At 37.3% G+C, this 264072-nt stretch overlaps 1 protein-coding gene across 24 annotated transcripts; it reads left to right on the plus strand.

Annotated features, from left to right (window-relative positions):
* The first annotated feature begins 1819 nt into the window (after positions 1-1819).
* MLIP (muscular LMNA interacting protein) lies at positions 1820-242668 on the plus strand. Of its 24 annotated transcripts, XM_057303877.1 has the most exons (15): positions 1820-1926; positions 107753-107834; positions 114535-114690; positions 117995-118387; positions 133356-134927; positions 146336-146407; positions 160496-160561; positions 160645-160728; positions 160845-160904; positions 171439-171483; positions 181246-181290; positions 192256-192384; positions 207945-208148; positions 232839-232892; positions 242334-242668. In XM_057303877.1, the coding sequence occupies exons 1-15, from the start codon at positions 1835-1837 to the stop codon at positions 242337-242339; spliced, it is 3060 nt and encodes a 1019-aa protein (XP_057159860.1). In that variant the 5' UTR covers positions 1820-1834; the 3' UTR covers positions 242340-242668. The 24 variants fall into 24 exon arrangements, with proteins under 24 accessions (XP_057159860.1, XP_057159861.1, XP_048075678.2 ...); XM_048219725.2 differs by lacking the exon at positions 107753-107834 and having other exon boundaries at positions 1839-1926; XM_044387148.3 differs by lacking the exon at positions 107753-107834 and having other exon boundaries at positions 1880-2093.
* Positions 242669-264072: the final 21404 nt, after the last annotated feature.

The raw sequence follows: 264072 nt of genomic DNA on the forward strand, positions 1-264072 counted from the left end.
GGCCTACCCTAATGACCTCATTTTACCTTAATTACCTCTTGACATAGCCTATTACCAAATATAGTCATATTCTGAAATGCTGTGTATTAGGAGTTCAGCAGGATTTCGCAGGGTGGGGGACATAATTCGGCTTGTAAGAACAGTGAAAATAGTAGTATCTACTGTTGAGAGTTGTTTTGAGAATTAATTGAGATAATATATGTAAAGCCTTAACGGAGTTCCTGGCACACGGTGAGTGCTGTTGAAGTGTGCTAAGTAAGAGTATTGTTATCCTATTAGAGCCAGTCATGCCTATGTGGTGAGTGTGTGAGGCAAAAAATGTGAAGAGTGTATCTTTTAATTTTATTATTTTTAGTTATTATTTAAAAAAATCTGCCTGCACCTAGAATAATCTTCACCATTATAGCTTCTCAGTACACGTTTGCTAAAGTTAAACTTTTCATCCCTGGTGGGAGGGACATCACTGGTGCACCCCTCTCATTATCACTTTTCTTCCCCAACCAGCTCTGCACCCCACCACTCCTCTGCTTCTAACTGGATCCTAAATTTCACCTCTCGGCATTAAACCACCAATAACTGAGTTTCCTTTTGCAGCCATAGCGTGTTGTTGTTGTTGTTGTTTTTTCCCCAGCGAGATTTTGAAGTTACGTTTACATAAAATTTCAACTCTTGCCTTGCTTTTGACACATAGCAATCTTGTATGCTAGGATACCTATAAGACATCAATTGTCAAACCTGTTAGGGCAACAAGGGTATATGATTCCTTTTCTGGAATGCAGAGTTGAGCCAAAGGGGGCAGTCCCTTTCGCCTATGAGTCTGATACAGTGTTTCTGAATTTATCAGTTTACTTCTTATGAAGTGTTTCACTTATGGAATCCTCAGCCCTTCCGTCATGGTGTGGAATGAGCTCTCTAGCAACTCTGCCTGGCGACAGAAAACCAGCTATCACCACTCTAAAGGATGGAGCCCCACAATACATTTCCTGAAACATTTTCTTAAAAAGTGAAGGAAAAACTGATAAGAAACTTGCATTAAGGTCAGAAACAGGTGTTAAAATGTTTCAAACAGGCTGAGAGATTAGACCACCATAGAGATCAGTCTTGGCTTACTCTGAAAGTCATTTTTACTTTTTATTTCCATCCACATATCTGGTTGGCTACAAAAAATAGGGAGAGTTCATTACCATCAAATTACACAATTAATTTTCCTTAAGACATGTAACATTTTCAAATAATTCTGAAAACCTTTGTTCAGTTGGAAAAAATGATTTTCATCTCCAATGTCCTAACTTTGTTCCCAGCAGAAAAACCAGGGTCATGAAGAACAAAACCAGTTTTTTTATGAAGGGAAGCACCACTTTTATTTTAGGGGGTTTCTAAACATTTTTTGCCAACTTTTCATGGAATGAAATTGGCAGTACCCCTTGAATATATGTGTTGTGTGTTAACAGTTTTCACTAGTTATGCTTTTGCTCTTTTCCTGTAAGTGGCTTTTTAAATTTTTGAGCTACAAAATAATGGACCCAAACTGGAATTTGGGAGAACGAGGCTGGCTGATTTGTAATGGCCATATGACCATTACATTTGTCCTTTGTAAACTGCTTTATTAGGTCTGTATTCTAGAGTATATTTTATTCTGCTCCAACGGCTTTGAATGAATTCTTTGATGGTGGCTTTTTGTCACATGCATCCTTCATGGTTCAGGGAACCTAACCTGTTGGAATATTCTCCTGTTGAAGACTTTGCTTTTCTATCTAGTGACATTTATCATTATCTAAGGCCAGCTGCCTGACTTCTCTTCAGTGCTCTGTTTATGGGGTTTGAACATCTATAAATGGAAACACTAGCTAACCAGAAATTATCGCCAGGGCTTTCTGATAGTGTCCTGAGCGCTCACAACTTGGAATGTCCTGCAATATCTAACATGTAAGCACGTCAAGTCATTTTCTAGACAGAATCTGAATCTTTTTCTGTTTCTCTCTCTCTCTCCCTCTCTCCGTCTCTGTCTCTCTCTCTCATTCAGTTTCAACATGGAATTTGAAAAGCATGAAAAAGGAAGCTTATTAAATAAGAAATTAGAGGAGAAACTGATGGTAAGATGTGTGCGACTTAGCATACACAGATTTATAATGTAACTGACGTAGTAACAAAGCAGCTGTCACAGATGGAAAAAGTTGTACTAACTAGCTTGTATTTCCATGTGTTTTTTTTTTTTTTTTTTCTGGTCAGCAGCTTGAAAATTAATGAGTTCCATGAACTTTGCTGAACACAGTGTAATAAAATTATTAATAAAATTTCAGTACTAGAATGTGGGCAAATTTGATTTTAGTTAAATGATGTGGTTTACCTCCATTTCTAAAACTAGAATCTATTTATTTTGAGCCCTGGTTGTATTGCGTCAATACTGGAAGATTATTTCATTTATTGAGCTGAAGCTTAGCAAGTTTCCCTCAGAGATACTAGGAATATGCGTCAAGAAAAATATATAAGTATTATAGACTATTTTAATATTTTATCAAGTAAGTTAATGAACTAGTGTACAGATAAAGCTTACTCATCAGAAAGGTTTTATTATTTTGCTATGAAAGTTAAAAAAGTAAGTTTACCTTGATGCTGAGAAATTACATGTCAATGTATGAGGTTGCTTATATTTGCTCAAACATAAAATATGATATAGACTGGAGTAGTAGAATGTGCTGTTCTTGGTTCCATGTCCTGATGGGCATAGGAAGCTAATTATGTTTGGAAATGTACTGTGGATACAGAGTTAACGATAGAACAGGGCATGGCTAATTTTAACAACAGTACAAATAGTAAAAAGCAAGACTACATTAACTTTAAGACTGTGACTTCTTAAAATTGTGAGAATGCATTGTTCTGGATATTTGAAATAGAGATTTATGTACTCTTAATGATATTAAAACTTGAAAGATGAAAAAAACCCCAGAGGGTTGAAAATTCCTGAAGCGTGTTAGAATTTCAAAGTCTTGAAGAAATACATTGAATAAAATATAACTTTTTCTTAAAGGATTCAAGTTATCCTTTTGAATATTAGCTGTGGATCTCTGTTCCAGGTGGTTGTCTAAACAGTATTGACCACAGACTATTTGGATTTTTTACTATTTTGAAAAGCTTTGCATTATTATAGAATTAACTAGGGGTTTTGAGTCAAAAAGTTCCGGGTGACAGTTCTCACTCCACAACTTCAAAATGTAGGGCTATGGGATTTTGTTTAAGCTTTCTGAGTCACAGTTAACTCACTCGTAAGATGGGGAGTAGTAATACTAATTTGAAGGATGTCACGAAGATTAAAAACTATAATGTTTGAGGATTCCTTGGGATGAACCTATTATTTTCAAACTGTTTTCGGCCTGAGACTTAGAAAATACATATCCAGAGTTTATTAATATAGGAAGAGAAATCTGAAGTGCATTTCAAAGTAAAAGGAAAACTCGGATATGCCCACCTTAAAGGCTCAGTGGTTATAAAACCTTTATGGAACCAGATAAAGAATAAATAAATACATGAATAAAGAGTTGTTATGACTTAGTGTGAAATTTGACCCAGAGCTTTCTGGCACTCTCTTACGGGGAGTTTTGCAAATAGATACAGTGAACATGGGGCAAGTAAACAGAAGTGAAAATGGTCTCTTATTATGTGGGGTGATGTGATATAGACACATTGCACTCTCTGGGGGGTCAGACATTCTGCATTCTGGACTCTGCCTTGCACACAGGTATGAATCTAGAAGTGAGCGAAAACCTCTCCTTAGAGAAAGTAGCTGTCACAAAATTCATGAGCATTACTCTGGAAGAGAGATCTAGGGCTAGCCTCTGATTAAGTTCCAGAAGAGTGGAGGGAAATGTGGGACAGTTCAGAAGGCCTGGGAACATCTAATCTACACTGAGAAGAGATGGTTCTCGGGGCGTGGGTGGGTGGGGGGGAGGGAACACATTAGAGTCCAGTAGTTTGGGCAGTTGCCTCTACAGGCCAACAGAGCTACGTATGTAACCCAGATAAAGGAATTTTGGTGACACTGTTCAAGAAAAGGTTAACTTATATTCAGTATCTCTAAGAGAGCTGAATATATCTCTGAAATTATTTTGGTTAACTTGGGATTTTTAGATAAACATCTAAAAACTTCAACTTGTGGAGCATTGTGTTCCTTGCTAATATCAATGTAATACAGTAGGACTGGCTAGGTTGCTGTATACAGTTTAAAATATATTTTTGTAGAGTTCACTAGGTTCTGAAAATTATTAAATTTATTATAAATAGTCAAGTTTGTAAAAATACGGTTTTTAAAAGGAGAAAATATTTTTCTATTAAAATATTTAAATATGTATATATTATAATAGTGCTGAGTTATAATATGTATCTTCTTTAAAATTAGAGGTGTACTCATAAAGATTTTTATTATGAACAATGTTATGGAATATATCACACAATTAAGAGATTTACATGATTGGTTTTATTTGAAAAAAAATCCAAGGTGAGGTCTACAGCAAATAAGAAAATCAACAGCCTACAGATTTTTAGAATTCATCAGCTTATTCTATCCAAAGAAATAAAATAGGAGTATTTTTGTTTCCTTCAAGATTTTATTTAAATTCAAGTCAGTTCGCATATGGTGTAGTGTAAGTTCCAGGGGTCGAATTTAGTGATTTGTCAGTTGCATACAACACTTAGTGCTCATCCCAAGTGCCCTCCTTAATGCCCATCATCAATTACCCTATCCCCCTACCCCCTCCCTTCCAGCAACCCTGTTTGCTCCCCATAGTTAAAGAGTTTCTTATAGTTTGCCTCCCTCTCTGTTTCACCTTATTTTATTTTTTCCCCTTCCCCTATGTTCATCTCCTTTGTTTCTTAAATTCCACATATGAGTGAAATCATATGGTATTTGTGTTTCTCTGACTGACTTATTTTGCTTGGCATAATACCCTCTAATTCCATCCATGTCGTTGCAAATGGCAAGATTTCATTCTTTTTGATGGCTGAGTAGTATTCCATCACACACACACAGACACACACACAATCTTCCTTATCCATTCATCAGTTGATGGACATTTGGGTTCTTTCTGTGTTTTGGCTATTGTGGACATTGCTGCTATAAACACTGGTGTGCATATGCTCCTTCAAATCTCTATTTTTGTATCCTTAGGATAAATACCTAGTAGTATAATTGCTGTATTGTAGGTTAGTCCTATTTTTAACTTTTTGAGGAACCCCCATATTGTTTCCCAGAGTGGATGCACCAGTTTGCATTCCCACTAACAGTGTAATAGATTCTCCTTTCTCCCCATCCTTGACAACATCTGCTGTTTCCTGAGTTGTTAATTTTAGCCATTATGACTGGTGTGAGGTGGTATCTCAATGTGGTTTGGATTTGTATTTCCCTGATGCCAAGGGATGTTGAGCTTTTTTTCATCTGTCTGTTAGCCATTTGTATGGCTTCTTTGGAGAAATGTTCATGTTCTGCCCATTTCTTGACTGGATTATTTATTTTTTGGGTGTTAAGTTTGATAAGTTCTTTATAGATTTTGGATATTAGCCCTTTATCTGGTATGTCACTTATAAATAACTTCTCCCATTCCATAGGCTGCCTTTCAGTTTTGTTGACTGTTTCTTTTGCTTTGCAGAAGCTTTTTATCTTGATGAATCCCAATAGTTCATTTTGCCTTTGTTTCCCTTGCCTTTGGAGACGCGTCCAGCAAGAAGTTTCTGTGTCCGAGATCACAGAGGTTGCTGCCTGTGTTCTCTAGGATTTTGATGGTTTCCTGTCTCATATTTTGGCCTTTCATCCATTTTGAATTTATTTTTGTGTATGGTGTAAGAAAGTGGTCCAGTTTCATTCTTCTGCACATGGATGTCCAGTTTTCCCAACACCATTTGTTGAAGAGACTGTCTTCTTTCCATTGGATATTCTTTCCCGCTTTGTCGAAGATTAGTTGACCATAGAGTTGAGGGTCCATTTCTGGGTTCTCTATTCTGTTCCACTGATCTATGTCTCTGTTTTTGTGCCAGTACCATACCATCTTGATGATTACAGCTTTGTAATAGAGCTGGAAGTCCAGAATTGTGATGCCTCCAGCTGCTTTTCTTTTTCAGGGTCACTTTGGCTATTCAGTGTCTTTTCTGTTTCCATACAAATTTTAGAGTTGTTTGTTTTAACTCTGAAAATGCTGGTGTTATTTTGATAGGGATTGCATTGAATGTGTAGATTGCTTTGGGAAGTATAGACATTTTAACAAAGTTTGTCTTCCAGTCCATGAGCATGGAATGTTTTTCCTTTTCTTTGTGTCTTCCTCAATTTCTTTCACAAGTGTTCTATAGTTTCCAGAGTACAGATCCTTTACCTCTTTGATTAGGTTTATTCCTAGGTATCTTATGGTTTTTGGTACAATTGTAAATGTGATTGATTCCTTGATTTATTTTTCTGGTGCTTCATTATTGGTATATAGAAATGCAACAGACTTCTGTGCATTGATTTTATATCCAACAACTGCTGAATTCCTGTATCAGTTCTAGCAACGTTTTGTTGGAGTCTTTCAAGTTTTCTACTTAGAGTATCATGTCATCCGCAAAGAGTGAAAGTTTGCCTTCTTTGCCAATTTAGATGCCTTAATAGGATTCTTTACTACATATGCTGTATGGATTTCACCTTATAGGGGTAAGAGAATTGCTATATTTAGCTATTGACTCTTTTTTTTTTTTTTTTGCCTTGGATTTGTTGCTCTTTGGAGATTAGAAGTAAAGATTCATAGGAGCTTGACAATTAAAGGTGCATCAGTAGATAATCAGATAAGAAATATGATACTCGAATCCTTCTGTATGTCCTAAACTTATCAATCCCATCTAAATTTTTCACAAATCAATTGATATTATCCCAATTTTTTAAACATGAAAAAGAAAACTCAATTAGCATGGACTTAAAAGACATTTCCATCTCTTGAAAAACCAACGTATTAAGCTGTGCTGGATATTTTAGTCCTCCCTGATTCTGCAAAATCAGGGTACACTAAAGGTGATTTTTATGGGGATGCAGGGAGGGAGGGAGGTATTTTGTAACAATACAGTTCTGTTTGGTTGGTTCCACAATAATTGGTGTTGGAGCTGAATGGATCTTTTGTTTTTCCTGATGAGGTTTGAGTAACCATTGTATCATGTGTTCCCCAAAGTACATTCCTTAGAATTCTGATTTTCCAAACTGCTCTGCGAAAAGAGGTTCTGATCTATGCTCAAATGCTCAAAATATTTGTGAAACACTGTGTATAGAATGAACTACACAGCCTTATTTCTTTTTGGAGACTCATATTGTATTTTAACACAGTGAAGGCCTTGAGACATTCTGGAGGTTAATCTTGTATTTCTTTTTTTTTTTTTTTTAAGATTTTATTTATTTATTTATTTGATAGAGATAGAGACAGACAGCGAGAGAGGGAACACAAGCTGGGGGAGTGGGAGAGGAAGAAGCAGGCTCATAGCGGAGGAGCCTGATGTGGGGCTCGATCCCATAACGCCGGGATCACGCCCTGAGCCGAAGGCAGACGCTTAACCGCTGTGCCACCCAGGCGCCCCCTTAATCTTGTATTTCTTAAACTCCGTACCAATGTAATGTATTTTAATGTATATTTGCAATGACAGTCAATATTCTCTCTAGTGTTCTCTGGAACACATATTAGGAAGTGGCGTGTCAGTATATTAATTTTCTGATTTTATTTATGAGTTTCATTGTCAGAATAATGATGCATAGAATAATAATTTAAGCTGGATATCATTTATATCTATAAGGTGAAGTTATTTCTGTAATAGTGTTGAAAGTAAGTATATTTCTACTTAGTATGTTTTAATAAATAAGTAAAATTAAGGCAGTATATCCTGACTATTTTCCAAAATATTTTTCTCTTAGGTTATTAAATGCATCAGCAAAGAATTGCACTTACATTTATCTTCAACTACAATTTCTTAATGAAAAGGAACAATTCATGTATTAACGTAGTAAAAATGGTCATGCACCTCAGGATATTCTGAAATAATAATGTTTTCTTTCTTTAAGAGATGATAAGAACAAACACATTTTATGCATAAACCTAATAATTTGTATTACATTAGTATAATATGTCTCAAGAGACCATTCTATCTTCCCAAGTAATAAATGCTCATTAAATATCACAAAAGTAATGATAATGAGAAGGGTAAGTCATCCGATTCACTTTATATTGAAGCTTGGTAGAAGAAAATTAACACAGGAGTCAATTTCTGAATGTCATAAATATTGCTTTTTTGAGTAAAAGAAATTTTTGAGATTGAGAAATTATGTAATCTGACAGATTTTGAACAGGATGTATCTCATAGAAGGAGATGGAAACTTCAATTTTAGATAACTAAAATTTTATGTTTTATGTTTAAAGTTTTTCAACTTGTTTTGACTTTGGGGGTGGGAGTTTTATCCAAAGATTTGCAAATTTACCTATAATCACAAAAAACACATTATTCTCAGTTTCAGAAAGGAGATCATGCCACTTCTTTTTGATACAATGAAAGAGAAAAGAAATTGAAGAAAAACTGTGGTTAAAATGTAGAAACACAGAAAACTCAGTGTTTTTAAAATTTGTGATAATTCAATGAAGCACACTTTTAAAATAAGGTTCAATTAGTTATTCATAGCTTCATTAATACAAATAAAATTAGTTATTTTCTAAGAAATTTGTTAGCAAACAAAAAACATGGGACTGGCACTTGGTTATAGTTCCCAATGTTATTATCTGATGACAAGTCTGAATTTTGTTGGGGAGCACCTTTGCAGATGCTATCTAGTGTTTGTTAGGGAGAAAAAGCACAAAGAGCCTTTCAAATCAATGAACATTTTTGAATGCCTGTTTTGAACAAGACAGGGTCCTATGGACTGTAGTGGAAGCACACATGAGAGAGAAATTCTTGACCACCAAGGAGATTATTATATTTTATTATTTTTTAGTAGGTTATGAAATAATAATGGTAAATTTTAGTAGCTTTTAAGTGTAGAAAACATAAACATCCCCAATTCTTTTTTCTCACATAGACTTCAGACAGCAAGTCTGGCGTTATTCCTCAGAATGTCTTAACAGTGGAACAATTGTAAATATTTTATATTGTAACATTTTTTATTCTTTCATAATATTGACTGTTGGAGGTCACTGAAAGGACATGACCACTGGTTGACCCACAATGAGCTGGGACTCCAGCAGTTGGAGGTTCCTCCCCCTCCTGCCACCCCCTTCCTTGGGATATACATTCTGCCTAACATTCCCGTGGGAGCTGTTCTCAAGGAAGTAGCCTTGAGGGAGTAAGGCGTTGTTGATACCATCTGGATGGTAGAGTGTCTGAACCCAGTTAAGTTCTCTATACAGTATTTTAAGATTCTGCCAGTTGGGTGTGGAGATCTACTCATCTTGTGATGCCTAAGACAAGCTCATCAGTAAGTTCCTGGCTTAGTAAACCTGCCACTACCAATCTGGAGTGGTCTGTCTATTTGGTCTCTCCTAGTCCTCCATGTGTGGGGACCAATTTCAAATTTCACCTGGGAAGCTCCCAAGGTTTTGAATCAACAACTACATAATCTATTTTTCCAATTGTGTCTAACTAGAGTCATTGGTAACAGGTACTCAGTAGATGCTGACATGCTTGAAAAAAAAAAGTTTAGACTGCTGATGTTTCTGATGTGTTGTCTGGAGATGATTTTCAGTATGGCTTGAATGTTGGTTCTGATCCATACATAATTCCTGACAAGACAACATCATATAATAAAGTAAGTGGTAAATTTAGGTTCATAAATCTCTGGTGGTCAGATGCTAGATCTATGTGTCTTTATCATAACTGATTGCCCTGGATTCTTTGATTCTAATTTTGGTAATGACCAAAAGGAAGGAAAAATGAAAACAAACAAATGAACAGATGCCTTTTCTTCGGCATTTGATTATTTATTTTAGAAAACTCCTTCCCTTTCTCTGCCATTTGTAAGACTGGATCAATGACTCTTGCTATGTTCTAGATTTTACTAATAAAATTGCCTTGGGTGTCCATTTTGATGGTAGAGGATGTGAGTTAATTTGTCCCCAAACCTTAATTCCTCTATGATGCTGGCTCATGTTTGTGTTTATGTGTGACACCATCATGGAGGATGGAAGGCATTTGGGCATTCTTAAGAAGGCTGCTGGTCTTCTCAACATGTCTGTGGTGCCTACAGTGCATTCTGTGTCTATTTGGCAGCTCTCCCAGAATGGCCCATTCATTACCAGTAAATTTCGAATTTATTAATCCCTTTTCTCCAGGGAGGGCTAGAGTTCTGTAATAAGTTGACATCGAAAACACTCTGGAAATAATTATTAAAAAAAAAAAAAAACGCAGGTGGGCAATAATAAGCCAAATTTTATGGTAACTGCCTCCATAAATATCCTTCACCTGGAAAGCAAATGCAGGAAATTCAGAATTAAGTTTCTGTGTATTTCTGAACTCAGTGTCACTTCTGAATTTTTAGTAAGGTTAATTTATTCCCATTTCTTAGGGAGATAAGAATTCTCTGAGAAGTCAGTAAAGGGGTTGTAGGATTGATCAGTCAGCACCAGGTATTGTAGAGTTCACTGGTTAAGATAATGTTCTCCAAAGAACTGACACATCCCTCCAGCATTAATAAAAAGACTCTGGTTTTACTGCAGGTGAAGTATAGTTGCAAAGACTAACCATGAAATGTAATCACTTGGTAGATCAAAGTGAAAAGCTAAATAATTGCTCCTAAGTTTCTTTTACATAAGAAATAATTCCACCCTAACTTCTCTCTCTCTTCCTTTTCATAGAGCCAGTAACACAATTCTTAAATACTTGAAGAATCTGTAGCATGAAATAAATTTAAAAAAATAAAAAAGAGGGAGGAGACAAGATGCCATAGACCATTAGGAGTGATAGGAAATTACTAAGCAATGGGAATTGAATAGGCATATTTGCAGAATAATAGGCATAATTGCAGAATGAGGTAAGACCACAAAAATGGTGAGTTAGGGTAGGTGAGTACATGCAAGTGTTCTGAGTACCATCTTAACATCTATGAAAACTGAAACTCCCTGTGCCTTTGTGTGGGTGTATGTGTACTTCTGATTCCAAAGAAAAGGTCTTCCATCTCTTTCTAAGTGCCATCGAGTATGGTAAAAAGCATGTTGTATCTGAATCTAAGAGACCATTACTGGTGTAAATTGTGTTTATGTGACCTTAGACAAATCACATAACCTTTGGTCTCCTTCCTTACAGACTGAGAGGTTGGGTTGGATTTGCAAGGATTGTTGTGCTCTCTAGCATTTTATAAGTCTCTAAAAATTGTCCTTGCGCTGTGTGGTTATTAAATCCTTTCTATACCAAACAATGCCTACTTATACAAACATTAGAAACCTTGAAATAGATTATATTTTTATGTCATCACTGACCAAGTATAAAGTCAAAGTCCGTGTTACTAGATTATTAGATTTTTTTTGTAGTACAAAATTTCACAGTTCAGTACTCATAAATTGAATTGCACATATTTTTTATGTTTTCACTGAGAAGCAACAAAGATTTGTGAATGGGATCATGGGAGAACATTATGGAATAGATAAAGTAGCATATAAGTGCCTTAATATTCATTGCAAAATGTTGTCAAAATAAAAGTATTCTGTTTTCTCATAATACATAAAACAAAATTGATGCTGTGTTTTCATCAGGAATAAAAATTTAGAGTACATAAGGTCTGCGTTTTAAATATTATTTCTAAGATGGTTTCTTAAGCTCTTACTCATTCCCCTTTGCAGTTCTTACCACTCCTGGCAAAGTGCCTGACATAGATATCTTGGTCCCTGTGCAATTCTAATTTTAGTCCCTTTGCACTGCTGAAGGTGGAGGAAAAAGTGGACTGCACCCGAATGGCAAAATCCCAGCCACCATTTCCATTTTTCTTTTTCCTTTAAGAGAAATGAGGGCTGTGTCTGTTAGCACCCAGGGACGGGAGGAGAGAGTAAAGTGAAACTGATAAGGATCCAGATTTCTACTTTATGGTTCAAATGAAGTTCTTGAAGCCATCCAGTCCTTTGAAAACCACTGCTAATTAAAGCAGTGTCTGCTGATAATGTAAGTCTGAGATGCACTGTTTGAATGGATCTTTTGATACAGCTCTGTGTGTTGGTGAATAACAGAAGGGAGATGGATCGCAGGCTTTAAGCGAACGGTGCTTTCACACTGACATTTATAACACACTGTACGTGCGGTGAAATATTTTCTGGGTTCTCATTGTGGGAAGTACAATTACTTACATATCTAGTCGTTCTGCCCCAACTCTGGCTCCCTCAGGGAATGACAAATAGACTGTTGTATTAGTGATGTAATTACATTATAGAGTCATGGGCTTTATTTTGCTACATGATCTTCATAAAAAGAAGGAGATGATTTTTTAAAATGGTGAGAGGATGTCTGTGGTTTAATTGCCGGTTTTCTCCTTTATTTATAACCTAAAAATTTCTCAAGGGTACGTTCATCAATTTTCTTCTCAGTTAATGGGCGTTTCCTCGCATAAGTAGCTTCTGGGGAAGACGTCACCCCCAGTTTGTTCTTCAAAATAGGCCTCCTGCCCTTGTGGGTGTCAGAATGTAGCAATTCAGAGACCACCTCATGCTTTTAAATACTAACTTGGTGACATTCATCTCAGGAGCAGATGAGAGAGCCTGTATGATTGCTTTCCTAAACCTGTAATAATTTCTCTGGGATATCATGTCGTAGTGGGAGACCAAAGGAGGAAAATGTCAGCATGAATTAATAAGCTTATCACAGAAAGTGGGGAATTCTTTTAGAATGTGTGAAGGAAGCAGGGAAATAAAATATTTTTGTTCCTATTTTTTTTCCAGTTGAGCTCATGTTACAATCTGGAGATTCCTATATGTTTTGTTGTTTTATCTGCTTCTGCTCATCCGTCTGTCCGTCCGTCCGTCCGTCCGTCCATCCATCCATCCATCCATCCATCCATCTATCCATCCATCTAACCTGGGAGTCCTCTTCTTACAGCTTGCTGACCTTCTGGGCTGCCTGGACCCCTTTGCCTGGGGCATGGAAGGAGATGAGGGAGCTGGTCTTAGAGATTGGCAATGAATTCTCTTCTTTGCAGCCCTATTACAGTCATAACCCCTGTGGAATTTGCCTGCCTTGAGTCTAGTGCACCCTCCAGGGTTTGTAAAGATATTTATTAGCATTCCTTCCTGACTGCAGCTCTGCTTCATAGCAGAGCCATACACCTTCATCTCCTTTGCATCTTCCAGAAATTTACAGTGTACTTTTTCATGCTGACTGTTCTCCCCTTCAAAATCTGTTATTGTTGTGGGTTTATTCTTTTACATTCCTTTATTCTCATTTTAGTAGGGTCAAGAAAAGGATGTGAGAGAGCCTCATGTATTCTCTCAGCCATCTTGATTTATTCTTAAATCTCATCCTCCATGCTTTGTGCTTTCAGTAGGTGGTGAGTGTCTTGGAACATCTTTATTCTTTCTTCTTCATTGAGAGATAAATGGATTTATGTGGAACTGTTGCATAGGCTATGTTAAATGGCATGCCAAATAATATTCTGAGTGTATAACTAAAAAAATATTTTATGCCATTTCTAAAAGCTTGAATGCTGAAAATTAAGAAATTTCTAGTTTTTACCCTTCTTCTTTGTGCCATAGTGATTTTGGTGGTTAGATGTAATGACTCTAGGGTAAGGGTTCAAGTCTGGGCTCTTGTGTGCTCAACCTATATGAGCTATGGTTTCCTCATTTGTAAAATGGGATATGACTTACCTCCTGGGGCTTTAATAGGGATGGGAAGTGAGGATATATTTGAAAAGTGCTATGCATAATAAGCACCAGGAAACTGTAGTCATCAGAGATATGAGGATCACAGTGGTGTACAAGTGACTTCTTGTGTCTGGGGAACCCTGAGGCTGTGATTGTAGTTCGTTCTCTTCAGCCAGACCATGTGTGATTTCACACTGATTGTTAGGCCAGGGGCGATGCTTATTTTCCCACTAGGAAGGGTGCCATCATTCAACCTTTAAGTTTTCTTTTTTTTTAAGATTTTATTTATTTGAGAAAGAGAGAGAGAGAGTGAGCATGCGCGAGCAGAGTGGAGAGGGACAGAGGGAGGGGGAGAAGCAGGCTCTCCGCTGAGCAAGGAGCCCCATGCAGGACTCGATCCCAGGACCCTGAGATTTTGACCTGAGCTGAAGGCAGACACTTAACCGCTGGGGAAGAATATAGGTAAGTAGAAATAGAGTTAAGAAAGACATCATTGTGCTGGTGTGTGTGTGTGTGTGTGTGTGTGTAAAATGTTCAAAAGAAGAATATAAATGTGGTTGACAACACAGTCTGATTCAAAAAAGTTTTAAATCCAGAAACTATTTTGTTCAGGATATCATAATTTATGTCTCTTAACTTCATCTGGCATTTTTAACTCCCTGTACCTAAGATACTGTCCCAGGAAAGCAACACTTCCAATAGTTCATTGATCTCTTTACTTAAGAATTTTTCTATAAAACATACGGTTTCATACATTACAAGTAGCACTGGAAATTGGTACCACTTTTTTGGAGCATAATACTGACGTGTTAAATACTTACATAAGCACTGGCCAGACAATTGTACTCTAGGAATCTGTTTGAAGTGAAGAAATATACAAATATTTAATTATGATGATATTTATTACAACAGTATTTACAGAAGTAAAAATAATGGACACAGCCGGGGAATTAAATACTAATCTCTTATAAAATACAAGGAAATGTAAGGATAGTAGGATAGTGGAAGATACATCACTTTTTTTTCCGACAAAGATACAGATATTATGAACAATTCTTCCATGGACCCTCCAGGCTGGCAGACGACTAACGTGCAATCAGTGGATACGTTTGTGCAGCACGTCTCTTTGAGCTAAACCATAGAATCTTAATCATCTAAATAAAGGCAACAGTGCCAGGGATTGAATTGTATTTTCCAGTTTTACTGAAATTTCGAATAGCTCAGTGATTTTTTTTTCCATAATAAACTCATATATTTATGACTCCGCTGACTTCATGAGATCGTATCAGGGAAGAATTCAAGGTAAGCCTTTTTCATGTGAGAGCAGATTTACAGAAACCTTGAGTGCTTTCATCCTTTTGCTTTAACAGCATTACCACCAAGAGACAGCAAACTCCTCTTGGCCAGGAGCTTTATTTTCCTGGCACCTAGGGCTGCGACTGAGACACGGGAAGTGGTACTCCTAGATGAACCACATCGGCATGACTTGTAGATGTCTCTGTGTGTGCATGTATCATGCACTGTATCTGATTTGATAAGTGACAGGGAAGCCAAACCGATCAATCAAGTCAATCACTTCTGGTGGACTTTTAACTCAACCTCATCAGTTCTGCTTGTGAGTAGGAAGGGGGAGCATTGTCTTCCATTAAATCTCTATGCAATGTGGAGAACACTAAATACCAGCATGTTTGGTGCTGCCAGTTGGGCAGAGGCATCGGCACCCTCCACTCAGAGCCCTGGACCTTGGTGTGGCCACAGGCAGGCAGCCATGACATTGGTGGCAGAATTGCAGATTTGGGCGTTGGCAATAGCACTGCCACAGTGTGATGGCCAGAGTGTGATAGGAGGAAAATGGCAAGTTCCACATGTTAGCCAAAGCACTAGTTCATGGAGCAATTACAGAGGTTGTGGAAATTTCTCAGTGGATAGAAGTACAGCCATAGAAATACTATTCTTTTAAAAGATTTTGTTTATTTGAGAGAGAGGGAGAGACGGAGAGAGAGCATGAGCAGTGGGGAGGGACAGAGGGAGAGGGAGAAGGCGAGGGAGAGGGAGAAGGCGACTCCCCACTGAGCAAGGAGCCCCATGAAGGACTCTATCCCAAGGACCCTGGGATCATGACCTGGGCCGAAGGCAGACGCTTAACTGACTGAGCCACCCAGGCGCCCCAAGATACAATTTTTAATACTGTTTTTAATGATTAACTTGACCTCATTTTTGCTCCAAAAACAGGTTATATTTATAATTCCCTTGTGAAAATTCAGTACTACCAAAAAAATGGTGTTTAGTACTAGGTATTTTCAGATACCTGGAAATTCTTTACCACTGGCAGTTATGATTAACAAGGTACTTAGGAAATTAATAAAATCTGCGTTACCCTTTGGGGATTTTCATGTTTATTTTTAATGAGTTTATGTATTGCTTAGACTCTTTTTCTTATCCTACCAAATTCCAGGGCTGAGAGGTAGATTCTCCTCAATCATGATATTCAGCAATAGCAGCTGTAGAGAGGGAGTACTTCTAGATATTTGGAATTTTCGTGCAGTTTTTAAAAAAGATTTTATTTATTTATCTGACAGAGAGAGAGACAGCCAGTGAGAGAGGGAATACAAGCAAGGGGAGTGGGAGAGGAAGAAGCAGGCTCCCAGCGGAGGAGGCTGATGCGGGGCTCGATTCCAGAATGCCGGGATCACGCCCTGAGCCAAAGGCAGACGCTTAACGACTGTGCCACCCAGGCGCCCCTGGAATTTTTGTGCATTTGGTTTTGGTTTGTTTTTATAATACTTGAGATGTAAAGGGGATTATTTTTTGGTTCCCCATGTATTTAAATTCCCCAGGTACAATTTTAGGTTGATACTTAACAAAAAATGTAGGAAGGAATGAGACTATTGTCATTCTAAAGGCACTAAGCATGCTGACATTTTTCTGATTACTCCTTTTTTGTTGATGTTTTAGCATTAATAATGAGACAGCTATTGGTGTTTTAATCCAGTAGTCTAAATATTTTAAGACATTATTCTTGCAAAGCATTTAATTGAATTTTTAATGTAACACCAAGCTTGAAAACCAAATATCTTTTGACCGATAGTTTAAGAGAAACTGAATAATTCTGCCTACGTGATGATTTTGATAATAGCTGGAGCACGTTTCACATTCCAAGAAGTAGACAAAGCACTTATCTTGCTATCATCACCACAACTCTTGGTATTATTTCCATTTTTATAGTTGAAATAACTGAATCTTAAGTCAGTGGCTTAGGACACATAGCAAGCCAGTGGAAGACTTTGAGCTCAGGACAAGCTGGGTCCAGAAGCTGCTCTTCTAACCACCCTGTACCCTTCTCATTGAACAGATCCAGAACCTCAGCTCCAGCCCTATGGTGATCTCCTGTTTTCCTCAGAGCACACATATACTTGGAGTTTATTCCAACTCACAACAATAAAATAACCCAAACTGATATTTACCTCAAGGAGACTTCATTATTCTTTGTTGAAAGATTAGGCTAATGTTTGGCCATTGTGGAAAGGAGTAAAATGTTACTACTATGGACTGTGCATGAGTAATAGTACTTCAGCACTCTCCTCCCGAATTCACTTAACACCTATTAAAACAATTGCCCTTTAAATAGGGAAATACATTTTGATAACATTGAATTTTCACTAGAAATATAGTTAGAGAGGTGATAACTTTTACATAATATCAGGAGTAGTCTTTCAACATCTCGGTTACTATTTCGGGGTTTAACTTCTCAGTCAACTATATTGTTGGGCCTGAGATGCTCAAGATTCTGATTCCAATTGCAATGAACCTGGAATGGTTTCCCCACACGACCAAGCAATTCTCAGACACCAGATGGTTGTCCTACAATCCAACTAAATTCTTTGTTTTAAAAAAAATTTTTTCCTTCAAATTCTTATTTAAATTCTAGTTAGTAAACCTACAGTACAATATTGGTTTCAGGAGTAGAATTCAGTGGTTCATCACTTACCTACAACACCCATGTTCATCAAAATAAGTGCCCTGCATAATGCCCGTCATGCATCTAGCCCATCTCCCACCCACCCACCCATCTCCATCAGTTCTGTTTGTTTTCTATCATTAAGAGTCTCCTATGGTTTCCCCCCAACTCTCTTTTTTTCCTCCCCCCATATGTTCATCTGTCTTGTTTCTTAAATTCCTCATGTGAGTGAAATCGTATGTTATTAGCCTTTCTCTGACTGACTTATTTTGCTTAGTATAATACACTGTAACTCCACCCACGTCGTCACAAATGGCAAGATTTCATACTTTTTGATGGCTGAGTAGTATTCCATTGTGTATATATATCACATCTTCTTTATCAATTCATCTGTCAATGGACACTTGGGCTCTTTCCATTGTTTGGTTATTGCTGATGATATTGCTATAAACATGGGGGTGCATGTACCCCTTCCAATCTGTATTTTTGTTTCCTTTGTGTAAACACCTACTAGTGCAAATACTGGATCATAGGATAGTTCTATTTTTAACTTTTTGAGGAACCTCCATACTGTTTTCCAGAGTGGCTGCACCAGTTTGCACTCCCACCAACAGTGTAAGAGGGTTCTCCTTTCTCTGCATCTTTGCAACACCTATTGTTTCTTGTGTTGCTAATTTTAGCCATTCTGACAGGTGTGAGGTGGTATCTCATCACAGTTTTGTATTCTCTGATGATGAGTGATGTTGAGTATCTTTTTATGTGTCTGTTGGCCATCTGGATATCTTCTTTGGCAAAATGTCTATTCATGTCTTCTGCCCATTTCTTAGCTGGATTATTTGTTTTTTGGGTGTTGAGTTTGGCAAGTTCTTTATGGATTTTGGATACTAACTCTTTATCAGAGATGTCATTTATAAATATCTTCTCCCATTCCACAGGTTGCCTTTTGATTTTGTTGATTGTTTCCTTCACTGTGCAGAAGGTTTTTATCCTGATGAAGTTCCAATTATTCATTTTTGCTTTTGTTTCCCTTGCCTTCAGTGATGTGTCTAGTAAGAAGTTACTGTGGCTGAAGTCAAAGAAGATGCTGCCTGTGTTCTCCTCTAGGATTTTGATGGTTTCCTGTCTAACTTTTAGGCCTTTCATCCATTTTGAATTTATTTTTGTGTATGGTGTAAGAAAGTGGTCCAGTTTCATTCTTCTGCACATGGATGTCCAGTTTTCCCAACACCATTTGTTGAAGAGACTGTCTTCTTTCCATTGGATATTCTTTCCTGCATTGTCGAAGATTAGTTGACCATAGAGTTGAGGGTCCATTTCTGGGTTCTCTATTCTGTTCCACTGATCTATGTGTCTGTTTTTGTGCCAGTACCATACTGTCTTGATGACTACAGCTTTGTAATAGAGCTTGAAGTCTGGAATTGTGATGCCTCTAGCTTTGCTTTGCTCTTTCAGGGTCAGTTTGACTATTTGGGGTCTTTTCTGGGTCCATATGAATTTTAGGATTGTTTGTTCTAGCTGCGTGAAAAGTACTGGTGTTATTTTGATAGGGATTGCATTGAATGTATAGATTGCTTTGGGCAGTATAGACATTTTAAGAAGGTTTGTTCTTCCAGTCCATGAGCATGGAATGTCTTTCTTTTTCTTTGTGTGATCTTCAATTTCTTTCATAAGTGTTCTATAGTTTTCAGAGTACAGATCTTTTATCTCCTTGGTTAGATTTATTCCTAGGTATTTTTTGTTTTTTGATGCAATTGTAAATGGGATCGATACCTTGATTTCTTTTTCTGCTGTTTCATTATTTGTGTATAGAAATGCAATGTATTTCTGTACATTGATCTTATATCCTGCAACTTTGCTGAATTCATGTATTGGTTTTAGCAATTTTTCAGTGGCATCTTTCAGGTTTTCTACATGGACTGTCACGTTGTCTGCAAATAGTAAAAGTTTGACTTCTTCCTTGCTGATTTGGATGCCTTTCAATGAAACTAAGAGTTTGTTCTTTAAAAGAATTAATAAAATAGATAAACCCCTAGCCAGAGTTATCAAAAAGAAAAGAGAAAGGACCCAAATAAATAAAATCATGAATGAAAGAGGAGAGATCACAGCCAACACCACAGAAATGCAAATCATTATAAGAGATGAAAAATTATATGCCAACAACCTGGGCAATCTGGAAGAAATGGACAAATTCCTTGAAACATACAAACTACCAAAGCTGAAACAGGAAGAAATAGAAAATTTGAACAGGCCCATAACCAGCAAAGAACTTGAATCCGTAATCAAAAATCTCCCAACAAATAAAAAGTCCAGGGCCAGATGGCTTCCCAGGGGAACTGACCAGGGATTTAAAGAAGAGTTAATACCTTTTCTTCTCAGATTGTTCCAAAAAAATAGAAATGGAAGGAAAACCTCCAAACTTCTACAAGGCCAGCATTACCTTGATTCCAAAACCAGACAAAGACCCCACTAAAAAGGACAATTACAGGCCAATATCCCTGAGGAACACAGATGGATGTAAAAATTCTCAACAAGATACTAGCAAGATGAATCAAACAGTGCATTAAAAGAATTAGTCACCATGATGAAGTGGGATTTATTCCTGGGCTTCAGGGGTGGTTCAATAGTCACAAATCAATGAACATGATACGCACATTAATAAAAGGATAAGAACCATATGATCCTCTCAATAGATGTAGAAAAAGCATTTGACAAGATGCAGCATTCATTCTTGATAAAAGCCTTCAACAAAGTAGGTGCAGAAGGAACATATCTTAACATCATAAAGGCCATATATGAAAGATCCATAGCTAATATCCTCAATGGGGAAAAACTGAGAGCTTTTCCTTTACCATCAGGAACAAGACAGGAATGTCCACTCTCACCATTGCTATTTAATTTAATACTGGAGATCTTAGCCTCAGCAATAAGAGAACAAAAAGTATAGAGAGCAAAATGGAGTGTCTCATGTCAAGCAGGAGCTTCTGTCAAGCAGTGATACAAGTAGTTAAAAGTATGCACCCAGGAGCTATCTCTGGGACCAGCATCAGCTGACAAGCCCAGAATTGGTAGCAAGCAGAAGTAGAGAAGGGCTGCAGGGGCCCAGACTGATTAAATCCCTTTGAAGGGGAAGATTTTGGCAGCAAATTGTCAAACTCTTCAGACATAACCCCGCTATGTCTGACCATTTTAAAAAGGCAGCTGCCACTAAAGGCTCTGCCCAATTGATCCCTGAACAGAACAGAGATCCTTCACTTAAACATAATAAGCAGCGAGTGCCGAGAGCTGACCCAGACCAGACTGTGGCCTTATCTCAACTGTGTACCCACAGACTGACTTGGAGTTTTGTTTGTTCACTTCCTACACCCTTCTGTTATCTTATTTGTTGTGTGGTTTGTTTTCTCTCCTGCCCTGTGTGTTGTGTAAGAAGCCAAGTTTAATCACATGGTGAAATGTCATTAAGTTTGGAATCCTGAACCTGCTTTATAATTGTGATTAACTTTGCTTCATGATTGAATACAGTGACCCTGGTGGACACAACTTGTGTGTGTGCCTTCATAGCATGCTTATGGCAAAAAGAAATCCAACTAAATTCTGACACTATCTACAGAGAAAGGATCAGATTTCTAAGGCTAAGTGCTCAATCTTACAAGAATGCTCTCCACTTCAGATGTTAATTGCAAACGTAAGTTGTTATCTTTTTGACCAACAGGCTAAAAATTACAGGTTCCCACAACCCCCTCCTTGGGTTCAATTAATTTGCTAGAGTGGCTCAGAGAACCCAAGAAACCCATTTACTAACTAAATGAAACTAACATACATTTTATATGTTACATGTATTATATACTGTATTCTTATAATAAAGTAAGCTAGGGAAAAGAAAATGTTAAGTAAATCATAAGAAAAATACATTTATAGTATTTGTAAAATACTGTAAAAAATCCACAGATAAGTGGATGTGAACAGTTCAAACCCCTGTTGTTCAAGGGTTAACTGTAATTATGTTATTTCACTACTGTTAAATAAATGGAATTTTGCAGTACGTAACCTCTTGAGGTTGTTTTGCTTTTCTTTCTTTTTTTTTTTCTTCCAGTCAGCATAACTTCCTTGAGGTTCTTTCAAGTTGCATATCCACAATTTGTTCTTTTGTTGCTTAGTAGTATTTCATGGTATGAATATACCACATTTTCTTGAACCATTCACCTAGTGAGGGACATTTGGGTGGTTTCCAGCTTTTAGCTATTATAGATAAAGTTGCTGTGAACATTTGTGTACATTTCTGTGTGAAAATAGGTTTTAATTTCTCTGGGGTAAGTCTCTAAGAATGCAATTGCTGGGTCATATGGTTAGTCCATTTTTTTTTGTTTTAAAAGGAACTGCCAAACTGTTTTCCAAAGTAGCTATAATATTTTACCTTCTCCTCAGTAATGTATGATAGTTCCATTTTCACCAAACCTTTTTCAGTATTTGGTGTTATCATTATTTTTTATTTTAGTTATTCTAATGGCTGTATAGTGGTACCTCACTGGGTTTTTAATTTGCATTTCCTTGATAGCTAATAGTGTTCAATGTCTTTTCATGTGCTTATTTAACATATGTTTACCTTTTTTGGTGAAGTGTCTGTTCAGATTTTCTACCAATGTTTTAATTAGGTTGTTTGTGTTCTTATTGCTGATTTTTGGGAGTTTCTTTCTTTTTTTTAATAGATTGTAGATATATGTCCTTTTTTGGCTATGTGGCTTACAGATATTTTGTGCCAGTTTGTAGCTTTTCTCCTTCTCCTCCTTCTCCTTCTTTCTCTTTCTTCCTCTTCTCTTTCCTTTTCCTAACATTATAAATCTTGTCATGAGGTTATTAGGGGACATTAAATGTTGTTTTTGTCTTTGGTCTCTCATTGTCATTCTTGGAGTTGAGCAGCATGCATGGTACTGTGGAATATAATGGGGATAGTTGGCCTTCAGTTTAAGCATGGCTGAGACAAGATGCTTACCTCCCTGGGTCTCAATATCCTCTTTTATCCCCTGTAAAAAAGAAAATATTAAACCAGATAATCTGAGGTTTCTTCCAGTTTTAATTTATGTAATCCTATAATCTCCTAGGAGGGTGGAACATAGATTCTTGACAGGAGGCATCATGCCTAGATTTTATGCTTCACCGACAGAAAGGGGCAAATCTGGAATACTTCTGGAATTTTTACCATGCAGAATTACCATTGTATAAATATATTTTATTATTGGAGTTGTACTTTTAAAAGCATTGATCTGTGTATAGTAAGACAACCATGTTATGGGGACCCCCAAATTGAAGTTTATTAAAATGGACAATATAGATAAGTATTGAGCAAAGATAAACAATTTTTAAAAAGGAACAGTTTGTTAATTTTAAATATGCCAGTATCTCTTTCAAAATATTTGAGTTGGTTTAGCCCAGCATACTTAGACACAAAGGAATTGTATAGTTGTGGAAAACAATAGCTTGAAAATCATGCTGTGCCCAATTCCTGGCTCCCACCACTCACCAGCTATGTAATCTTGGCAAGTTGACTCACTTCTCTAAATATCAGAATTTTTTACTGTAAAACGAAGATAACAACAGTGCCCATATCAAAGAGTTACTGTGAGAAATAACACATGTAATAATTTTGACAATTTATTTCCTTATAATTCCTGCCAGTCACCAAAGTTTTAAGGGGAAAATTGTTAGCCTAATTCACTTGGATTTGTAGAGCTATTACAAATAAACCCAAATATACCGACTTAACACAGTAAAAATTATTTTCTTATCCAACAGCTCTGAGAGGTTCTAGGCCAGCCCTGGATGGAGGCATGAGGGAAGAGGGGCCTCAGAAGGTTCTGCTCAGTTGCTGTAGAGTACAAATCTGTACTTTGTCACTGGGGTGTGAGGAGTTCAACAGAGTAGAAGACTGGTTGCCAAGGGGTTGTGGGGGGAGGACAGGGGAAATAGGGAGAAGTAGGTAAAGGGTGCAAACTTTTAGTTACAGGATGAATAAGTTCTGGGGACCTAATGTATAAAATGGGGGCTATAGTTAACACTATATTGTATTATTGAAATCTGCCAAAAGAATAAACTTAAATGTTCTCCCACACAAAAAAGATGAATATGAGAGGTGATAGATGTGTTAATTAACATGATGGGGGGAATCCTTTCAGAATGTGTATGTATATCAGATCATAAACTTGATGTGTAGACTTTGAACATCATACAAGTTTACTGGTCAAGTATGCCACAAAATAGGAAAAAATGTTTCTTTAATAATACCCTTTGAGAGCCATGGGGGCATAGTTAAGTGCTTGTAATGTTTATTGATCTTGTCTTTCCTTGGTTGACACATGAGACTATGAGTAATGAAAGGATTTGGGCAGTCAAAGGGGCTCTCTCCTATGTTGCATTATTTTTTCCCACATTATGTTCTGTTTTTGTTTTTATTGGATTGGTAATTCAGTGTGTACTCTACAAAGGGTTGGTGATAATATTCACAATGTTTCTACAATCCTCAGAGCCAGGGGCACGTCATACAGCTGTAGTTCCAGCAGCTCAATCCCACACATGTGGTGTCTGGAATCTTGCCAGGCTTCCATGTCTTTCCTGGATTAACCCTGTAACCCAAAATGATTAAGTGGGTTCATACAGAGGATTTCTTCTCAAAGGACATTTGTAAGCCGTTAAAACTGAGTAGTTGCTTTTACGTGTGTGTGTGTGTGTGTGTGTGTGTGTGTGTGTGAAAGAGAGAGAGAAAGATTGAGAGAGAGGGAGAGGGAGAGAGAGTGGTGGGGGGCAGATTACTGGTGCTTCCAAACAATAATATTGTTCTCCATTACGATCTTGGGTAAAGATGATGTTGTAAAGTGAAAATGCTTAATGTGTTAGCCCTTGGGAGACTTTGCAGAAGTTTATCAGATTTGTTGAGAAAGCAAAGGTCGGCAGCCTGGGGATACATTTTGAAAGGGGAAAGATCATTCTGAAAAAGAGATTGATGGATATCATAGGGGAGAACTGTGGGCAATGGTCAAAACAAAGCTGCCAGTGTGGAGTGCTCAAAATGTCATGTTAAATTCAGAGATGGAATCATGATTCTAAAGCCTTCCAGCTGTGGAGCGGTCTTTGGCCACTTCTCATCAGTGAATCTTTGTTCTTAATAAGTGTTGTTACTAATATCTGATAATATTTTTATGATTTAGTGTGATGTTAAATAATGACACCGCCTTGATCCATGCATCTGGTGTTCAGAAAATGCTTGTTCACACCTCCCCTCACTCCCCTAATCCCTCAGAATCCTGCCAAGGGTCAGCTGTAGTCCTAGTGTGTGGCCTGAGTACCCATAAAATGAGGCAGAGTAAAAGAACGTACTAGACTATTGCATATGCCCTCTGATGACTCATCAGTACACACTTGTTCTCTGATAGGGCTCAGGTCTGAGTCAAGGTGATTGGCTTCAGTGTGAGGTTTTCTCTTACATGTGGTCAGAAGAATTGAGGCTCCTGAAGAAGAGCAGATCCTTCGAGTCAGGGAGTGCACACCTCTGCAGCACCTCATTCATTCACGGCGCTCTAGAAGACAGATCGCCAGAGATGGCTCGTGCATTACTGCTTCTCTGTGACGAGGTTTTACTTTACTAGAGTAAATGAGAAGAATAGGAACAATGTAATCTCCATAAGATAATTTGCTTATTAAGCATATTTAATGGATTATCCTTTTCTTGGAGACTGCATTCTTCCTCACTGTTTTGCTTTTAAAGTTTTTATATTTTTTTAAAGAGTTTATTTGTCAGAGAGAGGGGGAGAGAGCGCATGAGCAGGGGAGCAGCAGGCAGAGGGAGAAGCAGGGTCCCTGCTGAGCAAGGAGCTGGATGTGGGACTCAATCCCAGGATCCTGGGATCATGACCTGAGCCGAAGACAGATGCTTAATCCACTGAGGAACCCACACATCCTGAATGATGATGAATCCTTAAAAACAATTACTAATCCATAAATTCCAAAAGTCTGGAAAGCTGCTTTTTCTGACATTTTGGTCTCTACTTTCAGATGTCTTTAGAAAGGTCTACTGGATTCCTTTTTTTTTTTTTTTTTTTTGGTCATTACCAAACTATAATTTCTTTCTTTCTTTTTTTTTTAAATTTTTTAAGATTTATTTATTTGAGAGAGAGCACACAGCAGGGAGGGGCAGAGGGAGAGGGAGTCTGAAGCAGACTCCGTGCTGAGCATAGAGCCTGACGCGGGGCTCAGTCTCATGACCTCAAGATCACGACCTGAGCCAAAACCAAAAGTCGGATGCTTACCCGACTGCGCCACCCAGGCATGCCTCAAACTGTAACTTAGGCTGTAGTGTATCCCATTTTCCTTTGCTTCTTCTGGAGTCCTAATTTTCCCATCTAGTGAACAAATTGATCTTTGTTATATACAAACACTAAAGTTAAATTTTTTTCCTGTTTTATAATTCTTGTCACATGTGTAAGTAGGCACATTTACTTTTCACGTTAGGAAATTAGACTTAAAACTAACAAAGGTTTGAGGACATATTATGCAGATAGGCAGAGTCCTTGGGATTTGTATGTTCATTGTTTCATTTTTACCACATCATAACCTTACTTCATGTTCCCTTAGAATCTGAAATTTCTTTTTCTCTTACAGAACTGGGTGTGTTATAAGTGGTAACTGAGAAATTGTAATGTATTAGGTGTTCAGAATGTTCTTTTGGAGGAATTCTTATTAATGAAGCTTCTGGTTAGAGGTAACTTGTGTGTTTTATCAGAACTCAACTCAGAGAGAAACTCTAAAAACTCAGTCCTGTAAGTTAATAAAAGTAGAGTTACTTTTGGAAAATTGACCTCTGGTTGGGACAGAAGATGCATAATAATCACAAAAACTATAAAACCAATTTGAAAAGCTTTTTAAGATTGGTATGCTTTGCATCTTTAAACAATAAAAATTTCACTAATAAAAGATGTGAGCAAAATTGTATGAGATCTTCCGAAATTTGTTGTTTCTAGTAATTTTAGATCATGTTACATAAAAAAGTTTAAGTGGTTTATGTTTGACTTTCATCTTTGTTTCCTGGGTAATTTGTTAGAGAAAGTGGTACTGTGTGATGACATTTTATGAACTTTAAATCATTCTCTTCTGAAAATCATGCTGGGAGCTGCCATTTAAAAACAAACAAACACAAATAAAATAGCTCAAGAGGAATAAATATGTTGGATTTAAAATGAGTGAATGTTATTGAATTGTGTTAATGGCCCAGACTGATCTTAAACCCAGAGCTCACCTGTCTTTCCAAATGAAAAGTCCTCTGGCATGGTATGAGCGGAGGCAATGGTGTCTCTCAGGTCTAAAGATGGAATGTAATGAATTCATATCAGTAACAAAAACACAAATTAGAAAATTTTCTTTGGCTTGGTGCTGAACTGTGAATTTGGTTTCATGTGAGGGAATGGATGCTAGCTCCATACGTGAAACCGAGTGATGTTGGTTTACTTAGTGACCTAAACAAGCAAGATATGGTCATGAAGAGCACTAATATTTTAGTTCTGCCCTTCAATCTCCCAGTCGCTTTTGACTTATTTTATAGTCGCCATGCTGCACATTACATCCTGAGATCCTATTAATCTTATTACTGGAAGTTTGTACCTTTTGACCACTGAAGGTATTTCCTCTAGCCCACACCCTATAAAATGAACTATAAAATGCAGTTGAAAAGAACAGAGGTAACGTAATATGTACAGCGTGTGTTCTGTGCGATAGTGAGTTATATGTTGAACTGGTCAGCCATGCGAAAATGTTAACTGCCGTTAGACCAAAACCGAACAATAACTATAGACTTCTTCACTTTAAGATAGCTAAAACATAAAAAATAAGAAAGTACTTGCTCAGCAGATAGTGACTCTGATAATGCCAACACAATACGTTTGATTTGAAAGAGGATTTGACAGCGCAGACACTGGTTAGAAAGTTACATTTTGTATATATATATATACACACACACACACACAAAATGTGTATATATTACCTATATGTATAATATATGTGTATATAATATATATGTATATATATTATATAGTATAGAATATAGTATGTTAAAAGATAACCTGAGGCATATTAAAAATGTTAAGAGTTTGAGCAGAAATTGATTCAAATTGGGTAGTGCCAAAGTGGAAGTGGTTAGTGGTGCCCCACCCACAGGAGCTAGGGAAAGACTTTTATAGGATGTGGCAGAAGCAAAGCAAGGGCATGATTTGTCTGGTTGAAGCTTAAACAGGTGCATTATATGGGAAACTCTAGTTGGCTCTATGTCATTGGTGGTTCTTAGCTTTTGATTTCTTACCCTTGAGGCATTACAGACTTAGGTTTTGGTTGGCTTACATAGGCTACTAAGGCACCAAAGCATCCTCAGTCTAATGGGCTTCTTGTTAATTAATTGAACAAGCAGAATCATAGACATTGAGATATTGATTCTCATTATCACTTTTGAACACTTATTATGTACAAGCCTACTTCCTTTCACTCATTAATAATTCATTCATCTGCTTAAAAAGATCTTTTGAGCATCTACTGTGTATCATGTGAGGCTTTAGGTCTTGAGAGTATAGAGTGGATGTGACCAATGAGGTCGCAGCCTTCATGGGACTGGCATTACTGAGGAAGGTGATGAGAGGTCGGGCTGTCATCCGTTAAATAAATAAATAAATAAATACATACATACATACATACACAAGGTAATTTCAATTAATAATAGGAAAAGAAAATAAAACAGGATGAAGAAATAGAGATTGTTAGAGGTGAGAGAACAGATGGTGGCTACTCAAAATTCTTCAGGAAAGCCTCTCTTGGTTCTGACACTTGATGGAGAGAAACAAGGGAGCGCATTCTCCACTGAAAAATAGGTGCAAAGGGTTTTCAGTATTTTATTTATATATATTTCTCATTTTGCAAATGAGGAAACAAATTGTGCAAGGTCGACTTGTCCCAGGAGCACAGTGAGGAACAGGTGCAGTCTTGTCTTGAAGGCATATTTGACTCAGAGCCTATGATTTTTGCTAATATGTTATACTGCTTAGTGGAGAGGGGCCACTGATTAGAGCCCTCCTTGATCTACACAAGGAAACTAACCAACCAACCAACAAACCAACCTTACTTCTGGTGACCAGAGGCCTGACCTGAGTTTCTACAGTGGAAAGCCATAGCTCCTCACCCAAATTCCAGACCTGAATTGTTCACACCCAGAGCCCCCAGAAGGAAGAAGAGGTAGCTTTCAAAATCTTCCCTTGTTCTTCTTTCATATATCCACGTCTTATCAATCAAGAGCAATTTTAAATCAATGAGTAAAATAAAATTAAAAAAACCCACACACACTAAAGAAATAAACAAAGGGCATGAGCCAGAAGAAATAGAAAATGCCAATCAGGATGCAAAAAGATGTTTATTCTCATTAATTATCAAAGAAGTACAAATTAAAACAAGGCACCATTTTAACCATTTTTATTAACAAACGTGAAAGAAACCAATAATATCCAGAGTTGGTGAAGTATCTATCACAATTTGAATGTAAGTACTTTATAGTCTAGTTAGGCCACTTTCAACAAAATCTTACAGGCCCCTTGCTCATATGTTCTAAGGTTTAGTGAATTAAGTGGTGCCTTGTGCTCCCAAAAGATAGGGCCAGCTAGAACCTGTGAATTGACATTATTTGAAACAAAGGTCTTTGTGGGTGTAATTAAGTTAGGGAATTTAAGATGAGATCATCCTCGATTAGGGTCTGAATCCAAAGACAAGTGTCCTAAGAAAAGTGAAGAAGACAGACATGGGAGAAAGCCATCTGAAGATGGAGGCAGACATTGGGGTTCTGTTGCCACAACCCGAGCACCAGCTGGAGTCCCCAGGAGCTGGAAGAGGCAAAGCTTGCCTCCTAGAGCCTTCAGAAACAGGGTGGCCCTGCCAACACTTCAGTTTGGACTTCCGGTCTTTAGAGGAATATATACACCTGCAAGTTTGCGCTAATTTGTAACAGCAACCCTAGGAAACTAATACAGCAAGTATATAAACCTTTCCTGTAACAATATTTTGTAATGGCAGAAACTGGAAATAATCTAAATGCTGATTATTGTGTGACAGGTTAACTATAGGTCAGAAGAAAAATGAGATCTAGTTACATTGACAGTTCATCAATAGCATATTGTTAAGTAAAGAAAAAGAGATATGAAAATAATAGATCTTACATATATTCCGTTTTTGTTAAAAAATAAAACCAAAGCATTATGTTTGTATATACATTTGACATAAAGTGGCCCTGAATGTGAGATTATTCCCCATTTTTCTGATAGGAACACCATAAAATTTTGGGGGGTTAACTCAAATATGTAAATCTTTCAGATTTGATGAAACAATCAAAAGTCTATGCATACATTATTAATTTAGCTAAACATGCATATTTGACAGCATATACATAAGATAATATTAACCTAGACAGATTTGTTTTTTCTACTCTTGCAGTTTTTTGCAATTTTTATTTTGTTTTTAAAATTTTAATTATTTTTTATTGAAATATAATTAACATACAATGTTATATTAGTTTCAAGTGTGTATTACTTTTGACACGTTCAGAATTACATGAGATCATTTCAGGTTTCTTCCCCCTAAAAACTGCTGCTCTAAATAAACTTAGTGAGTTAGTTATAGTGGCTGAAAGGCACCCAAAATTATGGAATCTTCTCAAGCTGTTTTTTATGGGTGATAAACATCTGAAAGAGTATGGTTGCAGGCATTGGAGAAAAATACAATCATTTCATGCCTGTAAAATAAAATCATTTTTGTTGAGTTCAGTTTGGTCAATAAACTGTATCATTCTTTGTATATACATTGAAAAATGTTTGGAAGGATATAAACCAAGCTATGTCCAAGTTAAGTGGTTATCATGGGGAGTGGGATTAGCAGGGATAGGTTGTATCTGTGTGTGTGTGTGTGTGTGGCTTTCACCATTTGGTTATATACTTCTGTACTGTTGGACTGTGTTACATGGCAAATATTACTTCTATAGTAATAATGTTATAAAAAATTTTAAAAATTTACCAATCTTCCAAGATCCAGGCTACCTTTTAACTATGTCCTCATTCTTATCCATAAATGATTTCTCCCCACTCAAATCTCCCCGTGGATTTTTCAGTCTTTTATGCTATTCCTTTCTAATGTATGCATTTATTCTTTGCTAAATAACCTTAATTTGTTCCTGAGAATTCTGCAGAGTGAAAAGTTATTGAATAAATATGTTTGGTAATTATTTTTCTTATTCTTAATTGTTTTTTATTTTATTTTATTTAGAGAGAGAGAGAGCACATGAATGGGGTGGGGAGGGATGGAGGGAGAGAGAGAGAAAATCATAAGCAAGGTCCATGCTAGGTGTGGAGCCTGATGTGGGGCTTGATCTTACAACGCTGAGATCATGACCTGAGCTGAAATCAAGAGTTGTATGCTTAACCAACTGAGCCACCCAGGTGCCCCACTCTTATTTTAGATTAGCGTGCAGTATAATTGACTTTTTTGTATACAGTTCTATAAATTTTAACACATCTATAGATTTGTATACACTGCCATTGGGATACAGAACAGCTTAATCACTTTCAAAAACTCCCTGTGGGGATACAGTATGCGGTTGCAGAATTGCCCCTTTGTAGTTACATCTTCTTTTTCCTCTTAATCCCTTGCAGCAGAATAGACCACTGGATCTATTCTCTGAAACTATGGTTATGTCTTTTTGAGAATGGCATATCAATAGAATGGTATAGCATGTATCCTTTTGAGACTGGCTTCTTTCACTCAGCATAAAACATTGAAGATCTATCCAAGTGGTTACATGCCTCAATAGATCAATACTTTGTTGCTTTACTCTTACATAAGATTGCACTGTGCAGATGTTTAAGGTCTTTTTTTTTAAAGATTTTATTTATTTATTAGAGAGAGAGCGAGCACACAAGCAGAGGGGAGGGGCAGAGGGAGAGGAGGAAGCAGACTCCCTGTTGAGCAGGGAGCCTGATACAGGGCTTGACGCAGGGCTCGATCCTGGGACCCCTGGATTGTGACCTGAGCGGAAGGCAGACACTTAATCAACCGAGCCACCCAGGCATCCCTAGATGTTTCAGTTCGTTTATTCACCTACTGAAAGGCATTTGGGTTGTTTCTAGTTTGGGGCTATTATGAATAGAGCTGTTACAAACAATAGTGTACAGATTTTTTGCGTGAATGTAAGCCCCTCTTTCTCTAGGGTCAATAACTAGAAGAGAACTTTCTGAATCAGAGAAGTGTATGTTTACCTTTATAAGAAGTTACCAAACTGTTTTCTCATAGCGGAAAAACCATTTGGTTTCCCACCAGCAATATGTGAGAATTCTGGAGGCTCTTTATCCTTACCTGCCCTTGATATTTTCAGAACTTTTTTGTTATAGCAGTTCTGGTAGGTGTGTGATTGTATCTCATCATGGTTCTAACTTGCATTCCTAATAGCTAATGATGTTGACTGTCTTTTCATGTGCAGATTTGACATTTGTGTATCATTGGTTAAGTGTCTATTCAGGTAGTTTTGCCATTGCCAAAGAATCTGGCCATTGATTAGACTAGTGTTTTTCGAAGGTCCACTATAAGTGTTTTGAGTGGCTAATTCCTGGTTTTATAGGCTCTCCTATCCATTGCAGCTCATTTAGATTCCCCGGATTTGGGGTACAAAATGCTCAAAGCACTATTGTGATGACCAAAAAGTGCTCTCACACATTTCCAAAATCCTACTAGGAACATGATAACATCTGGTGAAAACCGCTAGCTTAGAAACTAGGATTTTTTTTTTTCTCTGTTCCTGGAATCAGGGCAGTTTTCTCCAATTCACATGGGATTTTGGGGGGAAGAGTTAATGCTATCAGGGTTCTTCAAGGGAAGAATGGAATGAATGCTCATCAGACAACCAGCAGTGTCCACTGGGATTTCATTCAGCTTCTATCTCAGTGTTTTCTGGGTCTGTGGTTTTTACTCACAGCCTTTCTGTGAATAAACAACTGACAACAACCACCCTACTTGGTCAAAACATTGTCTAGACCAAGTTCCTCCCCTTCCCCAAGGCATTGTGTGTGTGTGTGTGTGTGTGTGGTGTGTGTGATTTTCTAGCTAGGAGAGGTATGAGAAGGTGGAGCAGTCGCTGTCCTCTTTCTCCTCCTCCACTGCCTTCTTCTGTTTCTTTTTCTTTGTCCTCATCTTTGTCTTTCTTTCTTTTAATAAATATATTTCCTTATTTATGGCTGCATTTTCAGCTTATTTCCTTAGCAACCAATTTTAGGGTCCCAAACATTATTATTATTATTTTTTTTAAGTCATGACTCTTGCAACAACAGTAGGCAGAAAATTGTTCAGTATAATAACAGGTTATCATCAGAAAGCTGTAGTCTAGTTGGGGATAAAATGTGAAATTACATAGGAACATTTACAAAATGTCTGCGCACTAGTATTCTGTGATAAAAGCTAAACCTGTTGAGGAAACAAAGAATAGCGGAGTTGTAGACAAATGGCAAGGGCAGCAGACCTTTAGTCACGGGCACTGTCCTGACCAGGGCCAGCTAACCCAAACTCTCTCCCTTCATTTCCTCATTTCTAAGTTAGGAATGAAGTTCCTCCACCATAAACCTGACATGAGAACTGCTAAGACACCATGGTAATATCTACATATAATATACAGAGAGGTATGAATATAGGTCATATCTATGAAAAGGTATATATGTATATAGTTATGTGTATGTATATATATAAACCTCTGTATAAATTGGTAATATATGTCACAATGTCTTGAAAACTGGAAAGGTAGGAATCTATCCATTACCAGCATTATGATTATCATCATAATTTTATTAGTGTTCTCCAGGGAAACAGAGCCCGTAGGATATCTACTGATCTATTGATCTATCAATCTTCCAGCTACTTACTATCTCTCTAGTCTGTTTAATCTATCTACCTATCTGCCTGTCTTCATAAGCAGAAATGGATTAGGGGGATTGGCTCACATGATTATGGAGGCTGAGATCTGTCACAATATGCTGTCTGCAGGCTGGAGAACCAAAAAGGCCTGTGGTAGAATTCAGTCCAAGTCCAAAGGCCAAAGAATGAGGAGCTCTGATGTCTGAGGGCAGAAGAAGATGGGCATCCTAGCCCAAGAAGAGAGAGAAGTCTCCCTTCCTCCACCTTTTCATGCTATTCAGCAAAGGATTGAATGATGCCTACCCCCATTGGTGGAGATGGATCTTCTTTCCTTAGTCTACTAATCTGAATGCTAATTTCCTGCAGACACCGCCTCACAGACAACACCAAGAAGTAATGTTTTGCCTGCTACCTGGACATTCCTTAGTCCAGTTAAGCTGACGTATAAATTAATCACCACGATCATCCTCATCCTCATCAACAGTAATGAATTTTTACCTAGTCTGGGACATAGAGAAGAGATAATGAATGGGAAAGGAGAAATGAAATATAACAGAGGGTAAGGTATCATCTGGAAAGATTTAGAGCTGGTTGTGTATGTTTGGTATAAACCATAGGCAAAAGTCTCAAGATACCGGGAGATTTTCTACCTGTGTTCTTGAGATTTCTGCCAGCATAAACCTTACCACACCCTTTTCCCAGCAATACTCCTAAACCTTTAGACTACCAGGGCTGCTTCTTTTGAGGTAGTTTCAATCAGAGGAGTGGGAACATGTACCCCCAAATACTTTGTATAGCCCAATGCTGTCTCCTCCAGGCTGGACCTTTTTGGAAAATATCTTAATTATATCTTTAAAAAGGAACGCACATTTTTCATTATACTACATGACACATTTGTATTAGTTTTAAAGTAAAAGTCATATCTTAATAAGAAGAGTTTTTACCTGTCTCCCTTTGGTTAAACTGTAATGAATCAAAAAGATCAATTTTGAAAAATTGAGTTGAATTGAAGAAGCTCAGCACAGTATGCCAAGCCCAGTGTCTATAGAATTTTTCTCCTGGTGTTTGGGTTTATTCCAGATATTTTTATTTTTGCTCACCTTCAACCCTTTCTAAGGGAAGCTGCTCTATTCACAGCCCTATGACTCTAATGTTTTGTGCCAAATATACTCTAAATCCACTTCCGTGTAAAGCAAACTGAGCGGGGGCAGGGGGTACCCAGGCAATCCAGCCAGCACAGAGGAGGGTAACTGGCACAGAGATGGGCTGGACTCACTCAGTATTAGGGAATAGGATGCCAGTTGGTGATAAGCGACCATGAAGAAAGAAGTGAGGGAATTGTATGGGAGAGCAAACCTTGAATAAGCAGTGGAAATCCAGTCTTAACTAACTTAAGGGAAACTCAAATGACCAAGATGCAAGACAGCGTCATAGAAAACTTAGTATGGAAACGGTGTGTAGAATGGAAGAGAATCTAGAGAAACTGGAAGCAGGGAGCAAGCTAGATTAGCCCAAAATTGTAAGGTCAAGGTAGACTGGGATGGGGGTATTGGCTGTGGAAACAAGGAGATTCAGATCTCTGAGAAGTTATGTGTTTTGCTACTCTCTCGAAGAGTGACCAACAAGATGATGACTTTAGTGTTTCTTTCTTCCTTTCCGAGTAGAATACAAGCCAAATTTCTTGGACTTTTCAAAAAGAACACTTACATTATCATCGTGTCGCTAGTACAAACCCAGCAATTCACAGCAAACACAGTAAACAGTTTGGTCTTTTTAAGTATTTAGTCCTTAAATTTGACAAACGTGCCTATTACCTTGATGGTTCCAGGTTCAAGAATTAAAAGCCGCAATCAATTTTAAAAGCTGCCACAATTCTTTAGGAGTGAGTGAAGGCAGAATGCCAAGCAGCCAGCCTTCACCGCCTTGCCTTGATTGTCTGTAAACACGATGTGTGTTACTTGTGTGATGTGGAGCTCTCTCTCTTTCCAGTTAAGTGTGATTGCTCTGGCCCAAATGGGACACTGTGTGTCGTAGGATCTCTCAATATTGTTCAAAGCATACTCTTCAGGTTTTTTGTTTTTTTGAAACATGGCAACATTTAGGAAGTATTTCAAGCAAGTGGCCCCTTGCTGGTTATTGATCAGATATGTAGGTCCAATGCGCGGCTGCTTTCGCCAACTTATTTTTGGGTGTTTGAGAGCATTCTTTTCTATTAGTAGTAGCCTTTTTCCCTCCCAATATAACATTATTTCAAAAGAAGACCTTAAGATTCATTCTAAAACCATTACTTAATTTGTACTTCCTTTAAGGGCTGTGGAGCTCGTGAAATTAATGCCACATGTATTCGAAAGAAATCATAAGAGCAGTGGGAAAGACTCAGGAACCAAATATTTCTATTTGAAAAATTCCTTTAAAACTTTTTATCTAGCGCTGCTTAGGTGCGTTGGTTTTCTTCCGATCTGCGATGGGCAAGAGTAGGAGAAAATTGCGTGTTGAGGTGGTATAACAGGAAGTAGTTCTTGGGATTATACACAAAATTTGACATGTAGGAAATTCTAGATTTTTCTTTAAAAATGTTGTATTTATTTTAAACAGTTATTTTAAACTCGATTTCAAATTGTTGAATTATATTCCCTCATTAGAAATTCATGAGGCATGGTAGCACAGTATCCATGACCAAATTTTGAGAGCTTTAAATTTCTCAAGTAATGTGTTAGTGGCAAAAAATATAAATTTGATTTTCCTGTGAATCATCATGACCTATTTTATTATGCAGGTAGAGTTGCCATGGATGTGGAGAGAATAACAGCCTATTTGGCAGAGACCTCTAATTTTGCATTTTTTTTTTAAGGTCAGCTGTAATGGGTGGCAGGTTCTCTCTAGGCAAGATTAGTAATTGGGGAAGCTGGCATTTTTATCCTTTCTTTGAGCAGCATACTCATTGGTGGCTATATTTCCCTTATTTCCAGTGTCTTCAGAAACTCATATCCTCTTTTTCCCGAGCCCATCAAAATTTGTTTTTCACGAATGTTGGATAACCTACTTTATATTAACTTTAAACGTGGACCAATAGAAATATTTTTTTTATAATAATTTGTTATTATATTATGTTAGTCACCATACAGTACATCCCTAGTTTTTGATGTAAAGTTCCATGATTTATTACTTGCGTATAACACCCAGTGCACCATGCAATAATAGAAATCTATTCTTAAGGCATAAGCATTACTCTTTGAGAGAGGGGATTAGTATTTCTAAGACAAAAATTCCTTTTTTCCTTTCCTATAATTTAATAATTTTCATTGTAGAGCATATAGAAAATATGGTCAAACAAAAATTTCCATGACCTCATCTCTTAGACTACCTCTGCTAACCTTGATCTATATTCATCTAAAAAAAAAGTGGAATCATCTTGTGTGCAATTTTTAAATTGCAGTTTTCTCTTAAATTGTAATATTTTCTATATTTTTAAACATGTTGATAAGCTAAATTTAATATTTTCATGGTTTTGTGTTACATGACTGTATCCTAAATTACTTAATCTATTATTTGACATTAAGATTGTAGCCATTATTTCACCATGATAAGTTGTCAAAATTAACATTCTTTTGCCTATTTTTAAAATGATCATATGAGGGAACACCTTGGATATGATACTTCATTGACAGTGAACCAGGGACAGAGACATTTCTTGACCCATGAAATCATATCTGCTTGTTGCTGAGGATAACTTTTGTCTGTTCTTGCAAATTAACTAAAATTGAGCTAACTTGGCACTTACTGAGGGAGAAGAGTAATAGCAAATAGTTGAACGTTTGGAAGTGCTTTATGTTAGGTTGAAAAAAAAGATCAATTATCTGACCCATATTCAACCCAAATAACTATGGTGTTTAGAAATAAGGCAATAAAAATGAATTTATAGAATATGGAATTAGATGTAGAGTCTTTCCCATGAAAGTTACTCATGGCTGAAATCTCCATGTTTCTAGAATAGTTTCTTTGAAGTTGTAGTTCATGGTTGGTATCAAAGTTACACAGAAGTTGGATCAGAAATTCTGCTTGAGACAGATGCTAGGGAACTGAACACAGAAGTGGTCTGTGGATGGAAAGGGGTTGGGTGTTACAGAGGCAAAACCTGTGGGATTTGACACATCATTGGACACTGGGAGAAGGGGAGATAGAGGATGGATGCTATGAGCCTAGAGGCAAGAGGATGGTTCTCTCATTCATTGAGGAAGAGCAAGTTGGGTGGATATGAGATGAGTTCTCTCATAGGCATTTAGTCTGAGCTTCTGCGAAATTAGCCATGTGAAGATATCCCAGCGGGGGTTGGAAATGTAAAATAGGAGCTAGAACAATAAGCAACTATGAAAAATAATCTTAACCAATAGAGGGAATGAATATTTCTATAGAGAACAAATGCCTACATTTGCAGGGTGAAGTAAAAAATATGATGGCAGATAGCAGGGAGGAAATAAGAGAGGAGCCCAAGAAGGAAGAGCCCTGGAGACAGGTGAGGGTTAAAACCTACTGGTGCATTGATTGGTGTCACTGCTGAACTCCCAACAGAGCATTCCAAGGGAATGTGGGTATAGAAACAGAGAGTAATGGAAAAATAATACCAACAACGAGAGGAAAATGTAGCATGTGTCAAGAGTTTACTGTGTGACAGCCACCGTGCTAAACATGTCAATAGCTTTAGATCATCAACCCTCTTAGCGATAGTCTGGAAGTTGAGATTTTCATTGTTCTCCCTTTATAGAGGGAAAACAGTCTATAGAGATAAAAAATTTTTCCCAACGTCACACCTTGCGCCACACATAGCACACAAAATCAGGACTGTGCTCCTAACTTCTCTAGTGACTATATTAGTAAGCTCTACAGCCTGCAAGGATTATACAATAAATGGTGAGAAAGTGGGGGCAGATGATCGGACTCCTTTTGCAGAAGTTTAGCTCATTAGTGAAGAAAACCATGAGAATCCTGTAGGAAGAAAGAAGGTTGTAGTGTAAACGAGAGGTACTTCCTGAGTTAGGAACTGAAACGAATCGTTCCCAGTGAGGGCCCAAGACGTGCTGATATCTGTCGGTGGGTGGTTGAAGTGTAGTGGGAATTAAAGTGATCTTGACTGAAAAGGTCAGGTTCTACCTTGAGGTTAGAGTTCTGAAAAGGTGATATGATCTGTGTCCCCTTTAGGACATAGAAGAGACTGGATTAAAGATTTTAAAATCACAAGGACGGTGGGTGATGGTCCTGTAGCCAGAAGATGGTTCTGTTTGTCATGGGCTGGGAAGAAGTGGTGCTTGTGGTGAATGTGGATTTTGAGAAAACAGAGGTTTTTAAGAGATGGCGGAGAACGATGATTGCAAATCAGGAATGATTGCCTCCAGTTTCCAGTAGGTGTGTGCACACGAAAAAGGGTGATGGCAAAGTGTAAGAGCCACTGTGTTCCATCTGTCTATTAGAGAGATATTTAAGGAGAAAGGGGCATGAGGGAAAAAGGGACAGGTTTTAGTTATTGCAGAGGAGGTAAGAGGATTGATCAAGTCATAAGATAAATATACATGTCCCCTCGGGAGAAGAAGGTTTCCACAGGGCACAGATGAAGGTGCCAGGCTGAGCCTCCAGCGACACTGGTAGGCGTCAAGAGTAGACTGGTAATACAGTAGATCCCCCTCATCCATGGTTTCGCTTTCCACAGTTTCAGTGACTAGCGTTCAACTGCAGTCTAGAAGCAGATGATCTGCCTTGTGGTGTACTGTCAGAAAGTCAATAGTAGCTTAATGCTGCATCCTAACGCCTCGTCATTCACTTCATCTCCTCACATAGGCTTTTTATCATCTCACATCAGAACAAGAAAAAGGGTGAGTACGGCACGATAAGATATTTTGAGAGGGAGAGAGAGAGAGAGAGAGACCCCATTCACATGACTTTTATTACAGTATTTGTTATAATTGGTCTATTGTATTATCAGTACCTGTTATTAATCTCTTACTGTGACTAATTTATAAATCATACTTTATTATAGGTACGCACGTATAGGAGGACAACAACAGTATGTATAGGGTTAGGTACTATCTGTGGTTTTAGGCATCCACTGGCGGTCTTGAAATGTGTCATCTGTGGCGTAGGAGGAACTGCTGTACCTGTTAGTTACGGAAAGAAAGCAGAATGGGGGAGGAGTCCTGAATTTCCTGAGTTTTAGATGAAATCTTTCCCTCTGAAATCTCTAAGTAGAGTTGAATTTTTGGTGTTGGCCACCTGCTCTTCAACAGCCAAGACTCAGCATTTAGAGCGGCTCCTAGAGAAAGTCGGGGACAGTGAGGAAAGCTGGAGTCTCATGCTTGAAAAGGAAATGCTGATGCTGCCCTGGGTTGTCTGGATAATTTTAGACTTTGCTTGAAGTTCTGTGGAATCAAACTACAAAATTTGTTTAAAAAGAATTATACATTAATGGCTTAAATATGAATAGATGTAGTCCTTACATTGAATCAGGATTCTCAACCTTGACTAAAAGTTGTAAATCTCTGGGGCTTTCAGAAAAAAAACCTGGCACCACCAAATGGAAACATCAATGGAAAGCTAATCTCTGTGGATGGGGCTCTGGCATCGGTATTTTAATAACCCTCTTCAGGTGGTTCTAACGTACTGCGCCTTATAGAAAGAGCAGAAAACCAGGAGCATAACTGAACACAGCTTTTGTAAATGTGAACCCATGTGTGTGCTCCCAGTTCTGCTGGGAAGAGGTCTAGTGTAGTAAGTGCTGGTATTATCTGTTGACTGGTATCATTGGTTCATGATTAAATTGCAGAAATGTTGACACACGTTTCTCCTTGGTTAGTGCTGATGGTATTTGTTTTTACAATCAGGGTTACCCTACCCTTCATTTCCCACAAAGATAAATGTTGATGAAGGGAAGCAAATTGGGCTACACCCTATTTACTTGTGGGGAAAGGGTAAAGCATGATTAACACAGAGGCTTAGCGTGGAGAGGCGCTTCCTTACCCTGTAAGACAGGTTCCATGGTGCTCAGCTACATACCACCACCCACCCCTAGTGCTACCTCCTGGCTGTCTTTAAGGCATTATTCAAAATTGTATAAAGTCAGCTCTCATGTCAGTTACATCTTGAATACAACTAACAACCTGATGTCAATTACTTGTGGCTTTAATGAAGCAATCATTCGTTTTGAAGGGTCCTTGTGAGGTAATGTCCAAAAGAAAGTAAAAAGCTTATTCTTTTCTCCAGTTATTTAAAATATATATTATATGAAATTTTATTGTGCTGAAGTTTAACATTGCATGTATTCTCACTGAAATGTTGATAGCAGAAGAATGGTCTCAGAATGAAATGAATTTACATTTGACCACTGGTTTCAGGAAGGTTTGAGTGAATTGTCTAGTAGTTAGGCTTTTTTTTTGCAATGGGAGCTTTTGTTTCAGAACAAGAGGGCATTTATTCATTCATATACTCATTTTTGTTCTGAGTAAACATCTGAATCCTGGTGTCTCCTTTAAACTTACTTTCTCCAGGTAAAGAATTAAGAATTTACCCTTGTACATATATTAAGTACATAGATGTATTTTTACTTTACAAAAGTAATACACGTTCTCTGTAGTAAAGGTTTAAAGCACAAATAAGCAGAAGAAAGAAAATAAAAACACTTGTAATTTTTTTTTTTTACCTCACTATCTGGCAATAACTTGCTAATATCTTGAGTGTAATCTTGCTTTATATACACATACACACACGACATACACACACACACACATATTAATTCCATATTCAGTGTTTGATAACTTGTTTTTTTTCCCCCACTTAATGTATCTGAACAGTCTTGTTGCATTAAGTATTCTTCTATCATGTGAGCTTGTTGGGATAGTATTCCATGATTTGGATGTTATAATTTATTTGACAGTCTGCTGCTTGTTAGATTGTTTATAATTTTGTGGTTTTTTAAAAATTTTGCTTATTAAACAGTTCTCATTTATTTGACTATCTTTATTGTCCAATTCAAAGTTTTTGATGCCAGAACACAAAATGGTGGAGGAGGCATTTGTCTTTTGCCCCTAATGGTTACAGTAGGCAATGGAATACATTTCTTCTGTTCTGACAGCTTGCCCAAGCATCATGGTATTCGTCCCCTACACTCTGAGATTTTGAGAATTCTGAAAGCATATTGAAGACAGTGAGATCTCCTGGTATTCTTTACCTCACACTATTTTTATACACTTACCTTTCACATGAATGCTTATGGATCCGTGACTGCTGTGTTTACAACCATACCCTGAACTTTTTGTGTTTCTGTACGCATGCTGTTGACTACACCTGGAAGCTTTTGTTCCACCATATTTCCAACTCAGGCTTTTGAAATTCAACCTGTCAGTAAAGCGAGCTCAAAGGTCACTTTTTCAGGAAGGTCTCCCCAAGTCCTACGGGAGGAATTTCTTCCTCTCCTTTGTGCTCCTGGCTCCGCTCCCATTCCCCCATACCCAACCCAGGTTCCTTATTGGACCAAGCACAGTCCAGCATTAATACGTAATATTAACATTTGAAGTTAAAACTGGTTAACATTTGAAGTTATTTAATAGTTAATATGTAGTATTAACATTTGAAGAGATATATCTGACAGTGGGTATGTTTTAGTCATCTTTGTTTTGCTCACGATACATTGTATGGTGCTTTTCCGGTGCTTGGGATCAATGTATGTTCTTTGTATTAAGTTGTTTAATAATTTAATTGCAAATAAGTCACTTCAAATATTATTTTTTTTCTTCTTCATTGCGACACAAAAGAAGGGAATGTGTAGTAATAACAGAAATGGAAAGATCCAACTCGTCTGAAAAAAATACAAAACCCAAAACATCAAAGCACTCAACTCACCTTGAAAGTAGGCTGTTCATTTTTATTTCTCTTTACCTGTTCCTGAGACCTTCTAATGCCCCTCTTAGGCCTTAATTATTCCTGATAGTGTCACCTATATTGTAGATAATTTGGGGGGAATATAACATGTAGGAGAGAGAAAATCTGAATTCTGATCTCAGATACACAAATGAAGATTAGTTTAATTGTGGGTGACACTTTAACTGCCCTAGATCTCAGTTTCTATAGAAAGTGAGGGAACAAGAATTGATCTTTATGGTCTGAGCTAACTATAAAAGTCTATAATTTTTTATTGTGATTGTTGATATCTATATTTCTCTATGTATCTGTATGTAGCTAAAATTTAATGAGCACTTAATATGTACTAGGCATTATGCCAAGCATTTTACATTTTTTTTTTATTCTTGATAACAGAAACCCAGCTGAGCTCGATTTTAATAAAAAGGAATTCATTGGTTGGTATAACCAGGAAGACCACATATATATAGGCTTCAGGCACAGCTAAGTTTTAGAGTTCAAATGACGTGTTCAGTGTTCTGACTTTCTCCATCTCATTGCTGTTCTGCCTTTTTTTCTCTCTTCATCTCCTGGTTTCTCTGGGTTGACTTCAGTCTTAGATAGGCTCATGGGATATGGTGGGAAAGATGGATGGTGACAGTCTTAAGCTAGAAAATTATGAGTGAGGATTCTAAATTACCAACTTTAGATCATAGGCATAACCCTGTGCCCAATCACTGGATCCTGGGAAAGAAATATAGGATCATCCTAGGCTGCGATGCATGTCAGACTGGGGGGTCATAGGACAGCTGTGATAAATAGCCATACCAGAACCAGTGAGGTGGAATAAGGGGTGAAGGAACACTAGAGTCAGGAGAGTATATTAATCTCCTATCAAAATCATGACATTCCTAGAGCAGAAGAAAACTTAAAGTGAATCTATCTAGTGTTTAACCATCCACTGAGAACATCTATATCCTTTTTGCAAATCTGGCAAAAAAAAAATTAGGTTACGTTTAATAGCATTGATTTTAGAGAATTAACTAGTATTTTTGCTTTTAAAAGCCACAGATATTTATTTTACACAAAATAACTGAAGCAGTAAGTAATTAACACTGTCAGGAATGTTTATATAATGTGTTAAAAAACCCTTGAGTTTTAATCACTAGTCTTACCACACATTCAAGAATGCTCTTCTCTTGCTGCTTCTTTACAAAGAAATTAAAAGAAAAAAAATATTCGTCTTGAAAAGGAGAGAATGATGGTTCAAGATAGAAATAAGAAAAAACACTGTGACAAATTTTAAGTATATAATTCTAGAATAAGAGAATAGAGTCAGAGCTGAATTTTTATTGGGTTCCAAAATGATTTTGACATGAATTTCACAGAAAAAGGGATAGAGTTGTAAATGAGGGCTCATTGACATGCCAGCTTATTTTGACCCAAGAGGTATTATAAGAGGAAGGTCCATGGATTGGGGGCTTGTAGGCTTGGGTAGAAAGTAAATGAATGCTGTATACAATGAGTGGTCACTCCAGAACGTCATTGACTCCGGCTATAGGATGGGTACTCTGGTAAGTGCTTTGTACACAGCAATTTCTTGCAAACGTGAGCACTTTGGCCCATTTTCCAATGAAAGCACCTATAACTCACAGCAATAATAATGTGTCACTGAGCTAGAAAGTGCCAGTACTAGAACTTGAACCTGGGTCTGCCTGGACCTGAGCCCATATCCTTAAGCAACACCTATTATCTAGTGGGTTGAACGATGCAGAATTTCTTTTTTTTTTTTTTTTTTTTTGGGTGGTTCAAAATAGTTATGTATTGATTATTACATAAGACAAAAGAACGTGCATCGCACTGGAACTTCTGAATGTTAAAGAGATGATCTTTATATTTTCTCCCTTTAAAACCTCATGTAAGAATGGTAAACATTCATGATGGCTCTTCTTTCACAGTTCAGAGAAAAAAAAATCTTTCTTTTCTCCTAATTCTCTCAGTGAAATGCAATATAAAGTTTGAATTAATAGTCTTACTTATCATAAGCAGGGAATTGTGCAAAAATCTCATTATATAGTTCAAGTGACATGATATTAATTTCTTGATTTACTATAGCAGGTGGTTGTGAAATTAAAATGGAAGAAAGTAATGCCAAATTGTAGAATACTATCATGATTACTCGTTTTGTGACTGTGGGCAAGTAACTGAACTTAATTCAGTCTCAGTAATTTAATTGACTTTATAGAATAATTGTGAAAATTAAATTAGAAAATTGAAGTAAAGGGCTTAGCATAGTAGCTGCAAAATTTTTCCTATTATTATTGTTTTCATTTTATTTCCTGATTTTTAAGTGCGTATTTGGGAATTGTATCCATTTGAGATATTCAGAGACTGTTTGCTAATCCAAGGGAACTAGTGGCTAATATAATAAACAAGGTAGGAATGAGGAAATGCAGACTACATAAGCACTCCCAGGCTGTTGAAGCTTGGCTCTGCTACCTAACTAAGCCTGTGGTGCTGTTTATGACCAAAGCGTATTTCAAAGTTTAATTTTTTTTTTAATGGAAAGCATCCAACTTTGTTACCTGCGCTGCAGGCGAGAAATTTAGCCACGTGTCATTCACTGATGCGTGAGGGCTGCCTATCTGCAAGTTTGCTCTTTCTCACAAAAAGACCAAAGACGTGCAAGTTCACAGCAGGCATAGCAACTTGAAAAGTTGAAAGGCTCTCTCTCCTTGCCTGGCTGAAAGGCTCCTTCTTTATCAGCGCTTTCACAAGAATTTACATCCACAGTGAGTCACGCTGTTAGTTCAGCGCTTCCCGGCAAGGAGAAGAGTCAAGTTCTGCGAGCTATTCTTAGCTGCTCCCCACCCTGTAATGGAAGATACTGGATGAACTTGCAAATGACACATTGTACTGAAGACAAACAGGGTGGATTGTGTCAGGTTGAGTTACCAAGTCCCTCTTTTCCTTGGTGTTATTGAGGAAGGCGGGGGGGGGAGCAAAAAAAGAAAAAAAAGGAAAAAAGGAAAAAAAAGTCTTCTTGTGATTCTAGTACCATAGCAGACACAGCTACATGTAATGGAATGTGCACTCAAAGCAAAAACACTCTTCTTTGCAATCCTCTGGATTTCCATGCTGTTCCCCACCTATAATCAGCACTAAATTAAAGATATCAAAACAGTTATAATCCATATTTCTTTGCAAGATCTCATTGTGGTCAGGAATAATTTAGATAGAAATAGTGGCTGTGCTTTTGAATAAGTAGAAGATTGCATCATCACATACATCAACAAGATAACATTTCTCCTGGCAGCTTCACCATTAAAGCCAACGTGCCCGTATAAACTGCCTTTTCTCTAATGAGATATCTGTTCCTTACCCATTTTCCCAAGAAGCTAGACCTTTCCTAAAGCAGGAGGAATGCACATATACTTGTAACAGTGCTTATCAAATTATACCGTCATTATCTTTCTAGATGTGTTTCTTGGGCACACTTTTTTCATCTATGTGACCCTAGCACGTATGGCAGACATATAGCAGGTACTATGTATAAGTATGAATATTCAAATAAATTCAAAAAACACTATGAATATTCAAATAGATTGAAAATAGGATCATATTATATATGTTCTTTTATAATCTGACTTTCAAAAATCTAATAACATCATGGGAATTTTACATGCTGTTAATTGTAGAGATACATATTTTTAGTATATTTCACTTCATAGAAGAATCATAATTTATTTACCCAGTCCTTTCTTATTAGAGAGGGAGTTTATAATTCTTAGGAAAGAGGTACATTGCAGTCTTTCTATACTCTTTAATTCAGTCAGCAAACATTTACTGATTGCCTTCTCTGTGTCAGGCACTGTTTAAACTCTGGGAATATCATAGCAAACGAACATCCTAGTGAGAACAGAGAGATAATAAAGAACATAAATAAGAAAAAGATATAATATGGAATCAAACGAATCACTTATGATCTGTTAGTTTTCTTACTAAGACACATGACTAAATATAGTTATTAAACATACATAAATGTTCAAACATGATTAGTTCTATGGAGAAAATTAAACAAGGAGTGTTGGCAAGAAATTTAAAACAGAGTGTTCAGGGTCTGACTGAGAAGGTGACACTTGAAGGATAGGAACACCTCCTAAACTCCTTAAGGGCAGGGGTCATGTGTCTTTGCTAATCCTTATATGGAGATTCCTGCCCTCATGAAGCTTCGAATCTAAGGTCTCATATTATCTGGCTTACTTCCAAGTTGTGAGACTTAGAACGATTTTTGTATAGTGTGCGTGTGTATTAACATAAATATATAAATATTTAAAAAATGTTCTACAATAACCATATGCCACTTTTATAATAAGAAAAATGACATCTTAAAAAAATGGCTTACTTAAATTATTTTGTTAGCATATCATACACTGTGGACACATGCCAGGACTGTAAGCCGCCTACTCTCCAAGCCTTATTCATTTGGACTGCTGTTGAGCTAAGACTCATCCATCATGCACAGAGGCAGTCCTCTCTTTAAGTGCAGGACTTTGCATTTGCATCTTTAAGTGTTGGCCCTCGGTTGACCAAGTTTGGGAAATCATACGATTTCATTAAGGAACTGAAATAGGACTCACTGTACAGCAGCTTGAACGTGAAAGGTCAAGCAGACCTTTGGGAGTAATTCATAGAGGCTTTTGCTCGTCTCATCTATTGTCTCTCCCCACTTTGGGAAGATGTTGCTCTCTCCCATTGTTGGGGGTCATTCTGCTCCCTGCATCTTTGACAGACTGCTCTAGGAATTGATGCACTAGGGAATACTTGCAGAAGTAAACAGTGGGAGACCCAGGAGGGAGAGACCTCTTCTGCTTCTGCGAGAATGCTTTTATGTTTCTGTGTAGTGTGTTTTTAGTTCACTCTGTACTGAAAAAGCCCAAATCTTCTACATGTAAAAAAAAAAAAGCTAAAACCTATCTCTGGAAGCTTCCCAGCAAGAATGCCTTTATGTCTACAGCTATTGTCTACTTTGATATATAATTCCTAGTTCTTTTTAGTACAACATTTCTCTTAACAGAGTGGAGAAGAAAGTCTAAAAAGTCCTTTTAGGGAAGGAAGAAAGGAAAGAATTTGCTTAGCTGTTCATAGTATGTATTAGTTTTTTTCACTCCTGGCATTTGCATAGAAGCTGATATATTCCAAAGCAATTTTCCATCTCTCCTGTGATTTTCACAATGGTCTAAGGTAGGAATGTTATTTTGTATATGCTTTATAAATGAGAAAACCGAGACACAGAAAAGATAAGAAAATTGCCCATGGGCATAAGGTTAACATTTATTGAGTACTTTCCTGGGTCAGCTAGAGTTCTGAGTACTTTAAGTGTATTCACTTCTTTACTCCTCACAGTAACCCAGATGATTTGGTATTGTTTCTTTCTTTCTTTTTTTTTTATTTTGGTATTATTTTTATGCTCATTTTACAGATCAGGAAATGAGGCATTGAGAAATTAAATGAGTTGGTCCAGGACCTACACAGCTAGTTAGTGGCAGAGATGACATTGACCCTGCAGAACCCTGGTTATAACCCAGGAGACTGAAAACTACTCAGTATGGCTGCTCCGTGGGGGTCCATGGGACCCAGCATGAGTCCTGGATGGTCTCTAAGTTCTGGAGTTGTTACCCTGGTATCAGTACGCAGAAGGAAGCCAACTTAATTTTGGTATTTTCATAACTATTCCAGTGAACTGACCACAAAATGTATTCCTAGCAATTCTATTACATTCTGTTATCCATAAAGGATAATGAATTAATAAAATACCTATAAATTTGCATTTGTGGGGATAGTAGGTGTTTTTGGTAGCAGGACCTGTATTCTTCCAAAATGTTGAGGGTGCAGATTTCCTCAAAATTTCTTCCTTCCTGCAGGAATTGCTTTATGACAGCCATGACAAATAGTAACCTATTTCTGCTTGATCAGTCATGGCAAGTCGCTTGTACTTTTGAGGCAGTTTGTTCTATTTGGGGACAACTAATTGTTGGAAATTTCATATATATCTATGTCTATCTCCTCTCTCTCTCTCTATATATATGTGTGTGTGTGTGTGTGTGTTCATATATATATGTTGATATATATATAGAATCAAAATTTATGTCTTGAATGTAGTAAAATGTTTTTGCTGTAAGGACTCCAAGATACAGTATATAATCTCTGCAATTAAATAGAGCCTCAGGAGGTCTTTACAAAAGAGGCTTTAGGAGGTCTTTACAAACTGAGACAGGGAGGTAAAAATAGAGACTAAATGATCAACAAATATATTAATAGTCATTAACTGGAGAGAAAAATCTGACCTGTAATAATACACTGTGCTAACTTCCATAGTTACTTTCATTTTATCTCTGAAACTTTCCCTGGAAAGCTAGGTTATAGGAGTGAGACTAATATAAGCTATAATTTTGGCCTACAGGCTTGAAACCAAAAGAAATTTGCACTGTGTGTAAAAGTGTGTGTGTGTGTGTGTGTGTGTGTATGTGTATGTGTGTGTGTTAAGGGGAATGGAAAGAGAAAGATATCGGAACATTAATTGGGCAAATTAATTGAAAGGATATACTTATAAGTAGGTCGTTCCTTTCAAATGTCAACATGTCAAGTATTAAAATTCAGTTTGATAAGTCATTATCAAGCATCTTCCAAGTGTCGGACTTTGTGTTGGGAATACAGTGGTAGAAACATAGATCCATTCTCTGCCTTTAGGGCATCGTTTGCTTGCGCGTGTTCCTGCCAAGGGCATTGGCAGGACTGAAGGGCAGACAACACTCCACGTGATAAGCCTGTGCCTTGGCATGGGGCTGCATCTGCTCAGGGAAAAGGGGACCCTTTCTTTAACCAGACGTGCTGTACGGGCTTATAGCCATCTGCCTGCCTTTGTAGGGCTTACATTCTAACAAGAAAGGCAGTCTTTAAACAAATAACTTTGTGCTTAGTTAGAAAAGAGAAGCAGAAGACACAAAGCTATTTAACTTAGGTCAAAAGGCCAGGAAAAGCCTCCTTCAGAAAGTGACATTTAAGATGAACACTAAAGAATATGACTGGGAACTGGAGCCGCATTGGTGTAGGTGAAAGGAACCAGCTCCCTCCTCCATACCTCAGACGAAAAGTTGTTGGTGACATGGCCCCTCAAACAAATATCATATATTGGCTTAAAGACAATTATAATTCGCAGTGAGTTGGGGTAAGAACCCAATATTGAGGGGAGGACAAAGAGAGATAGTAGCACAAAAAGGAGGGGATGGAGAGAAAATTAATGGACATTGACTTCCTGATTTCTTTCACTGCAGTAAATTGGAGCTTTAAGCTCTATAATTGAACCTGGCTGCTTCCGACAACAACAACAACAAACAGGGAAAGTCCTACCAGTCCATAATAATAATAATAATAATGATATTTATAATTTAGAAACTGATATATTGGTTGGGTATACTTTTTTAAGTCAGGGCAGAAAGTCAGGGAGAGAGAGAATATGTTGACTACTTCAAAGATCTGAAGCAGGATATTCAGACATCTTTCCTAGGGACCTAACTTGCTTTCTCACCTTCCTTGCCTTTATTTCTTTCAACCCGAATGTGCTGCTTCTACTTTTTTGGGTAGAGTGAAAGATTCTGCTTAGGCCCCAGATCAATTCAGACTTTTAATCGAAACCTTTCACTGGGGAGTCTGGTATTTGGACAGTTGTTAATAAAATGTTACTTTGATTTATCTTTGTGTATGAGGCTTTCTTGGAATTCCTCGGTGTTGAGGTGAGTGGCAAAACTCAGGCATTTCTATGTGTCTTGCCTTAATACTCTTAAAATACTGCTACTAATTCCTGGTAATACCCCTCCCTGCTTTATTCTCAAAACTGAAAGGAGACTAATATACGAGGAGGAAAAAAACTTGAGTAAATAGGAAATGGATTAAAATTTGATGGCAATTATTAAAATTTTGGAATGTGACTGTCAGAAGAGAAATCATAATCTGCAAATTTTATATTTTCTGGAAATGATAGAGATACAAAGGTGCAAAATTATACAATTAGTGAGTAAATGACCCTGGATCCACCAGTGAATATTGTTTTAAATATCCTACTGCATAAACAACTATGGTCATATTTATTTTTAGTATTTTTGGCATGTTTAAAGGCTAGCATTTATTTATAGTGATTGGCTATTTGGTTAATGGTTGTTTAGAGAGTGGTAGCATGTGTCCAACTTTGTTATCTGTTAGTTTGCTTTATGAATGGAGTGATCATTACATTAAACTGGTCAAATTTAGTTTCTTTTTCCCAATATGTGTTTCCTTTCTTAGTTCTCAAAATATTTGGAAACTTGAGATCTATTTCATTCATAATGGTATGTATTGATTTCCCCAAAAGTTCTGTCAAAAAAGTAGACTTTTGTTGAAAGGTTTTCAGATAGTGTTTTTTAATGCTCTTTTCTAATACTATTACACTCACTTTATAAAAGTAGGGAATTAGAGTAGTGGAAAAATTAAATGACATATTAAATTACTGTGTGTCTGGAGAAATGTTGTATAGTTTCAAGTATTCTCCCAGAAATGCCTAGATACCTCCAGAGGCACTGAAAGCTATAGTTGTCTACTCCACTTTTTAAAGATGACAATATTATGCCTTAAATATATGGCATTATTGCCAAAATTATAAAGTACTTCATGCATAACTGACATTTTCCTGAATCACTGTTATTTTAGCAACTCTCACTTCTTAACAAGTTCAACTGAGATATAAGAAATCTTAGGAGAGAATCTATTTACCTGATTGTAATTTGACCTTTTACTGTTAAAACCAATATTCATAAATGTCTCCAAAAGGTCAGGTCAGAGAAAACACCAAGTAAATCTTAGCTGAATGAGAATGTTCATTGGCTACATGATTAATGATTATGTGTGGAGGTCAAAGTTGTCAGATGTGACTCCCACTTTGAATTCGGACCTGAGCCCTGCTACCTCATTTACTCTGCCTCCAGCCATTCAGCTAATATGTATTTTAATACCATGTAAGATATCTTTAGATGAAAATGTAATCTATGGGATAGAGGTGGGAGCCATGTTTACTATCAAGGGCAATACATTAGTCAAGGGCTATATGAGTAACAATTGTTCCAATTTATTATTTTTGGAACTAGCTAGCTGCCAAAGAGAATAGAGAACAAAAATTATTTAGCAAGGGCAATAAATTAACTGGAAGGGAGTTAGAAAAGAAGAGAGGAAAAAAAGAAAAAGGAAGATGATCAATCATAGTATGAGGATATAAAACAGACACAGAGAGAAAAAAAATATATATGTGTTTGATGGAGAAAGAAGACATAAGCCAGTACATATTTGGCAATGATCTGGGCAGACAGCAGATGGGCAAAAAGGAGACAGATCTAGGACTATTCACCAGAGACTGAGGTTTAGACTTTTATCTATTCTTTGGGTAAAGAATTTTAAGTCTGTGTTGTGTTTCACAATTGTACCCATAGTGGTGTCACAATGGTGACAGTGGTGGGGAGTTTACGAAAGAACTGGGTGGGGTTGAGATCTCTGGGAGAAGCATCTGGGCCACAAGAAGCAGTCACCTTCAGTTTGTTAATTTCACTCATCTAAGCAGTTTTCCCAACTTGGTTTTGTTTTGCAAATATCTTACCACATTAGTAGAAAAATGGCTGACTCAGGAAGAGGATGGAGGTGAGAACATGGAATGGAGATGGTTTCAGTTAACTGGATGACCTGTCTTGAGGACAAGGACCAGATAAGCAGTGGATAAAACTTTATCAGGAGGGCTGAGTTCTAGACTGTACCTGCCAGCTGTGTGGTCCTGGGTTGATTACTTAGAATATGAGTTTATTCCCCTATCCATAAATGCGAGTAAAACCTTGCTTTACTGGATTGCCTTGAAAATCAAATGTAGCAGTGTATTTTTTTCCTAAGTGTAAGGTAGACAACATAAGAAAGTAACCACTGTCACTATTATTCCACGGGGCCGAGGGCTTTACATTGGGCACCAGGTTCCAACTTGAATTTAAATTGAATTTAAATGCCATTGAATAACTGAGACCTTTATGTATTAATTATTGTGTTAGTATCAGGGCACAGAAATAGATAAGACATTGTCCCTGCTCTCAGAGGGCTTACGCTGCGGAATTAGTGTAAAAAACAAATGCAAGTTCTATTATGATATTAATGTGGATGTAAAAGACGAAAGAGAAGTGATCAGAGTGTTACAGGGTTAAACATGAAAATCTTAGGAGAGGTGGAAGATCAAGCAAAAGTCAGTTTAGAAGCTCTAGGTAGGTTATAGCACAAGGATTGCCTAAGGATTTGTGACAATCCCATTACTTCTTCAAGTTGGTTCTATCTATTTTTTAAACTACTGCCTTTTAAAATTCTTTCCTTTGAAATATCCTTATTTTTGCTCTACACATTTTAAACATTTCATTTTAGGAGATTTCTGAAATCTTTTCCAGCTGACCTGATTTTACATTAGACACCTTTGTGATCAAAACGGTAATAGCATATGGAGACATAAATTCCAATCCTTCCCTATTCGAGTAACCGGGGCAAATGAACCAAAGCTGAGAACAAATTACTTTCAATATTAGAAACGTGTGGACTTTTTTGTAATGTTCCTTACTTCCAACCGAAGCACTATCCTAATGTATTAATTCTCCCCCAACAAATTGTTTTTCCTGTTCTTTTTTCTATTAACAATACTCTAATTATTCCAATCACAATTTTCACTTCCTTTTTCCCAATTCTTACTGTCTTCTGTTGTCAAGTTCTGACAAAGCTTTGTTTAAAATGTTGCTTGAATTCAACCCTTCTATTCTCCACAGCTCCTACTTTGGGGATATTTTAAGGGACTTTTACAAATCTCTCTCTCCATTTCATCATGCGTATCATAGCCAGGTCAATAAATCAGGTTATTTCCTTCTTTAAAACTTTATAGTTCTCCTCCATGGTTAAGTCAAAACACCTCTAGACTTTAAGATTATCTATGGTCTAGGCTAGTCACCACTTGCTTACCTTTCTGAAGCCTCTACTGCAATCTGCTTTACACACTTTCCCTGAAAGGCAGACAGAAGCCTCTTTCTGTTCTGTTCCCAGAAGTGTCCTAGGATGTGGAGGAGAGACAGAGAGGTGAGGACAGAAGAATCAAGTGGTGCTTACCATCCCTCAGCAGAATTCTGCTCCAAGCCACTGTTATTCCTGGCTTAACTTTAATATCTATTTCTCAGTTTTTTTTACAGTGGAAAAAATCATAAAGGAAATTATCCATGGTTATTAGAAAATAATTGAAAGTAGAGGAAAAGTCATGTTTAAAGTAGCCTTTTCATATATTTTTGAACTGGGATCAGATCTTGTGTCAGCCGCGTAGCGGGTGCTCAGTAAATATTCGTGGAATAAATAAATGAATGTACAGGCCAGAATTAAAATGGGCGAAATTGTGAACCTTTTTCCTTCTTCTCCTGATCACTCAGTTCCTCTGCCTTTCCCCCATCACCTTGTTTCTCTTTGAACTGGAGAGTTCCTAATGCTCTCTGCATCAGTGTATATGCACTTTAAAAAATTAATTGGAGAAAAAAATTACATTTGAAGCATACTTATTTGGTTATATTTATGGGAAATATTTTGCATATGATAAGGATATTATGACTGGCGTATTTAACAACGATGTGCTGTCTCTGTACCTATGGTTAATCTTCTTGCTTATCATTTAGGTGTAAGTGTACTGCAAATAGGTATTAAGGAATTTAAACCATTTGGATTCATGTCAGATATCATTATAGTAAAAAAAAAACTAATGTAGATTCACCCTAAAAATAAAAACTTTTTAAAAATAGACATGATCAGATGGGCGGGGGAGGCAGAGCTAGGACAGTGATGGGTGTGTGTATGTGTGTGTATGTGAGCTTTCTTAGTACACAGAATGAAAATCTTTGTCCAGATTTTATTTTTCAAGGCAGATATTTGTACTTAGAGAATCCACTTTTAGAATTCCACACTGAACTTAATTAGTACAAAGAATTAGAAAAGACATTCATAGGTTTAAATTAAATAATTTGTTTTATCAGAACTTCTAATTAGTGTTTCACTGGAAACAAGTAAAGCCTACTTTAGAAATTGTTCCTTGTTTGGACATCGCTTACTGGAAGTTACAGTATTAGTAAGTTCTGATTTTCCAATTACTAAAAACTGTTGGTTGTAGATTGGAAATAACTCAGATGTATGGGGATAATTTTGACTTCAAGGACTTGAAAATTATAAAAATGAGAGCCTGAGAAATGATGGTGGACCTGCCTAATTTTTACTCATCTGTGTTTGTATATTAGCTCCAATCAATTTCTAGGGCTGAAGTTAGCAAGGTATACATTTATATGGAGCCCAGGGCATGTGATTATATTTATTTAATTCTTTGGAAAGGAGCATTCAAGGCTTGAAGATTTTCATAGTGTCAGGCCACTGGCTGCTGATGAATAAAATGTATAGCAGCCTGCAGTTTTGTCCCCCTTCCACATGTTCCCTGTGTCATCTATGCGTGATAGGATATGGGTAGTTAGTTTATCTGGATGGTAAGGAAGAGTGTGTGCTACAAGAATGTCGAGACTCAAAGTTTCTTTAAAAGCCTCTCCAACTTTGGTAACTGCAAGGTGTACATTTGTTTCCTGTGTTGACTCAAGGTCAGCTTGTAGCCAATACTCATTGTGTGTGTGCTGTTGTTATTAGGACTAAATTATAAGAAATTATTTCTTCTTACATCAAAGCTGCCTCTAGTTAAAAAGAATCAAGGATAGAGTTCTCCTACTCTTTTAAAGAGGATCTAGATGCATATTAAAGATAACTACTGAATATACAAAGGGAATTGCACCAACAGTGGATGCTAAATGATTATTTCTTCCCAGAGAAAAGCAGTCACAAAAATCCTGAACTATAGCATAAAGGCCTTAGGGAAACTATAAGGAAGAATGTACTAGTGAGACTTAGAGTATTCTAAGTGAGGTTATAAATGTGGGATGCTCAGGCAGGTCAACCTTAGACAGCATTTGAAACATTTGGGTTGGATCTGAGTGTCCCCCATTCTCTTGGAATTCCAGTGTTCTTCTGAAGGGTCACCCAAACCCCTTCTGGAACACCCAGCCCAGACCATCTCTGATTTACCTGGTCAATATAATTTTTTCACTCCTCCTTGTCCTCATGTCAAACTTTTGGATGATTTAATATTTGTACCTATTTAAATCATCTTTTCAATAGTAACAAAATTGATTTATGACTCTGATAAATGTAATCATTTTTTGATGATCTCTTCTAGTTTCCATGTATACAAAATCATGTATATTTATAATCAAAAGGTATGTGTAATTTTGTATTTTATTTTATCCATTCAATGTCATTTTCCACATCCTTTCTACATTTAACTGTAGGATCAGTCATCAAATTTCTATATACATCTCGAACAATTTTCCTATTATTTATTATTTATGTTGTATTTATAAATGTCTTTGCTTATTTTTTTTTCATTTTCAAATTATTTTCTTAGAACAAATTCCAAAAATTGGATTCCGAGGTGAAAGAAACATTTTTATGCATCAGGTCAAAGGGATAAACACGGTTACATATCACTGTGCATGGACACACACATAGCCAGGCATCCCTCTGAAAGTAATAAGCAAATTTCTATTTATTAGCATTGAATGTGTGTAACATATTTGTCTCATAAACCCCCATTATCCTAATATCTGTGGTTTTAGAAAGTAAATAATTTGACTAACTCAAATTAATGTATGAATGAGTAATGGCCTTTTCTTTTCTCATTTTAGAAAAAAAATTCTAAGCAGTATGTATATGCACATATGCATCACCCTCTGAATATTTGGAAGCAAGAGAACTTTTGTTGGTATTTAAATCACACCACATAAGAGTGCCAAATTTGCTTGCTTAGGGAGGCCAGTTTTTTTTTTTTTTTTTAAGATTTTATTTATTTCACAGACAGAGACACAGCAAGAGAGGGAACACAAGCAGGGGGAGTGGGAGAGGGAGAGGCAGGGGGAGCCCGACGAAGGGCTTACGACTGAGCCACCTAGGCGCCCCTAGGGAGGCCAGTTTTAAGCAGAGTTTAGGTAGATGCTTACCAACGGAAGGCAATAGATGTTTCCTCCAGTATTATATTGTCATTTAATGAGAAAGACTGTTTTGCAGGTGATTTGTTACTTGCAAACACTTCCAGAGACTCTTCGAAGTCCACAGCACTGAGTCAGGTGTTGTGACAGCGACAAAGATGTAAAAGTCACATTGGCCGCCCTTGACGACTCTCTAGTCAAATAAAGGGTATATATAACTCATGACCACAAATCAGTATAGTACTAATTATAAAATGACATCTCATCCAAAAATTAATGTGGGAATTAAGTGGAGAAAGAGATTACTTCGATGAAGTGATAATTTATCTTTAACTTGAATATTCAATGTGGGTGATACCCAGAGAAACAAAATTCCATTTTCATTTCCATTTTAAGGCCAATGAGATATATTTTCAACACTAATTATGTAAGGTTTTCTGCCTTTGTTAGTGGCACTCACACATGAAAATATTTGGGAAACCTTATGAAATTCCAACATTCTTGTGGAAAGCGTAATACACTATAATTTACCAAACACGTTTATTTATTAAGGCATAATCTCTCTTGGGAAGAGGAAGGCTGAGATTAATGGGAGAGCCACTCACGAATTTTAAAATTCATTTGATCTTTAACATGACACTAAGATTAATTCAATATATGGTATGTATTTGTAGATGAAGTAATCAAATACACTGAAATTGGTAAAAAAGAAATTAATGTGGACATCCTGTTTGATAGTTGTCATTACATTAAATGCAGAGCAAATCCATTTGGTTTCAGGAATAAAACAAAGGGGAAAATGTGAAATTGACACTTTAATTCTTTCTCCTGGGACCATTCCTAATTAACCCTCAGTGGCTACTGCAGAATCCGTCCAGGAGCAGATTCTTTAGAAATAGACATAAATGTTTTCCTTATTTAAAATCACTGGCTCATTCCAGTTCATTCCCTAGAATTTGATCACTTTCTCCAAGTGCCAGCCTAATTTTTAGGTTCTACACGGGTAATCAGCATTTTGGTGTTTTCTTAGGCTGAAGGGCTAATTGCCTTAAGTGAATTCTGTATTTTAATTCTCAAGTCACAGAGTTAGAAGCTGTCTGCACATATCATCTACCTTAACATTGTAGGAAGAGACTGAGGGATTCCAGGATGCCACCAGACCTTGAGTATCTTCACTGTAGTAAGCAGGACTGGTGTAAGTGCTGGGAAAAAAAAAAACAAACTTCATACAGTTTGGATCAAAACAGTATTTGTTGACTCACACATCCAAGACAATGTTGAAAACCTAGATCTCCGCTGAGATTGGGACGTATCGGCACCCAGGGCCATTTGAAGCTGGAATTTATGGCAGCTGGGTTATTCCCTGGGCACCCATCTCTAGTTCTTTCTTCCTGTCAGCCTCTTTCTTTCCCACCACAGACTGGGGTTACCCCGTGGCTACAAATAGGTCACGAGTGGCTCCTGAATTTTATGTCCGAACACTCTGCCATCCAAGGTGGGACTGGGTTTCAACAACCCATCCCCCAATTTAAAAAATCTAGTAGAAAGTTCTTGTTGTGATCGAGCCTAGGTTATATGTTAATTCTGAACAAGCTCCAATGAAATAATTAATGGAGCCCCATCTATGGGACGCAATGTCAAACATTTTAAATGAATTTTTATAGTTACTCATAACAACTCTATGAGTCAGGAATTATTATAATTTTTATTTGATACATGATATAATTGAAGTTGAAAGAGTTAAATGACTTGCCTAAATCTCACAGCCAGGATTTGGGTGCAGGATTTGCTTCTGGGTCTTTTTCCAGAACCCAAACCGCCCTCCCTTGTCTGTCTCTGTGATTAACCTCCTCTGGGTCAGGTGTGCTCCTCTTAGTCCATTGTCAGGTGGAGGGATGATGAAAGAACATGTCAACTCCCAGAGTAGTCAAGGTGGAAGGGGGTTGGTGATAGAGAAACCATGTGGAGAAGAGGACAATATTACAGATGTCCTCTGCATTCCTACTATTCCCTGTAGAGATTTAGGTGGTGTTTGTTATCCTGGCTAGTGTTGATTGTCCTGATTAATACAGGAACATACTTGATGAGCCACTTTATGTTTAACAGTGTTCCAGGTATCCTAAGAATCCTCACTGTGTCTCCAGGTCTGCAGCCCAGAGGTCGCAATTTCACCAATGGTTTATTTTTTCTACCATTTTATTTATTTTCTTATTAGAACTAGGAGATAATATTTGTTTCTTCTTGAGATAATTTCAGGATTATTCAATGAATGTTATCCTTTCCTTCCCAGTTAAGTGAATCAATATTTCTCATTGCGATGCTTACCAATAAATAGCCCAAATGTATTTATATATACATTTCTAGGTAGAGACCTTTAGAATTGCTTGGTGATTAGTATAATGCTTCTTATTTCAAAATTAATTAAAATATTAAAAAAATTTAGAAAGTATGTCTTTAAAAAAGACTCAAATCAGCTCTATCTATCTATCTATCTATCCATCTATCATGTATCTATTTATTTGTTTCAGATAGAGAGTGTGCATGTCGACAAGCCAGAGGGGAGGGGCAGAGGGAGCTAGAATCTTAAACAGGCTCCATGCCCAGCATGGAGCCTCAGGTGGGGTTTGATCTCATGACTCTGAGATCATGACCTGAGCTGAAATGAAGAGTGGGATGCTTAACTGACTGCGCTACCCAGGCGTCCCTCAAATCAGTTGTATTTATATTTCAAGTATAATAGACGGCACTTCAAAGGGAGCTTAAACTATATCTTATTGCTCTTTGGTACCACAGTGTTTCATCAATATTATTCTTTGGGGAACTATTGTGAAGAAAACACTGGCAAAATGTGGAGTAGTTGAGTTCAAAGTTTTGGCTTACTCAACAATCTATTTTGCTATTTTTTAAATCTTTGTGGCACTGTAATGTGTCCACCACTATACAGTTCCTCATTTTTTTCCACTTTTTTTTCCCCCTGGTCTATACCTTTTGGAGGTAAACCACACCACAAATGATTATTTTCACTCTTTAATGTTAAGCATTTAGACATGGACCTTCCCAAAACTTTTGTACAACTGCTTTACTGTTCTGCTGAGAGCTATCCAACTCACCCCAAGTCAATTGCCCCGCCTTATTCATTGTTTTTGTTGTTTCTTCTTATTTATTTATTTATCGACTGGTTGATTTTTTAATTCCAGTGTAGTTAACATACAGTGTTATATTAGTTTCAGGTGTACAGTATAGTGATTCAGTAATTCCATACACTACTCAGTTCTCATCATGATAAGTGTACTCCTATTTCACCTACCTTCCCCCCCACCTCCCTTCTGGTAACCACCAATTTGTTCTTTGTATTTAAGGGTCTGTTTTTTTGTTGGTCTCTTTTTTTCTCTGTTCATTTGTTTTGTTTTCTAAATTCCACATATGAGTGAAATCATTGGTATTTGTCTTTCTCTGACTGACTTATTTTACTTAGCATTATACCCTCTAGATCCATCCATGTTGTTGTAAATGGCAAGATTTCATTCTTTTTTATGGCTGAGTAATGTTCTACTGTATATATGTACTGCATCTTCTTTAACCATTCATCCATTGATGGACATTGGGGGCTTCCATAATTTGGCTGTTGTAAATAATGCTGCAATAAGCATAGGGGTGCGTATATCTTTTTGAATTCGTATTTTCATATTCTTTGGGTAAATATCCAATAGTGAAATTACTGAAACATATGGTAATTCTATTTTTAGTATTTTGAGAACCTCCATGATGTTTTCCACAGTGAGTGTACCAGTTTGCCTTCCTACCAACAGTGCACAAGCATTCCTTTTTCTCCACATCCTCACCAACACTTGCTGATTCTTGTGCTTTTGATTTAAGCTATTCTGACAGGTGTGAGGTGATATCTCATTGTGGTTTTGATTTGCATTTCCCTGGTGGTGAATGATGTTGAGCATCTTTTTGTGTGTCTGTTGGCCATCTGTATGTCTTCTTTGGAGAAATGTCTGTTTTTTCATTCGATTATTTGCTTATTGGTGTTGAGTTGTATAAGTTTTTTGTATAGTTTGGATCCCAACCCCTTATCAGATATACCTTTTACAAACATGTTCTCTTCTTCAGTAGGTTGTTGTTTCTTCTCTAATTTTCTCATTTACTTAGTATGGTGTCAAGACTCAGTTCGGTTTAGTGTCAGATTTCCATTACTTTCCCCACCTCCTCCATGGTTGATATGCTAGATGATGGTACATTGCTAATTACATTGCTTTAAGCAGAGATGCTCTGCTAACATTTTGGTCACAGAGACTTGGTAGGTGCATCCAGCTAATGATTTCGAAGCTGATAGGTTATGTAATATGCTTCTAGGACCATGTTGCTACTTTTGTTTCTGGAAAAGGTAGGTCAAGTTTATTGCACATAAAATCTGCCTTATAACCTTGAGGATCCTTTTTCACAGTCATGGTATTTTGTAAACTTTTGCTACTCTGCTCTAAAGGAAAATAAATATAATAAAAGAACTCAGTGTATAAGATAGGGATTCCTAATCATTTTTGAGCCATGAACACTTTTGTCAGTTTGAAGAAACTAGTGGTCCCCTTCTTAGCATATTGTGATAGAGTAATATGTGCTTCTTCATTCATTAAATAACAAGATTTGGAGATAGGTCTAATAACCATTATAATTTCAATGTAGTGATCAGTGATACTTTGCTATGTCTGTAATACTTGTGATATAAAGATACCTATAATTTTTATAGGTATTCAAGTCACAGGTAGTGCTAATTCTACAGTACTTGATTGATTGGATTCAAAATCGAAGGAAATGCATTTAGACCTTAATGGAAAAAAAATGTAATATTTTTCCCATAATGCATAGCTTGAATTCTATCCACGATCTCTTGAATGGAATTAAGATGAACACTTTGGATAGAATTAAGAGCCACTGCTATAAATTGTAGGTGGCTTAGTGTATTATTTCTCTCTTTGGTATTTGTATCTTAAAATTAGAACAGAAAGAGAGAAATCATTTATAAAAAATAATAAATTTATAATAATAGAATTTCAAGCACTGTATTGGCTCACGGGCAAGATTTTTTTTTTTTTCCCTCTAATAGCGGTGTTTGTTTTAACAAACATGAAAAACTTACACGTTCATGAATGCTGTTTCTATCAAAGTTGTCACCTCCGTGGGGTATAATCACATTTGCATAATATATATATATTTTTAAAGATTTTATTTATTTATTTGACAGAGATAGAGACAGCCAGTGAGAGAAGGAACACAAGCAGGGGGAGTGGGAGAGGAAGAAGCAGGCTCCCAGCGGAGGAGCCTGATGTGGGGCTCGATCCCATAACGCCGGGATCGCGCCCTGAGCCGAAGGCAGACGCTTAACTGCTGTGCCACCCAGGCGCCCCACATTTGCATAATATTTCTAACTTTAGGAACATCCTTGGGAAAAATTCTCCCTCCATTTTCTTTGTAGACAGAAGCCTAATCTTTTGATTCCATGACAAATTATTCTTTCAGTAGTGGATTTTATTTTTTGAAAGAGTCAAGTCATGATGAGGCAATCTGTTTAGGAGTGAAAAAAAAAAAGAGGGTGTAACTTTAAGGCCACGAAACCAGTTTCCTGTTTTATAAATTAATTTTTAAGTTAATTCTAAAATAGATTTCAAAAATATTTTAAAGACTGGCAGAAACATTAAATAAACATATGGACTCTCCAAGGTGACTTCTTTGTAGTTAACGTTCATTTGACCTCATGAGCCATATGTTATAATTTGGGAGCAGAGAGACCCTTCCACTGAATTTAAATCCCATGATTTAGGCAACTGTTTTTTCTGCTTAAGCATTAAACTACTTCTGGTTACCTAAATTCTGCCAAATTCCAAATGAAACGAGTCACTGTGTATGGTCGGGTCCATTAGTTAGTACTTATGTTTCAGAGTTTTCTAGGATTCTGCTGCTTGAAGTGTACTGTGATTTACATTGAGATGCCACTGTGATATTGTTTGAGATGTCTTAAGCAGAGCAAAAATAAAGTCTTGTCTAAATCGGTCATCAGAAGTAATAACCATGCTCTCCATCCCTCTGTGAATATTTCGTGTAAGTGTAACTGAGTGATGGATTTCATTTCTCTCTGCTTACAATGCCTGAGTAACAAACAACTCAGATACAAACAGATGCTTTCCGAACATTCTGTTTTCTTCTGCCTCAGGGGCTGCTGTTGATTTGTCAGCTTCTGGTTGACACCAGTAGCCTTGAAATCTCAGGAGATTTTTGGCATCCCTCCCTCAAGCTTGCTGCACATTATTGGTGGTCCAATGGCAGCGGTCATCACCTGCTCCCTTCTTCTGCCAGAGGAAACTCAGTCTCTGCAACCGCTCCCCTGCAACCTTGCCTAATTTCTGATCTGTCTTCCTCTTCCATTGCATTTGGCTCAGAAGTAGGGGGAGAAGGGCTGTGGGAGTGGACTTGGAGTGCCTTTAGCAGTAGCAAGGCACCCCTTCCTCATGTGTCAGCTTTCTGTTTTGCGTTGTTACTTCTGGAAGGACATTCTATTACAAATACCTATTAAATTGAATTTTCAGTATGATAGCTCTGATTTTAGAAGTTAAATTGGCTTTGTGGATTTGAGAATTTTAGTCCATTTTTATGGAAAAACAACAACAAAGTAGTTTGCAAGTAAACTTAGTTTCTATAAGTTGAGAATTGCTGTAGTTTACTTCTCTGGTTCGTTCTAAAATCACATATTCTAACCAATTCTTATAAACCAGATCACTAAGTTTGTGGGCCCTAGAATTGTGATTCTCAAATTTAAGAATTTCCTAAAAATTTGTTGAAACACTAATTGCTAGGCTATGCCCCTAGAGTTTCTGATACAGCAAGTCTGTGGTGGGGGCTGAATATTTGCATGATGCCTTGGTGCTGGGCCAGAGCAGACTTCGAGAACCACTGACCTAGAGGATAGACTACAGATCTAAAATTACCGTCAATCTTTGTTATTCATAATATAATTTGAGTCTCAAATTTTCACGAGAGTGTGAATTTTAAATTCTTCTAGCAGAGACGTAACTAAATGTAGATGCATCCAGGTTCATTTACAACTTATTAAATTACTTATTTTCAGGCTTGCTATCAGATATTAATTAACTCCAGTTTACAATGAAAAATTTTTACAAGCGGACAATAAGTGGACTAGTATTCATGAATTCACATTTTTAATCTGTGATAAACCAACCAAAGTTTACTTCCTCACAGACATTCCTTTTGCTTTTGAGCCACACTTTTTCAGCAGTTTTAAAAATCTAAATCTAAAAAATCTAAATTTCCACCAAGTTTGTTATCTTGTTGGTTTGAAGTTGATAAGTTTTTTTTTTTTTTTTTTGAAGTGCTATTGATAAATGGCTCCCAGGATGTGCCTGCTGTGATGGGTGGAAAACATAATTGATTTCATAGTTGTGCTGAGTGCTCAGCTCTGGAATCTGCTTACACTTTGCAGATGTGTGAATTGAATGGGAATGGGAGAATTCTGTTGCTAATCACCACAAGCCTCAGGCCTTGGTGTGGGAGGTGAATGGGCATGGGATTGCTTTCCTTTCTTGAGGAAAAATGAAATCAAAGCCATAACATGTTTTTTTTTCTGTTGACTCTCATGTTCTCACTTTAAAAAACACATTCCTTTTGATCACTGTGCAGCTATCTTAGTTCAGTTGTCTTCTGGAAAGATGAATACTTTTGATATTTTGGGGTGAGGAAGTTTGCACATAAGTGAAAGTAGGCTGGGTTAGGCCTAAATTCATGCCAATTAATGAGTGTGTCTCTTCGTTCCAGTGTTCATACTGGAAACTTCTGCACGCTATTAAGCATTCACAGGGCTGGGGAAGTAGAGTCGCCATCAACAAATAAGCCCAGCCTTGGGGACATCAGTCTTAAGCTCAAAGGCCAACTGTGTCATTTGTTAGTAATGCTACTTCGGGCAAGTATTCAGTTTCCTTGTCTGTCAAATACTATAGAGACTGCAGGACTGGGAGGAATTAGAAACTCTTGATGTAAAACACCTGGTGCACAGTAAAACAGCCAATAAATGGAACTTAGTATTAGAGACAAATTCTTAAATTTGCTCATCAATTTCAAATTTTCTGTCTTCTTCATTTGTGAAAGCACACCTGCTATATTGTGAAAAAAAAAAAAAATTCTAAGCCCCTGAATAATAATCAGAGAAATACCTGTGTGCCTCTTACTGAATTTTTTTTCAGGGTGATTTATGCTTATTTGTCCTTACTTTTTTGTCTGCTGTGTGCAGATGGATTTGTGATTGGCTTGTGGAATTTTAATAAGCACATCAGAAGTTTTACCAATTTGGTTGAATTCTTTAAAGCAACTTCTAATTACATGATAGTTATAAATAGAATTGCTATTAGGAGTCTGGTAAATGTTGAAAATCCCTACCATGTTGCTTAGCACATACCATTTACTCAATAAATATTAGTGGCTATTATTAGTAACTGTAATATTTAGAGGTTCCATCATATGTGTTTCTAGGCTGTGAATGTTTTAAAAAAGTGAGAGCTTATTTTTCCTGACCACTCCTTATATGGGTCCATAGTCAGTATGCAAGTTAAGATATCACTTCAGAGAGATCTCACAAAGAGTGGTTTCCTCTTTTATTTCTTATGGCTTCCCGGTCTCCCCTGTTATTGAGGCAGTTTTCCTAGTGACTCTGAGAACCCAACACCAAAACTGCTGCCTCATAGGTACTTCTCTAGAGTTTGTTAGGGAATACCCCCAGAGGTCAGTCCACAGAGCCCGCCCAAGACTTGTGTTGGTCCCTCAAGTTTCACTATACTTAAAAGAGGAAGTTCAAATATGTATATTTTATCATGCAGAACCATTTTTATTATTTTTTTATGACTCACTAAGGGTACAAAGGACAGGAAGAAATTGACTTGGACCCCAGTTAAGAATGCTGTTCATGGGGTGCCTGTTTGGTTCAGTCAGTTGAGCATCTGACTCTTGATCTCAGCTCAGGTCTCAATCTCAGGGTTGTGAGTTCAAGCCTCGCACTGGGCTCCATGCTGGGTGTGGAGCTTACTTGAAAAAAAAAATACATAGATAAAAGAATGTTGTTTAACAATAAGATTAATTATTGCACTGATTTTTAGCCTACTAAAGCCTTTTGCTCTGATGAGCATCAGAATGATACCTTTCTGACCTCTCAAAAGAAGCACTCACCTCCTAGCAACCACCCATCCTTTCCTCTCTCCATGAGCTTACTATGAATGGAGGTACCAAGAGGTGATTTAGGGTGGAGAAATCAAAGGTCCATCACTGTAATCTCCATTAGTCTTCCCAAAGCCACCCCCAAATAATCATAAATTTCACTGAAAACCAGGTACTGAATGTGCTGCTATCTGCAGTGTGTGGACAATGTGTGTTTCTACTCAGTTTAAGTCAGGTTGATGTCTCTGGGCTTTGCCTCAACAGAGCAGCATTTGGTACCTTCACTGCTCCTCCCTCCACAACTGCAGTGGAGAAATTCTGGATCTATAATTTGGAAAGGCTACCGGAGCAGGTTTTTGAAGGAAAGCGTGTCTAGGCCACTGCAAGTGGGATTTAATTAATAGAAATGTAATGTAACACACACGTTTTCTGAAATAAGACATACCTGTAGCCGATGTTTGCATCGGCTGGAAATGGAGAACAGCCCAATAGATGGTCTCTAGGTGGTCTTTTCCAAGCTTCAAAGAATACATTTTGTGTAGCATCCTGGAGGTATTGCTGAGATCGAAGCATGAATACCATTTCATCTAATATAGCCCTGCATGAAGAATGTGCATCTTCTATGTTCCCCAAATGAGGTCAAACTACTCATCATTGGGACTGGTGGGTATTGTTTCTAGGCTTGATTTAGCCTCTGATTTTCCCAGCTGAGGATGGGATTTGTCAGAGGCTAGAACTTTAACGGATTTTTAGTTTTAAAAAGATAAAAGGAGAAAGAAAAATCAAACGGAATCATTAACCTGAATTCTTGTAGCAACCGGATAACTATTGCCTAGCTCTTATATCTACCAGGAGCAAAAGCCTGAAGTTTATGATCTGCTGAGAATGCCTTATGCATTAACCTGAGCAAGGAGAGAGCCCCTTTCATTGGACTTCCTCTTCATGTTCCTTTGCCAGGCTCTTTTACACACGTCGTTTTTCAGACATTGTCTCTCTCTGCTATACCAAGTCTGAATTATCCAGGCTGTGATACTATCCCGAACATATCTGAATCAGCCCCAGGAGAATGATCAGTCCCCTTGACTGTTTGTAATTGTCTATTTAGACCAGAGGTTGGCAAATCTTTTGGGAAAAGAGCCAGGTAGTCAATAGTTTTAGGCTATTCATGTACATGAATAAGTGCGACTGTGTTCCAATAAAACTTCATTTTCCAAAACCGGTGGCAGGCCAGAATGGGTCTGTGGACCTTAGTTATTGACCCCTGATTTAGACCATTCCTGGTAAATCTATAAAAAGTGAACTATGTGAAGAGCTTCAATCTTCAAAATAATTATTAAGGGTAATCGTGCTTGAAAACCATAGCAAGCTCAAGGTTTTCTTTAAAAAATTATAAAGAGCAAGAGGCTTTTAAAACCACACCGTCTACAGCAGCCAGAGTCTTATGAATGTTAGGGAAAGGCAAATGCCATACATCAATTCACGCTGATGAAACAGCGAGCCGATGGCCGCCTAGACTTCGAACACCAGCGCATCTTGGCACAGCATTTATAAAGTTTGCAAGCAAGCAAATGCTTTAAGGAGCAGATGGATAAAGCTCAATCAAGAGCATTTGTCTTCGAAATACACGGCTCGGGACATATGTTTTCCTACCAGACATATAGTTGGATTATTTAAGCTATTATTGAGCGTTATGGAGCATTTTTTCCATTAATGAGAAAATAGCTTTCCACGTGGGTCTTAACGAACAGTTTTCTGTATCCGGAAAACGTTTGGCTGTGGTCTTAGGTTGCTCTCATTTTCCCTCAGCAGCTTAACGGAAAAATGCAATCATGACCTGAATAGGTTGTAGGCCCACATGACCTACTGTCATTTTGGCAGAAATGCTTCAACTGGCTCCATTTATGGCTGCTGACAGGCAGGGGGTTCTTTGTTGTATCAAAGCTGTGGCCTTGAGACACCTACGCCTTCTGACTTTCACAGATTCGGTGAACAGAGCTTGAAAATGGACTTGTAATCAAGTCATTTTCTCTATTTTCTCCCTAAAAATTTGTGCTCAAAAATACCACACAGGTGGTAAGTAGTGGAGGTAGTGCTCGAGCACTTGTTACAGCCTTGGCACAAGGCCTGGAAATAGTGTGGCCAGATTTAGCCAAGAGAAGTACAAGAGGCCCAGTTGGATTTGAATTTCAGATAAATGACAAATAATTTTGTTAGTATATATAAGCGTGGCAAATGAAATAGTTGGACCATACTTACACTAAAAATATTATTCATACTAAATGCTTGTTGGGACATAGTTATGCTAAGAACTTATTTGGTATTTATCTGAAATTCAAATTTAAGTAGGCGTGCTAACATACTCTAGCATGCTCTCGTAAATGGAGTTTTAGCTCATGCTATGTTTGATACTGGATACTGCTAAAATTTAAAAATGCAAATGTTTGTAGCAGACAATTCTCAATACTTTATTGTTGAATCTGTCTTAGTTGAATCGCTGCTCTTAAAACACCTTTTTAATGAAGGATGCTTTTATTGTGGGGGTATGTTTTCTTCAATTCATGATGGGCAGGAAAAGTTTAAAATGATTGGGTTTGCTCTCTATTTTAATGATAGATTTTCCTTTTGTTGTTTCCTTCTAAGCTTTATGGTATGTTTTTTTTTGGAAACTAGATATAAGAAAAAAAAAAAGAAAGAACAAACCAACAAAAAGAAGAAAGAAAATACACTCACCCACGCTGTTATTATTGAGAGAAAACCACTGTAAACCACTGCAAACATTTTGGGGCTTATCAGTATAGCCTCTTGCATATATATGCATATAATAAGTAGAACAGGTGAGATATCTTGGGTATTCAAAAGTACTTCAGCTCTGAAATACCGCCTTTACCTTTAATTTCCAAATAAGTAGACTCGATTCTCCTTCCGCCATATTGTGAGACGTCCGGAGCACCCAGGATCTTTGAGAAGATTCACTAAAGCATGTAACCTGTTTCATAGAACCTCTTGCTCCCCATTCCTCCTTTCATGGACCCTCAAGTTGCCATCCCTCTAGTTGTCACACATCCTCTCTTCACGTGTTTAATCTCATTAGAAATGGTCTCTGACTGAGTTCTCCCAAACAGTGCTAATGCACAGCTGTTGTATATAATTGACTTTTACAGAAGGTTAGAAAGTTTATGGAAGTGGGTTATATAGCACAGCACAGGATGGCAGGTAACTTAATACTGAGTACTAGACATACTGTTCTTAGAAGTTTCTCTGTCATCCCCCGCTGTGGGGGTTTTTCGTTTGGGCTCTGGCCACCTGCCTTATTATAATTCCCAACCCCTGTAATTCCAGCGCCCCTTCCCACAGCCTTCTTCTGCTTGGTCCTTCTCATTCTAGAGCCCTGACGTACCCTTCCCCAGGTTGTCTGTTTCCTTTACCTTCTTTAGATGGGAAGCCTGAAAATTCTCTTTACTTTATTATGCAGACCACCTAGTACATTCTTGGTTTAACCTTCTCCCTGCCCTGGCCTTTCTCAGGGCTCAGACTTTCTCAGGAAAAATTTTGTATTTTTTATATTTATATTTTAAATTTATATTTTCATGTGTTTATATTCTGACTTTACCATCAAGTCAGGTTAGTCCCTTTTATTAACCATTAAATATCTACTTATCTATCTCTATAGATAGATATATAAATTTTTGTCTGAGAAAAAATATATATATAAATATACACACACACACACATATATACACACACACAAATTCACACATATACACACCCACACGTATGTGTATGTGTGGGTGTGTATGTATGTCAGCTGTCCAAGGAACCAGAAAAAACTTTGGAAGTATACTTTTTCTCTAACTTGAGCCAGACCAATTATGCTTAAAGGCTTCCTTCACACCAGTCATCCCTGTGGGTGAAAGAACATTTATTCTTCTCCTTTTATGCTCTGCTTTCCCAGATCCTCCTCACCCCAATCTCACAGAATCTATTGCAAATGAGCTGTATTCCAACTGTAAGATTCATGATTTTATGATTCTGTTTGAAGTGCCCTCCAAGACTCAAGTGAAGGGCTGTTTTATCTTGTTTTATTTTTGGGATCAGCCTCCACATCACCCCAGTCCCCTCTGGCACTGACGTGTCACTCTGCGGTGGCCTCGTTTATTCATGAGTCTCTCTGGGAGCTTCCTGTAAGCAAGGATTATGTCTAATTCTCTTTCTCCATTTGCTCACCACATTGCCTAGAAGACAGTAGGTGCTCAATAAATATTTGTTGACTGCACTGATGAACCACTGCATGGAGGAGTCAATGGACAGATAAAATCTCTCTCTCTTTCTCTAAGCCTCTCTCCTTGACTACCCCCTGGTGTGATCAAGCATTGCTTAGTATCACAGGAAAGAGTTGGTCCTGAAAGTGAGTTGCTGTCCAGCAGTTTAATTTTGAAGAGAAGGATCCTGGGGGAGGTGCTGTCTTCATAATCCTAAAACACTCCCAGATCTTCACTGGTAACAGTGAAAAGGAGAACCTTCCATGCTTGTGAAAATTACATAGAATAATTGATATTAGCATCTGTGTTCATAATTTCAGTTGCAAACAAATGAGTACAAAGCAGTAGAAACTCTACATCACTGTTTGGGTCAAATTTTTTTTTTTAATTTTTTATTAGGTTTTCTTATCTTTTTTTAAAATTTTATTTGTCAGAGAGAGAGAGGGGGAAAGGAGCGTGCACAAGCGGAGGGAGCAGCAGGCAGAGGGAGAAGCAGGCTCTCCGCTGAGCAAGAAGCCGATGAGGAATTGGATCCCAGGACCCTGGGATCATGACCTGAGCCAAAGGCAGACACTTAACCAGCTGAGCCACCCAGGAGTCCCTGGGTCAAAATATTTTTATAAGAAATTTTAAGACACTCTACTTCTCCATGACAGCTTTTTTGATACCCATAATGATCCACAATAATTTTATTCATTTTGATTTCAGTGTTATTTATCTTGAAGCAGAACTGACTGCTCCTTCACCTGTGTTTTTGAGTTCATTATTAGAATGTAAATGTAGTTCAGACATGTGACAAAGAGAAATAATGAAATTTCAGGGTTAGTGGAAACTTCTTGTCTACCCCATTCTACCTTATTCTTCTCACTCTTGCCCAGAGTTTACTCTCCTGGATTTAGTGTTTATAATTCTCATAATCATGTTATACTAATACTCCATATAATCTATACAATTATATATAATTGGTTCTACATTAAGATATTACATGAAGTATATAATGGTAGTAATTTTTAAATAATTTGTTTATTTTCATATTATGTTTCTAAGCTATGGTTATGTTGGTAGGTATAATGCAGGTAACTTATTGCTTTGTACTATTTCACTGGAGAGATGTCTCATCTATTTATTCTTTAGTTGATGGGCATTTAGATTATTTTCTTCTTTGCCTCTCACATAAAGCATCAGGAAAATATTTACATACATGATTTCTTGGGCCAGGTGCAGGATTTTCTCTAGTGTATATACTAGGGACAGGATTGCTAGGTTATAGAGTATACTTACGTTCTCCTTTTCTGGGGTATTGCCAGATTGCTCTCCAAAGTGGATTTACCAATTTACTTTCCTTTTAGGTACATGTGACATTAACTGTTGCTCCACATCCGTGCCAGCAATTAGTATTGCCAACTTAGTGGGTAGGAAATGGTATTTCATTATGGTTTTAGTTTGCTTTTTTCCTGATTACTAGTAAGAATAAATGTCTTTTTATGTTTTGCTTTTGGCATTCATGTTTCTTGTTCTGTGAATTTCCTGCTCCTATAATTTGCTAATTATTCCATTTTTAAAAGCTAAATTGCAGAGCACTTAAACTGTATTTTTGACTTACAAAACCTTTTTTGATTTTATGTATTGCAAATATCTTCTTCCCGTCTATGGGTTGGCATAGCATTTTTTCCATCTGTGATTAACATAGCAGTTAACTCATTGTGTAATATTTTGTGTCTGTCCAGCTTTCTCTCCTAATGCTATGAATTCAAGTGAGAGCGGGAACAGGCTTTTTAATTTTTATTTCCTTAGTCCCCAGCATAGATAACACCCAGTAAAATTGCTTGAATTGACTTGAGAGTGCCACTTAACTTAATGTACATGCTATTGTAGATTTGAATTTTTTCCCTAAGCCTTTCAATCTGAAGGCATTTCTGTCAATCTTGGCTTGTAGTTCATACATAATACTTGTTCACATACGTATGCACATAAATGCACATGCACACATGCATACATTCATATCACTTGAAAGAGTGACATTTTGACATTTTTATAGATTAGACCCTTTCATTAACCTTAAAAATAGGGCTTCCCTCAATTTCCAAGCAAATAATCTCTTAGAACATTGCTAAGGTCGAGATAGGTAAATATATTCAGATGGGATTGAAATAACAGATGCATTGCTATTTCTAGTCCAGCGTTGTTGGGGAAGCAAGGAGTAAGGAGGGCATAATTGCACAATGCCTTGTCATCTTTGCAGCTCATCAATATCAGCAGCTGACAGAGTCAAGTGTTTGTCAATGAGTTCTATTGGCTGACACTGACCTTGCCGTTACAACCACCGCTTTCTTGACATCTGCTAGTTTGACACGTGGCACCAGACTCTGTGTGCAGCTGGTACCTTGGACTTGAATGTGCTGTGAGTTCTCTGGCATTGTTAGTGAAATTCCTTGTTTTTGTCACCATGTCATACCTTTGACATCAACAGTAGCTGTGTACTGTCTTTGTGTTTCTTGTTTTGTATCGCAGTAGCTATGTTTTCATTGATGTGACCGTTTTTAAGGGTAGCAGACAGCAGATGTTAAATTAGCTGTGGCCTGATGCATGCTCAAATTTGGATTTGCTCCAGGAAAAGTTGATTTTACTCCGACTTTATATAATAAAAAATAATTTATGTAAATTGTAAGTTGGAGTGAGCATTATGAATTTGAAGAATTGTTTTGCATTTAAGCTGTAGCTATTTCTTAAGACTAAACTTGAGATGATAAACTTTAAAAATTTGTAAGAACTTTAAGTAGGAAGAACTTGGGAATGTAAAAAGGTATGATTTGAATGATTTGATCTTGAAATACATTTGAAAATGCAATTCTAACTTCTTAACATGTTCTTAGTTATGCACTAGGATTATAAAATATAGAAGTCACAGTTCTCATTTTGCCCCCTTTTCCTTCCTTGAACTTTCTCTCTCTCACTCTTTCTCTGCCCCCCTTCCCTTCTCTCTTTCCTAACCTGGCATCCAAACATTCCTACACTCTTAAGGTGAATCTTTGCACTCCAATTATAAAGTTTCAGTATCGTTCCCCCCCCCCCCCCCCCGCCAATAGTGTCTTTTGAAAGTAAGAGTTATCCACAGCACTAGCTGGAAATAACATTGTTGTTTATGGTGCTGTACATAATTACGTTTACTGTTGGGTGTGTCAAGCCTATGATGATGGAACAGTAAATGGGTACTGAATGTTCCTGTAGCTTTTATTTGTGAGGCATTGCTCATGCAATCAGGGTCACATTACCTAGATGTAAGTGAAATAAGACAGGGAGAAGAGGATTTATCTAATCTACCATGAATGCATTCCTGAGTGACTTGATTGTTTTTCTGTACCTTCTAGCAGGTGGATATTTGTACATGTACGATAGCTGAGAATCTGTTTTATTTGGTTAAGAAGGAGAGAAAAGTACTTTTTGCCTTGCAAATTCAGGCCTTTTTTTTTCTTCTAGAATTTCTCAAATTGGGAAGATTAGTCCATTTTTATTGCTTTTTCAGTTTATTCCCCCAGGGTAGCACAGCTATAACTGTTCCCAATATATCCTGGTTATTGAAAAAGCCTTTTTATCTCAGAGCTAAGGGGGCAGTTGAATAGTGAATTTTTATTCCAGAAGTTCAGCCATTGTGAATTTTTGTAAAATTTTGTCTTTGCCTTACTTATTTTCTGTAAAAATGCTATATGTTAAGACTTGGAGCTTCTGTAAGACGATGCCAGAAGTTACTCTAGAAATGTGTTCAGACTCTGTAACAAACACTTACTTCTTGAAGATGCAATAGCCTGGATAGATCTGATTTTAAATCCACTGTACTTATCCTGTGATAACTGTCGACTAGGAATTGCATCCATGCAAGACTTTTCAGTGTTAGTAAATCCCGAGCTCCAAATGCGAGTTCCTTAAATGGATAGCTGGAGGACATGGCCAGGTTAACTGACGATTTCATCTCCATTCCCTCCCCTCTCCAGATTCCAGCCTCACAGGTTCTACTGGCTACCATCCCAAGTGGCATCTCTGAGAGGCATAACTCTGAGAAGCATTGTAGGGTAATGCTTAAGATCACAGTGCCAAAAAGGCCTGGATTTGAGTTCTAGATCTGTCATTTACTTGGTGTATGGCCTTGTGAGAGGTTATTTAACCATTTCTCAAAATTATGAAGACTTTATTTTTTGGGGGGGCAGTTTAAGGCTCACAGCAAAATTGGGGGAAGATACAGAGATTTCCCACAGCCCCGCTGCCCTCATACATCCATAGCCTCTTCCATTATGAACATCCTTCGCCAGAGTGGTACATTTGTTGTAATCGATAAATCTAATGGACACATTATGATCACCCAAAGTCCAGAGGATTACCTAAGGGTTCACCCTTGGTGTGGTACATTTTAGGGGTTTGGACAAATATATAATGAATCTATCAATCATTATTGTGTCATACAGAGTATTTTCACTGCCCTTAAAAGCCTCTTTGTTCCATCTGTTCATCTCCTCCTCTTCTATCAACCCCTGGCAACCACAGATCTTTCTACTATCTCCATAATTTTGCATTTTCCAGAATGTCGTATAGTTGGAATCATACAGTATATAGCCTTTTCAGATTGGCTTCTTTCGCTTGGTAAAATATATTCAAGTTTCCTCTATGTTTCTTCATGGCTTGATAGTTCAGTCCTTTTTAGCACTGAATGTATTCCATTTTCTGGGTGTACCATAGTTTATTCACCCACTGAAGGACATCTTTGTTGCTTCCAAGTTTTGGTGATAATGAATAAAGCTGCCATAAACATCTGTATGCAGTTTTTTGTATAGACTTTTTTACTGATATATAGTTGACCTACAATGTTAAATTGGTTTCAGGTGTACAACCTAATGATTCAACAACTTTATATGCTATGCTGTGCTCACCACAAGTGTGGCTACCATCTGTTACCATACAGTGCTATTATAATACCATTGACTATATTCCCTATGCTGTACCTTTTCTCTCTGTAACTTATTCATTCTTTAACTGGAAGCCTGTTTCTTCCACTCACCTTCACCTATTTTGCCCATCCCCCTAACCATCCTCCCCTCTGGCAACCATTAGTTTGTTCTCTGTGTTTATGCATCTGTTTTTGCTTTTTGTTTGTTCATTTGTTTTCTTTTATAGATTCCACATAGATGTGAAATCATTTAGTATTTGTCTTTGTCTGTCTGACTTATTTCACAAATGCAACTCGAAACCACAATGAGATATTACCTTACACCTGTCAGAATGGCTAGAATGGAAAAGACAAGAAATAACAATGTTGGTGAGGAGGTGGAGAAAAAGGAACCCTTGTGCACTGTTGGGACTGTAAACTGGTGCAGTCACTGTGGAAAACAGTATGGAGGTTCCTCAAAATATTAAAAATAGAAATACCATATGATCCAGTAATTCCACTGCTGGGTGTTTACCCAAAGAAAATGAAAACACTAATTCAAAAAAAATATATGCATGCCTATGTTTATTGCAGCATTATTTTCAATAGCCAAAATATGGGAGCAACCCATTTCCATCATTAGATGAATAGATAAAGAGGAGGAGGCATGGATATATATAATATATATATATATATTATATACACACACACAATGGAATATATATATTATGGAATATATATTCCAAACTGTGTGTATGTGTGTATATATATATATATATATATATATATGGCAAGATCTCATTCTTTCTTATGGCTGAGCAATATCCATTGCTCAGCCATAAGAAAGAATGAGATCTTGCCATCAATCATGTTTTTAATTCCTTTGGGTAAATACCCAGGACTGTGATTGCTAGATCATAGCGGAGTTATGTTTAATTTTGTAAGAAACCACCAGCCTGTCTTCTAAAGTGGCTGTACCATTTTGCACTCACACGAGTGATAAATGAGAGTACCTGTTGCTCTACATCCTTGCCAGCATTTGGTGTTGCCAGTGTTTTTTTGTATTTTGGCCATTGTTAAGTATGTAGGGATATCTCATTGTCTTTGCCTGATGACATATGATGTGGAGTATCTTTTCATATGCTTTTTTGCCATCTGTATCTTTTTTGCTGAGGTATCTGTTAAGATATTTGGCCCATTTTAAAAATCAGGTTGTTTGTTTTCTTATTGTTGAGTTTTAAGTGTTCTTTGTATGTTTCGAATAACAGTGTTTTATCAGTTGTGTCTTTTGCAAATATTTTCTTTCAGTCTGTGGCCTGTCATCTCATCTTCTTGACATTGTCTTTTGCAGGTCAGAAGTTTTATTTTTAATTGTCAGGCTTAGCAATTATTTCTTTCATGGATCATGTCTTTGGTGTTGTATATAAAAAGTCATCACCATACTTGAGGTCATATAGATTTTCTCCTATGTTATTATCTAGGAGTTTTACAGGTTCGAGTTCTACATTTAGGTCTATGATTCATTTTGAATTCATTTTTGTGAAGGGTTCAAGGTCTGTGTTGGATTTATTTTTTGTTCAATTGCATGTGAATGTCTAATTGTTCTCATACCATTTGTTGAGAAGACTATTTTTGCTCTATTGCCTTTGCTTCTTTGTTAAAGATCAGTTGGCTCTATTTATGTGGGTCTATTTCTGGGCTCTTCATTCTGTTATATTAAGCAATTTGTCTAGTCTTTCACTAAGACCATAGATTGGTTACTACAGCTTTATAGTCAGTCTTGAAGTCAGGTAGTGTCAGTCCTCTAACTTTCTTCTTCTTCTTCAATATTGTGTTGGCTATCTGGGTCTTTGCCTCTCCATATGAACTTTGGAATTTGTTGATGTCTACAAAATCAGTTTCTTGGATTTTAATTGATATTACATTGAATCTATAGATCAAGTTTGCAAGAACTGACCTCTTGACAATATTGAGTCTTTCTTCTATGAACATAGAATATTTCTCCCTTATTTAGTTCCTTGATTTTGTAGTTTTTCTCATATAGATCTTATGCATATTTTGTTAGATTTATACATATGTATCTCATTTGTGGGGGTGCTAATATAAATGGTATTGTGGTTTAATTTCAAACTCTACTTTTTCATTGCTAGTATATAAGAAAGCAATTGACTTTTGTATATTAATCTTGTATCCTGCCACCTTGCTATAATTGTTTATTGGTGCCAGGATTTTTTTTTTTTTTTTGGTTGATTTTTCTGATTTTCTATATAGACAATCATGGCACCTGTGAACAAAGATAATTTTATTTTTTCCTTCCCAATCTGTATACCTTTTATTTCCTTTTCTTCTCTAATTGCATTAACTAGAACTTCCAGTACAATGTTGAAAGGGCATGGTGAGAAAGGACATCCTTATCGCATACCTTGTACTTAGTGGGAAAACTGAGTTTAAATCACCATTAAGTATGATGTTAGCTGTTTGTTGTTTTTGTAGATATTCTTTATCAAGTTGAGGAAATTCTCCTATATTCCTAGCTTACCGAAAGTTTTTATCATGAATGGGGTTGGATTTTGTCAGATGCTTTTTTCTGCATCTATCGATCATATGATTTTTCTTTTTTAGCCTATTGATATGATGGATTACATTAAGTGATTTTTGGATGTTGAACTAGCCTTGCATACCTGGGATTAATCCCACTTGGTCATGGTATATAATTCTTTTTATACATTGTTAGATTTAATTTGCTAATATTTCATTGAGGATTCTTGCATCCATATTCAAGAGAGATATTGGTCTGTAGTTTGTTTTCTTTCTTTCTATAATATCCTTATCTAGTTTTGGTGTTAAAATAATGTTGGCCTCATAGACAGGAAGTACTCCCTCTGCTTCTGTCTTCTGAAGGAGACTGTAAAGAATTGATATAATTTCTTCTTCACATGTTTCATAGAATTCATTAGTGAACATACCTGGGCCTGGTGCTTTCTGTTTTGGAAGGTTATAAATGATTAAATTCCTTTAATGGATATAGGCTTATTCAGATTGTCTATTTCTTTTTACGTAAATTTTGGAAAATTGTCTTTCTAGGAATTAGTCCATTTAATCTAGACTATCAGATGTGTGAATATATAATTATTCACAATATTCTTTATTATTCTTTTAATGTCAATAGGATCTGTAGTGATGTCACCATATAGCTGTCTCCCAGATCAAGAAATAGAACCTCACCAATACCATGAAAGCCCCTCATCCTCCTTTCCTTTGAAGAGGTCATTGTGTATGGAGCTGCCTAACAGTAGTTGTTCTTACCCAAAATCTGTTTTCTTATTTAGGTTTAAAACTTTGGAGTAACCATTGACTCCTCTCTCTCTCTCATACTCCACATTCAGTTTATTAGCCTCATCATGGCTCTAGTCTCAGAATATATCCAGTCTGCCCAATTCTCACTTCCTCCCTATCTACTATTTTGGTCTCAAATTCATGCTTTCTTGCCTGGTTTAGTGGAAAATCAGTGCCTACACCCCTTGCTTCCCTCCTTGCCCCCCAATAGAGTATTTTTTTTAAGTATAAACTTTTATTGTCTTGCAAAGCTTCAGATTTCTCCACCCTTTTCCTTTCCCAGAATATCGTGTCATAACAAATCAGTTAAAATAAGCCAATGTGATTAGTATCTGTTGCCAAATAACTGTCTGTGCATTCAAGAGAAGAAAGTAGTGATAAATCAGGTGTATTTTTGTTTCAGACTAACAATTCATCAAAGCACATTGTGAAGTGATATTTGTGATTTGTAAGAACTAATGTAAGTGTATTTTGCACTAAAATTTATATATATATTCTTTTCATATTTTTATCTTTTTTTAAAACAAATCAAAACTGAAGAAAATTTCCAAGAAAAGTACAATGAACACCAAATACTCTTCACCTAGAGTCACCAATTATTTAACATTTTGCCACATTTGCTTTATATCTCTATTTCTCTCTCTTTCCCTACCTACCGTCATCTTCTTGTTCTTTTTTTTTTGGAGAACCAATTGAGAATAAGCTGTAGACATCATGATATTTGCTCCCTGAATACTTCAGAATGGATCTTCTAAGTATAAGAATATTTTCTTATATAACCTCATTATAGTTATCAAATTTAGGAAATTTAGCATAAATACAATACTGTTTTCCAACATATATTCTATATTAACTTCCTCCATAGCTAGTACCTTAGCCCCAAACTCATCCTTTCTTGCTTGGATTAGTGCAAAAATAGTGCACTGTCCTTTATAACATTGTCCTTTATAGCATTGTTTCTTTTCAATCCAGAATGTAATCCAGGTTCCTGGGTTATATTTAGATGTCTTTTTTGTTTCCTTTATATAGAACGTTTTCTCAGTTTTTCTTTTTCTTTTCTGACATTGATATTTTGAAGAGTACAGAATATATATTTTTTGTGGTCCTTTGACAAATGTTTTTTGGATTATTTCCTCATGATTAGATGCAGGTTATTATTTTTGGCCAGAATGAAATATAAGTGATATATTCTTCTTGTCATAACACATGGGAAGGCACATGATTTTAGTTTGTTCATTTATTGTTGATGTTAACGTTGATCACTTGGTTAAGGTGGTGTCTACCATATTTATCTATTGGAAAGGTATTACATTCTTTTCTGCAATTAATAAGTGATCTATGAGGAAATACTTTGAAATTATATATATCCTGTTCCTAAACAAACTTTCACTTGATGGATTTGGCATTCATTGAGGAGTCTCTCCTGAATCATTCATTATAGTGAGGGTTCCAAAGTTGTGATTTTTCTAACTCCTAATATTGCTTCTATTTTTAGTTGGCACTCTGCTGTCAGGGAGTACAGAAGTACTCCCTACCCCTTCTAGTTATGCATGTATGTGTAATTTTTAGTATCATGTTGCATTTCTCTCGACTCAACTTTGGAATCAGTCATTTCCCCATCTTCGGTTAGTTTTAGGGGTAAAGAGCATACAGGAATCAAGATTTGGGTGCCTTATGTGTTTATTTCTTCTGGGGAATCATTGCTTCTAGGTGCTTTCAGCAGACAAAGCTATGAAAAACAAATGTTTTTATTGTTATCCCTAATATTCAACAGATCAGGGTTCTTCCTTACCATCCCTCTTCATATTTTTATCACCTTCCTCCCACAGTGAAGGATTTACAACTGCACACAACACTATGGATTAATTTTGTGAATATAACATTTAAAAAGTTTGCACTGTGTGAGTCCATTTATAGTTAAGAAAAAAACGCATGTGACATGAATCTATGCTGTTAGAAGTCGGAATAGCAATTAGCCTTGGCAGGGGGATGGTGACTGAAAGGGAGGATGAGGGTTCTGGGGTACTGGTGAGGTTCTGTTTCTTGAGCTGGGAGATGCTTATAAGGGCATATTCAATTTTATAAATTCTTTGAGTTGTACACTGATATTTCCTGCATTTTTTTGATATCTAAATTAAACCTCAAACATTACTTGGATTAATTTATTTTGCTTTCCTTTGTATGACTATGTTGACAGTTCTATATCTGATTAGGTTAAATTTGTTGTTGTTTATATTCACTTTTAGGATCCCTTCCCACTGTTGTTAATTTAATTTAATTTTTTCAAATACGTAAAACATTAGCATGATTTCAAAAGTCAAAACTATACAAAAATGTGTACTTGGAGAAGGACATTTCCTCCAGTATCCCTCCTGCTTTTCCTTCCTCTCCCTACTGTAAGTAATCAATTTATTGATTTGTGTTTCATCATTTCCTGTTTTCTGTTCCTAATATAGCAGCCAAATGATCCTTTCAACGCATAGTGAGAGCATGTTATGGCTTTGTTCCAGGTATTCCAATAGTTTCCCATATCAATCAGAATAAAAACTAAAGTCTTTATAGTGGGTGAAATGGCCCCACCAGTATGGCCCCTCTTCTCAAACATTCTTATTCCATCTTCCTGTGGCTCTTCCACCAGGATCACTCATCCTCAGCCACACCAAACTCTGTTCTTCAAACGGATATTCTCCCAACCTTGGGTCTTAGCTTTTGCTATCCTCTCTTCTTGGAGTATTTTCCCCTAGACACCAAGTCTCTTCTTAAAAGTCACCTAGATGGCTTTCCTGTCCAATTTATTTAAATCTGTTTTACTCCCACATCTTCTTTCTGGCACACTCCCTATGCATCTTCATGCTTATTTTTTTCTCAACACTATCACATTCTAATACGTAACTTATTTGTTTTATTTATTGTTTCAAGATAAGGAAGTGTTGGGATACCTGGGTGGTGCAGTTGGTTAAGCATCCAACTCTTGGTTTCAGCTCAGTTCATGATCTCAGGATCATGAAATTGAGCCCCACATTGGGCTCCATGCTCTCTGTGGAGTCTGCTTGAGATTCCCTCTCCCTCTGACCCTCCTGCTCGTGCTCTCTCTCTCTGTCTCTTTCAAATAAATAAATAAATAATAAAAAGGAAGTGTTATTTGAAGAAAAAAAAAGAAATGGAAAGGAAATCTGGAAGGGAAAATAAGGGCAAAAGGGAATAAATGCAATGAAGGGAACCCAGGAGTTTCAGATAAATATGGACACCCTTGGGGGCTCCTGGGTGTCTCAGGTGGTTAAGTGTCTGCCTTCAGCTCAGGTCATGATCTCAGGGTCCTGGGATCAAGCCTGGATTTGGGCTCTCCTCTCAGCAGAGTCTGCTTCTCCCTCTCCCTCTGTGATCTCTCTTGCTTTCACTCTCTCTAAAATAAATAAATAAAATCTTTAAAAAAAAATATGGACACTCTTGAAAGCTCTTGGTGGCTGCCCTTAAGTGTACCTGCTTCTTCAACATGGGGCAACTGCTCTCAGAAGTGTGTGACAGTGAGAAGGAAGACAATCCAAGCTTTCGACCCACATGGGGACATTTGTTGGAAGAACATTATTTTGCCTAAATAAAAGAGAGCAGATTTGGCCTGGGTGATGCTGTTATTTACTGAACTGATTAAGAAAATTTTAAAAAGCACAAGATATATTCAGATGCTTATGATGGAAATTCCTCTTTTGGACTCCTCTGCAACGTGAGATCCTTGCCCTTTGCCAGAAGGCCCATCTGCCAGACGGCAACCAGACTTTCTGTAAAGCCTAAAGCTGTACTTGGGGATTGTGTCTACAGGGAAAACACCTGGGTGGGCTGAACTTGCTCTCTATTGAACTCAACTTCTCGAGCTAAGTGGCTCTCTTTGGGAGTCGTCAGAAAGGACCAGGGTATTATTTCACTTTAGCTCTTGTTCCAAAGAGGAAATGTTCATATGTTCATGCTAATGTGTTTCCCAAACTTCACTCATTTAGTTTAAGCCAGGTGGTTTTAGATTCGAGGTAAAATAGTTTATCTTTTCTGAAGAAAACCTGAAGAAAAGAAAAACTTCTGTGAGGTCTTTGAGACAGGGAACTTGCTGAATATGTCAAAGGTCCGATGCTGGAGGTTCAGGGAAGAAAGAGGTAAGAAAATGGCCTAAGTGGGAGATCTGAGGGACAGGGCAAGGCACATATATATAGGACTGGCAAAGTATTGATTTGTTTTACCCTTCTTTGCTTTCCCTGGGGTTTTGTGGCAGATAAGACAATCTTGAAGCCAGAATTGAAAGAGGCCAAAGAGCGTGATGAGCCATAAAGACTGTGCCATTATTGAACCTTACACGTGGAGATAAATGCCACTCATCCATCCCCACTTCCTCGCTAGCCAATTTTTTTTAAATTACAAAGGCATCAGAGAATGTCTTCTGAAGCACATCTGTCTCTCTGATGTTAGGGCAAACTGGCTTCTCAATTTGGGTATTATTTACCAGTTCCTGTTAAGCTCAAAAAATGTTGTATCATAAAGGTCAGCTACCATGCTTGAATAGCCGAAATTATACCTATTGTAGTGGTTTCACAATGGGTGAGCACAGCTCAGTGGTGGTGTCTGGTTAACCATTAGGGCATCAGAAGAAATTATTAATCTGTAATAATTTTTATTTTCACCATTTCAGTATCCATTTAGGTGCATATTTTACAAGATACATTTGTGCAGAAATACTTGCACAAGGTAATTGACCAACCAACCAACCAACAAATAAATATGTATGTAGTGGAGGTATGTGTCCAAATTTATTATTATTATTATTATTATTATTATTATTATTATTTTAAAGATTCTATTCATTTATTTGACAGAGAGAGAGACAGCCAGCAAGGGAACACAGGCAGGGGGAGTGGGAGAGGAAGAAGCAGGCTCCCAGCGAAGGAGCCTGATGTGGGGCTCGATCCCAGGACTCTGGGATCACACCCTGAGCTGAAGGCAGATGCTTAATGACTGAGTCACCCAGGCGCCCCACCAAATTATTTCTTTCAATAGAAATCTTGGAGACCACTTTCCCAGTATGCCTTATGATAGTCTACCTCAATTTAAATAATCTTTATGTACTAACACCTGGAGACTGAGACTTTCCTCTCAGTAAGTGTTTAACACTTAAGTGCTTTTTGTATCCTTAACATGGTAGAGAATGCTGACTCACCAGGAGAGACTTCCTTCTTTTTTTTTTTAATGGGAATGCTCATTCTTAAGTAATGGGTGGTAACTCAGTATATTACCTTAAAATATTTTAATTAAGAGTACACCTTTCTCCCCACACTAGACATTTATTTTGAGGGCCATGGCAAAGAATTTGAACTGTTTCTAATGGAACTGAAAAAGAACACACACACACACACACACACACACACACACACACAGGAAATAAAATATTTAGACAAAGCTATGGTGGTTTTGAAGAAAACAATAGTGTTCCCATAACAAAAGTATATTTAAAAGTGTAACATGGGGGGCGCCTCGGTGGCACAGTGGTTAGGCGTCTGCCTTCAGCTCAGGGCGTGATCCTGGCGTTATGGGATCGAGCCCCACATCAGGCTCCTCCGCTATGAGCCTGCTTCTTCCTCTCCCACTCCCCCTGCTTGTGTTCCGTCTTTCACTGGCTGTCTCTATCTCTGTCAAATAAATAAATAGATAAATCTTAAAAAAAAATTGTAACATGGGCACCTTTCTTTTCAAAGACACCTGAGTTTCTCTAATGGTTTTAGTTGAATTAATAATAGATTGACTTAGGATTTAAGAAGCATGTATGAATTTGCAGAGATTCTCTACACCTTTAGCAATGCTGAGTTACAGATCTTCAGTTATTAAACAGAGAAGTCCTTTCACAATAACATTTCAACATGGCAAAAATACCTATTTTCAGGATATAAATACTATGGGGAATTACCTTAGCTGAGCTTGAATTTTATATTACCTGATTAATTTTATATCTCAAGTCCACAAGATAATTTTACTCTCAGGATACTTTTTCTCTTTTTTAAAATTTTATTTTATTTATTTATTTGAGAGAAAGAGAGAGAGAGAGAGAGATATCATCGGCAGGGGCGGGAGCAGAGGGTGAGCAGACTTCCCGCTGGGCAGGGAGCCTGACAATATGGGACTCCATCCTAGGACCCTGAGATCATGACCTGAGTTGAAGGCAGATGCTTAACCAACTGATCCACTCAGGCACCCTGTTACTTTTTCTCTTACTGGTGTCCAGAATGTGACTGAATATACATTTCAGTTCCAAGCAGTTACAGGTTAGCTCAAGCACGTGGGTTTCAGAACTTACTACCTCTGATGGATAGCGCGTGCAACATAGCTCTAATTTGGAGATTGTCCCTTCTACAGAATGTTCATCCCTGACCATCTGAATCTTTCAGGAACTAGAATCAGAGTCCCCTTAAAACAGCATCTCGAAAACAAAACAAAACAAAACAAAACATAATGTCTCACAACACCAAATACACTTGAAGAATTTGCTAAAAGCCTGCATGAAACCCAGATATTGAGTTTATTTTTTAAACTAAAATGTTTATTGAACAAACCTATTTTTAAAAATGTATTTAGTTTGTACTGCTGCCAAACTTAAACATTTTTTTAAAAAGTATAGGAACACAATAAAATGGGAACTTTGTTATAGAAAAAACCACAAAAAAACAAAAACAAAAAACCCCAAACCCAAAAAACCAAAACCCACCTATGGGCCTGTAACAGAGCCAGGCCATCAGTATATTCTCTGAATGTAACTGGACTTGACCCAGTGCATTTGTTTTAAGTCTCTGAATTGAACAGCAGTAGGGTCCTCGTGGTGCCCATACAACCACATTCAATTTTCTCATTAATCTTTACCGTTAATGCCTCTCCCCACTTTACATAACCATTTTAAATAACCTCTTAAAATAGGGATTTTAGAAGGATCATTTGTAGAGAGATGCAAGTGAGTTGAATAATCTATCAGTTGTTTTCTGATTCTTCTTTCTCTGTGCTCTTGCATACTGAACATGTGAAGAAACACGAAGGCAGGGCTCGCATTTCACCTTCCCATCATCAGAGGGAATCTGATCCTTGAGGGATCTCAGTTTTCTTCTCAACTCTTCCATCAGTAATAAGCCCTCCAGCACGTCTCTTCTGGCAGGAAGTGCTCAGACAGCTGTCTAAAGTGTACCAACCAGCTCAGAAAGACATGTTGAGATACGAAAGTTATGCACAGCAGTTACATTGAAGATGTCTATTCTCTGTTGGAATCAACTAGACTGAAAAAAAATTAGTCCCTTCCAGGAGGATACTCCTACCTCCATTCTCGGCACATTTGACAGCCTTAGTCTGTTTTTCCCTTTCATCTGTTTTTATATGCACTTTCTCTCCAGAGCAACTTTCTTTGACCATTAAAATACTAATACTTCTGACTCTGAGTCGGTCATTTTAGCCCTCTCTGTCTGAGCAACTGGCTGGAATGAGAATCAGTCTTCATAATGTAATAAGCACCAGTTGTATACAGGGCACTCTTATCTGTGTTAAGTGGTGTGTGTGTGTGTGTGTGTGTGAGAGAGAGAGAGAGTGGGGGGGTCACACACACAACACACGTGCAGGTGGCAGTACAGCAGACTTTAAAATTCTCAGGTAATCCCGAAGTGCCCAGTCATGGAGTCCTGAAGTGATCTGCAGCTTCGCGAAGCATGAGTTTGAATCCCGTCTGTTTGAGGTCAATGTAGGGGAGCCAGTCACTTGGATAAGGAGTAAGTCAATGATACAGACCAAAACACAGCATTATTTCAGGTTTTTTGTTTTTGTTTTGTTTTGTTTTTTTAATCTGGGAAATACTACAGAACAAATTTCTCAACTCAGCACTGTTGGCATTTTGGGTCAAATTGATCTTTATTGTGGGAGCTGCCCCATGCATTGTAGGATGTTTAGAAACATTCCTAGTCTCTCCACCTTTTTTGTGACAACTAAAAAATGTCTCCAGACATGCTCTGTTGGGGACAAAATAACCCTGAGTTAAGAACCCTTTCTGGGGGCGCCTGGGTGGCGCATTCGTTAAGCGTCTGCCATTGGCTCAGGGCGTGATCCCAGCGTTCTGGGATCGAGCCCCACATCAGGCTCCTCTGCTAAGAGCCTGCTTCTTCCTCTCCCACTCCCCCTGCTTGTGTTCCCTCTCTCACTGGCTGTCTCTTTCTGTCAAATTAATAAATAAAATCCTTAAAAAAAAAAAAAAAGAACCCTTTTTGGGTCGATGAGTGAAAGGTGAGCCACTGGAGTTTAAATCCTGAGAACACATTCCATTCATAAAATTACAAAATTGATTTATACTTTTTGTTTCTTAAAGACATTAGTATTATTAAATATAGAAAACTAAATACTATAAAATCCATATTCCTTTTAAGGAAGATGTCTGATAGCTGAGACTCTTGAAATCTTATTCAGTGAGGTTTGAACTAAATACTACCTTACTTTTTTAATTGAATATCACTGTTTCTAATATAAGCATTCTTCTTTGAAAGTGTTTGGGGAAAAATCATTTATCAACTGAGCAGGGGATAAAATGGAAAGTGGGGGAAGATTTTATTCAAGGAATCTGGCCAGGACACTGGGTGAGCCTTGTCTGTAAGATCAGAGTAAGGGTATGTTTCCAAGATCTTGGCAGAAAAATCAGTGACTTTCACATAAATGGTAATTTTTATTACTGTCAATGAAATTTAACCATCCTCCCATTGAGGCAGGAGGCAAGCGATGATTTGGTCCTTAGTGTCTGGGAGCAGCCCATCATGACCTTATTCTCTCCTCCTAAGGTCAATGCTTGCGATCCTTCTAGACCCAAGGCCTCCGGTTATAGATCTCTTTTAATTATTCTCACGTGTTATTTGAGAACTTGTAAACATTCAGCACACTTGAAAATTCTTATTTATTCTCTCACTTCTTCATACTTAACTAATTTCATGACTTCTACTTTTAAATCTTGTTTTCAGAGTCATTTCTCTATTCAGCAAAATCGGCACTCAACACAAATTATGTTTCTGAATACTAATCCACTAGAGATAGTTTTCAGAAGGGAAATTGCAGCTAAGTGAAGCACTGATAATTTGTCAACCGGGATACTTTTTACAACATGACTTGACTAAGATCCGGATTTAAATACCTGAGAGAGAAGATTAAAAATAGAATGGGTTTCAGTTTCAGAAAGTGAATTCTTGAAGTGTCTTTCCTGTCCTTTTCATTCAATTTATCACACACCCTGGCGCTACTATTTCTGCAAATGGAGGAGTGTTTCCTCTGGGGCTTCCAGATTGAAATGGAACCGAGAGGGCTGAATTCTTTTGGCTGAATTTTTTCTACAGGCTGGTGAGTTGCCATTTCAATGCTGATCATAATATATTGGCCTACCAGTAGCATATACTCTCCCCTGCAAATAGAAATAAGAACTGGAAAGTTTTACCCTTTTTATATATCTTGGTACATGTTTGATTCATTTCAAAATGGTCTCATCTTTAACAGGCTCTGGAACAGCTTTTTTGGCCTTGTTTTATTTATATGTAGGCAAATAATACCATGAAAATCAGGCAGGCTTTTCAGAACTTATTTCTTTATCGATCATATTTTCCCAATCAATATATATTTAATGCATCATTACTATTAATTGATAAACTAATAGTGTTATAATAATGATATAAATAACATTATAATGAGTTCATAATATTGTAGAACTGAAAACGTGATATAATGATAGAATGGTTATAAACAGTTTCTTAACAATTGCAAAACTTTCAGGTGCTGCGAGGGTTTGTAAGGATTACAGTTCTATTGACTTAACAGTGCTTTAGTGTATGGTTTGAGCAGTTTTATTAAAGAACAGGCTATGAAATTATTGAATCTTAAAGCCGTACAAAACTCAGATCATCTGGTCTAAGGGCTTTTGAATTTAGGAACCACAAAACCCCTGTGTGTGTGAGCATGTGTGCGTGTGTGTTCATATAAATCTCAAGCAGTCTCGAAATCGTGCTTAAGGGTTATAAATTCTATTAAATTGGATTCTGTTCCATTCTATTCTTCTTTTTTCTATTTCATTTAAAAAATGCCAAACAAAAAAGATTCAGAATCATAACCTGCAGTTTGAAAAACGCTGATCTAGTCCAGCAGCTGTGGTTTACAGATGAGGGGTCTGGGTTCCTCAAACATGAAGTGACTTGTCTAAGGTCACACAGCTCATTCACAACCCAAGTGAGTGTTCTTTTAAAAACACATAAGGAATTTCAGATTCAAATCATTCAGCATCTGACGCTTCCCCCATGACTTCTGGCTAATCCAGAAAGTACTTTCAAACTGCTGTGCTAGAAATCAGGAGGCGGGCATTACCCACAACGACTGTGCACACACTCACACGCTTCCTGATCTCTGTTACTGGCCCTGTGGCACCCCAGGCCCAAGAAACCAAGATTTACGTTGTTGGCTTTTAGTTCCCTTCATATCTTTAGTACAGTTGTGGGAGACATGAGAAATTCCTGCATTTGGCTCTCTACAGCTCAGAGACTTGAGGGACCTGTGTGGACTCTATGGCTGGAGAAAGTTCAAGAGCAGCTGCCAGGGTGAGCTGTCACAGGGCGCGACTTCGAGCGAGTCACTTAACTTTTTGTATCTTAGTTTTTCCCATCTGCATTACGGGAATAATAAGATCACATCATCCTTCCTCCTTGGCTTTTATTTTGAGGACCAAATGAGAGAAAAGAATGAAAGCCTTTTGAAAGATCAAAATGCTACATACCAGAAGAGTGTTTAATAAATTTTCCCCCTTCTCAAAAACCAGATATAATTTTTCCTTCATTTAAAAAAAATAGGAAGACATGGAAATGATTATTTGTGATTGTTCTTGTATTACATCTGAAGAAATAACATTAGTAAAATCAAAGGTTGGATTTGCTGGTTATATTTTTTTCATACGCATTAAAATAAATAGCACTATTAACATGTTTATATGTGTATCTCCTAAAGTCATTTTGAATCACAGCCAGGGGCACACGTATTGCACTCGGGGTCATGGTGGTGAAGAGCGGATGGGTAGACCTAGGATCTCACCCTGCCGTCCATCTACTCCCTGTGTGACCATGGACAAATGACTCAACCCCAGACAGGCTTGATTTCTCCTTGGAGAAATGAGGCCGCTCCTGGTGAGCTCATAGTGTTGTAAGGATATTTATGAGGTAATGCAGGGGTTGGTAGACTAGTGCTAATAGGCCACCCCTGGCCCACCATCTGATTTTGTAAATCAAGTTGAATGAGAACACCAGCAAGCCCATTGATTTGCATATTTTTTATGGCTGATTTTGCCCAATAATAGCAGAGGTGAGTAGTTCTAACAGAGATGGTTTGATCCCAAAAGCCTATAATATTTGCTATCTGGCCCTTTACAGAAAAAGTTTGCCAATTCCTGAGAGTTATCTGATAATGAATGTAAAGCACTTAGTGTTTCTACCACCTGGAAAATGTGCCAGGATGATTTTGCTATATCTCTGGCCTAAAACAATTCTTTTTCTTTTCCTCCGGTATCAAAATTAACTTTCAGGAAAGTACCTGAAACTTGCTATAGGTGAAAGAATGAGGCTCTCGATGTTTTGGGCTTAATCAACAGGTGTGGGGAGGTATTTGCAGGGTAAATCAGACTTGCTCTTAGTCCATTTCTGCAAAAGTGACCACTAATCTCTTCAGAGTTCATTTTTTCATTCCTGACAACTCCTTTGAAAATATTTATGTAGTGTTCATGAGGGATTTCTGGTTTTTCCTAAGAACACACTGTCAGCGTGTGGCAGACTTCTTCACCGGGGTGAGTCTTTGTGATGAGTCCTGGTCGTTTTCCTTTTCCTGTGGGTTTCTTGGAAAAATTTGTTTGCCTTGTCTGAACTCTTTTTTTTTTTTTAGATTTACAAAGGTACGAAAAAGGAGAAGAAATAATTTCATGTTTTTATTCATAACTCCTGGGCTCCAGTGAGGTTTCCTATAAAGTGGATAATTTTGCTGTATCTTTGGCCTAAAAATTGTAACCCATTCTTACCACCCATGGATCCCAGCTATGTCTCAAAGTAAATTAGACTTACTCAGAAACTCAGCATCTGTTTCTTCTCCCAGTTATAAATTCAGAAATAGGATCTGTTTCTCCCTTTAAAGCAGTTTCCCTAGCAACTAAACCACCCTTATATGATCAGAGCCCTTTGTCACTTTTGAAGTTTGACTTTGTGTCAAGGCCTTCTGGCTTGGGGGATGAAGAAAACAACATCCAAACACAAACATTTCAAAAACACTCACGTGGTGAGTTACAAATGGCAACTGCATTTAGGTGACTTTTCTGTAGATTGTGTGTCAGTCCCCATCACCACCACCCTCCCCACCCGCCCAGCGAAGATAGCGATCTCTTGAAGTAGCTATCTTTGTAACAGAGAAACAGATGGGAGTGATTCTTAAAGTGGCTAAATTACCATAAAGATATATTCTGGGAAGCAGCGGGTAGACAAAGATAGGGACAGATTTGCAGCAGGCGGCCCCACAACGTGAACTCACCTTGTGATTGTTCAATCACGCTTATCTGTAGACTAAAATAAAAGTAGCGGTCGCAACTCAGCTACATGGCTGGAACACAGACTTTTGTGCCCTCTGCTCATAAAGGGCCAGGGCAGAGTGTGAGGATGGTGGGTCTTGGCTAAGCCTTGACTGGCTTTTTATTTATTGCTTTTAATATTGATGCCTTTTAATATTAATATTTAATATTAATGCCTTCTCCCCCTGTCCTGTTTGCCACTGACCAGAGTCAGACCCTCATGCAATTCTGCGTTTCCTTCCCTTCCGCAATCCTCTTTGAGCTCCAGCATCTAATGCAACTAGAGTGCGCTGGGGGTGGACAGGGTTTGGGGCAGGAAAGAAGAGGGGAGTAAACAAAAAAGTTGCCTGCTTTCTTATGTCATTTTCTACGGACCCCTTTGCAAAGGGGAGAGAGAAACTTAGGAGACATCTGAGACTCTTCGAGACCCTCCCCCCACCCAGAGGGGCTCAGAGAGAAAGAGGATTGGGATGTATGAGAGGAGGGTGGGAATGACGGTGGAAGCTTCATCTCCTCCTAGTGAGTTTGCTTTCCTGATCTCAAGATGATTGGCGGCTGTTCTTCCTTGGAAGACTGTCCCTGCGATCACCGTGTGCCTCCCAGGAAGCACGTTCACGGGCAGCTCTCTCACTGGCCTGTGCTTCCAGTGGAGTGTGTCTGAGGACCTGGTGCATCTAGCGTGGAGGGAGGTGTTATAAGGAGTTCAGTGAAAAAGGCATGTTCTGCACAACAAGGGACTTAAACCTTTTGCCAAGTCAGTGTTGATTCCAGGAAGCAGGAGGGAAATGTTTTGAAATGATTTTTTTCTTACAAAGGAACTTTTAAACACCGTTCTTAGGGCCTGAGTGGATTCACTTTAGGAGCTTCACACAGATTATGTTGTTGAGGTTAGGCAAAGAATAGGCTTTCAAAAATATCCTATAAATATTTATCACACACCTATTGTAGGTTTAATATTAAAATTGCTGTTGTGGGAAGAGAATCCATAAAATCCAGACCCGGGGCGGTAGACACAGAGATGTGGTACCTAGCTTCCCCTTCGAGGCAGGTCTTGCTGCTGAGCTGTAGGAAGTGTGGCTGGCAGATGGCCTGCAGCTGTGACCTCCTCCTGAGTCGGCCTCGTCCTAGAGAGATGCTTCAGTGACATCATACCTTTCCAGGGGAGCATTCATGGGGTGGAGGCCTGGCCTCTTTGGCTGCAGAGGGGATGGTCTCGTGGTAATACTCATTACTCGCTCAAATACTCACTCCCCCAGCGAGTAGCCCAGGCTCTGTCGGGTTTGTATCACGGTTCAACTTCTTCCTCTGCTGTTCCTGCTTCTGTCCTGTTCTCACAGGTGTTCATCCCTCATAAATAACTGGCACACTGAACTTTGTCTTGGGATCTGTTTCTGGAAAACCCAGCCGGCAATACCTGGTTTTTAATGATCTTACAAATAATTCAAAACACAAGATTCTTTTATGGGCATAAATGATAATGTGGAACAGAATATAAATGCTACAACCTTCAGGTGAGAGGGAGAGGGTTGAGTACTTCAAACACTGGGTCAAGGTTCGTGGTAGGTTAGAACCTTTTTGGTTAGGCAAACCCAAGATACTTGGGGGTGAGAAGAGAGCCAGGCAAACAGATCAGTCTGAGCCAAAGCAGCTGGGGACACTGTGAGGGAACTGGCCTGGTTAGAATGAAGGATGCACATTAGGTAAGAGACATTGAAATGTTAATTCACTTAAGGTTAGATCTGGCTGTAGACAAGAAAGAAATTTCATGATAGATATTTACTCCTTTCTCACATTACCAAAAAAAAAAAAAAAAGGAAGGAAAAAAAAAAAGTTCAGAGATTATCAGTGCTGACCTCGATTTAGAATTCTGCTAATTCATGTATCATTCTATCATCTCCTGTGTAAAGCTTTTATAATAAAGGTCTAATATGGCTGCTAGAGATCCAGCCATCACAACCAAATTACAGACAGCAGGATGGAGGATGAAATCAAGAAGGACATGCCACACCTTTTTAAGGAGATTTACTTCTAATTGCATCTCATTGGCCACGGCTTAATCACATGGCCACACCTACCAGTAAGGGAGGCGGCAGAATGTAATCTTTAAACTAGGCAGCAAAGTACATGTCTAAAAAAAAATTTTTTTATTACAGTTGAAGGAGACATTGCCATATTTTATTTCAGATAATGGAAACGAGTGAGACAGAATAATAAGGCTAAATATGGTGTCTTGAAAGTCATGGTGGCAGTAAAACATTTCTAGAATTTATGGAGGAGTTATTTTATGTATGTGCATGGAGTATCAAAATACTTTGGACATATTCAATCGGACATTAATATTAATAATCATCTAAAATATATTGAGTGTTCTGTATGTGCCAGGAAGTATGTCAAATGCTTTACACCTGTTGTATTACTCAGTGGAGGCTAGGTTTTCTACCTGTTCTATTACAAATGAGGAAATGAAGATTTCGAGAAATTAAGAAGATGGATCAAGTTGTAAATAGCAGAGCCAGGCCTCAAACCCATGTTTGTCCAACTCCCTAATTCAACCACCTGCACTGCGGTGCTGTATTAGAGGCAGCAAGAGGGGAAGCTGCAGCTGTGGAGAGAGGGAGCAGTGGAGACATACTTGGAGAACCAGCTAGCCTTCTAGAGTGTTGAAATGACAGAGTACAGGACAACCAGCAGGGAGGAGGAAACTCAGGCCAAGGAGAAGAGGCATTAGGTACAGAGTTTTGGGGCTCTTTCTTCCGGAGGAGAAAGAGGATGAGAGGCAGAGGAGCAACTGGGGCAGAACCAGGGCAAGGAGCGCTTCAGAGAGGGTCAAGAGGAAAGCTCTCTGGATGATGGAAAGAGCCAACAATGTCTATAACACAGATGTTCAGAAAAAAGTCCGTGATTTGAGCAGCATGAGGTCATTCATGGATTATCTTTAAGAGTGTTGGAAGTGGGATGTGAGAAAGGATGGAGGAAGGTTGGAAATTATGAATGAACTACTTGAACATATATGGTCACCCTATTAGTAATGGCTGATAATAGCAGTTAATATTTATTAAATGCTTACTCTATGCTAGCTCTTGTTCCCAGGACTTATGTGTGCTAATTCACGTAAGCACGGCCCTGTGATGTGGCAACTCTCATTATTCCTATTTTACAGATGAGAAAATTGAGGCAGTGAGAAGTTAAGTAATATTTCTGGCTGCTGAGCTCATGGTTAGTACTCTCAAAAAGCCAAAGGTTTCTTTAAAAAGTAATGAATTGACACAAAGTCACAGGTATTTTTTTCTGAGATAAAAATCTCATGTATATTTTCAAAGGAAATGTTAAGTGTACTTAGTGATTATTCATTTTTCTTTTCTATAAAAAAAACTGTTTTGAAAAGGAAATAGTTTTATTTTTTCTTATGTCAGTTTTTAAAGGAAAATATTTTTTAAAAAATAATCTGAGTGAAATTTGAAATCCTAAGGGAAAGTATATTGTATTTTTACTAATAAGCTTATTGAGAGAATTGAAGTGATACATTATGGACCTTGGTAAATGTCTTTGAAAAGAAAGGGGGCATTCTATCTTTACAGGAAAATATTTAGTAACTGTGCACTGGAACAATGAATTTTTTTGTGTCTTAAATTCCTTTAGGCCTACAGACTGCTCAACTGAATGTCATTAGAACCTCTAGAACTTATTTTTGCATAGTTTGAAGCCTTCCCCATCTCCTACACAGTCACATGTTGATTTGAAAAAAACAAGTATATATACATAGCTGCACACAATACAGAATGGGCAGCATATTGGAATCTAAGACTTACAGATTGCCTGCCTGCTCAGCGTCCCTAACCCTATTCAGGTAACCAGACTTATTAATGTCAATACATGCTTTCAAAAGACTGAGAAGTGATTCTGAAAATATTTCTACCAGGAACACGATAGTTAGATTTGAATAAAATAGCACTGTGATATTAAAAAACAAAGACTCTTGGAAAAGGATTCTGTGTAGAATGTGTTGATAATTAGGAGAGGCAGATTTGAAGGGAATAGGTTTGCCTTTCCATGTAGTCTTTCCAGTTAACAAAATCATAAGTGAAAATAGTTTCAATACGTACAGAGATGTAAACTATAAAGGCAAAAACAATAAAATTGATCAGGAAAAATAAAAATACTGATTTTAAAGAAAAGTACTTTAGAATATATTTAGCAATAATATTTTTGTGAAATTTTAAAACCATGGTTATATAACTGGCATTTATTAGTTCAAATATATAATTAATGTAAGATTGCTAGTTACCTTGGGCAACTCAGTATTATGTCATACAACTACTGCAATAACTAATCATTAGTAAGACTTTGTTACATGGTAGATACCATGTTGGGAACATTCCATGTATAATTTTATTTAATTATCACAAAATCCCTGTGGGTGAGATAATCTAGTTTCTTTATGGAAATGAGGGAGCTATTTTTCACTGCAAATTTTTTAATAGTCTCTTTGTTTTAATCTGTTGGCAAATTTGATAAATAGGTTAAGTGCTTTTTTTTCAGGTAAGAAAGTTGCTATTTCAGTTTCCCTTTCGTGATGTATAAAATACCTTTAAATGATCTATTGTATTGACTTGAAATGTTTGCTTCTTATATCCTGCATATTACTTCATCACACACTGTGAGAAGTAAATAAAGAAAAATGTTTTCTTCATATTAGCTTCTCTACTGCTTCTTAATATCTCACCTGTGAAACCATAGTCATTTCTGACCTAGGAAGCCCTCTATCATCGAATGTAATGTAGTCAGAGAAGTGCCAGTGGAATGTTGAATTACAGTTGCATTACCGTAGGTGAGTTGTGAGGAGAAAAGCTTTGTGTTTTGTCTTCTATTTCTTTACACTTGACCCACAGCACCTTTATTTCTTACCTCTTATTTTCTCAAGGGTAGGCATATACTATTGATTCTTTCAACAATCACATATTTGTATCTACCAAATGTTAAGTGCCAGGGAGGCAATGGTGATCCAAGGCGTCATTAAGCCCCGTTTTCATGGAAGGCTGCACAGGAGCATGGATCCCAGCACATCTCTCATCTTGTGGGAATATATAGTTGTAGCCATCAACTGGTCTTCCCTTGGGTGAAAATTACTAAGTGTCAAACCAAAAATCAAAAGGAAAGACCATCTCAATATAACGTGATTCGTATACAACTCTTCACCCACTCAATTTATCTTGTACAATGCATATGCACCTTCATTGAACGTAACCCTTCAGGGGTGCCTGGGTGGCTGGGTCAGTTAAGCATTGGACTCTTAGTTTTGGCTCAGGTCATGACCTCAGGCTCATGAGATCAAGCCCTGCCTGGGGCTCCATGCTCAGTGGGGAGTCTGCTTGAGGATTCTTTCTCTCCTCCTTTCCTTCTGCCCCTCCCACCCTCAAATAAATAAATAAATCTTAAAAAAACAAAACAAAACAAAAAAAACCCCCCAAAACCAAGATAACCCTTCAGTCTAAGTAGTGATGGCTTGTAGAGGATATGGAGCAAATGTTGGCTCTATTAACTTGCTACTTGATTGTTGTATAACTTCTGGTGAAACTGGTTTTGAGCATTTGTGGACAAGCCACAGGGTTTATCAAATATCTTTAGGATGATAGTAGACAGGGGTCAAGATGGTTAAAATTCAGCTTTCTGTTTTGCTTTGGAGTTAAGGGGAGGAAGAGGAGGAAATTGTGTAAGTAAATGAGACAGTATTCTGATACTTGTATCACTCAGAAATTTTTTGTTAAACCTCATCCCTTTTATCTATCCTAAAAAGAAAGAGATAAATTATATATACTGTGTGCCTACTATGGGTCATTTAATTTTCACATTTACCCTATGAGATTTGGATTCTTTTATCATGTCTATTTTATAGATGAAATAAACTGAAGCTCATGGAGCTTAAGTAACTTACATAATATCCTCAGTTAATTATAGGTAGATTTATTATTCGAATCTGATTCTGACTCTACATTCTATTGTTTCCATTAGTAGAATTAATCAATTGATGGTGTAAAACATAAGTTAGAGCTCACACAGTGTTTAAGATGTTTTTGAGGATAAATATTGTCTACTAAATATATTGAAATATTTATCATAAACATATTTTAAGTCATATTTAAGTATTCAACACTATTTTTCTGTGTCTATATTGTACTACCCGTATTGAAATTTATGTAGCTTTAGCACTCATACCAGTGACAACATAATTGTATTTTCTGGTGATATCTCATTTCAATTTTAAGTTATGTTGCAAAATAAGTATGCATTGCTTTTATAGTTAGAACTGACATAGAGACAGTAAGAGAATAACAGCTCTAAAAGGCAGAAGAGTCAGAGTATGTGGCTATATTTTGAGAATAAATAGGGTGGCTTGGGAAAAAACGTTCATCGTTGCTCAGTTCTTCTGAATAGAAACAATATTAAAAACACAATCCTTGCTGGCTACTGCATTGTAATGTCTTGTCCTATCACCTTTCTTATCACTCTTCTATGAATGAGTATCTCTAAGGTAAGCCTGGCAGAAGCGGTCAGCAAATAAGAGTCAACATTACCCTGGGTTCTATGCAGACAGACCCAAGTTCAAATCCAATTGCATCATGTGCTAGTTGAGCAAGTAATTTAATTTCCCTCAGTCTTATTTTTCTTATCTAATGGACCTATTAGGTCCAAAATTCTCTTGCTGGCTTATTGTAGGAAATACAGGAAATAATGTATGTTAAGTATCAAGAGCAGCATCACATCAAACTTGTTCAGTGCTATTTACATGTATCGTATGTAGGATAAGATTTGTTCTCAGGATGAGTGGGTGAAGTATGTAAAGTAGCCAGGGTGAGAGTCTAGAGCTGCCAGGAGTGGGAGGGGAGATCTCAACCAGAGATGCTTTTCCCATTTTTCTTCATGCACCCTGGCCCCTGACATACCCTTTCATGCCGATTCCTTCCATAAGCTCCTAAAAGTCTCAGCTTTGACATCCAATGTGGGTTGCTATTTTTATATGTGCTCTATCTTCAAAGAAAGAATTATATAATGATTAAATGACTTTTATTTCTCTATGGGTCCTAACACTATGCTCCTTGAAGGCAGAAATCTCTCTTGACTTCTCTAAATCTTCCATACAACTATCGTGAATGCACACAATCATTCATTTATTGCATGGACATTTATTGATGCCCTATTTTGTGATAGGCACTATATTAGGCACTTTGGGTACAGTGGGGAACAAAATAGAAATTTCCCATTGTCCTCGTGCTTATGTTTCAACTGGGGAGTCAGATACTAAGGTATTCACTGTATAATCATGTAATTTTAATAGCAGCAGATGCTATGAAAAAGTACAAGGTGCTAAGAGAGTGGACAATAGGAGGTTGTATCTAACCCATGGAATCAGGGAAGGAGTTGGTAGGTAGCGATTTTATAAAGTATATTGTGTTTCAGAAATTGTATTACCCTCATGATGCACATTAAAATGATTTACCATAGAATCTGAGTTTCCTAGGACTCAGCAGGGTGCAGAGGACCCTCTTCCCAGAGGGAAGAAAGAGGTTGCTAGAGAGTGTTTCAAGCAGAGTCGGGAGTGCCAGTCATCCACCTTGCTCCATTTTTTAAAAGATAACACAATAAGCCCCTCATATCATCCCTAACCTCAACCAATACCCAATTTCCATTTATGAAAAGGGAGAAATAACTCTCTGAACATATGAATTGGCAAATTTCCTCTATTTTATATCGTGCCATTTTAACCTCACAACAGTATTGAGATATTGTATCTCAGTATTGCAAATAAGAGGGCTGATTATGTCTTGCCACAAATAGTCCCATTTATGCTTGTTGTCCTAGAGTAATTACTAATAATGCTCTCCCCCACCTCTACCTTTCAGACACCAGAGAGTCTCAGTCTGTGTGATAAGTTGTATGGTCATAAATAAATGAAGGTCAGGGAGATCAAGGATCTGCCTTGGGTCACACAGCTAATAAGTGGTGGGGGATACCACATTGTACGCTCTGACCTATAGCCCACGTTCTCATTACTATATTGCAAACACAAGTTTGCTAGTTACTTCTACTTTTATATTGTTCTCTGTTTTATTCTTCCAATCAAATTAGGTAGCCCATGACAAAACTAACAAAAACTGGCTTTCTGACATCTTTGTTCAGGTTTTCTGCTAAGGGTTGTATTTCTATAGATTATATAGGAAAAGAAATGATGAGTTAAGATAAAATATAAAATATGTGTAGTAAGTTGTAGTTATTTTCTTGATATGCCTGTCTTTATACTTATATTAAGTCTATTCTTCATGTTGCCTTAGTATGAAGAAGCTAATTTAAAATGCAGTTGCTGGGGCGCCTGGGTGGTCAGTAGGTTAAGCATCTGCCTTCAGCTCAGGTCATGCTCAGCAGGGAGCCTGCTTCTCCCCCTCCCTCTGCCTGCCACTCCTCCTGCTTGTGAGCACATGCTCTCTCTCTCTGTAAAATAAATAAATTAAAATAACATAAAAAAAATCTTTAAAATTCAATTGCTTTGGAAAGTCAAGATGTGACTCTAATGATGAAACATTGGTGGTTGATCTTTTCTTCAACAAGATCCTCTGTGGGCTGGGGCAGTCCATGACTTGCCCTCGTGGGCAGAGCCCAATGTAAAGAGTTTAGAGTTTTAAAAGTAATAAGTTTTTTATGTTTGAGCCATTTTGGACACAGTTTTCATCACTGTCTAAACTGAGTAATACAGATAAAATTTTTTCTGTAGCATATGATATGGCTTTTGAGGGCATTCTTCATACATAAATATATCTGAAATATAAAATAGAATGCTATTGCATTCTTTCTCTTTTATTTTAAATAAAAGTGCATATAAAATCATATTATACTGTCATATTGACAATAAATATTACTTTGTCATGTTTATGAAATTATAATGTAAACTTTAAAGATGCTAGTGTCACTCTATGCACTTAGAAATAAGGTTTTATGAATTATATTTTGGATCAGAATTTAAGTGTCTCTTACGACGTATATAGAAACCATTCTCTATGGAATCTCCAAGTATTTTTATTAAATAATATGTTTTATCCCCAAGTGTTTGCCTCATACTTTATTAGTACCTCTTTGGATATCTATTTATTTAATTCATATTCCCCTGCCACTGAATATCTTGTTAGTCAACTGTTTTCACAAGTGGGGGTATAGTTGGTAGACCTGGAATGTACAGCACCTCTTGTTTCTTTCTTTGTAACTCAGAGAACATCTGCTGATATCCATCTCTCTCATTGTGCTCTCCTCCCAGATCATGAATAGTACTTCATGTAGTAACTTTGTAGAAATTGTTTGCTTGACCAAACTACCTTCTTTTTATATATTTATTAAATATCACAGCAGAAAGAAGTCTTTATAGTTTGTCCAGTTCAGCAGTTCACATTGTGAGTGAGATATTGGTATAAATTACGCAAGCAGGGGGTTCTGTGGTCAAAGAAATGTGAGAAACTGTGGGCTAAACCAAGCTTCAAAGACCTCTTGGCTGTGAGACTCCTAACAGAAGATATGGGATATACCAATTCCTAAATTTATTTGACCAAAGAGTTTCTTTATCACAATTCATCTTGCAAGGCTAGTATTCTAAAGAAGGGACATTAGGCAACACTAATCCAGAATCTTATTTTATAAAGAAATTGTCCCTGAGAAGTTAAATGACTTACCCAAGACCTCACAGCTATTTGGTGGAAAATCTGGGATCAGAAGCTATTTTGTCTGCTTCTGACCAAGACAATTGGGAATTCCATTACTTTGAACATCCTGCCATCTCTTGCTACAGGTATTTGTATGGAAGAGTCATGGGGAGGGAGCTGACTGAAGTTATCTCCATCTTGCTTCTTCCTTTAGCCCCTACACCTTTGGTTTTTAGTAAGGACCTGTGTACCCCTGCAACAATTGTCACAGTTGGAACTGAGAAACTTGAGAAAATTAGGCTGATTTCTGTTTTCTTTTGGACAGTTAATTCCAAGTTTAACCAAAATTGTTTTCCTTTTCATCAGAAGAAAAGAAATATAAGAAATGTCCACAAATAAAGAGATCACTGTCAGTCAATAAGTTTATTGGACAAATATTTATTGAGTGCTTGTATGTGCCACATACTGTTCCAGCTGCTAGGGAAATAATAGTGATCAAAACAAAATCCTTGCTTCTCATGGAGTTTAAAAACCAATGACAAAATCAGATAATAAACAAACATTAGGGGCTTGTTGGTGCTCTGGAGAAAAATAACATGGGCTAAAGGGGACAGAGAATGCTAGCAAGAGGTTGGAATCGGGGTTGCAATTTTATGTAGAGTAGTAAGGAATGTTTTATAGTTGAAGTGACATTTGACAGAGACATGAGGAAGTGAAGGAACTCATGAGCTTGGGAAAAACATTCTAGGGAGTGAGCAAGCTCTAGGAATGCAGGAAAATCACTGTAGATAGAGCTGAGGGGAGCAAGGGGGAGAGTAGTAGGGGCCTGATCATGTTGGCTGTTGGCTCTCGTAAGGATGTTGGCTTATCCTCTGGGTGACAAAGGAAGCCATTGGGAGGTATGGCATAGAAAAGTGGCATTGCCTGACTTCTGATTTAAAGGCTCAATCTTGCTACTGTGTGGCAAATAACTGTAGGGAGAGGTGACGACAGACCAGGTTCCCAGAAAGTGGACTCTGAGGTGGAGTTAGCTTATAGGAAGTTTGCCCTCATGGAAGTGCTCTAAGGAACAGCACCTGTGGGAATGGGAAGGCAGCAACATAAGGCAGAGAGAGAATTGGGTTGCAATGCAGTCCCAACAAAAGCGTAACTGACCTCCTGAGGAGCTCTGAATTTGGGATCGCTCTTTAGAGTTGCCCTAAATTGGAAGGAGAGTGCCAGGCCTTTATATGAGTGTGTCAAGTAGCCATTGGACGCAGGCTACCCCTGAGAAGGGGGAGTGGCTTTGGGCAAGGAGCTTTATTCAGCTGAAAACAACTCCTGGAGAGGACAGACAGCTGAGCACTTTTACAGCACTTCCAGCAACTAGGGAATAGTCCTTTGGCCTGAAGGGAGGTATGGATTGTTTATCAGAGCATCCCCCATGGGAGGCAAAGAGGAAGCAGGGGGATTAGTTAGGAGGAAGTGATTTGGAATGGAGATGTTGGTAGGTTCTGCTACTAGGATGTTAGAAGATAAAAAGCTTCTGCACAGCCAAGGAAACAGTCAAAAAAACTAAGCGGGGGGGGCCCCCCATGGAATGGGAGAAGATATTTGCAAATGACACTACAGATAAAAGACTGGTATCCAAGATCTACAAAGAACTTCGCAAACTCAATACACGAGAAACAAATAATCAAATAAAAAAATGGGCAGAAGATATGAACAGACACTTTTCCAATGAAGACATACAAATGGCTAACAGACACATGAAAAAATTGTTCAAAATCTTTAGCCATCAGGGAAATTCAAATCAAAACCACATTGAGATACCACCTTATGCCAATTAGAATGGCAAAAATTGACAAGAAACAACAAATGTTAGAGAGGATGTGGAGAAAGGGGATCCCTCTTCCACTGTTGGTGGGAATGCAAGTTGGTACAGCCACTCTGGAAAACAGTGTGGAGGTCCCTTAAAAAGTTAAAAATTGAGCTACCCTATGATCCAGCAATTGCACTACTGGGTATTTACCCCAAAGATACAGATGTAGTGAAGAGAAGGGCCATATGCACCCCAGTGTTCATAGCAGCATTGCCCACAATAGCTAAATCATGGAAGGAGCTGAGATGTCCTTCAACAGATGACTGGATTAAGAAGATGTGGTCCATATATACAATGGAATATTACTCAGCCATCAGAAAGAACGATTACCCAACATTTGCAGCAACATGGACAGGACTGGAGGAGATTATGCTAAGTGAAATAAGTCAAGCAGAGAAATACAATTATCATATGGTTTCACTCATTTATGGAATATAAGAAATAGGAAGATTGGTAGAAGAATGAAGGGAGGGTAAACAGAGGGGGGAATGAACCAGAGACTATGGACTCTGGGAAACAAAGTGAGGGCTTCAGAGGGGAGGGGAGTGGGGGATTGGGACAGGCCGGTGATGGGATTAAGGAGGGCACATACTGCATGGAGCACTGGGTGTTATATGCAAATAATGAATCATGGAACATTATATCAAAAACTAAGGATGTACTGTATGGTGACTAACATAACATAATAAAAAATTATTATTATAAAAAAAAGAAGTAGAAGTAGTACGGCATAAATGTCTTATGGATTTATTTTGAAGGGAGATATACTGATAAATTGGTGAGGTGGTAGATAAACCAAGATTATTGGTATATTCATTAATACTGACATATCAATGGGGGTTATGGGAAACCAAGAAAAATTGATGAGAGCCCATCATTTTTAGCCTAAGCAATGAGAAATATTTGTACAACTATATGCTGAGGTGGAGAAAAATTGGGGGGTCTGGTGGGGAACAGTTTTAGGAGAAAGACAAATAATTCAGTTTCACATATCAATGAGATATCCAAGTGAAGTTGCTAATTGGATACATGAGTATATTATCCAGGCCGCCATTCAGGTTGGGGAAATAAATTTGGAATTCACTGGCTCATAAATGTGATTTAAAGCCATAGAATGGGATGAGATTATCCAAGGAGTGACTTCTGGACTACTTCAAAGCTTGAGGGTAGGATGGCACAAAGCAGACAGAGGAGTGTCTAGTGGAGAGGAACAGGACCAATAGGAAATGGTGCCAGAAGCCCAACGGAGAAAGTGAATTCGACAAGGGGAGAGTGACCGCCAAACACCCAGTACTTATTCCTGATGGATAGATGTTTCTTATCATTGTCTCTTTTCCCTTCAAATTGTACCATGTACAAGGCCTATTATTTTTTTTCTGAATATCTAATTATGTCACAGTCTCACTTAGGTGCTATGTTTTCCTCAACACTTTGAAGCTTCTAGTGTGTTTGAATTAAGGAGGGCTCCCAGTATCCAATTAGCTAGGAGTGTAAACCCCAAAGAGGAGAGAATCTATGAGTGCAGTAGTAACAGGAGTAGAAGCAATCCAGATGAGGCCAATACAGATGCCTGATAAAGATGGGGCCAAACTTAGGCTGTGATGGAATCTCACATATTTTCGATGAGAGGTCAGAATTCACTTTACATAAATAAAATACACTCAATTCTGAGTCTGTGAATTGAGATGGTCCTGATTAGGATCCCTGGAATCACCTATTGCCCTAGAGACAGCGATCCAAACTCTTGGTGATTCCCATTTTCAGAGGAAAAACACCAGCAAGAGATAAAAACAAAATGAGAAGTGTCCCAGTGTTGCTCACCAGAAACAGGAACTAAGAGTGCAGAAGCTAAGAGTGCAGTCTCCCTGGGAATGGCCAGAGAGCTCTTCCCCGTGGTGTCTGTATTCCGCACATCACCTTGCACTGTCCTCTGACTTCACTCACGAGCTGTGTAACTTGTGTCTTTTTCATGAAACTGCTGTGCATGTTGAGAATAGAGTCCAAATCTTCTTTGTCTTCATGTCTCTCAGAGCTTAGAATAGTGCCTGGTACTCAACAGATGTTTATGAAGATAAATAAATGGGATTTCTAGTACGTTCATTTATCAAGCACAGGGTATAGAAACAGACAAATGGATGTCTGAATAGCCTTGGCAGCTGGATCTGTTTAATCACATGTTTCTTGGCAAACTTTTGTGTGCTAATCTATTTTTTTTTTTCTGAAATTTGTCAAGAAGAGAGACTATTTGTTCTATATTGTTGATTTTAAAAGCAGTATCTGAAGAGCGTTTTGGCTAAAAGTTACTGAGGTGGTATCTGTTTAGTAAGAAGGTGAAAGACGTCCTACTTCAGCCATCAATAATGCCAAAATTTAAAGAGAATTTGGATTGTATTTGTCTGTTGCAAACTTTGACAAGTTTTATTTTCTCTTGGGAAAAGATTATTCAACAGAGCATTTTGTGTTGTTTAGTGGGAGAGAGATCATTAAAAAGTTTATATATATATATAAAAAGATGGAGAAATAAACATGTATGTTTATGTGATGGTTTAGCCTAATTGAATAAACGCTTACATCGAACTGTGAAAAAAAAAAAAAAGGTTTGTGTTTATAAATGCTTCAGGTCGTGGGCAGACCCTAGGTGACATTCTTACCGATAGGAAAAGTCGTCGTAACTAGAGGATAGGCACTCTCTTCCTCCCCACCCCTCCAACCTGTGTATGTAACTTACTTGCTCTTCCTCACCCAGGTCTGGAGCCTGTTTTTGAACTGGTGCCATCACTTTCTATTCAAACGAGGATGGTTTCTATAGAAATTGTCCTAAATACATGTGCTCTTTGAGGCTATATGTGGTTACTAACCAGATGGCTGAAGCATGCTGTTTTAATGCATGACCAGTATGTTTTTTTTTTTAACTAACAACTATTACTTCTGATCAATGTAACAAATAGTCTACTACACCATCAACTCTTAATAAAACCAGGGAAAGAAAATGATTAGAGAAAAGTTGCCAGTAAGACAGAGCCAAATAGCAAAATAATGGATTAATTTAATTTGTTCTCATGTTGTAAAATGACTCAAGAAAGAAATCAAATAGGGCAAACGATAGGGGCTGAAGTATTTCGTTTTCCAAAGCTGACTTGCCGATGTGCGTAAATAGTGCTGTAACTGGGGGAGGGAATGACAGAAAAGACCAGAGAGAGGACAGAATGAGGTGTGGGAGAAGAGCTTCCTAGTCTTTGAGTCTACTTGGAATGTACAGGTGGAACTGTTGACAAGGGACCGGACTGCTGCTTCCCCTTAGGGAGCCCCTCACTAGAACTGTGTGAGATGAGTGTGATCTCAGGGGATTACATGATTTTACCACAATCCTCGAAAGAACCCTGTGAGAAAAGTACTATTTGTAGCCACATTTCACAGGTGGAAGGACTGCCTTTGAGAGGTCCCCCTGGGTCCCAGAGCCAGTGAATGATCAACTCTAGGACTTCATCCTTTATGATTCTACTTGCTCCGTACTGCTGTTCTGATAGGTGCCTTTATCTCTGCTTGAAATAAGTGTTAGCCTACCCCACGTTCCTAAGCCCCTGTTCCCCTGTCCTTTGAAGTGCAGCCCCAATGCCACTTTCTCCTTGAATTACTCCACTGTAGCTGTGATTGCACCTCCCTCCAAAAATGCCCCTAGGTCTTTGCTACTCAAATTGTCTATGGACAAGCAACAGGGCATCAATGGAGAGCTTGCTGGAAATGTAGAATCTGAGGGCCCATCCCAGATATCCTCAAGCTCTCTAGGTGGTTTTTGCATAAAGTTTGAGAACTTCGGTGTGGGACTTTTTTCTTTTCTTTTTCTTTTCTTTTCTCCTGTTTTCTTTTTGGCTTTGCATTTCTGTTATTTGTATATCTGTTTTCTATTCTCAATTGGACTCTAAGCTCTTTGAGGGCAGGAGGGTGTTATATTTTCTTTTGAGTATACATAAATACACGTAGCCTAGAGGAAGGCATATAATTTGTCTAGTGATGTAACAGCACTTCTATTCAGAAATTTAGAGAATTTTCTAGGTCAAAAAGTGCTGTTATTTGGAAGAATTTTTGCCAGTGTACTAGTAGAATCACTTTTGGCAATTCTTTTACTCATAATGTTTCCACAAATTCCGGCTTTTGATAAGGTTGAAAATGTTAAGAGATATAATCCAGGCCCCCAAACTAAAATCTTCATTTCTTCCCATAGCCTTCAGTCTATAACCAGCCCTTGGGCCACAACATCTTTAATTGCCAAAGCGCAAATATAGATATTACAGATTTGGAGAAAAATCAATACTTAAAAAAAAATAGGAATACTGAAACCTGAAGACGCCAGTCACTTTCACGTGTGAAGTTTTGAGGTCTGTTTGTCTGCAGTCAGGACACTCACTGTCTTCCAGGAACCTCGGAAGGGAATTTTGTTTCAACAGATATTTGACTCCAAGCTTCATTCTAGAGCTAATGTGATTAATAGCAAAACTTCAGTCACTACAGATGCTCCTGCTGCTTGCATTTACATGCCAAAGACCGATAATGCTACTGATTTTTTGAAACGGATCGCTGTGTGTTTTCTAGTGCTTTATTTAGGCGCAGTGTTTGCACGTATTTGTACCTCTAAATGTTCTCAGTGAGTGTGACCAACTGGTTGCTGAGATTGGCAGATGCCCGGGCCTTTCAATCAGCTTCTCGTCCCTGCACAATCTGGCTTCTCTCTTGTCGTAGAATATGTAATTGGAATACATGCGTGACAAGAAAAGAGGGCAAATACATATAGGTGGCTTTTTTTTTTTCTTTTCTTTTTCTTTTCCTTTTTTTTTTTTTTTTTTTTTTTTTTTTTACTTCTCCTGGCTTCAATTCAGCAGTCAACATGACCTCTCATGAAGTTCCAAATCTAAAAATTATCTACACATAAATCTAGTCTTGGGAGCTGACAGAATTCTTCAGTTCAGGGAGGATGCCACTTTACCTCTTTTTAGAATTCTTTTTTTCTGTGTGAGTGTGTGTTGTTTTAGTGAGAGGCTCCCTTCCCACCTCAGTCATCGGTTTGCTCACTCCCTTATGTGATGAATCAATGCTTCCAGAACAGGGGCTTCGGAGTGACTGCGGGGAACAATTACTTCCAAATGAACTCCAGCGTCTTAGCAGGGAGCATTCAGACCACACCCCAGGTAAAGGGAAGTCTTTCCTTAATGCTTTCAAGAACTTTTAAAGGCTGTGCACTTCGGTGTTTGCTGCAAGAGGGCTTGAGCGAGAGCTGCCTGGATAGAGATAAATTTGGCTGTATATCCAAATGAAATGTTATCTACAGTTAGTGGAAGGGAGAGCAGATAAAAGCAAACTGCTTACTGGCCAACCCCAGAAAATGCTCGGGACTGCCCTTGGCACAGTGTTGAAGCTGACACCCTGCGATGCCTCCTCTTAACAGGAGGCTAGTGGCCATCTGTGAGTGTGGGTGTCACCATGGGAAGGAAGAGAACTTTTAGGGGAATAGACGACAGGAAGGCATTGCAGCCAGGAAACTGAGCAACAGAGCAGTGAACTTGCATGGCATGGGGAAACGTGATTTCTTCAGTTATTATTCGGCTGTTTGGTGGGAGGGGGAGAGTCTTAGAGAGTTCGGAGTGCCTGAAACCATAGTTAGGGCAAGATGTTAATCCTTTCAGGTCTAATTTCAATTATTAAAATAGTTTCCCAAGGATAAGAACTAAGATGTGTTTTTAAATGGCATTGACAACTGATAGTGTTAAACTGGCATTTAACAAGTGCAATAGTATTAACATGCATCTGTTTCTGCTTTGTGTGGAAAATGATTTTTCATCACCATAGCGATTCATTTCTGGGCTCCACTGGAGCTTGGCCACCGTATGCAGTAAAGAGAAAAAAAAATTTTTTTTCTTCTTTTCTGAACAGGGCATTCAGCACTCTACCAGCTAACACGTGGCTCTTGATCTAAATGTTGCATCGTGTAGCCAGTGTAATTTCACATCCTTTTCCAACCTAAATTCTGTACTAAAAAAAAGAAAATCTGTACCTCCTTGGTTAGATAAGAGGATGCTAGGTAAGAGCAATGAAAAGAGCCCCGTGCTAACACTGTACTTCCAGCTTAAAAGTGGATACCAAAGCATTGCCCTTTTTGTGGCTGTGCTTCTGAGGACGTGTGTGCAGACAGGAATTTACCCCTGATCTTTTTCTCCAGCGGTAACCTAGGAAGACGAATACGTCTTTAGTCCTATTAGGTTTTGCCTTTTATGTTATTCTTGAATGACATCATGTATTGGTTCAACTAAAAATTTTTTTAAAAAATTGTTCTCCTATACAGGGGAAGACATTTTATGTCGGATATGGATGTGTCTGCAGGAAATATCACAATAACGTAGAAAGAAATTATTTTACTTTTCTGTTGCTTCTGTTGTCAACATGCACTGAAGCATCAGTCTTCATTTATATTTTGTTTCCATTTTATTCACCAAAATTATAGCTATTCCCCTTTAAAAAGTATAGTTGATGGGGTGTCAGTAGTGGAGGTTTGTTTGTATTTCAGAGATTTAGGTGGCATTGCATTATAGAAATTGTGCAAGGCCATGGCAGAAGTACGTTTTCAGCATCGTGTGTGTTTTAGAAGGCAAAGCCACTTCCTGTTAATAATGGTTATATGTATGTCGTATCCCTGGGGCAATTATACTGAAGCCTTTCATGTACCAGTATTTAAATTTCGTTGATATAGAACCCAAGATAGACTTGCAGTCATCATGTGGGGAGATGGGGCAGGCCTACAAAACCTGGGGATAAGGTCACAAAGTCAACTCTTTTTTGACTCCTAAAGGACTGTCTTTATCTCTTGCCCACGTGAAATTCTGTGATGAATTATCTGAACTACCTCTAGTGATTTTGTTGCTAAAACCACTCTCCATCTATCATGATATTGATGAGATTAGTCATGTAAAAAAGCCTTCCTAGGAAATAATCTGTCCAGTAAGTGTGTTGTATTGTTATTGCTGATAAGACTAATGGGCTTTCCAAATCTCACAAGGGATCTAATGTTCCTTACCACAAAGGAGAGCATTGATTTATTATTTTCTGATGATTAGTTGCAACCTGGGAATTTTGACATCACTGCAATGAGGGAATACGGACAACTGTCTTTAAAGGCATAAGAGAATATTACGGGCACCTGGGTGATGCAGCCGGTTAAGCGTCCGACCCTTGGTTTCAGCTCAGGTCATGGTGTCAGGCTCCTGACATAGAGCCCTGTGTCTGGCTCTGCGCTCAGCGCAGGGTCTGTTTGTCGCTCTCCCTCTGCTCCTCCCCCTGCGCACTCTCTCACTCTCTCATAAATAAATAAAATCTTACCAAAAAAGAATATTAAAATATTAGAGTTGGCTCAGAAGGGTTTGCCTGTATATTTGATATTCCTTAAGGAATATGCATAGTTTCTAGAAGGCATAGCTGTTTTCATTTTTAGTTACCAGAAAATTCATTTTCTACATTTAGTTCATTAGACCTATAATTCGGGTGAAATCTCCTGTAAGGATATCCAGTCCTCTTTGTTTGATTACATGCTCACAAGGAAAATATCTGATTACTAATCTAGTGTCCCAGGCAGCCTGCTCCAGGCACCTCCTGACCCCAGGCTCACATTGTGCCTCCATGCTATCCTCTCTCTGTCCAGTCCAGTCTTGCTGTCACCCAGTGTGACTTTGGTTTTCACCAGGCTGACCTTGTCAACCTTCTTGTCTCACAGTTGCTTGAGCTTTACAAGCTCAGTGCCTTTTCTGTTTTTTCTTCTCAGATGCTCAGTCTCAAGGCCAAAGCCTAGACCACACAGAATTACCATACCTGTAAATCTTACACTCTTACATACCATGCTGTAACCCCAAGCCATTCTCCCAGACACCCACCATGCTCTTAGATCTGTTCTCTGAGCCTTAGAGACCACTGGTCCCTTGAATCTGAGGGTCCCTCTCCTGGACCTGTCCAAACTCCACTCCATTTTGGTCATTTGCTCTATTCTCACCAGGGCTCTCAATTTCTTCAATTTCCTTGTGCTAAAACTACCTCCGAACACCAGCTCTGTAAGTGCTACAATTGACTTTCTCTGTTCCTGTGAGTGGCCATTTGAATATCCCTGGAGGGAATAACAAACGGCCAAGCAAATTGGCTTCACTACAACAAATTCATGGGCCCTCAGCATAGCCTGTCAATCCATTTGTTTATGGTCAGGCAGCTTTCTTATTGATATCAATGACATTCCAGTCTTTTCTATTTTCCTTAAAATCCCGTGTCACCTTTGCTAGTTCTTTCTTAGCGACTAGATCACTGAGTGTTCCAAGTCTGGAGGGTTCAAACTTGGACCTCTTCTTTTCCTATTTGTGCTTTCTCCTTTGGTGATCTCATCTGGTCTTGTAGTTTTATAATACCATGTATAAGTTAACAACCCTAATAATTTTATCTTTAGCACAGACTTTCCTCTAAACTTGACTTCCATACCCACATTTCCACTTGGATGTATATTTGGCATATCAAATTGGATCTTTACTCTCAGACTAGCTTCACCTCTTGTTTTCCCCATTTTAGCAAATAAAATCTCATTTCTTGCAGTTATTCAGGTCAATAATTTTGTACTCGTCTTGATTCTTATTTATCTCTTACATCCCACATCTAATTTTTAAGCAAATTCTAAGTTTTCCTTTAAAATATAGCCAGAATCTTGGGCGTCTGAGTGGCTCAGTTGGTTAAGATCTGCCTTCAGCTCAGGTCATGATCCCAGGGCCCTGGGATTGAGTCCCGAAGCATCATCGGGCTCCCTGCTCAGCAGGGAGTCTGCTTCCCCCTCTGCCCCTCCGGCCCCTCCCCCCACTCGTGTTCTCTCTCTCACAAAAATAAATAAATAAAATCTTAAAAAAATAAATAAAATATAGCCAGAATCTTAGTAATTCTTATGGTTACCAAGCAACCCAAGTTCAACCTACTGTCTCTCTCCCATGGGTTATTACAATAGCCTTATAGCCAGTCTTCATAGCTTAAAACTATATAAGTACTAAATATCTTACATATTTTTGTTTTTGTTTACTACTTCCTCCTCTAGAATGTAAATGTCATTAATGTAAAGATTTTTGCTCACCATTACTTTGCCAACACTTAGAGTGGTATCTTAGCATTTAGTAGGTATTTAATGACACCTTGTTGAATAAACGAAAGTTAGTCGAAGGCAAAATATTCAAGTGAGAGTTGATTTTAGTAGGGACATAGTGGCAGGACTTAAGGCCATGTAAGAGAATAAAGATGCGGGTGGGTAAATAGATGTGGTGCTGAGGAGCTTGGAAATTCTTTTCTGATTGCTTCAGTTATCTCAATGAAATGAGAAACAAAGTCATCAGCTCAGAGTAAGACCATGGAAGAAGATGTTGGGGGTTTGAAGAAAGAGGAGAGGATGTGAGTTTTCTAGGCATGTGGGGGAGTGAATGGGCTATATAGTTATAGTATGTTTATAGAGCAGCATTGAAGGGCCTGCTTGGTCTCAGAGTCATAAATCTGAAGTGAAGTCAGTAAGAATAGTTGTTTGATTTCCTCCAATCACATACCTCTGTGGTGCAGGAGTAGGGAAGGTAGGAGGTTAGATTTAGTGAGGATGGCAATTTACCCAAATGGAGGGGATGATGTGAGAGAGGTTAAGGCACTTGAGGAGTATGCATGGGGGTAACTGTGGTGAATTTAGTCACTGAGGCTGGTTAAAAAAAAGAAATATGGGACAATATAATGTTGGAGAGATCAGTAGATTTTCATTCTGGTGAGGTCTGAGAAATGTTGGAGTTGTAGTATGAGAGGGAGGTATGGAGAATACCACCACAGAAGTGGTGGTCAGAGAATGGAAAATGTGACATTATAGAGGAGTTATGGGTATTGGTCGAGGCTGGGGATTTGAGAGGCAGGAAGGAGTAGAGGCCCGGGCAACACAAGATGAGGAAAATTACCTATAGGCTATGATGTTGGGTATTGCACAAAGCAGTGTTAAAGAGAGTGAAATTGAGCCAGGAACTAAATCTTCAAAGAAAGAAGGGCTCCATTTGGGTGTGGGCAGATGACAGTGAAGAGGAGAGATCATGAGTGGTATAGCCCAATGACAAGAGATTCAAATCTGGAAGTTTCTAGGTAAGAGGAAAGAGGGATGGTCTGGAAGCAGTACAGGGGAGTGAGGAGGACACTCTTGTACTTCCAGGCCCAGTGTAAGAGAAAACAGCTACCACTGAGGTAGCTTCTTAGAGACAGAGCTGTTCAGAGGAAGCCGTGGTTCAGTTAGAGCTAGGATAGTTAGAGAAGAGGATAAGGACATGGAGGATATTGTGATGGCTGACTGAATACCAGAAAGTGTATGGCGGAGATGCTTCGAGTTGGAGCAGAGTAGAGATGGGAAAAGAACGAGGGGTGTGTGTAGCCCACAGGGATGGCGGGATAACTCTGAGGTCTGGGTTTCTCACAGGAGGTGGCAGAAGGGCAGTGTTACTCTGACGAAGTGCAGCTGATTTTATCATCGATGTTGATTATGCCACCTTTTCACTCCCCGGTGCACCACATTCATGAGATTTTCTGCATCTTGGTTCATTTTCTCTGACTCAAAGGAGGCCATATTCCTTCTCCTGTTCCCTTAACTTATTTTGCCTGCTTCCTCCAGGACCTTGTTTTGCTTTCCTTCTCTCCTGATCCCTCCCCCCAGTCTACAGACATGTTCAAGTCTATCCAATTACATGCCAACACAGGCACCTCTTGACTCTCCTTCTCTCGCTAACTACTCCCAACATCCCTCCTTCTTCCTTATCCAAATTTCTTGAAAGAGAAAATTTATGGCACTGTCTTCTCTTTTTCCCTTTCACGTAGTCCTCAGCCTATTGCTTTTGGCTTTCTGCGCTTGTCACTAGCCATGTGTCTTTTAAAACCAGAATTATCTATCTAAAATTCTAATATGACTTTGCCATTTCCCAATCTATCGTGCTCTAATGGTTCTCTCTTGTCAATAGGACAGGATCTAAGCTTGAGCCACACCCCACTGCTGCTGCCCTTCCATGCTTTCACTCATCTGGTTTTCTCAGTCTGAGATATCTTTATCTTCTTCTTCACTGGGACCTACATTTCAGGTGTTGCCTTTTACAGAGTTTCCCAGGGTGGGGAGGCAGGTACATCTCGTCACTTTTCCTTTAGTATTCTGTCCACATTCTTTTTTCTTCTTGTGTGTGGTCTATTGACCATTTCCTATTCACTAGGGCACCCCTAGCTCCTGAGGGCCTGTCCCACAACAAATATTAAACACAATTATTCTTGAATGACTAAAGCATGAATGAAACAGAAAGTATATCCTTGAGGATAGGCATTGGTATTTTAATAGCCAAAAAGCATATTTCAATTTTAAATCCATTTTTTAGTATTCTCATTGGTGATACATGTTGGAAGTTTCTTGCATGTTTGGTGATTATGGTGATTATGTTGATTATGACTGAACTTGCTAACCCAGGGTTAAATGAATAAAAGTCTATTTTGAAACAGACTAGATGCTGTGTTTGTGATGACCCTGTGGAGGTAGAGGTCTCCTGTAGTGTTCCAAGAGATCAACTAGCCGATCCACTGTTTTGTTGCCATCCCCTACAAGAGGATCTTTCTGGGGTTGTATTGCTTTCTCTGATAAATGGAATAAATAAAAAAAGGGATCTGATCCACTATCACTATTTTTATAGCTGTTTTCTTTGGCAACCATACACACGATCACAGGATAATAGTCAACTTATCAAAATAAATGAGGTAAAATCATGCTATGTAGAAAATGAAGTCAAGATAAACCTTTGACAAGACTGAAAGTCTAATTTATTACATGTCTCATAGGTCTCTTCTGGTGAGTCTGAAGCCAAACCTCTGATCTTCACATTTGTCCCCACTGTCAGAAGACTACCAACCCACTCTAAGTTGGCTGACACCTCTAAATTCCTTGTTAAAATTCCTGAGGAACCAAGTGATAAGAATCCAGAAACTGTAAATAGGGTAGGATTATTTTTGTTCTTTCTTTATATTAAGCAATTTTATATTAAACATTAAATTGTCCATAAGAATGACTTGGAAATTTGTATGAATGTTTATTTCCTTTGCATAAAGTGAGATGACTCTGAAATCTAAAGTTAACTGAAAATGTAACTGTATAATGGAAACCCAAACATTATCATACCCTCCTTCTCTCTAATACACTATTCACAACTCTTCTCAGTTGACATCCTATCCTTTGCTACTCACGTGACACATTCTGCCTCCTGGCACTTCCTCTTCTCCCAAATATGTCTTAAAATAATAAAAACAAAATTTCTTGAAAAGTTGAATTTCTGTCAATTTCTTGGCAGAAAATACAAGATAAAACAGTGAGGCATTATTGTTTTACATTCAATAAATTGGCAAAATTTAAAAAGTGCAATATCCAGTGCTGGGGCGGTGGTGAAGATATTGACATGCTCACACTTTGCCGCTAGCTTTGTGAATTTGTGCAATTTTGGTGGAAAACCCTTATCCACAATCATAAAACTGTTCATAACCTTTCAATAATTTAACTCTTGGAAAGGTATTCCAAGGAAATAGTACAAAAGCAGAAAAATGTTATGTAGGAAAACAGGGAAAAATAAAAATAGCCTAATAGCTAACAATCAGAAAAAAGTTAAAAGTATGATAATACATCATTTTCACAAAGTTATAATTATAGTGATTATGTAATTCCATGAAAAATGTTAACTTTATAATAGTAAGAGACAAAATTGGTTATAAAATTATATTTATATGTTGATTATACTTATCTAAAATGAGACCAAGACTGGCAATGAAATTAAAACAAATTTTTAAAAACCTTGCAAATGACTTGTGTTAGAATAATGACATTTTGGGTACAAAAGCTTTCTCTTTAAAATGTATTTTAATATTGTGTTATTATGAATAAAATATGACTGGGGGATTTTTGTGGCATACCTGAATCACTAAAGGGGGTAAAATAATCTGGTCCACCTTGTCTGTATGAAAACATCTTTTTTTTTTTTAAGTCTGTTTTGTAGGTGTTTACTTTTTTATTTTTATTTTTTAATAATAATTTTTTATTTTGCTATGTTAGTCACCATACAGTACATCCTTAGTTTTTGATGTAGTGTTCCATGATTCATTATTGGCGTACAATACCCAGGGCACCATGCAATATGTGCCCTCCTTAATACCCATCACCGGCCTGTCCCAATCCCCCACCCCTCTCCCCTCTGAAACCCTCAGTTTGTTTCCCAGAGTCCACAGTCTCTCGTAGTTCATTGCCCTTTCTGTTTAACCCCCCCTTCATTCTTCCGTATGAAAATGTCTTATCCAGAAAGTTGTAATGTATCTGTGGTCTGAGATTTCCAATGCTACTACCTTATTTCAAAGACTATTGAGGTCAAATTATTTCAGGGAGATCTTAAATGCTACAGTAAGAATTTCTGGGAAGTTTCTCTTGAACAGTACTCAACTCTATATAGCATATTTATGGGATCCTTTGTATAGGCACTGTGAACACATGAGACTGTGGGTGTATGAATTCATGTTGGTTGCAAAGCTCCACAGCTTCCTAAGTTGTTGATATTTATTTGCTGATTGCAATGATCACGCACAACTACATATTTAAAATATTCAAAATTTTTCTTCCTATTTTTTTAAATAGTTCAATATAATAGAACAGGGTAAATAATCCCTTGATTATTTACATATTCAACCACTCACTGAATACACTGTGTGCATGGTGCTGTGTTCTAAATGGATAAAGCCAACTCATATAAGTCATTCTTGGGAAGGCATACAATAAAAAAAGTGAAAAGTATATAATAAAATCTCAGATGGTGATAAAGCTGTAAAAAATATATTAGAGTAAAGGAATAGAGAATGATGGGCTACTGGGGAAAGGAGTTATTTTATTACTTTCTTTTATTTTATTGTTCTGATGTAAATCAATGATTTGATAAGTAAATTGGAGAGAATAGACAAATCTGGGCAGAAATTTTTTTTAAGTCAAGCAGAGAAAAACAATTATATGGTTTCCCTCATATGTGGAATATAAGGAATAATACAGGGAAAGGGAGTTATTTTAGTTCATTAATAATTTTTCAAAAACTAGTTCAATTTTTGCCACCTTTTAATTATTGTTACTTTTTATAATAAGCAATCTGTCTTTGAATCCTGTTATTTTTAATTTAAACTTCTTTCCAATTTGGGTTTTTGTTACCATATAGTAGTGTAATTTAAAATGTGAAATGACCATTGTCCAAGAAATCCTAATTGGAGGCAATTTGTATTTTATCTCAACTAAATCATCATCAGCTGAAAAATGTGCAGTGGGTATGTGAAATCGCCTCCTTAGGTTAGTTATATATCATCAATGGTTTGACTTCTGTTTTCACACACACAATACGTATGCACATAATAGCGCACGTTAGATTTACCACTGTGGTTGGAATTTAGTTTATTTTCGTTTGCTTAGTGTCTTCTTTAATTTTTTATTCTGAAGTAATTTTAGGCCTAAAGAAGTGTTGCAAAGAAAAGGATAGTAACCACAGCATGGTTATCAAAACCAGAAAAATAAACATTGGGTCTTTTAAACACAATCTTAGTGTACAATGCTGCTATCATTTTAGAAAAAGATGTTTGATAGCTTGATAAAGCTATCTTACTCTGGTCTTGTAAACCCTTTATGTGCTCATAGGAAATTGGATGGGAAAAGATTTAGAATTACAAAATAAAATAGCAGTGAAAAATACTTTGTACTAAAAATATCTACTTGATTTTTGGTGTCTTATTCTTGAGTTCTTTTCAGTTAGTTTGGATGATTTTGTCTGAATAGCTATGTATTTTGTTGCAATTTTATTTTTTCTCTCAGACTTTTAGAGAGATTTTACTATTTTAGAAACTTTCAATGGGGTTTCCTTTCTCTCCTGGCTTATATAGGATATACAGGTTTTGCTTGACCAATAAAGAAACCCTTGACCAACTCCCATTTGTTTCATGAATATCTTCATGGGAAACATTGCTGTCTCTATCTCTTTTTAAGAAATTATGTCATGATTTATTTCAAAGCATTGAGCCCTAAATTGGGCTTGAACCAGGACAAACAAGTGGGCTGATAAAAGTAAGCCATTAACTTCAACCCAATCTCTCCTTAGCCAACCTGATTTTTAAATATATTTAAAAAATTCTTGGCCTTGGAGATTATAAAGAGGTTAACTTTTAAGTGTACAGTCAAAAAGGAAGCTATTGTCAAACCAATGTCAATGCTTTTATGTCTCTACATTAATTGCAGTCGGAGTCCAATGAGTACTTGACCTTGAATGCTGGGAGCCAACCGGAGAGAAACCAAGGGACATTGATTTATCCTTCAGACGGCAGTGAAAAGATTTCACAAGCAAGGGAAATTAAAGCAAAAGAACTTCAAGGAATGCAGCAAAGTGACCTCTTCAAAGCTGAATATGTCTTTATTGTGGACTCGGAAGGGGAAGATGAAGCTACAAGTGGAAAAGGTGAACAAAGCCCCCGTGAAGGGACGGGCACTACAGCTTCTCGGCCCAAATCTCTAGCAATTTCCTCCAGTCTGGTCTCTGACGTGGTGCGTCCCAAAACACGAGGGACAGACCTCCAGGCCCCATCATATCCTGAAATGTCTCATGGGATTGTCCCTCAGCAAAAGCACGGGCAGGTAGGTTTTTCTTCTTGTCATAAGAAAAAAAAAATGTTTACATACTCTTTATCCTAGGCTGTCTGCAAAGGCCTTCCTGTTTGAGGCATACAAAACTCTCAAAGAAAAAGATTAAAAAACCCAAATCCCAAGATCATAAATCATCACAGAGTAAATATAGATAATAAATTCACAAGACAAAAAAGATTATATAATTGTACTGTGAATTGGCTGAAGAGAAGATGTAAAATGTTCAGCTGAGGTGGATCTGGGAGAATGGTATCTCTTACTTTTGAACAATTCTTGGAAAAGGTTGATACTGCTTGGTTTGCTGGGTGCATCAAGCAGCATACTGCAGATATGAGAAAGATCCTTTGGGAAGACATTGGTTGGATGTTAGACACAGGCATGTTACTTTTAACTACTGAAAGAATAGTAAAAAGATATGCTAGGAAATAAGAGTGTGTAAGAAAAAAAAATTCTTGCCTGTGTGTCTTAAGAAGAATATCTGTTGTGGTCCTGGAAGCCAGTAGCCAGGTCTTGCCTCAGTGAAATGGGGAGAAGATACCTACCCCAAAACTTAGCAGCAAAATCGAATAATTCCTTTAAGTTGGAGAACCTATTTAAGACCAATTTCTGTGATGGCAGGAAAGAAAGGGAGTGGTTAGGGAACGATTTTGAAGGGAAAAATAGGAAGAATTTGCCTTTGGTTGGCTATTTGTTGTGATGAAATTATAAAATGACTTTGACAGGGCGTAGGTAGAATGTCAGGAATGAAGAGGCTGGCTTTGGGAGTGGACAGCGGATGCAGAGTTCTCCTTGAGAAAGCGTGTGTCAGTACCAAGATGTCCTGTTTAGGATCTGCTAGACCAGGCACTTGTAAGCATCTCAAAGTAGTTGGGAAAACATTTTTATTGGTGAGTTGGCCTTTTGGTGCTGCTAGGACCTATGCATAATTGTAGAGTAGGTGCCGCCTATTTTCATCTCTGCAGCCTTCACTGACTTCCTGATGCTGAATTTATATCACCTATAAGCATCCAGTGTCCTTAGGCTACTTTTTGGTAATAGAAGACTCTCCCTGGGGTACTCCTACCTCAGTCTACTGAACTAAAACATTTATTTCTTCTCAAAATTTATTCTCAGTTATTGGAAATGTTCTAATCATATAATTAAACATGTTCTCAGTAAGCAGTGATAGGCTTAAATATTTCTTTCTTGCCTCAGGAAAGATGTTGAAATAACCGAGTTGGAGACACGGGGGTTTCCAAAGTCAGGGTGGGGTAATTTGATGTGGCCCCTTTGAAGAGGAACATGTAGGTGTGATAATAACAAATGTAAATAAACAAAGCAAATATTCTGCAGCAATTTTTGGAATTTTACTTTACTTTTCCCCCCAATTGCTAGATTTCTTTCCCTGCATTGGTCATTTAATTTGTTTGTATGTGACCAAATATACAGAAGCAAACTAGAGCCTGAATACACACTTTGGAATCTTTTGTCCAAAAAAAGGTTATGGCAGTAGGTTACAGTTGATGTTATCAAAGCTCCAAATGAAAAGGCAAAGTTCAACCTAATTCATTAACAGCGGCTGAAAATGATGGTTGCCACAAATGGAGGAATACTGGATCTTGAAATGTTTGGGAGTAGCCATTGATCCTATTTCAATTTCCTATAATAATCCATTTGAGTAATGAATAGTAGGCCATCATCAAATAAAAATAAGATGAAAGAAGAATAAAGTAATTGTTAACCACAAATGTCAACCATAGAGTAATGACTAGAGAACCAAAGAAGGCACTCTGAGAATTTTAATGTAGTCAGTAGTAGAAGCAACAAGTCTAAAGAATATCCCTGATTGGATTACTTGATGCCAACAACATCTACTTTTCAACCAGAAATGTAGTCACTTAAGTGAATTTCTGGTCTACCTGGTAAAAACGAATTCGTCTATAGAACTGTCCATAAATTAGCACTTCTAGTCAGCAATAATTTATTAAGCTATTCTGAAAGATGGCTTCAGTTCCTGCCCTGGCGTTTAACCTTTCCATAAACTATCCTAGATGCCATTTTCTATCCACATCTTCTACCTCTCTTCTTCAGCTCTTCTGAACTACCACAAAAGTACATACTTCATACTTTTCCATCCCTGAGCCCTTGATTCCTCAAAGCTGCTTTCTTCCCCAGACCCATCTCCATTTTGGCCTAGGCTACTCGATACTCTAAGCTCAGTTCAAGTAGTGCCTCCTTCTAGAAACATTCCCTTTGAAGAGGAGTTAGGTCTTCTCCATCTGTACCATTTTCCATATAGTTTTTTAGCCTTTTTAGAAAATTTCCATTATAGCTCCTTTTCACCCTGTTGTAATAATGAATTATCTTTCTTCCTCACTAGACAGAGAGCAATTTAAGTCCAGGTCTGTCTCATTTATTTCTTTGTCTCCAGCACTTAGTGTGGTGTCTTGCATATAGGTGAGGTTCAATAAGGTGTATAAAAGGAATGAATATTTAAGAGTTAACACCTTTGAAGTCCTTGCACAGATATTGCCTCCTTTATGAAGTCAGCTTTGGTTCTCTGAGTCAAAATAAACTATCCCTCAATATGATCCTGATAGCTTTTTTCCTGTTCATCTTTTATAACAATTCTCCTATTTCAGCATGCATTGTAACTATTTGGTGCATGCCTCATCTCCCCTAGCAGATTGTAGTCTTTAGAGGTAAAGTCCATGGTAAATCCATTTCTATTAAACATTTTGTTCCCTACAGTAGTTACTATATTATCATGAACACGGTCAATACAAAATATTGGGTTGAATATCGTTATGCTCCAAATACGTTCAGTGAAGTAACATGTTTAAATAAAAGTGTGGTATGTTAAAAAAAATCACTAAACAATTAAAAAATTTAAAGTGCAGGTCAAAAGTAAAAATGCTATGTAAAATAAGCAGTTGAATCAAAATCCTCTCAATAAAAATTCAGAAAGAAAGTAGTGTTTTTGAGTGTTGGCATCTTGAATGTTGATGTAAAGGTCTAAGTACTGTCTTATCTAGGGATAATACTAGAGTTAAAGAGAGGTTAATATACACATACAAACACAGAGTGATTTGGCTGAACGACCTTTGAAAAAGCCTGTAGCTCAGGCAGTGGCAGTGGGAATAAAAAGCACTTGCATGGTAGATTTAACTGGATTTGTTCATCGACATAGATGGGAAAAGTCAAGGATGGATAAAATTTCTAACCAGGGAAATTGGATGAATGTTGATATCATTAATTGAGGGAAAAATAATAGGTTTCAGGAAGTGATAGGAAGAGATAGGACATCTGATGTGGAGCTTCAGATACCTTGATGGCACAGCATGATGTTCTCTAGGAAGGACCTGAGAGTATGAATCTGGAACACAGGAGAGGGATGGGAGACTGGAGATATTTGCTACGTAAGTTGATGAGAGTGATGATATTTACTCATGGAAAGAATGTAGAACATGTAGAACAAAAGGATGTAAGGTACAAGCCAGGAAATAGCAAAATGTAAAGGACCTGTGAAAGAATAGAAGCCAATGACAGAGACTCAGGGGTCCAAAGAAGTTGGAGAGAGGGGTTTCATACAGTGAAAGCTGGAGGGACATTCAACAAAAATAATAGTCTATAAACAAGGTCAAGTAAATAAAAATAATATAAAATCTTATAAATAAAAGGAAAAATAAAATACAAAACAAGGTCAAAAAAAGTAGAACCTTCAGAGCCCATTAAATTTTGGAATTAGAAGGTCATTTGATGACCTTAAGGGGAACAGTGTGAGTGGGGTGTTAGGGACAGAAATGAAGTTGAGAAATGGATTGTGGTAAGGAAAGGAGCCCATGCACTAGAGAGATGCTTTGGGAGAGCAGGAATGACACAGGTAACATGCTGGCCGTGCTCCTCTAGGGAGTTACTTGAAATTATAAAGCTTAGTTTCCTCATTTGTGAAATGGGGTAATGATATCAACCTTCCTTGTGAAGATTAAATGAGATAATATATGTAATGTGCCTAGAACAGTGCCTGGCTCATGGTAGGTTCTCAACAGATAATTTACCCTATTTAAGAAGTTAAGATGGGGCTCAATCCCAGGACCCCAGAATCATGACCTGAGCCAAAGGCAGATGCTTAACTGACTGAGCCACCCAGGCGCCCAAGGGAGAGGTTTTATATTGCTTCAAATGTAGCTTAGGTATAAGAACAGAGGAGAAGACATGGAATATGAGGTCAGAAAAACTGGCTGGGAGTAAATAGAGGATGTTCCTACATGAAAATCTGGGAAATTAGGACACTGGCATGCATATTTATTAAGTACCTAGATTTTATGGATCCATGGAAAAGAAATTACAACAAATTATTTGGATAGGGTGTTAGACATAGAAACCTTCCTTACACTTCCAGGCTTCGTTCTGCTTTGATGCTGGCAGGATCCCTGAAATCCCTCAGTGGTAGCATGTTGTTTCCTCTGGGTGAGCAATCAATTGTGCCATTAGCCCACGGGGCAGAGGAAGTACATTTATGGAAAATCAAGTTGTTTTGACAGTTCCAGCAGGAAGCTGATGGAACCTTTTAACAGGAGGGTCTCCTGACCTGTTAATGTCAGAACTCAAAATTTTTTTTTTCTTGTTGGTGAGATAAAGACTGAATGGTTATCAGAGTCACTGTCCCCCTTCCCCTCCTCATCTTCACTCACCAGAGTCTAGAGCAGAACAAGAGGGGACAGTTGCTGAGGAAGGTGATGAGGCTTTCTTCAAGGAGACACTTTGTCCCTGAACTCTGTCCTTTTGTTCCTATTCCACTAGACACTCTGTTTCTTCATTCCTGCATGTTATAATATGCCAGGTACTAGAGAGTAAGGGAATTAACTGTAAAAGACATAGTACCTGCCTTTAAGGAACTTGAAAAAGATCCACCTGAAAACAGTAACAATGAAAGGGAACATGTTGTAAGAACAAGGGGAAGTTCAGGAGGAGGACAGCTAGATCAGCCCAGACCATCAGGAAGGGTCACACTGTAGGTAGCTGAAATATGAACAATGAGTACAAGTCTTCTTGGCAGATAACTAGGGCCTGGGCATTTCAGACAATGTAAATGGCCAGGGAAGTGCCAACATGTAAGAAGAGGCTGGAAGAAGACAAGGAATGTAAAAAGGACTCACCAGAAGATAGGAAATAAAGTAGGAGACGGTGAGACACACAGGGGTGCATTTATCTTTTCCATTTAGTGTTTTCATATTCTCTGGGTAAATACCCAGTAGGGGAATTACTGGATCATATGGTAATTTAATTTTTAATTTTTTGAGGAACCTCCATACTGTTTTCCACAGTGGCTGTACCACTTTGCATTCCCACCAACAGTGCATGAGGGTTCCTTTTTCTCCACATCCTGGCCAACACTTGTTTCTTGTGATTTTGATTGTAGCCATTCTGACGGGTGTGAGGTAGTATCTCATTATGGTTTTGATTTGCATTACCCTGATGATGAGTGATGTTGGGCATCTTTTCATGTGACTGTTGTCCAACTGGATATCTTCATCAGAGAAATGTCTTTGTGTGTCTTCTGCCCATTTTTAATTGGATCTTTGTGTGTGTTGAGTTGTATAATTCTTTATATATTTTGGATCCTAATCCCCTACCAGATATATCATTTTCAAATATCTTCTCCTATTCCATTGGTTGTCTTTCAGTTTTGTTGATTATTTCTTTTGCTGTGCAGAAGCTTTTTATTTTGCTGTAGTCCCAACAGGTCATTTTTGCTTTTGTTTCCCTTGCCACAGGAGACATTTCTAGAAAAATGTTGTTACGGCCGATGTCAGAAAAATGACTGCCTGTGCTCTCTTCTAGGATTTTTATGGCTTCAGGTCTCATATTTAGGTAATTAATACACTTTGAGTTAATTTTTTGTAGGTATGAGAAACAGTTTCATTTTCTGTAGGTATGAGACAGTTTCATTCTTTTGCATGTAGCTGTCCTGTTTTACAAACACCATTTGTTGAAAAGGCTGTCTTTTTCCCATTGCATATTCTTGTGTCCTGTGTTGAAGATTAATTGATGATATAATTGTGGGTTTATTTCTGGGCTCTCTATCCTGTTCTATCAATCTATGTGTCTGTTTTTGTGCCAGTGCCACACTATTTTTTATTACTACAGCTTTGTAGTGTGTCTTGACATCTAAGATTGTGATACTTCCAGTTTTGTTTTCTTTTTCAATATTGCTTTGGCTGTTCCGTGTCTTTTGTGGTTCCACAAAATTTTAAGATTCTTTGCTCTAGTTCTGTGAAAAATGCTCTTGGTATTTTGATAGGGATTACATTAAATCTATAGATTGCTTTGGATAGTATGGACATTTTAACAATATTTGTTCTCCCAACAGGAGCATAGAATATCTTTCCATTTCTTTGGGTCATCTCAATTTCTTGCATCAGTGTTTTATAATTTTCAGAATACAGGATTTCCACCTCCTTGGTTAAGTTTATTCCTAGGTATTTTATTATTTTTGTTACAATTGTAAATGAAACTGTTTTCTTGATTTATCTTTCTGCTACTTCATCATTAGTGTTTAGAAATGCAACTTATTTCTGTATATTGATTTTGTATCCTGAAACCTTACTGAATTCATTTATCAGTTCTAGTAGATTTTTTGCTGAAGTTTTTAGGGTTTTCTAATTAAAGTATCATGTGATTTGCAAATAGTGAAAGTTTTACTTCTTCCTTACCAATTTGGATGCCTTTCTTTTTGTTGCCTGATTGCTAGGACTTCCAGTACTATGTTGAATAAAAGTGCTATCAGTGGACATCCTTGTCTTGTTTCTGACATTAGCGGAAAAGCTCTCAGGTTTTCACCATCAAGTATGATATTGGCTGTGGGTTTTTCATCTATGGTCTTTAGTATGTTGAGGTATGTTCCCTCTAAACCTACTTTGTTGAGGATTTTTATCACGAATGGATGGTATACTATGTCAAATGCTTTTTTTGCATCTATTGAAATGATCATATGGTTTTTTCCTTTCTCTTGTTGATGTGATATATCATGTTGATTGATTTGTGAATATTGAACAACTCTTGCATCCCAGGAATAAATTCCACTTGATTATGGTGAATGGTTTTTTAATGTATTGTTGGATTTGGTTTGCTAATATTTTGTTGAGGATTTTTACATCCATGTTCATCAGAGATATTGGCCTATAGTTCTCTTTTTTTGGTAGTGTCTTTATCTGATTTTGTTATCAGGATAATGCTGGTCTCATAGAATGAATTTGGAAGCTTTCCTTCCTCTTATATTTTTTTGACTAGTTTGAGAAAAATAGGGGTTTTTTGTTTGTTTGTTTTTTTAAGTAGGTTCCACGTCCAACATGGAGCTTGAACTGACAGCCCTGAGATCAAGAGTTGCATGATCTATTGACTGAGCCAGCCAGGTGCTCTGAGAAGAATAGGTATTAACTCTACTTTAAACGTTTAGTAAAATTCACCTGTGAGGCCATCTGATCCTGGACTTTTGGTTGTGGGAGATTTTAAGTTACTGATTCAATTTCATTGCCAGTAATTGTTCTCTTCAATTTTTCTATTTCTTCCTGATTTAGTTCTGGAATTTCATCCATTTCTAGGAATTTAATTCATTGCTTGTAGGTTGTCTAATTTGTTGGCAAATAATTTCTCATAATAGTTTCTTAAAATTGTTTGTATTTCTGTGGTGTTTGTTATTTCTTCTCTTTCGTTTGTGATTTTGTGTTCTCATTCATATGTGTCCAGCTAAAGTTTTATCAATTGTGTTGATCCTTTAAAAGTACGCCTAATTTCATTCTATTTCATTTATTAGTTTCTCTTTCATTTATTTCTGTTTTAATCTTTATTATCTCCTTCCTTCTACTGTTTTGGGGTTTTGCTTTTATTTTTCTAGCTCTTTTATGTGTAAGGTTAGGTTGTTTATTTGAGATTTTTCTTGCTTCTTGAGGTTGGCTTGCATTGCTATAAAGTTCCTTCTTAGAACAGCTTTTGCTGTAGCCCACAGATTTTGAACCATTGCATTTTCATTTTCATTTGTTTCCACATATTTTTTTATTTTCTCTTTGGCTTCTTGCTTGACCCATTCTTTGTTTAGTAACATGTTATTTAACCTCCATGTATTTGTTGTCTTTCCAGGCTTTTTCTTGTGGTTGATTTCTCATTTCACAGTGTTGTGGTCAGAAAAGATGCATGGTATGACTTAGATCTTTTTGAATTTGTGGGGACTGGTTTTGTGGCCTGTTAATGATCTACTCTGGAGCATGGTCCATGTAAACTCAAAAAGAATATGTATTCTTCTGTTTTAGGATGGAGTGTTCTGAATTTATCTGGTAGATCCATCTGGTCCAATGTATCATTTGAAGCCACTGTTTCTTTGTTGTTTTTCTGTGGGGATGAACTGTCCATTGATGTAAGTGGTATGTTAAAGTCCCCTAATATTATTGTATTACTATGGTTTACTTCCTTTATGTTTGCTATTAGCTGCTTTATATATTTGGGTGCTCCCATGTTGGGTGCATAAATATTTACAATTGTTTATCTTCTTGTTTGTTCCTTTTATGGCTCTATAGTGTCCCTCTTTGTCTTTTGTTACAGTCTTTGTTTTAATGTCTATTTTGTCTGATATAAGTATTGCTACTCCAGCTTTCTTCACTTCCATTTGCATGATAAATGCTTTTCCATCCCTTCAATTTCAATCCCCATATATCTTTAGGTATAGAATGAGTCTCTTGTAGGAAGCATATTGATGGGTTTTGCTTTTTTTTCCATGCCATCATCCTATGTCTTTTGATTGGAGTATTTAGTCCATCTACATTCAAAGTAATTATTGATAGGTATGTACTCATTGCCCTTTGTTACTTGTTTTTTGGTTGTTTTTGTAGTTCTTCTCTGTTCCTTTCTTCCCTTGTTCTCTTCTCTCATAGTTTGCTGGTTTTCTTTAGTGATATATGGGGATTCCCTTCTCTTTATGTTTTGCATATCTATTACCAGTTTTTGATTTGTGGTTACCATTAGGATTCTATATAACATCTTATACATATAGCAGTCTATATTAATTTGACAATGGCTTAAGTTTGCACCCATTCTAAAAACACTAAATTTTTACTCCTCTTCTCCCCCACAACACACACGTTTTAGGTATAGGGCATCATGCTTTACATCCTCTTATTCTGTGAATCCCTTGACTGATTTTTATAGTTACACTTCGTTTTACTGCTTTTGTGCTACTTTTCTTACTCCTGCTTATGATCTTTCTTTACACTCAGAGTCCCCTTTGTCATTTCTTCTAAGGCTGGTTTAGTTGTGATGAATTCCTTTAACTTTTGTTCATCTGGGAAACTCTTTATCTCTCCATCTATCCTGAATGATAGCCTTGCTGGATAGAGAATTCTTGGTTGTAGGTTTTTTTTTCTTTCAGCACTTGGAATATATCATGCCACTTTCTTCTGGCCTGTAAAGTTTCTGCTGAAAAATCAACTGATAGCTTTATCTGTTTTATTTTCTCTTGCTCTTTTTAAATTCTCTCTTTATCACCACTTTTTGCCATTTTAATTACTACATGTCTTGGTGTAGATATCCTTGGGTTGATTTTTTAGGAGGGCTCTCTGTGTCTCCTGAATCTGGATTTTTGTTTCCTTCCCCAGATTGAGGACGTTTTCAGCAATTATTTCTTCAAGCTAATTTTCTTCCCCCTTTTCCCTCTCTTCTCTGGGATCCCTATAATGTGAATGTCATTATGCTCAATGGTATTGCTGAGTTCCCTTAATCTATTTTCATTTATTATTATATTATTATTATTATTATTATTATTATTATTATTATTATTATATTTCTCTCTCATGGTCAGCTTGATTGATTTCCATTACTCTCTCCAGGTTGCTGATCTGTTTTTCTGCTTCTTCCTGTCTACTACTTATTCCTTCTAGTGTATTTTCAATTACAGTTATTGAGTTCTTTATTTCTGATTGGTTATTGTTAATGTTTTCTATCTTTTTGTTGAGGGTCTCCCGAGATCTTCCATTCTTTTCTCAAGTCCAGTGAATATTTTTAAGACCGCTGTTTTAAATTCTCAATCAGGCATGTTACTTATCTGTTTTGTTTAGCTCCCTTGCTGTGATTTTGTCTTGTTCTTTCATTTGAGACATATTCCTCTGTCTCCTCATTTTATCTAGCTCTCTATATCTGTTTCTATGGGTTAGGGAAGTCAGCTATTTCTCCTGCTCTTGAAAGTAGTGGCCTTAAAAAAAAAAGGAGGTCCTATAGTTCCCTACAGTGCAATGTCCCCTGTTCACCAGAAACTGGCTCTTTAGGGGTGTCTCTTATATGTGTGGCATGTGCTCTATTGTTGTGGCTGAGCTGTGTTTGCCTTCAGTCAAGTCATCTGCAACATCTCTCTTTGCCTGTTGTGGGCAGGGTTTGGTCCCTCTGTTGTTAGTGGGTCAGCCTGGGGCTGCCCTGGGATTGAGTTGAGTCAGACCAGACATTTGCAAGAGCTGTGGTGGCACTAAACTGCAGGGTACTATTCCTGTGTTGTCCCTTGTGATGCTTTTGTTGGAGGATGGAATCTGCAGTCAGAGGTGATATCTGCTCCCAGCTCACAGCCATAGTTGAACTGTTATGTGTGATTTTCTTTCCCTCTCCCTGGGGCAGGAGACATTTTGAGGTGGTGCCGGACCCTTAAAAGTCTGCTTGCACACTGCCACACTTGTGGCATGGCTTTGGATGAACTCCTGCCAAGGGCATGTTGGATAGGGTGGGTCTGCAGAAGAGCATGAGGGTGGGGCATGCTGTTAGCAAGCTAGGTGGGTAGCATTGGTGCTATGTTGGTTCCCACAGATGTCTGTGTATGTGGACTGGGGTGGAGGGGAGGGAAATGGTACCCACTAGCTCTTTTGTTCTTGGAGATATCACCTAAAGATTCCTGCCCCTCCAACGCACCCTCTGAAATGAATAAACAAATCTCTTTCCTGTATTCCCCAGGCATTTTTCAAACTGCTGGTTCTCTGCTGTATCTCAGCAGGACTATTTGTTGTGCTATCTCTTTAAGGGTGGGAACTCAGTTTCCTATTGCTCTCCAGCTCTCTCAGAGCTGTGCTTGCTGATTTTTAAAGTTCCAGGTGTTAAGCTCCACTGACTGTAAGAACTTCCGAAGTTAGGTTCCTCTGGTTTTCAAAGCTAGATGTAATGGGGATTTGTTTTCCCAGTTTAAGTCCCCAATGCCTTGGGTAACTGGTATGGGGTCTACTCCTCCCCCTTCTCAGTACCTGGCATGTTCCTCCCTCCTAAGGACAGCCCCCTGGGTCTGTTTGCTCCCATCTGTGTCTCCAACCTTCCTACCCTCTTTGGTGTGGCCTCTTCTCTACACTTAGCTGTGAAGAGTCTGTTCTGTGCATCTTCAGGTGTTTTTCTGGGTTATTTACACTGATGTTGGTGTTATCTAGATGTATCCATGGGATGAGGTGGGCCTAGGATCCTCTTACTCCACCATCTTCCTAGGAAGTCCTCTGTCATTATTATTATTATTATTATTATTATTATTATTATTATTATTGCAGCTTTAAGTGGACTGGGTCTCAGAGCATAATGGCAGTTAGTGAGATTGATTTAAGAATGAAGATTTGGCAAGTGGATTGGAAAAAGAACAAGATAGCTAGATTGTTCGCAATGCTGGCGAGAAGGTTGAGATTGAACAAAGTATTTCTAAAACCTAAAATACAAAATAAGGGATGAGGGAGTTGGGGCAGGACAGCAAGAGAGGGGCTCTGTCATGAAGGAAAGATCTTTAGTTCACATTATACATGGACAAAATATTGATGACATCTTAAGCATAGGTGTACTTTGATTAGATTTTAAAAAGTCACTCCATTGATAGGTAAATGGGGTACAACTAGAGCTAGGAATACCAGAAATATTATTTAAATTGTTCATCTTTGAAAGGCTGAGACTGTATCTGCCCAGTGACATTACAAGTGTTCATCAGTGACAAAACCCATAAGTAGGTTAAGTTTAGGAGGCCAAGCTGTCATAATGTAATGATTGCATATGAGGACAAAAAGGAATCTAGAGTTTCTGCCTTGTATGGCTGTACAGATTCAGGAGGAAGAGCTCAACTATATGGATCAATATAACTTGTGCTGTCTAAATCTTGGGAACTATTCAGATAGCAGAGCAATCACTTTGGCTTTTAGTAGATGCTTTGGAATCTAATACTAATTAGGAAAAATTGAATATGTATAGGAATAGTTAATTTCAGGTTGACTAAAATTATGTGACAGCTCCACAACAGAGATTGGTTATTAGAATAATTGATGGCTTCTATAATATAGGATCCAAGAGTGGATTAGGGTTAGGGTTAAGACTGTCCACTTGATGACAACAGAACACTGCAAGCATCCTCTCTTACTGATATTATTATGAATGTATTCTAGAGTTCAGGATAGTTTTTCTAGGAGAAGAGAGTTTTGAAAATAACTTTGGAGGAGGTGTATGGTAAGGGGACTCAAGGAATCAGAAGAAGGCTGGTGACTGGAGAACCTAATCAAGGGCAGCTCTAGAGAGGTGTTTAATGCAAAGGAATAAAAAAAGATCACATTAGAAATAAATGATGGAGAAAACAGAAAACAACCTCAAGGAGAAGGAATTAGAGCATTATTGGCAAACCTAGAGAACAGCACAAGAGGTTATTAATGGGAGAGGTTGAAGGGGTGGGAATTTGTAGATGTCAACAGAGAAATTTGTTATCACTGGTAAGGGATTTGTAGTGTAGAAGTGAATGAAGGATCTATTCTAAGATAACTGAGCATTTGACAGGTATCCATTCTCCATTTTCTGCACGAAGTTATTCATGTCTGTATCTTCCTTCCACTTTTTTTTTTAACCTATTAAGAGGAATTTAGGAAAATGAATCTTTTCCATTAAAAAAAGCATTCTTCACATCTGGAAATTTTTTCATTAGTATAAATTGGGATAACATCCAGATGTATTTGCAAATTAGAAACAAATATATTGCAAATACTTGTTAATATACTGAATAGGAAAATATAATAATATATGTAGGTTATTACAAACAAAATAAATATTCTTAGACTCTTTAGAGTCTTTCTCTTAGAAGTTCTTCAATAATTATTCAAAAGCACAATAAATATAATTACTTATATTAGGTAAAATATGACTCAGTATAGAATCATAGCCCTGTGATTTTAACATGATAATTTCATGGATAATCTGGATGAATTAATAAATTTGTTGTATAAATTGAAGTTATCTAGAAATATGACTTAAAAGATAATGGGATTTATGTGACCGTTATCATTAATTTACAAAATTCTTTACCAAAAGCTATAACATAATATGCAAAGACACCCTACACAGCCTTGAAATTGCTTCATTCCTTTTGTGAGAAGAGGCCAGTCTTGAAACAATCAGAGAAGACCTTTGATTTATGTCTAATCACATGAATCAGTTGTATGGCTAAGCAGAATTGTTTCTAAGTAAAGCTTCTGTGAGGGAATTGTTAAGCTTTCTTTCTCAATTTGATTGAATTCTGCTTGATTTTCAATTATCTCTGATTTTCAGATATTCTGGGTGATGGCAGTGTATTCAAATATTAATTGTGTGGCAAGAATTCTGTGTTGCAAATATACATATGAATTTACACATAAAAAGAAGGGACTATATGCCTACTTGAAACTTAGCAGTTTGGAATGAGTTGTTTGCACTTATCAGTTTTAAATGTTTTCAGAAATCAAAATTAGATGATGTGAAAATTTTTGCAATAGGTCTGATGGACACCTTGTTAACATGTTACAAAGAAAATCAAGAAATATCATTTACTGAATTTGTAAACCAAGCTTTTGCTAAGTTTAATTGTTATGGTCATACATTTTTCCTACTATGTAAGGCTATATATAAAAAAAATATATATATATATATATAGTAATATAATAACAATAAATATTAACATTTTTGATTAGCTGATATTCCCTAAATTCTCTTATCAGTTGATAGAATCAAATCAATAATTTTGCAGAGAGAGCTGTGTTTAAAGATTTGGCTTTTGAATCATTTATAATTTTAGTATTTGTCTTAAAGTACTGGATGATTTTTAAAATAGCACAAGAATACATATACCCAGATATATTTTCTTTCTTTCTTTCTTTTTTTCTTAGTTGTTGAGGGGTTGGTGAATTGCATTGTTTCAGGCAGATTACATTTGTAAAGTACTCTTTTCTCTTGATATGAAAGCATATCTACCTTTCCCAGCGTAATCCAAATCATTTATTAAATGTTCATTCTGGGAAATAATTAGTGTCATGTTTTTCATAAGTTAAAACTTGCTCTGTATTTCATACTTTGCTTTCACTCTCTTAATTTATCATTGTTGATGTCAATCAGGTTGATGTTGGGTGTGAATCTTTTGAATGCTGGTCATTTTTTGCAATTGCACAATGGTAGGAGTACTTTAAGTTTTGAGAATTTTAAACACTTGAAGTGTGCTAGATTTTTTAAGGATTATAGTCATTATATTATCATAGTCATATTATTATATTATACTATTATATTTTTACAATGGAAGAAAATCTATTTCATTTTCCAATGTGAATTTTGAAACTTATATTGATGGTGATTTAAATCTTTTCAAGTCACACAATTCCAAATTAAGATAACTGTTTTAGATTTTGTCAGTGAATTATTTTCCAAATGGAAACATGCATATACAATTCTATATTGATGTTCTTCAAGGGAATAAATGAGGCATAATATATAATACTTCACAGTTTGTTTATATTTTATTTCAAATTTAAAGCAGTGCCTCATTAGCACAACAGAATTTCTTCCATTTTTACAGAGGTTTGAGGTGCCTGTTTTGTGTAAACTAATAGAAGCACTGTTTGCAGAAATACACAAGCAACAAGAATATTGTGATTGTTTCACAAATAATGTCCTATTACAATCTGTCTATTTCTCTTTCCTCTAGTTAACTTCTTCTCCCACTACCTCTGAGCAGCTTGCCTGTAAACCACCTGCTTTCTCCTTTGTTTCTCCAACTAATCAGAAAACACCACCTGACCCAGTTAACCTCGACGGAGCCTCTGTGCTAGAGGAGTTCCACACTAGGAGGCTGGATGTCAGTGGGGCCTTGGTGGAAGAAACAACTACGTATTTTCAAACTTCTGCTCATTCTTCACCCTTTTTTGCATCGAAGGGCACCTCCTTGACGTCACAGTTTCCCCATGCCACTCAGTTATCAGGTTCTAATTTATCCAGTCCAAAAGCTGCAGATGAGAAACCTGGACTGGCCTCTGAAGTTCTGAAGAAGACAACAGCTTTCACCTCGCATGTCCTTAGCCCCAGAGAAAGCCCGAGAACCACTTCTCCTTCACCATCCTCCAGTGCTTCTCTGAAGTCGAATTCGGGCTCGTACATACCTGTCCGTATTGTCACACATTCGCTCTCTCCAAGTCCCAAACAGTTTACCTCCTCTTTCCATGGGTCTTCTTCCACTATCTGTAGCCAAGTGTCATCTAGTGGAAATCTCTCAAAGTCAGGAGTGAAATCCCCAGTGCCTTCCCGGCTTTCCCTTCTCACTGCCATGCTGAAGTCAAACCCTTCTCACCAAAGACCCTTTTCCCCTGCATCCTGTCCCACTTTCTCTCTCAACTCCTTGGCTTCTTCCACACTCACACTTGATCAAAAAGCAAAACAAACCCCACCCACACCTAAGAAATCTCTCTCTAGTTGCTCTCTGAGAGCAGGGTCTCCAGAGCAAAGGGAACACCAGGTTTCTGAACTTAGCCAGCAATCCTTTCACTTACCTTTTTTTGCCACATCTGCTCCCCTTTCTCAGGCATGCTCCCTCTCTCCCACAAAACATGCTGGTAGTGGCCTTGTTTCTTTGAATGTAGAGAAAACATCACCCACTTCTTTGAAGAGTAACCCAACACTGTCCCCACTACAGACTGATTCATTGAGTTCTGTAGGTCTTCCTCCTGTTCCGCCAAGTGTTCCTTCACTTTCTTTGAAGGGCAAACAGGATGTTGACCTCAGGGGTCCAGAAAAGCCCAGGAATATTCACATACATCCTACATCAGTCTCCTCTGCATTATCTTCTCTATCTCCTCCCGCTAATCAAAGAGCCATGCTGTCCTCTCCAGAGAAATATTTCCATCCTTCCCCAGCTCTTTCAAACCTGATAAACAGATCCAAGAGAACAGCCCCACAGCTAGCTGACCAGGGGCAGAATCCTTCAACTCCTCCTTTACCCCCTGTCTCCAGTGCTAGCTCTGCCTCTCTTTCCAAATTGGGGTCCTCTCCTCTCCCTCATGCTAATCTGCCCACCCAGACACTCCAGCTGCATCCCTCAACACTGTACCCAAGTTGTGGCAGTGGTACCTTACCTTCAAGACCTGGAAAATACGAAAGCTCAATATCCAACTACAGGTCATCTCTTTCAACCCCATCACCTCCCATCTCTCTAACAAGAACCAAGGAGCTGATTTCACCTTGTGCATTGTCCATCTCAACAGGCCTTGAAAATAAGAAACCCAAGGTATTTTTTTGCACGTTGCATGGTGCATGCTTATTCTGAAATATGGGAGAATCTTTTTTCCAGGGGAAAAGTAATTATGATATTCATTCTGCTCCTACACGGAGTTACAGAAAGTATAAGTGGGACTAGGATTTGGTATATTTGAATGTGGAGGTGAAATATAATCTAACTAAAAATGTGCATGTTTTGGTAAAACTCTTTGATCTTGCAAATCCTCCTGTTATGGTAACTTCTTATATCTATGACTCCAAGGGCATTTTTTTCAGGCATAATATGAGTTATATCATTGATCACAAAGATGGGATTTAAAGCAGATAGTTCAGATTTGAGAATACGATACATTTCTCATTATTTAATTACATGGACCGTATTGTCCAACAAAATATCATATATGGATAGAATAGTGACAGGAGCAGTGTAAAATAGAATATTATCCTAGGTCCAGGTCCACGTTATTGCCAAGGCAAGTTGAAAGCTTTCTATTTCCTTTGTTGGCATTCATTTATTATTATTGATTTTTCCCCTTTTACCAAGTTGATTTCTTTACTGCTCCTCATACCTCCTCAAATCCATGCCAATATGGATTTAGCTATATACGTATAGGGCAAAAGGGAATAGAAATTTCTTTTATATGTGAATACTATATTTGATTTATTTTGAACACTAAATACTTAGGAATTATGAAAAACAGAAAGGGTGGATAGGCTGGGTATGAGGAAATAGAATTGAGGAGGAGAAATACTAGCTTCTGAATGCTCTGAAGCAACCCATTGAACAAGAATGTAACATTGGCATTTATTTATTTATTTACTTATTATTTTTATTTATATCATTTTTATTATTGAAGTATAATCAACAATTTATATTAGCTTCAGCTGTACAACAAATTGATTCAACAATTTTATGCATTGCTCAGTGCTCACCATGATAAGTGTAGTACCATACAATACTACTAAAATATTATTTTCTATACTGTAGTTTCATTTCTGTGGCTTACGTATTTTGTAACTAGAAGTTTATAATTCACCTCCCCTCTGACAACCACCAGTTTCTTCTCTGTATTTAAGAATCTGGTTTTTTATTTGTCTTTTCTTTTGCTTTGTTTTGAGATTCCACATATAAGTGAAACAATATGGCACCATGCCATGTTGGTGGGATATAAATTGGTACAGCCACTGTGGAAAATAGTATGGAGGTTCCTCAAAAAATTAAAAATAGAAAACACCATATAATCCAATGATTCCACTGCTGGATATTTACCCAATGAAAACAAAAATGCTAATTCAGAAAGATAGAGGCACCCCTATGTTTAATGCAGCATTATTTATAGTAGCCAAGATATGGAAGCAACCTAAGTATCCATCAACAGATGATGTATAAAGAAGATGTAATACGCGTGCGCGCGCGCACACACACACACACACACACACACACAGAGGAATATTAAGTAGCCATAAAAAAGCTTGAAATCTTGCCATTTGCAACAATATGGATGGACCTATAGGGTATTATGCTAAGTGAAATAAATCAGATTGAAAACCATCAATACTATATGGTTTCATTCATGTGCAGAATCTAAAAAGCAAAAGAAGCAAAGAGAGAAACAAACAAAGAGCAGAATCGGACCTGCAAACACAGAAAACAAACTGATGGTTACCAGAGGGAAGGGGGGAGGAGAATGGGCAAAATGGGAGATACAGGCTTCCAGTTATGCAATGATTAAATCATGAGAATAAAAGGTACAGCATAGGGACTATAGTCAATGGTATTGTAATAGTGTCTTTTGGTGACAGATGGTAGCCCCACTTGTGGTAGACGTAGCATAACAGAGATGTTGAAGCACCATGTTGTACATGTGAAACTAATGTAACATTGTGTGTGAACTATATTCAAATGAACACACTTAAAAAAAAAAAAACGACCCTATACTCTGGAGACTGGCATTTATTTTAATATGAGAAGGGAAATATTTGAAGGTGTGATCCATAGAGTTCATTTTTACTGGTAGAAGGGCAACTCTGCTCTAGAGCATACCAGCTTCCCAACTATTCTCAAATAATTAGGATGTGGATCCTACAGAACCAGAATTTGGTTATTGTTGTATAAATAAAATAAAATTATGAAAGTGCCTGTATTAGGAAGGGACTGCGATTTTTAGTTCAGTACATTGAAATAACACAGTTTGAGAGCTTCCAAATTCCATGGAGATTGTGTTCAACTCTGTTACTGTTTGAATGATGAAGATGGGAAAGATAACCCACATGATCTTGTTAATGATGTTGTAATACAATTCAACTTAACAAGCATGCAGAGAACACCTGCCATATGCCCATTATACCAGCTTTTTTGGGGGATTTGTGATTGTGTATCTCTATGTTTTAAGGAAAGTAAGTGGTAATTTGTCTTTAAAAAAATAAATTTTTTTTCAGCAGAAGAAAATATACATAATGTGGAGGAGCTATATAGAGTTATTAAATCTACAATAAAACTAGAAAACAAGTATAAGACAATATTAACAGTATAATACAGATTATATATAATTGTTCACTGAATTCAATGTAATAGAAGTATTACTATGGGGTATGGCTAGTGAGGGAAGTTATAATAAATGTCAGGCCTGTAGGAAATGTTTAGGATTTAGCTTAATGAAGAGGGAAGGAGCTAGCATTTCAGAAACAGTAAATAGCCTGACCAAATATACAGAGGATGAACGCAGAGGAGTATATGTAGAGACATAAGAAAATTGGTCTTACCATCAAATAGTGATTATTGTAATAATAATTGTTTTAATAGATATCACATTCTTTTTGTGAGATGAGAACTATCCTAGACAAATATACAAAATAGTTAAAAATTAATCAAGGAGACTATATCAGTTACTTTTTATGACTGTATAAACTTGGTAATATTATTTTCTTCATATTATATACCAAAACACAAAAGCATAACTCATATTATCATTTTAGCCTGATTTAATAACTCTCATGAAGGAAATCATCATTATGGAATAGTCAGAATTATCAATTCCTATAATGTTTTTGGTCATTTAAAAATGTATTTTTTAGAGATTATTAAGTTCTTGTATTTTAAACTTTCAAAGCAAACAGGATGGAGAAAATCTAACATTTTCTATAATTCTAAATTTAAAAATCTTATTTATTTGAGGCAAAATGACCTGGAAATTATCTTTTCAATACATATGTGTGATTACGGAATTCATTTGTGGTATATTAAAAACAACCTGGTGATGTAAACATTACCGTCTCCTGAATTTATTAACAATTATATCTTAAACCATAGTGCCATATGCTTAAATTATTCATTACCTTTGTGAAAAGTGATTTTACTCCAGAGGCTTTTTCAAAGTTTTTCTGTTTGTGGTTCACTCTGCTTTCTTCACGTTTTGTCCTGTTCTTGGAGAGTTAGAAGAGGTTGAGTGCAGAGGTCTTTTGATCTAGTCAAGGTCTTTTTTGTCCTAAAATCAAGTTTGTTGAAGATCTGTTCTCCCCCAGCTCACTTACTGCTCCCAATATTGAAGAATTTTCAGCATTTGCTTTATTTTTTGTTTTATTTTTTTAATTTCCAAGTTAAAAATTTCAGCTTATAGAAGTACATGATAAATTTGATGAACATGAAAATCTGAAGAATAATTAATCTCATTTCACCTGCTTTTTGAACAAAAAAATATTTCTTATAATGGGCAAAATTTATGATAACTTCTGTAAAAATAGTTGCCCTCTGAGACATGCTGTTCTTAGTATATTTATTTCTTCCTTGCTTCTTGCTATTATCTCTCCAGGTAAATATCAGTCTACATTTTTTTTTTTTATTGCAAACTATTATTTGCAGGAGTTGTAACTTGAGCATAAAAATTCATTAAAATGGATGGTGGAATCCATAAATCTTATCCTGGTTTCCTTTGATGTTTGACTAGTTTTGTTTGAATTGCTAAGATTATTTCATAGATTGGTAAGAGGAAATAGACAAAAGCTTTGGGATATCAAAGAATTCATATGTGTCTATGGATTGTTTCTTGTCTTGCTATTTCCACTGTGGTGCTAATCCAAGCACAGGGCACCTTTGAAGTCAAAGAGCTTCAGATTTAGATCAGCCTCACTCAGTGCCAGATCCCAAAAGAAAAGAGGTCCCAGAATACAAATGGCCATCAAATTAAAACATGAATGCTTAAAGGGTATTGGTTCAAAATGTGGGCCCTACTACCCTTTGATATTGAAATAAAATGGAACAGCTAGCGTATACTGAGCTAAATTCAGATATGAAACATATTTGATTTTTTTCATAGAATCTTAAGGTTCTGAATCTGTTTGCACTAGTATGATATAATTGATACACTTTAATTTCAGATATAGTTTTAAAATATTATTTCACATCGTAATCATGGCCCTAGACAGGATGAGCATCTCCCCAAAGGTTGCTGAGTTTACTCTTCGATTAACATCTATATTGTTGAGGTGTTTCTGTCCCTTGGGAAAGCCTGGATATCATAAAACTAATTCCTGGGGTTGTATTTGGGTTCCCAAGATATTTGGTCTTCATTTATAAAATAGTTTAAATTTTTCTCCTAGTGAATTATCATGGTATTCCATGTGGGGATTTGAGGACATTACCTTAAAACCTCAAACATTTTGCCACTTACTGAAGATGGTTTGAAGCTTTTTTTCTAACTATGAGGGGGTGTCCTTGCCTGGCCTAAAAGCTATTTGGACACATAGCTTGGAAATCAATTGGGAGCATTTTAATATTTCATGAACTTTTATAGTTGGTGTTTTATTTATAAACTCTCATTCCTTGAAGGCATCAACGTGTTTCCAAATACATCACACCAAAAACTTGGTGACAACAGTTTCTATGTGATTTTCTCCATTTCTGCTGACCACTTGTAATTAGGTAAATGAGTAATAATGGAATGTACGTCCATGAGCTAAAATAGTTGATGTGGTTCAAGCAAATCATCCATTCATGCAATGGACATTCATTGGGTGCTTATTATGTGCAAGGCATATTTCAAAGTCATGAGGATGTTGCAACAAAATAAAATTGCAAAATGTTTGCTCACAAAAAGTTTATAATCTTGGTTGGAAGAGAAAAAATCAGCAATTACCACTACCACCTCCCCACTGCCATAAGTAAATTTCCTTGTGTGTTAGAAGGTCATACATGGTACGGAGACTAGTATAGCGGGGTAAGGGATAGTGTCACAAATTAATATTGGGTAGTCAGGATAGGTTTCTTTGGGAAGGTGACATTCAAAGAGGTGATGCACCTCAAGAGATTATAGTCAGGAAAAATATTGATGTCAGAGAATGCTTGGCAAAGATAGGGGACAGTGTGGCAAGAATGGAGTTAGTATGAGGAATTTGAGATTGTTAGAGAGTCATGTAACTGCAAGCTGGGGCCTGTGGGGTCCTGTAGGCAGGCCACTGCTTAGTCTTTGCTTTTTAATTTGAGTAAGAAGCCATTGGAGTGTTTTGAATAGATAATTGGCACAATCATGTCTATCTGGCTGCTGTGTTAAGAATAGACTGTGAGATGGTGAAAGAGGAAGTAAGGAGACCTTAGGAGTCTGTTGGAACGATCCAGGCCAGTGATGATGATGGCTCTGGTGAGGTTCGAGTAGTGAAGGTGAAGATCATATATCTGTACATATTTGGTAGGTAGGGTAACAAACATTCGCAATAACATGTGAAATGATAAAACAATTGAAACCAGGTATATGTATTTTCTTGTTTCCTTTTTTCTCTTTTAGTCCGATTGTTTTGTACTCCACCTCCTCTACAGAGTTTTTGGTGCCTTTGTGGAAATTCTAGATTTTCCTGCTGTCTGTTGCTTCCATCTATGTACTAACCAGTTCAGGTTCTCATTCCCTTTGTTTCTCTCCAGCTAGCCTTTCTGAATTGAGCTTAGCAGTGATTCACACTCAAGGGTCAGTGATTGACAAAACCTTCTTTTTTACTCCTTGAGGAGTATTTTCATTTTAATTCAAGGATGGGATTGTGCAGTTTAGCTCAAAAAAGGGATTTAAAAAATAAGGATTCAAGGTCATGAGTTCAAATCTTGGAAGTTCAAATCTTGGAAGGATTTTGGAAACTAATATTAGAAATATTAGAAATGCCTTTAGAGCATACTTGGAAGGGGGAAGAGGGTCTCTAATCAGTCAGGTGTGTCTAAGATGTGAACAGTATATGAGGAACTAAAATTTTGTTTCTTCATGTCCTCTAAATCTTACTGTAATTTTCAATAAAATACTTCAGTTTAAATCAACAAATATTTGCTGAATATCTCTTCTTTACCAGGTTGGTATTAGATATTGGAAATAATAGAAAATAGGTCTTCTCTAAAAGACCTATCAGGCTAATAGTAATGTCAAAATATTGTAATACAATAACGTATGTTTAGAGTACTAGAAACACACCAAAGATAAATCAGTCATGGAGAGGGGTCCTAGGAAGAGAGTTGTTCAGGGAAATTTCTCCCCTCACCTTCCCTACTGCTTCAGTTCTCGGGATCACTATAGAGATTGTGCTCTGCCAGTAATTCAGGTGTAAAGGGGTTATCTGGGCAATTTCCTTCTGTGAGTTGAATTAGGGCTTGGGTTGAGCTTTTGCTTCAGGGAGATTCTGACTCAGGCACTGCATGCATGGTCACTGCATGGTCACTGATGAGTAGGAAGTGTACATTTGGAGTGATGCTCTCATTTCTACTCATGGATGAATCAGGAAGGAGAAGTTGGCCGTAGTGGTAGGGAGGCTCTCTGCCAAGGTTCACTCCTGTTGTTCATGTAATCTGAGGTTCTGCCCTTCACCAATACTTAAAGTGTAACCATGAGTTCAAATTTCTGATTCTTGAGGCAACTAATATAGTTTTCACTGGGATTGCATGGGTCTTTATTACTGAAGCCTGTGGTAGAATTTTAGGCATCAGCAATAGCAGATAGGATAGTGGTGAGAAGTATTTTCTGAAGGAGAAAGATGTGTTGCTGGCCCCACCTTTATACCCAGGATTTATGTTGCAATTATCCAGGATAAATAGGATTTATAAATAGGATTAACTCTGATAAATGTATGTAGTAAAATAGCATTTCCTTTTCTAAACCTTAATTTTACCCTGCACCTGTCATGTAGTGAATATTTAAGAAATATTTATTGGGGGTGCCTGGGTGGCTCAGTTGGTTAAGCGCCCGACTCCTGATTTTGGCTCAGGTCATGATTTATGCTCATGAGATCAAGCTCCATACTGAGGGTGGAGCCTGCTTGAGTCTCTCTCTCTGCCTCTCCTCCTCCCCCCCCCCCCCCCCACCGCCACATGAGCTCTTTGTTTCTGTCTAAAAATACAGAAATAGAAAAAAAATATTTATTAAATGTTGACCAAAAGCACAGATTACAAATTGGAGAGATACAGTAGGTATCATTGAATTTTTTGCTGGGGTCAGGCTAGTCAGTTCTACCTTCTATGATCAGTTGATGGTGATTCCAGCCTTTAACACTACAACCTACTATTCAAGTTATACTTACCTTGACTAGAGTGATTTATAATTTTAAACCAAGGAAGGGAAACCAATAAGTTTAATTTAACACCTGAAAGACTTGAAATGGTAAAGAAGAAATACGTTCTAAATTAGAATATTGTTAAGAGAATCCTGAAGAAATAGAGTGAACCCAAAAAGTATCTCTAAGCAAATCCCTCAGCAAGAATGATTTTCACACTGAAAAGGAAAGACTACATATGTCTTAAACACTCATGAAACCCTATAGATGAAGAACTAGAAGGAAACATCTATATGCTCTAAATTCATATCTCCTGGCCTACATAAATTGTATCTCAAACAGATGAAATTTCTACTTCTATTGTAAATGATGGGAAATAAGAGATTTACTGGAAAAAGAAGTGAGCCATATGTTTTGTTTTTCACAAAAACGGAAGGTAAATTTTGAAAATGATTGCCTATATTCTTAGTTTGTGATTGTTTCCAAAAGCAGTTATAACTGAAAACCAGACATTTTCTTCAAGTAACAAATGTTTATTGAATTGCCTTGCAAGTTCTAGCTTTTGTGATTTTTTCATGATATCATGAATAAGGAAAGCCATGTGTGGTGTAATGACATCTTTCTGTGAACTCACATTTGTTCTGAGTGCCCAATCTAAAGCAACCTTGAGGTCACTTTCTATTCCAAGACCCTATTTGAATTTTCTGTGAATTATTTATCTCGCTATGACTTTTTTTGCTTTCTTATTTCTTTGCTTTTAGTTTGTCTCTGTTTATTAGGATGGGAGCTCTAGAGAGTAAAGTCTTTGGCTATTTTGTTCATTACTGAATCTCTAATACTTAGAGCAATGTAGGTCACAAAGTAGATACTCAATAATATTTTGTTGAATGAATTCATTAGTTGAACTGTCATATCCAGATAGATTTACAGGATAGATTGATGTCCACCAGGTTGGTAGGACCCAGGAGCCAAGAGCTCCTTATCCTTGGTATATGGACTTGAATGAAGATAAAAATGACTTACCTAACAAAATAGTTCATGAAATAATATAAAAATTCTTATCTTCGTAGTTTGCAATACTAAGCAGATGAAACTGGATAGAGATAATGCCTGAGTACTATTAGGGGTCTAGAGAAAAAAAACAAAACTACATGATAGAGTTTAATTTCAATGGATGTTAAAAAAAAATGAAAGCATTAGGGATTTTAGGTGGTAGCATACTTGGTGTGATCCAACAATACGAAATGACTCTAACTTCACCCTCCTGTATATTCTAAACTGACCACAAAAACCAAGGAGACAAGTCCAGTTATTATTATCTTCATTGTATTAATTGAGTTTATTGGCGATATCTTCAAGGTGACGATCATATTCTATTTTGTGTTAAAAATAAATCTAGTTTAACACACACCTTTTTTAAAAAAGATTTTATTTATTTATTTAGAGAGTGAGTGCATGAGTGTGGGGAAGGGCAGAGAGAGAAGGAGAGAGGGTATCCCAAGCAGGCTCCATGCCTAGTGTGGACCCTGACATACCCCAATTTCATGACCCCGGAATCTTGACCCAAGCCGAAATCAAGAGCCAGATGCTTAACTGACTGAGCCAAGAACCCCAACACACACCTTTTCAATATGTAAAGGAATATTGACAGAAGAAAGTGATGAAGATAGTGAAATTTTTCCATTGAGGATCAGTAAGGAGGGCTTGGTGGAAACAGCAGCACGACTACCTTGCCGAATCGAGCTCTTTACGTGTGTCACCATTCCAAGGTGGGGAGAAAGGACCAATGGAGTAAGTTAGCAGGAAGCATATTTTGGCTCAGAATAAGGGAGCATTTTTTTTTTTTAAATCACTTTTAACAATTAGGCCTAAACGTGCTGTCTTGGGAGATAGGCAAGTGTTCATGTGGTAGCTGAACAGAGGATTGATCAGAGAGATTCTTGTCTTGGATGAGGGGGTTGAATGAGATGGCCTTTAATATCATATGTAATTCTAAGATCTCTGGCATCATGTGTACGATAACAACATATCTCTCTGTACAGGCTTATCCAGCTATATACTTCGGGGCAGTTGGGGATAGGAGAACAAACAATGCAAATGATTGTGTGTCCTGAGATGAGAGGCAAGGGCCTACGGTAGATGAGTGCACAGTTGTTGACTTGTGTGCCTGCGTCCAAATCCCAGCTATGACTTACTACCTAGTGGCCTTAGATAAGTTACTCAGTATCTGTGTACTTTAGTTTCCATATGTAAACTGGATGTGACATAGAATCTACCTAATAGGTTGGTTGTGATCATTAAATGAGGTAATGCACATAAAGCTTCTAGAATGGTACTTGGCTCATCGTGATTGTTAACTATTATTATTATTAAAACTATTATTACAATTAAGTATCCATAAAACCATCATGGAGTATTAATGATATGTTGTTATGTATTCTTTGTCTGCTTAGATATTCTTTGAGAGAAAATATTATCTTATAGAGAAAGCATGGATATTGGATCCCAACAGGCCTGTGTTCCAAACCTCTTTCTGTTCTTTATAAGCTGGGTATCTTAGACAAGTCACTTGACCGTACTGTGCCTCCTTTCCCTACTGGTTCTTTAGCTATAGGGCTTCTGTAAAATTAAATGAGGCAGTGTATATAATTTGCCTAGTACTAAGTGCCAGCTCTTAGTCTCCACAAAGAGATGGCATTTCATTTTCAGTCCTTATCCAAAATATGTCTTTTGGGGACTATAGAGTGCTGGGTCAGTATAGAGACAAGGGCTTGAAGGCACTTGAGACTTTTCCTCCAGGCCTGGCATTTTGATTTTTCTCTACCTCACCTTGTTTCTAAGGAAAATGAATCTGTTACCTTACCTTCCTCACATCATTTTAATGGAAGATTACTTCAATTATATCCATAAAACTCAAGGCTTTATTTTATTTGACTATCATGTCTTCTTCTATGATCCTGTGGTCTGCCCAGGGAATAAGATGGCTTGGGAGTCATGTGCCAATTTCTAGCTGGCTCTGGGCCCCTGGGGAAGCTGTCTGAGACAGGGGCTTTTGAAGCGACAGGAGCCTTGACCTTGGATAAGCAGTGTGGGACCCAGAACAATATCAAAACTGGGCTTTTGATTATGCATAGTGTCCTGATTTATACAACTTCCTCAGGCTCAACCCTCTCTTAAAAATACTCCACAAAACTGAACTATATTACTCCAAGTTTTATTTAAAATTCAAGATGTTTTGTCATTTGATGCATTAATATCACTGCATTAGAAAGAGCAGGAGATGATGAAGTTTAAAAAAGTGAATTTAAGACCAAAAATTTGGCTTTCTAGTTTTTTCGTTACAGAGTTAAATTGCTGATGTTGCTTCTATTCAAAATATGCTACTTATTAAATATTGCTGCTAAATTTTATGTATTCTGACCCTCGTTTTAATGAATAATGCAAGAGAATGTATCAAGGGTTCAATTAAATGCATTGGCATAACGTTTGTTAATTATGGCACTATAAAGAAGAACCCCTTTCCTTTGAGAATTAAGCAAACCAAAACAAAAAAAACCAAAAATCCTGCCCACATTTATAGACTAGTAGTACTCCTATGAGGAACACACTGCTTATGAGAAATTTATACGTAACTTTGTAGAAATGGGTGTTTTTAAGTTCTGAAACTGTATAGCACATAATTGCCTATAATCCCTAGGCTGATATTTTACCGTGATACTCCTTTGTTTCTCATTCTAATAAAATATTAACATGGTAAGCTAATTTTTTCTGTCAAAAACAAGTTGTAATAACTGTTTTCTTCATTTGATAACGTGTCATTTAACTTGGCAGAACTAGTCTAAAATTATGTTCTATTCTTCCCCCTTTTCATCTCCACTCTTGCCTTCTGGTTACTCATTCTAGCAATACAAGACCAAGTCAAGCTACAAGGCTTTTGCAGCAATCCCTACAAACACATTGCTTTTGGAACAGAAGGTCAGTGTTGGCTCAAAAGCAGAGGGAATTTTATGTTTCTAGTGTTGTTTTTGTTATGTGTTCTAAAATGTCTGTTTTGAAGTTCTGCTTTTACTAAAATGTTGCTCTTAGTTTAGGGTCACATGATGAAAGCATCTTGGTGAATAGAATTTGAGACATCATTGATTTATCACCAGAGGCTCAAAATGGGCTTAGAATTGTCCAGTCCACTGTAAAGCAGACCTGGGAAACTTGATTCAGATTTGAATAGATCCCTGTCCTTTGGAATTTTAAGTGGTTGTTATATTTAGGAGCTTCTACCTCTTTTCACACTGATCAAAAGAGTAGAAGCAAAATGGGGTTACATGAGAGCAACTGGCCAGTTTGGTCGAGACTTGGTGACTAGCAGTGGTTTCTACAAGGTAGAAACATGTTAGCTGAGTATCCAACTTAGAACCTAGCATGGGCTAAACCTCTTTGTCCATTCTCACCAGGCCCTGATGCTACCTCCATGAATGGGAAAGAGGATTAAGATCATTTCCAGTGTCCCAGCTGCTTTCACGTGCCTCTAGGGCATTTTTGCTTTGCTATTAAGAGTTATTAATTATAAAATTACAGGTTTCTGCTTCAGTAGGTAAATTAAATTAAAGCCTCTTGTTAAATAAGCACATTACATATGCGCAAATGAAGGCCAAATGGAGGATTATATCAGAATTGAAGTGAAATCAATTACCAAGCCAATGAAATTATTCATTTCATGTTATTTTTATGATATTTATTTAGGCAGTTTATCTCGGTGCATTAAGCCTATTTTTTTTCTGTGTAATTATAGTGTTTCAAATATTGTTATTATCATTTGTCAAAATGTTAATGTTTGCCAACCCGGTGGTCTTTTGACCACTGGTTTATGAATTTACTTGCTTGTTATTTTAGTATGATCTGGGAAATAAAATCTTTGCATGATCTCTTGTCTAAAATGTAGGAATCACAAGTAGGAGATGCTCAGTAGCATACAGGTGGGTGTTAGTGGGCAGTATCTCTTTTATTATCATCTCTGATCACTAACTCTGATTTATCTACATGTGGTCCAGAGTCTATGCTCTCTATGTCTGAATGCTTTCAACTCTGGGGTTGAGGAGTTGCTGGACTGCAGAGAGATTGGCAAGTTTTTCTCTAGCTTCTCTTCTGAATTTCTACCTTTTATAGCTCATGAAAAGATGAGATGGGCCTCAGCACTGATTTCAGGAGGCTTAGGAGGATGCAGGAAGTGACACTTTCCCAAGTTGTCCCTTATCCTTTATCTGGTGTTGTTATGTTGAGTCATAGTGCAATGTTTTCTCACCGCAGACCCTCTGCCCATTTCAGATGGTTATTTCTGAAATATGGTCACAGTGTCTGACTCTACAGAAACTCAGTGCCAGGCAAAGAAAATAGGGGCCTGTTGTTGTCCCTCCATCATACTTGTCTCACATAACCTAGCACATTCTCCTGTACCTGTGGGCTACCACTATACTAGTTTTCTATTTAGAAAAATAAGAGTTAACTCTTCTAAAAAGACTTTTGTAAGATGAGGCTGGATATCATTATTGGTTCCAGAATCTTTGTCTACCAGCTCTCTTCTCTTCCAAGTAAGTGTATTTTAGAACTTATCATCTATTAGTTGGTCATTAAAAATGAAGAATCATTAGTTTAAGTTCCAGTATCATCACAAACCTATTTCATAAATGTATACGGTAACATCACTATGTTTTGAATCTAGTGCAAGTGCATACAGAGGAGGGTTTTGTGTTTTAAATTTTCAATAAGACAGACTCTTTAGGAAAATTTTTTTTAGTACAACAAAATATAAATATCATGATGTCTAACTTACAATAGTGTTTTTCTAGGGGGGATTGACAATTGTATAAACACTAATGTGGGTAATTGTCTCTTGGTTAAGAGAAATTTGTTTTGGACCATAGATACATGAATTGTTAGAAGGTCACAAGATATGACATATGTTTGTTTTTTCTTTAGAGTTGTATAATCTCACTTTTTTTTCTTTCTTGCTGGCTTTTCTATATTGTGTGTTGTTCCATGAGAAACTTTAATTTGTAAGAATTTTCAAATAACAAAAGTCTATCTCGAGATTTTATCAGCATTTATGTCCATATTCACTAATATTGAATGGTATTTCCAAGCTCCTTTCATGGTGGTAGTTTTTTAAAAAAATAAATCCAGTACTTTAGGTCTTTTTATTCATCTGTTTATATACTAGAACTCAACCTAGGCCATTAAAATCAAAGGGACTTATTTCTGAAATGAGTAGGAAAATTAAGACTCTAATCATCAGAAATTCTGTTTGGGGAAGAATTAACACTTTGGAATATTTTCTGAGATCCCTTTAATATTACACAGAACACCACAATTAAAAGGAAAGGGGATGCTGCAGTCCCATTATAATATTCTGTTAGGGTCTATGCTGTGGAATTTTTTAAAAATAGAACTAACGAATTTAATTTAGACAGTTTAACCATTATTCTCCCCCCTAACTACATTAAACTCACCGTTGATGTTTTATACCATATTTTCTTTTATAGTATATGGTATAATTAATGAGGAACTAGAATCACTTTAAGAAATAATACTATTTTTAAAAGCAAGATTTCCTCCAAATTGAAGTACAGGCATCCCTTTCAATCACATATTAAGCTATTATTGAATCACTGGATTGGTTTCAGCTTTAATCACCCCTAGATGAAACCCATCATTTTCAAGAGTACATTTTGTTGGCAGGGGACGTGAGGTTTCTGGGAGTTCTGTTCTGTAATTTATTGTCTGCATCAAAACTTAAATTTGTAGCTTATTCTGTATTCTGTAATTTTTTCCCCCCATGAACATTTAGGAAGAAAGCATTTTTAGCTAAAGTCTTAACTAAGGCTTTATAGGAAGAGATAAATGTAAGGCATATTTTAACGTGTTAGTTTCATAGTCTTTGGCTTCATCTCCTGCCAATAATCATCTTCTCCAAGATTGAGATGAGGATGAAATACAAGTGATTATAAAGCAGGAACAAAGTAATCAGATCAGCTTGCATTTGTGACTGTCCACAAACCTTATTACAATATGTTCAACAGTATTGTAGAGGAAATAATTTTGAAATGGACATTACTTTTCAGTCTTGCTCTGTGTGCTACTGTTCTTTTCAGAGAATGCTAAAGATCTTTTTCTTATCAATTAATTTTTCTTCTTATCATCTGGGTCTGAGAGCAATAGGTAAAAAAATTGAAATTAAACTGAAGGACTCATATTAACATTCTAAGTAAATGGCGTTTTATTTTTATTATGAAATTATATTAAGGAAAGGAAAGATGAAGAAAGGAATATTTCCATGAAATAAAACAGTATGCGTCTTTATTGTTTCACAAGTGATTCATATTTTTCCATGAAATAATATTTTTTAAAGCAATTTAAGTTCTCTGTTCCTTTCCTCACAAGTATTCCTCAGGATAAAAACAAGGCTAGAGTTAGGTACCATTTTCCAACAAATGGCATTGCTATCTGCCATTTTCAAGACACATTTAATTCATAAGCTATGTGAGTTTGAAAGAAGAATAATAGAGTAGCTCAATTTTATACATAGCACATTTAAATTGTAGGGTTAATTATTTAAATAAAAGTTAAAATAAGAATTATTTTTTTCCCAGTGGAAGGAAGTTAAAGAATAGCCATTCTGAAGACAATTGTAAAAATTGTGCTATAAAAATGGATAGTTAAGATTTGAGATGTCAGTTTTTAAATCAATTTATTCTAAATTGCCAGCTTAAATTTTTAAAGCATGAGTCGGTAAACTTTAATCTGATTAAACATATGTCTTTGGGTGAGAATATTTTAAGATCTCTGCATGTCTCAAAAATTTAACAAAATCTGGTTGCTAGCTTAGCATATGGCCTATACTAGAGAGACATCTCTTAATTGATGAGTACAAGTGAATGCGTTCCCATTTCTCTGGCAATGGAAAAGTGCCCAGGACCTAAATCTATTCCAGTTGGTTTCCCCTAGGCAGTTGTATACCATGCACATGTCTCTTTTAAAGCACTTACCAAACCATATTTAATTATACGCGTTGGTAGGTGTTTTTTCTTTTTTTCTACTATGAACTATTTGAGGGAATATTGTAGTTTTTTGTTAAATGTTCATTGAATGAATTAATTTAATTTGCAGCTGGTTAGGTCACTAATATGTTCAATTTTATTTCATAGGATTTTAAGCTTTGCTCATAGAATTATAAAAATTAAGGACCCTAATGTATGATAATTGGGGTGATGATAATTAAGAATCTTTCTTTAGGATAGAATAAACTTCAATTCTACTTCCATGGAAAAGCTATAAAGGGCCTTCCACTATAAGGGAAGTAAGTTGATTTTGGACTTGGTACATTTTAACAATGAGAAAATACAATCATAGTGGCTGTCATATTGAGTATTCTAGTAAATCAGACACTGAGCTAAATGTTTTGCTATCCTCACAACTCTGTGAAGATTTTGATGTTCAAAGATGCCAAGTAAATCCCCCACAGCAACAGAGCTAGTATGTGGGTGAATTGGACCTTACATGATTATTTCCCAGCCTTTTCCTGTTCACAATGCAACAGTGACATCAACTAGCTAAAGTGAAATATGGAGCAAGAAATGATGATTTTGGATTTCTGTCTAAAATACTTTTTTCTCATTACTTGCTAAAATATATTAAAATCCTCATCAAATTAGAGCAACAAAAGTTTTTGTTTGGTTTTGCCTTTTTTTTTTTTTTTTTTAGTGAGGAACAATGAAAGAGAATTGGAAGTGATTTAGCTCTGAGACTTGAGTGAGTGAAGTTTACAAACCAGCTCTGATTCCTTGAGTTACTGAGATGAGGCACATTACAATGAAGTTGGTTTGGACTGGAAACAAGGCACACCTTTCTGACGTCCTTGATTAAATGAAGGAAAAATATGAATTCTCCTGCTATTGAGTCTTAATGAATGGGTTTGAAATAGGCTGTAATGGTTTACAGAAATTCCCTTCCTTCTGTGTGGTAGGCACAGATGTTCAACCCTTCAAAGATTTTGGGATTATAAACGCCAAGTAGATTTCCTCAATTGTTGAACATTTTAAACCAATAGTGAAAATAATGTAATGATAAATATGTCTTTATCTTTAAAGAAGCTGTACTTTTAACTATCTGGAAGCCCTTTTGGCTTACAGTGTACATTTCCCCCTTTTCTTCAGATCTAAATGCTACTCGGACCTGAATCTCCAACTATATAATCAAAGTGAGATTTATTGGCTGCGGATATCTCTAATCCTACAAATGCTTTTTTGTTAATGACTGCAAATCAAACAAGGGTTTTGTCGTCTTCAGAGGATTTATTCTACCAAATACATAGCTGGCCAGATTAACAAAGTATAGGAGCACTTAGGTTTAGCATTGGTCTTTTTGTGGGGGGGTTAATTTGATCATGACTAAAACAGAGTAACTGGCCCATAAAATTTCTGAAATCCAATCTAACTAGACAGTCTAGGCATCACAAAAAGTTATGGGCCCTTTTAGATTATTCTTCCTTTGAAAATAGTTTACTTTCTGGCTCTATTTAGAGTACAATTGATTCATGCTGTCTTCAGATTTTTAGAACTTAATCCTATTTCCTAAGAGCAGGTTAGACTGATTTAATATATCTGACTTAAAAGTGCCTGCAGTTCCATCAGAGTTCTCCTTTCAGGTGAGAAACACCTATTATAGTTACTGGCACATAGTCCCATAAGAACTTTGATTTACAGTGCTCGTTCATAGTCCTTGGCTCTTAATTATAATGTAGTGCTGCACTCAGAAACCATTTTCTACTCAAAATCTGATTTACTAGGTCTCTTTTTAAAAATTGGACTGCACAGTTGAATGTTCTGAGCAAAAGATAACTACTTTTAATGAAAATATTCCTGATAACTTACATTAGTTAAGAATCTTTAAAAAATAGGATTCAAAGCATTCACCATTTATGTCTCACTTGGTTATAGTCCAATTTGGTAGAAAATATACATTTTTAATAAAAATCTTTTATTGGAGAATATTCTGAGACAACTCCATTCAAAATTAATAAATCTAAAAAAACATCAATACATTCCTGCTGGCTAAGGTGTCAAAAAGCAATCTATGGTTAGAGTTCTTTTTAATGGAGATTTAATATATTTTCATTTAAATATATTTTTGTACCACAGAGAAAAAAACTCTTTATGGCTGGCAGGAGTGAATCAAGATGATACATTTGACAAATAGCTACTCATTAATTTAAGAAAAATCAATTCTAGTAAATTTCCAAGCTATTGAAACTCAAAATAATCTTTTCTCCAAATTTTAATGCAGTCTGAGTATTGTCCTATTTCAAAGTTTTAGCATTATTCACCTAAGACCAATTATCCTTAATTTTCCAAGGGTTCTGAGTAGATAGTTTTTTCATTCTTTGAGTAAATTTCAATATTTTAAATGGGCTACTGAAAGTTGTGTTTGCCTGTAGTAAGTTCCTACAGAGTAACCAAGATATTAACCTGATTTGATTGTGGCTGAAAAACACCTGCTCATTACATTAACACCAATCATATGCTCAGATCTTTGATGGTAAACAAATTTAACTGAAATTCAGGGGAAAAAAAAGTAAAGTATTTGTTATTTAAAATATTCAAAGAGTTTAAGCTACTTCTCTAGAACATTTTACCGAGGAGGATTAAAATCATATTATTTGTAGGATTCATTTATTCACTTAACTCCATTTAGTTGTTGCTTTACCTTTTCAATTCATCCTAAAAATCTTTATTGATCACAGATCACTGGCTCTATCCTGGGGTTATAAAGATAAATTCCATATTTTTCTGATTGTGATAGGGACAAATGGTCCAGTTGGTTAGAGATACTGTTGAAAATATATGCTATAATATGCTTAAAGTATGTGCAAAGTGAAATGGTGCCCATTCTTTTCCTAGTATGAGGGCCAAAAATACTTCTTAAAGGAATTTGATTAGGATCTTTAGGGATGAATAGGAATCCTTGAAGTGAGCTGAGAGTGAAGGAAGGACAATCTTGGCAGAGTTAATAACATGTAGTTAAAAGGTAACCACAAGGTCAAAGAATTCAAGTGGTTCTTTGTGGTTGAAGAGCAGCTTGCAGATGAAGAGAAAATAGAAGGTATAATTGGAAAGGTGAAGAAGGACTAGATCAAACTGCTCCCCTGAGGAGTTTGTTCCTAGTCCTTGTCATTAATTTCTGACTTTTTTCTTATCCATAATTATCATTGTAATTAGAAGCCGTGTGTGGCATAAAGTCTAAAATTAAGGCCCCATATTATGTGCCACTTTGACATACAGTGAAATCGGAGGGGCCTCAAGTAGCCTAGCTTCAAGTTCCCCTCCCCACTGTCCACCCCCAGATAAGGTCCCCTAACCCTCCTTACCAAACTGACCAGGTGCAATTCCTTCTGAATCAAACAAGCCAATCACAACCTTCTACAAACCGGGGGACACGGACATCACCCTCTTGATACTACAAAGCCTGCCTTCCACCACCCCCGGTTGTTTACTTTGTACCTGAGCACAACCCTTGTGTGGCCCAGTGTGGTGTGCAGCATTCTCTTCCTCAAGGCTGTGAATATATCTGACTAAGAAACTGTTGGTTCCAGCTGCCCCGTGGTAGGGGTCATGTATTTGGCCAGGCCCATAACAGCAAGGTAGATAGGTAATTAAGACACTGTGTCAGAGAAAAATTAAACTATCTGAACACCAGCTAGGAGTTATCTTTATGAAATTTTCCATTCTTGCTCTACATTACTCATTACTAGTAAGTTTAGAGGAAAAGGAGGAAGGCAAAAGAGAAAATTTTTATGATAAGAAAGAGGCACTCTCACACATTTCTATTAGGTTACCATAGGTAATGTTTTATATTGTGTTAATTAATGCAGAATAGTAGATTTTCCAAAAAAATGTCCAGACAAAATTTTCCTTTGTGACTTATTGAAATGAGGAGATGGTAAATTCTTATTTTTAGATATAACTTTTCTGAATTCTTAGGAACATATCCTAGGCCAAAATGACAACTAGCATCTTCACATGGTTCCTGTTGGTAAAGATTAATAGTTCTGGATCTGTTATATCACTGGCTCTGTTAGAAGGTGAAAAATTGATTCTGTTGAGCCTTAGATTGCATGGTTCCACAGCTGTGTGACACTTTCTGGTGCGAATATGCGTATATCATACTGATAATGAAGAAATGAGAAATAGAAGGTTAATCTAAATAATGGGATGGGACAGCCTGTAATTTTCAGTTGAATATGGCATTTGCATGTGATTCACCCCAAATATGAAGCTGAGCTCATAAAAAAGTAGAGGATCCCCAAAGATCAAATACCAAAAGCAAGTTGAAATGTAGACTTCTTAGTTATTCTGAAGATACTGTGCTCACTAATCATAAGGATTGGGATTTACTATCAATTTGGTGAAAGGAAAGATTTGGGGCTGAGTGAGATGAGGACTAGAATTGTCTCCCTATCATAAAGCCAGGGTCTTTGAAGGGTTACACTCTCAATTACAAGATGGAAAAGAAAAAAAATTCGTAAAGGGATATGACAAGTGAAACTTCCTATGTCAACCTGAGCTCAGGGTAGGAAAAAAGAGAATCTTTAACCATAAGCCTACCCTGAAGTGGGTTTGAGATTTGAATTTACACAGTCTCTGTGATAAGGAAAATTTGTGCTAAAAAATTAAAATTAGTTTGTTTCCTTATCCTGCTAGTAATGGAAGAGTAGCTGGTATTGGACCAATTCTTTTGTGGGAAACTATGGTAAACTGTGGGCAAAATACAAAAAATTAATTGTCTAAAAGTACTGGACCCCATGACCAAGAGCGGGTAGAAACTGCAGTAGTCAATGTTTGTAAAGAGATGGAGTTGAGTGATTTTCTAGACTTTATGAGTTTTTCATCTAAGGGAGGCTCCTTGTCTCTTTACTATGTAGCAAACGAAAACTCAGCAAGAAACCGGCAGGCTTATGCGATGAGGAATCAAAGAAAGGGGAGAATCTGGGAAAAGAGTGAGTCACAGAAAGGAAGCTGCAGATGTTGCCTATATACTCTGTCCAAACCCCTGGATGACCATTGAATTATACTTGTGCCTGTTAAGTCCAGCTAAGCCCAGCTAAGGATAAAATAACCGAACAGAGATTCCAGCTGCTGCCCACCGTCAGGGAGACAGAGTTTGGAGCTGACTTGATTGCCTGCTAAAACTAAACAACAATAACAAAGTATCTACGATCCAAAAATTTCTAATTTCTAGACATACAAAGAAACAGGATAATGTAAACCATCCACAAAGAGAAAATGTAACTCATGGAGATTGACCCAAAGATGTTCCAGTGTTGCAATTAGCTAGCAAGGATTTTAAAGCTGTTCTTGTAACTATCCTCAAGGGTATAAAGAAAAATATGTGGATAATGAATTATGTAGACCTTCTCAAAAATAGAAACTAAAATAGACTCAAATGGAAATTCTAGAGTTGAAAAATAAAACATTGGAAATAGAAAATTCGCTATATTTGTTTAAGAAAAAATTGAAGATGCAAATGTGTCAGTGAACTTGAAGATAAATTGCTAGAAATTACCTGATCTGAATAAAAAGGGAACACAATTGAATAGATGGACAGAGTTCCAGTGACATGGGGGATGATATCAAAATGTAATTAGAGTCTCAGAGGAAGAGGAGGGAATGGGGCAGAAAAAATATTTGAATAACTAATAGCCAAAACTTTTCCAAATTTGGCATATTATGTAAGTATATGCTTTTTAGAAGCTCAGATAATCCCCAAAATGTTTTAATTCAAAGAAAACCATGCCTGGGCATATACCAATCAAACTTCTAAAAATCAAATTTAAAGAGAAAATTTTGGAAGAAGTCAGGGAAAAATAATGCATTACATACTGAGGAACAACAATTCAATAATTGCTAACTTCTCATTAGAAACAGTGGAAGCCAGAAGACAATGGAATGACACCTTTAAATGCTGAGAGAGAGAGAGAGAGAGAGGAAGAAAACCTTAATTGTGTTGCTAGGGAAAAATCCCTTCAAGAATGAAGACAAAATGAAGATATTTTCAGCTGAAAGAAGACTAAGAGTATTCGTTGATTACAGATTTGTACGATAAAGTATGCTAAAGAAAGTTTGTCAAGCTAAAGATAAATAATGGTGAATAGAAACTCAAAACTTCAGGAAGGAATGCAGAGCATGGAAAATAATAAATATGTGGATAACTATAAAACATTATTTTGTAAAAATTCCATTAACATACATATAATTGTTTAAGGCAAAAATTAAAACATGAAAACGTGGTGTTGGCAACATATTTAAATGTATTTATAAGGCAATTAGAACGTAAAAACAAGGGTAGGGGGTCAAGAGAGCTATACAATTGCTAGACTCTTGAATAATATGTGAATTGAATCTAGAATTTGTATTGCTTGGTTTAAACCTTGGTATAAACAGAAAAATTTTCAAGGTTAATTTATAAAAAAAGAAGTCTATAATATTTATATTAGTTTTAACGTAAGCCACACTCACTGCCACAGTGGACAAACCCTGATATTCCAGTGGTTTAACACAATCATTGTTTATGTCCTTTCCATATCACAGTTTGGTGGAGTTCATTTTGGCTCTCCCACGTGAGTTCTAAGTAATTCAGTGATTTAGGAAGCTAGTCTGCTTCCATTTTGTATCTTAGTTATCTGAAGAAGGTGAAAGAGAGAATGATGGAAAGTCATATCTACTCTTAGCACCAGAGGTTATGTATGACTTCTACTCATATTTATTTCACAACAATAAGTCACAAGCTCATACCTAAATTCTTGAGACCAAGGAAATGTGTATCTGTGTCTGAGAAAATGAAAGTCTCTGGTGAACACATAGCATTTTCTTTGCCATGATATCCAAATTAGTAGAGGGAAAATGAAGTTGAAAAAAACAAATTTAATCAATTAAAACATTCAAAAATTGAATAAAAATAAAATAGGAAGGGTGAAACAAAAATAAAATAAATTTTTTGGAAACATTTAAATATATAAGTGATTGTATAAATACCGCACGCTAACCGATTGCGCCACTGGAGCTCCTAAATATATAAGTGATTGTAATAAAAAATGTTAACCTCTCCAATTAAAAGACAATGGAGATTAAACTGGATCAAAAAGTGAATTCTGGACACTGCTATTTATAAACCACTGATTTTCAATGTTTGAATGCAGGAACTTGAAAAAAAAGAGGCAAAAAATGATGTACTAGTAAAATGCTAATCAAAGCATTAGCTTATATCAGGCAAAATAGTTATTAAGACATAAGGAATTACTAGTGAGGTAGAGGGTCACTTCATAATGCTAAATATTTAATTCATGAGGGAGGAATACTTCTAATTATGAACATAGCTAATAAAATGGCTTCAACCTATGTTGAGCAAAAATTGCTGGTATCAACAGGGAGAAATTAACAGACCCACTATAATTCCCTGAGATCTGATGATAGCACTTTCAATTATTAATAGAATAAGTATGCAGAAAACCCAGTAAAGCTATAGATAATTCGAACAAAATAATGAATAATTTCAATCAGATACATACACACTTGCACACATGAAGGCTGCAGACAACAGTTAGAAGATACATATTTTCTTAAGCACAAATGGAATATTTACAAAACCATGTCTTATGTCATAAATCTCAAACTTCATAAAAAGTCACATTATGAAGAAGAAATTCTCTGGCCATAATATAACTAAATTAGTAGGTAATTTTAAAATTGGGAAAAATCCTCATATTTTTAAAAATTAAAAGGGAAAACCACTTTTAGATAACCCATGAGTCTAAGAAATATTAACAGAAATGTTTAAAGATGTATTGAAAATTGAATGACAGTGATCATACTACATATCATAACCTGTGAAATGCAACAAAAGGAATATATTCAGGAAGGTCAGGATAAATCCAAAAAAATGTAGAAGGAAGGAATTAGTAAAGATATGAACAGATATTACTGAAATGGAATATGAATATGCCAAAGAAAATCAAAGCCAAAATGTAGTCCAATTAAGAGATGAGAAACTGATTGTTCTCTGGAGAAATTGATTATTAAAAAAAGTAGGTAGATGCAAAGAAATACGAGAGATGATAAAGGAATGGGACCAAGATGGCGACATAGGAGGCTTCTGAACTTCCCTCCTCCCGCAGACACCCAAATGTACAGCTGTACGTGGAGTAATTCCCTGTGAGAGAAATCCAGAAACTATGTGAGTGACTCCTACACACTGGGTGAATGAGAATATCAACACAGGTGAAAAAAAAAAAAAAAAAAAAGGCTGAGACACACTGTCCTTATAAACTCTAATACTGGCACAGCTCCATGCAGTTGGGAGAGACTCCCCAACGCCCAGCTTCTCCGTGAAGCATGAAGGATTTAGACCACATATGTAGCATGCCAGCTTTTAAGACTCCCACTCAAGGGAGTGACTTACTAGTTAAGAAAGAGTTTCTTAAAGGAAACACCAATCACAAAGGAAAATGATGAAAACTTTGACTATATTGCAATGCAAACTTGTGTGTGTTATCATAACACATCATGGAAATCATGAAAAGGGAAGGCAAGACTGGGAGAAGACGTTTGCACCACGTCTAATTGACAAATACTCTGCAACCAGATTATATAAGATTTTCCGACAAATGAATAAAAAGGAGACTACCCAATAGATCCATGAGTAAGTATTAAAAGGAAACATGAATAACCAGTAAACACCAAAAAGATGCCCAACCTCAAAAATTATTAGGCAAATTCAATATCTTTAGTCTTAAACTACAAATATGTTGTAAAGAAATGTGTACATAGGTGAGAGTTGTTACAGTTTCTAATAGGAAAAATATGGGAGCACCCTAAATATTCAGCACTAGAAGAAGTATCCGTTTTGTTGAGGAATTTGCATACAATGGGATATAATGTGGAGGTAAAACAACTAAATAAAGAGCTAAATGGAAAACAATAATAAGGGCAAGAGGAAACTTTCAGAGGTGATGGACGTGTTTATGGCCATAGAACGTCAACATGGTTTCATGGATATATACTTGTTTCCAAATACATCAGTTGCATCCATTAAATAGGTACAGCTTTTTGTATGTCAACCATACCTCAGTAAAGTGGTTTAAAACAAACAAACCAACCCCAAAATTTCCAGGAGCATATGTTGTACTTACAGGAAATTAGAAGAATTGTACAACATAACCTTATATATTGTTTAATGATGTATAAATATATTGATATGTTTTAAAAATTAAAGACATACACATGATGATAAGCACAAAATCAATGAGTGATGACTTCTCAGGTGCATATGGAAGATGAAAAAGCGAGCAGGGAGGAATACACACTGGTTTCCATTATTTTGTAATACTTTAATTCTTCTTAACAGAGTACGTACCCTCTACAGTGTGCCATCTTCCTTTCTCCATACCTGAACTCTGTATCTGAAGTAGATACCTGAACTATCTCACAATAAATAAAAAGTATGTTTCAAAAGATTTGGATGTCATTTGAGGCCAAGTCTGATGAATAAAGTAACCAAAACTTTTTGCATATAAATGATTAAAAATGAGGCAAGTTTCTTTCCTGTGTGCGCATGTTTCTTGTTAAACTGGCCCAGAGCATTTCCTCAAAAATAGTTTTTGTAGTATTTTGAGAAATGGCTACATCATTATTTCCCTGCGTAGCTTCCCAAAGTGACTTCTTTGAAGGGGACAAGACTCATCTGGATATATAACGTGTCCAAGTTCCAGTGTGTATGTTACAAAGCTCAGCTTCCTTTCTTTATTTCAACACCTTATATTGGAGATACTCATTACGTTGAAGAAACTAGACAGATGTGAGCAACGCCTCCATGCCAAATAATAGCTCATCATCAAATGATTTGAAGTCTTTTTTTTTCCTTTTTGAAATATTGAGATATACAAGCCTTTCTTTGAAGAGACTTTTCTACTCCGTGTATATTTAACTAAAAGCCTCACCTGAGAACTATTTCATTTATCACTAGGCACTCGATGAACCAGCCAAGACTGAAAGTATCTTCAAGGACAACACTTTAGACCCACCTCTGGAGGTAATGACTTCAGATTACCCAAGCTTTTGAAACAAAATCCTGAAACTCATCGCTAACTCAGTACCTGGTTTCAATTCTTCCAGTTTTGTTCCCCTGCACAGCTCAGGCAGCAAACTGAAGAGCTCTGTGCTACCATTGATAAGGTCTTACAGGATTCCTTGTCTATGGTAATGCCTTAGACTAGAATGTGCAATTCAAACATTTGCTTCGCTTCTCTTCATTTTCCTCTTTTTGAGTATGATGCATCTTAGGTTTGTCCTTCTTTTTTCTTTTTCTTTTCCAGCATTCTTCTGATTCTCCTTCAAGTTCCTCACAGACATTGTTGGGTTCTGACACAATGAAAGTATGTATATATTTAATATAATTTGCTGAACCATAAGAGTGACTAGATCCGTGGTTTTAAACTGCCGGTTAAGGCCCCATAGTGAATTGGGAAGCCAATTTAGTTGGATAGCAACCAGCATCTTAAAAACAGAATGGTAGGAATATAAAATATCAGACTCTATTGCAAGTAGTGAGTAGTATTGTTGACATATGTTTCAGTTTGTTTACATGTAAGTACGTGTGTACAGGGATACAAAGTAAAATTTATTTCTAACTATGGGTTAAGTTCAAAACAGTTTGAAAGCCAAAGTATTAGACTGTGTCCTTATATGTTGGCATTTAAAGAAGCATTTTAAGAACCGGGTATAAAATTTGTGGCTTACCCTTATCTCATACCATAGCTTCAGTACTTAACATAATTCACGGTCACTTAGAATTGCAGAAGTAGGTAAGGAAGTGACTGAAGTTACATTAGGCTAAGAGCTTTCACACAGGTATTATTTTGGAACTTTTTCCTTTTGGTCGACTAAGCTTATTTCATTGTTCTTTGACTCAGAGAGACAGAAACCTGGGTATTTTAGATTGTTAGAATACTACCAAGTGGTTAATTTTTGTAATTGAGTATTTAATTATTTCCTTCTTATAATGTAGTCATTTTCATTTGTTGGAATAAAATATTACATTTCTCCAAGTTATTTTTTTTGAATGCTTAATACAGATCTACTCATCAAATTTTCAAAATGGTTGTGGCTTTTTCTTTATAATCGTTAGGGATTTTTGGTCAGCTGTGTTTTTCACTTTAGGAGTGAGTATAAATACTTTTTTCAGGTTCTCTTTAGAAGTTGTATGTTGTGTATACAAAGCAGGTTTTAAATGTACAGAATTGCTTATAACTAGAAGAGTATCCTAATTTTTGATTGGATTATCAAAACTACAATGATCCATTAATGGATAAATGACATAGGAACTCAGTAACCAATAATCATCAATACTAAGAAATTGTATTTTAGCAGAGAGGACCTATAAATAGATAATTGTAGTATTAATATTTATCTATTTCATTGTATATTCTTTCTCTTAATCTAAAAATGTGAAACATTGATTTCCTTGAGGCTATATAAAATTTAAAATATATTTTTATTCCATTTGTTGAATGTATAAAAAATACTTTATATTTTATAATAGGAATAGGACTTGAGTAGTAAATGTGAATAATAATATATATTATCAATTTATTTAACAAAATTTAATGTTTATAGTATTAAAAAATACTATTTATTATACTAATTAAATTTATTATACTAATTAAATAATACTATTTATTAATTAATAGTAATTAATAATACATTATTCTAGGTCACTAAATTTAAGACAACTGTTTCATTCAACAAATATTTATGAAGGGCCTACTATGTGCCTGGTGGTGTGAGGCATTTGGGAGATAATGGCGAGCAAGGCAAAGTAACATAAGGGGAATACTTTGGGTGTAGTGATCAGAAAGTAGAATTCAAGCAGAGAGCAAAGATGGAAAGAGTCGGAATTGTAGAGAGATGGGGGAGATTAGCTCTCAGGCAGAGGAGTAAGCATGTGCACATTTCCTGAGGCAGGAAGGAGCTTAGAGTGTGCGAAGGTGAAGGTGAAGCCCAGCTTGGCTGCCGTAGAGTGAGCCAGGTGTGGAGTGTGTGAAATGAGAAAGTAGGCTAGGGATAGCGACTTAGATACTTACAGCATACCTTAGAGATATTGCATGTTCAGTTCCAGACCACAGCAATAAAGTGAATATTGCAATAAAGTGAATCAAATGCATTTTTTTCATTTCCCAATACATATAAAATTTATACTCACACTATATCATTGTCTATTAAGCGTCCAATAATATTATGTCTAGAAAACAATGGACATATCTTAATTAAAAATGCTTTATTGCTAAAAAGTGCTAACCGTGCTCTGAACTTTCAGCGAGTCATAACCTTTTTGCTGGGGAAGGGTCTTGCCTCCGTATTGCTGGTTGCTGACTGATCAGGGTGTTGGTTGCTGAAGTCTGGGGTGGCTGTGGCAATTTCTTAAAATAGGACAACAATGAAGTTGGCTGCATTGAGTGGCTCTTCCTTTCAGAAATGATTTCTCCATAGCATGCAATACTGTTTGATAGCATTTTACCCACGGTAGAACTTCTTTCAAAATTACAGTCAGTCCTCTCAAATCCTGCCACACAGCTTTATCAACTAAGTTTATGTCATATTCTAAATCCTTTGTTATTATTTAAATGATCTTCACAGCATCTTCACCAGGAGTACATTCCATCTCAAGCAACCACTTTCTGTGCTTGTCCACAAGAAGCAGCTCCTCATCCAGTCAGGTTTGACCATGAGCTGCAGCAACTCAGGCACATCTTCAGGCTCCACTTCTAGTTCTAGTTCTCTTGCTGTTTCCACATCGGCACTTACTTCCTCCACGAAGTCTTGAATACCTCAAAGTCCTCCATGCAGGCTGGAATCAACTTCTTCCAAACACCCATTAATGTTGATATTCTGACCTCCTCCCATGAATCACAGATGTTCTTAATGGCATCAAGCATGGTGAATCCTTTCCAGAAAGTTTTCTCTTTTCTCTTTTTTTAAAAAAATTTAACTATAGGGATTATCTCTCTCCCTCTGCACCCTCCCCAGCTTATGCTTGCTCTCTCTGTCTCTCAAATAAATATGTAAATAAAACGAAAAAAATTGAAGTACAGTTGATACATAATATTATATTAGTTTCAGGTGTACAACATTGTGATATGACAATTCTATATATTATCCAAGTCACCACAAGTGTAGCTACCGTCTGTCATCATACAATGCTGTTATGGTACCATTGACTATATTCCCTATGCTGTACCTTTTATTCCTGTGAGTTATTCATTCCTTAACTGGAAGCCTGTACCTCCCACTTTCCTTCATGCATTTGACCATCCCCTTACTTAATCCCCTCTGGCCACCATCAGTTTGTTCTCTGTATTTATGAGGTTTTTTCTGCTTTTGTTTATTTATTTGCTCATTTGTTTTGTTTTTTAGATTCCACATATAAGTGAAATCATATGGTATTTGTCTGTCTGACTTATTTCACTTAGCATTATATCCTCAAGGTCTTTCCATGTTGTTGCACATGGCATAGTAAGACTTGGAAGTCAATATTACTCATTGATCCATGAGCTGCAGAATGGATGTTGTAATAGCAGTCATGACCACAACATTCATCTTGCTGTACGTTTCCATCAGAGCTCATGGGTGACCCATTGTTTTGTCAATAACAGTGATATTTTGAAAGGAATCTTTTTTTCTGAGCAGTAGGTCTCAGCAGTGGGCTTCAGATATGCGGTAAACCATGCTATAAACAGACGTGCTGTCATCTAGGCTTTGTTCCATTTATAGAGCACAGGAAAAGTAGATTTAGCATAATTCTCAAGGATTAGAATCATCAATGAGCACTGGCTTCAACTTAAAATCACCACCTGCATTAACCCCTAACAAGAGAGTCAGCCTCTCCTTGGAAGCTTTGAAGCCAGGCACTGACTTCTCCTCTCTAGCTATGAAAATCCTAGATGGCACCTTCTTCCACTAGAAGGCTGCTTCATCTACATTGAACATCTGCTGTTTAGTGCAGCCACCTTTGTGAATTCTCTAGCTAGACCTTCGGGGTAACCTGCTGCAGCTTCTACATCAGCACCTGCTGCTTCACCCTGCACTTTAGTGGTGTGGAGACAGCTTCTGTCCTTAAACCTCATGAACCCACCTCTACTGGCTTTAAACTTTTCTTCTGCAGCTTCCTCACCTTTCTCAGTCTTTAGAGAATTGAAGAGAGTTAGGGTTTTGCTCTGGATGAGGCTTTGGCTTAAGGGAATGTTAGATCTTTTTTCCAGATCACAAAATCTCTCTCCATATCAGCAATAAGGCTGTTTCTTCTTATCACTCATATCACTTTCACTGGAGTAGCACTTTTAATTTCCTGCAACAACTTCTGTGCATTCACAACTTGGGTGTTTGGCTGAGAGGCCTAGCTCTTCCTCACTAAGCTTAATTATTTCTAACTTTTGATTTAAAGTGAGAGATGTGCAACTCTTCTTTTCACATGAACACTTAGAGGCCACTGCAGGCTTCTTAAGTGACCTAATTTCAATTTTGTTATGTGTCAAGGAATAGGGAGAACTTTATATAAAATCCTTTTGAGCCTGAGATTGTTCTTAATCTAGTATGAAAACATGACCCCATGTAGGTAATATATATGCAATTTTAAATTCATGTTTTCTTAGATATATCTTTTGTTACTATTTTCTAATACTTTCTTTCCTTACTACTTTATTACTATTTTCTATTACTTAGTTGTCGTTTTTTTAGATTTTTTTTTGTGTCCTCTGGTCTTACTGTTTTTAAGACAGTATATTTCTGGATATCACTTTTATATTCAATCCAGAGAATCTATTTATCTGGGATCCTAAGTCTTTTTTTTTTCTTTTTTCCTGCTTTCCTTCCAGTATTTTGACAGTTACTGATTTGAAAATTTAAAAATTTTTGTATATTTTACTTTACATTTTTGTTACTTTTCTTAGTGACACAGAAACTGTTAAAGATAATAATTATGTTTATTTTCCTATCAGTTTTAAACTTTGCAATATCTTTGTTATATTTTTCTTAATATCTTCTTTATTTAGATCCTGATTTCTCACACATTGATAGCTTTCTCCTGGATTTATTTATTTTTTCTTGGTGGAACCTTGCTGAAAATGATATACAACAAGGTGTTTTTGTGTTGATTCTGTGGCCTATGTTTTTGAGAATACCTTTATTTTGCCCTTTCACTTAAACTATAGGTTTGTTGAACAGAAAATTATAGGTCCTATCTCTTCAACACTTTTTCCCCCTAAAGATCTTTTTCTTCAACAACATACTTGTGCAGTATTTTGCCAGTGTGATATTTACTCTTCTGCCACAGAGTGATCATTCACAGAGTGGCTCTGTAATCTTTCTAAGTTTTTTTGGGGGGGGGGTTTTGGCTGTCCAGTTTTTACATCTTTATTAAGTTGTTTATTTTAATTCCAGTATAGTTAACATATATTAGTTTTATATTAGTTTTAGGTGTACAATATAGTTCAACACCTGGTGCTCATCACAAGTGCACGCCTTAATCCCCATCACCTATTTAACCTGGTAACCATCAGTGTGTTCTCTAGAATTAAGAGTCTGTTTCTTCCTTAATACTGTGTTGTGATGAGCGCTGGGTGTTGTATGTAACTAATGAATCCTTGAACACTACGTCAAAAACTAATGATGTACTATATGTTGGCTAACTAAACATAATAATAAAAAATTTAAAAAAAGAGTCTGTTTCTTGATTTGTAGAATTTTATCTTTATCTATAATGTTACTGATTTTTCTTATAATGTAAATATGCATTTTTTTTCTCTTACATGTCTGCATTGGTATTCTCTGTGACCTCTCCTTTGAAGTCTTCAATCTTTTCTGCCCCTGACCTTCAGGATAATTTTTAGTCATTAGTTTTCGAATGTTTCTTCCTCCTGGGACTCTTATAAAGTGATTTTGTCACTTTTGCTTCTGTTTTCCATAAGCCTTAATCTTTATATGTATTTTTTTCTGTTTATTGCTCCTAATTCCTTCAAGGGGATTCCTTGATTAAATATTTCAATTCAAGAATTTGTTCAGTATCTATTCTGTCCTTCAATTTCTATGTTACTTATTATGTTAGATATAGTTCTCCTTTTTAAAGTCGTGTTTATTGAGGTATAGTTCACCCACTGTTAAATCTACCCTTTCAGTGTACAGTTCGGTGGGTTTTCACAAAGCATAATACAGTTGTGTAACCACTACCATGTCTGAAGTACAAAACACTTCCACCAAATGAAAAAGTTCCCTTATGCTCCTTTATGGTATATCCCTCCCTCCAACCCAAGTGCTGGACAGATACTGATTTTTCTCTGTTTCTATACTTTTACCTTTTCAAGAATGTCATATAAATAGAATCGTACAGTACGTAGTCTTTTGAGTCTGGCTGTTTATACATAGTTGAAGGCAGGTGAGATTCATCCGTGTTTTTGCATGTCTCAGTAGTTCATTTGTTTTCATTGCTGAGTAGTATTCCGTCATGTGGTTATACCATCTGTTAGCTATTCACCAGTTGATGGACAATTGGGTTATTTCTACTTAGGTGCTATTACTAATAGAGCTACTAAGAACGTTTATAAATAAGATTTTGTATGGACATGTTTCTCTTGTGTAAAAACCTAGGAGAGGAATGACTGCACCATTGTTTTCTCATACAGTATTTTACCTTTTTCAGATGTCTTATTATTTTTCCATGGAACCTCAAAGTTCTTGGTGCATAATGGCTAGCTTGGCTGTATGTGTGCCTGATGCCTGAGGTGGAAGACACTAAAGCCTAGAGCCTAGGATTGCCAATTCTGCTGAGTTTTGCCTTTTGTTTTTGTTTTATGAAGAGCAGAAAGAACTTGCATGTCAGGCTGTAGAAATCTGTAATGTCAACTATTTCTCCCTTGGCACTCTCTTCCCACCCTGGTGACAATGTCCTTCATCTTTGCCTCCCTACATCTTTGCTTATGGCTCTCCACACTCCTCTTCAAATAACTGTTTCCATTGTCATTCCCAAGGAAGGCATCAAAAACTGTCCAGTTGTCCAAAACTATGCTTAACTGTCCCCCTTTCCCCCAGCCAGGCTGAAGGACCATCTTGATGTTATCCTCAGAGACACCTCTTTTCACCATCCTCAAATTTTGCTCCCTCACATTACCCCTCTGCTGTCCTATCTCCGATGTTGAAAAGTGGTATGTGGTGAGAAAGCAGAGACAGAGTATGTAAAACTAACATAAACAGACAGAAACAACTACTTGGAAATGTTGGGCTGTGAAAGGGAGAAGGAAATTGGGTCTGGAGTAGGGTCAAGGAAGAGTTTTTGATTTGCTTTTTAAAGCTGAAAATGACAAGAGCAGGTTGGCATGGGGTTGACTCACTAGAGGCGAGGTACTAATTATACAAACGAAAGGGAGATCCTGAAGGATGAAAATCCCTCAGAAGGAACATAGAACCTACAGCCTAATTCAAATAAGTGTCCTTTGATTAAAAGCTGGAAATGTCTGCCAATGTAACAGGACAGAAAACAGAGGAAATGTCAGGTACGGGTGCAAGCATGTTTGTAGGTGGATGGAGGGCAAATGAAGAATTTTATAACTCATATTTTTAGTTATTCAGTCACTAACACCTTTCAGTGAAGAAAGGTTTAAGATTATTAACTCAGATTAAAAAGCAACCAGAGGATGGGGGAAGATACTGGAAAAGAAAAAGTTGAGAACCATTATGTGTTCTGCTTTCACTTCTTCCCTCATTCCCTCATAAATCCCTACCATTCAGGTTTTTGCCCCCACAGTGCTGCCCAGACCACTTTTCCCACATTCCCATCACTATAAACTCAGCCCTGGTCAGAGCTGAGGTATCTGCAGAATTGGAGGTAGTTAACACTCCCTCCTATTTGGCAGACATTCCTCTAGGGCCGTCCAGGACACTGTGGTCTCTCAGCTTTTGTCCTACATCGCTTGACATTATTATTTCTTAGGTTCCTTTGCTGACTCGTCCTCTTCTTCCCAAACTATGGATACTGGAGTGCTGCTGGACTCAATCCTTAGGCTTCTCATTCCTTTCTATATTCATTCCTTTGGTGTTTTGAAAAGCAAGTGTATGCTGACAACTCTCAAATATATCTCTAGTCCAGGATTATCCCCAAATTCCATTCTCCCAAATATCTATTCTCTGTTTCCATTTAGATTTCTAATAAATATATGAAAAATTAAAGTCTAGATTTCTTCCCACAAAAACTATTTCGTATTCTGCCTTCCCATCTCCATCTATAGGATCCAATCTTTCCTTTGCGCAAGGCCAGAAACTTCGGTGTCAGGTTTTATTCTTCTCCTTCTCTCATAGTCCCTATCTCTATTAGAAACCCTATTGCTGTAGATTTAAATATATATGTAGAACATGATTGTTTGATGTTTTCTGTTCTACTGGATAGTGCAATAGTTTTTTCTCCTCTACCCTTGCTTCACTATGATTCATTTTTAACACATCAAAGAGAGAGATCCTTTTCAAGCATAAGTCAGATTATGGCCCCCTTTGGCTGAAAACCAGCAGTGCCTACACATTTCCTTTAGATATAAACTGGAGTCCTTACAAGCTCCTGGGGGGGGGGGGGGGCTCTATGATCTGGTCTCCCAGCCCTTCCATCACTGCTCCCCTGCTTTCGTGCTCTGCTCACAGCAGGCCAGCTCTGCCTGCTTCCTTGCTGTGCCACGAATGTGCCAGACATGGTCTTGCCTTAACACATTTTGTCCTGTTTTCAAATAAGTTATACCACTTTTTATAGTTTCTAGTTCCTTGTAAAATTTTGCAAGCTTAACTTTTATCTGAGAAAAAGCATGGGTAAGTATGACTGTTTTCAGTCTGGTTCTAAGAAAACAAATCTCTGGATTCCCTGTGCGTGTTTTTTGGTTGTTCGTTATTTCTGGTCATTTTCACTCACATTGTCGGACCTCTCTGTGTGTCTGAATCTGATTGTGTGCTGGATATTCTACTTGGAAGTTTATTTATAGAAATTATTTGAGGGCTCAGATGATATTATCTTACTAGAGAGAGCCTTTTCTTTGCTTCTATCAGGCATCAAGAGCATTAGCAAGGAAGGATTACTTAATTTAATTTGATGTTTTGGGATGATTTTTTTTCTAAGCAATTGTTTTCTATGATTTGAGGCAAGCCTGAAGACTATCTGAGGTCTTCTAGATCAGTCTTCATCCTGAGCCTCAGTCTATTCTTGGTGGGTCGTGGATTCTGACTTTTATGTCCCTATACCTCTGAGACAGTCAAGAGTTTGGATCAGCTTCTCAAGCAACTCAACATTGTTTACAAACAGCTTTAGGATAAAAGTCAGTCTTAGATCCTTGACTCATCTCTTTGGAGTCCCATCTTCTCCTGGTCTTGCTCCCAAATTCTTTTTTTGCTTATTAGCTCATTGATATTTTTAATAAATAATATGTCAATATTGTTTTAAATATTTTACCCAACTTTTTGTCTATTTTGGAAAGGTTGCTTTAAGTCCTTGAGCCACCATTCTCAGAGGTGGAAATCCACTTTGAGAACTTTACATTTGTTCCATCTTGTTGAAATGCTCTTTGTTTCAATATGTACATGTCCAGCTCCCTCACTTCCTTCAAATCTTAGCCTAATGTCACCTTCTCTAGATTGACCATCCTATTTGAAGCTATAAGTCCTCAGCGCTCTTGACCTTCTTAACATCTGGGATGTCTAAAAGAAATAAAGTGTTTAGCAGAAGCAAAGATTTTCTCTGAAAGAATATATTCCCCTAGGCTTCAAATTGTTTCTCTTCTTCTTTTTTTGTTGCATATTATATGGTATAATATATGTATGATTTACTTCCAATGCACAGTGTAATTTACTTATTTATTATTTTATTATTTATCTTCTCTTCTGCTAGAATGTAAGCTCCCCAAGGACAGGGCATCTTTGTCTGTTTTGTTTAGTGATAAACTGAAGGATGTAGAAAAGTTTCTGGCACACAGTAGATATATAACAAGTATTTGCTGAGGAGATGAATGAATCAAATAACCCATCTCATTTCAAAAAGTGGTCCTACAAGAGGAAAATTAGGGGCTTACAGGGCAGTACTGAATGCTCATTTGAAGTTGATGACCATTAATTTATAATGAAATCAATTAGCTTGGTTGAGAGAGTTTCCCCACAATGTTTTGCTTTTCAGGTTTAGAGAAAAAAGATGATAAGGTCCATTCAGGGTTGTTGTTTTCTTTTCTCTATCTCTCTCTTTTTTTTAAGGTAAGTTTGTCATAAGGAGAGGGGGAGGCAAGAGAAATTAAGATGTTAAAACAATTGAGAATATGAAATATATGTAAACTAAGAGGTAACACTACAATGAAACTGGTAAAAATCATTGATATTGAAGTCTCAATGAGGCTAAAGGAATGTTGTATTGGGGACATTTGAGAAGTGAATGGGAGATAGAGTTCTTAGAGTAGGATGCTCAAAATTGAAATTTCATAGTTTTCCCATTTTATTTGTGAAGGCAAAGTCTAGGAATGATCCCGAGAGAGGATGAGTGAAATGACATGGACGAGAATACCTTTGGAGTTGAGTGGCTTAAAGAAGTGAGAGGATAGAGACTTCCATGTGAATTTTGAAAATGGCAAAATCACATAAGGGGCCATTATGATCCATGAATGGATGTCATTAGTAAATATGGGAAAATATACCAGAAAGCTGATAGATAATAACAACGAAAAGAATCATGAAATGATATAATTTAATGAAATAATTTTCAAAGTAACAGGGGTTTGTGTAGAAAAGAGAAGAAGAATGGTTAGAAAGTCTTAATAGCAAAAAAAGGTGAACACTTATCCCAGAAGTCGAATCTTTCAGTATTTCTATAGTTATTTCAGTAGTCTAATTATTTTTCTTTTCATACAGATGCCTACAACTCTTCCGAGAGCAGCTGGTCGAGAAACTAAATATGTAAGTCCCTTCATCATGATACATACTGCTTTTTTAATGGATGCATGTGTATGCTTTGGAGGGAACGCAATTATACAGTCATTAAAATTGAATTAGTTGATATTTTTCATAAGTGGAAAGGGGTAGGATGGTACGATTCACCCAGATGTGGAAAATCAGGTTATGTCAGGTAAGTTTATTGAATAAATTCCTTCTTAAGTGAGGTCTAGTTTGATTAGCTTGGCTAAATAAAATGGAAGTCCAACACCTGCTTTCTGTCTTTCTAATTATCAAAGCTTATATGACACTTTCATTTTTGTAAAGGTTTATTGTGCTTATTATAAAGGAGTCAAATCATATACTTGAAACATTAAGATTTGTCAGTTTCCAACAGGATGGCCAGGTTAGTTGGTTTTGACTGGTTTGTTGCTTTCTTTTTCATTTAAATTATTGTCAAATAAACCAATTTCCACTTATGAGCAAAAATAGATTAATAAGTGTGCAGATACAGATTCAATTAATTATACAGAGCTGGCTCTGAATGCCCTAGGAGCACACACATGGCCCCACCCCATTTTCACTCTATTCACCTCATAATCCATTGTGTGGCCAACTTCTGCTTCTGATCAAATATCTTCAATAGAAACAACATTTTCTCCTAAGCAAGTGTTTAGTTTTAGTTTGAAACAAAACAGTACATTATGTCTTTTAGGTTATACTTTATATCTTCTGATATGCTCTTTTCATCACCATTGTCATTATCAAGAATACATTCTTATTAATTTCATGTTTTGTGACATATCTTCTTTCCAATTTATGTATTTCGGTCTTTATTTGGATCTCCCTGAGGCAAATAATAAACTGGATGGAATCACTGAATTTTATCACATTTAAGAAATGATGTTTAGAGGGTAAGGGTGGGAACACTGCTTAAAGTTTTTTCCTAGAAGCTTTCACTCTTTTGTTTTTATCGGAAGCCATTTGGAGTAATACTTAAAAGAGTAGAGACATTTAGTAGGTCGTACCCAAGTTTAAATCATAATGTGGCTGTTTGCTGTGTGATTCTGGAAAATCACTTAACCTCTCTATGCCTTAGTTTTTTTCATCTGTAAAATTGGGAAACTAATCATTGCCTGATGTATGATTCATATTGGTTAATGTATGAAAGGCCCTTGATGTAGTCCTGACATACAGGAATAAATAATAGTTCTCCCCCTTCTTCCTCTTATTTTCCTTTGCTTTTCCCTTCATCTACGCTTCCCTCTTTTTCTTCCTCCTTCTTATCTTGGGAAGAGTAGAAGTGCCATGATTTAGTGGAGTTCCTTGATTCTGAAGTTGAATAGAAGAAACGAAAGTTCCCTAAAGATGTTTCAATACTTTCTGTGACTAATACGTGCTACAAGAGCCAGACCCAGGAAAAAATAGCTGCGAGTTTTTGCTCTCTCATCTTTTGCACCTACTCCTATCTGTCACCAAAGTGCCTCTGATGGAGACTCATTCACAAGAAGATGGGAAGGGGCTGATACTTCCTCTCACCCCTCCCTGGGGGTGGTTGATTTGGTAGCAACTGGAAAAATTCTGGAGCGGCTGCTTCAAGCTCAATAGTTAGAGTTTATTTCAAATTATTCTTTGAATAATTCGTTATCAGACTTAATTAAAGTACGTTAGCATTTGCCCCAAACTTTGTGAGAGCATTTGAGTCATTCAAAGTTAACACTGAATCATCAAATAGATTTAGTATAGATTAGACCAAATATGAACTCTGATTCAGATAAGATTTTTGACTTTGATTACATTTGGTTTCTTGAGTGAGAAGCTTTATTTTTTACTTTCTCTTACAACATGACATTTGAATTCTTCTTTGTGAGACCTCAAATATGTCCATGTCTTTTGGAAGACTATCAAGGATAATTTTATGGTGAAATGTAAAACCCAGTTCTTTGGTGCCAAATCATAGGGAAATCACACTTCTAAATACTTGGCTACAGTTATTATATTTACTGAGTGATGTCTGATACATTTATTTTGAGAAGAAAAAAGAGTGAGATTTTAGAGCAGAAGTCCACTTCAGCTATAAGCATTAGTCTCATGTGAACAATCTATTTTAATACAGTATGTTCTGATTTTAAAAGAAGAATGAGAGTAATATTTTCTTCTAGAAATTCTAATATTCATATTGTCTGAACTACAAGATACCTTACCTTAAGTGTGACTTGAATAGCTTTCACTCAATTAATTAATTGATTAATCTTTTACTATATTTTTCTCTCTTCCTCTCCCATGGAAACTCAAAAGCAGATCTGAGAAGTCTTTTCAGTATTTCACCACCTCTGTTCAAACTTTGAAGGAAGTAGACATCTTCGCAGTATATATCTGCTGGGACTTGGTGTGTCATTGACTGTAGAAATTCTTAGATTTGATTAGAAAACAGGGATCCACAGTATACCAATTCCTGCACCACAGAGGAAAAAAGAGGAGACTTAAATGAGAGCCAGGAAAAAAAGTATTGTAATATTTGAGGATATCCTTGACAGATTAGCACAGGCTGTTCAAAATCCCTATCTCTGGGGGCTCTCTGAAAGTACAGTATATAATCTATGAATCACAACTGGTAGAAAACTTAGAATTTTCTAACTAGCTCTATTATTCACTTTCCCACTTTTGTTCATTGATTCAACAAATATTTACTGAGTGTCTACCATGTCCACTCACTGAGGAGTCACTGGGGTGAGGGATGAACCTAATAAGGTCTCCATTTCTGCAGCTTACAATGGGGGAGACAGTAAACAATTACAATAGTAAATGAACAAGACACTTTCTTACAGAAATTAGAGAAGAGCTGGCCATAGAGCTGGTTGACGTGTAAGCAGACTTACCAAGTTGCTAGTTTTCAATGTATCTGTATTATCTATTGGATTTCCAGTGTTCCTGGGATGATTATAATGGTTTTATTAAATAACAGGAAATTGTATGACTAATTCCTCTTTCTGGAGCCTTTGGTAAAATGCTGACTTTTTTCTTATGAAAAGAAAAGAAAAGAAAATGCAAAAACAATTAGTTACCTATTCTTATTCTTTTTTGCACATATTGTTATATCTCACATAGTCTGTTTTGTTAGGATAAGCCAGATGCAGGAAAAGTACCATCAATTCAGTCTAATTAAAGTCGAAGTTTTATTCAATTCATGGTATATTTGAATTGCAAGTGATTTTAAAGTAATTTAATTGAGGTCTTCTTAAGTGTAATAGAATTTAAGTGAGGCTAACAATGTGGTGAGTAATGGTGATCTTCACTGGTCACTTATAAGACTGATTATATTAATTTATCATCAATACTCCACTCTGTTGTTTTGAGTTCTTACCTTGCAAATGAGGTTTAAGTATTTCATTTAACCTTACACCAGTCTTATGAGGTGGGTATTACTATTTCAAGTTCTTCATATGACAAAGGAGGAAACCAAGTCTTAGAAGTCAGAGTAGGCAAAACCCAACCCAGGTCTCCCCCAGGTCAAAGCCTTTGCCATTAATAGTTGTGTGAGAACTACAGAAGATATGGGAATGGTTTGTTTTCCTTAAATACTTTATCCATTAGTATTATATTCTGAGTCTAAATTATTTCTTCATGCTCAGTAACCTTCAGTCTAAACTGAATAATTACATATTTGGTGGCAATATCTAAAATGATGTTTATTATATTTCTAACATTTTAAATCACTCTATAATAAATTAACTCATAATTTATCAGATAATGTATAAGAGTGATTGTTTCTCATGACACTTACTTTTAAAGAATTTCTTTCCCCTTATGTAAAGGAATGAATTTTCTATTTGAATTTCTATTTCATTCTATTTTCACTCTATCATATTTGGAAGGGAATGTCATTTATTCCCTTGCATTATACTTGTCTTTGTAAATATTTATTTCTCATTAACTACTACCAGTATAAATTATTTCATTCATGTAATTCAAAACCCAGTATGCTTTATTAATAAAGAGCAACCTCAAAAAATAAGGCAAGTATTAGACCTATTACTAATTTATCAAAAAACCCTTAGTTGGAATTACAGTCTGTAGATAACAACTTACTTTATAGACACTCTACATTGCATGAGTTACTTTTAAGTGGCAGATAAATAGCAGAGACAGGCCTATTGAAATTATGTAGTAAAGAGGTAAGATCCCATCTTAATGAGCTTGATGGACAGAAAAATGTCATAACAATAAATGCATATTGCTTTCAAATTATCACAAAATATTAAAAAATGTGTCAAACTTTATTAATAATATCCCCCTACATATATATATGAATATGTGTATATATGTATGTGTGTGTATATATATATACATACACACATATATATATAATATATGCATACATACAGATATTCAAGTAAAGGTCACTGTCTCCAATTTAAGCAGTTTATACACTCCCCTGTTGCTATGCTTGGCAATATCTCTGTGCTGGAGTGTTTCAGAGGCACTGCGTGCTAATGTAGTCCTAGATCTGAAGGTAAGAGGAGACTTCAATCCAGATCTTGGTCCAGATCTGCTTTCCATAGGTTGCGACCAGAGGTTGAGTTACGGAAAGAGTTGTGAACACTTTAAACAAGAATTCCACTCTTCTGATTATTCTCGTTTATTTCTTTTTTTCATTGTTCAGAAATATGTCTAAGACCTGCTTATGTGAAAGGGGATGAGGAAGGAACTGAAGGTAATTATCTGGGTTCCGCTAAATGAAGAGGAAGAGAAAAGATGTAATGAGAGACTCCTCATGCCTTGTACCCTTCTCATCATCATTTTAGACTTTACCAAACGTGAAGGCACCATATTTCAGCCAAACTTTCCCTTGATCTAATATTTTATCTCCTCATTTGCACATATAAACAATGGCTGTCACTGGTCACTATGCCCACTCATTCTGTCTCCTGGTTCATGACAAGATGGAATCATCGTTCTTTAGCATAAAGACTCAAAGTTTTAAAATATTTTCAAATCTACTTTTTGTATTTAGGCCTTTTGGGGATATATTACTAATTTATAAAATGTTTTTCAATGAGGTAGACAGGGTAATGTCTATAGATCGTGAGAATAAACGACAAGAAGCAAGAAAGATATGATGCCTCATAATATATTGTTATGGGCTTGGTGCCTAACATTCTTACTATTGGATTCATTCTTTTGCATTCATAGTGACTTACGTACAAATAATAAGAACACTTGCTAGGTTAAGGGAAAGATGGCGTTTTATCATTTCATGTTTCTTCAACATCAGTCTCAGCACTCAATGATTATTAGGTGCTCAGTTAATATTTTAAGCTTTGTCTTTCTGCCTGGGAGAAGTAACATAACTCAGTTAACACATTATTGCTAATTAGAATTCTTTGAGCCGTGAGAAAAGGAAGCTCAGGAAAATGAGTCAACAGAGAAAAGGTGGAAAAAAAAACTTTAATGATATTGAACTGGCTGTCATATTCAGGTGGGAGAGATGTGACTGCTGAAAGGGAAAAAAGCAAGCCAAAAGTGGAAGTGTAGAGTGCAGAAGGCGAAAGCAACTGGAACAACTGGGTTCTGTTCCAGTCCCCAAGAGAGTGTCTGCTAGCATGATGCCAGCCAAAAGGACATGTGTCAAGAATGGGGGAAAGCTGCACATGGCAGGGAAAAACAACGTAGACAATGATTAAGGAGCTTCATAGTAATTCTTGTTCCTCTAACATCAAGTCTTTGGAACAGGACTGTTCTTCAAAGCTGGTTTGGCACAGTGGTGGCCCTGTAGAGCAATTTATTTTTCAGTGGATTTAAAATTCTCCTTTCTTTCCTTTGTCTTTACCTCTTTGGCTTTCCATATAATCTAGCTTTTTAATAGATTATTTTTGAAGTAAGAAATTTTGACTTTCACATTTTTTTTTACTTCTCGTTGGTTTCTAAGCTTTTTAAATGATGATATATTGATTAACACGGGTCCTCCTTTCTTACATGTTCCTTTCCTTTCTTTTGTGATTGAAATGATGTTAAATGCCTTAGAAAAGAGTATAGGATTTAGTTTCACACAACAGCCATTCTTATACTCCTCTGTATTGCTGTTCCTCACAGTTAGTATTAATGTGGATAGACACGAATGACTAAAATCTTTAGTGTTATTCAAATCCAATTTCAAGTTTAGTCTTAGGAACGTCAAAGTGCTTCTCTACCTTCCTTCACTAACTGACAAGCAGTGGTTCAGATAGAGTAGCTTTCTCCCACCTTTTGCTGCTCCAATCTCAATTCACCAAACAATCTTTCCTCACATTTAGGAAAATATTGCTACAAAATTAATAACATATTTATAGCTATAGCATTTAATAAACCCTGCTACCCTGTATTAGGCAAGCAAAGTGAGACTTCTCAAAGAGCTTGACGTGATTGGGTTGGTTTAAAGAATCTGGTTATATTCATAATACACATAAGCCAATATTCTTTTTCTTTGGTAAAAGATCTGCAGTGGCTTTATAAATATTTACGCCACCCTGAGATTCACATTTAATGCTGTCCTTTATCTGGGAATAGTTTCTCAAAAAAGTGATATGAAATCCATTGTATAAGATAAAATAAAAATGGAATTGGGATGTCTAAAGTATCTTATTATAATGTTATAATTCCCAGTGAAGGAATCTTGGGGACTTATGGAGACTGGTACAAAGATATTTGGGTTTTTTGCCCTCATTTAATTAATACTTTTCTTGAACATTTAATCTTTTTTCCCCCTCTAATAGTTTATTATTTAGCACAACATACTAATAAACATTAGTGTTGTAGTTAAATTGTACAGATTCTTTGTTTTTAATGTGTAACCCTATTGAGATGAAAATTTCAGTCAAGATACTCACATTTAATTCAGCATATGTCATAGAAGCTATTAATTTAACTTAGGGGACTCAGAGGGAGTATTGCATTCACTATTGCAATAACGAAAAATTAACTAAAGGGAAAAAAGGAAGACTTTAGAGGACATGATTATTACTCACATTAGGAGCTTAAAAACAAAACTCTGGGTGGACTGATTGTGATGGACGTCCTGAAAGAATGCAATTTTCTGCAGCACAGAATAGCCATAAACCTTGGTGCATGCTAACCACTAACCTGGCCCCAGCAATTAGACACGGGGAGCACTTAGCCAAGACACCCTGCTGCCGTAGAGCAACCATGAATGGCAGCAAGCAGTGATAGTCCTTGTGAAGAAAGGCCTGAGTCAAAGAGCAGAAAACAAACAATACTGGGCACAGTGTGAGAAGGACCGCAGGTGCCTCGTCCTCATGTTTGGTGATTCATGCTTCTATATACTTGGCAATACCATAAGAACCACTAAGCTCTCAGTTTCCAGTTATCATTCATATCTCAGAAAGTAAAAGAATATTGACACACCTATAATAAGCCTTGAAAACATGTAATTTCAAAAAGAATACAAATGTTTTAGGAACACAATTTTATCATATGTCAGCCAAGTCTATTTATAATTAAGTGTTTGTGTTTTGACCGCTTCCCATCAAAGTTGAAGGTGGAGTTGATGTGGAAGCTCAGCTTCCCATTTAAATGCAGAAAGCCTGATAAAACACAGTTATTAAAAATGTTTAGGTAACCCAATGTGAAGTAAAGGAGAGACTTGTGACTGCCAGGAATGGAATGGGAGTTCCAAGTGGGAGTGTTAAGGAGAAGCTAAAGCTTTGGTGGAACATGGGCACATCAGAACCTATGTGCCAGGAGCCAGGAGCTCAGATTTTAGCTTTCACTATTTAGTAAGTCTAAAACTTGTAAGTGAATCCTGTGTGTCCATGCAGGAGCCCAGAAGGCCACACTGGCCATGAAGCATGGAATAGAAAGGGTAAAATCCTTCTACCATCTCACCCTACACTTTTGGTTGGTGAAAGAGCCACCCATGAGAAAGTGGATTCTAAACCTCTGGAACCTGAAGATGTGGGGATTTACCACTTTTTAAGTTGAGGAATATTAAGGTGATGAAATAAAATGGAAGCCCATGAAACTCCTAGGATTCCCACAAGGACAAATGTCAAATGTACTGTAGGCATGCTTTCCTAGCCCAAGGCTTCTCAGACACATATAGAAATTACAAGCAAGGTTATGCTGACTGAAGATGAGCTCAAAATAAAAAATCAATAACCATAAAAATGATTAAAGAACATCATGGAGGAGAGGGATGAGGGAGAGTCAGCTGATACAAGAAATGGGAAATTAAGCAATAAGGAATTTAGGAAAATTTGAAGTGAATGTATAGATATGTTAAAAATGTTAAAATAGTTAAAAGGAGTTATAGATATTATAAGAGACATTTGAAAAAGAACCAAGTAGAACTTCTAGAAGTTAAAATAAAGTCCTTAAAACATAAAATTCAATTGTCATGTTGAAGGTATTGATATACAATTGAAGAAAAATTAGTTAACTGTCAAGTTTTTATGTGGAAACCATTCAGAATGCAGCCTAAAGGGATAAAAAATATGAAAGGAAACTGATGGAAATTGGGGATGGCTTGAGAAGACTAAATATATATTTAATAGAAGCTTCCTAAGAGGAGATGAGACATATGTGAGAAAGGCAATATTTGAAGAGGTATTCATGGAAGATTTTCCAGAATTGAAGAAAGATATGCATACTCAGAATGAAGGACCATACCAAATCTCAAAAAAGATACATAAAAAGAAATTCACCCTCAGATACATCATAGTGAAATCACAGAATGTCATGGAGAAGAGTTTTGGGTTGTTTTTTTTTAAGATTTTATTTATTTATTTCAGAGGTAGAGAGAGTATTTGAGTTGGGGGAGGAGCAGAGGGAGAGGGACAAGGAGAATCCACTCTGAGTGCAAAGCCTGTTGCAGGGCTCAATCTCAAGACCTTGAGATCATGACCTGAGCCAAAATTAAGAGTCAGACGCTTAACCGACTGAGCCACCCGGGTGCCCCATGGAGGAAAGTATTAAACACTAACCAAATGTGAAGACAGACGATCCACCAAGTTAGGACATTTAGACTGACAGCAGTGACAGAAGCCAGAGCTAGTGCGACAGTGTCTTCAAAATGCTGAGAGATAATAACCATGAACCTAGAATTGTATGTCCAGTTGAATTCTCATTCAAGAATGAGAACAAAATGAAAACATTTTCAGACAAAGTCCAAGAGAGCAGGGTGTGAGAGAACTACCACTGCATTTACTTTAGTAAGTAGGAAACTAATCCAGATGGAAGGAGTGAATTTCAGGAACCAAGGAAGAAGAAATGATATTAGCCTCCACCTTAATTGATTTGTTTTTGTTCCAAAATCATGAAAATTTTGTTATGCTTTCCTTCATATATAAAGATATTTTAAGGAAAAAAATCTGTTTTTTTGTGTCAGTTTGCCATAAACAAATTTAAATATCCAACAATGCTGTTATGTTTAGGTAAAATGTGGAGTAGATACAGAGACTGAAATATTATGTCTTCTTGAAGAATTTTTGATGTCTTGTGATAGTGCTTATGTTAAGATGTTAAGGAAAAGCAACACATAAAACATCGTAGTCACTATTAGGTGTGGTTTATAAAAATACATAGGAAAAATATCATAAGGCAATGTACCAAGTATGTTCAAATCATTTTTTGATGGCATAATGATATTCTCCCTTTTACCTTATACTTTTCAAAATTCTACAGTGGACATGTATTCTTTAATAATAAAAGAACTTCAAAAAACTTAAAAATATAGATATTTTATTAAATTATGAATTTCACTAAATAAACATCATGTTTCTAATTTTGCAGGCAAACCTGTCCTCACCATCCTCTACAATATCTGACAGTCAGCTGGTATGTATACTCTTATTAAGTCGTGGGCCTACTTTAGAAAATTCTGATCTCTTAAGACAGCTTTGTCGGAGGGAAAGTGATCTGAGAATAAATGTACTACCTATATTTGCTTATTTGTCTAACAAAAGTTACTGGTGCTTTACTGAAGCTGTGTGGTGGTGGTTTTGCAGCTTGCAAACATATAAAAAACCGTTCATAGACCCTATTTCATAGGAACTTGAATCTTAGTAGTGGGTCTAGAATAATATGGATGGGGTCAGAAGCAAGATGCTATTGCAATTCAGAGACGGAGATTGCTCAGTTCCTGATGGGATAGACGCAAAAAGCATTTGAGGACAGGTCACATTTGATAATGTAGGGCAGGTTCTGGATTTTAAGAAAAGAGCAACCTTCAGACAGGAGGGTTAGCATGTGAATGGTCTAGATCAGTAATGAGCAGTAGAAATATAAGGTGAACCATAAATGCAAGTCACATATGTGATATAAAATTTCCTAGTAGCCACCTTAAAAAGTAAAAAACCCAAAAAATCAAAAACCAAACACAAGCCATATTAATTTCAAAGATATATTTTATGTAATGATATGTAAATACTCTTTCAAACATATAATCAGTATAAACTTGAGATATTTTACATTCCTTTTTGGGGCTGAGTCTTTGAACTCTGCACTGTATTTTCCATTTACAACACATCTTGATTCAGAGTAACCACATTTCATCAGCTTGGCAAGGGACTACTGGCTACTGTGTTAGCACAGATGTAGACTCTAGAATCTGTTATTTATAGATGAAAATTTGATTACATAGAATTATTTTTTCTTATAGTGTTTTGTATTTTCTATTCTTATGGTGGTTGGCAAATTGAAACCGTGAAATAAGTTGCATACATATTACTAAAGATTTTCTCTGTATCTTTTAATTTTCATTGTTTATAATTGTAAATTCCTGAACAATAGTCACCTTCAGTACGATTAGAAAAATTTGTAGTAAAGCAGTTTGAGATGTTAAGAAGACAAAATCACTGTTTAGTACTGATTTTTTTCCCCTTTTTAAGCAATTGTTTTGGCGTCCATAGCCAACAAGTCATCTTGTCATTACCAAAAATAAAAATATTTTTATTTGTAATGCCAAAAAACCCTAAAAAGCATAGTTTGACTCTTGAAATAGCCTGATTTTAGCAAACTGCTTGAGTTTGTTGGTGTTTATACATATGGTATATATACGGGATGTGTTTGCGTGTATGTGTGTGTGTGTGTGTGATTTTAGTGTTTGTTAGTTTAGAATAGTGGCTGTCAGTATAGTATAGATGAAAGAATGTTAGAATGGGGGCCAGAAGAACCATCTTTTATTCCTGCTGTGACACTAGCTACTGGGCTGACAGTGGAGAAGTCACAAATCTGAAAGTTTGATCCTCAGTTTCCTAAATGAGCAATGAGAACATTCTATTACATACTTTCCAAGCCCTTCTAGCACTGGGAGTTTATGATGACTAACAGAGTGATGGGAAGAAGTTGCCATGGAAACAGGCATTGCAATAACAATAAGGTTGAATGGTTTCCCAGTTTAGATATGGAAATATTACTACACCTATTTTAATATTTAAAATAATGACATACTTGTTTCTTGAGAGCAATTAGTGACACATCTATGTATATGCACATATATACATATATATATTGCCAGTTCTTGTCTTAATATCTTAAGAAACAGTTTTAAAGGCAAATATATATAATGATTTCATAAAAAGAGACATTAAAAACAACTCATTGTAAATGTAATAAATAAACAAACCTTTTCTTGCCTAATAAAATAATTCTGTGAATTCTAAGTTTGTGTTCTTTAGGGAGAAAAAAATGCAAAGCATTGCTTTGACTGACTTTAATGATAATTTCTTTGCATTTGCTTTAGACTTTTTCTCTAAAGAGTTCAAGGAATATCTTAACCAAGTTTTAAATTAAGCTTTAATCCCCAAATTCCCATGAGATATAGGTTGGTTTGTGAAGGGATTATTATCAAGCAAGCTTATCACACAAAAAAAGAACATCTGGATTGATATAATTATTCAATTTAATCACTTTGACCTCTATTTCATGGCATTAACCCCATATTTCATTACTGGGGAATGGAATAGAATAGAAATAATTGTAGTCAAGGACGACTGTATGACATTTGCTTCTTTAAGGATGTATGATAGTTTTGCTCTTAAGTAATATAGTATATGAATGAAATTATAACTTCATTTCTATGAATGAATTTCCAATATTTGTCATCTGAAACTCTCTTCAGGATTAAGTTCTGAATAATTTGAGTGAGAATGCCTTTGAAAAATGAAAGTATGTATATATATGTATGTGCACATGTTTATAACATACACACATATAGATGCCATGTAACAGGTAATCCTGATGTTGCATGTTGTTTTTTGTTAAATAGTGTGTATGTGTTTGTAGCACATAAAAAATTATTGGGAACATATGATAGATTATAGTTAAATTATAGAGGTAAACATTCTGTTTTGTGTAAAATAAGCAGTTAGTTAAAATTATTTTAGTCCTATTTTAGGGGAGAAATGTAATAAATTGGTTGAAGTGAAAATATATGATAGATCACTGTAGTAGCACAAGCTTAATATAGAAACCATTTTGCTTTTGAGATTTGGCTTTTTAAGGATATATAATCTTTTCATATTTTTTCTTTTCAACTTGGCTAACCTATTTGCTTGTTAACATTGCAACTGTGCCAGTTCAACATTGGAAAGAACAAAAGAAATATGACCATGCCCCTTGTTCTTAAGCTATTTCCATCATTTACTCTGGAAGTCAAACTATTTAGTATTGGGCTCAGGATAATAGAATAATCTGGGTATCCATGTGAAACCAGTTTGCCAATCTGTGCTTCAGCTTCTCTTAGCACTACAAGAGTTTTGTGAGGGTTTTGGAAATACTCATCCATAAAATGGGAGGTTGGAATAATTACTCTGTCGACTTACAAGGGGTTTTGCAAGGCTCATGTATCATAGGATGCAAAGTTGCCAATATAGCCTTGTACGTGGGAGAGGTGTTGTCATTGCACACATGACCTCTGACATATTATCTCTGAGATAATATTTTTTCAGATAAAGAAACAGAGGCTCACAGTTTAAACAGATCGCCTAACACCACAGCATTTGTGGTCATTTTTGTTCTGTGTGACTCTCAAGAAAAATAAAATCATTATGGGCTTAAGAGAATTAAAATAGAATAAGAAAAGGCTGATGAAGGAGTTGGGAAATTTGGCCTCTATGGAAGTATGACCTTCACTGGGCACTTCCTGTGTGGGCCCTGTGCTAGTATTTTCCCATAGCCTGCAAAGATGTGACCAATTATGAAAGAGGAAGAGACTAGGCAGGGTGAATTTGGGTTTGGAGATTTCACACCTTTGAATAGTACTACTCCTAGCATAACAAGGGGAGCAAAAGGAGAGGAGGGATCTAGGATATAGGTTGCACCTTCACAAAGCTTTCCTAATTCCTGAGTGGAATCATCCTAATGTTAACAGAGGCTGGTGGGGTCTCTTCTCTGGATGAGAAAATAGGTTCAACAAGATGGATAAGCACTGGTCTTCCTTGTGGTAGGTGGGGGAGCCTTGTTGAGAAGACATTTGGCTTTTGCATTTAACGTTTGATGCCATTACGAAATGTTCATTGTTGTGGGAGATGGAATACTGAATCTGGAGAGGACAAAACAATAGATTAAAAAAATAAGCCACATGGCTATATCCAGGTAAAAGCGAAATGTTGTTTACAGGAACACTATAAAGAAGAGTGGGTAAGCTTTCAGATACTTTGTTCCCCGTTCTGAATGCCAGCTGATGTGTCCTGCTTTAGTGGAGTATGAGTCATCTTTCTGAGGGCCTTGAGGTCACTGTTGTTCAGAAAATGCAGGCCTGAAAGCTTTTATGTAGAACTGACGTCTTCTTCAGGCTTAAAGGCAGTTTGTCCTTGATCAGTTTTCCTTGACACAACATACTTAAGTGCTATGGCATTCATCATCTATGCCTCCTAAGGTTTGAGTCACGCTATTGTCTTTTCTTCAACCATTGAAATATTTCAATCCAGTCAATCTGTGTTGTACACATTCCACCAAATAGTTCTTGAGCAATGAGATGTGGTTTATAATAATTGAAATCCTACATATATGTTTATTTTTATACAACTCTCATAATAACTATAATTTTTTTAAAAGCATATCAGGTAGGTACTTTCCTGGGTAGTGTAGATCATTTAGTATCAATACTTTATAACTGCAAAAATAGGAAAAAGGAAAGTTTTTTTCCCTTTCACATTCATTTAATGTTGTTTTTCCTTTAAAAAGTTCTGTCATGCATATTATAGCAGTTCCATAGCTAATGGGTGGTATAAAAATCTGTTTTTTCCCCCTCAATCTTGGCAACTTTGCTCTGTTTTGAAATCTGAGATTTTTCTTTAAGGGTAAAAATGCTTACATATTTGCTTCAAGCATATAATATTGTTTGTTGAAAAAGAATGAAAGCTAATAAAGGTTAATTAATTGAATGAGTGAGTCAGCTGAATAATTTACAGCATACTGCTTTGGTCAACAGTCTTGACTGGTAGAATGTTTTTGAGTTTCTATGAGCTTGTTGCCACAGAAATTCTAAAATATATATGTATATACATAAAACACTGGGGACTAAAGATGAAACTGAAGCAACTGGGTAAAAGAAACACAGTGGTACTTTCACGAGCTCTTTGGAGCCATCAAATTAGTAGAGCTCCTAGCCAAGCTCACCGAGTTTTCTATATCCTATGTTTTATTACTTTCTTGCTTTTTTATTATATGTTTTATTTGTTCAAAAAGATAAAAATAAATCCATGAACGCTGAGTCCTTGTTCTTTATTTCTTTTCTTCCCTCATCACAACACTGCAGAGCGTATGACTGTCATCCAAGGCAATTAAAAACAGTCCACTAGTTGCAGTTACTAATTTGAGAATGAGGTTGCTCTCAGAAGCCATTATTTTAAGATATTAATAATGGATTCTCCAGGTCAGTGCTGGCAGTTAATTTTCAACTTTGGTCTCTAGCCAGAGGCAGTACCAGCTTGTTGTCATAGAATTATGATAGTAAGTTCCAAAGGACAGAAGCAATGTTTATTTTTACAGTGCCCCTGAGTAGCAATGTTCAAGCATAAGTGTATACTTGTTGAATTATAAACACAAATTAATAGCAGCCTCAGACCTGTGCCCCGTGTGGGCCATTAAAACCTGCCACCAGCCTCCAGGGACTCCATATACTCTTGGACTTTTTCTCCTTAAGATTAGCAGTAGTTTTAAATGTGATCTCCTTAGTTCCACCCGACTCTCAAATTCTTCAAAAAAGATGACATCATTGTCTTTTGGTATTAAAATTTTAATTGCTTATTACCATAAGCAAACAAGGGGAACAACAACAATTTTTTTTTTTTTAATGGAGAAGTTTAAAATCTTGTAAGTCCCTAAAGAACTGATCTCCGGCTTTGACTTCTTATATCTGTCAGAGATGGGAACTTTGGCCTCTACTCTTACCTCTGAGCGTGGAACTCACCAACCTACTTTCCTTCTTCTGGTCCTCTCTTGGTGAAAGACCATATGGATCTTCTATCCTGAAGAGTTCTCTCTTCCTGGGTTATACTCGAATAAAAAAGTAAACCCAGAAAAAAATAATGGGAGACCCTAAGCTGGCAAGCAACACCCCTTGAGGCCTCCATATTGGATAATAGCCAGCGTCCTGGGCTGCTTCTGCCTGTCAATTAATTTATTCATTCTTCAGTTATTTACTTAGCACCTTCTAGGTTCCAGGCACAATTCTAGGTGTTGGAGATACAATAGTGAATGAAGCAATCATCTCTGGCCTCACAAAGCTTACATTCTAGTGGAGAAAGAAAAACAACAAACACATAAACCAATGTCAGATTATGATAAGTTCCATGGGGGAAAAAAAAGGGAGGCAAGGGAACGTCAACATTCCAGGGAGAAAAGAGTTCTGGAAAAAGTGAAGAGCCCAAGTGCAAACTCCCAGGGGAGAAAGCATCATAGTGTCTGCGCTAGGGTGGAGAGAGTGAGGGGTGAGAGGGACAGTAACAGCAGCTAAGACTGGGAAGGGAGAGGCTGGTTGGGCATTGGAAAGATTAGGTCAGATAGCATTCGTTAGGCATTACCTTAGAAGCATGGCAAAGGTTTTGGCTTTCACTCTAAGTGAGAAAGTGAGGCAGTAGAGAGCTCTGAGAGGAGTCAAGTGACATGATTTGACTCCTAGTGTGATTGTTGTGTGGTTTACTCAACTAAATTGTCAGGCCCCTGAGAACAAGGGTTATAGACACTATAGCTCCTGACATAAGCTAGGTCCAGTTAACAAAATGGCTCCAGAGAGCATCTGATAGACTTGTGTTTCAGAGATCTAGAACAATGGTTGTTTTGTCTTTGGGGCACTTCAAAGATGTCTTACATCCAGTGTGGATCAGTTCTTAGCAGGCTCATCATGATGAATAGAAATTTGCCATTTAGAGAAACTTTTTGTTATTCTATCTGTGCTTTTTTGTGTTAACCGTGGGAGTCAATGCCTGTTTTTATTTCTCCATTTAGGCTGGTAAAAATTATGGAGTTGCTTTTCCTGGCATCATAAGAATAACATTTGTGCGTATTAGTCATGAGCCTAGCTGGATCTATGGATTCTATAGCAGATAAAAGTGAAAGAAGAGCCAGTTTGGGCTAGTTTAGTTGCTGCAATGACAATCTCATAGGAGCTCACTTTAACAGACTCTTCTAACTTGATTCATCTAATTCCTTTGTTTTTGTTTGGACACAAACTTAGCCAGTTAGACTTGAGAGAGTTAGAGAACAAAAGTCTACTTGAAGTTTGAAGATATCAGGTGTGCAAGGATGCAGTGTAGTTTAGAAACCAGTAAAAGACAGTCTCTTCTAAAGCCTCTCTTTTAGTTTGGAGGCAGAAGCTCAAGGTTGAACAGATGTCTCTAACATGGCAGGCCAAGGAAGATTTATCTTTAGGTGGGTGGCACAGCATTTAAATGGAATGAGTTCTAGTTCAGTGCACATAAATCACCTAGGGGTTTTGTTAAAACTCGGGTTATGACTTAGTAGGTCTGGGGTAGGGCCTGAGATCTGGCACTTCTAGCAGGTTCTCAAGTGACGCTGATGGTGCTGGTTTACACAGCCCATTCTGAGTGGCAAGGTGCTAAAAGACATCTTATTTGGATAGATCCATTAGTTTACTCTGTGTTGCTATTTAGTCTTCAACAAATGTAGATTACATAGCCATTTGACATTAGTAACGGGTATTAGGAAGAGCAGAGAGGAAGTTAACTAATATTCCAGAAGAGCCTTGCGTGTACCAGCAACAGCACCAGTTGCTTTACTTGGGCTATTTTATAGATGATCTACAAGGCACCTTGGGACCTTTGTTTGGGTGATGGATTTGAATATGTAGAAACAAAATTTATGTAAAAACTCTATGTGGTAAGATACCTGAGAGGATAGGAATGTAAATTATAAAATGTGCCATTACTCTTTATTAAAGGACCTAAACATGGACAATTATAATCCTTTAGCAGAGCATCCAGACAGGTTGAACAACTTTTTTCAAAGTCTTATAGTCTATTAACACTATTGCAAAAATTAAAATCTGTATACTTGATGCTCTCCTCCCAGCAACATCATGCTGTTTTTTGTGACTGTATTTTTAACCAAGTCCGGAGAGAGACATCAGTACAAATTTTGATGTCTCAGGCATGCAAACCACAGAGTCCTTTACGAGGTAGGGTGAGTATGTGTTTGTGTGTAGGTGAAAGGAAGATGTATGGGTGTGTATATCGAATAGGAAAACATCATGTCCTACAGTGTTTTAGGAGTGCTCTTTTCGTAGGAACATTGATGGCATGCTTAAGGAAGGAAAAACTGGATTTAGTAAGACTAGTGAAAAAAAAAGGTACAATGATATGGAATGAAGTAACAATGGCCAACATCAAGGATGTGGCAATGGGCAGTAGAAATAAAACAGAAGCAATGAATTTAAAAATAATAAAAAATATAAAAATAGGACTTTGTTATTGATTGGATGGAGGAAATTTTAGAGGTGGGTATTTAAAATTATTTTAAATTTCTATCTATACTGTTTCTCTGTCTCTGCAGTAGGCATAGGAGTAATTAAAATCATGGGCTTGATGATTAGAGCAGAACTGGATTTACATGTTGCTTTCTTCACATATTAATGCATGACTTTGGCATGTGACTTATTCTCTCTAAGCCTCTCATAGGGTTATTTATAGGGAATTTATGAGATAATCTATATAAAATATTGAAAATAGAGCCTGATCACATATAGATATATAATCTGGATCTATGGGAGAATGATGGTGTCATTATCTGCAATGAGTCTTCAAGGATTTTGAAGTTGATTTCAAAGCATGTGAAATGATATGAGCAAGGTGCAGAGGCTGCCATGAACATGATTTGTTCCTGTACCATGGTTTATGGAGCGTGCATGAGGTTCAGAATTGGACCACCAGTGTTTGATTTCCAATTTGACCATACTGACTAAATGCTGAGAGATAGTTAGGTGTGGAGGTTATGGTTAAAGTTCACAGAATGGGAAATATGAACAATGTCAAAGGCAAACTATGCCTAGTCTTCTTTTGCTTAGAGTTGGCTTCCATGTCTATAAAATACCACTGAGTGACAACAAGAGAAGGTGAGGGAGAAAAAATAGGACTGAAGGAAGAGGTGATAAATAGAGTGTAAGAATCGGGGCAGCTGTACCAAGGCCACCTAGGCAAACCAGAATGAGGAAGACTCAGAGACTTCAAGTAGACCAAGCCTAGGGACAAAGTCCAAGAAAAGAGCATGTGGGATATCCAGTAGAGCAGAGGAAATAGGGACAGAATTATTGTCAAATTATCGGACAACCAATAAATTCAGGAAATTCATAGGAACTAAGGAGCATAAAGGCTGGCACAAAAATGAATATACAACATCAGTAACTGATTCTGATACTGAATACCCAGAAGAGCCTCTTTGCTGGGTCTCTCCCAAGAAAGAAGATCCAAGTGGAAGTCTCCAGGTGAGGATAACCCAAATCATCAGCAATACAAGGGCCAGGTAGTCACATTGCTCTGGCAGAGGGATTCTCTTAGAATATCAAGTGCTCTGGGTCAGATTGCGCCTCTCTGCTTTCATCTTTCTGCATACTGCCACCAAACTTAGCTCCTAAAGCTCCATGTTGGTTTTAGAACCTGGTAGGCCCTGAGTACTAGAGTTGTATTGATTTCGTCCCACACAAAGGAGCAGGAGAGAAGGAGATGGTACAGGAGTAGGAGAAGGGAAAGAGAAATGAAACAGGAAGTCAAATGGAAAAGAGAGACAGGAAATTTGGACAACGTAGGATCATGACCCAAATATCAGGCATCTCCCTTTTTATACGTGGTTGTAGAAATCAGTAGCTGCCTACGCTTTGTTCTTGTGTTGAGTTTACTGGAGGGATACTGCTCTCATATGTATACTCAACTGTGCAACTTCATGCATAATTGGATGTTACTTGCTCATTTTTCCCTCTTGAGAGAAATCAGAGTTTCTTAAGTGGGAGATATTTCTTAGCCTGGGGACTACAGAGACTTTTCTCACTCTGTACTTCCCCAGTTGGCATAAATATGAAAGACAACTGGGAAAATATCGATTGAGTGGTATTTATTCAAGCCTCAATATATATCAGGTGGTTTATAGAGCAGAGAGATAGATGTAGTCCCTTAAGGCTTAAGTTGTGAGTATCAGCATGTACTGAGAGAGAGCTAATTTACTATTTTCTGAAAGGAAATGGGGTTGAGAAGAATGATTACGGCAAAATGCTTAACCAGGGAAAGTGTCACAACTTTTTATTGAATTCTTGTTTGGGATATTTTTGTAAACTTATCAATCATTTTGTGACATTTTACAGTGTAACGAGATTTTGGTGTTTGTGAAACATCACTCTGAAATTGCCCCAAAGTAGATTTCTCTCTCTCTTTCTCATCAAACTGACATTGGATACAAGTTTATGAGTCTTGAATGACTAGTCTATTAGCTAAAACTCTTTTGGTTGCAAGTTACAGAAATTGTGAGTTTTAAGGAAATCTTGTGTAAAAGAAAAAGAAAGTCTCGGGGAGCCTCAGAACAAGAAATTCAGAGGGACCCCAGGAATGTTTTAGAATTCAATTCTGAAAGCCCCCAAGCATTTCTCTTCCCCAGGCTCCCCATGCTTGATCTCATGTGATCTGCTTTTTATGGCAGATTTGCGGCTTTCCCACAGCTCGAAAATGGACGTATTATAATTTCAGTCTTCCTAAGTAATTGCAGAGCGATCTGAATTCCTATTCCACTTTCTTGGAGGAGAAAATCTGGTTCTACCTCCCCACCCTCTTAGGTCAGGAGCCTGTCCCCGGTTTCATCAGACATTGTATGAACATTATTTCTGGGGGCCAGCTCTGTGGTTATTGGGGCATGGAGGTTGGCTTCCAGAAAAATATATTGTTAAAGGTTTGGTGGATTGTGCCAAATTCATCTCTCCTACCATGCCCAGAATGAGAATGCTACCTGTCATTAAGGACACTCTCCATAAATATTTGTCAAATGAAATATTTATTGACTGAATGCACCTGTGAGGATATTGGAACACGTTTGGCTAGATAAATGAGGAAGGTTTTTGTATTTTGAACATCGTGCTAGTAGATCTTTATGAGTTAATTGCTACAACAGTTAACCTTAAAGTTATATTAGTGAAAATCATTAGATTTTTAGGCTGCTTTTATGTATTGGTAAAATCATTTTAAAGTTTAAAAAATTATAAAATTTGTGAGAACATTTGAATGACTTAACAATAAACATATTCAGTCATTTTAATGGTATTTATTTCTTTATTTTTAAAAATTTTATTTAATGTTCATGAAGACTAAGCCTGGAGTAATTCGACCAGTACCTGTAAAATCCAAAATATTTCTGAAAAAAGAGGAGGAAGTCTATGAGCCCAACCCTTTCAGTAAATACCTGGAAGATAATAGTGACTTCTTTTCTGAGCAGGTGAGCATACATAAGAGAAAATCTTTGATATTTTAATAAATAACTGTATAAAATATGGAGATGCCGCTACTAATATAGTATATACAAGAAAATGTTTATTTGATTGTAGTATCCTTAGTAATAAGAAAATGTCCATTTTTTGCATAGTGAAAAGAATTCATATATTCCCAGGATGATATTTTGTTTGAAGTATTTCAAATTAAAAAAAAAAATCTACTTAGCGCTGGTAATGTTTTGGGAACCAAGACACTACTCTCCATAAAGAAGGACATCATGACGTCATTGGTTGGATGGGTCATATAGGTGTTGCATTATTATTCCTAAAGTCTTGCTTTATTTTGAAGGGATGAAATATTTTAGATTTGGTATATTAGTACATTTAACAAAAGAGCTCTCGTATGGATGCCTAGTAACACAGTAGAGATGATACGAACCCTTAGATTGAGCAGTAATAGGGGATGGGGCTTAAGATATTTTAAGGTTTTGTTGGTCATTTGGTTTATATGTAAAAAAGGTGTACTATCTTCCCCTTATATACCCTATATGCTGGAGGGGTTATAATGGGAGGTCGTTGATGGTACTTTATAAGCTATTTGGGAAACATATGAAAATACACATTTATGCAATATAAAAGTCCATAAATTATTTCAGAGAGAAATTTTGCATCTTTATTTGACCTATTAAGATGCAGCAAATAGTCATGGATTATATATTTTATATCTCAAAAACTATTTCATGGATAAACAATGTAAGCTATCCAGAAACCTTTCTGGATACAACCAAAGCAGATAAAATCACCACCCTAGGTAATCTATAATGAAGTACGCTTATGAAGGAATGTAAGGTGATATACTCCTTATAACTTTTGCTTTGAAAATAACTACGAATATTCTTGAAAAAATAAATTACATGTGCATTTGTGAATCATAAGAAATATCTTATCTGCCACAAATTAGCTCTATAACATCTCTCTTCATTTTTGTCACGTATAAAATCGGGTACTTTTTAAGGATCCTTCCAATTCAAAAATCTGGGTTCCTTAAAATCTAAGATTAACTCTGATTAGGTCAGAAGTCACTGTGTAGCCTTGAAGATGTTCATCATAAATACTTTCTCATGATTTGTTATAGTTTTTATCTATAAAACAGAGATGATATGGTTTTGATAAGTTAAGAATTTTTAGAAGGCACAATCATTGAATATGACAGAGGCAATTATTTTCATTTTATAGGATAAAATGTAGCACTCAATTTAAATAGAGAAATCTTACTGATTTATAGGATTGTCTTCACTATTTCCACATGTAACAGAAATGAAAATTCCTCTTAGGAAAGTATATTTTCATCATCAACAAAAAGCACTTATTACATATCTACTGCTTGTGTGGTACAAATACTTTAGAGGCTTCCTATGACATTTTAGACCTTATGGGATCATTATAAAAATAATAAAAATAATGTAGTCAAACGACAAAAATGCCAACAGCTAAAATGAACTTCACATATTATCCATGTAACTTATATTCTTCAAATATGATCTAATGCTGAAAAATAATAATTTTTGGTTTTCTATATTAATATAATTTCAGATGTATGTATTTTACTTTAAATAAGATTCATTGTAGAATATCAGGTTATACATTTATCACAATTCACTGTCCTCGGAAATGATAAATTCCATTTTCAAGTTTTGCAAATTCTTGTCATTGAAAGGAGCTGCCATTTCTTTTCCCTGCTTTTCCTGACTAGACAGCAAGTTTAAAGCTCTGTTTATATTCAACATAAACCTATGAATTTCCAGATAATTTGTAGAAAATTTGAACTCTTGCAAATATGGAGGTGCCACAGACACAATTGTACTTACATATTTTTTCAATTTATTCTTGTTTATATCTCACCTTTTAAGTGGAACATGGGAAGTAAAAGGAGTCTGCAGTCTGTCAGAATTGAAAGAAGTTGAGCATATTACTTAAAAGTGAATTCCAAACGTTCCCTGATCTTACTCATTAACCTTGCATGAGAGGGAAAATATAATAGAAACTTGGGGTCACTGCCCGCGGGGCAACCACCTGTACTATCAACTCGTCTCTTTATGTTGAGTTCTAAGTACCATCTCAGTGTGTCCAGAATCTGCCAGGGAGAAAGACATCAAAGACACCTCGCCAGCACAGACGCTTAGATCTACTTAAAATATAAATCGAGTAATAACAGTTTATAATCTCAGTGTTGCTGCTTCATCAGAACTTGAATAGAAGAGAGCGTACTCCAATTCACAAGTCACTATTGTAGTCTCCTTTGCTGCTGCCACAGAATAAATTGAATGGTTCCAAACTCAGTTGATCTCACCCACCCATGTAATGGAAAATTTTTTAGCCGGACACTTGGGCCAAATTGAAGCAGCTCACATTCACTAATCTGCCTTGTACTGCAGACAGTTCCACATGAAAGGAGATGTTGGATGGGACTGTTACGTCAATAAATTTCCCCTAACAGCTTCACTGCCATAAAATATGATTTCAAAACTCTCTGTTACAAAATGTCAGACACTAAAGATGATGAGACCAGACGGAAATGTATTTACTGTAGCTTAAGATACAAGCAGGCAGCCTTTTGAACTGATAATGAACTGAAAATTTGCCTGGAGACAGTCTCTGAGTACTGAAAGCAAAGTTTGATACTAAATGCATAATCAAGTAATTGAGACTTATTAATCAACAGCCTTTACATCAAAATTGTATAGGCCAGGAAGCATCTGTCCATATTAGATGGATTTTGTAACAAAGACTCTTCAGAATGAAGCTTATGCTTTTTTTGAAATTACCTTTAAATCCATTATTGTATCAATTTGTGGTCCTTTTGACTTATTGCAAAATATCCTCACACTCCACATTTGGATTTAAAAGTATGGTGATATACTTTGAAGCATACCCCATCGATGATCAAGGTCAAAGTTGGAAAGTAATTAACAGAATTGATTGGACAAATGGGCATCCAGAAGACATTGAGCTTAGAAAATCAATTCACTGATGTGAATGAAGATACTTAAAGAGCCCACTGATTTTTAGTTTGTTTGTCTACTTGTGAGTTGGCAAAATACATTGATTGTTTTCTGGTCAGTTAGTGTATCTATTTAGATAAAGGTGATTTCTTCCCTTAAGATCCTTAATTTAATATAAAAAGCAATTGCTAACCTCAGTTATATAAAATGCTATATAAAATATTCTCACTCATTCTTTATAAATTAGTAATTGAACCCATAATATTAAATATGTCATTTTCTCCTGAAAGCCTTAGAGAAATGTATAAAAAGAAAGGATTTGGACAGAATTAAAGAGGAAATATTGTTATTTCATTTGATTTTCCTTTTTTTTTGGTGAGAAATAACACTTCCTAGAATGTATGCCTCTTGAATTTTATTTTCCTTCTAATTTGCTTCAATAAGCAAAGGAACATGTTTTGTGTGAAAATGACCATTTAGCGAATTTCCTCCAGACCACTTCGCAGAAAACATAAAAGGATAACTACGGGGAATTTTTTTTGTAGTATTTTCAGTCTTTCTTTTCTTCTGATTTTTCTGAGATATCTGACTTCCCTACCAAACTTTCTGTTTGACATTCAACTTTGATGATTATGTGGGTGACTTTCAGATTTCTAATTATTCATCAAGTTAGATTTCTACTGCAATCTTCACCTGCACTTCCTTGTGTCACGCACGTTACTGTTAACAGAGCAAGTACTCACCTTTGTCATAGGTGAAACTGACAATACTGCCTTTTATTTTGAATGGCTTCTGGCTTTGCCATAAATTGTGACTTTTTCAACAATTGTTTTTCAATCAAGATGGTTCATTCTCTTTTGTCATAAAATTATCTTTTATCATTGCTAACCTTTTATTAAGAATATTTTTCAGCTTAAATGTTTAACCTTTTTAGGTCTAGAAGTGATTAAGTGGTTTTCCTGAATTGTTTTAAGGGGAGAGAACTGAAACGCCTGTGTTACATTTCTTTTGGAAGGATTAAGACCAGAGATTTAGTTTCTCCACGTTTTATCAGGTTATTTTTGTTTATTTGAGTAATGAGATCTTTGTAAGTTTTTTTCTTCCTTCCTTTTGTCTTGCTCCCTCCTTCCCCTCTTCCTTCCTCCCTCCCTCCCTCTGTAATAGGTAATAGGTAATAGACATTTTATCATAAACAGGTACTATACCACATGTAATAGTTTATCATCAACATAATAAACTGTTTTTTCTTTTTCTTTAAATTATCCTACAGAGATAACATTTGGTTTTTCTCTAGAATATAATCAAATAAGATCACCTCTTCAAACTTAAGATTTCACCTCTCTCTCTCTCTCTCTCTCTCTCTTTTTTTTTTTTTTTGGCTTAAGCTTTCTCTTGACCTTGCATAATTATTGAGGAAGATTGGAACTACAGGGTTTTCAATTTTCTGTTGCAGTTGTCTTCAAAATATGGGAAACTTTCTTTCCTGTCCCCCTTCCCTTGCCTTACATAGGGTTAAAGTATGGAAGAGATTCTTGCTTGCAAACAAACTTACTTGCTTTAAAACAAGCAAACACACACACAAAGAAGACTCATTGCCCCTTGGATCATAATAGATAGAATTATTCTACTAATTCTAATAATTAGTTAAGCTCTGAAGCATATTTGCTGCTTAACAAATAATGGTAGATATTCGGTATCTGACCATACCCTAATCTATGGGGAAACAATGACAATCTGAACGTTTTATGCAAATGGCAAATGTGTTCTTCAGTGTTTTGTTAGCTCAGGATGTCCTTACTACCTCAATTTAAGAGGAATGGCACTGCCATTATTTAGAAGCTCTAATGTAAATTATACTCCGGTTTTAAGATAAGGTCTTGTTAAAATTAACTATTGTATATTAGTTTCTTCTGAGAAGTATTAAACAACAGAATGTCAAAAGAGAGGTAGCTGTGTAAAAATATTTTAAGTGATATCCAGAATAAATGTTATTTCGAGATTAGAAAGTATTATGTGTTGGAAGGAAAAAGATTCATTCTTACGTTTTACTTCACAGAAGTCTCTATCCCAAACTTGTTGAACTCTGAGTAAAGGTCAGCCTGTAGATAGAACTGTATTTAGTAACAATCACATGCCTTTGTGTGGTTGTCTTAACCGCCTGTAAGGCAGTTTTGGTAAAACTAGTGCTCCTCTCAGAACTCTGTCTATAATACTCCCTTTCCTCCCTCCTTGCAGTTTCAATTCTACAACTCCCTGAAAATGACTGATGGCTATTAATAATGTTTAAAAAAAAAAACAACCCAAAAACCATGGGCCCAAAATGGTATCATTTAGAGTCCTCGAACCTGTGCTTAATGCATAATTGATTTGCAGTTTCAACCTCCCCTGGAAACGTAGTCTTGCCTTGTCAGTGAAGAATTTTTCTATCTGTGCCAGTGAGTGCCTCTGGGGTCTTCTCCACCCACCAAACAAAGGGGAGGTAATAATCTGCATGATAAGACACCTGGCTTTTCCCCCTAGAAAGCCACCTCCCCTGGAACAATCCTTTTCTTTTGCTAATAATGTTCTTGCCTCACCCTTCTAGAAAACCTTCCATTTTGTCTAACTCCTTGGAGCTCTCTTGTACTTGCTGGATGGGGTATTGTCTGGTTCATGAATCATTTAATAAAGCCAGCTAAATCTTTAACATTTACTTGATTGAATTTTGTTATTTAACAATAAAGATCCTTAGGAAATGTAATCAGAGTGAGAGGCTTGTGATTTTCTTGTCTCTATTGAATAATTTTCTCTGACCCATGAGAAGAGGACTCAAGGTAGAATGCGTAGAGGAGGACACAGTAAAAGCTGGATGTACTATTTAAATATAAATGCTAAGATTGATGTGTTTGAAACGCATTATACTCTCTAAGCATTGGGGAGATTGTTACTTACTTTAAAGCGTGGGTGAGATTAGACAGACTTTGTTGACGAATGTAAAGGTCACAGCAAGATATATAAGTCTGAAGATGAATTATGTGGAGAGAGTTGGAAACCTCTCTTCTTTAATCCAAGATAAAAAAAAAAAAAAAGCAGGTAATTTAGGCAAAGAAAACAACAAATCCAAATGATAGAAGCAACCAAAAGAATGCACAGGACAGAATGAAGCAGAGAGATAAAACTGGTAAATAAACTGTTTTTTGAATTCTGTTCAAAGAGCCAAAGACAGCCTGAGAAGTCCAGCACATGGAGAACTCAACTCAAGCTGATAAAGCAGGTCATTTACAGTAAATATATGAGAAAAGAAAATGTATGGACTACATTACACAAGTGCAAAAACGTAGTTCTCTTTATTTCGAAGGTGGCATGAAAAGGAAGATCTGTAAATTTGTAAATTCAAAACTGGTGATTCCTTAGGGACCAGAGAGCCGGCAGGTTTTTAGACTTTTTCGAACCAATATTCTAATCTCAGATACGGACATCCTAAGAGAAATTTAATCTCCTGCAGCCAGACCATCTAAATATCAATTTGTCTTATGGACCTTTAGGTGTTTAATATGTTGTGTGCTTTTTTTTTTTTTTTTTTTTTTTTACCTTGACTTTTCCTTAAAAATAGAAAATTGCATTTGGCATGGAAATAAACAACTCACCAGGGACTGGGTTGTCACTTTATCTGGTAGAGTTGAGAGGCTTAACATATTTTACCTGCTCAAATAAAAGCAAGCCTGTATGCTATTCATCCCATTGGGTAAGTTCAGAAAAATAGAGGTGTGTTTTTTCAATCTTTGGCTCATCCATTTCCAGGAAATGTTAGGCGCTCCTGTATTGCATTTGGTGGAAGGGCGGGCCTTTTGCAGGGTATTGTAAGGTCAGGCTAGTCTCACCTCCCAATTTTAGAACCCTTATCCAGGCAGGATCTGATGAGCTCATTCATTCTGAGGTATAATTGAACCAAAGGAAAACTAAAGCAGCCTGGGTTTGCGGAAAGAGCTCTGAAGTCTAGATCATAATCCCGGAAGTGTAATTAACCAGCTCTACCCTGTGCGTTTGTGAATCGTGAACCTCATCCATGAAGGGAGGGAAGTGGGCTAGCCCAGTGGTTCTCAACTGGGGTGACGTTGGCCCAAACATTATTGGTTGTCATAACTGGGGATGCCACTGGCATCTAGTGGGTAGAGGCCTCTAAACATCCTACAATGTACAGGACAGTCTCACACAACGAATTAGCCAGCCTGAAATGTCAGTAGTGCTGGAGTTGAGAGATCCTGGACTAGACCATTTCTTGGCTCCCTTCCAGCTCCTAGAATACTATGACTAATGAAGCTCAGGGCTACCCCTGCCAAGAGCATTTCAGTTCAACCGACAGTGAGTAGGTATCTTCTTTTTGTGCCTTAACTAAGGACTTTTCCCTATTTGATTTGTACAAAGGAGGTAAGTAAGCCTCCATTTATGGGATTTCCCTCATACCATGTAGCCTCTACCCACAACCCTATTTGTTAAAGGGCATGCATTTTCTTTGGTGCTAGTTATTTCAGCAAAGTTATGACTTCCCCATCTTCCTATACATTTAGCCCTCATTCTTGTATTTCCCCAATTGTTAGGTTTCAGGAGAATCAACTAAAAAAGAATTCTTTTTTTTAAAGAGAAATTTTGAACATCAGGCAGTCTGTATGAAAAATGCATGCTGTTGCATGAAGTCCTTCCTGATCCTGGGCCTTATTACATATCTGCAAAATGAGGGCATTGTACAAAATACTTTTGATGGCACCCTCTTGCCCTGAAATTCTGTGTTTATGGTTTTAAATACTATTGGGATATAATAATAAATGTTATTATTAAATAGTTAAATATTATTGGATGATATTCTCATCCTTAGATGACTCGAAAAAGGAAAAGAGGAGCAAGTGTTACTCAGGTCATAACATTTGGAGAGATGGAAAGTCTTGTAATCTACTGTGTAGGTCAAAATCTTAACAAATAGTCCCTGTTCCCTGATATGTGGTCCCATCCCTGCAGTGATATGGTTTCCTGATGTTCGTGATGAATGGTGCTGCTTCCCTCCATGCTCGCTCCTTTCTCTCTACTCCTAGCATTCAACCCTTTAACATTTATGCCTGGTTCTGCAACATGTATGAATGACTCTACTGGAAATTGAGGAGATAGTATCCCTGCCATCATAAAGCTTAGGTTCTAGTGGGTCTACATATTTCGGACATTGGTCTCTGTCTCTTTCTGTTAATCTTAACCTTCTCTGTAACTTTCTGTACTTGCTCATGCTTCCTCATGTCCACTACACACTCAGACTACACATGGCATGGCCCAGTCCTCTGGTCCTCTGATCCTTTAAGGGACCTACCATGACTGCTGGTTACTGTAGTCTTTGATTCTTCTACTTCCTGAAAAGGACAGAAACCTTAAGATAGAATGCAATAGAAAGAACATGGATTCTGTGTGATCCTAGGAACTCTGAACTTCAATTTCAAAAAATGGGGCTACAAATCCCATTTTTTGATGGTACCCTTATTGATACTCATTCATGATTACACAAAGCATTCGTTGCAAAAGGGCTTTAGACACTTGAAAAGGAATACACATTTGAAATGTTTATTATTATCATTTCCTTTAAAATCACTATAATTTTGGAAGAAAGGGTTTGAGTCCTCACTGAAGTGTTACCAAATATGTTCTCCTCCCCACTGTTTTGAGAAATCACAGAAGTCTCTTTTCTATGTTGCTTTTTGACTTCTTCAATACAAGTTGCTCCTCTCTACCAAATACATATTGGGTGGCAACCTAAGACAAGAATTAAACTATGTGTATAAAAAAACATAAAACTTAGCATTTTAACCCTCTAGTGCCCACTGTGATAGATTATGACATAGTTTCTCTTTCTTCTCCCTTGAACACGTCACCATCACAATATCTTCCCAGTGGCATCTGCCTTTGAGGTTTGCTGTTAGACAACTACAAACGCTAAGCCTTAAATAATCCAAAGCCTATCTTGCAAATTGTATTGGAATCATCTAAAAACTTCTTGGGGTGAAGGGGATTTGAAAAAGCTAAGCATATGCTATCTCTTTTCATACTTCACATGTTTGCATTTTTTGGTTCAAATAACGATTTGAAAATAGGTAAGTGTGGCTTTAAGTATGTCTGCTTTTAAAATGCATATCGATTCTTCAGAATTAGGACTGATAAACAAGAAGTTATACCGTATGTTCAAAATTAAGAGACCTACTTAATCTTGGCTTGATCTTGGTGGAATGTAGGTGGTTACCATCTCTTCTTGGTACTTTGGGGTTTCTGTGAAGGTATCTGTAAAATGTTGATATGCCTTTGGCTGAAGGAGTCACTGGGTATGAAATACCTTGTAACTGTTCTTGACTTCATAAACAGGGTATTGTTTTCAACTTGAAAGTGTAGCACAAATGCTATAATTCTGATTTTAAATTGTTATAAGCTTCAGGCAGGAAAGGAAGCTGAAAATAAGTGCTGCATTTGAAAGTAAGTATTGTTCTACCAAAGAGGTAGAAGGAAGAGAGGATGGGGTTAAAGGCTCCAGTAATTTCGCCTGGTGATGCTCTGAGTTTCCAGAGGTACAAATCACTGCCTGGTGTGAAGTGGGGACAGCGGGAGCAAAGAGAAAGTGAATTTTCACCCTTTCCTTCCAAACCACAGGAAAGGGGGTAACTTTAAAATGCCAGGATGGAACAAAAGAGTCTCAGATGTGCAGGCTTTAATGAAAAGAGCCCATGGTGCCTTAAAATGCCCTTTGGTGTTGCAGTGAAAACAGCTTTTGAAGTTAAATAGTTCAACTCCATGGCGGAGCAGAAAGTAGGCTTTTCTAGAGTGGCGAATGCAGCCGATACAGCATAGCACTAATTTTCTGCCGTCTCTGCGAATACTTAATTCTGCAGTATCCCCAGCTCTCTTAATAAACAGAGCTAAATTAATTTATTCACTGCATATTGTCTGCTAAGTTTTCTCTAATGAACAAAGGTATTATTTGCTCCATAAATTCTTGTGTTAAGTTTTTCAAGACATGATATTATAATCAACTAAAATAATCCCTTTTTTAAAATCAAGCGAAGTAAAGCTTATTTTATTTTGAAAAATTTGTCCTAAGTATTTTTATATTGAAAAAAGACAATTCTCGAGTAAGCGAAAAGCAGTTTAAAACATTTTACTAGAAATAACTGTGGTAACATATCTCACTGATGGAAATGTGTATGAGACAATTCTATGACCCCTGTCCTTTTCTCAAAAACTAGAACATTAAAAGATTCATCTATCGGAATGCAAAAGCAGGGTAGATGATGTTCATTTCCAGGGATCATTTAGGATAGAGATCTCCGAAGCAGTATCTACCCACCTCTAGATAATTCATCAGGGTGGTGGTGGGGTGTAGGTCAGACATGATAAAGATTTTATTAATTTTTTTTAAATTTAGATAGGGTTTACAAACTGTTAACTGTGGGCCAGATCTGGTCTACCACCTGTTCCTATAAATAATGTTTTATTGGCACATAACCATGCCTATTCATTATGTATTATCTAAGGCTGTTTTCATGCTACCATGGTAATTGTGACAGAACATATGGTTTGCAAAGCCTACTATATATATATACTAAGTGGACCTTCACAGGAAAAGTTGGCCACCTCCTGACTAAAAATTAAAATTTTAAGCTTTGCTATTTTATATGGGTTTACATCAATGTCCTTTTTAAGTCTGAGTCCTAGATAGTCACAACTTATGTATATTTTAAGTGAGGTTTCCTGGGAAAGTGTCAGCTCTCCAATTTGATGCAGTGAACGGAGAGCCCTCAGCTGGCTATTCCTTAAGCCTTTTATCCTTGATTGAAGTTCATGTGCCCAGTTGGACACATAATTTATCATGTCAACTATTTTTAATTAAAATAATCCACACAAAATGGACAAGTGATTTTATTTTAAAAAATCTCCTGCAAAATAATCTGGATTGAATATACCACCACTAATATAAGAATAAAGAACAAAAAAATGAGGGGGCGCCTGGGCGGCACAGCGGTTAAGCGCCTGCCTTCGACTCAGGGCGTGATCCCGGCGTTCTGGGATCGAGCCCCACATCAGGCTCCTCCGCTGTGGGCCTGCTTCTTCCTCTCCCACTCCCCCTGCTTGTGTTCCCTCTCTCGCTGGCTGTCTCTATCTCTGTCAAATAAATAAATAAAATCTTAAAAAAAAAAAAAAAAAGAACAAAAAAATGGCAGCGATGATATAATACCTATATCTAATATAAGCTTAACAGCCATATTGTTAATTCATTATTCATATTAATATACCTGGCCCTATATTTATAGTTTTACCTTGAGTTTTAACTAATAATTGTATGATGGCATTGTAAGGTATTTACAAAGTAGGCATCCAGGACCTTGCGATGCTGTGCAACTTCAGTCATGTTTAAAGACATGAGGTACTCAATATGATAATATTTAACATTTTGCTGAAGTCAATGATAAATGTCTTTTTTGAGGAATATTCATAAAGGAAAAATGAAAAACCCAATTTAATTGGAAATATATATGTTCTTCCTGCTGCAGAAAACACTGTAAAGTAATACATAGAAAACAATAGAACGATGAACCGAAATTCATTCCTTTGTATCAGATACCATTACAAAGTGCATTGAAAACATCTCTGAATATTTAAAACAGAAAGTAGTGGGCAAATTACATTCTATTGCAGTTTTATTATGCAGTTAGATCCAAATACAGGTTTAAAATAACCTCAGTGCATGGCATTTGTGTTCTAAACATGAAATGTACAATGAGTGACATTTTGGGGACTTAAAAGAGAAATAAATCAGAGAAAATGTATTCTCTAAAGTAAGTGACTTCTTTATATTAAAAGTACAGTTCTATGGGAAAATTGTGAAGGTATAATCTGCTGTAGAATATCTAAAATAATTGTGGGTGTGAGGTTGAAGTTCCATCAACATCCACAGATAAGCTCTGATGACAAAGTAGGTGTAGAAGTGTGTGCACACACACTATACAGAGAGAGGGCCTGTTATATAGCTTACATTTACATATAGTTAAGTTTCCTATTTATAGTGGGAGAAACATGGGGTAAAGATATGTGTGTGTGTGTATCTTTATAATAATGAGACAGAGAAGGACCAAGGATATCTTTGAATCATTTGGAGGTTCTCAAGTTATCTTCTGGCAGGGTATTTTAAAAAGTGACAAAGTTCCAGATGCATTATGACTATCTGGCTTTCCTTGGCACCTGTATATTGAAAAATGTGCTTTTCAACAAGTTTATGATTAAAGAGGAAATTCAAAATCAAATTTCTACCTGGAAGAAAGAAAAAAGGTAATGAAACTATTGTCTATTAGAACTTAATGGAATACAGTCAAAATAGTCCTTGGAAGAAAACTCATGACTCTAAATATGGTTAATGAATAAATACGAGAATAAAAACAAACGAATTAAATATTTGACTTGGAAAATTTAAGAAGAATAAAATATCCTGTGCATAAAGAAAGCAAGGAAAATGAATTTGTAAGAATTGACAAAAGAAAACTGGAAAAATTAAATTGAGGGCAGAACAAAATTTTCAACATGCAAAGGTCAAAAATTTTCTTCCAATACTCCATTTCCCCCCAGGAAACTCCTTTAGGGCCTGGTAAATATGAGAGGGAACTAAGAAAGACATGGCACACTGGCAGCAGGAGATCAAACATAAGAGATAGGCAAAGAAAACTTCCAAGATGATGGTAAAGAGAATCACAGCTTAACGACTTATAAAAAGCATAGAAGACAACTAGCACAGATGGGAACAAGTCCCTCAGGTGACATGTATGTTAAGGCTGTCACCACCAAGAATTCTTTCACCTTTGTACTATATTATCAACCAAAGTGATCCTAGCCAGAATTCTTAGCTCTCTATGGCCTGTCCAAGTGCTGATATGATTCTACTCTCCCCTCCCTGCTGAGCTGCCTGGAATAGCCGGTATCATCTGACCCTACAGAAGTGTCCAGGCTTGACCAACTCCTGAGAGATGGAGGTTGGCTACAGAGAGCATAGAAATATGAAACATTTTCTGTCTTGTTGGTTAGGTCTTCACCCTGCTGGATTCCCCCATCTAGGGAACCCTCTGTTGCCCCTAGATCACTACAGCTTTGGCTTCTGACATCTTCAGAATAAGTTCTTGAACCCTCCAAGAAAAGCTGAAGCCATTGGGGCGCCTGGGTGGCTCAGTCATTGAGTGTCTGCCTTCGGTTCAGGGCGTGATCCCAGGGTCCTGGGATCAAGCCCTGCATCGGGCTCCCTGCTCTGCTGGGAGCCTGCTTCTTCCTCTCCCACTCCCCCTGCTTGTGTTCCCTCTCTCGCTGGCTGTCTATCTCTCTGTCAAATAAATAAATAAATAAAATCTTTAAAAGAAAAGAAAAGAAAAAGAAAAGTTGAAGCCAGAACATTAACCAGGGACTGTTCTGCTCACCTTTTCCTCTCAAATTTTCCTAAGCACTGTCAACTGTCTATAACAATGCTGCCTTTTTCTTACACAGCTAGTCTTTGTGTTTGCTACTCGGTTTTCAGATTAATCACTTTCTGCACTGATGAAGAAATGTAATGAGTTGTTGATAAAATAATGAAACAATCAATTGAGAAATAAAACAAAGTTAGAATATATTTCAATCTAAAAGCCAGCTTTAATAGGCAAATACTAAAAGCGCTCCCTTCAAGTTGCACAGTAACGTGACCATTATTTAATAGTGGTAGGGGCCAATGGAATAAGACAAAAGAAAGGAATTAAAAGTCCGAATACTGGCAAAGAGGAGGTAAATTTATCATACCACTAAGTATTTGATATTTTGGGTGATATACCTGGAGGTTCCAAGAGAATTAACTGAATGACATTTACATCTGTGAGATAACTCGGTAATGTGTCTTGGTAGGAAAACGAAAGCTTTCATGTACTCACATAGAAATACTCCAGAGTTGTTCTTAAATGGGGGAAAAATACAAACAAATAAGATGTAGAATGTTGCAAGTAGGATGCTATTTTTTGTATAATAGTGTGTGCTTGTTGTGTGCATATGTAAATTATTTGTATTTGCTTGATATGTAAAATAAACACTTGCAGCATGAACAAGAAACTTAGTTACTATTCCAAGGCACAGAGGCTTATATAACTCTCATTTCTACAAAAGTAAAGATCTAGAATTATAATTTTCTAACCTTAAATTTTCTGAGTTTTTTAAAGTAAGTTTTGAATCTAGTGCTTAAAAAAAAAAAAAGAAAAGAAAAAAAGACATCTACCAATACAGCAAACACATTCAACGTACACTTTAGAAAGCCAATCAGTGGCTGAAAAATGCATGGTATTGGCAAAATGAATTAAATTTATAGGAAAAATATTAAATGTACAGTTTTAGAGTTGAATTTACTTGCTAAACATAATTTTGAGCAATGTGTATTATTTTGTACTCAATTTCCATTTCACACAAAACCAAATATATTAATTCATTGCTTATGGAGCAGAGAAATAATAGAATACAGTATTGAACTCACAGAAAATGTTATATTCCTGTAAAATTTCAGTCATTAATGCATGAAGCATCTACCATATTACACATTGTATTTGACTCTGAGGCCACGGAGGTGACTAAAGCTGGTTTCATTTTATAAGATTTATGTCCTAAGGGGTTTTACTATAGGATAATCACAAATCAATTTATTTCCTTACATTAAAAGTTTCAGAAATGTAAGAGGTAATATATCTGCAAAAAAGTAGCCCTGTTATATATATATAATATATATATACAGGCCCTATTTTCAGCTTTTCTTTGTGGGCTCAAGACTTCCCACTCTTGGGGCTTTCTTGCCCCAATTCCTGGCCTCATCCTGTGGTTCCTCCTTGCTCAAAGTCTTTGGCATTCATCCACTTTTCAGGTTAAAGACCCACCCTAGGGAAGGCCTCATTCCCTCTCCTGTCTACACAGCACTCCTCTGTGCGGCTCTCCAGTTTCTCTTTGAAGCAGCACGCTGTCTGGCATTGAAGACTGCATGCATTCTCTCTGGACTCACCCTCCCTGATCCCTTGCCCATGCTCAGCCCAACTTGACAACTTACAGTGCCATGAATTAAACCAATGCTTTGGCCTTGCCTCAACGGCCTCCCCTGTCTCCCCCATTTCTTCCACACTGAATCACAAGCCCTCTTAAATTAATTTGTACTGTCACTGTCCTCTTCGAAGAAGACTTTTCTCATCTCATCCGATCACCTTTGGGATGAGCATTCGCCTTCCTTAAACATTTCTCCTCTCAATATTTCAAAAATAACACCTTGACATCCTTTGGGAGACACTGCAGGTGCTTGTTTCGTTCTGCAGAAGAGGCTGGAGGAGAGAGACTGACAGGAATTACTGAAAGAGACAAACAACACACCATGAAAGCAGGTGTCTTGTGAGGGGCCCAAGCACGAGCAGAGGTTTCCTTCTTATGAGTAAAAGATTCTGACATAACGTCTATAATATTTAGACTTAATTCCAAGTGAGCTTGACTTCCGTCCACTAACATGCTCTTTATACCTTTCTTCTTCCCAGGATGGGACAGTTCCTCCCAAGCCTGTTTCTCTCCACCCTTTATATCAGACTAGACTCAGTCCTCCTGCTCAGTCCCTGCCGTCTCCTCAGACGCTCTCACATGCTGACTGTCTTACCCCAGGACCCTTCAGTCATTTGTCCTTCTCACTGAGGGATGAACAGGAGAATTCTCACACCCTGTTTAGCGGCAACACATATAATAAGGTGAGAATTCCCTGCTGAGGTGGGAATTGTTCTGTGCTGGGAAACTTCTTTATGCTTAACTTCTAAAACTTCAGCATAGAGGAAACATATATATTAAGAATATCAAATATTTGTGTTAAAGCCCGTGACCTTACAAAAAGATAATAATTAACCTTGAGAAGTTATTCAATATTTATTTTTGCTTTCAAAGTCGTTTTCCGATTTGCATTCCTCATTGTTTCATGTTCTAACCCCAAGGTGGAAATCCCAAGAAATTTTCCGAAACCTTACAAGATAGCATTATTAATTTATCTTCTAGTCTCAGTTCAATGTTGTTTAAAGAGCTTCTTTAAATTATAGTGCCTTAGTGAGGAGACACTTACTGTTGCAGTCAATGAGCAAAGAAATACTTAAAATTTCTACAAATATCTGTAAAATAATATTAACATCTCATTTTGTTTTATTTTATTTTTCATTTGAGTATAGTTGGCACAATGTTACATTAGCTTCAGGTGTGCAAACATAGTGATTCAACAAGTTTATACCTTATGCTATTAACATTTTATTTTAAAATGTGTGTATCTGCCTCATAATGTATAGTGATGGGATATGAAAAACGAGGTGTTCATTACCCTAAAGAAAACATATATATTGTATATATTTTATATATGCTATATATTTTATGTATTAAATATTTTAATATATTAATATTTTTATTATATTTTACATTTATAATATAATTTTATATAATTATTTAAACATTTTAATATATTATATATTTTATATTTATATAAATTATATATACTTTTATATTTTAAATATATATATTTTAAATGAAAAAGTATTTATAGTTGGCTTTGGAATGCAATCATAAATGTTCTATTAGAAGCAAGCAGTTAATAATACCGCATAAGACTTATGTACAAGTGCCCCTTGTTCTTCTGAACATTACCATAAGGTCATCCTGGCTATTACAGACTCTCAGGTTCTGAAAAATTCACAAAAGAATTGATTAGTAAAACTCAACCTGCAATTAATTTTTTTAACTCAAAATCTAGTTTAAAAACATTTATTTTGCAAATTCTCTATATCTAATGCACTACACCTCTGTACTTGGAAACCGATGAAGGCCAGAATCAGTATGTTCCAGAATGTAGTTGTACAATATCCCTTAGGCCCTGAAATTGTTTTTTTGTTTTTTTTTTTGAGGAAATGCTCATAAACTCAGTCTAAAGACAGTCATCTAAAAAGTGAACATTATTATATAAAGAATATTTTAGTTTTCATATTTAATAGCATCTATCATGACTGAATGATCAACCCTGAATTAAACCTATAAACTATCCATTTTCTGCAAACAGAGTGTTTTTGGGCAAAGTTCAGGATGACATTTTTATGACTTCTGTTTCTTATTCTTGGTTTAGAAAAAAGCATTTCAGGGAAAGTATAATATTTAAATAATTTTATATAATTTGAAATTCTTCCTGATTTAATCCTTGCCAACATATATGAAATCCATTTAGCTATTAAATAGAGTTAATGATTCTGAAAATAACATGACTATATTCTTATAAATTGTCATCAATGAGAGGATTATAATTGTGTTTTATAAATATTAATTGCATCAAGTATCTTATAATATTTTGGTGGTGTTTTCTAGAACCATTCAGCATTCACAGAGGTTGAAGGATAGAGTCAGTATTTCATCCATATTTTAATCTGTACTTGGTCAGGCTGTGGAGAACAATATATAAAAGTGATTTGAGGTTGGACAACTATTTTCAGTTTACACACTCTTCCTAATAGATTTTGTCTTTCAGAGTCTAAGATTTATTGATACTGAATAAAGAACATTCACATCAGAAATAATAATAATAGTAATGTAAGACAGTATTTCTTAATGGAAGATTCAGAACACTCAATAGTCTTGTACTTAAACTGCTCCCTTTAAAATATACAGATTACCCAATTTGATATCTATGTCTACAAAACTTGTGTTATAAATATAGGCCAGTAGCACACTGGGTTTCAAGAGTTGTCTTTTTTTATTTGAAATAACTTCTTCTGTGGAATTGTAAAACATAACCTCCCATCTAAATTAACTTCTCTCCAATACCCTAACGTCATTGCCAGACCTGCTTTACCGCTTTACCTACTAGGCTCATCTCTAAATTCAAATCTTCCCATAATTCCCCCTTGAGAGCCACACTGAACTTGACTTAACTATCTTTGATGGTCCCTCATTAACTGGGGTTACAGAAGGTGTTTAACAGGGTTTATTATTCTTCCGTTGAGTCTGTAGTGTGTGCTCTTTTCTTCTGAATCTTCATTAGACTCTGTGTATTCTACATGTTTCTAATCCCTACCCTCTTCTCTTACTTTCAAGATAGAGCTCTATCATATGATGTCATATCATACATGTTGATGCTCAGGTATTTTCCTTTCCATCTTTAATAAATCAGGAGATCCTTTTTTTTCTCCAGGTCTCATGAAGGGAGTCATTACTATTATTTCTTTCTTTAATCCTTCAAGGTAATATAGCCCTATGGTTAAGAGCATGATGTCTCTAGACAGTCGGTCTAAGTTCATTTCCTGACCCCGCTCCTTCCAGATGGTGATGTTGGATAAGTCATTTAGGCTCTGCATGCCTCCATTATTCACCTGTAAAAGGAGGATGACAATAGTACACACCTTACTAGAGTATTATGAGATTAGGATGTAGTAATATGTACAGAGCACTTAGAATAGTGCCTGGAAGATTACAAGAACCGTATAAGAGTTAGATCTTATTATTAATAAGCCTTTCTGGAGTGCCATTCCCAGCATTCTTTTGAATCATTTTTCCTTTTTGTGTTGGACCCCTTCTCTTTGCAGAAATCTCAAAAAGAAGAAAGAAGGAAAAGATGAACTCATCTCCATCCTTTTCCTTGATAGTGCTGCAAGCCTAGTAATTTCGAGACTTTCTTTCTCTCAAAGTGATCAATAGCCATTATCTCCATTCTCCCTCTATAAATTCATGCTTTAACCCATTCTTGAAAGCATTCTGTCTGTTTGCCTCAACCACTCTATCAAGATTGCTCTCTCGGCGTAAACTGCTTGTCAGCAAACTCAGCTGAATTTCCTCAGTCCTCTGTCTCTTTTGTCCATTGCAGCAACTGACACAGTTGATCATGCACTCTTGAATCTCCCTCCTCACCCTGCTCTTGGGATGGTATGTACATTCTGACTCCCTGACTGTTCCTTCTTTGTTTTCTTTGTGGACACTTCTTCCTCTACCTCTTCTCTCTAACTGCCTCCGTTCAGATGCTCACCCACTCACAGACTTCTGTGATTACTTTAGTACTGATAATTCTCAAATCCACATTTCCAATTCTGTTTGTCCTCCGAGGTTGAGTTTTATATCTTCAGCTGCTCACTTGTCAGTTCCCCTAGGATGTCATGTTGTCACCTCAAACTCATCATTCATTTTGCCTCGAACTAGTTATGTTCCGGCTTCCCTACCTCTGTCATTAATACCACAGTTCTCAGTCCTCAGACTCAAACTTGATTAGGTAGGATGCTTTTTCTGCTTTGTCCTCATAGCTAGTCATTCATCAAGTTGAATAGATTCTTCCTTTCTTACGCCTGTCATGTTGTTATCTCTCACTACTCTTTATTATTATTCTACTTTACTTAAACCAATCGACTTATTTTCCTCTAGGCATGCCTGGGGAATTTCTCACTGTTTAACTTGCTCATGCATTCTCCTCATATAAAATACCTTTCTGCTTTTCACCTTCCTTATGCAAAGCAAACCATTCTCATCCTTTATGACCTAGTCAAATTATCTCGGCTCCTCTGTGAAGTTTTCCCATTCATCAACATTCAAAGTGATGTTTTCCCCTTCTAATTTATATAATCCTTGCCTGTGCCAAGGTATCTCATGCATATTACAGGTTATCTTGTATGTGTTCGTTGTGATTGTCCTAGTGTCCATCTAGGGTGTGACATGCTTAATATGATATTTTTCACATTGTAGGTATAGCAATAAATATGTGTCCATGATGAACAAACCCTAAAATGACCCAGATTGTTCACTAGGAGCCCACAATGCTTGAATATTTAGGATTATTTCCATTTTAAGTAGAAACTACTTAGAGTCAATTTATGGATTTATCAGTACATTGAATAGAATTTTCCGTCAGTTGAGAATCTCCCTTTTTCTGGGGATGCATGTAGTTTCCAGCAAGCTTATGGAGTGCTTCAGCATAGGAGCATAGGTGGGGTGGGGACGGGGAGGCAGTAGGCATCCGATCTTTCTTTGCTGTATGTGGACTCTGGGATCCACCAGGGTATCCTCAGTCCTATCTGGTATATGACCATCAATCATATACTACCCTGCTGCATTCTTCTTTCTTCCCCTGCATGGCATGCCCTGATTGGCTCTAGGTTAGCTATTTCTGAGCCCCTTGAGCCTATATGCGAAAACACAGTCACCTGCACGCTGGGAGCAGATCAATTTTTGTGAGACCCTCTCAGAGTCATCCACTGAGATACCCTACATATCCTTCATCACTCTTCTTTTCCTGCCGCCTCATTTGTAGAAAGCTCTAGGAGTCCATCCTTACGAATTTGCCTACCCACTAAAATGTATTTGTAACCCCAAAATCAATACTCACTGCACTTTTGTGATCATTTGCGGACATATGAAGAATAGTGAAAAATGTGATTGGCCCGTGTACGTGTTCCCAGCTGAGGTGAACAAGGTGGTGTTCTGCCTTCTTGTTTGAACTCTTCATGCTGTAAGCAATCATTCTTGTCACGGTCTGTCTAGTACCACATGCTTTGAATTTCTTTGCTTTTTCTTGGTGATTTCACTATTTAAAATGGCCTCTTCAGCATGTCTGGTGCTCTAAACACAAGAAGGCCACAATGTACCTCACAGAGAAAATTTACATGTCAGGTAAGCTTCCTTTAAACATGAGTTGCAGTGCTGTTGGCTGTAGGTTCAATGTTAATGGACCAATGATATACATTGAATAAGGTGTCTTTAAACAGAAAGGCACATTAAACAAGACTATGTATGATTGACGGATGAAAAGGTAATTGGACTTGCAGGAAGTTAGTCTTACATTTCGTCCTGGAGCACCGGTTCAGCACTCGCTAACTCCGTGTTTGCAGAGACGTTATAGAACATAACTACTGTGAATAAGGAGAATCACTGTACCTTTGTTTTGGTTTGGTAAGAAGAGGATTCATATACAAGTAGTTAATTTGGGAGGTGGCTCCAGGAAACACCAGTGAAGGAAGTAGGGAACTGGAAAAGATGTGTAATAAGGGGTATATCATGAAGCAAGTTACCAGATGGGAAATTACAGCTTGAGTTTACTGGGAAATTCTAGGAGACAATGTGGACAAGTCTGAGTTAAGCAATCTGGGGTGGGGGCGGGGAATCCTGCTAGTCTTTGTTTGAGGGCTGTGCTGGGGGAGAGGAGCATTCCTCCCCAGAAGGAGCCCTCAGGCAAAGAGAAGCCTGGTGACATTCACAGGCTGGTAGTAACATGTCAAGACCTGAGATGACAGAGGCAGGACAGTAATTTGTATTATGTATATTCACAACTTTTATGTTTATGATCTAAATTTGAGGTTTAGGATCCTGCAAATCAAAACTTTGGCTAGCAGAACGTGATAATTTTCTTTATTTTGGACATATTTTGCCCCGGGCCATGTATAATGGCTGAAACAATAAAGGGTACAGAGGAATTTTAGGTCTGGGTGTGTGTGTTGGGAGGGGGGCTTACTATCTTAAAATAGTCTGTCATCCAGAGTCATTCTGATAGTAGAAGGATGTTAGGGTTTGAAGCTGATGGCCAAGAAAGAATTCTTGAGACACCTTAGGTGCAAAAAGGTGGTTTTATTAAAGCACGGGGATAGGGCCTGTGAGCAGAAAGAACAGCACTGGGGTCATGAGGAGTGGCCCATTATATACTTTCAAGTCAGGAAGGGGTTACAGATAGTGTAAGTCTCTAAGGACTTTTGGAAGCAAGGTTTCCAGGACCTTGAGGGGGTTAGCTATTGTTAGGAAAAGGTCACTTATTATTGTCTAATAAAACTTTAGTCATGAGGCCCTTCAGATGTATATGGGTGGGTCATATGCTTGGGGGATGATTGCCAACATGTATCTTGGGGGAGGGGGGTAGAGATAAAGGAAGTTTCCAAAGGAATTTTTATACATTAAAGTAGGCTCCCAGAATCCTAGGGGTCAGGCTAAGATTGCTTTTTGCCCTTAGCAAAGTATTAACATGGAGGCAGCTGAGTTCCTAGAGGAATGTCACTCTGCCTGTTTCAAGGACTTGTCAATGGGCTGTAAGTAGTAAGGAAATTTAGTAATTTATCTTCTGCCTTTGTTTCCCACATCAATTTTACCAATTCCCCCCCCCCCCATTTTGTAATTCATATAGAAACGTTTATCTTCTTGTACCATGCACAACACACCTGTCAGTGTCTAGGTCAAAGCCTAATGGATCCACCCTCTGTTTTTGAGAATTCAATTCATTTGGAAAGATTCCTTTTCCTAAGCACCACTCAGATGTTGCCACAGGAGTCTCAATGACTTACTGTCTTGGCAACGGGTAAGGACACTAACCTGCATGTAACATGCAGAAGTGAAAGTTGATCACCCTTCATGACCTTTTTTCTTTTCTGCAGCCTCTGCCTCATTTCTTCTGTCTCACACTCCCATCAGCTCTGAGGCACAGCTGTCTTTTTAAGTCAAACCCGAATTCCAGTTCTTCTGGCTTACTTTCGCTTTCCCACTGAAGCGTTCAGCTTTCTGTACTTTCTCCTCTTCTCTTATCCCAGCTACATTTTCTACCTTGTATTTAGCACAACCACAGGCCAGGTGGACAGGACGTTCTCTCTTACCGCTGTCTCCCCTGAGTCTCTACTCTGCCCGACTTACACCAGCAGCAAACAAGAAAAACGCAGGGCAGGCCTATGAATCGGACCTTAGAGGAGGGAGAAGTAAGCCTTCACAGTCAGGACTGACTTCTGATGTGCTGGCAGGAGCGAGGCAGGGATTTCCTACTCAGGAAGGCTCTATTTACAGTGAAAGCTTGTGAGGTTTTATGCGTAAGAACAGCATCTTTATAGACAGAGAGACAGCGTTGAAGCCCCAGGAGAACATTGACAGCCATTCTGAGGACATCTTTTCTTTCAGTTTTCAAAAAAATTGCATACTTCAGAGGCCTTGTTTGTGACTGTGCAGCCATTTTTATTTCACTTTCGGTTTCTAAAGTGCACTATCCTTGTGCCTTGTTTGCAGCCATTTACCATTTTCTTTTATTTCTAGTCTGCTCTGTCTCATCCAAGCGATAAGCATGGTCCATTTCTTTACATAGGAATCCTCCTGTTGGCTCCACTGCTCTTACATTCTATTGTATATTTTCTATGCAAGCGTTGGGGCTAGCTGGCTTGTTCTAACATGTTCAATTTAAGTATTATCTCTGGAGTAGACCCTTGCAAAATAGCTTTCACCCATGAGCGGGAGAGAGTTAGTTATCTCTCACCTCCATTCTTCCTGCCTAGAATCCTCCAGCCCAGATCACTCCCATTTGCAGGTCCCAGGCTATAATCATGATGACTGGAGGTCAAGGCAAGACTTTAAAGTCTTCCATGGAGAGAGGAAAATGTATATTCCCTGTGTCAGACAACCTGTGTTCTGATCTGTCCTGGACATTTTTGTAAAAGTGTATCATTAAGTGTTTTTCCATTGTTTTGGGGAAACAATTTTTACTTTTAAAAATCGTTTTTTTGAAAACAAATATTTTATAGATCTACCAATGTAACAAACCGCTTGTTAATACCTATTTTTATTATTATACAATTTCAATTATTTCTGTGCCCCTTGTCATTATTAGTGTTAGGTTGATCAGTAAGTAGACTTGTAGTTACTTTACCCAAAGTGAAATGCAACAAAAGTTCATCTGCAGGCTCTATTGCTGAATTAATTTTGTCAAATAAATAAATAGTTTTATGTCCATGTTTAGAAAAGTAATCCAAACTCCTGCTTTAGTTTCCTTATTTATAAAATAGCAATAAAAATAGAATCTTTAGGTGTGCCTGGCTGGCTCAGTTGGTAGAGTCTGAAGCCGTTGATCTCCGGGTCCTGAGCTCGAGCCCCACTTGGGTGTGGAGATTGCTTAAGGAAATTAAAAAAAAAAAAAAAAAAAAAACGTTAAAAAAAGTAGAATCTCAATCACAGGAGTTTTACCAAGATCAAGCGGTACATGTAAGTGAAACTCTCACGTTCCAACTTAAGTACCCGTTTTTATATATTTTTCAGCATGCTACCTCTTTGTAGAATTTTGGTGCTGGAGTGAAAAAGCAGTGCATTATTATTTTGTGTACATATAATTTAATTTATAGAAATGATATTGTTAACACACACTTCACTCTTTTTCTGTGGACTTCTTTTTCCTCTGCAGTGGTAGGATATTGCACTTGGTTCTAAAACTTTTACTTTAGGATCAAAACTGGGCTCATTTCATGAGAATTACATGGGGAACTTTAGAAAAATGCAGATTCCTGAGACTCACTTAAAACTCCTAAACTTATAACTTTCACTGGACTGGATGATCTTAGAAGTTTTTACCTCCTCTGGGCCCCTGGGTGGTTAAGCATCTGCCTTTGGCTGGATCCCAGGACCCTGGGATCCAGCCCCAGGTTCCTAGGGTCAAGCTCCCCCCCCCCCCCATGGCTTAGGCTCTCTGCTCAGCAGGGAGTCTCTTTCTCCCTTTCCCTCGGCCCCTCTGCCCACTTGTGCACTCTCTCTCTCTCTCTCAAATAAATAAACAAAATCTTAAAAAAAAAGTTTTTACCTCTTTGAAGCTTTCCCATTGGTGGCAAATGTTTCCGCTTTTGTCTTTTAAATTCTGTAATGATTCACCAAGAAAATAAACTTTATTACAAAAAATAAATTAACAAAGAAAACTATACTGATATTAAAAAGTGCTTGATTATAATTGGTGATTTCTCATATAAACTTTTTCAAGTAAAAGGAAACACCAGTATTAAATGGTATATATACTACCTTAGGTCACAGGGTTTTTTTTTTGTTTGTTTGTTTTTTGTTTTTTCCTTAATTAGACAAAGTCATAAAATGTTAGGTTGAGTTCTCAATCAAAACTACTCCCATGTGTTTGTAACATTTACAATTGGGCTGAGTGTTTATATATCCAGTATTCATGTACTTACTGAATCGGAAAGTACATTTTTTTTCCAGTACACTACTTCAATTATTAAAAGTCATTTCTCTTTGAAAAAGTACCAAAGCTGCCAACATGTACTTTTTAATGATTTACTTTTTAAGAAATTAAAGTGCCTTTTTCATAAAATGAGATTTTAGAATATACTAATCCTTTATATTAGAATTATGTTTTTGCTAAGAAAGCTGAAACATTTAACTTGAAATGTATCTTATCTTTATGATACGTCAACAGAGTATTTACTGATGGGTTTTTATTAGCCTCTTTCCAAGCAGCTGCTCTTGAGATTATAGATTAAGAATAAAGAGGACATATAACTTGTCTGCAATGACAAAGTGAGAGGAAAGTGAGCACAATGGAGATATTTTCAGTCCAATTCTGTCCATTATTTGTCTTTTCCAGGTAAAGGATCATTCCACTTATAATAAGCCAAGGGCAAGACGTCTGTTAGAATAGTGAGAGAACCTTTTTAGCCATATGTATGATGAAAGAGAAATACACAGTTTAGGGACTACGAGGAGGAAAACAACTAAATGTAATAGCGAATTTATTGGGAGATTTGAGGTCTATTGCCTTTTGTTTTCACATCATGGAGTATTAGGGGTTGGCAATGGACTCTGGAACCTCTGATGAAGTTTCCTGGTGGTGAGGTAACTGGGTGAGTGAGCTAGGAAGACAGAAGAAAGGAAGGACACTTATATCAGGATCAGTAGGTAGGAGACTTTCCACCATAAACTGGCTTAAGCCTGTTCCTAGGTCATGAGCATGTGTCCTTTAAACCTTTGGATAGCTCACCCTATAAAGGTTGGCTTTTCTCACTTTGTTTTTCTCCATTTGTTCTCTTATTTATTTTCAAATTCAGTCCATTTGTAAAGTTTTTATTGTTTTCATTATTAAGGATATCTTAACTGGTAGTATCACTGTATGGCTACTCAGAAAATTGACTCTCTATACAGAAATGCACTAAATGAATTAAATTTTTAATATTATAGGCATGTGTTAAACGTTTTAGTAGCTCATCTGAAAGGAGAATTTTTTTTTGAGGTTTCTTCTGATATTTTAACAGAGATTAATCAACAGAAGTTACAGCAGATCGTGATTTAGCTGGACAAGGGAAAATCTAAAGCATTCTAACCTTCACTTACTGGTTCAAAGGCTGAGGGGGCTTTGAAATAAAAAATTTGTTTTTCTAATGTAAGCTGTAAATATTTAGATCTAAAGATGTGAAAAATCTTTTACAGATGTATTTCAAGAATAAAGCAGCACTCCTTTGAGATAAGCGGTTTACAATTGCGCATAGCTTCAAAATGAGAAAATGAACACTAAGTTAAGTGATTTGGTTCAAGGTTACAAAAACCTTGTCTAACGAATAGCCCAATTCCCTATCAGTAACGAGGAGCATTTAACTTGAAATGTATCTTATCTTTATGATACGTCATAATTCCAATGTGAAGTCTTGGAACCCGGGAGTCTGGAAGTTGATACATTATTTATTTATTTATTTCACAAAGATTTACTAAGTATCCCTTAGGTATCTCTGCTGGCCTTGCTTTGAAATCAAGCACACAGAAATGTAAGGGGCCTTGGCCAACTATGTTCTTCTCTACTTGGGAAAAGCAGAAATTAAATATGCAAAAAAATCCATTACTTAATGGTAATTGTGGCAACTGCAACATAGAAGACAACTGAGTGGTTATGAGTTATCTGTTATAGAAGTCCTGATCTAGTCTGATGAATCAGGAAGGACTTCAGGAGGCCTGATGTCTGAACCGAGGTCTAAAAAGAAGCAGTCTGGGGGCCTGCTGGCCACTCCAGTGAGAGGGAATAGCAGCAGGAAGCTTGTCAGGCAGGAAAGAAAAGGGACAGGACAAGCACAAGAAAATGAAAGCAGGCCAGAGCATTGAAGAAACAAGTGGGACCAGGAACTACCATTTGAAGTTAGCAAGAAGACTGCCAGACAGCTTCTGCATTCCTGGGGGCCCTGGGTTAGCAGAATTTGTGAGAAGAAAGCAGGGTGTGAGTTGAGAGGGTCATGGAAATTTAGAAGAAAGAAATTTAGAAGAAGAAGTTTCTAAGAAAGAAATTCATATTTGGAAAAAAGTAGGCAAACATTCCACTTTATTTTTATTTTATTATTTTTTAAATTTAATTTTTAAAATTTATTTTTTAAATTCTGGTATAATTAACACACAGTGTTATATTAGTTTCTGGTGTACAATATAGTGACTCAGCAATTCTATACACTACTCAATGCTCATCATGATAAGTGAACTCTTAATCTCCTTCATCTAGTTCACCCGTCCCCCACCCACCTCCAGTCCAGCGACCACCAGTTCTCTAATTTTTAGTCTGTTTTTTTTTGTTTATCTCTTTTTTTCTGTGTTTTGTGTCTTAAATTCGACGCATGAGTGAAGTCATATGGTATTTGTCTTTCTCTGACTAATTTCACTTAGAATTATACCCTCTAGATCCAACCATGTTGTCGCAAGTAACATGCCACTTACTTTACAGACAGCATTTGATTTACATTTCAAAACAGTCAGAAAGTAGGTTTTAATCCCTTTATTTCACATACAAAGAAACTGAGGCTCAGAGAGTGTAAATAATGTGTACATGATTCCAGCAAACTAGCTTCAAAGCTGGTACTTAAAATCAAAGAAATAGCATCACCACCTCCCAGAATCATAGACTTCTGTCCAAACAACAAGGCCTTATAGCTAAGGAGTGGAACTAACCACTGAGGTCGTCCGACTTCCTTCAGTCGACAGATGAGGAACTGGAGACTAATGATGTGAAGTGACACACCGAAGGGCACGGTGTTAGTTCCTGGAAGAGCCTAAGTTTATCATGAAGTCCACAGTGCTCTTCACCTTGCAACCCCAGGCTGCAGCCATTTTGTGCAGCCACGGTTCCAAAGGTTAGTGGCTAAGAGAACCGCTGTACCTCTAACACTTCGTCAGACTGGGGCAGCCACATTTACTGGAAGAAGTCATCTTGAATGTTGGACTCAAAACTTCCTTTTCTCCTCTTCATTAATAATATCTGTTTTTGCTCCATCGACATAATTAGAAATCCTTCTGTGTGAATAAAGCAAGGTAATTTATTTCCTATCATCACAGAGATAAACCACCTGGCTCTTAATTCCAAAACTTTTCTGACAACTTTGGGAGTTCATGGGAATCAGGTAACTGTTCAGGTACTGTAGAATAGAAAACCTTTGAGGTGGGTGGACTAGGAGAAAAAGCCAACTCAAAATTGGTTTTTAATGTTTTTAGATTTTTCAGGAAACTGGAACAGGGGCGCTATTTGCCTATGCCAAATTGTTTTCAGAATGGATGAATTTGTGTAATATGTTCATAAAGAACATTCTGTTCAAAATGGGTAAATGCAAATTAATTGGGCTTTTAACATTAAAAAATGAATGCCGGTGAGTAGATATTTTAAGAGAAGCGGTTCTGAAAACTGAAGTATCAATCATATTTAGTTAGGTTCTCCACTAGAGGGCAAAAAGAACATTTCAACACAATAGATGCTTTAATGACAGGCTGGCATTTGAAACCAGGCATGTTTCAGGTTATCTAATTGCCAGTCATCATTCTTAAAATGTACTTAATGTAATCACAAACAGTTGACTTTTAAATTTCTTCCAGGAAACCGAGAACAATCAATTTTTATATCTCTGTCCCTGAGCTCATTTGTTGCCATCTAGCTGAAATTTTTCATTATAACACTTTTAATAAAATCATCTTAGAAATTACAAATTTGCTAATTGGAAAGAGATGTGCAGTAGGAGGCCGGCTGGATGGCATTTTTAGTGAAGAAAAGTATACTTGGAGAAAGATGACTTTTAAAGCTCTTGTAAAATAACATGCTGGCCCCTTAGAATTTATTGCCCATGCTTGTGTTTTTACAGGCATAAAGAAAATAAACTGCCATCAGTTTGCACCTTGTTCAGATGGAGGCACAAAGGAAAAAATGAGCTTGTATCTCAAAGCAATTAGCCACCACCTGTAACTTCCCTAGTGCATGGTATCTAGATCAGGTTCTTTGGAAGCAGAGCCTGAGACAAGGGTTCAGCTGTTTGTGATTTATTGAGGGCGTGCTCTTCAGAAAAACTTTCTGTAAGAGCAGGAGTGAACACTAATTGAAGGGGGCAAAGAGCAGAGCAAACGTGTTCCCAGGTAGCAATCATCCTTGTTCTAATTCACAGGGAGAGGGGAACATAAGTTGCAAAGTTATCCACCCTTGAGGAAAAGGTGCTGACCTTTGGTACCCCCTGTCAGTCAGTCTTTGGTTGTGGGCCATGATGTTGGAGAGTGTCAAGAAACCAGCATCAGGAAGCTCTCCTCAGCTGAGGGTGATGGTGTGTAGAACGAGGCATCTGTCGGCGCAGAGATATAATAAAAACCCTGATGGAGGCATTCATCTTTGTAAATTGAGTCTATATATATATATATATATATATATGTTTACCTTTGAGCACAGTTGTTTGTCTAAACATCCTTTAATGCTGTGACTTATTTTTTTTAAATGTCTTTTGTATGAGATTGAGCCACATCAAGTCACCATTATCCAACAGTTATTATTCAAGTTATTCAGTGGTTCTTGACCTACAAAAACATCAGTTTTATCAGTTTTATATAGTTCAGCCGACTTGTTTGTCTCATTGCTTTATTTTGTTATCCTTTTACTTATTCAGTGTAACAAAAGCCATATATACCATGTGGTATTTACATAGTGAAGGAGTCTCTTATTTTGAAACTTCAGGGCAGAATGTTCCTATGTGGTTTCGTCTTGCTTTATATAACCACTGTTTTATTCCTTTCACTAAAATGAGCATAACATTTTTTCAGATTTTTAAATTTGTTGAAGTTTACCCATGTGTGACTGATTCGATACAACTCAGACATTTCATTTACAGCCATGAAATAATAATACCCATTTGCCCTTAATAAGCCATATGTTCCGTACGTTCTGTTAATCAAATAGAAATCTTTCGTGGAAGAAATGACTGTGGGGTTGGACCCTTCCTCAGGTTGTTTAAAAATATTTACTTAGCTCCCAGCGGGCACTGAAACACTGTCTTAGTTCTGTTGAGGCATTAAGATGAAGTATATGATCTCCCCTTTGCTCTCAAAGAATTAGAGGTCAGCCACTAATCTCAATACTTTGTATTACTAAAAGTATATGTTTGGAGCCCCTGGGTGGCTCAGTTGGTTAAGGCTCTGGCTTTTGATTTTGGCTGAGGTCATGATCTTGGGGTTGTGGAATCAAGCCCACGAAAGGCTCCGCGTTCAGTGGGGAGTCCGCTTGAGAGTCTCTCTCTCCCTCTGCTCCTCCCCCCATCAAATAAATAAATCTTTTTTAAGAAAGAATGTATGTTTATGATGGTCATAGCTTCCTGTTCATTGACTTTCTTTTTACTGGTGTATAATATGTCTTTTCTTGTCCCTTATAATTTTTTACTTACTGTCCATTTTTAAAGATAATAACATTGCTATTCCAGTTTTATATTGGCTCGTATTAGAGAGATAAGTCTTTTCCTCCTCTTATTTTCAGTTTTTATGTCTTCTTGTGTGTGTATCTTTTGTTAACCATATATTCTCTGATCTTGATTTTTAATGGTACCTACATTTAGAGACTTCTCTTAATGTGTGAGAGTATCTCATCACATGACCTTAATACTGTCGTGTTATTTTACGTGTCCCATTACTCTGCTTTCCTATCTCTTTCTAGTTTTCCACCCAAGAGATAGGGTTTTAGGTCACTAGTTTAAAAGTGATTCATTCTTTTTGTTTGTTTGTTTTGTTTTATTTATTTATTAGACAGAGAGAGCGAGTGCACAAGCAGGGGGAGTTGGAGAGGGAGAAGCAAACTCTCATGAGCAGGGAGCCCAGTGTGGGGCTTGATCCCAGGACCCTGAGATCATGACCTGAGCCAAAGGCAGTCACTTAACCAACTGAGCCACCCAGGGCCCCCTAAAAGTGATCCATTCATTTTGTTGTTGTGATTGTCATTCACTTGGGGTCCACATTCATGTTCATATCCCCTATCAGTATCTAAATCTTCTAGTAACTAAGACAAGTCAGCCTGGCCCCTTCCATGACTTCTCATCATGTTGATGTATCCCATTCTAGATTTTTATTGCTGGCGTTTTATGGTTATAATTTCTCTCTTTCTTTTCTGTGGTCTTTCATGGAAACACCATACTACTCAAAATATTTTATTACCCTACCTTCCTGTATTTCTTGCCGTATCTCTTGCCTTTGGGTTTTTTTTTTTTTTTTTTTTTTTTTTTTTTATGTTATGTTAGTCACCATACAGTACTTTTTTAATTTTTGATGTGGTGTTCCATGATTCATTATTTGTGTATAACACCCAGTGCTCATTGAAATACTTGCCCTCCTTGATACCCATCACCAGGCTAAACCATCCCCCCACCCCCTCCCCTCTGAAACTCTATTTGTTTCCCAGAGTTCATAGTCTCTCATGGTTCATCTCCCCCTCTGATTTTCCCCTCTTCATTTTTCCCTTCCTTCTCCTAATGTCCTCCATGCTATTTCTTATGTTCCATGTATGAGTGAAACCATATGATAATTGTCTTTCTCTGCTTGACTAGTTTCACTTAGCATAATCCCCTCCAGTTCCATCCATGTCAATGCAAATGGTGGGTATTCATCCTTTCTGATGTCTGAGTAATATTCCATTGTATATATGGACCACATCTTCTTTATCCATTCATCTGTTGAAGGGCATCTCCGCTCCTTTGTTCATAGCAGCAGTGTCCACAATAGCCAAAGTGTGGAAGGAGCATTTGTTTCTTTTCTTTTTTGAGTCCTTGAACCAAGAAAGTTTTTTAAGGCAGTCCTTACTTGGCAAATACTCTGAGGCCTTGTATGCCTGAGAATATATTTTATGCTTCAATGTTTCAATGACTTTTTACCAGTTTATCAAATTCCAAGTGATAAAAATCTTAGACAATTTGGTAGTATTGTAACCATTTTTATCCTAATTTTGAAAAGATCTCACTCTTTGGAATGGCTGAAACCTACTAACCTAACCTAACCTAACCTAACCTAACCTAATCTAACAACATAACATAACCAGGGGTTTTCTATGGGCTTCTACACTTAGTAAATACCACAGCTATAGGGTTTGAAGTTTAGATAAAAACTACCATGGTTGTTAGGATGTGGTTCTGTCAGGAACTTAGCAAGGAGCAAAAGAAGACAGATTCACCAGAGAGGAGATTTTAGGTTAAGTGGAGGGCTGCCTCCTGTATGTAGCTTGTCTGCCCCAACTCCTTGTAGTTGGACCCTATTCCTCCATCCCTCCACACATTGTCTTACCCTACAGTTTGTGAATGATGTGAGTCCTTCCTAACGCTCTCACCACGTCTGTCATGCACCTTTCAACTGTCAGCACACCCGCCGCCTACCCGCCATCTTGCCCTAGCTCTTTGCTCCTGCAGTGCTACTGCAGCTTGGTCTTAGATCCCAGCCATTCCTGGGGGATTCTGACAGGGATGCTTGCTTCCCTGAGTCTTACAGTCAGACGGTCCTCAGCTCATCTGCCTACGAATCATTCACACAACTTTTTCCTCTTCAACCTCCCCTCCTTATGTTCTTTAAGATGCTGCTGGGAGAGTAGTGTTAGGGAAGAGCAGAGTGGGGTCTGGTAGGGGGTCTCTGGAGATCCAGGGGAGCACAGATTGGCCCCATCACATTTGTGCCTGTTCTTCCTCTCAAGAAACACTTTTCCAAATTTTTGTAATACATCGACTGACATCTGTTGACACGCTCCTGGGTTCTGGGATAGGTGTCTTGCAACTTGGGATAACTGGTTGCAAATTAGGAACAGCTGGGATGAGACTAAAGCACAACAGGAACTGAAAAAAATATTTACGAGGCTAAGTCTTAATACAGAGCTGCTTATTTTCTATTATATGTCCCATTGGGATAAAATAGCTAATAGCCCTTATATTCCATAGAAAAGAAAGAATAGGGGGAGAAAAATATTCCACCAACATTATCTTTGGTGAAGAAAGAGACATTTGGTTTATGATTGTATTAGTGTTAGTATGATATTGGCGACAATTGAAAGCGATGTTTTGCCTGTAGTCCTGCGCAACTAATCGTGGCCTCAAAGGAGAGAGGAAAGACAGAGAACCAGTATGCTTCCTTGTCAATTCCAATTTCGGTTTCTGGAATTTGAGTCCAAACATGGTGTTGGAATACAGATCTTGTTCCATTTTCATTACAACCTGGGAGCTGTGCAATGCAAAAAGTGAATTGTGTAGTTAATCCCCTCAGGGAAGTGGTTTTCTAGTTGAGAAAGAAGCAACTCTGGATGAAAAATGTGCATAAACACAGGGATGTGGTACGTTTTCAAAACAGGCTGAACACAGAGTAGATGAGAATAAAAAAAAAAATCCCATTAAGCTGCCCTTTAGAAAGTGGTCTTTAGAGGCAGGAATTCTAACTGTCCCAAGTCTTTGCCTCCTGAGATGAAAGAGAAAAGGCCAGGAATAAAAGTAGTATAATTTGGAAATGCTCAACTGGATCTCAAAAGACTCACTACAAAGATCAGAGCAGAAAATTTCTGTTTTCTTCTGATATTAGAGTGGTATCACACTTATTGGTACTTAGACTCCAAAATAATAACATTAATGACCATCGCTTAATAGCAAGTTTTCTCTGGGTTTGTAAGCAAGGAACATGGACCAAATTCCAACTGAGTTTATGATAATACTGAGGGATATTGTGAAACTTAATAGTATTTATAAAAGTTCATACAAAAGTTTACCATTGCTCGAGGCACCGCTGCTACCTCTGCTGTGGCTGAGGAGATTCCAGAAACAAAGGAGATTCCACGACGAATAACTTTTTGCCTGAGACAGCATCACTTATCAATTAACAGAGTTGCACTTACATATCAGACTCACCAAGTTATCCAAGTAGAGGAGGTACTGCAACTCGTCTATTTAGGGCCCAGATTTTAAAGATGAGGAAACCAAGGCCCAGAGACAAAGTGATGTTCCCAAGGTCACACAGGGAGTTAAAGGCCTAGGAGAAAAGTAAAAATTATAAGACTTTAAGTAATCTCTACACCTAATAGAGGCTTGAGCTCAGGGCTCAAACTTACTACGCTGAGATCAAGACTTACATTCTCTTACCGAGTGAGCCAGGCAGGCACCCCTGGCGTGGGCACATTTTTTTTTTTAAGATGTTATTTATTTATTTATTTATTTATTCATTCATTCATTCATTCATTCATTCATTCATTCATTCATTTATTTCAGAGAAAGAGTGCAAGTGCGCACAGGCCAATGTGGGGAGGAGCAACAGAGGGAGTGAGAGAGAGGGTGGAGGAAAGGATCTTTAGCAGACCCCAAGCTGAGTGTGGAGTCCCATGTGGGGCTCGATACTAAGGCCCCCAGATCATGACCTGAGCCAAAACCAAGAGTCTGAAGAATGCTCAACTGACTGAGCCACCCAGGTGCCCCTAGCATGAGCAAATTTTTAAAACTTTAGGGCATCACCAAAAATAGATCTGGCTCCTTTAAATTCTAATAATACATGTTTAAACTACTGGTGTTCTGGAAGTTTAAAAAATATTTTTGGCTAATGCAGATGAACTCTTTGAGACATATGAGTAGGAGTAGCATGTTTTTGCCTGTCACTGAGAGCAGGTTTTTCCTCATAGCACAACTGCCCTCAGTAAGGGAAGACTTGGAGCCTTGCCCATTTTGTACAAGACCCAGACTCTTGAGCAATGAAGTTGATCAGCTAGTGTTTGGTGTACAACTGCTAGCGTTTGATGGGCCCTAGTCTACAGCAGCTCGAAGTCTACGGGAAATGAGACAAACCCATGTTGAATAGTCTTCGTTCACTTAACACACATTTGAAAGGGCTTCCTCTTTTCCATAGTCTGTGGAGTTGGGGCATGTAAAATCCCTGCCTAGCCTCAGTTCCTGATGTTCTCCGACTCACTGTGCCCATGTACTCTGAATTTTCTCCCTATCTTCCCATCAGCCTAACTGTAATTTCTTTTCAGCGGTTAACCCCATATTCATTCTCACACCCCTCTGTTCCTACTAGGACACTTACCCTTTAGATTCAGTCTCTTGGAAAGAGATTTCTTCATCCTTCTAGATCAGGTCAGATTTTTGTTTTGAACCTTCACAGCCCTCTGAGCTTTTACTTCCTAACACATTATTTTGTGTTTGTTTCTCTATATTCCTGATTAAATCATTAATATCTGTCTCTCCCACTACTCAGTGGTCTCCAAGAGCAAGGACAATGGCTTTTTGTTCACTGTTTTATCCCTGACATCTAGCAACATGTCAGGCACACTAGCAGGTACTTAATTAAAAGAATCGGGGGTAAATTATGTAATTATATGACCACAATGCAGCTTAATTGATTAGGACATTTTGAATATAGTTAATTTCAGTTGTGAGTAGATAAATATTTGGAAAACATCAATTTCCTGAGTTCCTACAAAAATGTTGGTTGTGGCCTCCCTACTCAACCTGTGGTAGCATTGGCATCAGCTGAGAGCCACTTAGAAATGCAGGGTCCCGGGCCCTCTCCAGACCTACTATGTCAGAATGTAAAGATGATAGGACTCCTGGGGTATTTCCTATGCACTGGGATATGTTGTAAATGAGAGATTAAAAACTCAGATGCTTTCTTTGCCCAGGCAGATCCCCAAAATGAGTGAATCAAGCCAGTTATGTAGGCAGAAGCATGATAACAGGTGACTTCTGACCCTTGGTCTCCTCTTAGCAGGATGGTGGGGACTGTCTTGACATGAAGACCTTCATCTTCATCGAATACAGCTCTACTGATCTAGATGTTGGCAGGCCCGGTTTGTAAGACCTTTACGCAGTTCAAGAGAAACCAGAAACACAAACTACACGGAGAGTCGGTAGCCTCCAACACTGACAACTAGATTCAATTCCTTTTCAGGCAAAAGAATTGTGAGGCTCAAACAGAACACACATGGGTGATAGTTCTAGTTCCAAGGTCCCTGGTTTGCAAAATTTCATATTAATGAGGAGATTTTTAGGAATGCAGTAACCCATCCTAATTCCTCACTAATTCAGAATTCTTTAATTTTGCAAGTCAGAAAATCCTCTTTTCTCTAGCCATCTCATTTATTCTTTCTTTTGTTCATTTATTTACCCAGTTTTCATTTAGTTGTACTCGGTGCTGAGTGGGTCCTGTGCCAGGTGCAGAGGACCTAAAAATGAATAACATAATCCACTTCCAAAGGCTTATACTCTCCTAATAGCAATGTTATACTTATGAAATACATGATTTTATGTCGGTAGTGCTACAACAATTTGTCACATCTATTTTGAGAGATGTTCCTAGGGGGGGTTACATTGTAGCTGGAGTGGTTCACAAATCTAGATGGGACAACAGAATTAGAAGGTACGGCTTATCAAAGACAAATGGAGTGAAGGAGATTTATGAGATGTGGTTCAGCCAAAAAGCAATCACAAAGGACTGAATTCTTTTTTTTTTTTTTAAGATTTTATTTATTTGAAAGAGAAACAGAGAGAGAAGAGGGTCAGAGGGAGAGGGACAAGCTGACTCCCTGCTGAGCAGAGAGCCCAAAGCTGGGCTCGATCCCAGGACTCTGGGATCATGACCTGAGCCAAAGGCAGATGCTTAACCCACTGAGCCACCCAGGTGCCCTCCAAAGGGCTCAATTCTGAGTAGCATTTGTAACACCCTTGGTGATTTTAAAATGTTAACATTTCTTGCAACATTTCCTCAGCTTCATAATTTCTGGCAGACAAGAAAACCTACTTCATCTTTGTGTAGGAGGGAGAGCTCCTTCACCAAAGCTAGAGCGCTGAATTCCATTTCTCATATAGAGTCAAGGCTTAATGAAGTAATTCAACCACATTTTGCATATTTTCTCTTTTTTTTCCTAGTTGTTGGGGTTCTCATTTCTCCAGTTGGTTTGAGGGCATTTATCTGTCTTTGTTAGAGAAGTTCAGATTACGTTGGGAGAAGCAGTGACATTTATGAGAAAGCCACACTGGTAACAAACACTTCACAAGGCTTTATATGAGTTTGGTGGCAGCTGTGATCAAGAGCGTAATAAAAATCAACTGAATGATTTATTCAAATACCACTTGTTGATTGTTCCACAGTAGTGAGTGAGTGAAGGTCTAATTAATCTGTTATATAATATCCAGGGCATGAGTTTCCATCCAGGATCAAAATATTTTTTGTCTCATTTCACCTGAGCTTTCTCTTTCACTGATCCTCCTATGTTGAATAATGTTCTGATGATAAAATTAGTAACTTTTCATGTGTGGGGTTTTTTTGTCTTTTTTTTTTTTTTTTTGGCATAAGAGTAATTTGCTTTCCAGAACACTTATGACCAAGTAGACAGGCTTGGATGACTCTGTCCTTCCGTATACACCTATTCTCTGGATAGCACACCACTCACCTATTTAGAATTTATTTTATTTTATTTTATTTTATTTTATTTTATTTTATTTTATTTTATTACTTTTTTAAGTAGGTTCTATGCCCAACATGGGGTTCGAACTCATGACCCTGACATCAAGAGTTGCTTGCTCTACTGACTGAGCCAGCCAGGTACCCCTGTAAAATTTATTTTAATGTTTTAGTTTCATTGTCTCCATTCTGATTTGGAGAAGATTTTCACCCATGTTTTATTGGCTCTGCCACCCCCGCACCTAGCATCTCTAACCCTCGTACACTATAGAATCTCTCCAGCAGAGATATCAGCATTCAGCATTATTGCTCTCCAGTGCTTCAGTATGTCTTCCCTAATCATAACATATCAGCATGTCTACCTGATGCTTCTTCACTCATCCTAGAGAGTAGGGGGTCTAGAGTCACCGAGGAAAATCTTGAGTCTATTCCATACTCTAAGGCAATGCTTTAATCTAAACTTTCTTCTTTATTCTTTCCCTCAGATTACTTTAAATCTTCCAAGTGCACCCCCCACCCTCACCGCCTTCGATATTTTGTACATCAGCCATGGAGACTTTTTTTGAAATGAAAATCTGAGCACACATGCCCCTTTTCTTGCTTAAAGTACTTCCATGGTTTCTCATTGCCTGGAGAATGAAGCCAGGCTCCTTATCTGACACGTAAACTCCATTGTATTATGTCTCCAGCGTGGCCTTTCAGAGCTACACCAGGCACTCCTGACTGCTTCTGACCTCTGAATGGGGTGCTCATGCCTTTAATATGTGGCTCTCCCTTTTGTGAAATGGCATACACTTCTCCCTTTCCCTGGCCCCCCATCCCATCTCCAGAGTATCTTCCTGGCATATTATCACTTCATCCTTGCTTTGAAAGCTCAGTGTGTGGAACTTTCATCTGGATTCCAGTCATGGCTCTGCCACTTACTAGTTCCTGACCTGGAATAGGTCCTTCTGTCTCTCCATGCTTTGGTTTCCTCATCTGTGAAACAGGGTAATACTTGTGCTCACCTCACCAGATTGCTGTGAAAACTAAACAAATACATGTGATGAATTTGTCACATGAGTACAGAATTATTATGGCTAAATCTATTAACCTTCAAAGTATTAATATCACATTTTATTTTACATTTTCAGTCAGTTTGAGGATAATACAAAGGCAAACCCACTATGATATAAAATCATAAAATAGAAGAAAGCATTCCAAAGCCAAACAGAAATGATTTGGGGATTACCAATTAATTAGGATTAATCATTTTCTGTTCTCTTTTGTTGATTAGGGTAATTAACACATAGTTTTTAAAATTCAAGATTAAAATGAAATGGATTTAAATGAATGAGTACCTATATTGGAAAGAAGGAATGAAATGGAAAAATAGATATTACATAATTGCTCAATTACCTTTCTAGTCTTAGCTGAACATTTTATTGGAAGGGTTCCAACATTTTTAAATTTTAGGATATTTATCCTATTTTATCTTAGGAGACTAGGAGAATGAAATTTGACATTGTGCAAACTCTGATGATTTATATAATTACCCTACTGCTTAGCTTAGGTATGCTAAAGAGTCTGCTGCCTCCAGGACCAATTACCTGGGTCTAAGGTTTGAAATGGTACGTAGGGTCGAGTCCTGAGCCATTCTGAGGATCTCAGGAGATGCTGATGAACAAGAGAAAGGAAGCACTTCCGGCTGATTTCTGGAATGCTATTTAGATCTCTAGTTAGCTCTGAGGCCAGATCATGCTTCTATTTAAAGCAATGGCTTCAGGCAGCCAGGAGTCCTGTGTTATGATACCCAGAGGATTTCATAATTGGGAACAGAGTGTAATGTTTGAGATTTAGTGAAACTATAACTTTAGATAAAAACAGTCTCCATTCTTGAAAATCTGCTGGCACAGAGGGAGGGAAGCCTGAAGAAAGGTGAAGCAGGACCCCCTTGGCCTTCCCAGCAGCCAGTGCTGGCACGGTCCTGGGGCAAGGCCAGATTGCTGAGTTTTACTGGAGGATTAGGAAGTAGGCATTCTTCTACCGAGTTACTGATCAAATCAGGACCCTCCTGAGAGTGAAAGCTGGGCAATTATTTTCATACTCCTGATTTGCCCAGGACAATAACAGAAACAAGAACTGTTCTGGGCAAACCGAGTATTGTGGTTACCCTGAAGTTGCAATGAGGAGAAATGGTGAGAGAGAGGGACAAACAGATTTATTACCAATGATAGCTCTCCCCACTCTTCATGTGCTTGGGTCCTTCATTCTGCCTCTCTCTTTTTCTTGCATGATCTATGTTTTTCTTCTATCTTAATAGGTTTAAGTATATGTCTAATGCTCAGATGACCCATGCAGTAATCTAATTCCTATAGAGGCACGAAACCTCTTCTCTGTGAAAATGTCACTGTGCTGTAAACTATAACAGCATATCCTATAAGATTACAATGTTTATGAAGTCCTTGTATATTGAGAGTATTACTGTTTGCAATAATGCACAATGCTTTGTATTCCAAATAAGTGTTTACTATCTATAGGGACATCTGCATTTCCTGTGGATGTAAGCATGATTTGTTTCTTTTGCTTTGGAGCTTTTCAATTTGAGGCCTATTGTGAGGGTTGAGGCATAAATATAGCTTCATTTCCTTTCTGTGAAATCTGTCAGTGTGTTTTAACCAATCATTCATTCAATAAACAATTAATAAGTGTCTATACTATCTGCCAGACGCTGTTAGAATTTATGTGGGACACAAAGATACAGAAGGTGTGGTCTTATGTTCAAAGTATTCACCACTGGCAATTTTTTTTTTCCTGTGTCAAGAATATCTTCCCTTGTTTTTAATAACAAATCAGTTCAGATCGAATGTTTACACTTGGAAGAATCTACTATGCTCAGCAATAATATTCGTCTGTCATTGTTTATCTATTTAAATGAAATGTAAACATTTATTTCTCCTCACTTCTACCCCCATCACATCCTGGGCATCTCTTCTGTGAAGCTGAGTCATCCAATGGTGGCTATTCCTGAACATGAAAGTCTTGATTCCAGAGAGGTAAATGTAAGATACAATTAGAGATGTAGTTATCCATTTCCATGTGATAGTTGATTGTAGAAATAAATATTATTTTAAAAATATTAAGAAGATCATGCTTTTTATCCCCTTTAAAAAATAATAAAACTAACTGGCCCACTTTGTGGTGTTCAGAAGCAACTGATAGTTGAGTAAATTCTTGCTTCTTAACGTAGAAGGTGGTTCTAGAGGTCCCCATATGTGTAGCACCTTGATCACAAACCAGCTCTTTCTATTCCAGTGTCTGTCTCTGAGATTTCCACTTTGGAGTCATATGCAAAACCCTGTTGTCTTCTCTCAGTGGTCAAAGGGTGTTCGTAATACTTATGGGGGGTCTTGTGAATCAGAGACCCCAGTATGTCCTGGTGTCTCAGTTTCAGCTCACCGGAGGATGTCTGCTGAGCTCACTGAGCCCTGCCCCTGATCCCCTGGTAAATTCGGCTTGCGTTATGTAGCTCGTAGGCAAAAACATGCCAGCTGAAACGTAGCCTCTGATTTTCATACAAATGTGTAGCCACTTTCACATTTTGAGCTGATAAAAAATAAATTTAAGAATCTCTCTTTTATAAATGCGATACCAAAGAGGCAAAGAAAAAATTCTGTACAGGAATTTTTAATTTTCTGTTAATCAAGAGTAAGAATTACTGAACAGTGTTTTCTTCTTCTACATCCTCTCAGACAAAGTGGTAAATGTGAGGGGAAAAAAGTGATTTTTAAAGGACTTGCCTTTCAGAAGGGAGTAAGAGAGCTCATGCTTTCATTTCAGATACCCTTGCAAATGAGGCGTGGTCAATTTTGCAGCCTCCAATTTAGAAAAAAAAAACAAACATAATACAAGAGAGAAGTAGGAATAATAAAATTCCAAATAAAATGTAACTTTTCCCCAAGCAAATTTTCTACAATTTAGGGCGTATTATCTACTTTTCATAAACTGATGTTCCTATTGCTGCAAATTTTAAAACCTGTATCATATGAGACCATGTGGCTTTCTGCTCTAACATTAGGCATTAGACTAGACAATTGTGTTATGAATAGGTGTGGATTTCTATCTTTGAGCACATCTTCGATTATTTTTAAATAGGATTCTTGGTTCCATGAGTATGGACATACAGAATGATTTTAAAAGATAAAGCCAAATTACATTCCTGAAAAATTATAACAATTCACCTTAGGAGGAGCCTGTTTTTACAGCTGTTTCCCTGTACTCTTGCCAGCATAGAGAACTATCATAATTGTCAATTTACTGAGAGCTTACTATATGTTAAAATGTATTATGCACTTTATATGCTTTATTTTACTTATCTTCACAAAATGAAGTTAAGTACTATTATTCCCATTTTACAGATGAGGAAACTGAGGCTGAGGGGAATCAGTATATTGCCTAAGGTGAAATAGCTGGGAAGTATCTACTCCATCAGGAATTGAATCCAGATCTGACTGCCTAGAGCCTATGCTCTTAAGAACTCTACCATACTCTGTCCAGCTCTCTATCCAAATCTCTAGCTATACTATCTAAATCTTTCTTCCCTTTTTTTTTTTTTTAAGATTTTACTTATTTATTTAAGAGAGAGAGCACGCAAGAGAGCACAAGCAGGGGGACTGGCAGAGGGAGAGGGAGAAGCAGGCTCCCCACTGAACAGGGAGCCCAATGCAGGGCTCGATCCCAGGACGCTGGGATCATAACCCGAGCCAACGGCAGGCACTCAACTGACTGAGCCGCCCAGGTGCCCTAAATCTTTCTTCCTTTTAAAATCATATTTTAGGGGCACCTGGGCGGCTCAGTCAGTTGAGCGTCTGCCTTCGGCTCAGGTCATGGTCAGGATCCCAGGGTCCTGGGATGGAGCCCCAGGGCACCGCGGCCTGCAACCTGCTCAGCGGGGAGCCTGCTTCTACCTCTCCCTCTGCCTGCTGCTCCCCTGCTTGTGCTCTCTCTCTAAAAAAATAAAATCTTTAACAAACAAATAAAATCATATTTTACAATATTGACAATTAAAAAGGGAACTTATTTTTCATATTTATTTGCATTTTAAAAATTCTGTATTTTTCTGTTATTTTCATCTATTTTGTTTATGCAGTATGTTAGGTATTTATCTACCAGTATGGTAATATTTTTCTTACTGAGTTGCAGACTCCCTTCATATATTAAGGATATTAATTCTTTGTCAAATGTGCTAGCCCTTTCAGGGTGATGGTGGCAGATTGTGTTAATAGTAAAAAAATTGGACAGTTATGTCCAAAAATAGAAAGACTGAATACATCTTACACATTTCAATGAGTGTTTTCCTAACTTTCCCATTCAGCCATTGGCTTAACAACTCACTCTACGTTTCTCGTCACTGATTATTTAGGTTCTTGATTTCAGTAACCTGCAGAGGCTTATCTTCTCTCCAACTCTTAAGCTTTTCCTTCTGTCATCTGAGCTCTTTCCTTTCTTTTCTTTTCTATTCTTCTCTTTTCTTTCTTTTTTTTTTTTTTTGAGTAATCTCTACACTCAATATGGGGCTCGAACTCACGATCCTGAGATCAAGAGTCACGTGCTCTACGCACTGAGCCAGCCAGGTGCCCCCAAATTTTACACATCTCAGATGACTATAAAAAGATAAGCAAATGTTCTCTTTCTTTCAAACATAATAATTTTGGCTCAAACTCACATAGGCTGTTCTACACAATAAGTGTTTCCACACAGTAATAGAAAATCAATTGGTTATTTAAACAACAAAGACATCTAGTTCAGATAATAAATGCTGAATTAAGAACTTTTGAATGTGTTGCAAAAAAGAAAAGCTTGGATGTCATATTTGCATTTTTTTGCACGAATTACCATAATTCTAGAGACAAAACTTAAAATTAAGCTAGTGGGTGAGATTAACAAAAGATTTCAACCTCAGGTTTGGAATATATGAGAATAAGGAAACTAAAGTTTATGGGGCGCCTGGGTGGCACAGCGGTTAAGCGTCTGCCTTCGGCTCAGGGCGTGATCCCGGCATTATGGGATTGAGCCCCACATCAGGCTCCTCCGCTATGAGCCTGCTTCTTCCTCTCCCACTCCCCCTGCTTGTGTTCCCTCTCTCGCTGGCTGTCTCTATCTGTGTTAAATAAATAAATAAAATCTTAAAAAAAAAAAAAGGAAACTAAAGTTTGAAGTTTAATATTTATGAGAGATAGTGAGTTACTGTTGGTATTAAAAGAACTGTAAATAATTAAGCAAAAGGCTATTTTATTTTTCCAGTGTGCTGTATTTTACTTGTTAGTAATATTGGCACATTTTAGAGCAATTTCACAACTTCTTACAACTTCTTATGATAGGCGGGCAGACTGCAATATTGACCAGTATGTTTTCCCAAACCCTGTCTTTTTAATTTATTTACCTACATGGCATCAACCAAGAAAATGATCTGTTTTTATAAAACAATTCTATTCTTGTGACTCTATAGCCTGAAGAATAACCTGTTCCAGTTAAATACCCAGTGAAAATAAAGAATTATGGAAGAACTTTGACTGGATCTCAGAATCCCCCCTTGGTTTTTCTTTCAGTTCTTAAAGACAGCAGTTTGTCTTTCTTACTACCAGAGTCCCACCTCTTATTTTTAATCATGTTATTTGTAGATATTAGTTTTTCAAATTTGCTTTGTAATTCCTTTAAAAATGAACAGACCTCAGATTTATCTGATTGGATTTGCCCCTTGTTTGTCTAAATCATATGATTTAGAAAATACACTTTAAAAGAACTAACTCAAAAGAACATTCCAGTTATAATCTAGTTCAGGGGTTCTCAACTCGGGCTGAACATTAGAATCCACTGGGACTTTTTAAAAGCCCCAGTAGCAGGGTTTCACTCCAGGCAAACTAAGTTGAAGATCTCTGAAGGGCGACGAAGGCATTGGTTGTTTGAAAATCTCTCCAGGTGGTACAAGTGGACAACAAGAATTGAGATCTTCAAATTCTAGCTCCTTTCTTGATGCTCTAGGAAAGCAAGTGAGTTATTCAATCTCAGAAACAAAAATTTGAAAGTAAAAACAGGAGAATCAAAAAGAAGTTTGTTTGAATTAATAAAATTGGGTCACGTATTTCTATCAAGCGATCATAAAGATTTAACATGTGCTTTAACCTGGTAGGTTAATTTTGAGAGCTCTGTCCTATGTTGAGATTCACCATAATTTTCTTAGTAAAATCTAACATTTCTTTCTGTTTTCTTTGATATCCTACACAAATTTGGAAAATCCTTAGGCTAGGCTGGGCTGGGCATAGCATTTGGTGCAAGCTGAGTGTGGGGGGTTGGGAGGGTATTATATTCCAAAGGATATTTTATTTACCATTTTATATGGCACTTCCAAAAATACTTGGCCAATGATGAACCCTCATACAAGCAGATGAAATCCCTAAATAATTGATTTGACCTGATCAATTTTCAAAGAAGGTCACTTTCATACATGTCGATTGTTCACACCAAAGCAATAATTTCCAAAGTAGGTGTATATGTAACACCATCTAATTTATAGCAAGCTCCCTGCCTGAGGTAAATGATTTCCAAGCAGAGTTACTTAGAAGAAATTAAATGCTAGTAGCAATAATTATTTCTGACTGTATTCACCATGTCTTGTGAATTCAGCAACTCTTTGATCCACAACCACTCTACAACCCACTTCTCTTTCCACAGGCTTAATTGTGAAAGTCATACTGGGGAATGAGATAGAATCAGACCTGCTGCTCTTCCCATCGCCTGCTACATGCAGCCCTGGGCCTATTTTATTTTTAACTTGAGGGTCAATTGATTTCCAAAAACATGATGAGATGCAGTTGATTCTGACCTTTTGGATCCACTTGCTATTAACACAACTTGAGAGCTAATCATTCACCAGCTGCCCATAAACACATACTAGGCAAATTCTTCTCCTGTTTTCTCATTCCTTCTCTTTGCAGATTTTTGATAAACATTTAAGAGTTGGCACGATAACAATAGTGCTAGCAAGGTGACTACGACTGATTAGCTGCTGTGGTGCATATAAGCATTTTGGGTTCATTTTATTTTAAATTCCAGAACCTCCATTGGCGTTTAAAGTTCTAATCTTAGGGGACACAAGTCTCGTTCCTTTATCTCTATTCTCCAGATGAGAACATACAGAAAAGAAAATAAGTGTCTTGTCCATGGAAGCCACTCTCATTTTCTGGTTTGATTCAAGGGTAAAATGAGATTATCAAGAGAAATGGGCCCACTCTGTTCCCTTGAGGCAATTTCCCATAGACGTTATTTCTCAAAATCAGGCTTTGATAAATCTTGGATTGTTGAGTTCAAGGTTGTAATCTCAGGCAAGAACTCAGAATCTGGATATTATTAACTGCTGATTAAAAGAAAATGCATATGCTTTGATAGACAACTGGCTGGAGAACCAGAGTAAATTTGTCTTATAAACACAAATAATATGAACTCCTGGATGGATAGCCATCCAGGTAGACAAGGCAAAGAGAAAGAGAAGGACATTCCTACCACAGATTTGGCAACCCCATCAAAATGACTTTTCTGGGTTGTAAGCCCCCTGCCTGTTTGGGGGAAATATAATTTTAAAAAATGCTGCTAACCCAGAAATCATCTTCTTAAAGATAGTAGAGAAAGGAAACACTTTTGTTATTAAATAAGCATTAAACCAGAATGTGATATGCATCACAATCACAATTGCAAAGACAGGAAGAAATCTCACCCTTCATATAGCCAAGCAGATATAACCCATTATATACACGGTTCTCAAGATAAACAATAATTCAGTTCATCCTCAAGTAAGAAGATTTGGCAGTAGTATTTATTATACATAGTTCACCCTAAATTGACTGGTAATTGGGGCCACTGTGTTAGTTAATTGGCTTTACACAAAGCAAAAGTACACTTCTCATATCTTTATGACAAGAGTTAGTTTTACAGCTTGGAGCCAGGTGTCAGCTAAAGTTAGGCTCTTATCCTCTCTCAGAAACCAGGAAATAGGGGTGCTGTCTCACTTGGACATTTACATACAAAGGAATGATTCTCAAAGTCCTTGAGAAAGACATTCCTGGGTCTTAAAGCCGACAAAATGCCCTTTGAATTTTCAGAAGAATGTATATATATTTCCAAGGAAGGAGAATGTATTTAACGAAGGAGGGAGGGAAATTGCTTCCCATATTTTCTTTTTTAAAAAGATTTATTTATTTATTTTAGTGGGGGGAGGAGCAGAGGGAGAGAATCTTGTAGACTCCCCACTGAGCATGGCACCAATGCAGGGCTCAATCCCAGGATCCATGAGATCATGACCTGAGCCGAAACCAAAAGTTGGCCGCTTAACTGACTGAGCCACCCAGGCACCCAAATTCCCCTGTTTTCAATGAGAATGAAGCCTCTTCTTTTTAATTTCTCTTTGTTCTTTTAACTGGTCGACAAGGGGCAGAGCTGCAATCTGAAAGTCTTACTTTGAAGTGGTCAATAAAAAGACACGAGTGTCCTTTGTTTTTCTTTTCTAAGGACACAGTTGAATCTAATATAGAAGAGGTGGGGGTTCGACAAGTTTGGGATCTCTCCTTCAAAGTCATCTCAATAGATTATTGTTGGGTTTTGCATTGTCGTGAGTCATGGTAAAGCTGAGCAAAAGTCAGGGAACTAGATGGACTTACATTCCTCTGTGTGCTAATTTCTCAAGATAAACAAAATAAGATGAGGGCTAAAAATTATTTGGAGCTCAGGTCATGCAGATATTAAATGTTTTGACCCCAGATTCAATGTGATGCTCTCTAGCATCGGGTATACCTATATTCTCTATCAATCGACTTTTATAGCACCCTTAATTACTGCACATTTTATAGCTTCTGGCTTCTGGACAATGAATTCTGATACTAGATCCTGTGTTTTCACGCCAAAGTTAGTAGTTATGTAAATGTCCAAAATACATTTAATATCTTTCAGAAAACAATGAATATATAGCAATAAGATTATATACATTTCCTGGAAATAACTTTTTTTCTGGATACATGAAGTCTGGTTTCATACTTACAAGGGCACATATGTAGATCATTTTGCTTTCATTTGGCAGAGAAAAGTATACATGAATGGTTTTGTATAAAAAGGGAATAAAAAATTTACACTGCACATTCTTTTAAGAAACGCTTTCTGTAACATTGGCTTAAAGTTTTACAGCCCTACATTACTTATTACCCAAAGCTCGCGCAAAATAAAAAAATTGGAATTTGAGTCCCTTCAAAATTATTATTTTTAAAAAGGTCCTAAGTTCTTTCTTGTTTGTATTTTCTGATATCCAAAATAAGTGTGTTGTTCAGCTGGCAGCGTGGGAAAATCCCGAGCCTTAGCTACCAGGGGACTAGTCTGAAACATAAGGATTTATTTATTTATTTTATTAATGAACTTCATTTTTCTGAAATATCAGACCTTTGTTTTTCCCAAGTTAGGTAACGCCTTACGTACTGAGATTGGCAAAGGAAGCTAAGAACTTCACAAAATGTCAAAAATCCTGACTCTACCCGTCATAGCATGACGCATCATTTTAAACCAGCTGCTGAACTGTGATGCCAGACATTACTTTGATCTGCCAGTGCGTTCAGGAAGAACCCAGAAATAGTGCCGAGTGTGCCAGCATGGCAACAGTGGATGAGCTACCTATTGCTCTCCAGTCTGACTTAATTACTCACATAATCATAAATCTTATATGAAAAGAATTCAGAGGACATGGAGTCCAGTATTTGATTAGATGTTCTGAACCTGTCTGCACTTATATCCTTACACATCTTCTGTTTAAATACTTCCAGTGACACAGTTGGTCATTTATAAACCACACACAATATGGGTTTTCATATATGGCTAAGACAGACAAATGACTACACCGCCAACAAAAACACATAGAAAACACTGGACGGACTAGGGTTTAATTTCAAATGCTGTGGCCTTGGGCATGATATTTAATCTTTTCGGGCCTCAATTTCATTCTCTGCAAAATGAGATCAAGGGATAATGGTGAAGATCTGCATTTATGCATGCAAAGTGCTTAGCATATAAAATACATAACACTTCATAAGCATTGGCTAAAGGATGATGATTCCTTTAAATCTCTTGTAGTATTAGCTACCAAATGTTGGTACTTTCAGGAAAATCAAATAGATGGTGGTTTTTATTTGTTAGAAAGAAAAGGAGGAGATGTGATTTAGTCATTTCCTCCTTTTATTTTAAAGCTTTGGAGAATCCCAGATGATGAAAGCTACAACTTAATTATTTCATGACTACTGATTTTCTGTGGCCAGAACAAATCAGTGCAGTGCTGGAGCTGCCCTCTTGGTTCAGTAGCTTTTTCGTTACCTCCTCCTTCTTGTACCAAATGTAGTTTGTCCTAAATGTTACAGAATGTACCCATGTCTCACCATTCTGCTTAGCTGCTTGGCCATGCCATACTCAGGTTTTCTGTCTCTTCACTTACCCTTGTACATAGTTCGTGTTTCTTTTGGAGTCAGGTCTCCCAGGCCACAGCTTCATCACCCTGTGATCCGGCCCAGGGCCAAGCAGGGAGACTTGCTTACAGAAGAGCAAAGGGCCTCTTCTCTTCTCCACCTGCCATTTTGGAATGCTCCATTGGCATCCAGAAGTATAAAGCTATGGTCGTTTCCTTCCATTAGTGCCATTCCATGACATTGTTCGATTAGAGTGATGTTATAGAACTAAATTTCTCTTCTGCCCTCATCTCTGATACTTTCTTTTAAACTTCCTTTCTTGCTTGTATAATTTACCGAGACCCATCCCCCTCAGTTAGGTTTATGTCTTCTGTTCCGGAGAGTCTAACCCTGTCAAACAGGAACACATGGAGATTGATGGATAAAGAAATTATGAAAATCACTCCTGTGTCACACCGTAGCATTATATAGCCAATTGAATCAATATATGAAACAACAACAAAAACAACAATAGGAGGTCCATTTGGGGTCTCTGTCTGTCCATTTTGCAAAAGCTGAGACTTATTCCAGTCCCACTTCACTTTCCCTCCTTGTTTGAGAGATTACATTCTTGGGAATGGTGGAGTCATCCACGCTAAAGGAAGGGGGCGGGCAGCAGCCAAGTGATCAATGGGTAAGGGCTTGTGGGTGGGATACGGCAATGCTGTACCTTAAGGCTGCACCGGCCCCCCAAAGCCATCATAACCCCTTGCACGAGGCCGGAGCTGCTTTGCTGAGCTCTCAAGAGATCAGAGTCTGATTGAAGGTACAGCTGCATGTCTTTATTATGCCATTAATTGTGTAACAAGAAAACAGCTCCCGAGGGAAAAAAGAAAAACAATTTCCTACTATAAATAATGTTTTATATGAGACTCTATGCCCAAATGCTAATGTATACATTTTCAGGTGTGTAGTTTTGAAGTTTTATTTATCTCAGCAACCTGACTACTATTTTCTCTTGTTTTGTAGCAATGAAGTTGGAGCAGAAGCTGAAAACACAGGCCGCGCTGAAGTTTCTAGAATGCTGGTGCTAATCACTTGCTAGATTTGATGTTTAATTTTTTTTTTTTTTTTTTCAGTATGAGTGTTCCCTTTATGAACTGCAATGCAGAAGTGGAATTTAAAACAAAAGTGTGCAGGCATATAACATCGCAGTACCCGACTAACACCCAGCGTAAAAAAGATTGATCTACAGCTTCCCGCACCACTGTTAGAGCCTTTAATGCCTTCTATTAAGCTGACGGCAAAACTAACATGCCCCTATATTTAGCAGCCAAATAAAGAAGAATCATGGGTAAATAGAAGGATGGCTGTGACTATTTTTCAACACCAGTTTTATTTAATGCATACGTTACTTACTGAATCAGGTTTTATTTCCCTTTTGATTGATTGATTTTTTTATGTGTAAAGAAAATGAACAACTTTAAAAAAATGAGCCCCTGCCTGCTTTCAGGGGATGCTAATATTCAGGGGTTCACTGGGGTGATCTTGAACATGAGAATGTTGGTATTTCACATAACTCATGCAGTTTTCCTGTTCTGTTTGGGTTCCACACTCCTGGGACAGACCACATACTGGGGGCAGCCCAGTGATGTTCAGCACCGTGTTGCTGGGATGTTGCTTATATCGTGTTTTCTCTGTTTGTTGTCACATGATTCTTGTGAAGGCTACTTCAGAGTCAGTTCATACTTGTAATCTTGGGAGCAGTAAAGACCACAGAGCAAACCCATACTGTGATGACAAGCCTGGGAGCCCACGCTCCAGCATACCCAATGCTCACCAAATTGGCCATCTGTCCTAGCCTTGTCTATGTGGTTTCCTTTTTATAGCCTTCTGTCCGGCTGGGCAGCCTAGAGCAATACACACTAATCAGCAAACCATGACAATTCTAGACAGTGTGCTCCCCCCGGTAGCAGGAGGTGAGCCTTGGTAATGGCTCCTTTACTTACTTCTTGCACATAATTCTTGTTCCCTTGGAGCCAGCTCTATTTGAGCCGCAGCTCTCTCAGACCACTGCTTCATTATTCCATAATCCTGCACAAGACAAAGCAGGGACAGTTGTCTACAGAAGAGCAACAGGTCTTTCTCATTCTCCACCTGCCATTTTTGGAGGGATCTATTGTCAGTCATCGATTGGCACCTGGAAGTACAAAGCTCTCCTACCGTCTCCATTCGCCTGCGAGGAGCAGAAGAGCTCCAGCACAGCTCTCTGCTCATCTCCAGAACAAACACCGCTTCTCTATCCACCTGCTACATTGTGTGAGGCATCACTTTAGATTATTAATAATAATCTCGTATTCACTGTGTTCTTCTCATGTGCCAGGCGTCACACCAAGTGCTTCATATGACTGTAACCTAACCATCATAATGAGACTGCAAGGTAGGTAATACTATTACGTATATTTTATGTTTGTGAGAACAGATTCCAAAAGATTAACTCTAGTTCTTAAGTGGCAGAGGCAGAATTCAAATCCAGATACTCTGACTCAAAAACCAGCCATTTATTGAGCCATTCATTCATTCATTCATTCATTTTTTTCACACCTTCAGTGTGAAAAGTTGAGTTTATCACACTTCCCAGTTCATGGCGGACTGCCATTACAAGTTTGGGCAAGTTCTCCTCCTATGTATTGGTTGATTAGATGATTAATTATCTTTTATAACAGCATCCGTCTTTCCTTCCCATGATTTAGGCACACATTCTCATGTGTTTAATGTAGAGTCTCTACTTACATGTTTTGAAGTTGTGCATTGTTTTTGTCTGCATATATAAGAATCATAAATGATATTGTTTATATTCTGTTTCTTTTTTTTTCCACCCCCACTATGGTTTTTAAGGTTTTTTAAAAAAAAGATTTATTTTGTTTATTTGAGAGAGAGAGAAAGAGGGGGAGGGGCAGCAGCAGAGGGAGAGAACCTCAAGCAGACACCCTGCTGAGCATGGAGCTGGACTTGGGGCTCAATCCCTCAAACCCTGAGGTCATGACCTGAGCCAAAATCAAGAGTCAGAAGCTTCACCTCCTGAGCCACCCAGGCACCTGGGTCTTTACATTCTATCCACAATGCTCTGTAAGTGTCAAATGGATTGTTTCCTCACAGCGGTATGGTATGCTCTCATCACAAATCAGCCACGCACCTGTCCATTGGTGGTCTTTCAGGTTGTCTTCCTCTATCAGATATGGTTGTGATGCACAACCTTTCATGTGCTCCTTTGTGTATCTTTGTGAGAATTTCTCTGAAATATGTCCCCAGGATTTGCATTGTTTAATCATAAATACTCATGTACTTAATTTGACTAAATCCTCTCAGAATGCTGCTCTTTAGAGTGGACATACTCATTTTTATTCCCACCAGCAATGCATTAGGGCTCTTACATCACTGGGTTCTTCTCCACCTTTGAAGGTCTGAACTTTGAAACAGGCTATATCATCATTGAAGCCAACTTCTAAGATGGGCGTTTTCTTTGAAATAGTGTCCTGTTTATCTCACGTTTTCCGATTCTCAGAGCCTTTTATACTCCAACTCACTGCAGTTGTCAAATACTGGCTTCATTTCATTGATGGAAAACTTGAACCACAAGAGTAATATGACTGAGGTCACCAAAGTAGTGAATGATAAACCAAGAACAGGGTCTTTTGGTTTTCCTACCATGTTATTTCTACCAAAACAAGCTGCATCTGAACATCGTGGTCTAACCTATTGATTCAGTTTCTCAGCAAAAATCAGTCTTAAGATCATGAGTACAGGAAGTGCAAATGTTGGTTGTGGAGAGAACTTGGAGAATTGGGTGTTTTTTAGTTTGGTTGGTACCAGCATTCAGTGCCGTGAGTCGCTCAGGAGCACAATGGCTGTCTGTGAGGAGGAAGAGGGTGAGAACAGTGATATAGAATGGACAGATATTGGGATTGTCTATTTGGATTCCCTGGGAAGCAGATTCTGAGAAAGATTTAGTATAGTTTCTCTGGAAGATGATCACAGGGAACACTGGTGAGGGAGTGAGGAAGTTAGCTAGGGAAGAGAAGGAACCAGAATTTATTATAGAGCCAGTTACTGCAATGGGTAACTGGAACTCATTCACATGGGGAGTTCAAGGATGGATACAAGGTTGAACATGTCTCACAGTTAATTCAACTCAGAGGAAAGGAAACAGGTAGTTATTCTAAAGCTTGACTATCGACCTTTACAGAGCTATGATGTCTTTCTCTGTAAAGCTTTTGTTTTTTCTTTTCATTGTGCAAACCTAGTAGGACTTACTATTTTCTTATGATATTTCAATTTGGAAAAAAAATGGAAAGTCTACTGAATATTGTTCCCTATGGTCTCTGAAGTAAAGTGAAGTAAAGTGCAAGAGGGGAGAGTTAGTTGAAAGCTTAAGTAATAAAGGAATATTTTCAGAATTTTATTTGTTGGACAAACAGAAAATTCTGCAGTTAGGATTAGGAACAAAAATCCTTCTGGACCGCCGTGGATTTCCACATTTGAAAGAACCTTTATCTCCTAGAAATTAAATCAACTGTGTGAGAGGATAACTTCATTTGCAAGAAGAATTGTTTTGCTTAGAGCAAGTCTAGAGTCCTTGGAATAATTGTATAGTAATTCGGAAATATTACTGAATTTATTTTAAGATATATATTACATGTTGGGGACTTTATGCTTCGGTGGCATGTTGTAAGAGTCAACATTATTTTCCCCTCATGTTTTAGAATGTTCTTGTCAATTTATTTGACCAGAAATCAATTTCTTCTTTAATTTATACTTTAATGAATACACCTTAATATCTTACAAGTATTTTTTCTAATGGATTTATTCGGAATTTTTCAGCCTCACTTAAGCACCTGAGTCCAGATTTTCCTTAGCAGGAGAAAATTTAAATATTTATGTTTTCCTCCAAGTTTCCAGTCCTACCACTAAGCAGAAAAAGAGCCGAATCTCTAAACAGAAATGTATTGAACTGCTATGGTACTTTTTGTTGAAGGACCTACCCTAACCTGCGATAAACAGGGTTAGTTGAAAATTATAGTTCCATTTCATTTAATCTTTTCTTCAAGAAGGAGAAGGAAAAAAATTAATGTCTTCATGTTGATAAAACAATGAAAAAGCATGTGAAATAAGTTATTTGAAAGCAACATTTAGCTCAGAGCAGCCAAAATTTATAGTATTAGAGTGCATTTTGCATTGATAATATTATTTTTAATGTCTTAAGCTTGTCTAGAGAAGGCTTCAGCTTTGACACACACACACACACACACACACACACACACACACACCCCATTATTTCTAACATTATATTTATTGCAAACGTGGATGTTGAGCTGCCATACTCATGTAGGCAGGAAAATGGAGCCGTCTTGGGTTACAACTTTCCAGAGAAACTAGCTGTGACTTCTTGGGTACCCATCAGTCTACCTTTATGAGGCTCAGTTTTTTTCATCTGCAAAATATGTGCCAGACTAGATTTTTCTTCTCTTGTTTTCCTTCCCACTAAAATAATTATGTGAATTTATTACTCAGTTTTAGGAAATTCAACTGTACATTCTGAAACTGAGGAACAGAATAATTTGGGAAACATAGCATATTTCAGCTCTGTGGGTCTCTTACAGTCCTGGTGGTATCTTTCACGGTGACCAAGACCACTTGTATCAGAATGAGTGAGGGTGCTTTCTTTAAAAGATCATTTTCTGTTCCTTTTCCGTACCTATTGGATTAGAATATATGAAGTGGGGCCCAGAAATCTGCTTTTTAAACAAAATCTATATGTTATTACTATGCAGGCGAACTTTTGATAACTGAAGATTCTTAGATCAGTATAATAGGTAAGCAGGAAGAATAGGGATGTTCTTCATGGCTAAGATTAGCAAGTGACATTGTTTGTTTTACTGGTGGTGGGGGGAAAGAGAGAACCTATATTAAGTGCTTTTACATCAACTGAAAAAGGGTGAATAATGTAATTAAACTGAATACAGTTAGGCTAAGTATATGATAGAACTAATAAGTAACCTAGAACTGGCAATATACTACTGAATTTTGCAGAAGAGAAAAGGACTCGCCATTGTTTTGGTTGTAAATATTAATAATTTAGAATAGATCTTAAGTCAAATATACAGAAGGGAAAATTAGAATGATTAAAGAAACAGTTTATGTTCTTTATTTTCCTTCCATGTGCCAATTGAGACCAAGGAATGAAAGAACTAGAATCTATTATGAGCTCCTGAAAGGCCCAAGATCAGAGACAGACTCCTCTATATATTTTACCTCATTTTAATTTAATCACTCCCAAAGTCATACAAGGTGAACGTGATTGCCTCAGTAATGCTGAGAAGTAAGCTGAGGCTGAGAGAGATTAAATCTCAAGGCAAGATAGGATGTGACAGGATTGGACTTGAATTTTGGTCTTTTTTTGTTGTTGTTCCAAATTTCTTTACATTATATAAGTGCTTTTCCTTTTTTCTCCTGCTACATGCCAGAGAACGCTCCCTTGAAAAACACATCCCTTTCTTTAAGGGCGCATCACCAGGACCTACTGAATAGAGATCGTAACAGGTGGGAACTTCTCCACCAGCATGGGCTGCAAATACTTTCAAGTCTTATCTTTGAGATTGATAGCTCAAGTCTGTGCTTGCCCTATATGTGGGAAATCTGAATGCCCATATCTTGACATTGTGCTCTGGTTGCCTTTGCCCAAAGACTCCTTTATGCATGACGATCCCCCTTTGGGAACCTGGCTTCCACTTTGCTCCGCCAATCTTGACGGGCAGCATATTGCTCAAGCAATTCTTCCCCAATTAACAAAATCTGCCTCAAGGTGACTTGTTTCTTAAACTATGGAGAACTAATGTATTTTTTTTTCTTTTTATAGAAATTCTGCCTCACTTAGCACTCCATCATGATAGAAGAGGATTTCAAGATTATGTGTATTTCAGTGGTGTGCCAGCTGTCTTTCACTCCTTTTTCTTAGAGTGCTTTACCACTCTGATGTTGAAAGCTGCTGTTATGCCACCCTGTTCCCTGAAGAGTCAAGGAAGCCTAGTGTGATTCATTCACCATTTCAAAACACATTTGCTAAATCAATCTCAATATTATATATAGAATGCCATCTCTAGTTAAGACTGGCTTGGACATATACACTTGCAAAAAGAAATCCAATGCCCTCTCCAAGATTCCTGTGAATTCTCAAAGGCTTCCTTCCTAACCTCCTCTGAAACAAGTTCCCAGCTCCTATGAAATATTCATGCTTTACTCTTTATCTTGCTCCTGTCCTCTCAGAGTGCCTTCAGTGTGGGTTACCATCAGTTTACTTGATGATGTCCACCTAAAAGTCCCTCCCAACAAGGTATGCAAAAGTCATTTATTGGAGATTTGTGGGTAATGTTGAAGGATGGGGGAGACAAGGACATTTAGCATGGTATCAAATGGCAGACTATTTAATTTGGATTTTTTACTTCCCTGTTCTTAAAAGGGAATGAACTGTTTAATGCCAAATTGGTGTCTTCAGTTTCTACCTTGGAGCTTGGGGGTTTTTCTCCCATTTTTTGACTCCTTAGCTCCATTCCATGCTCAGATTTCTTCTTATTTTTTATGCATCCATTTTAATATTTCTTTTTCAGATCTTCTCCCTACCCAGTAGCTTATTGATTTCCCTAAATGGAAATGGTTTCTTTCCTCAGAGCCCTTCCCAAGAGGTAAAATAAAATAAAAAAGATAATAATAATAATATGCCATAAATGTACAGGAAGTAGCAACCAAAACTTTCAGCTAAAAATATACCATAACTTTTTTTCTCTTTTTCTTCCTTTAAAGAAAGTGAAAATATTACAAAATGTAAGCGAGTTGGAATCATCACAGAAAAAATTATAATAAAACCAAAAACTATTGTGTTTGTCTACTCTGGACTTGTTTGTTCAGGATCCTCTGCCCAAGGAAGCAGTGGCTGGATACAAGACTTCCATGACAGGCTGCTCTTCAGCCCCTTTTACCTTCAAACCTTCCACCTCCTTAATCCTCTTAGTCACTGACATATCCAGACTCTCACTGGCAGGCCCCCTTCAGACTAGCTATTTGGTTGTGCATCACATCCTGGGCTCTAATCTGACACTTCTCTCGGGTGCTCGTCCCTTAACACTGTGGACCTATAATCTAGAAAATTGGCCGTGTTCTGTCTCTGGTGCAGCTATAGAGATTTCAGGCCCCAGCACCAACTCATATGGGAAAAGGTTGGGGGGTTTGTCATTAGACTTGAGCCGTTTGGGAGTCTTAACTGCGTACAACAATATGTAAGTCTGGTTACCTATAGAATAATAAGGTGTGTTGAAGGTGACCTGTGCTTTCCACTCTATCTTAGAAGTAGGTCATACTATAGGGAGAAACAGTGAAAAGTGCTGTTGATGGAAAATACACTTGACTTTCTGGAAAAGTGCCCAGAAAACTTTTCAGTTTCCATTGACTGGCTACGTGAGAGTTGTACTTACTTCAGAAGATTTAAATGGAACAGATTACGTGACGCTAAGTTTTGCATATCAACTCTGAAACGAAAAGTCATTTTTGTTTCATAAGATACCTTTTTAGTCTTATTAAAAATATTACATATCAGACCATTTCCTTGGTAAATGCTTTATCGCTACAATTAATAAAAAATATAAATGGAAACCTGCGGCTGACTGAATGGTCCTTTCAGTTTGCATCCGACTTCCATTTATGCTTACAGCCAGAACTTTACTAAGAAAATGTGCTTTGTTCACTTGATAAGCTTCTGCTTTGTTGAACTGCCCTGGGGAATGAGTTTCAGATATTTCCTACAAAGAGAACTTTTCTCCTCTTCAGGGCCAGCCAGACACAAGCTCGGTGAAGGTTTTCCTGGCAAACACTTCCCAGCCACCTCTCAGGGCATGAAGCTGTCAAGATGGGCTGTCCAATGAGTCCTTCATTTTTAATCCAGTCACATTCCCCAGTCTCTAAGTGATTCCAAACTTACTTACCAGTTCTCTCTCTCTCTCTCTCTCTCTCTCTCTCTCACACACACACATACACACACACACACACACACACATACACACACTTTCTTTTCCTCACATATGTACACACAGACAAATAGATATACTCCTATACTTTATCACTAGCAGCTGAATTATAAGCACTCTTTTTTTTTTCCATTTTGATGGCTCTAGAATAATCTAAACTTCCTTTCAAATATTTCAGGGCAGACCAGTGAACACCAGTGTGATGGTACATGTAAGCCTTTGTACAGATCCAAAGTGTAAAGGTTTCAGATAACTTTTTCCTGCCAGAATGGTAAACCTCTGACATAGTCTCCCCCATCTCCCAGCCTGTACTCATGGAAGAATCCTTTTCCAGATCATGGTCTTGAACTATGGGGTTTAGGTTTGGCTTTAGAATCCTCCATTCAGAGTTCCAGGTAGCCATTATTAAATGGTAGCTTACATTCAAAATGAAATCTGTGATGGCCTCTGCCCCAAACCGCTGCAAGTTAGCCCTTTGACAATTCCTTCCTCTGTACTGTTTTTTTCTTCAAGAACAATTTTCTCTGGCTGTCTAAACCAACTCAGGTCCCCAGTACTCCCCTTATCCCTGAGCAGGAGGGGTCTGTGCCTTGGGTTCTGCACCGTAGGAAACTCTGTGCTTTGGGGTGCTTTCCTTAAAAATATCCGAACTTGTCTTTGGTTGCTAAAATGAGTCAGGGTTGACAGTATCACTCAAACCAGGCCTCCTAAGTTTGTAGAAGGAACTTTCATCCATATCCTCTCCTTCTTCCATTTAGGGTATCTTGACATTCAGTCTTATGTTTGGGTCAACCAGGTACTCTGGGTTGTCCCATGGTCCTATGGTCAGGTTCCAGTTTAGGAAAGTGATCTGGTGAGATGATCACTCTGGCTACCTTAATGTACTATTTTTTTTTTTCACAGAATCATGCAACATTAGGCCTCTACATGGTGCCAACATGCTGTTTTTGCTGACTCCAATTGCTCGTTTATTTATTTTTTTTCATTTTCTTAATGATTTTTTATTATATTATGTTGGTCACCATACAGTACATCCCCGGTTTCCGATGTAAGGCTCGATGATTCATTAGTTGTGTATAACACCCAGTGCACCATGCAATACATGCCCTCCTTACTACCCATCACCAGTCTATCCCATTCCCCCACCCCTCTCCCCTCTGAGGTCCTCAGTTTGTTTCTCATATCAATTGCTCATTTAGATGGAGGGTTCCCCAAACACAGTCTTCCTGCAATGTTAACACCATTTGTGTTCTACCACACCTTTCTTCCTACTACTTTCCCCCGCACAACTTTTTTTTACTGCAGAAAAGAAATATCCTCCTCCCAGTATTTTGCTTTCAAAATTAAAACTTATTGTCCTGGTTCCCAGTGTTATTGGAACCTACTCTCAATGATTTCTTAAAAAAGGGCATAGAACTAATTCAGCTCAATGGGATTTAAGAGGAACTCTACTTGGGGACTTCTAGTAAGGATTTCTTAGCTCTTAAGAAGGGAGACAACTTACAACTTCCATTGTTAGTTGAAAACATCCTAAGTCAAAATTGTAATTAATATATCTATTCTAGCAAACATCAAAGCTTAGCCTTGCCTATCTTAAATGTGCTTAGAACATTTACATTAGCCTACAATTGGGAAAAATCATCTAATGTAAAATGTATTTTATAATAAAGTGTTGGATATCTCGTAATTTATTGAATACTATAAGTGAAAAACAGAATGGTTGATGGCTATAGGCATACCTCATTTTATTGTGCTTTACTTTATTGTTCTTCACAGATATTGTGTGTTGTTTTTGTTTTTGTTTTTTTACAAATTATAGGCTTGGGGCCACCCTGCATCAAAAATGTTTATTGTAGCATTTTTCCAACAGTATTTGTGCACTTTGTGTGTCTGTAACATTTTGGTAATTCTCACAATATTTCAAACTTTTTCATTATTACTATTATATTTACGATGGTTATCTATGATCAATGATCTTTGATGTTACTTTAATTATTCTGGGGCACCATGAACCATGCCCAGATAAGATGGTGAACTTAATCGATAAATATTGTGTGTGTTCTGACTGCTCCACTGGCCTCTAAGTGTTCAAGTGAAAAGAACTTCACATCTCTCACTTTAAATAAAACTTAGAAATAATGAAGACTAGTAAAGAAGGCATGTCAAAAACCAAGGTAGGTTGAAAGTTAGGTCTCTTGCACCAAATAGTTAGCCAAGTTGTGAACGAAGGCAAAGGAAAAGTTCTTGAAGAAAATTAAAAGTGCTGCTTCAGTGAATACATTCATGACAAGTAAGCAAAGCTGTCTTATTGCTGATATAGAGAAAGATTTTGTGGCCTGGATAAAAAATCAAACTGGTCACAACATTCCCTTAAGCTAAATCCTAATCCAGAGCAAGACCCTAACTCTCTTTAGTTCTCTGAAGACTGAGGGAGGTGAGGAAGTTGCAGAAGAGAAGTTTGAAGACAGCAGAGGTGGGTTCATGAGGTTTAAGGAAAGAAGCCAAGTCCACAACATCAAAGTACAAGGTAAAGCAGCGAGTGCTGATGAAACAGCCTTATATTGGAAGAAGGTGTCATCTAGGACTTTCATAGCTAGAGAGGAAAAGTCAATGCCTGGCTTCAAAGCTTCCAAGGACAGGCTGACTCCCTTGTTAGAGGCTAATGCTGTTGGTGACTTTAGTTTGAGGCCAGTGCTCATGCACCATGGGCAAAAATCCCAGGGCCCTTAAGAATTATGCTAGATCTGCTTTGCCTGTGCTCTATACATGGAACAACAAAGCTTAGAGACAGCACCTCTGTTTATGACATGGTTTACTGCATATTGTAAGAGTACTATTGAAACCTACTACTCAGGGAAGAAAAGCCTTTCTAAGTATTGCTGCTCATTGACAATGTACCTGGTCATCCAAGAGCGCTGGTGAAGACGCACAATGAGACTAATATTGTTTTCATGTCTGCTAACACAACATTCTGCAACCCATGGCTCAAGGAGTAATTTCAACTTTCAAGTCTTATTATTTAAGAAATACATCTTGTAAGAAAGCAGCTGCCCTAGACAGTGATTTCTCTTAGGGCTCTGGGCCTAAATTGAAAATCTTCTGTAAAGGATTCACCATTCTTGATGCCATTAAGGACATTTGTGATTCATGGGCAGAGGTCAAAATATCAACACTAATGGGCATTTGGAAGAAGTAGATTCCAACCCTCATGGAGGACTTTGAGGAGTTCAAGACTTTCACGGAAAGTAACCGCAGACAGAGCGGAAATAACAAGAGAACTAGAACCAGAATTGAAGCCTGAAGATGTGCCTGAACTGCTGCAGCTCATGATCAAACTTGAATGGCTAAGGAGTCGCTTTCTATGGATGAGCAAAGAAAGAGGTTGCTTGAGATGGAATGTACTCCTGGTGAAGATGCTGTGAAGATTGTTGAAATGACAACTAAGGATTTAGAATATTAAATAAACTTAACTGATAAAGCAGCAGTTGGGTTTGACAGGATGGACTCCAATTTTAAAAGAATTTCTACTGTGGGTACAATGCTATCAAATGGCATCACATGCACAGAGAAATTGTAAAAGGTAGAGTGAATTGATGAGGCAAACTTTACGGTTGTCTCATTTTAAGAAATTGCCACAGCCCCCCCACCCCTTTAGCAATCACCACACTGACCAGTCAGCAGCCATCAATATGGAGGCAAGACCCTCCACCAGCAAAAAGATTATGACTCGCTGAAAGCTCAGATGATGGTTAGCATTTTTTAGCAATAAAATTTTTTTAAATGAAAGTATGTACATTGCTTTTTCAGACATAATGCTATTGTTCACTTAATAGATGATGGTATGCTGCAAATATAACTTTTATATGCACTGGGAAATTAAAAAAATCACTCAACTTTCTTTATTGTGATATTCATTTTATTATGGTGGTCTGGGACTGAATCTGCAGTATCTTTGAGGTATACCTATATATTTAGACTTGTTCGTTGCGGAACAAGAGGGCTGGATTAATGCCAGAGTGAAGGAGTTCATGGAGTCATGTTTTATTGTATTATTAAAAGTTTCAGAAGAGAGGGAGTAACAAGTTCCTACCAAGTGAAGGAGTTGAGAGGGTAGATAAGCATATGGCAGCAATCTGTGTTGAGGAAGAGATTGGCCTTGATAAATTGAAAGCTTCTATCCAACTGTTTTTCCCAATATAAGAACATTCGACTATTCTCAGAACTGAACAAAAGTTGAACATGACTATTTCAGAAAGTCTGAGTACATCTAGAGGCTCTGAGTTGTATTTTAATAACTTGCTTAAACTCAGAACATCTACTTTGAGGAAAGTCCCCTCAGACCACATGAAGATCCACAGGTCCAGGGGCCCCTCCCCTGCCAACACAGGCTTGTCCTCTATTTAGGGAAATTCTCACCCTGCCTTTGGCTTGGCCCTGACTGTGGCTGGGGCTCATCTCCCAACACCTAACAGCTTGGCTCTGTTCTTGCACAGAGACCTCTTCTCAGTGGACTGAGTAGAAGGTAAGACACTGACTCTACCTCTGATTCTTGGTGTGAGTGTGGCCAAGTCACTGGCTCTGCTTGGGCCTCAGTTTCCTTATCTGTGACGTGAGTATTCCACTGCCTATCTTATCAAGTGACATCTCAGAACCTTCCTGGAATTTACACTCGGAGATTCTCTGATTAATATGTACCAACCTATGTTTCACCAAATGTAAATGATTGTATGAAGTCATCATTAACCCTGGCCAGTTGGCCAGAGAACTATGGTCAGAGCTTCAAAGTTCACTAGAAACTAGTGATTAACCAAGCTGTCCGAGTCTTGAGTTATATGACATTATTTTCCTCGGAAATGTTCAATGGAATTTCTGAACAAGTACGTCTTACAGATTCCATCACTGCGCGCAGTTACCTGTGTGTTCCCTCTTGCTTTTGTGCTTCCACTTCATGAGCCTTATTACCTGGGGCTTTCCCCTTTCCTTCCTTGCTCTGATGCGGATATTTTCTTTCCCTATATGATTTATTATATTATTTGTATTTTGTATTTTCTCACCAAAATTCTTTAAAGCTTGAGTTTTTTTCTTTTACTTTTATATTCTGAAATGCATTTCCGTGGTAATAACAAAAAACCAAAAAGGACAGTCTTTGGGCTAAGTCTGGACTGGGTTTAAATTCTCCTTCTGTACTCATTAGATTGGGGAGAGTTATTGTCTCTCTGAGTCTCTGTTTTCACATCTGCTGAATGGAGATACTATAGAACACTTTACAGTATTGTTTGAGGATTAAGTAAAGGTTAGTTTTCTGTGCCTTTTCTCATATTACTAAGAACAGCACTAAGAACAAGCCCCATGAGGGGTCTTTATCCTTTGTTTTTAGTTTAGCTTTATTCATACTCAGCTCAACTCTGCATCTAGAGTAGCCCAAGTGAGGTAAGAGGAACACTGCATATGTTCACTCATGCTCAGGAAAATGGTGTTTGAGGTTGTGCTTTAGAATACCATTCTTCTTTTATGCCTTCAATATCTATGACATACGTAGGCATGTTTGAGAATTATAGGTATGCTTTCCTGCTTCCCTGTTTGAGCTGAACACCTATTAATTTCTCTCATACCCTCTTTTCTAGGAATTCCCCAGGCCTTCTCCCTATACACTGACCAACTACTCGGTTATTGTGGGAGCTATGCTGTACATACAACTGTATGGTGATATCTGCAATTGTACAAAAATGAAACTCCCACTCAAGAACCTAGCTCAGTCCATATTTAATTGGTCATGGTGGGTACATGTCTCAGGCTAGACCAATTGACTTCTCCAGAGATTTGGAGTTTAACTTGAGAGAATTCATTCTAACTTTTATATAGGTGGCAAGATATTGGACAATCTCAGAAGCTTTCAGAGCTATTTTCCACAGTGTATATATGCAAATAAATAAATGTAATTTGCACTGAGTGACAAAAGAAGGAGCTACATGGAAGAAAATAGAGATAAGAGTGGTGAATCTGAATTTCTTCTGGCCTTGTAGCCACTGGTTCCATAGATTTCCAAAGGGCTACCTGGCTCCCTGCCTGCATAAACTCTCCATGCAACTTTTTAACGAATGTCCTTATTTTTGCTTAAACTAGTCTGAGTTGAATTCTGTTACTGGTAACTAAAAGAAGTGTAACTGACTGATGTGATATTAAAACACAGCCTGCTACTCTGGGTGGCCACTGCAGCACTTAGAGATAAATGACCCTTTATGTAGATTTCATCGTGTATTGTTTCCAGCAGCATTCTTGACTCCTAGTGAGTATGTGTTCTAGTGATGTTCAGATCAGGTTCTCCAATGCACTTTAGCTTAGCTTAGACTTAGTAAGGAGTGTGGTTCATTAGAGTCAATTGGAACATTTTGTGGAAAGTTCTTTTAAAGCATACCCTAAGAAGAATTTGACTGGGTTTAAAGCAGACGACTCTACATGGAGGTCAAGTACTAGTTGCTTAGGATCCATTTAAGCAGCTATACTGTGTGACAACCATAACCCTTCCATCACGTTAGAAAACTAGCGGGTATAGTAGAAAGAGTGTCTTATGGTAATAACAGATCACTCAGATATGTAGAAAGAAGCTAATGTTGTACTGCGATAGAAGTATGAATTCGGAGCTACCCTGTCTTAGTTTGAATTATGATTTTGACACTTAGTCACTATGTCTTTGGACAAGTTATTTAAACTCACTTGTAAAATGAGAACATCTACAGCAGTAACCTTCTAAGATGCTGTGGAGTAGCATTTAAAAAAAATTTTTTTTTAGAGAGAGGGAGATAGAGAGGTGGGGGAGGGTTGGGGAATAGGGAGAGAGACCCTTAAGCAGGCTCCATGGCCATCGTGGAACCTCATGCGGGGCTTGATCTCACAACCTAGAGATCATGACCGGAGCTGAAATCAAGTATTGGTCGCTCAACTGACTGAACCCTGAAGTAGCATTCTTAATAAGTAGACTGGCTTATAATAGTCATAGTTCAATAAATGTTAGCTATTATTTTTATGATCACAACTATGTAGCCTTAGCCAGGTTTAGAAATTCTTGTGTACCTCAGTCCCTAATTGGAATAAATATCTGGAAGCTGTTCATAATTCTGAAGTCCAGTTCCCTTACTTAAATATTTATGTGCTGGCTAACATTAGTTTTTAAATTGTACATAGAAAAAAATTATACCAAAGACAGATGATACAAAAGAGAGAAAAAAATAATTTTCTATCTTTAGCACTTTAGAGTCTAATGGAAGGTCTGGGACAATAGTTGAAGAAGGTGAAAAAATAATTAATAAATATCAAAAACACGTATATAAAATATATACCACAAGTGCAAACCAGTGCTAAAAATAACAGTATGATCACTGTACATACAAAGATCTAGCCTATTTTTGTTTTACTATATACTCAAATGCATGGATTACTGGTGAAAATGGAGGAGACTGGTATTTCAGAGGATGAATTTTACTTAAAGGAGACTAGAGGCAAGAGTTTAAAGAGATAAACAGATGGAGCTCTTTTGGGAGAGGAAAAGCATCATAATAGACCTGAACTTGGAGGTAGAGATACTCTGAATGTCTTTCAACAAATAATGTTTGAGCACCTGCCATGTGCTATCTACTATATTAGTCATTGAATTTGCAAAGACAAATCAAAATACTTACAGCTGACAGGAAACACTCTGGAGTGGCAGACACATGAATAGATGTAATGGGGGATAATTCTTGGCAAATATTAAACCTACACATTTTCATATTCTTCCTGAATGTGTTTTTTTCCTGCAGATTTCACCCACCTCATGCTGAGCTGTCAGGCTTCCAGGGAAGGAAAAGGAAGGTATTGCTTAGAAAAGAGGCCACTGATTAGTCTTAAATTTTAAAGTTGACTTTCTTGACACTTTGAGGAAGTTAGTAGCTCTGCAACAGATTCTAAGACAGGAAATAAATTTCCAAATTATTTATCCTCCCTCAGGATACTGAAAGATAAGTGAAAGATTGGATCAAAGAGGTAGACTCTATGCCAGGGGTAGAGACGTCTCAGAACGTTGGGGGAGGATGGAGAGAGTCAGCCCCTGACCTTGAGGTTGGGGAGAGAAGTGAAAGGGAAGAGGTAACACAGGAGAAACCGAAGATCCCTGCAGGAATCCTAGCCTTCAGCTTGTTGCCACATCCAAATGGTCTGTAAGTGATTGGGTAGGGGGGGCAGCAGAAGGAATCCGGGTAGCACTCCATCTCCCCAAGACCCCGCTGCAGAGTTCAGGGGATTCAGAGGTTCCTAGATTCACAGGAGGTGCTAATGAGCCCAGAGAGCAATAAGGGATATGTTTAGAATAAAATAAACAAATAAACAACCTATGTTTTCTGGGCTTCACTCGCAGAGCCAAATAACTGGGATCACAGATGTTTATGGTAAGTTCACCATGTCACCTAAAATGCAGTCATTGCGTATCTGAGAGTAGGGTTTTGAGGAAGGGAAGATATATATGCAGTACCTACTATGGACTCCATGAGAGGGCTTCTTTGTAGATGGAATGTTCTTTGTTGACATGATGTGACGTTCAAGTCCTTAAGGATAAGTAGGGATGACTCTGGCAAAATGAGGGAGGTGGCACTGGCATTCCAGGTCTCAGACACCACACGAGCAAGGGTTCAGAAGGAAGAACATATTCTGGGTGCTGTATTTCAAATGGTTGAAGCACAGAGTTTGAGGCACGTTTTAGATTCCCCAGGAAACAGACTCTAGGACAGAGATGTCAGCGTAGGAGGTTATCAGAGGAATGATCTCAATAGATGACACCTGTCAGGGAATGAAGCGGGGGTGGGGGTAGGGGGATGGGCACAGAACTGGGCAGAAGTGGGAGAAGCTGAATCCTAAGGAGTTATGACAGAGATTTCAGGCTGCCCCTTAGTGAGTTCTGGAGCCGGCATGACTCCCTAAAGTTGTCACAGATTGAAGCAAGGAGAGGGCATTTGTATTCTCCAGTGACCTTGGATAAACGCTGCCACAAAGATGGTGGAGTAAACTTGGGTGAGGAAACTTCCTTCAGTTGAAGGCAATTTCTGGAAAAGGATTTCAGCTGTGAGCTATCAGTTGGCAACATTTCAGTGGCTGGAGAAGTGAGTGCGTCAGTTGAAGGGGAACCTGGGCGGCATATCACTGCAGCCACTACAAGGTATGTTTGCAAAAGATGAATTTAGAGAAGTAAGCACTGTCCAGGTAATACAGGGCTTGATGAATTATGTTTACAGATATGGGCTTTTTTGTTTTTTTAAAGAAACAGGCTGCTACAGAAAGGTTTTAAGCAGGAGCTTAAGTCAGTACAATCATGTTTGCATTTTAAAAAGACCACTATAGCCACTGTTTAGAGAAATGATTTGAGAGAGAATCCTGAAGACAGGGAGATCTCTGCGGAAGTTGTTGCGGCCATCAGAGAGAGGTGTGATGAGAATTTGGATTTATAAGGTGGAGGTGGGAAAAAAGAAAAGTTCTCTCTATATATATATAATAAGAAAAGTGAACTGATTCAAGAGCTAGAGAGCAAGCAGAATTAATGGTATCCACTTATGTATCGATGGCATGTGCGGGTGATGGAAAAAGATGGATGAAGCCAGGGTTTCTGGCCTGGGAATCCCAACTAGGAGATTTGGCCAAAGACAATGCCATGTGGTGTGCATTTCCTATTCCTTCTTTCTGATGCACCAACAGCTATACTTGGCAACACCCTTGCAGCTAGGAGGGACCATGTAACTATCTCTGGCTAATGAAATGGGGATGGAAGCAATGCATGTTATTTTTGAGATGAAGCCATGGAAACCCCTGGGCCATTCTCTAGTTTTTAATTCCTCTTTGGTGAGAAGCAGGAGGGCTGCATGTTGACATGGTTGGGACACAAAATCAAAGCAGCTGGGGCTCCTGAGTCACACCATTGAGGACAGCTGCTTCGGATTGTTGCCCAGTCAAGAGAGTAGGAGCTTGTGTGAGCTGGAGATAAACTTTTGAGATCTGGGGGCTGTTTGTGCTCACAGAATAAGGCTAGCCCGTCCTGACAAATACTGGAACACAGAGTTCGTCTCTGTCACGGGGTGTGTGTGTGCATGAGCAGGTAGGGGTGTGTGTGTGTGTGTGTGTGTGTGTGTGTGTGTGTGTGTCTGGGGACACACAGAGAGGGGAATAGAAAAGGAAGAATGTGAATTGAGTTTTAGAAAGGTTGAGTTCAGGGTGCCTGGCTGGGTCAGTTGATTGTCTGCCTTGGCTCAGGTCATGATCCCAGGGTCTTGGGATCGAATGCCATGTCGGGCTCCCTGCTCAGCGAGGAGTCTGCTTCTCCTGACCCCCCAGCACCTGCTCATGCTCTCTCTCTCACACACAAAAGTAAATACAATCTTTAAAAAAAAAAAAAAAGAAATATTGAGTTCAAGATAACTGAGAAATATTTAAATGGACATGTATAATATGCAGTTAAAATGTGGGCGAGGCCTTCGAAGCAAAATCTAGGCTGGAGATACAGATTTTGAAAGGCATAATAGCCAACCAATGAAGTCCTGTGAAGGATGAGATTATTAAACCCTCCAATCTGAAATGATCTGAGCATATTATTTTTCTGTTCATGGTCTTTTCTAGTCCCTTTTTAGAAAGCAATGGAAGTCAAGAAAACTTTATCCTTTACTTTTAAAATTGCGTTTACTATATAAGCCAATCTCAATATCATCAGGCATTATAAAGCTATTTTCTTTTTTTGTTTTTGTTTTTCCTACTTCATAATACTTAGGTATTAGGGTGCCTGCTTGAATGTAAGTAAGGAGAAGAGCCAATTGCAACTGCATAGCAGAGCAGGCAATGATAACAATGATCATTAAAAGCCTGCAATCAGTTTCCAGCTCTCTTGAAGTGATGTCTCAAACTCAAATTAGAAGTTGTTTTGAAAATGTATTGAAAGGGATCCTGTGGTTACACAAATGTAAAATAAATACCAATACATTGCTGTTGACAACTATAACATAATCTGAATGTTGCTATTTTGGACACAGAAGCTATGAGAGCTATTTGGTAATCTGAATTTTATATGATTGAAATAGACTTCATAATGCTACAGATTTTCTTGCTTTTGGGGGATAGAAATGTAAGACAGGGTCTGCTATAAATTCAGCCTGCACTATTCTTGAACTCTTGCCTACTATTGTTCAGATGTATGTTTTTGTTCCTGCTTAACATTAGTCATTAGATGTCTAACCCAACTCTGAGTTCAGCAGCAAAAGTGTACGGGCATGAGATTTGTACCATGTTGCAAGTGGGGAAAAAGTCATTTCTGCTTCGCTCACCCTAACTGTGGACTAAACTGTTGATGTCCTTCACACAGATAACCTACATTTTTAATGTAAATATTTTATATTTACTATCATTTCATTCATAAATGGAGTCACAGAAAGATTAAGTAAACTCTAAAAGGAATTCAGCAAAATATAAGTGCAAAGCTTGAGCTCAAGTTTGGCTCTCTTTGATTCCAAATCTCATACTTTCTGTTGACCACACTGTTTTAAATGAAGTCATTTCAGAAGTGTTATTTATATCCTTGTATTTTGTGTAAGGGATGTATTTCCTCTCCCCACCTCTCCCCACCCCTCCCCACCCCTCCCCTCCCCTCCCCTCTCCTCTCTGTCCTTGGAGCTTTGAAACATTTTAGAAACATTCTCCCTTTCTGTTTGTTTGTGATTATGGAAACACTTCCCTTCTCTCTCTTCTTGTGTTCACTAGAACAGCTGCTCAGAATGAGTCAGCTTTTCCAGTCAGATGTAGTGCCTGCCTCATGGTGTGGAGGAAAGGGCCCATCCCTGTAGTAATGCACCAAAAGTTGCCTCTTTCTGATGAGAGAAATGGAGTCCTGTCCTTGTCTGGAACCATCATCCTTTCTCAACCCCCACACACATATCTCACCCAGTGTTTCATCTTGTTTTCCTCATTCTGTTCTGATTAAACATCAGCCTTTCTGAATGGGTCATTATCACTGTCTCTGTGAGTAAATGAGATGTGAATACCCTGGGGAATCCCCACTCAAGAATGCAAACTCTCTTCCATTCTACAAAGGGAAGAAATACAATCACTGAATATTAATAGCTCACTGGAGATTAGAATTCAGGATTAGATAAGATCTGCCTAATGCATTTATTTTCCAAAGGTGAATGATAGGATAGGAAAGGGCAGAGCAAGCAAATAATTTAGTGAGGAAACTAATATATATTGAGTGCCTATTTTTATCTGGTACAGAAGCTTTTCTACTTATAAATTTTCAATCTGTTGGCTTTCACTTGTGAATGAAATTATGCAACTGAAAGCGCCCACCACCAATAGAGGGAGTAGGTAGTAATGTTATGTCATGTTAGTCATTGTATTTCTTGAGTCCTAGACAGGAAGTCTGCCATGCATGTGTTAGGTTTGCGGTAATTTATGATCGTGATTAACCCCATCATAGCAGATAAGTGCAAAAGAAGTGCCAAAAAGAAAATACATGATGGGATGAAAAGTAGAGGCAATTTTTATAAATTAAACGTGATAAAGAAATGGATGAGTATAGCACAAGTGTATGAAATGACTCATTTTTCAGGAAGAATGAATCCAAACGACATACCACAAATCATAAAATACTTGAAGGCCCTGTGTCTGTACCATTAAAATTAATAGCAAGAGATGAGGAAAAGTGATTGGGGCAAAAAAATGGAATGGTGTTTGAGCGAGTGGCTCTAGCAGTGGGTTTTCAGGCTGACCCCATCTTCTGTCATACTGGCGAAGTCATAACTTCAGAATAAGACCTGGAGACTGGCTTGCTTTTATTCTTTGTAATTTTTACTTCCCAGGTGATTCTAATCCGCGGCCAGTGTGCCAGCTACTGGGTTAGCTGTTCAGAAGTGAGGCTGTGGGTTTGTAAATGGAGGGGCTTGGAAGCACTGAGTGTGCTGTCACAAAGTTAGGATGATTGCCCCAAGCTGGTGGAGCTTCCACGGGCTCAGAGCTCCTTCAAATTTTACGCATTAAAACCAGTGATGAGGCCGTAAATACCATTGCTATATGTTAACATTTTCCTTTCACCCGTGTACAGATCATCATGAAAATGGCTGATCTTATACACAGATTTTCATAGAGATGCAACAGTCATATTTTGAAAAAGATTACTAATTGAATTTATATATCAGCAAAAGATAAGACTATGTTTAGTTTTATTTTAGAGAAATATGTCTAGGACCACAAACTAAAACCTTGGCCTTTCTTTAGATTTCAAACACATTGACTTAAGATCAGCCTTATGCAAACTAATTCTTTGCAAGTAAAGGAGTTTCTGCATGGTTCCAGTACTCTCTTACAGATCATTTTATCTAATCTTCAAAGCAACTCTGTAAGATTCCTATTTTGATATTTGAGTTAACCAAATTTATAAGAAAATAGTTAACTTGACCAATGGCTGGCAAGGAATTTCAGTTTGATTTTGATTTGAGTCCAAAGCTAAGAATCATTCTGAGATACTATGGTGTCTCTCATAAAAATACACGAGGAATTTTTTATAGTTCATGAGAAACAGTGATTTAAAAAACTTTTAGTAGGGTCCATGATGTTCTAAAATAAAATTCTTTACAACCACATTTAGACTATTCAAATCTCTGACACAGTCATTCTTCAGCCCTGCCTGATGATGG

Source organism: Ursus arctos, unplaced genomic scaffold (assembly GCF_023065955.2).
Source record: "Ursus arctos isolate Adak ecotype North America unplaced genomic scaffold, UrsArc2.0 scaffold_29, whole genome shotgun sequence".
Taxonomy (NCBI): domain Eukaryota; kingdom Metazoa; phylum Chordata; class Mammalia; order Carnivora; family Ursidae; genus Ursus; species Ursus arctos.

What these genes read in the sequence shown, in the direction of transcription:
- MLIP (XM_057303877.1), top strand. Translation starts at nt 1,835, where the DNA reads ATGGAAACACTAGCTAACCAGAAATTATCGCCAGGGCTTTCTGATAGT. An exon ending in CATTGCTTTTGGAACAGAAG is followed by an intron (nt 146,408 to 160,495) that starts GTCAGTGTTGGC and finishes ATTTATCACTAG; the next exon opens with GCACTCGATGAACCAGCCAA. An exon ending in TACAGGATTCCTTGTCTATG is followed by an intron (nt 160,729 to 160,844) that starts GTAATGCCTTAG and finishes TTTCTTTTCCAG; the next exon opens with CATTCTTCTGATTCTCCTTC.